Consider the following 288,358-nt stretch of genomic DNA (forward strand, 5'->3'; position numbering starts at 1 on the left):
TTTTTTCAGAGCCATGGAACCATGAGCAAGGGAGAATGATGTGAAGCTTAAACACACCCACCCACCACCTACTACCAATTTTCTGTAAGCCCAAGTCAGACTTGTTTCTGTACAATTCTATATAATTGCATTGTTAAAGATCTATATGCAACTTTCAGTATAAGGTTATATAATAAATACTATACTATACTATACTATACTATACTATACTATACTATACTATACTATACTCAGGGCTTTTATCCCCTCAGTCTGAGCTCACCAGAACTCAGTTCCAGCACCTCTCAGGTGGGCGCTATTGCCATTATAAGATAACAAGGGAGCCGTTTACGGTGAGTTCTGCCAACTCTTTTTCTAGAAAAATAGCACTGACCGGACTATATATTATATATGTAACATAAGGAGAGCCAGAGTGGTGTAGTAGTTAGAGCACTGGACTAGGACCTGGGAGACCAGGGTTCAATTCCCCGCTCAGCCTGGAAGCTCACTGAGTGACCTTGGGCCAGTCACTGCCTCTCAGCCTAACCTACCTCATAGGGTTGTTGTGAGGATAAAATGGGGAGGAGGAAAACCATGAATGCCATCTTGAGCTTGGGGTAGAAAGGTGACAAATAAATAAATATAATTAATATGGGAAGCATGTCAGTATGCTACTGTATTATTTAGACGAGAACATTATCACACACACACATCATACTGTATATAAAACAGGTAGAGATATAATACAAGATAGATACACGCACCATAGTAGGATTAAATATTTAATGAGGACTGGAGTATTGCTTTATTTTAGATACATGCTTGGCAAACCTAATCCTTTATAGTGAACAGTGCAGGTTTATGAACAGGGACCAGGCAAAACCCTCCCTGTTCCTGTTAGAAATTTAATACATTAGTTAGTGACCCAGATTTCAAGACGAGAAGGAGCTTTTAATACCTGGCAGGAGCTCACATCTGTGTGGAAAAAATGGTAAGAACATTTGATCTATCATGCTGAGGGTGTGACATACAGCTTTGTGTTCTCTCTCTCTCTCTCTCTCTCTCTCTCTCTCTCTCTCTCTCTCTCTGTGTGTGTGTGTGTGTGTGTGTCCTTGTATTGCAAGGGAGCCAAGTAGAGAACTAATTTGAAAATGTGTAGGATTTTTGGATCCCTGCATTCCAAGCGCTAGCCACATTTTTGTCCCTGTGCCCTAATAGTGCGGGTCCTTGTCGTGGATGCTGTGGGAAAGCCATGCCTTTCACAGTTAATCCCAGCCAAGAGATAGAGGATGCTCAGCGGATAAAAGGCTTGCAGTCCCAGCTGGGGAAAGAGTTCCATTATTTCCCAGCTGCATAGGACATTCTGCACGGCTCGGTTTTGCCTGGATGAACAGTGTGGCTTTCCGAGAGCTTGTAGCAGTTTGGCAGAAAACTGCAAAAGATCCTGAGACGTTTGGCTGCTAAGATCTGTAAGTACAAAATTGGGCTGTCTGTTGCAATGTGAATAATGCTGGAAGGGAAGCTTCATTTTCTTTTGTCTCTCCAACACTCCCCCCCCCCCGCCGCCTTGTAGTGATTTGCATTAGCATAAGAGAGATAGAGAATAAAGGAGACTGACTGATTGCCCTTCTCTTTATCTTTAACCATTGCATTTTATAGAGAAAGAGAAGGGTCTGCTGCGTTTCTCTTAAATCTGTGTTCATGCGAGGGGGAAAACATTTATAAAAGAGGGTGCTGATACCCAGACACCAGAATAGGCATATTTCTGAGTATCTTCCGACAGCTCTTGTCTGCGTATATATATGTGTGTGTGTGTGTTGGTGTGCCCGCGTGCAGCATTTAATGGGTAGCACACAGGATGACAGTGCTGATTTTAGCACTTGCACATGGCTTTAGACCCTCGCGTTTAAAAGGTAAGGAAGATCACAGTAGCTTGTTTCATTTTCCAACTGTTCCAACATATGCAAAGCACTAAATGTCTCTTTTCAGCTCATTTCACTGAGTTTCAAGGAGGAAGTCTCCTCACTAGGAGAGTGCTCAGTGGATCTTTTCTTTTCTTTTTTTGTTGAAAGATTCGGACCAGAAAACAAAATGTCAAATTAAAATGAACTGAAGTTCATAAGGCGGGGGATTGGTGTGGTTGTTTTTTCCCCACTTAGAGATCAATAAGTTGTGTTTCTGTTGCTTCATTTGTATGCTAGATGAGCTGTTGTATGTTATGAAAAGTTTGGAATGCTTACAGTACCAGAAACTAGAAGATGTGTGTGCATTTTATGCCCAAAGTGCATGCAGTGCTTGATGGAGCAGTTTGTGGTTTCTGCAAGTGGGTGTGATTAAGGCTTCTGTGTGGATTCAGACATTTGTTACTTCTTTAAATAGTCTCGCCTTTCAAACACATCATTTAGTGCACGGTGAACAGTATAAGGCAGGGATAAGCCAATGTAGTGCCCTCCCAAATGTTGTTGGAGCCCCTGCTATCAACCCCAGCCATTCTGGCCAGGGGTGGTCTGAGTTCTAATCCAGAAACCTCTAAGGGGCACCATGTTGGCTGCCCCTGATATAAGGGCCTTAAGACACGTGAGCTATCGAAGGCCAGGTCAGTGGTCCTGTTCATTGGCATAACCTCACTGAGTTCAGAATTGCTGAAAAGGTGTGGTCATTTATATGCTGATTAAGAAGCTCCCTTCATTTAGTGCTGAACTGCATCGAACTTGCAGACGAGGCAAATACAAAGGTGTGTCCTGTGAGTTGGGAAGAGCGGGAAGCAGCAGGGAGCTTCAGACAGAGCCCTGGAATATTGGTTTTTAATGCATCCATCATTTATTTATTAACTAAAGAGAACGACATTTTTACATGCATTTCAAAAAGGGTTTCCATTGTAAAAAATAAATAAATAAAAATTATTTATTTTTGTTGGTTACCAGGAGATAGAGTAATTTGTCCGTTCTCAAAGTCCCTTTAGTTTTAGCCATTTGTATCATGTGGGAAGAGGAAAGGGGGGAGAAATTAAAGTAACCCGTGTGTGTGTGTGTGTGAGAGAGAGAGAGAGGGAGAGAGAGACTCTACCACTGAAATGTCCACTTGGAATGCTGAGCATGAAGGCAACACAGCCACAATATATCTTCATCAGTGAGAAGCAGCTGCCTCTGCTTTGGTTATCAGTGGGTTCATGTCAATGATTCAAGGCTCTCATTCTACACAGAATCTAGGTGTGTGTTTTTTAAATACACACTGAGCCACATTTCATGATGATGATGATGCTTTTGGTGTGTGCAGAAACTATAGGTTGCATCAATATTTGGTGTGTGAATTAGAATTTGAGCTGGGGCGGTGTGAGTGTACCCATTGGCTGGTGGAGGAAGAGGAGTGCGGAGGGAGTGCACCCCCCCCCCGGTGGAGTGCCATTGTGGCTGCCCCCCGGCTGCGCTGGGCGGCACGCCACCAGGACACGTGCCATGCCCCCAGGACATGCACCAGCCCCGCCCCCACCTGCTCTCCCCCCTCCATCACTGGGTATACCTAAGAATGTGAGGTAACTATAGTTCCTCTGCTTTCCCTCCCCAAACCAACAAGAACCGCAAAAGCCTTGCTGCTATGTCAAACTATGTCACGGGGTAGGATAATTCCCAGAGGTATTCTGGGTTGTGGCAGCGGGCAGATGACTGCCCTCATTTGGCTTCTATGAAAGGGAGGTTTAAAGAATATATAGCCCATCATTATTGCCCTAGAAATTAGCAAAAGAGAAGCCCAATATGAGTGTTGCCGCCAGCAGTTTATATAGAAACTCACCACAAGCTGAATTAATGGTTAAAAAACAACTTTCTGAGGAGGCCCGGGAGCCTGCGTGGAGTAGTAACCAACTTCTCCATCCAGTACACACCTCTGAATCAGAACTTCAGAAGCTGGCTTAGTGAATTACAACTGCTTGTCTTAAATGGGCTGCCTGCCATATATTTAGTTGACAATATATGATTATTTTTTTAATGAACTGCTCTGAGGTTGGTTGGTTTTTACAAATTACAAACGGAGCTAATAATTGCTTCTGTTGTGTGACATACTCTTTCCGCTGCTTAGGTAGAATTTTCTTTCCTACCTTGAATGAGTGTTGGTTATATTTTCTGCTGTGTCTGGAGAGTCATGTGATGACAGTTATTCTCCCTATGGTTCTTGTGCCATTACCTCTTGGACAGTCTTGCTGGGGTACCCAAACTAGTTATGGTTTCATCCCTCTCAGCTTCTCCCTATGGCTCATCTGCTCTTACAGCTGCAAAAGTGACTCTGGGAGTAAATCTTCGGTGTCTGCAATTTCATCTTAGTGACTGTTCGCTTTCTACTTGTACTCTGTATGACCTGAGATATCCTGAAGTCTCTGAGACTGTTCCAGGGTGTCATTGGCTGCCTTGGCTTTGAATCATTACATTTGAATTTCTGAGGAGTGGTCTCAGTATTTTGGCTTTTTATCATAGAATTTCTGTTTTTCTTTTTTGACAATCCAGCTTTGTTTCATCCTGTGATGATCTGCCGCTCTAAGCTTCAGAAATGAGTCTTTGGCAGGTATCCTGGATTTGAGCCTTCTTCTCCTTAGCATTTGAGCGGGCAAGTATCCCAATTCCATGGGTAGTTTAGTCACCCATAGTATGGATCTTGTCAATGTTGCTTGACATTGGTCAGTATCTACTTTGCAGTTTAAACACATTTCTCTGCCAGAGCATTGGATTGTGGGTAATATGGACTGCTGGTAGTGTGCATCAAACCCCACTCTTTTGCAAATCCATGGGATTCTTCAAATTGGGATCCATTGTCAGGAAATAATTCATCACAAATGTCATGCCTTGAGGGTCCTGCCTTTGTCTGGTTTGTTATAGCACTGGATGAGGTGTTTTTCAATTACTTCAATGTAACAGCTACAGTATAATAATCAACCACTAGCAAGTAATGCTTTCCTTCCAGTTCAAATAGTTCTGTAGCGAGTTGCTGTCAGATTCTGCGGGACATCTCCTTAATTATCATGGTTTCTTTGTTCTGTTTTTGTTGTTTTGAACAAGTACTACTGTCTCCAACCATCTTCTGTTCATGCCAGGCCAGTAGAGCATATCCCTTGCTCTTCTCTTGCACAATACCATCCCAAGGTGTCCTTTGTGGACTCTTTCCAGCTTCTCTGGAATTGCTTTTGGCATCATTTTCTATTGTTCGTTCTGTCTTATCATTCCAGAATTTTCTTATAACCAAAGGAACTTGATGCCTCTTGCTAAACCATCCTCTACTTATCTCCACTAGCTTTCAAGATATTCATTACATTCTCTCTCTCTCTTCTTTCTGCATTATTTCTTCTAGTTTTTTTGTGGATGCAGGCAGGTGTCGTGATGTCATGCGCACATGCTCTTCTAAGTATTTCTTTTCTTCTCATCGACATTTTCCACACAGTTGTGTGAGAGCAGATCAGCTATGGGGAATGTCTTTCCCATGCTTATATGTTACTTTTATGTTGCACTGTTGCAGTTTTAAGATCATGTGCTGAAGACTTGGTGGAGCAGAAGTTAGAGGTCTCTTTAGCACGCTTTCGAGGGATTTGTGATTGGCTCCTGCAGTTTCAAATTACCCATAAATGGTGCTGATGAAATTTCTGACACCCAGCAAGGGTAGCAAATAGTTCTTTTTCGATTTGGGCATAATTCTAATGAATAGGTATTCATGCACTTGAAGGATGCACCACAGGAAGCCTTTCCTGCAGTGTTGGCATCAGTCTGTCTCGAGAGACTATGGAGCAGTGTGCCACTGAACGGTGCCTAGTGCAGTAGTTTGGTCTGCTTATTGAGTAATACTCTGAGCTCCAAGCACCCGCTGAAGCAGGCAGATAGTGGAAGGTTGACTGGGGGCTGCCTGCATAAAGTGGGCAGCACCTGACCAGTGAGACATGATTACCTCTCCCACCAATAAAGGCAGCCTGTGGTGCTCCTACCTTATGTCAATCAGGTTGAGCTTATAACCGCTGCCTCCCGTATTATTTTTGCTGCATTAGCAGCGCCGAAGTGACCTTTCTGGGGCACAAGCCTGGGCAGTATATACTCAGGTCTTGGGCTGCCCGGATGGCAAGACCCTCTTCTCAGTCTCACTGATGTGGTCCAAAGGAAAGCAGAACAATACATTTGGCACCAGTTTGACTGCAAGAGTTTCCGGAAGGAGGCATCTTCCATTCCTGTATGTAGTGGAGAGTTTCCTGCTAACTGCCCCCTCTATATGTAGTGCCATGCATCATATCCCATCCCAATCCTAAAGGTATCCCAGTGCCCCAAAGCATTTGGAGGGCTGTAGGGTGCTGCAGATGGAAATGGGGGCAGCAGAAACCTCATTCTGTGAACAATCACTCTGTTCTGTTCATGGAAGGAAAGTTGAGATCCAAGGCATAATAAGGAGGTGGGAGTAGTTTCCAACATAACTTGCATACATTCAAATGTCTATGTCTGTGCCTTCAAAGGTACATGTGCAGGTATTGTGACTTAAGCCTCTGCTTGCACCATTGCAGCACCTAATGTGGATAAGAGGGAGCTGTAAGTTTCAAAGCAGAATAAGAGGTTCTTAAACATGACACTAGAAAGATCAGTCTTGGAGAAGCAAGGCCACATAAAGGCTTGGCCAAGAAGAATGCAGTCCACTATTTCATATTGTCCAATATTTGGCTCCAGCAAATGTTGGATCCCAAGCGTCTCTAAAGCAGGTTTCTAATAGCTGCATGCAATGAAGATGTTTACATATGCTGTACTTGATTTACCCCCTCCCATAATCTATGTTACTTTCCTTTGAATTCATTAAAGAGACTGCTTTGCATAGCTTTAACAGATCTCATAAAGTTTCTTGTATCATCCTGAACTGGCTGCTTGAATTGGACTAATTATAGATGAATTGGAGTTTTCAGCATAAGCTCAGCTTCTCAGGATTATACATTGTAGCTCTTTCCAATCACATTTGGATAAACTAAATGGGTATTAGCACTGTTAATAAAAGACCTGTTCCTTCTCCCTGGCCCATGGCTTCTAATCCCCTGACTAATAAAACAGTCAAATCCCATTCTCTCATGCTCTCTGTTAAATTATCTCTTCTTTACCCATATGCTACTGTTTCCAGAGAATTCTCCCACCACAAATAATTTTAGCCTGTTTAATAGCTTGCCCCATGAGTATCACCATCTTCACAGACACTTATTCTTTCAGCATGGTGTTGTTTTAGCGAGGGTGATTTATTGTGTGTGATTTTTACTTCCTAAAAACAACAAAGCAACAAAGGGATAAAGAATAAAAGGAAACCACAGTCATCTAATATCTGTAGTTGTCAGAAAGGGGAGTCATCCCCCCCAAGATATCTTTGTAGCATAGATTTGTCTCCTTGTTTAATTAGGGGAGATCTGTCACAAAATTGGACTGTGTATCTGTTCTGCTTCCTTTACATCTAATAATTTGAATTTTGTTTTCATTTCCATCACAACTATTTGTGTATAGCTTCCTACAACATGCAGACTCTGTGCCTGTGAGTTTAAATGTGTCCTTATTTTCATGTTAATACGGAACTAAGCTCTACATTTGCATATGTACACATAGGATAGACCAGTGCTATTTTTCTAGAAAAAGTGGTGCCAGAACCCATCACAAACATTTCCCTTGTTCTCTTATAATGGCAATGACCTTAGAGGTGCTAGAACTTAGTTCTGGTGAGTTCCCACTGGAAAAAAAAAGCCCTGGGATAGACCCACATGACCATTTCCCCCAATATGGTGCCATCCCCTCTTAAAGTGATACCTTTCTGCATCCCAAGCTTATAAATAGTTCCACACCAGTTTGAATCATTGTCCCAACCCATGTTTGAACATCTGTAGACATCAATATCCTGAACAAGAGTTGACCTAGTTCATATTCCATCTGCCATATGGTTGCCTCAAGAGCTTGGGGCAAGTGCAGGTAATATCACAGATATCTGTCCTGCTGCACCTTACTATGTAATGGTAGACTGAACAGCTTCCTTAATTGAGAAGACTCACTTTGGGTCTAAATAATGTGCTATTCTGTGTGTGTTTTTTATGGTTTTATTTTATGTGAAGTAGCATTCAGGAATGAGATTCTGTCCCCCCACCCCCACCCCAGAAAGTCTGATCTGGTATAGTCCGTTAAAAAATCTTAATAGAATCTTCACAAGACATTGCAGAACAGGAAGGTTTGCTCCAAAATGAAATGTAATATGGATCTGATCAGGTCACCTGTAGGCAGTTAGGCCAGCGTTTCTCAGTATTGCGGGCACCTTGTGCAATGATAGCTTTTTAGCACTTCTTGTGCTGAAATCCAAATCAGTTCAATCTCGGCTGTGCTTGCTCTACTTGCGTGTCTCTCTGTGAGAGAGAGTATGTGTGTGTAAAGCAAGATATCATTAATATCCCTTAGCTTTTTTTCTAGGAGAAGATTCTGGGGTTATCAGATTCGCACTGCGGGATCTGTATGGATTTCTTATAAGTGGAAGGAAATCGGGTTACCACAGCGTTCTGGAAGATGGGAGTACGTTCTTTACTTTTCATACCAGATAATGTGCCTACAGCCTGTTTCTTTTATAAAAAAAGATCAAATTGAGAAAGATAGTCAGAAACACTGCCAGATTTATTCATTCTTCTTGGCAGCATTCTTATTAAGAAAGATGGAAAACAGCAGAGTTAAGAGAAACAAAAACTCATTCTGTCAACCAAGAGAAGTTGCCACTATTCACAGAGGGAGCAGCAAAACCCCAAAGTTTAATAAAGGCAGCCAAGTTATTTTTGGTGGAATGCCAGTCTGCTCGTTTATTGAGTTTCATCCACATTGTTCTATGTTCAAATATAGATGAATGACAAACTAGTTATTTCGGTTATTAGTGTGTGCTTGCTTCACAGATTGCTTATCTCTTTTCTATTCCATACATCTACCGTGAAAAACGCTTACAGCTTTTATTTCAAAAGATTTGAACACAGGTCTCACTGGTTCAATATTCTAGCTGCTAAGCACTATACCCAACTAAGTTCTTCTCAGAGTAGAATTAATTAGTCATGCTTATTAATTCCAGTGGGTCTACTCTGAGCAGGACTAGCACTGGCTACAATATTTTATGTTCAGGTGCAAATTTCAGGAAACAACAACAACAACAACAAAAATTATCTGAACAGCGTGTCATTTCTGAGCTCTTAAAACACTAAATATTCCCAGGAAGTACACACGGACGTATCTGTTTGACCAGCATGGAATCAGGATTACTGAGTTTATTTATTGCAGCTGTATCCTATCTTTCCTCCAAGGAGCTCAAGGTGGCATACATGTTTCTCCTCCTCCCCCCTTTATCATTGCAGCAAGGATGCAGGTGGCGCTGTGATCTAAACACTGAGCCTCTTGGGCTTGCCTATCGAAAGGTTGGTGGTTCAAATCTGCGTGACGGGGTGAGCTCCCATTGCTCTGCTCCAGCTTGTGCCAACCTAGCAGTTCGAAAGCATGCCAGTGCAAGTAGATTAATAGGTACCGTTGTTGCAGGGAGGTAAACGGTGTTTCTGTGCCCTCTGGCTTCCATCACGGTATCCCTTTGCTCCAGAAGCAGTTTAGTCATGCTGGTCACATGACCCAGAAAGCTATCTGTGGACATACACTGGCTCCCTCATCCTAAAGTGAGATGAGCGCTGCACCCCATAGTTGCCTTTGACTGGACTTAACCATCCAGGAGTCATTTACCTTTACCTTTATCATTGCAACAGCCCTGTGAAGTAGGTTAGGCTGAGAGGCTGTGACTCGCCTAATGTCATCCAATGAGTTTCACGGTTGGGCGGGGATTTGAACCCTAGTCTCCAAGATCCTAAACCAACACTTTTACCACTATACCATACTGGTAAAGTTGGAGTACTTGGACTAGTTCAAGAGTGGATAAACTTTTTTTTCTGTTGAGGGGCAATCATCTTGGGGTTGCATGCCAGTGGTGGGTGGTGCTAGAGCAGATGATTGACACAACCAGAAAAATAAATATTGTGAATTAGATTTCAGAATGAAGATCTGCTCCAGTTTTCATCCTGGCTACTTCAGCTTAGAACTCTGAATCCTAAGCAGGTCTAATCAGAAGGAAGTCCCTCTTGATTTTGTGAGGTTACTCTCATATATATATATGAATATGATTGCTGATTGGATATTTTTTTTTAAAAAAAATAAAACTGATCACTATAGACGTGGGGCATCATACAGGTAGGTTAGGACTGTTGTGCACACTGGCCAGATTGCGGGATGCCTGTCTTTAGACAATATCAACTTTGGTGTGAACCAGCACAACTCTTCTTATATTCTTATGTTCAGTTGTGTGGTCACATTCACAGCTATGGAACCTACTGCATATATTACATCTTTTTTGTTATTCACTTTTAAAAGAATGTAATTCTTGCTTCAGGATCAAATTCAGATCAATATGTATCCGATCTCCAGTTTTAATAATAGGCTATGGATTGTTGTCCACTATATAATTTGTCCTGAAATTTCTCTGTGGTTTTTGTTACCGAAACACTAAAGGTCCCTGTGTTCTAAAGTTGGAGTTTATGTGACTAGGGCATAACAAGGAATAATCTTTTGTACATACTATGTTAGAAATTAAATTACCCTTTAAGCAAGCCATTAATCATGTTGAAGCAGTCTAATGAGACTGAAATAAAGAGAAAGAAATAGCTGGGCCAACTTGATGCCACAATGAATCAATATCATTTTATCAAGATTATTTTTGCCTATTCCCCCTCCCCTTTACCTCTCAAGTAACATATTGCCAAAGAGGGAGTAAGTTTCAGGTCTACTGTATATCCCTGTCACCACATCTCTCCAGCCGCCATGCAGGCAAGCAGGAGGGATTATCACAGTTCAAAGGTGCATCCAAGGCAGGCAAAAGCACTCAAGAAGGGTGCAGGTCAGGGGTGGTGAGGGCAGTAGCTTGGGAGAATTGGGCATGGCCTGCGTCAGGTGCCATGGACTGGATAGAGAAGCCCAGAGGACTTTTTTCAGACCCTGAGCTAGACGTATCCCATGTCCTATAGATGCTACTTCAGTGGTACTTTTAAGGATGTATAAAACTGCAATGTAAGATGCTACTTCAGTATTACTTTTAAGGATATGTAAAACTGCAGTGTGTAGTTACAGTTAAGGTTACCAGATTTTTTTTCAATAAATCCGGGGACACTTTTCAACTTCCTACTAAATAGATGGATTTTGTCAGGGGACTGATTTGTAAATCCAGGGACTGTCGCCAGGAAACGGGGACGTCTGGTAATGTGCCATCCTAATATCCAAGTATTGAGAGACTCCAGGGAGCTCTGTGCTTACCCAGGGCTCAGTTTCCTTCAAATGAAGGTCCATGGACAAGGTGGTGTCTTTAGGATATATGATTTTATTTACACATATATACAAGCTGAGCATAGGATGGAGGGGCTCACACTCATAGATCATGATTCACCTTTAGGTTTCCAGGGGACCCCCAAAGTCCAGCACAGAGCAAGACATGCCTCTCTCCCAAGCTTCCAGCTCTCACACACAACAGCTCTGGCTATTGTGCTCCTATATACCAGCCAGGTGTTTAGGGGTGGGGGGAAAGCAATTTGTTCTCTGGCACAGAGCAACTTCTTTGGAGATGCTCTGGAGGAGGTTGGTACAGCCAACCAAAACCATTACATTGACAAAGGAGTATATATATGGGCCAGTAATTTGGCTTACTTCTATTCAATATGATGTTTTGAACAGTGCACGAGTACCTATTATATCACACTCTTTGAGGTTCATATCCTTCCTTTTTGTTTCCTGCTGTCACTCCAGCATGAAGGATGATCATTTGGACATTCTTAAGAGGATCAGATATGTCAAAATTATTTCTGTACAATACCAGGCCATTTGCTATGCTAATGGTGCTTATAATGCATTACAGAACAATATATAATGTGCATTGTCTCCATAAGGACATATATTTCAAAAGAAGGAAGTGCTTGTTTTATTTAGGCTAGAGGAACAGTCTTGGTAAATTTTCTATCTGCAGTACATCACTCTTTAGTAAACTATTGGATGGAAACATACTGCATTTTAAGCAAGGGAAACGGCAAGAATTTCTAGGGGATATGTCCCATTAAAGTCTGCTTGGTGTCACTAGAACATTACAAACAAGCTGTGATGAACAAAAAAAATCTAGTTCTATGCTTCTTCTCAGCTGATCACAGACTGCATATCTTCATTATTAAAGCTGGCTGAATCAATAAAACAGATTTTGTGTTCATTCTCATAACATTATTTTTGTTCCTTTCTCGTGTGTTTTCATAAAGATTTATTTCTTGTACATATGGTTCACATCCTCCAATGGTCTCAATCTATTCTTAAGTTTGAGAAGATCCTCAACTGTTCTTTTTTATGGTCAAATTGATCATGCACTGACTAGAAGAGTTATGTACTATAAAATCAGGATTTCTGTACAAGCTGCTGAAAGGAAATTTGGGCAGCTTTTGATTATTAAATCTATCCCCTCCCCTCAACACACTCACATACACACAAATATATGGTGGATCATTAATTCTGTAATGGAGTGGGGTGGAACACTGATCTCTCTCTCTCTCTCTCTCTCTCTCTCTCTCTCTCTCTCTGGACAATACCTGGAGCTTAAAGTGAGAACTTCTCTTCCTCTCTGTGGTTTCTCATCTGGTATGCTCCCTGTGTCCTTGGGTAGGCATTGTGGAGCAGGAGGTGTTTGGTTTTTCAGGTGAATCTGGCTCAGTGAAAAATGTCTGTGAAGTCCCTGGCAAGGGTTCACAGCCATCAGCCATCAGCAGAAACCTGGTTCTGCTCTTCACTTGGTAGGAAAAACCTTTCTGGAAACCAGATCACACTCTTCCTTCCATGAGCCTTAAGGATGGGGCCATGGCAACTACACTGTCTAATAAATCTCCACAGGGAACTGACTATATATACTAGAGCTGTTGCGTTCAGCTCTGACAACTGGTTGAGTACTGTATAATTTTGACAGGGCCTGGGTCTCTTATCAAATACATTGTGGGGTCTCAGAAAATCACATTACAAGAAATGAAGGGAGCAAATGCTTCAGACCTCACTCCCCTTAAACCTTTTTTGGGTTATTTAAGTCTACCATCTTAAACTAAATTTGGTGGCTATTCCCTGCAATGAAGATGTTTTAGTGTTCAAAGTTAAAAAACACACAAAACACCTCACACACTGGCTCATTGCTCTTCTTGGTCATCCACAGCTGCTGCTGCAGCCATAGATATATTTGCTTATCTCTTGAAATTACCATGGCATGCAAATTGTAACACTACCAACTTGAAATAAATTGGTGACGAAATAGGAATGAACATGAACTTGGAAACTTTCAAGAGAGATTATCAGGGCTAAAGCTTTCATCCGAGAAGAGCTTTATTGATTCAGAAATAAACAGAATATCTAATCAAACCATTTAGCAATGGTTTATGTTTGACAGAATAATTCTGATGCCCTTTTGGTGATCAGATTGTTAGTTTCTATGTTTGCATCTTATGTTTTTTTCTAAATGTGTAGTCCAATCCTGTGCAAATTTACATGGAAGTAAGCCCACTGTATGCAATGGGGCTTACTCCAGGTTCTAGTGAGCATGTGATTTTAACCCATAATAATTATAATAGCCTGTCTTTTATATAGCAGAATTTAAGTATTTAAAGCACCTTAGCCATATGATCATAGTAGTGTAAAGTAAGCCAGTATTATGGACCCCAACTGCAGAATAAAGAATAAAGTAGAGCAACTATTGCCTTGCCTAAAGCCACCCTACTGAGCCTGTGGCCTGGGTGAAATGTGAACTAGGGCCTTTCTGACAACAATGTACTCCCTTAGCTGCTTAAACACACATATAAAAAGGCACAAACACACATCGGAGAAGTGGAAGATAGCTGCACCTGTAGTGCCTAAACAAACCATTTTCAGGATATATGGAGAAACATTTCAACAGTAATGCTGAAAGACAAAGATTGCATTTGATTTAGGATACATAAATCTTTCATGTCTTGTTAAAAGATTAGCTATAACCACATCAAACTCTTCAAACAAAGCTCGGACTATTTTAGATTGAGCAAACAGTTTAGAGCAGGAAAGTGATCAGGTGGGGAACAGGTACTTTTCAGCATTGTTGTTGTCAAAAGCTGAAAATTGCTTCTTGATTTAGGGTCCCTATAAAATTGTGCAGAATTGTTTGTAGAGTGAATGAATCCATAAAACCATTGTTCTGTGCATGGTGGATAATTTTACATTTTGAAACATATCCCTATTGTTGATTGTGGTGGTGATGGCGCCACTTTATGAACAGTGTAGCCATTTGGAAAGACTAGTGTTATAGAAAAAGTACTGAAGAAACCCATATAATATCAAGCAGTCATTATTCAGAACATAGTTACATGCCTATACTTGCTGGAATGCATCTTGCACTTAGCATGTAATGTAACCTTGCCCAGTGAGTACCAAAGTACCCACAAATCTCTGATGTATTGAAGCATTCAGATATTCATCATGGAACGACAGCCTTGGAAGAGCTTTGTGAAAACACAATGGCATTTGAAATGCCTTTGATGCCAATAACAAAACAACAGAATGTGGGCATTTTTTAGATGTTAACAAAGTAATATGTGGACATTCCAGTCTTTCACATGATGTGAGGAGTGCCATTATTTTCAAAGAACTTACTTCCAAATATTCAGCCGTAGATTGCATGCAGCCTAAATTAACCAAACATGCCAGATGGAAAAACACCCAAAAGATTCCAGTAAATTAATTGTTTTGCTTTCAATATATTAACTTAAACCAACCAGGCAGACAGAAAATAAAAGAAAGAAAAGAAAGAAACTTTTTGGATCCAACTGAATTACATTTAAGTGGTAGACCTTTGTGTTTTAATATCTATATCTCCATAGAAACAAAGAACGTAGCTCAAAATATAAACAAAATTCTGAATATAAATGTAAGTCGGTTCCAGAGACTAATAGGCCCAAGACTTACTCTCCACAAATACACCAAGAACAGAGGTTCCCAAACCTCATGCTGGTGGTCTTCCATGTGTGACTTGGAAGAAGAGCTGTGGCTGCTCAGTCGTAATTGAAGCCTTCCTTTGCACTCTGTGTTGTCTTCCCAGCAACTAGCAAAGCAATGCACAAAGCACTCCCTAGTTGCAGTAGCTGCTGAAGGCTAATAGAATTGACATCAGTTCTGGTGGCCCTTCCTGTCCTTTTTCTCTCTTGCTGTTTGTGCATGTCCAGAGTCAGTTCAGGCACAGAGTAAGTCTTTTAAAGCCATGTTTATTTCTTCTTCTTCTTCTTCTTCTTCTTCTTCTTCTTCTTCTTCTTCTTCTTCTTCTTCTTCTTCTTCATTTACCTTCCTTTTACTCTAACGTCCCAATGGCAGGCAACAATATCACAACACAATATGAAAAACAATTTAAAACAACTTCCAATCACAAAAATAAGATGGGTCCTAAAAATACATGCAGCACTTCATTTATTTGTTGTTGTTGTTGTTTAGTCGTTTAGTCATGTCCGACTCTTTGTGACCCCATGGACCAGAGCACGCCAGGCACTCTTGTCTTCCACTGCCTCCCGCAGTTTGGTCAGACCCATGCTGGTAGCTTCGAGAACACTGTCCAACCATCTCGTCCTCTGTCGTCCCCTTCTCCTTGTGCCCTCCACCTTTCCCAACATCAGGGTCTTTTCCAGGGAGTCTTCTCTTCTCATGAGGTGGCCACAGCATTGGAGCCTCAGCTTCAGGATCTGTCCTTCCAGTGGGCACTCCGGGCTGATTTCCTTAAGAATGGATAGGTTCATTTCTTACCCTGTCACAACTCTTGTTCCTCTCTTCCACCCTCCATGGAATCTTAGAGTAGAAAGGGTCACAAGGATCATCTAGTCCAGCCTTCTTCAAAGTAGGAATCTTTTGCCCAACATGGAGCTCAAGCCCACAACACTAAGATCTTATAAGAGTCTCACACTTTACTGACTCAGAGATGTTCTTAATGTTACTACAGCCTACAGCAAAAACAAACAGCTATGAATTCCACAAATGGCATACTGAGATGGCAGCATTACATTATTCAATTTCTTATTCAAAGCACTCCAACGTGGCCCCAAACTATTCCTTTGTCTCCCTAGCCCATTTTCTTTTATTTGATAACTTTTCAAACAAAGCTATAACCCAAACCATTTTATAACAATACTATTTCATAGCTCCATCCAAATCCAATAACTGGTAGACTTGGTGTGTGTGTGTGTGTGGTTTTTTTGGGGGGACGGGGAAATGTAGATGCTGTCAACAAAGAAATTTGATGCCTGAGGCAAAGGGTGAGACAGCTTCTTCCCCTCCGTGCCTCCCAGCTGTATGTACAGAAGCCATCAAGCCTGTAGATTAATGTTATTTCTACAGAGGTGATGGGGGAGAATCCTCACAATAACGGCATACACTAGGCTAGCTCTGGGGTGCAGGGCAGACTGTGGAAAACACACAGAGAACTCTGTCTGCTTCAATCCATCAGCATTTGCAGTTGCATCTCAACTTCGAAAACAGCATGTAGAGCTCTCCCTTCTTATCTCCCAAACACCTAGTAGAATATATTTCAAGTCTTTGCATAAACAGGGATCCAGATTAACCACAGTGATGGGAATCTTTTAAAAACTTACCTGTTGGTCACGTATGAGCAACACAGCTAGGGCATGCTTCTCCAGCATTAGCACACCAAGTGTTTGGCTTATAGACTCCTAAACAGGTAGCTTTTTTTTAGCACACCTGGAACCGCAATTGCACCAAATCCAAGTGTGTTCCTCTTCCAGTCCTTTAGCACAGGAGCATGGGACTTTCAGGATCTTGACATGGACAGAGAGGCAGTGGTAAGCACTACACACAGCTGGTTCTGTTTGGGGACAGCATATTTTTTAAACATGTTTTTCTGCTCGCCTCTGAAACAACAGAATCTGCTGCAACTTTAACAATATCACTTTGAACTGGGGGGGGAAATGCTTCACAACATGTCTCCAAAAATATTCAGTAAGACACAAGAGTGTTATCTGTAAGTTTTTCCATATGTTTGGTGACACTTGCTTTAAAATTAGCTACAAAGAACTGCCTTTTTGACAAGACAGTCTGTGACAAGTTGTTAAAGAAAGTTATTTATTCTAATATTAATTAGGGGGCCCTTAGCCATCCTGCAGCAAGAATGTGAAAGTGAACCGTAAAGTGAACTGTGAAAGAGGCAATTCATCTGGTGGCAATATAATATCGTATTGTATTATAAACATTTATGTAAGACTTTTATATACAATATAATTATTATATGGTATGGTATGGTATTATACACTTATGTAAGACTTTTGAATATCTGCATAGAGTGTTATAGCCCTTACAAAAACCCTTTAAAGGAGATTTTCTTTTTCTCATTTTGCAGATTGAGAAGGGGAATGAGTTGAAAAATGAGTTCATGGCAGAGATTAACCTCAACACTGGGACTCTCTAATTTACAGGCTTCTGATTCAGAGGGCTCCCAAATTATTCTAAACATACTCATTTTAACGTTGGAACATATGAAGATGCCTTTATATCAAAATAAAAAAAATCCTTCCAGTAGCACCTTAGAGACCAGCTAAGTTTGTGATTGGTATGAGCTTTCGTGTGCATGCACACTTCTTCAGATACACTGAAACAGAAGTCACCAGACCCTTATATATAGTGAGAGGGTGGGGAGGGGTATTACTCAGAAAGGTGGTGGGAATGGGTGATTGGCTGATAGGTGCGGTAAGCCTGTTGACGACTGTTAACAACTGCAATTGGTCTTACAGGAAAAAGCAAGGGGTGAGATAGCTAAAATAGCTTTATCATGTATAATGAGATAAGAATCCAATGTCTCTATTCAGACCAGGTCTCTCCATGGTTTTAAGTTTGGTAATAAGTTGCAATTCAACAACTTCTCTTTCCAGTCTATTTCTGAAATTATTTTGTAATAAGCTACTTTGAGATCTTGTATTGAATGTCCTGGGTGATTGAAGTGTTCTCTGTCTTGTGATTCCTGATGTCAGATTTATGTCTATTTATCCTTTGGCGTAGGGTTTGGCCTGTTTGTCCAATATAGAGAGCTGAAGGGCACTGTTGTGTGGGGTCTGAGTCCAATTTTAAGTAAAGGCGGTATTGGAAAGTTGTCTGTGAGCCTCCTGGATGTAATCAGTTTTGTTCATGATGACGGGGTCTCTTCTCTAAAGGAATTAAATGAATTCTTTAGTTTTGGGCATTAAGGGCAGGATTTTTTCCTTTTGCTTAAAGGAGGATACTTCCAGGACAGGGAAGAAAACAGTTTCCCCCCAGGTTTTTTTAATATAACAAAGGTAAAATCACTTAGCATGATAGCAGAACCTTTCCATCTAACTTACTGATATAGACCCGGCTTCATCCCCTTAAAAGAGATTTTAAAAGCCTACAATTTGCATCCAACTCTAGCAGAAACTTTAAAAGCTAGAGACGTTTCATCTTCTTTTCTTTTCTTTTTATTAAAAAGTTTGCTGCATGAAAACCCTCAAATAGCTCTGCTTAAAACTTGGCAGGCTGAATTCACTCTGGAAAGGCTCGCTTGCCTGCACATTTCATCCACTTCTGTAAACAGGGTAGGGAAGTTATGGCTATAGTAGTCAATGGGATGAAACAGTGTTGGATTTAACCAATCAAGTTTGTACCCAGATAATGAATGACGACAAAGTGTAATTCAGTGAATCAGTTTGGCTGCTCCCAAAGGTTACAGATACAAGGCAAATCTTATGCTTGTCGCGTACCTCTAGAGAGAATTTTGCTTTAGTCCTTCTTACTCATCACAGGAAGGTCTGAAGTGCAGGCAACCCATGAATGGACGTGGGGAAAGTGATGCTTGCATACACACCTTATCCCACCTTTAAACCCCTACACATTCACTCAAATGCATGAATAGGGCTTAGATACTCTACTAGATCATTTCCACACAAGGTTTGCCCTATAGGAGTTAACCTTCCAGGTGACACAGGCAAGCTTCCTGGGTAACTCATTTCTGCCCACTCTCCATTACTCAGCACTAAATATTTGGGATATTATGTGGTAATTAAAGCTGAAATCAATAGGTCAGACGATAGGCGGCGGGGGGGACACAAACTATTAATGCAGAATGTAAATCTTCCAATAAAATAAAAGCAATTTGTCACCGGATGCAGCCATCTCACTGGACCTGATGTCAGGATCAACCCTGTATAGTCTAAAATGCTCAGGCTGAAAGCAAGCAATATTTTAAAGGCCATTTCCTCTGAAGTTCTGGAGATTAATGTTTTTCTGGTTGGATCCACTGGCTGAGTTTGTCTGAAAGTGTCTACAGTGTAATAGAGTCTACCATCACCATGCTTTCAGCAAGCTGGATTTTTCAAACTTGATTAACATGTGGGACTTATTTAGAAGCTGGCACATGCTTTTTTCTTTCTTTTTGATCTTATCTTGCACCAACTTCAGATGTAATTAAAAAAAAAAGGTAACCCCCCGCCACACTTTATCTTCTTTGTATAACTATTAACAAAGACTTCTTTAGAAATTCTATATTATTATTATTATTATTATTATTATTATTATTATTATTTACATAGCTCTTTTCATTGCACATAATGCTGACTGACTATAGTCTAACCCTGCAGTGAAAGCATCCTAGCTAGCCAGAAAATATGTACAGCTACCTAATATTTGGTTTACAATTCTGCACATCCCAGCTGACAGGTGATTAAAGCTCTAGGAGAGTCATCCTCTCCAATGCATAAATGGACTCATTTTTTTAAGCTCTATTTTTGCTCAGAGTATTTCCTGGTAATTCTCTGGGGAAATCTGAGACTTAGAATTTGTATTCATGTTGGAATTAAGGCTGCCAGGCTGAAGTTCTGGTGGTTAATAAGCTGGCAGGTTTCCAATTTCTTGTCTGAGAAGCAAAAATTGACCTGCCCACCCCTTCATTTCATTGTTAAAAAAATGATTTGCAAATAAAGACTACGAGCCATGACTGCAGGTGTTAGAAGTAACACGTGGCCTTTCTGATCCCACTTCTAAGGGAAGGACTCCGTTTACAGAAGACAACTCATTGAAGAAATAACAAAAAAGTAGAAAAAAATAACTAAGCCCTTGATAATTTGTTATAACACATTTAAATGTTTTATTGGCAGAAAGGAAGTCCCCAGGGCATTGCTAGCTACTGAAAAGATATGGGGCATAACCCCATAGACTAAAATTTGCAAATGATTATTTATCTGCTAGATGCAAATTTTGGCTTTGAAAGTCAACAATTTTACATCTGAGTAATGCCAGCTAAGTTCTTCAGTTAATATACAATCAGTTCCTTTGTACAGTGGTACCTCGGGTTACAGATGCTTCAGGTTACAGATGCTTCAGGTTACAGACTCCGCTAACCCAGAAATAGTACCTCGGGTTAAGAACTTTGCTTCAGGATGAGAACAGAAATCGTGCAGTGGTGGTGCGGCAGCCCCGTTAGCTAAAGTGGTACCTCAGTCTAAGAACAGTTTCAGGTTAAGAACGGACCTCCAAAATGAATTAAGCTCTTAACCCGAGGTACCACTGTACTTCAATTACTCCCAGTTCCCAACTGATCCTGGTACAGTACAATTCCTAATCATCAACATTATCATCACTGATAATGATTAACTTTCTATGCCACCCTTCATCCAATGATCAAAGGGTGGCTTACAGCAAGCAAGCATGCAAACACACACACACACACACACCACCATCCATTCATTACCTCCCCAAATCATCTCTGGATAAAATCATCTGAAATTAATTTATTTCCCCAAATTAATGTCTTAGCCATAGCCAGTGCTTTTTTTTTCCTAAAAAAAATGTTTAGGGGTACTCTCATTTTGACTCAAGAAAATCACCATTTTATAGTTCAAATCGGGGAAAATAAATACAGTAAATGGACAAAAGTACAAAGATTCACAAAATGTTTAGGGGAACCCCTGCTTCCCCCACCCCCCAGAAAAAAGCACTGCCAATAGCCAAGATCATTCCCAGATCCATTTTTCCTCATTTAATTTCCCACTCAGGAACACTTGGGGAAGCCCTAGCAATGCCCCTTAGAATCTCAGAGGCCATTTGCTAAAATGAACATCATGTTTGCGCATACACACACACACACACAGAGAGAGAGAGAGAGAGAGAGAGAGGTGACTGATGCAGCAACACAGGTGAGGCACCGCTGCTCTCCCAGTTTCCAAACACAGCGTGTTGCTGGTGCTTACTGGAGAGGGAGCAAGAGGTGGGAGGTGGGGGAAGCTCAGTGTTGTTATTTGTCCCATAGCCCATATAATACAGATGACTGGGAGTGGCTGCCGGGATCACATAACACCGGTTCTGAGAGATCTGCATTGGCTCCCAGTACGTTTCCGAGCACAATTCAAAGTGTTGGTGCTGACCTTCAAATCACTAAACGGCCTCCGTCCTGTATACCTGAAGGAGCATCTCCACCCCCATCGTTCAGCCCGGACACTGAGATCCAGCGCCGAGGGCCTTCTGGCAGTTCCCTCATTGTGAGAAGTGAGGTTACAGGGAAGCAGACAGAGGGCCTTCTCGGTAGTGGCACCCGCCCTGTGGAACGCCCTCCCTTCAGATGTGAAGGAAATAAGCAGCTATCCTATCTTTAAAAGACATCTGAAGGCAGCCCTGTTCAGGGAAGTTTTTTATATTTAACGCTGTACTGTTTTTAACACTTGATTGAGAGCCGCCCAGAGTGGCTGGGGAAACTCAGCCAGATGGGCGGGGTATAAATAATAAATTATTATTATTATTATTATTATTATTATTATTATTATTATTATGTAAAGTGGAGTATCTAAGTTACATTTGTATTTTGAAGGAACCATAATTAATAGTTTTTTAAAAAAAAAAACTGCAAAAGCCAGAAAGAACATTTCAGAAGTAAGAATAATAAACAGCACGAGGTCCTGCAAAAGAAACATCCCGTCACCCGTGCCCAGAATAAAAATGAAGAGCCACAATAATCGAGAGATGTCTTCTGCACATTGTTCAGAACTGGAGATTTGTGACTTATTGCAAGCTAATCCCCTTCAGCCATTAGCTCAGTGCATGGCTGGAGGGTGGCAGGCGAATGCTGGTGTGGTTTGCTGAATAAATTGCAAATCAAAGGGAGTGGGATCACTGGCATGTAAAACACAATCTGCTTAGTCCTGTTTAGTCTACCTAAAGGACTGCATCTAAAAATAGCCACAAAAGACTTACAGCTCTTTACCTCTTTGCCGAGCTACACTTCCTTGCTCCTAAACGCAGCAAAAATAGAAATAAAGATGGGATAATTACTTATCTCGGTAAAATGATCACCATTTTTCAATTGCAACCCTGAGAAGTTAATGTCATACATAAATAGCTGCTTCTTGTGTATTGAAGTAGCAGATAATCATCATCTGAAGAAGAAGGATCTGGGACCACAAAACTGATGAATGCAGTTATTATTCACAAGCAAAATGTGCATTATTGGTGTGTGTGTTGTTGAAAACTCAGGGTTATTCTGAGTCACTCCTCCCCTCCACATGAGTAGTGTGACTTTGGTTACATGCACATAAACATGACTTGACTTGAATCAGCATTAGTATGACGATAATGCATTGCTTTATGGATTTAAAATTGTAGCTGTTAAATGGAAATCCCAAAGTCTAATATTTCATTTCTCAAGAATGTAATTCTCTTTCATTCTCTGGCCCTCACTCTCATTCACACATATCCATGTTTGTAGCCAGTCTCTGTAATACAAGACTTGCCAACAGGGTGCCCTCTAGATGCTGCCAGCTACCACTTCCATCCCAGGCCTCACCCAGAGGAAAGTTCGATTTGCCATTAACCGAGCTTGCAGCGAGTTCCTGCACAAACAGCAGAATAGATGCACCCTGACTGCTGAGGCTGACGGAAGTTGTAGCCCCAAACACCTGGAGTGTATCACATTGGTTGCCCCTGCTCTAATATCATCCTGTAAAGTGGGAGAAAACATAGTTTAAGGAAAAACATGTGAGTGAGAGAAAACCTTGACCTAGGATAAGCAAAAACTTGGCCTCTTCACTTTCTGAACTTTGCCTCTGGATAGTAAGATATTCTCCACATTTCTTTTTATAGAACTATGTTTTTAGATAACTTCTCAAGGTGTTGGCCACGCTGGTGGCTTAAGATTTACATCAGTCTCAGAGTGCCTGAAGCTAACAAGAATTCACAGAGTGACTTAAACCACCGTAATGCTGCCATCATGGGCCTGAATTTGTTTTGTCTTCCTTCAGTTGCGAAAAGTGCAGCCGACACGGCTAAACACCTGCAATCGCCACTGTGAAATGGTCATTAAGGTTATTCACATTACCCCCGGGAAGCTTTTGTGTGACACTGCGTGCCTATTCTTTTTCTTCGTAACAAGCAAACTCAGGTATATAATTACTGTGTTTTGCCTCACTTCAGTTCCATCTGACTTCACTGAGAGAGCTGCAACCCATAAACCCACCGCCTAGGCCAATGACACTTTAATCCTGCTTTGTATTTAACTGATCCAAAGACAAAGAAGGGGTAGGGAGCCACTGATGGTGTCACTTAAGCAACACTTAAGGCTTGTTTAAGGAGCTGGCATGCGTATGTGGGCTCAAGTATAATTGCTGCTCAGGCAAGGAAGAGAGTCCAAGCTGCAATGCAGTGGATGGGACTGTGTTCTATTGGTTCTCTGCCTCTTATAACCAGCCAGAGGGCCTTCTCGGCAGTGGCACCCCTCCCTGTGGAACGCCCTCCCGTCAGATATCAAGGAGGTAAAGAACTACACAAATAATTTTTGCTGCTGGTATAGAAGTATAGAAAATTGGAACAGTGGTGCAAGTGCATATTTATTTATTTTTATGAAATTGTCACCCGCCCTTCACTGTGAAGCGATATAAGAGTAGGATACATTACTGTTGCTACTACCAATAATAATCTCTTTCTGAGTAGGTGGTGGTGGAGCAACTGCATTGGAATCAGAAGGCCCTGGGTTCAAACCAAAGGCATATTGTGGGGGAGCCTGGGGGGCCATGGGACCACCGGGTGCAAACTTCTGAGGACCCACATAACAGGTTCCTCAGAAGCAGGAGCCATGGGGAGGCAAGCCATGTCCGACTGGGCCTTTGTTGCTGAGGCAGCGGCAGTGCCTCCTTCTCCTCATGGCTGGCAAAGGGACACTTGCACGTCAAGAAGGGGGGGTGAGGCTGCTGCCACTGCCCACCGAGGATGAACAGGGAGGAAGAGGAAGGTGAGAAAGCACTGCCTGAGCCATGTGTGTTGCCCAGAGTTCCTCACTGTAAGGACAGGAGGGCAAGGCAACACAGAGGTGCTCCTGGCTTCATGTTTCTCTGCCTTATCTCTGCTCCCAGTTTGGGCCTAGTTTGCAAGGAAAGATTCCCTTGATTAGACGCTGGCCAGGGACCCACGTTATGCTGCTGTTTCAAACCCTGGCATCTCCGGGTAGGTTTGGGACAACCTATCTGAAACTCTGGCAAGCCATTGCCAGTATAGATGGTCCAATGGGATGACTTAGATGGACCAAGGGTCTGATTCAGTATAAAGCAGCTTTCTGTGTTCCTATACACAGGGAGAGTAAAATGCATAGATTCAACCTGTGAAAAAGTAGAGTGTGTTAAGTTGTGTGTGGTTTCTTGGATTGAAGAATGTGTGTGTGTGAACTTCCAACAAATGTATGTATCCGCTTCGTTCCCTCTAAGGTCTAGATTCCCCAGAAGTTACAAATATTGTTCTCCATGTGCAATTTGCATTATTTGTAGATTATTCCAATCCATGTTCAAATGCTCTGCTTTGAAGGCTGAATTAAAATTAGGCGTGTACCCATGACTAATTAGCTGGCCTGTTCTGCTCTAGACACCTCAGAAATTGTTTAGCCTTTAAAAAAAAAATCACAGTCAGACGTCAATGCTGATACATCTTCAAGTTCTCCTGATTACACCTGAAGAAAGAAGGCACTGTGAAAAGCTACGTGCTGGCACGTTGATCATGCCCGTTGCCTAAAATGCAGGTGGGAGGGGCAATCTAACGCTGGTTGTATTAATGAATTCCAAGTACATGAAGCAAATTGTTATTGTGCCCAAGAGACGTCATGTTCAGAATGATTACGATCATGCATATTGTATATAAACTGCAAGGGAGAGAGAGAGAGAGAGAGAGAGAGAGAGAGAGAGAGAGAGAGATGGCAACGCCAACCATAAATCAGCTCCAGAGAACTTGTACTTTAGGAGATAACTCTGTATTTTTATAGTGCCTTTTCTAGGAATTACTTATGCCCAGAGGATATGGGTTTTTCTGTGCTTATGACAACTATATTCATTATGACTTATTACTAAAACAGGTTTTATGGTTTGTCTGTAAATGATTTCCCAGCAGAGAAATTGCCTCTTTATATATTATTCTGAATAAAACAACTTACTTCATATTAACAATTTAGCATGTATTTTATACCAACCGTACTAGGTGCTTAACAGGAAACACCCCTGAGACAACAGCAGGGGGGAAATGCAAGGCCTCCCTCCCAAGACATCCAGTTGCTTGTTTCGGAAAGGATCCAATTTCCTGAACTGTTTGGGGATTGGTGTTCCTTGTCTTTCACTGTGGCTCCTCACTATAAGGTTGGAGGTTAAAAAAATATAACATCCAGTTAGCATGGAACATTTCACTGCTTAAATTAGATCACAGCAGGCAAGTCAGAGAGCAGGGTGAGGACAGAGTATGCTGGTGAGCTCTCAAGGCGTTATATGGTGAAAAGAGTCTTTTGCAGATCAACTTCTCACTGCTTACTGGCTTGGATGCCCTGGGACCTGGTTCAGGTTTGGACCCTGATGACCTCTCTAAGGCATACTGCCTTGGTACTGAAAATGCAGTCGTGACCTATTTGACATGATGTTGAGGTACAGTGGTACCTCGAGTTACAAACGCCTCAGGTTACAAACGCTTCAGGTTACAAACTCTGCTAACCTGGAAGAGTTACCTTGAGTTGAGAACTTTGCCCCAGGATGAGAGCGGAAATTGTGTGCTGGTGCCACAGCGGCGGCAAGAGGCCCCATTAGCCAAAGCACGCCTCTAGTTAAGAACAGTTTCAGGTTAAGAACGGACCTCCGGAACGAATTAAGTTTGTAACCCGAGGCACCACTGTATATGTACAGTAAACAGCAGTGTTTTTTTCTGGGGGGATGCAGGGGTACACATACCCCTAAACATTTTGTAAATCTAAGTTTGGCCTCATTGAGGGGCAGTATTTCAATATGAGTAGGAAAATGACAGTACCCCTAAACATTTTTTAAGAAGAAGAAAAAAGCACGGGTAAACAGTGCAAATAATTTTAACTACTGATCAAATAAGACAGGCAGAAGAGGCATTGTTGGTAACCAGTCATCTACACTTTAAACAAATCACCAACTAGTTATGTCACAGTTGAGCTTAATTAACTGAAGGAAGTTGAAGACTTTCTGAGATTTGTGTCTTTATATCAGAGTGTTTGCATGGTTGTGAGAATGCCCTTGCATGTTTCTAGCCTTGGAAGACCTTGATTAAACTGACTGTAGATGTGCAAAATACCTCGATGAAGTAACTAACAAAATAGTGTTAACATATCCTAATTTTTTTGGTTTAGCATGTATTGCAAGACCACAGTTGCCACAAGCATGGGACTCCTTGACTGGCTTCCATAAATACCATAGACATTCCTCAAATAAAAACAGACAAATCTAAGAAATATATAAGGTGGTAATAGAGGGTTTCATTGTCTTCTGAATGTGGAAGGCTCATTTGACACAAAAGCGCAAAGCTTTGGTGCTGAACTATTTTCATAGGGTTGGTCCAAACTTAGTCATGCTTAGAGTAGATCATTAAAATCAATGGAACTTAATGACTAAACTAAATTTCTATAGATCTCAACGTGTCTGTTTTAAGCATGACTAACAGGATTCAGTTCAGTGTTGAGGGTATTACATAAAAAACCACATGAGAAGTGAAGCAATACTATTTACAACAAGGAGAAAGAAGAAATTATCTGCATCAAGAAAGCTGAGATAAATAGCAAGTGTGTTTTCTCCCAAGACTGCCTAGGAAATAATTTGAAAAGCAGCAAAAATGCTAGTAAATCTCAGAGACAGTCAAGCTGCCCTCTGCCTTACTCTACACCACTAAAAGCATTTGCAATTCACCCTGTTATGGGCATACAGAAAGTTCAAGTAGTCAAACTGCACAGAGACTGCCTGGGGATAAAAAAAAAAAGTTTGAAAAGAAAAATACTCGCTGAATACAATTGGCATTCATGAGGAAGCTCACATTAGCTGCCTGCAAATCAGGTGTTCAGGAGAGAATAGAGAGATCATATATAGAGGTTTGCTGTATCCCTGGCTGGGACTTTGCTAGATACTGTAGTGTCAGACAGCAAAGAATGAGCATGAGAGAAGGAGAGAAAGGCAGGGATCAGAGGCTAAACGCGGTTTTTGGTGACAATGGGTGTGGGGGGAAACAGGTTTGTAATATCTGCCAGGCTTTAAGAAGGACAAAATAAACCCTGAACCAACTGCATCCCCCATTGACCCCTTCCTTAAATCATTTATTTTTCCCATATTCATGCACTGAAGCAGTGCTTTTCCTTCCCTCCAGTATCACATCATTTACTTTGTAGATTATTGAAGTTTGGAACCAACCTATGCATTAGCCAGGGGGTGCCCTGTCCTGTTTTGCCACCTGAGGCAAAACAGGAAGATGCCCCCCCTGCTCTGCCCCCCTGCTTACCAGGGTCGTGTGGCTTGATCAGCTTCTAACAAGATCTTGCAGAGCTCTCATGAAGCTGTCGCGAGGTGGTGGCAGGGGCAGGTGAAACTCATATGGGGGCATCACCCTGTGGGAATCTGCTACCCAAGGCAGCTGCTTGCCTCATGAGTGGGCCGGTCCTGGCATTAACCCCATGCACAAGTTGGGTCAATGGTATGGTGAGTTGGGAATGGGTCCCTGTTGCCAATGTTACTAGATTTGCTTCTTTCAGTCACCACGCCTACAGCTGTGTGTAAGAAGAGCCTAAGGTGCGGGCTAAGGGGCGCCGTGTAATTGGGACAACCGGTTCCGCCAGTGCCCCACTGATGTGAAGCCCATACATGTGCGCAAGAGGTCTGCACTGGGGCCTACACAACATGGTTGTTGAAAGAAGCAGGTGCAGGGGGTGGGGCTAAAAGGACAGCCCCACTCGCAACTCAACACACTGGAAAAATGCCCCGGGGGTGCCTGCAAGCCCCCAAAACTCTGAGCATCCTCCGGTATGTGCAGCTCTGGAAAAGGCATCTCCCTTCTCTTCCAGTGCGCTTCCTAGCGACATATACCAGCTGGTACATGCACACTAATCATCTGGCATAACACAGCAAGAAGAATGAGACATTGTAGACCTAATCTACTACAGTCATACCTCGGGTTACAGACGCTTCAGGTTGCATTTTTCCGGGTTACGGACCGCCAAAACCTGGAAGTACTGAAACAGGTTACTTCCGGGTTTCGGCAGTCGCGCATGCGCAGAAGCGCTAAATCGCACTTTGTGCATGCACAGAAGTGCCGAATCACAACCTGCACATGCGCAGACGTGCCACTGCGGGTTGCGAATGTGCATCCCGCACGGATCACGTTTGCAACCCAAACGTCCACTGTATTTATTTACACACTATGTACAGACAAAAGCATAATGTTGTCCGTTCTCCCCAGCTCTGAGAGAACAAACAGAAAGAAAGAAAAGCGAAAGTACAGTGTAATAATACCCGCCGCTGAAGAGATAAGACTGTCTTCTTTTCCCAGACTCGTCCAAGACGGGCTCCCAGACAGGCATGCGATTTACAACAATCTCATCTGCAGCATCAGAGGAGTGAAATTGTTAACACTGTTGCACTATGCATGCAACTTCAGCCTGACAATAGTCCTTCCGCACCCCCCCCCCCAAGAAGAATGGCTCTTTAATTTCTCTCTCTCTCTCTCTCTCTCTCTCTCTCTCTCTCTCTCACACACACACACACACACACACACACAAAATGGGGGAAATACATGCAGACTTTTTAAAGCTGGGGATTTACTGAATGCTCAAAGTAGAGGCGGTATCTGCCCATCCATCCAAACCATAGCATATCTGCTACACCAAATTTCCCTTGGATGAATGCCAGTTTCGGAAAATGTTTCACCCCAGCAATATTAGGCGGATTGTCCCCTCTCATGGGAGTGCCATCCAATCAGAGGAAGAAAAGGAAATTTCACAACGGGAATGCCACATTAACAGGAAAATTTGATATGGGAATGAGTTTAATTTGAAAAGATCATGGGGGGAGCATCTATAACAGCAAAAAAACAACACCTTTAATAGCTGCTTTTAAAGAGATATGTTTGTATACATTTTATTCCATTAAGAAGTAAATATCTAAACTGTTCTACACAAGATAGGCACTTCTACTCCCATTAACTCATTTTGTTGTCTCCCTGTCCATTTGCTTAAGATGGCTATAGAATAATAATTAATTTAAGCAATAGTTATATCCAGAAAACAAAGGATCTGACAGCACCATTTATCTTTATACTTCACCAGAATTAAAAAACAGGCAAGACACTCTAGTTTAAACCAGGCATTCTCATACAATAAATATTACCAGTCTTTTGTTAAAAAAAAAAATCTTGGTGTAGTTTGACAGTAAATTATCATATGAAAGACAGTATTAGCAGCTGTAATACTAACAAGTATTTATGTTTGTCAGAAAGGTTTCTGGGTCTGCTGGCATTTAATAAATAAAGTTACAATAATACCTAAGAAAACATCTATCTTTATTCTTTCTTGTCACAAGCTGCAATTTTATACCTGGGCATAAGCTCCACTAGACTCAACATCTGAGCAAGGATAGACAATTGTGGTTCCTCTTTGTTCCTCTTTCTTCACTCCCCATATTTCAGCATCTGCCTCACAAATTCACCAACATTTTGGTACACATTTCTCATAATATGTACATTTTTGTCTGGAATTTTTTCTAAAGTATTTTTTACAAGCAAGGCATTGCAGCATAATTCATCTGGGATGTTATTTTCCCTGGCACTAGTCCTTTATGCAAACTTTCCTTGAGTATATACAATACTGTACTTTTGTTTTTGTTTTTGTTGGAGAACTGCTTTGCAAAATTCAGACATGTTTGAATGGCAGAGGATAAGCTGCTTTTCAGCTCACACATTGTTTTGGGAAGTGCAGATTACATAGGTTTGCATAAAAAATGTGAACTGAGCCACATTTCTCTCCCATCTCTATTTCCGTGTAGACATAAAATAGGACTGTGATGCCCTTTTCTTTGTCAGAATGGATGAATTAAAAGCAACACCAAGTACACTAAAAACATGTGGCTTAAACATTCAGCTGTACAGTGGCAGAACCATGCATTGTCTTTATCACAAAAGGTGCATGCTTAGTTGTAATTTAAATAGACAGTTCGATAGTATCAGCACATTTTTGCATTATGGATTTTGATGTTCCCAGCACAATGGCTTAGTTTTACATACACGGAGTATTAGATCAATGATACAGAATGAAAGATAAAAGCCTCCCAAGTCAATGCGTTCACCTTAAAAACTGATTGCGCTGGTACAAACTACAGGGGGGAATTTTAAAAATTCCAAAAAAATAAAAAAAAATAAAAAAATCTGCTGAAAACCACCCTCTGTCTTTGGGCTAGCAGTATCCTAGCTGTTGTTGTTGCATACATAAAATGTTTTTTCTTCTCTTTTCGCAACTCTTGACCTGAAATGCATAGTAAAAAAGCTGCTAGCCCAAAGATGGAAAAGCAAAGAAATACCAACAAAAGAAGAAAGGCAAGAAAAAATGATGAAATACGCTGAAATGGCAAAACTAGCTGGAAGACTACGAGATAATGACAACAGAGACTTTAAGAAAGATCAGGAATCCTTTATGTTATACCTGCAGAAACAATGTAGTGAAATGGACTCTTTAGCTGGTTTTGATGAAACACTTACAACTATCAAAATAAATATAGAAAATATAACAATGATCTCAAAACAAAAAGAAAACAATAATCATTATAACTAGACTCCAAATTAAGAATAACAAAACAAGCAGAAGAAATTTTTCCGTAAAAAAAAAAACCAGAAGAGGAAGTCATGTGGGGGGGGGTATTATGAGGATAGCATTATTTTTGTTTTGTTTTGTTTTGTTTTTTGTTATGTGAACAATGTAAAGATGACAAAGATATGTAAAATCAAATAAAAAATGGGGTGGCCACCAGGGGGCGCGTTGGAAGATGGCCGACAATAACATCTCTCTGACCCACACGAGGTAATTTAGGGGCTGCTATGGGAAGTATGCAGCCTTCCCTCCCCACCAGGGTGTGGTGGGGTGCTGCCTGGCCAGCGGTGTTCACAAGGCACCCCCTGATCCGAGAGATGGGGGTGCTGAACACTTGGCACGAGCCCTCGGTGAAGTCAGCTCTTCCTGACGCCGATTCCGATTAGCGCGTGCTGGTTGCTTCAGCCCGGAATTATAATTGGAAACAGATGAATTGGAATTGAGGCTGAAGCACATATATCAAGTAAAGCTCGACGATAAGGCTGCTGAATAATGGATCTCTGCGACCGAGAGCGACGGACGGATAAGTAAATCTTTTGATGTGTCGTCACCAAGAGACTGTACGTTTGGAACAAAGGGGGGGTGGAGGAAAAACTTTTTCTTTTCCGTATATGATGTGACAAAAATAACCCTCCACTCCAGAAAGAAAGAAATAAGATCGTTGCGTCTTTTAAGATTCATAAGCAGAAGTTTAAGAACTGTGTGGGAGGTGGAAAATAATCGGTGAACGCTGAGGAATTTTTATGATGCAGTTAAAAAATGGCGTCTCACCAAGACAGGCTGCTGGAGAAAAAAAGGAGATGGGGGAGGAGATTCAGGAATGTTGGAGAAGCGAAGGAGTATGGAACTGAAAGTTTGATCTGACAGAGCCCCCTGATCTATTTGATTTATTTGGCTAGCCTGGAAAATAAAAGGACAATGAAGAACCCACACAGAGAAGCCAGCTTTTAGTCTGCTTGTGAGAATCATCAGAGATCGCAAAGAAAGGAACGTATGACAACAAACAAGACCAAGAAAATATAAAGGACTATCTGGATTGAACTGGATAGAACTGATTAATTAATGCAGCAAAATAAGGGATGTCTGGATTTATCCGGAACTTTGGACTCGTGCGGAGCTTGATATATGGGTACACCCAAAAAAATTAAAATTTGGCTGTATAATTTGGAACCAATGTGATTTGAATAATGTGATGTGATTGGCCTGTTAATAAAAATTATTCTTAAAAATAAAAAAATAAAAAAATAATTTAAAAAACAACCACCACCCCCTGTGAATATGTGGTGGATGCTCACTGGATATTGGTTGAATATAAGGATGTAGAATGGATACTTGGTGGTTGTTCAGTTTTAGTTCCTGATTGGTGTCATATGCCCAATGTGAGAACATTTCTGGAACCCTATTTCTCTGTGAACCATGACCCATGACTGGGGTGAAGGTGCTATGAGGAATATGGGATGGGTGAGAATGATGCTGGAGACCCCCAAGACACTATGTTTTTTTATCTCCTACCTAGGTGATACAGTGGTACCTCAGGTTAAGTACTTAATTCGTTCTGGAGGTCCGTACTTAACTTGAAACTGTTCTTAACCTGAAGCACCACTTTAGCTAATGGGGCCTCCTGCTGCTGCCGCGCCGCCGGAGCACGATTTCTGTTCTCATCCTGAAGCAAAGTTCTTAACCTGAGGTATGTAACCTGAAGCGTATGTAACCTGAGGTACCACTGTACAGCACTTCAGCATGAGGTATACACTCATATTTTGACGGAGGCCCAGCATTAAAAGGTACTCCTATGAAACTGATATAGCAAGGAACAAATTGGGACAGACATTTTTCCGTTATGCTAGCTTTTATTAACAGGGATCTTTATTTTTGTGTGCAAGAATATTAACCATGGCATTGCTCACCTGCAGGCCAAAGTGATTAGTACTCACTTTAATACCTCAGGATTCTACCACCTTCTTCTTCTGCACGTGCTGTGCATGTTTCAGTCATTCTTTCTCTTCACCCAGTCATCCAACTCCCTGCAGTAACTTTGAATGACCTCAGTAAGATACAATCAGGTCATTTCCTTAAATGCTCACTATGGGTTGTATCCAATGCAGCGCTATATGAACATTCCATCAGTGCAAGCATTTCCTTTCCTTTCCTTTATTATTATTTTTTATTCAGTTTTACACTACACATTTGAATTCAAACATTAGTCATAATCATCAACATTTAGTATTCCCTAAATCCTTAGACTTCTCTCCACCCTTCCATGGTTTCCATTTTCAAACTTTTTCAACTTCATCATATAATTTCTCCATTTTTCTTAAAATAATCCATTTTTACCTTAGTTTTTAGTACATTACAAGTGTTACTCAAATCCTGCCCAGGTTTTTAGTTGTTTACAGTGTTCCCTTAAGTAAATTGTAAATTTACAAGCATTTCTGTTTATGTGATGGAACAATCTTCCCTTCTCCTCCCCTGCAAGCTCCCTAAATCTCTTCCAGGGGATTCCCCAACAGTTTTGGGGGTGGCACAGGACATGCATGGGGGCAGGAGAGCGGCAAGTCCTGCTGTGCAAGCAGAAATCCTTGCACTTATGGAATGCATTCAACTGAATACTGCTTTACACTTACTTTCTTGCACAGTTCTGCATTTATTTTCTTCTTGTATTGCATTGAACTAAACAATCACTTTTGGTTTTGGGTTCTTCATCATAGCCATTCCCCAAAATCTGACCACCCAATAGCTCTTTTGCCAGTCTTAGAACACAATCATATGTAAAGTTGCACAGAAGTAATCCCATTGTCTTCAATGGGATCTGCTTCCAGGTATGATATAGAATTGCAGCCTTTATCTTGCTTTGTGGCCAAATGAATTTGAATCAAGAGAAGATTAATGGATCCATCCTCCTTAATGAGGATTTTCCATGTGCACCAAGAGTCAATCCAAAATAGTTTTATCGTTTGATAGGTCTGTGTGATCGAAGCTTCCTCGTTGCAGCCTTGTACAAATTTACTCCCAACAGTAAATTATTAGTTTGCCCTTTGGGAGTAAAGGCCAAGTTGACACCTTTCTTGATTTACTTAATCATACAGTGGCTGAAATGTCAAAGGAAATTAGAGCAACTTGTTATATAAACCCTTGGGAAACATGTTGCTTACTTAAGGATAGCACTTTTATCTGATAGGGGCATTCAACCATCGCTTTGCAATGATGAAAAGTACTTCAACACACACAAGACAGGGACATTTGATTCTGCCAGTTCCTCTGCCCCCATCTAGTTCAGCAGCTCACTCCTTATTCCATATTGTCCCAACCCTCAGACAAAGCTTTCAGAAGAAATAGCAAGCTGTAGTAGGTGGGGTTCAGAAAAACTGGGCTCCCTGAATGTGAGTGGAAGTGTTTTCCGCTACCACAAAACCTCCATTGCCTACACATCTTAATAGTTAAAGATGTCCACATAGTCTGCAATCCTAAACTTGATTACCTCTTGAAATGAAATGGGAATTACTTCAGAGTAAAGATGCATATAAAATTTTGTTGTTCATCATTGCGCTGTCAAAAGTCAATTTATTGCAATATACCGTATTTTTCGCTCTATAAGACACACTTTTTCCCTCCTAAAAAGTAAGGGGAAATGTGTGTGCGTCTTATGGAGCGAATGCAGGCTGCGCAGCTATCCCAGAAGCCAGAACAGCAAGAGGGATTGCTGCTTTCACTGCACAGCGATCCCTCTTGCTGTTCTGGCTTCTGGGATTCATAATATTTTTTTTTCTTGTTTTCCTCCACCAAAAACTAGGTGAGTCTTATGGTCTGGTACGTCTTATAGAGCGAAAAATACAGTACCTGGACCACGTGGAAATTAATTATTAGAAGAGTTTGAAACTTACAAATTTTTGCAGCTTTTAAAACTTGGACATATATAATAGAGGCCAGCATTTCCACACAAGGCAAGCCAAGGTGTCCATGATGGAGAAAGTTGGGCTGTGGAAGTTCCATGGCTTTTTCAGGCTTTCGGGGAGAGGAGTCACCTCTAGTTATGACATTTAATATTTGGGCAAAGCCCCTGACATGGGACCTCCTAGATGGAACACCTAAATGGTCCCCTTTTCAAATAGACTATATCAACTTTGATTTCATAAAGCAAGCTCACTCTAACATTCCTTCATCTGTAAATATTCGAAACATATTGGATTTAAATTGGATTTTGACACATTGCATTGAAACCATTTCCCCCATCCACATGAGGATTGTGCCGAGTAAGTACCATAGTTCAGTTTCAGCATTTCCCCAATTTTTGTAGCTCTGAAGAACTGCATTGTTGGCATTGGTGGGAAGTTTCTTTTTTTTTTAAGAAATATTTATTAAGATTTCACAAAAACAAACATACAAAAACACATAATAACAAAAGAGAAAAAATAAAAATAAAAAGATAAATAAAACATACAAAAACAACAAGAAAAATTAAAAACAATTGTTTTTCATAACAACAAACTCGTTTGCTTGTTTCTTTGACTTCCTCACACCTCCCCTTCTTGTATTCCCATTTAATTAATCAAATCAGCAAATCCTTACCCTCTTTCATTTATCTTATCTCTATAACTTAACATTTTATAACTCAGTATTTTCATACATTATCAATTCATTTTTGCATATTCTTATTAACTTTGTTGCCAATACCACTTATTTCCAATCCAACACCATTTTAGTTATTTTTTTAACCTGATTAACCCTTCTTCCATATTCTTAAAGCATTACAGCTGGAAACCACTCAATTTCTATCCAACATCATTCTAACATTCATTAATTTTGCAATATTTCTGTAAATAGTCTTTAAATTTCTTCCAATCTTCTTCCACCGCCTCTTCTCCCTGGTCCCGGATTCTGCCAGTCATTTCTGCCAGTCCCATATAGTCCATCATCTTCATCTGCCATTCTTCCAAAGTGGGTAAATCTTGTGTCTTCCAATACTTTGCAATAAGTATTCTTGCTGCATGGAAGTTTCTCATGGAATTGTGGCCTCCAATGATTCAGCTGATTATTATTTTTGCGTTTTCCATTTCAGAGTTCCTAACTGAAGTTAAAATACCATTTGTTCTCAGAACCTCTTTTCCCTTCTCAATTTTTTTCCTAGTTTAATAAATGATTCATTTTGATACTAGTTCTTATTTTCAGGCAATGTATTTGGTTTTTCTCCTTATATCTCCGGAGGCCTTTTTCATGCTGGTTTGTAGCATAGGAAGTTATCCTAGCTATGTTCTTGGAACTGATATTACAAATGCTGTTTGCAAAAAGCTCTGGGGTATAGATTTCTAGGGCAGGGAAGGGTGGAGCTTCACTAGTCCAGGACCAATTGGATCCAGAGCCAGCCCCACTGCCATCACATGATAGCAGCTGGACCTGATCTACCTGTTTTCCAATTTCCACCCATCCACTGTGCACAGGAAGGCTGCAGATGCAGATGTGGCCCTGCGATTCCATAAAGCCCCACTAGGCTGAGGTGCTGGTGGTGTAAGAGTGTAGCTTATGAAATTCCAATGAACTGATGGGCATTTAGCTTTTCCTCTTGAAAGCAATCAGAGGTTTTATAAGCCATGTGAAAAGCAATGTAACTATAAATGTATGTATGTTGGGACAAACAATCATGACATCTTTTCCTCCAAGGAAAGAACTCATCGTCCCACAGCACACAAAAAAAGGAGGACAAATACAATATTAGGGCCTTAAGGTGGATTTAAATAAAACAAGTCTACATATTTGTTTGGCATGTATACCACAAACTATCTTACTATTTTACAGGCTATAAAGTAGTGACAGGAAGATCTACATAGTTTCTCTGATGATTGGATGGGAAGAATTTCTGACCTTGGAACGTGGAGATGATGTTGCTATGGAAACTCGTATTTCTGCTACTACTTCTGAGCTGCTTTGCAGGTGAAGTATTCAATTATTACTCTGTAGAAGTCGATTGATAAATATATCACTGTGTTTTATTTCTTAACAGAAATGCATGCATCTTAAGAGGACTAATGTGCACAAACCACTGGTCTAAGCACCTTGTCATTAAGATGTCAGCTACAGTTACTTATTCCAAAGGCCATTTAACTCTGGCACAGCTACAGCTTTTTGTGAGCTTCTGTTGACTTTTACTGATGCTGTTGTGGGCTGAGCTGGGAATGTGAAAAGCCACCAATTGCTAAGGACTGAGTTGAGTGAGGATGATCTTTGTGTGTGCCATCAACAGCTGCAGGTGTTCTGATCTTTAAGTCTTAGAAAGGATATTTTAAAAGGAATTCAGTAGACAGTGGGAAATTGAACATTTTCAGTCCAAACTATACTGAGCAAGAGAAAACAGTGTGCATCTAATGCGTTTGGGAGGTGATGATTCCCCGTTTGAAATTAGGACAAAATTCCTCTCTGGTTTGTCTTCTTAGGAGCTCATCTTGTTCTGCAATTCTTGACATGATTAGTTTTACAGAGCCTTAATAAATACTCCCTTGGAGATCTGACAATGTGCTTTATTTGCCCCTCCCTATTACCTCTTCTTGGCATGTCATTAACATATTAGAGAACTGGTCTTAGTAGACCAAAAGCATGAGTCAACACTGTGATGCACCAGCAAAAAAGGCTATTGCTATTCTAGGCTGAATCCACATAAGTATAGTGTCCTAATCAAGGGAAAGCATAGTGCCACTCTATTCTGCCTTGGTCAGACGTCACCTGGTGTACTGTGTCCAAGTGGAACAAGCTCTGTTTTTTCCTACCCCAGAGGGTAGGAGCTGAACCAGTATCTTCAAGTTTCGTGATAGGAGAGTCTGACTAAACATCAGCAATAACTTTCTGATGGTAAGAGCTGTTCAAAAGTGGAATGGACTCCTTTGGAAGTTTCCTTCCTTGGAGATTTTGAAGCAGAAGTTGAATGGCCATTTGTCACGGCTGCTTTAGCTGAGATTTCTGCATTGCGGGGGGGCTGGACTAGATGGCCCTCAGGGTCCCTTTGAACTCTACAATTCAATGAAAGAATTATGAAAGCAAATTCAGAAAAGCATGAAATACTCTTTAAAATAACAGAGTACACTGTGCAGTAAAATTACAAGTAGTATTTTTGCCTGGCATCTAAAAGATGACATAACAGGCGTCAAGGGTGTTCCTTTCAGAAAATTTAAACAAGCACCTTTGAAAGAGTTCAGTAACTGGCACTCCAGCACTGAAAAACCACCTGCCAATTTCATCTTCCCTCTAATGGAAGGTTTATCTAAGGAGAAAAGCCCTAAATGGAAGATCTTAACATCTTAAGGGTGGTGCAGAGAATGAACTTATTTCCGAAGTTGGATATGTTCAACAAACAGTTCCACTTGTCAGTTTTGTGGGAAACACTGTTTTGTGGCTTGTATGCAAAGTACTGGTAATGAGATCATTCCATCATCACAAGCATTTCTCCTTCCTGGCGGAACTATTATCACTTGCCCTCTCCATGGAATATTCTCCTGAGCCCCTGGAGCAGATTTGAGGAGGATGCAGGGTTGCCTGGGGAAACGAGAGAAGGCAAATCATGTTGTACTACCAGGATTCATTGCACTTGCTTCTGCCAGGACTAGGATTTAGTTGTATGCAGCTCATTCATCCAAAAGTCAAAGTTAATAGATCTAGAAAAGTTATCACCCCAGGTAGATAAAGTTCAAAGTTTAGGGCACTGTATGTCAAAGTGCAAGTAGATAAATAGGTACCGCTCCGGCGGGAAGGTAAACGGCGTTTCCGTGTGCTGCTCTGGTTCGCCAGAAGCGGCTTAGTCATGCTGGCCACATGACCCGGAAGCTGTACGCCGGCTCCCTCGGCCAATAAAGTGAGATGAGCGCCGCAACCCCAGAGTCAGCCATGACTGCACCTAATGGTCAGGGGTACCTTTAACTTTTAACTATGAATGCAGATGCTGGGACACATTGCCTTTGTCATAGAATCATCAAATTTTAGAGTTAGGAGTTGATGGGCATCCCCTAATTTTCCCCATGCAAGTCTTTTACAAAAACCTTGAACAACAATGGGCCCAGGACATAACTCTGGGGCTCCCCACATGTCCCTTTTCCCCAGGATGATGAAGAACCATTAGTGAGTTGCTCTTTGGGTTCGGTCAGTCAACCGGCTACAAACCCACCTAGCAGTAACCTTGTCCAGCCCGCATTTTACCAGCTTCTCCACAAGAATATCATGGGGGACTTTCTCAAAAGCATAACTGGCTAGTAAACTTCCCATATGCACATGGCAGGTCCCTGTTAAGAAAGAAAGAATGAGAGCAAATCAGAAGTCTTCTTGTGCCAAGGATTACTGGCATCCTTCAAGCAACACAATATTTGAGCTTGAGTGACCATTAGTCTGACTTGGTACAGCAATTTTTATATTATTTGATCCTGTCTTGGTATAAGGAAATTGATCAGATAACCGTCTGGTTCCTGGGCTTTAGCTCTTTAATCCTGTGATGTTTCTTAGCTAGTAATGAAGGATAGTGTCTATGTTCCATGGAAAGTATCAGTGAGAAATGTATAACTGGAAGTTAAGTTCATTGGTAATGCTGCTGTTTTATTTATGTTTTGCCGTTATGGTTCTGGAAATGGTTTTTACACGGATTTAATTGTGATGAGGTAGTAGCCTTAACCCTGCCCAAGAACAGTAGGCTAACTTAAGGGTGTGTAAGGCAGGGCATGAGAATCACACAGCTCTATCATCCAGCATCTTCAAATATCTTAAGGGCTGCCACACGGAGGAGGGAGCATGCTTGTTTTCGCCTGCTCTGGAGGGTAGGACTCAGACCAATGGCTTCAAGTTGCAAGAAGGTAGATTCCAACTGAACATTCAGAAAACTTTCTGACAGCTGTTCAGCAGTGGAACAGACTCCCACGAGAGGTGGTGGTCTCTCTTTCCTTGGAGGTTTCTAAGCAGAGGTTGGATGGTCATCTGTCATGGATGCTTTAGCTGAGATTCCTGCTGTCAGGTGTGCATGCAGGAGCCAGGCCCTGTGACCAATAGGACTTTGCAGGACTGGGGCCTTCCTAAGTTTGTTCTGAAGAGGCAAGGCGTGGCCTCACAGGTGAGGCCGATTGGTAACTCACGGCACCTGGTGGCAAGAGCTGGGAAAGGATATAAGGTCAGCATTTCCCTTTGGCTCTTTGCCACAGCAATACGCTTCCTGCCTTGCTGTGTTTGGCTTCTTGCTTCCTGATCCTTGAACCTCGGCTTCTTGACTCCCTGCTTCTTGATCCTTGGACCCTTGACTTCTTGACTCCTTGCTTCTTGATCCTCGGACCCCTGACTTCGTGACTCCTTGCTTCCTGACCCTCAGACCCTTGGCTTCTTGACTCCCGGCTCTCTGACCCTCGGGCTCTTGACTTCCTGGCTTCTGGACCTCCGTTCCTGCTCCCACCTCACCATCTTGCCCCCGGTCCTGACGTCCCCTGCCGGGACTTTGATCGCCCATGAACCAGACCGTGACACCTGCTTTGCAGGTCTCTTCCATCTCTAAGATTCTACTATTCTATATCACTGCTCCCCACAAACATTGCCCTGTGAGGCAGCTGACTGAATCTGCTTCACAGCAGGGCTCACCCTGTCTATAATTTCAGGTTCCTTTGTGACAAGGAAAAGGCATTAAATATCTGTGCTGTACATTTTCAAATCCTCTTCCAAGAATATAATATGAGTCTGGTGTATCAGGCCAATGGCCCATCTATCCTAGCATCCTGTTCTCACAATGGCCAATCAGATGACTTTAGGGAGCCTGCACGCTGCACAATAGCACCTTCCTCACCTGTGATTCTCAGAGACTGCTGTTAACAAGATGTCAGATATTGCTGGATCATAACTCCTGCCATCCCTGATAATTGGCCATGTTGAGTGGGGCTGCTGGATTTGAGAAACATGAGTTCCTGACACCACAGGGGGGAGTGGGGCAGATTAATACAGAAAAATTCAATCTCGTATTTTATGTAACAAAAATGAGTCAAATAATAAAATGTTTGGCTTGAAGTATGGCATAACTAATCAATATTATAATAGCAATCAAAAGAACCATTAAAGCTAGAAGATAATGAGAATATAATGACTTCAGTAAAAAAAATAGGTTTTGTATCATTCTACCCCACCTACGGGGCAGTTTGATACATTGGACGGGGCACTTTGATACAAAGCGTAAATTGTATGAGAATGGTAATTATTTACAAAAAAAATAATGAAAAAACATTTTTTATTGTGAGAGATCATAACCAGCCTTACAATTTGTTACTTAAAAACTAAATTACATATCAAAACTAACAGCGTTTCACACATATCATAGACCTTATGGCAGGTTTTCTTAACAAAACATCAAAACTTGTATTAATCTTTCCTCAAACATTTAAAAAAAAACTTTGGAAGAACTTAAAAAATATAAGAACTCACATTAGGTAGTCAAAAAATAGTAATTTAAACAAAATGCTTATAAAAAAAATAAGACAAATACTTAACGGTTTGCTTCTTTTGCACAATATATCCACTTAAGTCAATAGAAAAAGTATAAAGAGATGATGGTCGAGATGTGCCCTTTTGGAAATTTGGTTTTGGCAACAGCAAAATAACATCCTTGAAATCAACGCTTGCCTTATCTTCTACAATGGGGAAGACAAGATCCTGTTTTTTTCCTGAGATATGACACTTGATAATCGGTCATATTATATTTAGAAATGACTTTGGCCATGTAGTAAACAACAGGTTTTTTTTCTTTTCAAATTTAATGAGTTTAATGAGATTTCATGCAAACTTGTATATTGGGGCACTATTGTACACTAGCGGGGCACTTTTATATGTATCAATGTGCCCCATGTCTTAGTGTATCAAAGTTCCCCAACGGACGTTTTCAAAAAAACTAACAATTATTAATAAAACCACTGAACTTATTTAAAAATAATGTGTAATCCTGATTACTGAGTGGAATAACTTACCTTTGGTATTTTTAAATCTTAACTAAACGACGTAAAACAGTGTTGGAACACTTTTACATTTCACATAATTTTTTAGTTGGCCATGCTAAAAACACACCTACTCTCGTCAAACGCCAACGGCTAACTGGCGGGTGGCAAGGTCACAACTATTGTACTCACACATGTATAGACACGTTTTAGTGATGTTGCGACACGAATAACATTTCTCGATATTGAAATATTGCTGGTGTATCAAGGTGCCCTGTGCATCAGTGTGCCCCGCTTCCCCTTACATGATGGTAAGGACATGATCCCAAAAGGAGGCTTATAAATATTCAAATATAAATAGAATATGTACTGCTTTCTGTGTGGACAGTTCAGAAGAAATGGTCTTTTCTCCAATTAATGCTGCTTTGACTTTTATAGGGTCATTATCCAGTTCCCAAGTGTAGACATTTGCCTGACATCGGCCTCTAACTAATGTACTGAACTTGTTATACTTCAAAAACAAAAAAACCCTGGTCTCATCTTAGTCATATTCTCATGATGTGGTTATGCTAATTATAGCAACTACAAGTGAGCCTTAAATTAATCATATGATTCATGACTCAGCAGCTGTCTTTTCTTTGAATAATGAATCAGAAAATAATGCAAAATACAGGGTGGACAAAACTTAAAACAAAGCTAAGCTATATTGTTCATAGCAGAGTTTACGCAAAACTGAAAATCTCTTCTAACTAAGCACCAACAAATCAAGTAACTAACCTAAGTAAGCAAACAATATAATTCTAATTACAGCATCAATTTGGTTTAAATTTGGCAGTGAGAGATTTTACTTTCTTGGGCTCCATGATCACTGCAGATGGTGACAACAGTCACGAAATAAAAAGACGCCTGCTTCTTGGGAGAAAAGCAATGACAAACCTAGACAGCATCTTAAAAAGCAGAGACATCACCTTGCCAACAAAGGTCCATATAGTTAAAGCTATGGTTTTCTCAGTAGTGATGTATAGAAGTGAGAGCTGGGCCATAAAGAAGGCTAATCGCTGAAGAATTGATGCTTTTGAATTATGGTGCTGGAGGAGACTCTTGAGAGTCCCACAGACTGCAAGAAGATAAAACCTATCCATTCTTAAGGAAATCAGCCCTGGAAGGACAGATCGTGAAGCTGAGGCTCCAATACTTTGGCCACCTCATGAGAAGACCCCTGGAAAAGACCCTGATGTTGGGAAAGATTGGGGGTACAAGGAGAAGGGGATGACAGAGGACAAGATGGTTGGACAATGTTCTCGAAGCTATGAACATGAGTTTGACCAAACTGCGGGAGGCAGTGGAAGACAGGAGTGCCTGGCATACTCTGGTCCATGGGGTCACAAAGAGTCGGACATGACTAAACGACTAATCAACATCCTAAAACACCCATTCCACTGGATCCCTCAGAGGAGACACGGCGACTGTCCTTGCTTGGCCTCCTCCATCAGCAACCATTCTACATGGCAGTGGCGGACCTTGGCACCTTAAATTTCAGCAGCCCCTTGTCCGACACCAGAATCTGCCATCCCCCACCTCTCATCTTGCATTGAACATCATAGTTGCATTGCCTGCTGTGGTGTCCCTGAGGCTTGGCAGGCTTTGTTGTGCTCCCCTAGGAACCGCCTTTATATATGGCTACCTCAGTGGGAGAGATGCTCTTGCAAAAGTACCTTCTTCAGCCTGACTAGGACCAACTGCCCTTTAGATTTCTTAGGACTAGTCCAACTATTAGGCAGAATGAGCAGCAGAGTCCGGCACCCAAATGTCTTGCCCACACTTTCTTCCCCAGAATTGCCATAATCAACAGCCATTCTACCCTGCTGCAACAAAGGGGTAGCTGCAGTTATTTTTTTGTGAAAGAGGAATCATTTAATCTCCTTTAGAATGTTGTGGACAATTGGACTCACAGTTGTGGGTTCCTTCCTGGAAATGAAAGTTGCCAAACTGCAGACAAATGGGACCATAGCAGTGCTGGATTTACATATAAGCTAAACAAGTTATACCTTAGGGCCTCACTCTCTTGGGGGCCCCAAAAACATTAAAGGAAAAAACTGGATGTACATTTCCAAAATATAAGATAAAAAACAAATAAAATAAAATCTACACACAGCAGCAACAGTGTTTTGTGTTGTGTATTAGGTCCCTAAATTACCATGTAGCATATATTCAACACACACAAAAAAGTGACAATTTGTTGTTGTCAAAGAACAGCTGGACATATAAAGGGCCCCATTACCTTCAGTAGCTTAGGGCCTCATCAAACCTAAATCCAGCCCTGGACCATAGGCTTTTGTTCTAGGCACCTGTACAGTTGATTTTGGAATAGGAATAGCCAAAGGGCACACTAATTCCCTCTTACTGGAAGCTTGACTGGTCTATCACAAAGAAGCTTTCCCTCTCCGTCCTGGTGTCCTCCTTAAGTTTTGATTTTGCAAAGTTACTCCTTCCTGCAAAGCACTGTGATTGAAAAACACTGATAAAACCATTGCCTCACTGCAAAGCCCCACCACCCCACATTTGTGATAGTCATTATTGCAATCTTATTTTTTATTTCAGCCAGATCCTTTTTCACAGCATTTTAAAAAAAATGTCTGGGTTGCTAATGTACCATGAAGCAGCTTAGGGATATCTACTTCAACTTGTTCCATCACATAAGAACCCTGGAAGCCCCAAATAAATTTGATGCAACTTACTCTCATGTAAGTATTATAGGGTTGAACCATTAAGGATATTAGATGCTGAGATTGCTGTCATAATACAGAAGTTCGCCACTCCAGTCTGATCTAAAATCTGTATTGTGTGGCCATAAAATATGCCATTAGAAAAGAAAAAGAAAAGGCTTTTGATTCCTTGAAAAGAACTGCATTACCACAGAACTGGCACAATGAAGCAAAAATAAGGTGAAATAAATCTTTCAAGGATATTTTAATTCAATTAATATGACTAGATCTCCCCCACCCCCGAGAAATGTACATCTCATACCATTAAAACTGATGTTCTCTATTCTTCTCATTTTCTCAAAGAGCACTTATTTTTTATGTCTCAACAAGTCTTTTTTGCTTATGCCAAAAGGAATAAATAATGCATCCATGGATAATGACATTGTAAGGAAACAGAATGGACCCCATTTTTCTTCTGCCTTCCCCCTCTAATAACCTAGTGCTACTTAAATGAGATAATCTGATGTAAACATATAACCAGAGGCAAGGCGTATGATGAAGATAAACTCTGAGATCATTATTTGAAAATCTGAATATTTGTTATTTGGATTCATCCTTCCCATTTGCACTATTGGTAAAATGGAAGTGTTATATATTAATACTGCATAAGAAAGAAAGAAACGTTTCGAAAATAAGGAGAGGACAACAGAATCATATGGTGCCAATTGTAACAGGAAGACAGGCACTGAATGTGAGAAGCACATCCCTTTTCCCTTTTCATCTTCCTGAACAGCTCCAGAAATTGAACGAAACAAGCTCTGCATGGCAGGTTTGGCTAAACCTTGTTTTGGCCTGAGGACTAAATTCACAGTGGTAGGTGTGGCTAACTACATAAACTTGCATTCTCTGTCTCACACACAGGACACCCAAAGCCACCCCTCCTTAGCTTATCCATGTAGATGAGCTGAGGGGAAGGGAGTATTGCCAGTGCTTGGAAAGTTCATTCTAAAAAATTAGTTCCAATTCCAGTTCACCCACTCCAAAAAGGAATTAATTGCAGTTCCAACACAACCCTTTCCTCATAGTTCATTTAAAAGAAAACTATCTCATTTCAACATGAAATCCCTTTTATTCACAGAGTTTACAGGTAGGTCATAGAACAGCTGTTTTGTTGAGGCTCATTTCTCTCATATTTTGGGGTTGAATTGAGTCACCTGTCAGAACAATTGTATGTATATTTTTAAAAGTTAAGTGAGCCATCCCTGAAATGTCTTGACCCCGTCCTTGAACTCTATTCTAACATCTTCTGTGTACGCAAAGATTTCCTCCATTGGTGCCTGGTGTATTTCCATTTATCCGATTTTGAGATCCTTTCAAAACCTATACACCATTATTATTTCATGACCTCTCCAATGAATTTCTTTATGTAAGAGGAAGTACATTTTTGTCTTCCAACTACTGGGTTTTTATAGGTTTCTCCTATTTTTAAATATCAAATAATTTCACCTCTGCTTATGAAAGGCTTATTAACTTGAGGAGATACTCTTCTGGCAGTTCAGAAATAATTTAATGTTTTCATTTAGGTACATAACAGATTCAAAGAAAAAAATCTATTTTGCTTTTATTATCTCTTTTTATGAAGCTGAGACGCACAGGTGATCAAGTATTTGAAATACCTGGTGCAACTTTTATTGCTTTTAAGAGGAAAAAAATAAATTTAAATAATTAAATCTGTAATAATCTTAACATCTTTAGGTAATGTGCAGTTAACTGAGGAAAAACTAGCACCAGCCAAAGTGCTCATAGGGAACTCTAAGGTGCCTGAAATAGTGGCCATGAATGTAGCTCACCACCCAATGACTGAAGTTTTCCCATATCTTGATGTCATGACATGAAGCAGTTCCTTCGCTCCCTTTCCCCATCATTGGCTGTCATCACTGGTTGAGAGGATACTATGATACAAGTATATCATACCAGATAGTACAAGTTGGACTGGGCAGTTCAGCTGCTTTCCTGTTTTAAAACTGGGTAAGCTCCAGAGATTCCCACCAATGGTCCTACCAAGTATAGCTTCTATAGAGAAGGGAAAGATTTGGCAAAAAAGATTCTATCCTGTTTCAATCTCACTGGTATTCAATCACAGATCCTTCCTGTTCTATTTTGTGCAGAATTTTCTGAAAGATCTCACGAAAGCTCCATATTTAAATTGTATACATTTTGTACTCACTTTTTAAGTAGAATAATGTAAAACACACACTTTTCAATGCTTTTGATGCATTTATCTGTGAAATGTGCATTTTGTATCTGTCCTTGTGTCTATGCACTTCCCACTTGCCACACCAAACCTTGATGGCAAAAACTGGAGGGGCTTGTCACCTGACTGGGAGTTGTCTTCTGCTGTGGAAGCAAGTTCAGAAGTATCAACTCAGGTGGGTCTACTGTGAAACGTAGGCCAAACAAATCCCTTCCCCATCCCTACTGTAGAGAGGAATTTCCTCACGGTGCCCAATATTGTGATCACATTTGCTTAATGATGCCCCCAGAACTCAATGCCATACCTAATGCAATTAAAGCCTCTAATTTGGGTGCTGTTGATTATCCCTTGTGGGCAATGGAGCCATTCAGAAGCATATCCTGCCTTAACTAAAGCAAACTGCTTTCCATTTCCTGGGAAAACCAAGCTACTCACTTTCATCCAAGTGCTAAACTCACTTATTAAACATAATCTGATTGGCTAAGATGCCCATGTGTCTATTCCAGAACCCTGTGGTGGGAAATACAATGGCTGTGACCAAAGAAGTGACCTCTGAAGAGGATCTTATGGTTCAGGCATTTATCTATTTGAGAATACCACCACCACCCCTCCCTACATGCAACCAGCTAAAATCTCTTCCTTTTCCTAATTAGAAGAATATTGCTACTATTTAGCTTGTAACCTTTTGAATATCCTCTTCATTCACTGCCATCACCATATGGGCTATTCACTGTGCTTTATCAACTTCATTTGATTTCACCTGAACAAGGCTATTGTGAGTGTTGCTATGGCGTGCACTGCCTAATCCTTGAAAAGTTGAAAGATAATTCATCAACAAACTCACCCTCTAGTCAGGTCAAAGAGCTCCCTCTGTGTTGTACCTTTTAGTGAAGACAGCATGCTTGTTGTGATGGGAGAGGTGATGAAACGTCCTTTTGTTTGTGGGGGGAAAGAGACGCAGTCAGTTTGAATAAAGGCCCTGTAGATACTGACAGCTGTTTGCAGCAGGAATTCTCAGCTTCTGCCAGACTGAGCTGCTTCAGTTCAAGGGAGAGAATACATTCTTTGAGAATCCATGAATATAACGCCAACAAAGAAACCCAGTCTATTAGCAATTCCCACTTACAAGTGCTTAGGGCCTCATCTATGTATGGAAAAGAAAACACAGGAAAGGGGTTTAGAAACAAACAAACCCAGAATTTTTTTTAAAAAAAATCCTAAACCACCGAAGGAACCCCATATACCGAGAAAGCAAAAGCCCCTAAAATATAGGGATTGATCTTCCTGAGGTACAAACACGGCAATGATAAGAAGCACCCTTCAGATTTCAAACTGCAGTTAAGGGGGAAGAATTGCTTTTGAATTCTCTTCCCCTCTAAATGTTACACATTTGTGAAAGGAAATAGTGAGAAGACTGGTGTTGTGTAGTACCTCAGAAATGTGAGTCATGAGCTGGGAAATCCTCAATCCAGATGTCACCTCAGATTTGCAAGGGTAAGTGGCAAATCTCACTAGATGGCTTTGAGTCACAAGGTGGGGCCTTGAGCAACCTCTTCATTCTTTCTTTCTTCTACCTTGAAAGAAAACATATAATGGAAGGATAAAGAAAGTATTCCTTCATGCAGAATTAGCTTGTGGAGTTTGCAGTGATCGCCACTAGCCTAAAGGGATGAGACAAATCCAGAAGAACATGCCTATCCATGGCTGTTGGCCACAATAGCGATATAGGACTGCCAAGTTTAGAGGCAGTATGCCGCTGAATGCCAGCAGTTGGAGAACAGTAGCAGGCAAAGGCCTGCTACCTTCAAGCTTTACTTGTGTGATTCCCAGAGGCATCTGGTGGGCATTGAAGAGAACAAGACTAGTTGGCAAGACCTTTTGGTCTGATGTACTAGGGCTCTTCTTCTACTCTTAATAATGCTGTTCTGCCTTACATGGTACTTGTGTTAGGATTATGCAGATAATGTTTGGGAAGGATGCTCAGCTGTTTATAAATGCTAATTGCTTACCTCATTTATTTTGCTCTAGTAAGGCATCACAGTCATAGTACACACTTTGCCTTCATAATGGAGGTTAGTTATACCCTCAGGCTTCAGCTAGTACTGGGATTGTTCTTTGGAAGTTCCGGGATAAATATGTGTTTGAAAATTCATCTACAGACACTTATACATTGTGACACCAACATGGTTCAAAGAACTGCTGGACAACTAAACCACAAAAAAAGAACAGCTTTTTATTTATTTTTTGAAAACTCTCAAATGACACCATGTGGGATGCTGATGTGGATCTGACATTTGGAATTCTGTATGACCTATTCATGGTTCTGAAATGGTGCATTAGGAATATTTGGTTTGTTCTATTCCCTGTGTGTGCTTATCCATATTTTGTACAGAGTTACATAGATAAAGATAAACCAAGGGGATTTTTTTGTTTAGTATGCCACGTATTTATTTCACAAACAAATCAGAAAGAAAGGCATTATCTCCCGTCTTCGGCAGCCTTGCAAAAGTGGAAAGCATAAGAAAAAGAAAAACAATAATAACAAAATAAGGTTCTTAAAATAGGAGCTTTCTCTAAGCTGTTCCTATACCTTAATTGTTGATATTTGTTGTGAGCATGGCCTCCTAACCCCTTGTAAAAGATGACGAAGAAGAGGGAGAAGTAACAAGAGGAGAGGTATGGTTTAGGTGCAAACTTTGTAAATAAGATTATTCAGTTTTTGTACAGAGTTACATGGTCTAAACCACAGGGCCTAGGGCTTGCCGATCGGAAGGTCAGCAGTTTAAATCCCCGCAACGGGGTGAGCTCCTGTTGATCGGTCCCAGCTCTTGCCCACCTAACAGTTCGAAAGCACGTCAAGTGCAAGTAGATCAATAGGTACCGCTCTGGTGGGAAGGTAAACGGCATTTCCGTGCCCTGCTCTGGTTCACCAGAAGCGGCTTAGTCATGCTGGCCACATGACCCAGAAGCTGTATGCCGGCTCCCTTGGCCAATAGAGCGAGATGAGCGCCACAACCCCAGAGTCGTCCTCAACTGAACCTAATGGTCAGGGGTACCTTTACCTTTACATGTGTCCCCCTTATGCTGCAGGTTTCCATTTCCTTTCTTCCTCCTCCAACACTGATATGCATGTCTTATGGCTGAGCCATTTGCAGGTGGAGAATCTGGGGGCCTATGTCTATGTGTATCTGGGACAGGACTCAAAATGGCTCAAATGGATTTGAGCAAAGAGGGGAAATTTACTGCGGTAGCTTAAAAAACCCACAGGGGTGGACAAACAGAGACCCGCCGAATGTTGTTGGACTACAACTCCCATCAGTCCCACTCAGCAATGCCAACAAGTGGGTATGATGGGACTTGTAGTCCTGCAACATCCAAAGGTCCATAGGCTCTCTACCCCTGCTTTCCAAAACAATGCATCTCATAGTTGTGGTACCTTTCTTTTTTTCACTCCTGTGTCAGCTGGAACAGAGCTTCAGCAACCATTTTTCTTTACAGAATGTCACTACAATGACACAGCTGTCATGATTCTGGCAGCAGCTTTTCTTTCTTTCAATTTTGACCAAGATTATGTGGGTTGAGCTCCTTTACAGCCAAAGAGAAGCCAGTAAATTTGACCCACGTGATCTCTGCTGCTTCTCTGGCAGAGCCAATCCAGAAAACAGAGGTCTTTCCTGTTTTCAAGGAAACCCTCCACTTCCTGCTACATTGGTGAGTTCTTCCTTTATGTGGGTAGAAGGGGTTGAAGTTTCAGATACCCGAGGTAAGTGGGTTGGAAATTTGTTTAAGGATTTGTAGTCCATATAGTGTTTTAATGATTGCTCCAAGGATGCTGCTCTTGGCCCTCTTGAACTTCAAAAGCAGTTTATAGTGATACATTAAAAAAAAAAGGATTACAGGATTTACAGTTAAAGTACATAGGAACCACAGGCAGTCTAGAGCTAATTCAAAATACCCAGTTGATAAGATGTAGTGTTCCTTATGAATAATTCCTGTAGGGTGGCTAAAATCCCCAACAGACTCAATCATTTCCCACAAAAATGGGCAACACATACTTCCACAGCTAACAGATACTTCATCTTCACACCCTCTGGTAATTCCATATACTAATTTGTATCACAGATTTGATGAAATTCTTGGAAATTCTGTCATAATTTTGTATTTCACCACAGAACCTTACAGATCCTACCATTTTGTCAGAGATTTATTCCTAATGTTTCCAGCATGATCATTCACCCCAACAGAATTCTGTTGCTGTTTGAAGCGGATTGCCCACAGAGAGCCTTTCTTTTTCACTGTCTTGGAAAATGTTTCTTTGTTTTTCTTTACACTAATGGCACTGACTAATAAAAAAAGGGGGGGTTGGATTTCTGAGCATATCTCAGCCTCAACATTTCTAAAACTCTAAATGATCAGTGTAACCTTGCCTTGCTGCATTATTAGCACCTTTCCCTTTCATTAGCATCATGCTGCAGACACACAGACCCCACCGGGAATGCCATGAGATATTGTGCCGCTTATAAAGGCAAGCAGCCCTGCCCAGTTTCTATGAGCACAACTGGGACAAAAATCATAGACTACCTTGAGCAAGCTGCTACACTATTCCAGCAATGATAGAGGCAGGGACGTAGCTAGCTGCTGTGGCACCCGGAGCAGCGGAGGCAGGGCGAACCGCCCTTGAGGGCACCACGGTGATCAGCGCACGGGGCAACACGGCGATCCACCCAGGGAGGCGGTGTGGCAAGCTGCCCATGGAGTCCACCTGGCGGACGCAAACCCCACACTGCTGTTTCAGCACGGGGCCCTGAGCCACTGCTTCACTCCCAGGAGAGACACGTGGCTCAGGCACACTGCAGGCCAGGCCCGTGGTAAGTGCCGCCCCCTGCAGTCAGTGGCAGAGCTTCATGCTCCGGCACTGGGGGGCAGAGAGCAGGAGGGGACGGGGCTGGTGTGCATTCTGGGGGTGGGACGCACCACCCGCAGGGGTGTGGCACGCGTCCTGGGTGTGGGGCATGCTGCCTGCAGGGGTGAGGCACCCAGCATGGGCGGGGGGCAGCCGCAATGGCACCCTACCGGGATTGCGCTGCTGGGGGCGGTGCGCTGCCCCCACACTCCTCTTCCTCCGCCAGTGCCCGCAGTGTGCCATTTTGTCACCCGCTCAGGGATGACACCCAGGGCGGACCACACACCCCTTCCTACGCCTCTGGATAGAGGAGATGTTGCCACTTGGGTGCCATTTCAGAGATCATGATTTCACCACTGAAAGAGTTTGAGGGGTTAGAAAAGGAGTTTCTTACCATCTTAACTTTCATTGTTTTGGAGTGGTTTTGGCAACATGACAGTAGAACTGGAGTTCTAATGTCCAGGTTTAACTGTTTGCTGTAATCAAACAGAGTTTGCCAAATCCTCCCCCAAAACTCATGCATCATGAAGTGAAAATGGTGTGGGGGAAACCTCCCTAAAATCCTACTCAGCCTTGTCAGGTAACCAGATAATCCCATTCTCCAGGTAAAAAGGGGGGGGTGAGTGGTGAATGGGTGGGGCTGCTGCTCCAAAACAGACTGGGGGGGGGGGTAAGGCAGCCTGAATATTCGCCTCACTCCTTCTGGATCATCCTTCCTGCTGCATGCAAGGGGACCAGAATGCCCTTCTCTCTTCCTCTATAGATTGAGAGTCAAAACGCGAAATAGACAATGAGGGAACACCATTTAATTTGAGAGAATTTGTGCAGTAGCATGGAATTAATTACACTTAACAAATGCAAAGCCTACCCAGATCGTACTTTGACACACTTCAGAAAATGAAGATTTAGAGAAAGCCCCTAACTCCTATATCAGTTTCTTTTAACTGCTGAGCAATTTCTTTTTTTAAAAAAAAAAAAAGTTACTTCAGAGGAATTGGATCACATTCAATCACATTAATTAACCCATTTTGCTAAAGGCATTTTTAAAATCATCTAAAGCAGAAAATGAAGTTGCCTAAGATCTTTCTTGTGCATCTAACACAGCTTTGGTAATCTATTACTTAAGAAGGTTTAGTCAGTAATTTATTGCCCTTATTTGTAATAAAACTTAGATACTAGAATCATTACTGACCTAACTTGAAGCCATTTAATGATATGCATAGCATCAAATGTACACTCTTCAAAATGCTCCCATGCTTTCCTTAAAATGGACATTTGAAATGCATAGAGCTTCTCCTTCATATGCAGATAATCAGCATTGTCAACTGGGATAAACTTACCATCATAGGTCCTGCCAATGGCTATCACTTTGCTTGCTATGGTTAATGAAAGTGCCTTGCCCAACCAAGTTACTTCCTGAACTTATCAGACCAACTGGGGGCTGTTCCTTTAGTTTTATCCTGTGGTTGAGGAAAGCCTAATCCTTCCCATATGCTGAAGAAGGCAGTTTCTCACTCACTTACCGGTCCTAGTACTGGTACAAGTACACAAGGACAAGAAAGAGGTAGAAGAAGAATCCTACACCTTATTTTTCCATCTGTGAAATTTATCCTGGATCAACTCTGAAGCTTTAGCACATTTTTCTGTCTCCCCAGCCACCTTGCAGCATGCATACCTTGCTTGGTAATCCATGGGTTTTAGCGAACAAAGACGTCCTGTTAACACTAAAATTTCTGCATCTGCAATGAGACTCATTCTCCCTTTCCTCATTCTGGATGCCACAATCTGTTATTTGGGATCCTACAAGCTTCCAGAGCTGATTGGAGGTGGAGAAGATAGTGAAAAGGAATCGCCTTGTGCAGGCAGAAGTCATTGCCCTAATGGGGAGACATCATTGGATGTGTTGCTCAGACCTCTGATGCGAAGGACTCTGATGTGAAGGACTTATGTAGCAACCCTATACACACCTGAGAGGCTTACTTTTGACAAAGGGTTGAGCAGGCATGTATTGCCAGGTGTCCATGTCTGTCTGTCTGTCTATCTGACTGTGTGTGTCCATGTGTATATGCTTGTGTTCCCTGTCACACAGAGGATTACCTTTTCCAGTGTGTGTACAGAAAACAGAAGCACCATGTGAACCACAGGTTGTTGGAATGAGGCAGGGAAAAGGTTGTGGTTTTTCCCCTTGCAGCATCCTGAGGACAATACACAAAGGGAAGCCTGTTTTTTGCTGGATTACAGTGCATATTTCTCCCTTCCCACTTTTTGTTTTTTGCTAATTGCCACACACACACACACACACACACACACACACACACACCATAGACTTTGTTGAAGGAATTCAGCTCTATAAACCAGTCAAAATTTTTAAAGAGTCCAGCCTACATACTTACTGGAGGAAATGCAATATACCTAGCTGAATAAAAGCTTCAGTTGAAATTTAAGGTTTTAATACAGTGCCTGATAAAAGGATATTCATCCTGTTTCACTCAGACTAAAATGAAATACCATACAAATCTATGGTTTTCTCAAGTTGCTTTTTATCTGCTAGTAGTTTGTGAGAAACAATTATATTTCTGATCATTAATATTATATTTTTTAATTATCTTAGAAATAAAGCTTTGTTGTCTATGGTGAAACATATAAAAGCAAATTAATATGTTAAGCAAAGTAGTGTTTTAGATTTTTAATTTTTCTTTGTGTAATGATTTATCAACTTTGTGTTTTGGCCTTTGCTGTATAATTAGCAGTAATGCAGTAATGCATATATATATATATATATATATATATATATATATACACAATATTCAGTTGCCAAATGTAGTAGATTTCTTATTGTCTAATAAGCTCTATTATTAGCTCTATTATTTATGAAGTATTGGTCTGCATTTTAAGGTGCTTCTAAACCCAGGGCCAGATAGATATAGAGATATATGAACACACACACATTCTAGTTTTTAGGATGGCCATTGTTCAAGTCATCATGTCATGTAACAAGTCAAATGAAATGAACCAAAATGCTGTTTCAACACAACCATCTTAATAAGGAGCATCAGAGCGACACATGGGTAGTTGACTTTTGAAAGCAGTTTGAATACAACATTTGAATTTTTCTCTACACAATTTTACAGCTCATTGATGGACTCCAGCTATGATGATGTGCCATGTAGCTCTCAGAAAATAAATGGGAATTGTGCCACTCACTGCAGATGAAACTAGTGCTCCTTGAGCTTAGAGGATGTCTTCTATGAGAGCTGTCCTAGAGGGTATATTTTCTAAATGCAAGTCATTATCTCCCTGACTAACAATGGTCCTTCTAATCCAAACATCCCGTTTTCACAGTGGCCAACCAGATGCCTGTGGGAAACCTGTGAGCAGGACATGAGCACTAGAGCAGTTTCCCTTCCTGCAGTTTCCAGTATCTAATGCTCAGGAGCATTCCTGCCTTCAAGCATAGAGGCAGAACATAGCTATTATGGCTCACAGCTGTTGATGGCCTTCTCCTCCACAAATTTGTCTAACCCTCTTTTAAAAGCTATTCAAGTTGGTGGCCATCACTGTCTCCTGTAGGAGCAAGTTCCATAGTTTAACTATGTGCTGGGAACACTAGAGTCAGGAACATCTTGATGTCACCTTCCCTGAAGAGAAGAACTGGGACCACAGGAAGTTAATTCTTCTTGAACTAGGTTTTCTGCTGTCTTTATGGTGCCGATCGTGTGTATCTTGGTCTTGTGACTCATTCCCCCTTATCTGTCCCTAGAATTTGATACTCAGAAAAAGATTGCCTTTGAACATGAATAGATGATAAATGGAGACTTTGCTTCGCCTTATCCCACTGTGGGAGTGGCAGATTTGCCTTGGGGAGGTCACAGGTCTTCTCATATGTGAGGGTGGTGGGTAAGCTCAGTTGGTAGAGCATGAGACTCTTAATCTCAGGTTCATAGGTTCAAGTCCCATGTTGGGCAAAAGATTCCTGAACTGCAGGGGGTTGGACTGGATGACCCTTGTCGTCCCTTGCAACTCTACAGTTCTATGATTCTATTAACAGCCAGCAAAAGACTCAGCTTATTGCTTCAGATCTATGACCCATAGATAAGCCTTAGACCTTTCTCCAAAGTAAACTAATGGCTATTAGTATACTGTGTGGCAATAAATCCCATATATTAATTATTATATGAAAAAGTACACAATTATGCTTTGGCATATTTGGCAAAGCATTCAAATTACTAAAGTAGTTTGCAATGTGGGCGCCTTTCTGCTCTGTTCCTTTCCTCCTTTTGACACATAAGATTTGAATTGCTTTGGTTCAATTATTTTTCAATGAGTAATCAATCTTTATCTTGTATCAATGGGATCATATGAAGCATCCCATTGCTCAAATAAATATTCATAGAACACTCTAACTATTAATCTTAAGGGTCTTGTACTATTTCTAAAATTAATATCACTTGCATTCCCCCCCCCCAATTATAGATGTAAAAAAATGCAGCCTTGCCTTTAATATTGCTTGGTTTTACATTGCTCTAATTGCTTGAAATGATTTACTTTTCAAGTTTTCCACATCCAGTTGTCAATTATCTACAAGCAATCAACGACTTACTGTCTGAAAAATCTTTAATGTATCTTTGTGCATTCTGATGATTTCTTTCTTGAACAGTACTCTGGGCTGCAAAATTAATTGCCTCCAAATGGAGGGCTTATTCAAGATTTCAAAAGCTGGTTGTTATATTGAACTCATACAAACACTAGAATCACTGAAAACTTCATGCCAGTGCTGACTTTGGTTAATGAACTGGCCCAGTGACAAGCCTTATGTCATCACTATTCTACTGATGGGACCATTTTAGAAACACTGGCAATTATCAAAACAAAAAACAATTCCATATTTCATTTGAAATCATTCCCTTAGCACAAGGATTTCCAATAGGACTTCCTGTTTGCTCTTCACACTCTCAAAATCTGGTCTGGGGATTTCCCCAACTCTCCAGAACAGGGGCATGAAGGGCAAGGAGAAGTCTCACTGTGCAGGTAAAAGTCATTGCACCAACAAGATGACTTTGTTGGATAAATACTCTGAATGTGCAGGTGGATCCTGCTCCACCCTCTTTGTGTGAGAAGAAGCAAAACACCATGATCCCTGAACCAGGGACTGTGGTTTGTGCCACTCCAAACAACAATAATGTAAAGCTGTTCTTGGTTTAGTAGCTTTGTTTGGAATGACACAATCCTCAATCCCTGTTTTGGATTAGCACTAAACCAGGGATTGGGGTTTGCTTTCCCCATGGGCTGGAGAGAAGAGGGTGCTGTCTGAGCATTCGAGGTAAACGACTAACTGTGGTTTACCATGGTGTGCAAACTGGGCCTGTAATTGGGAATGCTGCCATATTTATGAACAAGGCCAGAATATTGTTTACTACTTGTTATGGATGGGAAGGAGACAATATGACAGAAGCATCCAATTGTTGGCATAAGCCCAATGTTTCTTCTTGCATGTAGCTCTAATTCTTCACATTTCCAGTTCCCTCAATGAGCTTTGCTTTCACTTCTCACCTGCCAGCCAAGTAGTCATTGATGGCAAATACATCTGTGATCATAGGCTACACACAAGGTTTTTCAAGATGGACAACATCCCATGTTTTTGCTTTCCATTGTTGTGGCTTCTTTCTTATTCATTGACTGGAAGAAGTTGACATAATGGGTTACATTCCAGGACCATGGAGGGGTTTTTTGTTTTTTGTTTAGCCTTAGCTAGAGGATATTCTGACAACCTTAATCAAAAATAGATGCACTATTTTTGATTAAGGTTGTCAAATGTGGGGAGGGGATGCTAAATTATCCTCCCTCTCATATTACTAAACCCAATTGTCTTTTACTCTGTAAAAGTAACTGAAGTATAAAGTGTGGGATTTATTTAACTGACAGGGTATTAAATGTTATAGCTATTATCTCCTTCTGCAGTGTAAATTATTGAATTAAACCTTCAGTTAGTTTGGCAATAGTGGCAGATGAATATTACGACAGTACAATGCAGCACACAGTATCTGCCACAAAATCTAGGTCTCCCTTATAAGTCGGATTGCAGGGAACAAAATGCTTGTGCAGTAGATTGGAAAAAGGGTTCATTATTATTTATTTGTCTTGACTGGGAACACAAAACTAATGACATTCCATTGAGAAGAATTCATGTCAGGATTACTATACATCATAAAGACACATCCCCCTAACTTGCTGGTGAAGATTTGTCTCTGTAATTAGATGTCTGCTTCAGCAATACTTTGGTGTCTGAAGGACATGGCCAAGTTCATGACATAAAACAAATCACCTGCACAAAAGAAAAGACTTTATCTTTCATGCATCTTGCACAATAGTAGTAAAGGACGGTGCAGTCAATGTAGTGATATCATGGAATTTCATTGTAGCTAGAAATATCATTTTGGGCTTTCTTATATGTGGTCTTACAAGATTTTTTAAAAAATAATAATAACAAATCCTATATTATTTCATCTTGCCTTTGCTCCATATGTACAGTTTGCATGCATGCTTGTCTGCTGAACAGATAGTCAAAACTTACTTGCAGCCACATATTAAATAATTTCCAGAGTAGTACTAGTGTTAGGGCAGATCCATACCATACATTTAAAACACATCCAAGGCACACTGAAACCACAACCCGGCCCCTGCAAAGAATCCTGGGAACTGTACTTTGTTAAGAGTGTTGAGGATTGCAACTCTGTGAAATGGAAACTGCAGTTGCCAGGATTCTTGGGGGGATGTTATATGCTTTAAATGTGCACTGGATGTGTTTTAACTATGTGGTGTGAATCTGCACTTAGCTGCAGCAGAAAGCACAAAGACCCTTGTGACTCCTTAAAGGCTAACACATTTATTATGGCATGAGCTTTCATGAACTCCACTCCACTTCATCAGATGCATGAAGTGTCCTCCTGAGTTATGTATACACAGGTCCAGAGGTAACAAAGCTTTCAGGCGCGAGGGACACATTAGCCATTTAAGAGCTTGACTTCTCCTTCCTCAGCCTACTCAGGAGAACGAGGAGGCAAACACTAGTAAGTGAGGTTCCCCTAGCAGTATAACAGACCCAGGAGATCACCACACCGCTCTTCTGGTTTGGGATTCTTTTCTTTCTAGAAGATCACGCCCTCCTGACTGAAATGAGACCCAAGTAGGCTGCATCTTCACAGACTCCTGGCTCAAACCCAGCCCTCCAGTTAACTCTTGTTTTCAAGGCACTCTCACAAGGCACTGCATACTGTCTGTCTAAGTTCAGAGACTCCTTTCTCTAGCTGTAGATATTCTCCTCAGAGTGGACAACTGAGAACTAACTCTTTCTCTTCTCTCAAAACCATCTATCTGAACCCTCTCTCAGAAACTGCTCCTTTTATTCTCCCTCCCAAAGTGCCGTCTCTAACTGGGTAGCCAATCAGAGAGAGGCTCCAGCCCTCTGGTGGAATTCTGCAGCACTGCACCACCAGATTCTGATCTATGACACCTTTTCCTTGAGGATGTGAAAAATTGATATCTTCCTGGACATGAATATCAAACACTTTTGTGAAATTCAAATGTAAGTTTTAGGCTGCAGTCCTGTGCATTTTTATCCAAGAGTTAGTCTTAGTGCACATTTCTGGCTCAACAGGCACAGGATGCACTTAGATGGGTTATATCAGAGATAGAATTCATAGACATTAAGCAATATACTTTCATAAATGTACCATATCAATGCAAGGTGGCCAAGAATGGGGGGTGTGTGCATTTCCTGATCTGGAAAAAAAAACCCCACAGGCTTCCCAGGGGCTTTAATTGAAGGGCAAGCACCTAGGAAAGCAACCAAGTACAGACTGCTGGTGAGATGATTTGTAGAATGAAAGACTTGACACAAACACTTCTTAGGCAACTCAAAGGTAAGGTAAGGTCAGCAAATACTCTGCCGATGAGAATTTCACCAACATTTTCTCTTCTCCTTTATCATTCTTAATGCTATTTCTTTTCCCATTAATCGGTGGAGGGGTGACTGGCTGGGGCAGGGGGTGGGATAGTGTGAGAATTTTTCCGCACAGCACCTAGTTTGTTCGGTAATCTTCCAGGAGATGGAGGAGAATGAGCTCTTGAAATTTCACTGCAAAGCTATATTGTCATCTTTACACTCACTTAATAAAAAAAAAATGTTCAAGCAGCATTTTCTCCCTTTATTAGATTTTATTAGTAAATGTTTACTATAGAGCAACTATTAAAAAATACAACACAATCAATTGAACAGATCATTTTCTATTTTTATTCATAATATGGGCAAAAGTTCAAAAGATAACATTGTTGGGGGGGGACAGAAACAATTATTGAGAGTGTATCAGGTATTTATTTACGTAACCTGTAGGTCATTGTGGGCAGCTGTAAAAGCTTCCGTTTCTGTTATGTTTTTACAAAGTGTATCATTATGGAACATGTTAGAAAGCTATTACTGGTGTTCTGTATCTTTCCTCAATCAGCAAACCACATTATAGGGACTAGCTTGCCTGAACTGCAAAGATGCCATTCATTAAGGCTATGTTTTGAAAAATTGTATTGTTTCCTGATATTCCCCATATAATTATGATTACACTTTGCACCTCTGCAATAGCTCCTGTTTGTACCAGGGAGCTATCAGATGATAAAAGGATTATTCTAAGTTATATTTAAACTATTTTCAAAATGTATGTTTTATTTTGATTTTTACACCACTTTTCCTCCAAGGAGCTCACGGTGACATGCGTACCAAGCTTGTAATGTTTTCTCTATTAATTCATTGTATTGTATACCACTTTGGTAACTTTTGACTGCAAAAATGGTTTATAAATGTGCAGTTAATAAACACTCCCATCATTCTTGATCATTGACCACATTACCTTGGGACTAATTGGAGTCCCACAACATCTGGCCTGCCGGAAATTTCACAGCCCTGCTGTTTACCCTAAATTTGGCTAATCCAGGGGCCACCCGCTCCACCTCAGATCCAGTTCCAGTTAGTTCAGGAAGTGGGAGCAATGTTTAATTAGGGTAAAGCCTATTTAAACATGCACCCCAGATGATCAAACCCTCTGCTCCACAGGATCAGTGCAGGGTAGGGCATCAGGCAGGCAGGAAAGTTACACAGTGATGGTTGCCAACCTTCTCCTGGGAAGATGCAGCCATCAGTGAGGGGAGTCTCAGGCTTTTGTGGGTTTTCCTCCTAATGCCTGCCTGATTCCCCATCCAACCTGACCTATAGGGATCCATTGTTGTCTGAGCCCAGCTTGACCATTGCCGAATGAGTGTACAACATACATATTCATACCAGTTAGTCATGTTTATATGAATGCCTGAATATGAGTATATTTAGCACTGCATACGTTTGCTTTTGCTGTATCGTTGGCGCCAATAATAGCAACGGAGCAGAAAACCAAAATGAACTGGAACTGATTCCCACAACTGCATACAAAAGAAAAATTTGCAGCCTATGCAAAAACAAAACAAAAAAAGGAATATAAACATAATTAAATCCTCTGACAATTTATGATTATGAAACAAAATGTGATTTTCCATATGCTAGCCTCACTCTGTTAATCTTTATATTGGTTTAAGACGGTTTCATATAACAAACAAATTCTCTACCCTATCTGTGGGCAGATTTCTCTTCATGCAGGAAAGGGGGAGAAGCTCTTTCAGTTTCTCAGGGGTGAGACCTACCCTTAGCGGTGGCAATTGCACAGCTTCTTTCTTTTTTCCTGAGGTTTCTCCCCACTGCCACTCTAACCAGCAGTAGCACCGACAGTGTTGGCAGCCTGGTAACTGTTTCGCATCCTCCACAATGTCCCAGACCTGGCATCACTCCAGGGCACTGTGTAGGGAAAATGACAGCTGCTTCTTAAAAAAACAACAGTGAGAATGCTCAGAGAAAGTTCTTTTTCTGGCTTGTCAAAGAGAGAGGTGGGACTCGGCGGGAGGGAGTCTTTCAGCTTAGCTCTAGTTTCCACGCAGGTGTTTTGTTTTGCTTTGCTTTCTTCTAAAAAAACCCCCCAACGTGTTCTTTAAAATAAATGTTTCATTTGCACAACCCATTCTATATTATACCCTAAGGAAGCTGAGAAGAAACTCTTCTTTGATGGCAAGGAAACATGGTTTGTCTGAAGTGCAATTACGATAGTTTAAGCTACTGCTAATTTGGAGTCTACCACTGTTGAAGAATGGGCAGATGTCCTCTTTTGTCCATATGCTCCTATATTTTATACACTGTTTGACGTCCATCAGGTTTCCAAATCTGTCCATTAAAAGTCCAGGAACATTATGGAGGCTGTGCTGGCAGCTGGTGTGTGTGTGTGTGTGAGAGAGAGAGAGAGAGAGAGAGAGTACTATACAGGCTGTTGCTGTATTTCCAGGACCACTTAAGTAATTATTGGGTGATTGTAATAATGAAAAATCATCAGGGAAAGTCTTGAGTGAGCAGACTCTTGAAGGCTTTTCCAAATGGTGAGGCTTTTGTTGGGTACTTGCTCTGCCTTATTCACCGAACTTTTAAGAGGAACCTGTACTTAAGCTGTGCCTGTTCTTAAAGCAAGTTCCCATTTTTTAAATGGAGGTTGTCATTGTCTCTCATTTCACAAATTAAAAGGGCAATTTTCCAAAAGGAAAAGGGGGGAGGGGTGAATCCACAGCTTAGGGACCAGGCCGTGCACCCCTTTGTCCCATCCTGCCCCCACAATATTGTTGTTGTTGGCATCCGTCTGTCTCGAGAGACAATGGAGTTCACCTCTGGGCGTGAAGTCAAACTTCTGGAGAATCACAGCGCCTGCTGTGGCTGTGACCTCTTCAGGGTACAAGCCTGGCCAGTGTGTATGGGAGGTCTTGGGTTGCCCAGATGACAATACCCCCATCTTAGCCACGCTGATGTAGTCCAAAGGAAAGCAGAGCAATACATTTGGCACCAGCTTGGCTGCACAATTTGCCAGAAGGAGGCAATATAGTCCACTGTATTGTTACAGACAGGAGGTGTGGTTGAGTGTTCCATTCTATAGTGTTTTCTATTAACTATAGTATTAAATTATAGCAATTATTTCTAAATATGCACCTATACATATAAATTAGTATATGCATTTTTATTTTTGGTGATGCATGTGGCCTGTCTACTTTGCTGAAACACACACACATACACACACACACACACACACACACAAATTAGGGTGTGTGTGTGTGTGTGTACTGCTACTTTAAAAGAAGGCAGGGAGCAGACTGGGGCTGTTTTGTTACAGGATTGAATTATTGTAGTAGTCTGTGTTTAGACCTCTGGTGAGCTGATATGAATGTTAAGTGTGATTTTCTGCATCTCCCTGGATTGGAGTACAGCAGATGAAGACCCGAAGGGAAAACCAGGCAGGTTCAAACTAGGGCTTATCCTGCTCTTGGGCGACAGAGGGAGGGAAGAAAAGTATTTCAGGTGGTTACGCATTTGTTTAAGGCCTACAAATCAATTTCCAGAATCAAGGTGGCAACCTAACTTGATTCAGTGTAGACCTAATTCATGCCCATTAGTTAAAGATAAATCAGAAAATGCTTGGGGGTTCTCATCCCAGTCAACGATAGCTTTCTGAGTCTGGTGGGCTGAAAGAGACTTTATGGAAATAGACAGCATTTTAAAAATATATATGATTTACTACATTTTATGGCCTGTTATGTCACTTACAACATGCCATCCTGTTCAGACAAGTTTAATGCTTTATCTTTACAGCCACTAGTTCATCTCAGCCTGTTACTGATCTGACACACTACATGTTGGCAGCTCTCTGTTTTTTCCTTAGATAGGTTTTTTTTATTTTATGAGTATAACAAACGTATATATGTTTTGATATTCTCTTCATAATCTCCCCACCCTTGGCCTGCAACAATTATTGCCCTTCTGGATGTAGACCTTCCTCTCATGTGCCTAGTCAGAATCCTTCCAATATCCTCTGAGATTATGAGGGAAAATACGATTGTCAGGCATCATCCCACCTTCTAGTTTCCAATATTAGTGTAAGCCCCAGGTCAAACTAAGATGATTCTAGCCAAACAGCTAATGCATGTTATCGTTCACAATGATATTCCTTAAGGCTACTCAGCCAAGTGCCACTCAGACATTTTATGAGTCTCCCGCTGCGTTTTGTTAAATGCTTCTCTTCTCAGAAACAAAGCTAGTTAGAATATCTAGATTTTGTTCATGGGCAGATTGCTACATTTAAAAGAAGATGTTAGCAAAGGAAATGAGTTCTCCGGCATTATCTATTAGAAATCTGCCATCGAGAATCTGAATATAATTTAATGCTGTCATTAGAACATGTCTAATGCCCTGTTTGGAACATGTCTTGTACCAAATCAGATCATTAGTCCATCCAGACTAGGGGAGCATGGCAGGTGAGGTGGCTGGATCAGGTGTGGCCACTAATGGAAGGGGAGGGACGCCAGATTATGATGTCACACAGGGCCCCACTGAAATTTGAGACACTAAAGTCCACCACTGTTCCATCTAGCTTAGTATTGTCTACACTGACTGACAGGGTCTTTCTATGGTTTCAGGCAGATGATGTTCTCAGCCCTACCTAAAGATGCTCAGGGTTAAACCTGGGACTTTTTGCCGGCAGAGCAGATATTCTACTATTGAGCTACACCCCACACATGATGTGAATTTTAATCTGCTTTAACATTAAACTTCTTGTATGTTTTAATGAATTGTAATTTCCCCTGGTTTTATAGTGTTATCTTTTTATAAACCGCCTTGCTGTTTCATACCATGAAGTGAGGCATAAATTATATGAAGTAAATAAAAAATAAATCCACCAAATGCATGGAAGGGGGAGCATTGCCAGGCTTAAGAGCCTGGCCCAACAATGCCATGCCCAATTAACCCACAGACCCCTGTGCATTGGAAGGAAGCTCTAAAACAGGCATAGGCAAACTCGGCCCTCCAGATGTTTTGGGACTACAACTCCCATCATCCCTGACCACTGGTCCTGTTAGCTAGGGATGGTGGGAGCTGTAGTCCCAAAACAGCAGCCTATGCCTGCTCTGAAAGAGGCACTTCTGAGTTTGCTCCTGCCAACCCTTCCAGTTACTTGGTGGGGCCAGTGAGACACATCAATCTCAGCTGGTTAAGTTGCTCCTGACTGTCATGTTTACTGCATACAAGAAGACAACTAAACAGGGCCATAGGCAACATTGCTTCCATCATATCATCCATAAAGGATATTAATCATATCTCACAATCCCAGAACGCTAGCAGTGTACACCCACTAGTGCATTAGCATTAGGCTTCTTAAATGTTAGTTTCTTATACTACACGACAAACCACTTTTAAAACTATGGGGCAGAGAATCCAAAGTAGTTTGTCACAGGGCATTATGTCTCTTGTCCAGTTTGGGAAAGGCAATCCTGTTGAAGACACCTAAGAAAACTTCTGTTGCCCTTGGATACATTTGAAGTAATTGCTGGACCATCGAGCTAGTCTCACCCAAAGTGACAGAGTCACCCACTTCCTGCTTGAAGAGGCACATACCTGTAGTTGAGGTAGCTCACAGCAAGGCAGATCCAGGTCTAAGATAGTAAGTTATTGTGGTCCCCGCTCCCTCTCCCCAGTTCAATACTTCAATAGTTAATGAAGTATTTGTTCTTAACTGGCTTCTTCTTTAAGAAGATAATACAGTAGCTCTATGGATTGTGGACATTGTTAAATAATCAGTTGCTACAGAGGGCCACTAGATAAATGAGTTTCAGAAGTATTCTGTTCTGTAGTAGCAAGATTTATACACATGGGCTTAGGTACATCAAATGATTGCTAAATTTAACAAGGATAAGAAATGTAGTATAAAAAAGACAACATTGGCAACTTTATGGCATGTAGGGCCCTTGAGGAGGGGCATAATCATTCACCTACATAAATGTGACTTTCTGAAAATATGACCAAACTAAATGCATAAGAATGAGTTCGCTATTAACATGGGTTATATTTTTTAACTATTGTATTATTAAAATGTACTTTTTCATTTCTAATTAATGATTTATGTGTACATAGAAGTAAAAATGAAAACACCTCCAATTGAAAGTAAACTCTCTTTGAAGGAACAAAAGGAATGAAAATTCAAAGATTTTCATAAAACATTCATAAAATTCACACATATTTTCTTTGACACTTCTGTTGCAAAAATAAAAATTAAATTAACTTTTCATAATCTACATCCTCCAATGCGGAACTTTTAGTCACTAAAATTTCTGAACTCATTAAATGCTCTAGAGATATAGTAGAACATAAGTAATTTTTAGCTTTTTTAAGTGTGTTGAACAATCTTTCACTGATATAAGTCTTCATTTGATATAAGTAATGTTAAAAAAAGAAAAGAATTGCCACCGTATTTGGAAATGGAGCACTCAGGCCTCCAATAATGAACTTGTTAAGTACAGTGGGGTACTAAGGCACAATGCCATTAGGATGGAGCAGATCTGTGGGCTCAACCAGCATTTAAGCCCTCTGCCATACTTTGGACCCAGCCCAAAGTAGACTTAGACTCAGACTTAGACTCAGCCCAAGTCTAAGACTCAGACTTAGACTCAGCCCAAAGTAGCCCTGCTCCTCCATGGAGTTTGGATCTGGTGTCCTTTACATTGGCATAACTTAAGCCCTCCTCCCATACTTAGGATTACTCCTTTGGTCATACCCATTAATTTCCTCAACCCTTAACTGTTTCACAATTATGAACCACAGGTGTTTCAACATCTGCTTTCTGTAATGTGGTAGTGAAAGCAGAGGACTCTCTCTCTCTCTTCCTTCCCCATTTTTGCAGAGCAATAACAGTTCACATATCAAGGTGAATTTACCTAATTTACAATTTCCAAAATAATATGTGAACTGAAACACGGGCATCTTTTGAAATTCACACTCCTCCAGATTTTGCAGTGCTGTTCTCTAGCCAAGTAATATGTGCAAAAATGCAAATACTGGGCCAAGGTGTGTGTAAAATGAATATATTGGTGGGAAATGTCGTATATTAGAGAAAATATAAATATTAGGCGAAATGTGCTTTGCAAAAATCTGTATTTTAGGCAAACTTGCATACAAAAAGTGTATAAGGAGAAATTGACACAAAAAGGCTGATTCATTTTCATGCACGCTTCTCTTTTAAAAAAAAAAACTTTGCAAAGTGATACAGAAATGTGGAGAACTGAACTTAAGAAAGGAAAAAAATGAGAAACTGGGAGAAGCCAAAGGTGGACAAGATTAAGTGGCAAGTCCTAGTTACTGCTGCAAGTCTTCCCATGGGGCAAACTGGGGATGCAGAATGTGGTTCTTAGTAGGGTAGAAAAAAAATCTTTGAGAGATGAGGAACTCTGGGTCTTTAGAATTTGTAAATAGGTGAGCACAATTGAATTCATTCCTGAATAAGCATACAATAAACACAATTGCAAGGAATTAGATTTTGACTAAGCTTTAGGAGAAGTATTTCAGCAGTGGAACTGACTGCCTCAGTATGTGGTAGGCTTTCCTTCGCTAGTGGTATTTAAGGAGAGGCTGGATTGGTATATCTCAGGGATGCTGCAACCTGCTCTGTGGATTATTCATTGAGCTTCCAAAGTCCCTTTCAGATCTACAGCTATGTGCCTATGGTCAGACTGTAGTCTTGGGCATACATTCTTAGGAGTAAGTCCTATGTAATTAGTAAGTTCTACTTTAAAGTAAACATAGAGAGAGTTAAGTTGCAAATTCCATGAAATTTGACACAGGATTTGTGAAAAACCCAGGGGAAAAACAACAACAGGTTGCTTGGTTTTTGAACATTTTAAATTATAGTGTGGATTACAGAATTCAAAATATGCATGCAGGAAACAAAATTGGATGCTTGCTAACATGGGATTTTAAGGTCATGACAATCTACGCTGGCATAATTGCCTGATTGGCTGGTTCTATCAATCTCATTTTGACAGAGCAAGCCCCTTGCCTTGCTTTCCAGGACTTGCTCAAGGATCTTTCTGCTCGAGCAAGATACGGGCAAGGTGGAGGTAAGAGCCATCTGTATGAAGCAGGGATACAAACAAGGGCCTTTCCTCGCCTTCATTATGTAAATAAGCCCCACAAATCTTCAAGAAATGAGGTGTTATTATCAATCAGACATGAAATGTTTGCTGCTGTGTGGGAAGAGGAAATTGCCGGCAGACTATCTAGGATAGGCTGGAGGCAATTTCCCCATGTAAGATTTTGAAATAAAGGGCATTGAGTGCCATATATTTATAAAACCTTGGTTATGAAAGCAGGGAGGTGATGTGGTATTAAGGGCACATGAATGTTGGATATTTGAATCGTGTTCAGACTGCTTGCTTGCTTGCTTGCTTGCTTGCTTGCCTGCCTGCCTGGACTTCTGCTCAGCTGTAAAGAGAACCTTTCCATACAGCAGGGATTGGGCACACTGGCTCTCCAGATTATGTTGGACCATCTTGCCAACCATTGACCATGCTGGGGCTGAAGGCAGCTGGGGGCAGGGGGCACAGATTTCTCATACTATCCATATAGGAGATGTAAATGTATTCCCATTCTGCCCCAAGCATACCGGCTTAAGCTTTCCTACCCCTGGTCTAGGGAACAGAGTGTGGGAAAATTCAAATGCTTTCTCAGCTGTGCACCTCACCAAATCCATGGTTTTGAAGCTAGTCTTTCAACCAGAAAAGTGCAGTCATTGAATTTAGAAGCTTGGGGGGGTATTGGTCATTGACTGTCATAAAACAACTTGTACTTAATCTTTCAACCTAACATCTCACAGGGCTGTGGTGATAATAAAATGAGGCAATTGCTTGTATGCTGTTGAAGAGTCATTTCTTTTTGTCCCAACCCAATGTGTGCATCAAAAGCAATGAGGGGAGACTTTCTGCAGAAAATATTTCCTTGGTAAAAAGTGGCCAATGGAACTCAAGGGTGTAACACAGAATCCACATTTAATTAGGCTTTAACTGGTAAAAGAATATTAATTTCCAATTGTTGTTTCATCTCACAGATGAAGAAACTTCGCATGGACCTATTTTTATTCAAGAGCCATTTGATGTCATTTACTCAGTGAGTTCTGAAGATCCAGAAGTAATTTTGAACTGTACAGCTAAAGGACATCCTTTGCCAATCTACAGGTAAGGTTTTTGTTTTTCAACTGTTACCATTTTGAATGGCTTTGAGAAGAGGTTAATGGAATATCACTCAGCTCTACAATTTTTCAAATGAAGACTCAGCAGCAAAAATGTAAGAAATGAACATTGATGTGGTGACAGACAAAAAGAAAGAAGGCTGAACCGCTTAGTTTTAATCACAATAGGCGTTTGTGATGGGAACAAGGAATTCCTGTCATAAATTCTGCATGCAAAAACTCTCTATGCATCATCCCCATTCCTTCTCTCTCATCTCTTACTCTTTAGCTTCGTTTCTCTCTCTGTAGAAAAGCATTATTTGATATGTTCATTTAACAGTAGTGAAGTGATAATGACAAGGCCCATTTACAACATCAAGCTAAATTTTCATAAGTTATTTTAAATTCCATTTTGGTGTTCCACAAAATAACAAAAACTTACTTTAAAACTTAAGTACAGGTATAATTGGCTATGAGTCAAATAAGCCAAGATGTGAAATACAGGGTTTATGGGATGTGGCTTCAGGGTTTTCCCCCCAGCAATGCAGGGTGGGGCGGAGGGAACACCTTCATGAAAAAATGAAGGGAAAGGTTTGGACTATCTTTTTAAAATCAAGTGCCAAGTCCCCGGCCCAAACCCACAACCTAGTTAGAAAGCAATTCCAAAAAGAAATGTAGGAGGTCTCAGGGACCAGGAGTCTGAAGCGGAAGAGAACGCAGACCCAGGTCCAGATGAACTGCCACAAGATGAACCTGCAGAGCCACTGGCCCACCTGCTGGGCTCAAGGATGTGGCACTGCTTTTTATGACTCCCAACACTCCACTGCAGAAGACCCAGGTAGATCTGAGCCTGCCCCACTGTTGTCACAGTAGGAGATTACCAGAAAAGGCTGGGCTTTGCTGCTGACAACAAGGCTGTACCACCTCCTGTTCCTTTCAACTTCAGAACACTGTGTTCCTAGAGCACTGCCTGAATCCTGCCTGGCACTTAGTTTGGGCTGGGCATTGATTGAGGGAGCAGGGCAGCAGTGACACCAGCCCTACAGGGTTCCTTCAGAGTCCCAAATCTGCTGTCTTTACTCCAGGGGAAAGCTGGTGAATGCCTTATTCCCTTAGCAAGGAAGCCTGGAACTTTTCTAACTATTAGGACCCCTGCCAAAAGCCAGGGAATATTAACTAAGTTAAGTTGCCCTACCACCTCAAAGCACTTTATCAAAGCTATGTGGTTTCCTCACTCCAAGCTTTGCCCAACTATTCAATCCCTCCCTACTGCCTCACACACTGCCATTATTTTATATTTTATATTATTTTATATTATTATTTTATATTATTTTATATTTTATATTCCTGCCTATCTGAATTGGTTCCCCCAGTCGATAATTCCAACCAATTAAACCATCAAACATTAAAAAACTTCCTATACAGGGCTGCCATGAGATGTCTTCTAAAGATCAGCTGGTTGTTTATTTCCTTGACTTCTGATGGGAGGGAGTTCCACAGGGCAGGCATGACTACTGAAAAGGCCCTCTGCCGTTGCTGGTGACACGGAGCTGGTGATGAAGCTTCCCTCTGGAACAATCACTGCTGCTGCTGCTGACTTTTTCTCTCAGCCTGTCTGCCTCACTATATGCTGAAGAAGTTTAGGTATCCATCAGCTTCACTCATCAGTACCTGATTCCACCTCCAACTCAGCTGTGCTCATTTCAAACTGGTACAGGAGTTGAGCAGTGCAGCCATTGGGTCTGACCATCACCAACCCCTGACACCGTAATTTTAAACTTTGGATGGGAAAGCCAAAACCTCCTAGGATTACTACTAGGTTTACATGCATGCAGTAGAATCCCTCAGAATACGCAGAAAGTGTTACCGGTATATTGGGAAGTTCCATCCCACTATGTTTTTGCAGAGTGAGGATGAAAGTTTGTTTTCTGTGGTGACACTATACATTTAAGGAAAGCCTATTGACTGCAGTAATAATTTTTTTGCAACTTCATTTCAAAAACCCATAATGCTTAACGACCTTACTACAAAAAAATATGGCACTGAAGTGAGCACAGAGAGAATGAGTAAAAATGAATCATTAAATCCTGCATTGTACAACAAACTACAGAATAAAAGGGCTGACTAGAATGAAAACAAAACAGAAGACAAACTATAAGCATAAAGTACTGTATATATTATTACATATGAGAACTCTGCAAAAAAAAATGTTCTCAGTCAAACTTGGCCTTTATGGGTGCAATCCACATCCTGTTAAGTTAATAGATTGCTATTTCACCACATACCAAAGACAGTTACAGGTCAACTTAGCTGGCTGAAGTCTTTTTTTCTATTGTACAAATGGGATTTGGGTGCAGAGAGCATTTTGAAGGGAAGAAAATTTTCCTGCCCCGGCCACAAATTATGCTGCATGAAAAAACAACAAATTTCCTTCCAATTTGGGTGTATGAATCCACATGCCCACACCACCCATGAATTGGAGAAACTATTATTGTGGTGAATTTCTTCTGTGCCACAAAACAAAAGGGCAAAAAGCAGGGATCACATAGTTGAGGTACTCAACCTGAAGTGCAACTGGCATGCTTACTCAAACAGACTTTTCAGGGATATTGACTTAATGTATGACTCCTATTCTGGCAGTACTCTCCTGCTGTATTGGGGTTTATTTTGGCACATTTTTAAATTGTTTTAATGATTTGGGTTTAATTGTATTTTACTGACCCTTGCAACCTACACATAAATAAAGTTCCCCTTCTTCTCAGTCTGGACCCGTTTCATATTGGGATTCAAAATGGCTGTTTATACGCCATACATATAAATCACACAACTCCCTCCCCCAACCAAGAATCCTGGGAACTGTTAAGCATGCTGGGAGCTTGGCATTGTGCAGGGTGAAGTATCATTCCCAGGTATCTTTGGGGAATTCATGTACTTTAAACGTATAGTGTGTGCTTAGCTTAAGTCTCCTCAACCACCTCAAGCTAGCCAGCCTTCCCTCCTTGTCCTGCCACCCCATTCCCTCAGCCCCCAACTCATCTGATGGTGGAGTGGGGCAGTAGTCATGATGGCAAGGTTGCATGGTGCAGATCCAGGCACCCTGTAAAATTATTTTGTAACCATTATTATTATCTAGTAGTGCCATGGGCACACTCCTGTTTGCAGCTTTCTAGGTGTAAATGAATTAAAGAAGCCTTGCATGAAGGCATCCAGAGATACTTTTTTTACTGCCCTTGGCCACTGTTGATCTACCACCCTCAGGTAACTGTATAAGGAAAAGGTATTAGGAAAGGGTTTGGGCAGGGAAGGAGGACCTATGGCCCTCCAGAATTTGCTGGACTATATCTCTCATCATCCCTGTCCAGTGCCCAAGTTGGCTAAGGGTTGATATGAGTGGGAATCCAGCAACAATCTGGAGGCTCACAGGTCCCCCAATTCTGATTTAAGGGTTCACTGGGAATTGGGGAAACATATAGGAGGCAATAGATGGGTGTTTTGATTCCTTCATGCACCTGGTAACATTATCAGAAAAGGGGAAGGGTTTCAAAATTTGATATTTGGCTAAAGAGAATCTGTCTATTTCCAGTTTTTTGAGATAACACCCTGCCCCCAAGTCCAATTCTGAATCTAGCAGAAGGCAATTCATCTCATCCATCACTAAAAATAATATTTTTTTGTGAGCAAACTGCATAAACTACATTTTATTCTTCAATACCAACCATCCATTCAGTTTAACAAGCTGAGCATCTCTCATCAGAGTGATTCTAAAGCTATTTCAATTTTGTGCTATGAAATGCAGCACTGAGGCCTGCACTGAGGCTTGGAAAGATTGTAGGATCTTGTTATTGGTATGCATCCTCTGCTATGTTTTCACCTGTTTTAAATTTTAGATTGCAAGCTTCTCTGGGCAAGGATGTGTCTTCTTGTACTATGTAGAGCACCATGCAGAGTATTGGTGGTATATACATTTTATATTCCATATTTAAACTTCAGGGGAAAGTCTGCCATTTTGTAGCTAAACTGGCGATAGCCATGCACAAGGGAGAGAAACTGGCATCCTCAAAAAGAAAACCCTAATGCAAGGAATTTCCTCCTTTACTGCAACCTCACCAGTCCCAATATAAGATGTTGGGGACTGAACTTTGCACCTTCAGCATGCAATGCAGATATGAGACATAGGGAGATAAAAAGGGTACAGAAATAGCCATCTCATTGTCTCAATAGGTCGTTTCCAGGTTTGCACTGAGAAGTTATTTTAAATTTCTCCTGGAATAGAAACGTGAAGACTTGTATAGATATAGAAATCAATAGAAAAATCCAAGACTTTAATGTAGCTGAGTACTCTGCACCTACCCACAATAAACAAACAAACCAAGAGGTAACAACAGTGCTTTTTTTCTTTTCTAAAAAATGTTTAGGGGTACTCTCATTTTCCTACTCATATTGAAATACTACCCCTCAATGAGGCCAAACTTAGATTCATAAAATGTTTAGGGGTATGTGTCCCCCCAGAAAAAAAGCACTGAGTAACAGCAAATTAATGAATTCTTCTTCTTTCATAGTCAGTTCTTGTTTAGTGTGAAACATTTTAGAACATATATACACACACAAAACCCACCACCAAACATATTGGCACAAATTTCACAACAATGAAGTTCATTCTTCACATTATGCATTGGAATTGCCTGTGGTCCTGAGTGAGAGCCCTGCTTTGTGGTTCACACTGAATGCTGTAGGTCAGGCTCTGAGTGGTTTATGACAAGCCTGCAGTGTTGTCAAGCAGCACTGGAATTTCAACAGAAGCTGAAAAACTACAATAGTGCAATTGTATGTTTTGATTTTACCCCACATCCCAATTGCCGCTTGGGCTGAGAGAGCAATATACAACAACCCGGCAGTGGAGTTCACTCTTACATACCTATTGCAGTTTGAATAACTGTGCTGAGAGCCAGCAGCTTACAGCTGCCCTGCAATATCAGGCAGTCGGCTGCATGCATTTCGTGCTTTCTGGTTCCAGTTACAGATAGGTAGCCGTGTTGGTCTGCCATAGTCAAAACAAAAACAAAAATTCCTTCCAGTAGCACCTTAAAGACCAACTAAGTTAGTTCTTGGTATGAGCTTTCGTGTGCATGCACACTTCTTCAGATACACTGAAACAGTGTATTTGACATGCTTTCTGGTGACACCTTTAAAAGTTCAAAAAGTAAAAAATAAAATTGGCTCATGAAGTAAGACCCAAGTTAGAGGAGGAACTTCTATCTTTGCTATTAATTTGTGTTCTATCAACCCCAATAGTCAGAAGCTCAGGTAGGAAAAAAACAACACCTATCACACCAGGGGTTCATCGTTCCATGTTGTTGTTGGGGCCCACTTGTGATAAATAATAATTTCTGGGGAAAGTAAACACTCCTCCTGGCATATCTTTTAAACATAGCCTAAACCAACCATGTATATGGATTTGAAACTGAAATTTGTGGGACTTTAGGATTCTATGACAGAAATGAGGAACACCAATAGATTCAAGATGAGTCAGAACAGTTTATTAAAAGAGAATGTAGCCATGATAATAATAGCTTTTAAAAAGGTTTAATTATAAACATAAGGTAAAGGGGCCCCTGACCATTAGGTCCAGTCGTGGCCAACTCTGGGGTTGCGGCACTCATCTCGCTTTTTGGCCGAGGGAGCCGGCGTACAGCTTCCGGGTCATGTGGCCAGCATGACTAAGCCGCTTCTGGCGAACCAGAGCAGCGCACGGAAACGTCGTTTACCTTCCCACCGGAGCAGTACCTATTTATCTACTTGCACTTTGACATGCTTTCGAACTGCTAGGTTGGCAGGAGCAGGGACCGAGCAACGGGAGCTCACCCCGTTGCGGGGATTCGAACTGCCAACCTTCTGATTGGCAAGTCCTAGGCTCTGTGGTTTAACCCACAGCGCCATCCGCGTCCCTTCAAATTATAAACATACAAAGACCAAAAATGACATATTCCATATTCCACTCTAATATTCATCAAATGTATAATTTATTTCTAAATCATCAAGCCTTAAATGCGTAACTTTAATGCAATGTATTAAAATATAAATATATCCTCTAATATATATATATTTAATATTGTTTGTATACCATAAATTATTCATCATAATAGTAATGAAAAGGTTTTTAATTATACTAGTTGATGTTCTTGTTTCATATATTTAATAATGGGAGATGATAAGGTTCTCAAATTGTTCTTTGTTTACCTTTCCTTAAGTGTACCATTTCTGTTAATTTGCTCATCGTGGCAAGATATCAAACTGCATTCTTGTTGTATTGGGACTATTGGAACACTCCATTTAGATGCTCTGAAATCGTTTTCAATTTTTTTGCTTTGCTTTTGGTAGCAGTTAATAGAACCCCAAAATAAATTTCATTGCTCTGATGTTACATTTTTTAAAGTTATCCTAGAAGAATATCATATGTATGTAGTATTCAACCATTTCTCAATGATCGGTTCTGAAAAATTCTATAACTTCTCACGTGTCCATCAAATGTCAGTTTTAAACATTTCTTTCCAATAAAACTGAACATTGTTCATTGTCTAATTTTAAATTGTATTATAAACTTGAGCAAACTGGACTTTCTACTAGATTTAGGCCAATGTCCCTCTAATTGTTCAAAGTATCCAGTTGCCTCATGTCTGGTTTATGTTCTTTCTAAAGCACAGTTTGCACAAATAAAAGTAAGAAAGCTATACATTAGCATTTAAAAATCATGTCTAAAATAATTAAACTATACTGAATTACTCTTGAGCTAAGAATTAACTGAAATCGTTTCCATTTCTTGTTTTGTTTTTAATCTTAAGTAATTCACCGGAGTATGCATGATATGATTAAACCTCACCTGGCAATCATAGGCATCCATTAATAGCTTTCCTTCATTGATTGAAACATATTAATTAAGAAAAGGCCCTAACCAGGAGCTCCTTCCCTGATCTATATGCACAGTTTAATAATAATCATACTGTGTGATTAGAATGATTATGGGGGACACTGTGAAAAATTCATTTGCCGCGAATAAGCCAACAACTTTGCATCTGTGTTGAGAAACAATTATAGACCTTAATTGGGAGCCCATGTAATGATGACAGCAGTTATTTCAGTGATTGATTCTGAAATTAAAGTGAGCTGGCAAATTAAACACCAGTACATCCAGAGCTAGAAAACTGAGAACAAGTTTTGGGTCCAGGGCATGTTAATTGCACATATATTGAAATAAATGGGGAGAGGAGTCAAAATGATCAGCAACTGCAGCCAACTATTACAATACAGTGGTACCTCTGGTTACGAACTTAATTCATTCTGGAGGTCCGTTCTTAACCTGAAACCATTCTTAACCTGAGGTACCACTTTAGCTAAAGGGGGCCTCCCACTGCCGCTGCTGCGCAATTTCTGTTCTCATCTTGAGGTAAATTTCTTAACCCCGAGGTACTACTTTCGGGTTAGCGGCGTCTGTAACCCAAAGTGTTTGTAACCTGAAGTGTTTGTAACCCAAGGTACCACTGTACTGATGTGCTGTAGATACCTTATGACTGCTTGATGCTCCAACATTCGTAAATCAGTAGGGGTTTCCAGTTTCACAGTAGATTAGAGAGTGGTGGTTTTTATGAGGTCATATATCCCAGCAATTTTGTACTCGCTGTTGACCAGCTCAGACCATTTCCTTCATGAGTGATGTTTACGGACAACAATGCATTCTAAGCTACAAAAATGGTGAGGAGCGAACATTTAATTCAGGTTTGTTTCTAGTGGAATAAATCCAGGTAAAACAGAAGTGATGGCGGAACTAATACAACCAGGCTACAGACATTCATTGACATTCCAAGGTTTCAGGAGGGGAATTCGGAAAGACTTATTTAGTGTACCTCTCCTCGTCTCTTTTTTTTGCCACTGTCAGAAAAGGAGAAACACCAGTGAGCTTCCTGCTGTAGTGGGGGCCTCTCAGTAGGTGGCCAACCATGCCCAATCCTAATACTGCTCCAACCTGCAATAGAGCAGGGCTCCAATTACATGGAAGAGCTGGAGGAGGGATCTGATCTCCCTTACATTTTGTGACAGGTCATTTAGCTACCAATACTAGAAGGCTACAGTTCTGTGTGCCTGTGAGAGTTGGTTGAGATGGGGAAGAATTTGTGTGGTTATCATTAATGGTCTATGGAAGCTAGGGATGCACCTATTCCTGGACCCTTTTTAATTATGTGTGGCCCTAATCTCTGTCTTGTATAGTGTGACAGTGGATGATGATACTAGCAGGGAGGACAGGTAGCAAGGAGTTGTGAAGATGATGCCTCAGTTTCAGAGGTGATAGACAGAGGAAATTATACTTGGAGTGGAGTGGCTGACCTCCATCTGGGGCAGAGACCTAGATATTTGATCCATATCCCCATTTCAGCCCTCCTACTCTCCCAGAAGTTTCTGGTATCTTACCTGTTGATCCCTTTGGTTTGGTGTTATTGAATGTCAGGTCAGTCCGTAATGAGATCATTCTCATCCATGACTTGGTTGTGGATGAAGGGGCTGACGTGATGTGTATTACCAAGACTTAGGTGGGTAAACTGGGTGTCCATCAGCCTGTGCCCAACTGGGTACTCTGTGCAGCACCAGACTAGAACGGGGAGTCAAGTGTGGTGGGGTGTTGCTATTGTCCATAGAAGCACTATTTCTGCTACCAGAAAAGCTTTTGATATTGGACTGGGTTTAGCAGGTCTGCACTTGATGTTGGACCAGATTAAGGAAACAGTTGTTCTATCAACCACTCTGTGGCTCAGCAGAGCACTCTCTTTCTGATGGAGCTAGCTGAAGTGGTCTCTGGTATAGTGTTGGAAGACAACAGGATGATCAGAAATAATAATACCCAGGTCAGAAGCTACACTGGCCATGCATAGTTGTTTGGAGCATTGTGTCTGTGAATGTCAGCGGTGCTAGGAATGTGGTTTTACATAAGTGATGAGAATTCTGTTTTGCTACAACAAATGGTTAATCCACAGGACATTTTTGTTCTTGTGGAAAATATGATTATCTATGAAACACAATTTATTTTGGCATTTGTAAATAGCTGTGATATGTTGCAGACACGATTCATTTTCTCTCTAACGGGCTAACAGAGACAAATCATGTTTTAAAATAACAGTGTTATCATTATTACATTATCAATCTCAAACTAGTGGTATAAAAACATTCCTTTTCTGCTTTCTTCTTGCCCTTTGAAGTATAATTTGTTCTGATTTATATCTCTGAAATCATTGCTATAAGCAAATTTATTACATCACTGGCAAAGACTGTAAAATATTTCTAGGTACCTTTTATAGTAAGAAAAGGATGTAGTTGTGCCATCCTCCTATTGCATTTGAATGTATAACTTCGTATGTATGAATAAGTTATAATTATTTTTTGTAGACATTTGGATGCTTGCCTAGGATACACCATTAAAGAGAGAGGATTTTTCAAACAGTAAAATTTACAGGGGAATTTACAAGATGGATATAAAAACCAGTCTGCTGTGAAATATGGTATGATATTCTAATATTTTAACCATGGTTTTATTGTTGCAGGTAAGCTACAGCACACTATTTAAAAAAGAAACCTGAATAGCCTCCGTAAATTATAAGTATAATTTGATTTTTTTCCCTCAAAGGTGGAAGCAAAATGGCACAGATATTGATCTCACCATGAGTTATCACTACAGGCTGCTTGGAGGCAGCTTGGCAATCAATAACCCACATAAAAAACAGGATATTGGAACATACCAGTGTTTGGTCACAAATTCGTTTGGAACAATTCTGAGCAGGAAAGCAAAACTCCAGTTTGCATGTAAGTTGCATGGATATTTTATTTCCTCATCAATTTTATTTTTGCAAACAATGTATTAGGCAATTAAAACATCAATGAAATTTGCTATGAAATGATTGAACTTGCTCATCTTTCCCTTTTCATGCTGAATTCCAATATCTTTCCCCAGTAAACAGCAATAATGAGACAGATATACTGGTCCTTGCAACACACAACAATTATCTACAATCGAGGGAAAGGTCAAGAAAGATGAACACAATTAGGTTTTGCTTAATAGAGCTGTTGCTATTCCCTCACCCCACCCCCACCCCCTGGGATGCCTTTTTTCATGGTCCAATTGCTATTTGTAAGATACCTGCTCCTCACCCCTCTCTAGGTTGGAAAATGAAGTAATCACAAAAGTATAATGATGTCCAGCAGAGTCACAGAAATGTCACACATGGTAATTACCTTACTGACATTTAGTTGCATTAACAGGAATACACACCTCCGCACATTTGCTTTGTAATTGGCGTGCCATTGTTGCCTGCACCTAAAATATGTAGCTGTCCTTTAAGCACAGGTGTATGTGTGCCCACGCATAGTGAAAGCAATAATAAAATCCAGTAGACCACACTCACGCACGCACGCAAACACAGAGAGAGATGGAAAAGATAGAAGAAATTTATGCAGCCACATTCTTCCCTACACCAGAGAAGTATAAGCATATCTAGGTATAAGTATAAGCCAGGGAAGTCAAATAGTGCTCCTGAGTTTCTGTTTCATGAACAGAACAAGGCACTGTTCACGAAAGGAGAGCTTTGCTCATGGACGAACCTGTTCTACTTAGAGGACACGTTAGTGTATGGAGCTCTTCCCTGAATAGAAGGCTATTGTGTTCATGGGGGGGGCAAACGTCTGATCCAAGCCATCAGCAGCAATCCAGCCAGAGAGCCTCATCTATCAAATTGGGCACTCCCCCCACTGTAGAAGCTTGAGACTGCAATTCTAAACACATTCAGAAGGGTGAAAGCCCCACTGAACTCAGTCGCTTATGAGAAAACAACACATTGGACCGATCTGTTAGGGTTCTCCGCCGCGTACAGCTCTAGATCACAGCCCTTGCCTTTTTATTCTTGCATCTCTTGTGAGAGCAGCTCTTCTTCAAAAAGCAGCTTGGAGAAAGTTGCACGTCCCCCACCCCCACCCCGCCGCCACCTCCCTGCCATCCTCCTTTCGTCGTCCTCCATCTGGGCTGGCTGCCGCACTAAGAGAGCAATTGTTTTTAATGCTCATTAATAAAATATACTTGGAAAGGCAGCCTCGTGGAGCTGTTTCAGACATCGGTGCTGGTATTAATTATTAATCCTTTTCTGTTCCTATTACAAATTGCCTGTCACAGAGGTCATAGAAAGGAGGCTGTAGAAACGGTGATGGTTCACAGACTTGTGCGTGTGTGCAAAGGTGGTCATTCCTGTCTCTTTTTGCCATGGTCTTAAGCCATTTTTCTTCTGACTGTTCAAAGGTAAAAGCAAACTGACTGATGGAAATGGCTATCAAAGTAGGACTGGAACCATCAGGACATGAAGTGCTCGGCAAACAGTCTGCTTTAATGCTCTCTGTGGAACCAGCACAGAATGAACTTCTCTACCCCCGACTCTGTGTTATCCCTTGTAGGGAAACGTACTGTCATAATTCACACTATGACTCGTGTTGTTCAGCATTATGGCTCGTTTGTGGAAAGCTGGTCAGGGGGACGTCAATTCCTGTGGAGACTATAATGTGTAGCCCACTTCAAAGTATTCAAGTGGTGATAAATTTGTATTCAGCCACTTACTCGAGAGTGAGTGTATTTATATGTGGTTGTTGGTGGTGGTGGTTTCAGTCATCCTGGGTTAGGAAGCAGGCTTCTTTTTAAACATGTGCCATGAGAAAAAGGAAAAACCTCAAGCTGGCAAGAAGCTGAAAGGTTTCTTATTATGAAAGAGATTTATATGCATTTTATCAATGCATTTTGAGAAATCCTTGGGTTTGTTTTGACATATGCAATATGAGACTGAATGACTTAGTCCAAATGGGAGTCCACAATGCATTGTATAAGGGGAAACTCTTGCAGCAGCATGTACATGAGTCAAAACTGCATATAAAAATGTGTTTATTAGGAGAAATTTGCATGCTGATGATTTTTTTTGTTAATTTTTTTTAAAAAAAACACACACTAGACAAACACGATTTTCTTCAAAATGTGAAGAACTGAATTTAAGATTGGAAAAATGAGAAACCTAGAGATCAAAATTGTCAGATCTTCCCATCCCTTCTCCTAGACAGAGGGTCTTTTCTGTAGCAGTACCCCAGTTGTAGATCTGTGATCTTGGAGACATTTAGCTGGCATATTTATTACTTTTAAAAATTATTATTATTATTGTTATTGTTATTATTAAACTTATACCCTGCCCATATTACTGGATTGCCCCAGCCACTTTTTGCGGCTTTCTAAAATCTTTTAAAAGTAATCAATATTGCCCCATCATAAAACTTAAACCCAAACCAAAACCTGGTACTTCTATTGCTTACCTGCACTGATTTGCTTTCAGTTCATTTATTTGTAATTATTTATTTTACTTATTTAATATATTTATATCCTGCCTTATATCCTGAGAGCCAGTGTGGTGTAGTGGTTAAGAGCAGTAGTCTCGTAATCTGGGGAACCGGGTTCGTGTCTCCGCTCCTCCACATGCAGCTGCTGGGTGACCTTGGGCTAGTCACACTTCTCTGAAGTCTCTCAGCCCCACTCACCTCACAGAGTGTTTGTTGTGGGGGAGGAAGGGAAAGGAGAATGTTAGCCGCTTTGAGACTCCTTAAAGGGAGTGAAAGGCGGGATATCAAATCCAAACTCTTCTTCTTTCTCCCAAGTCAGAATTCAAGGCAACTTCCAACATTTAAAAGCACCAATTATAGAATACAGAAGAATAAAAATAAACTCGTTATAAGCAATAATTAAAACAACAACATCACAACATAGTTGAAACCAGCAATTAAAATACAATTTGTCTTGACAGCATCATCTGTGCCTATGTTTCCAAAGCCTCTCTGAACAGGAAGTTCTTAGCCTGCTGTCAGAAAGAAAACAAAGAGGGAACCATTTTAACCACTCTGCTCATTCATTCTTGGTACTGCCATGTTGCTTTAAGGGCTCTTACAGAGCCATGGTTATAGGGATAATTATATATACTCTGAATATGGCTTACTTGGTTATAACCCATACATTCCGTGAGCAAAAAGCTTATTCACTTTTGTGGATCCAGGTTCCATCTTGAGCTAGTATGGGGAGGAGAGAAGTGACACATAAATAGAGAGGATCAATTATAAGCAAAGGAAAAACAAAATTTTATGCAGCTCTTTGTCTGTTTATCTGTCTGTCTGTCTCTGATAAGGAAAGAAGCCTTGGACTCATTGTGAAAATTTGCTGTTCATACCAGACAACATTCAATTATCTGCAGTTTGGTCCCCTCGGTTAAGGAAATCCAAGGCGATGATCCATGAAACTCTCATGTACTGTAGGCTTTAAGCCAATGGACTAGAAAGAACTGATATTAGTTTAGATAAAAGGCACAGAAGGAAGGACTTACTAATGTTTTTTGAATCATAAGAAGCCTGGTAAAAGTATAGCTTGGAGCTAATTTCAAGTACTAGTTCCTAAACTGTTGGTTAGCAAAAGCCAGGATCACAGTAACTGTCCCCTGCAGTGCAATAATGTTCAAATGCCATATAAATATATGGGCACATTGATCCCTTGCGCTGGATTAAATGATATCATCTGTGGCAGAGTCTAAGCTTTCTTAATAATCTTTATGGTCACAAGATCAAGAGAATTTATAGATGACAACTGTAGACGTTCTGCAACTAGATGTAAACTGCACCATTCAGAGCAAAATCTTCGGGTCTGCATATCTAAGAAGCTTGTGTTTTTGAAGACAGAACAACATTTCTGATGTCACATTTCCCAATTGTGTCTTTTAGTAGTGTAATTAAAAATTGTTATGTCTGCCTGAACTTCAACTTGTACATTCATTATCATGTTTGTGGGATTTGTTATTTAATATTAATTTTTATTTTTTCTGTATTGTGGTCATAAAATAGAACCACCAGAGAGCTATTTTTAAATGATATTTTAAAACAGTTAAATAATTATAATGACAGTAGTGATAATAATATTAGCATATAAGGTAAAGGTAAAGAATCCCTGGATGGTTAAGTCCAGTCAAAGGCAACTATGGGGTGCAATGCTCATCTTGCTTTTCAGGCCAAGGGAGCTGGCATTTGTCCACAGCTCCCTTGGCCTGACAGTTTTCTGGCTCATGTGGCCAGCATGACTAAACCACCTCTGGCACAATGGAACACCGTGACAGAAACCAGAGCACACGGAAATGCCATTTACCATATACCTTGGTACTCAGACAGCTTGGCTCCCGAACAAATTGGCCTCTGAACACCGCAAACCCAGAAGTGAGTGTTCCTGTTTGTGAACATTTTTTGGAAGCCGAACGTCTGATGCGGCTTCTGATTGAGTGCAGGAAGCTCCTGCAGCCAGTCGGAAGCCGCGTCTTGGTTTTCGAATGGTTTCAGGAGTCAAACGGACTCCCGGAACGGATTAAGTTTGACAGCCAAGGTACCACTGTACTATATTATATTTAGCATATACTATATTAATGGTTGAAGGGACTCGGGTGGTGCTGTGGGTTAAACCAAAGAGCCTAGGACTTGCCGATCAGAAGGTCGGTGGTTCAAATCCCCGCGATAGGGTGAGCTCCCGTTGCTCGGTCCCTGCTCCTGCCAACCTAGCAGTTCGAAAGCATGTCAAAAGTGCAAGTAGATAAATAGGTACCACTCCGGTGTGAAGGTAAATGGCATTTCTGTGCACTGCTCTGGTTCACCAGAAGCGGCTTAGTCATGCTGGCCCATGACCCGGAAGCTGTACGCCGGCTCCCTCGGCCAATAAAGCGAGATGAGCGCTGCAACCCCAGAGTCGGTCACAACTGGACCTAATGGTCAGGGGTCCTTTTACCTTTATATTAATGGTTACCATCAGCCTGACAATGACCAACATTTTGGGTCAGAACATCACCTGCATTCCACACATTAGCAATGCTCACCGCATGCTTGAGGTGGTAGACGATTTTGTTAGCCTGAGTTCCACCATAACCAGCAATCTTTCCATCCCTGCTGAATTTGACAAGCATATTGGCAAGGCAGCTAAGGCAATGGCTCGTCTCTCCAAAAGGGTATGGGAGAATGTGATGCTAACATTCAATACCAAGATGAAGGTGTACCAGGATTGTGTGTTGAGTACGTTGCTTTATGGAAGTGAGTTGTGGGCAACTTACAAACTGCAGGAATGATGCCTCAACACCTTCCACATGTGCTGCATCAGGAAGATTTCAGGTATCGCATGGCAGGACAGAATCTCAAACAAAGATGTGTTCTCCCAAGCCCACATTCCCAGCATGTTTGCACTTCTGTCTTAGGATTCCCAAGGATGTGCTTTATGGGGAACTGACTTCAGGCACCAGGCCCATTGGCAGACCAGCTTCAGATCCTTTCACAGTCCTTTAGAAGTGGTGTTATGTGGGAAGCTGCCTTCTGCTGAATCAGACAACTCATCCATGTATCTCAGTATTGATTACAGTGACTTGCAGTGCTTAGCATCTTTCAGTCAGGGGACATTTTCAACCCTACCTGGAGATGCCAGGAACTGAGCCTCAGACCTTCTGCATTCAATGCAGATGCCCTACCACTAAAGCAGATGCCATGCCACTATGTGGTATTGGCAGTATGCCTCCTCCAGTGAAAGCTGCTGTGTTCTAATATCACTTCAAGCTTCTGAACAGTCTTCAAGAATAGCTCTGTGTAAAGCTTACTTGTTACACAGTAAGCAAGTTTGAGATTGCAGAAATAAAGGTGCAATATGATGACAGCGCAGCGGAGCATATGGCAAGCTTTTCTAAACTTCGCAGAGGGAAGATTTTTTCAGTGTTATCCCAGTAGTGCATAAGACCTCCATTTCTGGTTTCAGCTAAATTCAGTCACAAGCAATGCTATTCTTCTAGAAAAAGAGATGCTGAAACTCACCATGAATGGTGAGTTCTTGTTCTTTTGTTCTTTTATAATGGCAGTGGAGAGGTGCTGGAACTGAGTTCCGGCAAGTTCCGGCTGAAGAAAAACAAACCTGGGTAATAAGCCTTTTAATTGAGTTTGTTTTCAAGTGCTGTACAGTGGTACCTCGGGTTAAGAACTTAATTCATTCTGGAGGTCCGTTCTTAACCTGAAACTGTTCTTAACCTGAATCGGCACTGCTGCCACTACACAATTTCTGTTCTCATCCTGAAGCAAAGTTCTTAACCCAAGATACTATTTCTGGGTTAGCGGAGTCTGTAACCTGAAGCGTCTGTAACCTGAAGCATCTGTAACCCAAGGCACCACTGTATTTTAGAAATGCTATGACACATACACACACACTAAAATGGATGAAATAGATAAGGGAATGTAGACTGCATAGTAAGAGCTTGAAAATACTGTTGCATGCCACCCAAATCCTTACCCAGGATCTGTGTTTTCTTTGGGAATGAGGCACAGCTGAAACTGTGGTGTCTTCATGATATTTGGTTTGTTTTCACATATATACAACCTGAGCCTGCAATGGAGGGGTTAACAGCATTAACATCCCAAAAGAGTGTTGTTTCTCCCATAGCTGCAGCCTTGGTTTCAAACAGAAATCAACCACTGCTATTTCTCTCTGGCTTTCCAGCTTGCTGCTTTGCTTCTCAGTCACACCATGGCAAAACTCAACTCTAAACTCATGCTTTGTCCTTCTAACCATCTCTGAGTTGTGGGAGAGGCCTCACCCATTTGCTGTCTTGTACAGAGCCCACTTTCCTTGCTGTCTTAATGGCCCATCACCCAGGTGATCACCTCAACACAAGGACCTAGCCTGGCTTAACACATTCTGGATCCAGGGGTTAGCGAGTGAGCAGAAGTATACAGCCTACCCCACCAAACTCATAACAACACAATTAGAATACATAAGATATGCAAGAAGAAAATTGTCCACATATAATAGCAGGGTGTCTTACTGTCAGCTGGCTACCAGAGTTATATTGTCATCAAGAACTCTTCACACAAGATGGTTTCCCACATGGACATCACTTTGATACAGCAAAACTGTGTGAAATGGCCTTTATTGCTGAAACATCTAGAAACCAAGCTTCAGGTCAGCAGCAATCTGGATTGAAATAAACTAGGATTCCTGCACAGAAAACAGACAACCTGAAGAATGAGCACCAAAACAAAGAGGCCTCCAGTGACCTTTTTGGAAACAAGAGCATAGGAAGCTGCCTTACACTTTGAGCACTGATATCTCAAGCAGTATTGTCTACTGGGATGGCTCAGTTGGTAGAACCTGAGACTCTTAATCTCAGGGTCATGGGTTTGAACCCTACCTTGGGCAAAAGATTCCTGCGGTGAAAGGGAGTCAGACTAGATGACTCTCGTGGTTCCTTCCAACTCTACAATTCTATGATTGGCAGCAGCTCTCCTAAATGGCTCAGCATTAGATATGTTGGCATTGACACTGACCAAGGCAGAACTTATCAAGACTTGCATTATGCAATCTGAAGGAGAAGGAGTAAAAGGGGGTTCTAAGGAAGACAGAGGCACTAATTTGGTACAGTTGCAGATTAAAGTATATGGATACATAGGTACATAGTTGTGTGAGTAATCCAAAACTCATATTAATGTGTAGAGTACTGAATTGCTATGCACACCTAAAGCACAATAACTATTTTTTATAGCAAAGGTGTTAGATAAAGCAATGTTGCAGGTTTTACTCGCAGGCGTTTTTTGTTTCTTGTTAGCTTCTCTCCCTGACTACGACAGTGGCATTGTCCACAGGCATCTGGTATCTAGGGGCCTGCTGTTTTCAGTATTACCTCCTTGGTAATATAGGATAATCATATTAAATATAAATGTCATAGAGGAAACAAAAAGGCACCATTTAGATTCTGTATTTAAACTGTCAGAAATAGTAGCCATGCATTCTTGACGTCAACAATGCCAAGAAAATAGAAAGGGTCTGGGAATATTTGAACTCTAAAGTAGATCCCCCCCCCTTAGTCTGAAATGCAGTTGAGAGGCACAATCTTCATGAATATTAATTTGTTGTGCGTAATGTAGGCCTATTATTATGAATGAAGCTTACATAACTCAAATTTAAATGGTGTTTTTAAACGCACAAAAATTCATTAGAATGCTAGGGAATGTTTTCATTATTGCACCACTTTTATGTAAAAGTAAGTCAATGTAAATAAATAGGTGTAAGGGAAATATCCTCATCGAGCTGAATTTTAACAGGGGCATCACAACTTCTTTTTCCACTAAATAGCCAGGCTATATGTAATTACACTGTTGTGGTTGTTGCCAATTAAAGTTAACTCAAGATTACAAAGGTTGCAAGCCTTCAAGCTAAATACAGGCCACCAGCCATTTATAGTTGCCCACAGCAGCCTGGGGTGATAAAACCAGGAAGATTGCTAAGTACTGGCAGACCAGAATGGTGGGTCACAAGTTGTGTTCATTTTTGGCACCTTTCATAAGCTTGCCTCCTGGGATGAGCAATGCATCCCATGATCACTTGCTTGTGGTAATGGTCTTTCACAACCGTGCGGTGACTTGATAGCTGAAGTTAATGTACAGTAAACATGCTTCTCCATACAGAGCCAAATCTGCACTCTGATGGGTACATAATGTTCATAAATGGGTCAGTTGTGCATTTATTTTAATGTCAAGAGTATATTGTACTTTCAAATTTCCTCCTTCATGGAAATCAAAGAACAGAAGGGCATCAGAGGCTCTGTAGTCACAAGACATTTGTATACTAGGTTGGTGGTGGAACACCCTCCCCAGTTAAGTTTTTTCCCTCCTTCCACTTATATTTTCTGCTGGCTCTGTTGTTCAGCTCTCTGTTTTTATATTGGGATATTTCTTTGGGGGTTGTGACCAATACTAGCCCTACTCAGAGCAGACCCATTGAAATGAATGATTCAAAGCCAATCATGTTCATCAGTTTTAATGGATGTATTTCTGTTCGTGTTTTACTGTTTAAATGACTGCAAGACTCCATATAGGCTGATCTGGATGAAAGGCAGGGTAAAAGTTTGTGGGCTCGAATTCTGTACTAACTTACTCTAGAGTAAGTTCAATTGAAATCAGTTGGACTTACTTTTAAGCAGACATGTGTTTTGTCTGTTTTATAGATAGCTTAAAAAACAACAACCTAGCCTTCAGTCCTCAATTTAGACATATTTTTTCATATGATAAGAAACAGAAGGGAAATGATGTTGAGGAATGGATGGAAGTGGAGAAGAGCGCAGGCATGAAACAAAAATACCACTCATAACTATTCATGGAGGGTAAGAACAGCAGACCAAATATTATTTAAAATAACCAATTTGTCTGGGATGTGAAATGAGGTTCCTTCTAATACATGCAAATCATTCTGTCTCAGGCTCCGTCACTAATCAGAGGAAGGGATGATGGTTCCTATTTAACTCAGTTCACTTCCATTGCCACGTGAAAGTCACTTGTCTGTCACCAACTGTGATTTTAGCTTGTTAATTTCAAGAGATATTGACAAGCGCTTTAATTCACATACAAGATTAATGGGCTGCATAGGGAAGCAATACCCCAGAGTCAGACAGCCCTTTCACACTTGTAAATTGTCCACATTGTAAAAAGCTTTCCCTCCTGTTGTAAACAGGGCTGGAGCTGTTAATAAAGGAGCTTTTGTTTGGCATCTCAGGGTGAGATTTCAATGGGCTAGCTTGCAGAGTAAGCAAAAACATTCCTCGCTGAGGGAGCTGCATTGAAGCCTGTTGCTAATTGCTCCTCAGGAAAGCCGATGAAGTTCCACAATAATTTCCCATCCTTTTGTCCAGGAATAAAGTGCAGTGCTGGCAAGCATGCTTGAGGAAGCTTGGATCCATACCAAGGATCAGAAGCGCTGCAAGGAACCTGGGATGCCTGAGTGCCCTGACATATTCTTTGCGGTTTAGCCACGGCAGGTGTCTCTCAGAAACCCTGTTGATAATGGTGGCTTACAGGGAAATGAGGCGCTTTCTTCTGGACTTGACTTTCCATTCTGCAAATGGGGAAATGAACTGATTGTTAATGTTGAGCGATGAAGCACTGAGAATATTTTATTTCTTTATTTGCTGCCCTTTACCCAAATGTTCCAGGGCATTAAAATAGCATAGAAAACAGTTTAAAACAAGTTACAGTCATAAAAATAAGATGGGTCCTAAAATATATACAGTTGTACCTTGGATCTCAAATGCCTTGGCTCCTGAACAAATCGGCTCCTGAACGGTCGAAACCCAGAAGTGAGTATTCTGGTTTTTGAATGATTTTTGGAAGCCGAAAGTCTGCCACGGCTTCCTGCAGCCAAACGGAAGCCACGCCTTGGTTTTGAATGGTTCTGGGAGTCGAACTCCCAGAATGCATTCAGTTCAAGAACCAAGGTACAACTGCACACCTCAAGTGTCTTCAACATACTCAGGAAGCTGTACAATGAGGTCACCAGATGCACCTCTGTGGGGAAGGAGTTCCAAAGCTTTGGGGCCACCACAGAGAATGCTCTGTTCTGGGCCACCCACCCCTTGAGTCTCTGAGGGTGGAGGGACTGCCAAAAGGGTCCTACCTTTCCTCTGAAGAGGTCAAGGTGGCATACAAGCTTCCTGCTTCCCCATTCCACCCTCACAACATCCAGAAGCCATGGACATGGAGAATGGCCCAAGTAAACTTTATGGCTGAGTGCTGATTTTAAACTTTGTCTCCCAGGTCCTAGTTCAACACTCTAACGACTCCATTGGCTTTCATTGTGGGTGCCAGTGGGCCCAGATCCTGAGTGATATTTTAATTGTTATATTTAGCCATAACCTTTGCAATTTTCTAGGCAACCAAAACTCCTATCCTTGAGTCCAGCGCACCTCCAAGTATCAGGCCTGGTTTTGTAGCAGAACAACATGCAGCCTTCAAGAGTGTAGGAGTCCCAGGTGTCTCCCGGAGTGTAGAAATAAATCACAGGAAACTGAGCAGCATAATTCTATTCCATTTCAGCTTCACTTTCCAGTCCTTGGTCTGTCCTGTCCCATTTTTCATGGATTTTTAAAAAAAGAATACACAAAAAGTACACTTAAATCATAGTTATTTTTTACACATGTTTTACTGAAATATTGACGTAAAATACACATTTTTACCATTGCTTTTTAGTGGGAGTTGCATTCCAACAGCCAAGTGAATTTGAGAGTGTAAGATCTGGTCAATCCACAGTTGGACAAGTCACTTGATAAGCTGTTGCAGTTGATGCTGAATCATAGGCCTGGCAATGTAGAAGTGCTGAATAAATGTGTATGTGCAGAGATGGAGCTTTTGAATTGTTCAGCAAACATAAAAGCTCACTTTCCCCCTGATTATTTCATCATGTTGTTTACCTTTGAGTGCACACAAATTGCATGAGCACCAGAAAGCAATACAGCATAGCTCAGAATGTCACAACCCTGGGTTTTTTTGGTGTGTTTTTTTTTAAACTTGTAGCATATGTTTGGAAGCAGAAAATGGGAAAATCAATGCAGCTAAATCAGATCAGATATTCTGAAATGTACAAAAGCTGAGGATGCATGAATTTCTTTCCTCTTGGCTTCTCTGTCTCTGGTCCAGATGGTATCCTGCTGCGTTACACACCAGTTCTGGTCTGGAATTACTGTTAGTGCTGTTATTTCATCGCAATTTAAAGATCCCATGTATGTAGGGAAGTTGTGCTATCACAGTCATGGTAAGCTAATCCTCTACAAGAGTTTGTATAGTGATCTTTACTGGTAAAGTCCCATCAGGACAATTGGATGTGGTTGGGGAATTTGGAAAGGGAAATGAAGAAGCATCCATCCATCCATTTGTTTTAATTTGCTATGTATATATCCTGATTCCAGTCCTCCTATGAAAATGTCAAGGTGTTGGATGTTGAGTAGTCAGGTTCAAATCCTTACTCTGAAACTTAATGACTGGCCAAACACTAGTCACTTTATTTCAGGGGTACTGTTCACTTTAACATCATTCTGTCTCAGGTGGCAAAATGACTTGGACCACTCCTGCTTGTTTATTTACAACCAGTCATTTGCAGAGCAGAATCAATAATTTGGGGTGTCTTTAACTCCTGTTCCTGGGTTTTCCAACAATCACATCCACTATCCAAGTGAGCCACAGTCAAGTCAGCTCACAATCTTTGAGCTACAGCGCTTCCTGGTCCGATAAATCAGATTCAGATATATATATGCCTCCTTCCATAATATCTCTCTTTAACAAACATGAATAATTTGACAACATTTTAAATTTTCATATGAAATTTTACCTCAGATTTGGAAGTGGTGCATGCAGAACATTACAACATGCAGGGGGAAACACTGAATGTAAACATGATAAATCAAAAAGAATAAAGTCTTCACCATGGACAAACTTCATCCCAATGTAATTTGGGGTGCCCTACTTAAGTTTCAGTTTTCGTTGCTGGCCCTCCCATCAAGCAGAGTGTGGGAGCCAACGCTGTGGTGCAGAAGCAGCAGTGAGGACAATGTTGGACAACAAAGCTGTTTATACCATACAGCGTGCCTTGCACCCCTTAAGTTAGCTTACTTTCCCTAGGTGCACTGGAAGTAGCTCTCCCATCTCTAGTGTTGAAATAAGATTAACCTGCCAGTCCAATTGGCTGTGATGAGGGACACCGTCTTCTCCATCACCTCAGACAGCAAGATGGCACGGGCTAGGGTTGCCATATTTCAAAAAGTCAAAAACCAGGACACCCCAAAAGTTGTTGAGCTTTCCTTAGGAATACCTCAACCTTGTTGAGCTTTTTAAAGACAATCCCTGACATTGTTGAGCATTTTTCTTTACAAAAACACTGAGAAAAATGCAATTTTTTGATTGACTTGCCTAAAATCCAGGACAAAGCACTGCCTTTTGGAAATTCCCCCAGATGTCAATTCTGCCTTTGAAATCCCAGTAATGTCTGGGAAAATCCGGACGTAAGGCAGCCCTAGCATGGACCGGCCTTGAGGCCTTTTTTGTGAGTGATATAACATGTATTCTACATGTAACATTCAAATATAATACAGTCATATACAGCCTCCAGAAAGTGCTCTTAGAAAAGCAATACGTGTTAGCTAGATATTGTTAGGAAGAAAACAGATAAAGGTCTCAAAGCAGTTAGATTTTTATTGATAAAATTTAATATTTTTGAAGGTTAAAGCCAGTCTCTTTATTTGCAGTGTTGGTAAAGTTCCCTTTACTGTCCAAGGTTCCAATAAATTATTGAATGTAATTTCCACCATATCCACCAGAGCTTTTCATTTTATTTTTGGTACAATTCAGACAAAAGATTGGAAAGGTTTGTTTAAAAAAGGAAAAATCAATAGATAGCAATAGATTTAAATATATATATATATATTTGAAAGTTAGATGTGTCTACTACTCTACAATCATATATAAATATATTTAACAGAAGGTTTCCTGTAATAACATATTTAACAGCAAGGTTTCATCAGGAACACTCCTCTTGCAAAAGTAAGCAGGAACAGCACATTTTTGTGCAGGCCATGATCCAGTGAAAGAGCCTCACACATTATTGCAGGTATTTCTTGTTGCTGCTGAGGAAGATGAAAGAGGTCATTGCATTCCCAGATCTCAATCTTCCAAAACAGCAACAGAAATCAGTGTCCAAATGCTTCTGGGGTGCAACCAGGGATGTCACAGTAATCTGCCAAGCCTGATCACCTGTGGATATGTTGCCATACAGCTGGTCTTGAGGTATCCTGCATTTTGCTCATGTCTGCCACTTTCTCATTTAGTTTCCATCAAGAGGTAGAGGAACAACTGTGTGCTGCTCTTTGTGATGACTCTAATAGGCAGGCAAGATGTACCATGTTGGTAGTCAGCTCTATGAAGGATGCAAGTTTAGCATGTCCTAGACTGAGCCTCAGATAAGGCTGCATCTTAATCTGGGTAGTTAGTTTCACTCCCAGCAGCAGAATTTCCTATAGTTAAAGGGGACTTGCCTATTTCAGTGGCTCTCAACTCTTAAAGTGTTGAGGAGGCAGTGGTTTCATTGGAGCTTCAGTGGCAATGCAATCGCCTTCTGCCAGACTGCTGCTAAAAGACTGACCTCCTGTGCTGGAGCTCTTGGTGCAGTAGGGACCATGTGGTTGAATGTGTGGACAATTCCTCCTCACTCTCTGATTCTTCCTCCAAGTTCCCCACTTTGTCCCCTCAAGAGGGGAAGTTGGACTCCAAGAACATGACAGACTATCATCAGCTGCTGGATGTGCAGGCTCTTGGCCTGTTGATTTGGATAGTGTGTGGAGAAACTCAAAGAACACAAAACCAGCAAAGAGCAGTTGTGAAACTGGCGAGCTCCTTCCTCTGCTCCCAATTTCTGCAGCACGTCTGTCTGCTATGCAACTGAAACAGGCTTGAAACCCATTTTCAGTTTTACTTCTACTATTATGGATCATTGCATAGGTGGGTGGAAAGGAACGCTAAAACATACTTTATGGTTTCTACCAAGTCCATCTAGCCCAGTGTGTACATAATCTGCCAATGAAGAGGGAAATGTGCACATTTCCCAGTTAATAGAATCCTAATAGCTCAGCTGCATGCTTGTACATTCTCAAGGCAATAGGCATGCTTTCCAATAAGCATACCCTTTGTTCCTGTCAGAGATGAGCAACCTGTTACCTACAAGCCACATGCATCCCATTGTCTAATTTCATGTGATTTATGGTGTCCCTTCCTGCTAGTCTACTGAGAAACACAGGGAGGGAGGACTGTAGGATGGGGGAAGCTTAACAAAACCTATCATGATATGCACATTTTCCAGGGCCTAGAGAATATACAAAAATGTGAGGCATGCACATTCCAAATGGCCTGCTGGACAGTATGCATAGTGACCAAAGAATATAGAAATTATTATTGAGTTATGTTGGAATGAAGGTAAATTGACCAGGAAATTTGTATTGCAGTGTTTCTTCATGGTTCCAGACATGGATATTTCTTAGGACATTCTAGGCATGTCTGATCTTGCCGATCAGAAGGTCGGTGGTTCGAATCCCCATGACGGGGTGAGCTCCCGTTGCTCAGTCCCAGCTCCTGCCTTGACCTTGACAGTGGTGTAACATGAGTTGCATGGGGGGCGGGGAGGAAGGAAAACTGGAGGAAAGAAAACAGATGGAGTATGCATGCATATTCAACTACCTAAGGTGTTCATGTTACCCAGGAGAGCATAGCCGCATAGATAAGAAAAGAAGAGTTGTTCTGTTGTCTGGAAAGGTCACTTCCTGGTTCTCATGGAAAAGCCATTTTCAACAGAGCACAGCAATGGAAGTGTGTAGCTGTATTGAGGCAGCACAGGTGTTAAAATTTTGCGCTCCTAACAAAACGTGGGACGCGGGTGGCGCTGTGGGTTAAACCACAGAGCCTAGGACTTGCCGATTAGAAGGTCGGCGGTTTGAATCCCCATGACGGGGTGAGCTCCCGTTGCTCAGCCCCAGCTCCTGCAAACCTAGCAGTTTGAAAGCACATCAAAAGTGCAAGTAGATAAATAGGTACCGCTCCAGCGGGAAGGTAAACAGCGTTTCCATGCGCTGCTCTGGTTCACCAGAAGTGGCTTAGTCATGCTGGCCACATGACCTGGAAGCTGTACGCTGGCTCCCTTGGCCAATAAAGTGAGATGAGCACCGCAACCCCAAAGTAGGTCACGACTGGACCTAATGGTCAGGGGTCCCTTTACCTTTACCTAAAATTTTTTAAAATAATAATAATAATTATTAAAATTTTCCAATCAAACAAAATTATATATTCCAAATTATACAAATTATCCAATAATCAAACAAATCCCAATGTTATGCCTAATTATAAATTATTATTACTTTTTAGCTGATTTCCCATGCTTCGAGATCCCTCCTCCTTCCCTCCGAACAATTTTTTTGTGCCCGGGACAACGGCCCCTGTGGGCCCCCACATGCTACGCCACTGCTTCTGAATGCAAAGTGTGTGCTCTTAACACTGAGCTAGTCATCCTTCAGCGTTTCTCCACTGCTCACTGCAGCCCTCGGACACAGTGAGCAAACTTGTAACATTTAGTTTCACACCAAGTGGAGCAATTTACACATGTTCCTGTAAGTAGCATTATTGTCTTGCTTGATAAGATCTCCTACCCATTACCCTATTTCCAACGCTCCACAGCTGAGGCTCCCTCAGGATTTTTTGAGACATGTCAATTGGCGAAAGCATTGAGCAACAACGGAGATTCCAGTTGATCATTCTTTGAATTTTCGTGATGATGCGTTAATTGTTGGTCTTTGAATATAACTTTCCTATCACGTGTGTATCAGTGCCATAGAAAGCATCTTATTATAGACATTGCTCAATCATTTGCGGGAGCTTGTCATTTAGGAGTAGTTTAAAGCCTCACAGAAGGAAGTTTCATAAAAGAATAAAACTATTTTGGTTTGCCCTGATTGTTCCTAACAAATCCATGTTGATTACTACTCATCACCCAGATTTTCTTTTAGTGGTTAAAAACCAAATAGTGTGTATGATTTGGTCTAATTTTGTCTCTGGTATTGAAGAACAGCTAATCAGTCTGTAATTCCTTGAGTCTTCTCCCTTTCATTTTTAAAGCCTAGATAATATATTCACTCTTCCCTAGGCTTTTCAGCTTTCACCAGCTAACACCTTCAGAATCCTTGAGTAGTTACCATTAGGCCTCACTGACTACACGGATTTTCTACATACACTGTGATATTCTTTGTTATCCTGTCATCGTAAAAAAACATGGTGCAAGGCTGGCTTTATCAGTGCAAAGCTTGACACTGAAATCCCTTGGATTTCATGGATACTGATGAAATAAGGGGCAGAGGGGGATACAGCAATTTGTTAGACTTGGACCTAAATCAATGTATTGAAGCTATGCTAATAAATCAAAGGACCTATATGGCCTACAGCTTATTAAATATTAAAGCAGGATTCAGTGGAAATACAGTGGAAATGCTCCTTGGTATGTGTCATTAATGTACATGCCAGGAATCTGCATTTAAAATAGGAGAAATTATTCCATAGCCCATTGCTTTCAACTCCAGAGGCTTAGAGTAGAGCTGAGCTAAAATTGCTCAGAATACATTTTTTTGCAAAATAAAATAAAAATGTGTTGTGCTGTTTTTGTTTCTCCTCTAGAACAAAAAGATCACTTTGTGGAATTTCCTTTCAATATTCACCACCATTTTGTATGTGGAGCCCCTTCAACATGACCTGGAACCATGGTAGTGCTGGGGCAGTGTGGAGGCAGAAAAATTGTAGTCAGGCTACTAGTATCATTTTCCAGGGACAGTTCCAGATTTATAGAAGCCGTCCCACTTTCTGATTTGATCCCGGAATGTCCTGCTTTTCCTTAGGATGTCCCTATTTTCATCAGAGAAATGTTGGAGTGTATGGAGTTGTGTGACCCTTGAGCCAAGGAGATAAGTAACTGTACAACCTTTAGCAAACATTTGAAGGCAGCTCTGTATAGCAAAGGTTGTTTTTTTAATGTTTAATGTTTTATTTTGTTTTACATAAGCTGAAAGCCACCCAGAGTGGTAGGTTGTTGTTGTTGTTGTTGTTGTTGTTGTTGTTGTTGTTGTTGTTGTTGTTGTTATGATATAACACGGTCCTTAAAGGCCTACATTGGCTCCCAGTACATTTCCAAGCACAATTCAAAGTGTTGGTGCTGACCTTTAAAACCCAAAACAGCCTCAGCCCAGCATACCTGAAGGAGTGTCTCCAACCCCATCGTCCAACCCGGACACTGAGGTCCAGCTCCAAGGGCCTTCTGGCGGTTCCCTCACTGTGAGAAGTGAAGCTACAGGGAACCAGACAGAGGGCCTTCTCGGTAGTGGCACCCGCCCTGTGGAACACCCTCCCATAAGATGTCAAGGAAATAAACAACTATCTGACTTTTAGAAGACATCTGAAGGCAGCCCTGTTTAGGGAAGTTTTTAAGGTTTTATGTTTTATCGCTTTATTATTATTAATATTCTGTTGGGAGCCACCCAGAGTGGATGGGGAAACCCAGCCAGATGGGCGGGGTATAATATATTATTATTATTATTATTATTATTATTATTATTATTCCATATTTTCATCAGAAAAATGTTGAGGGTATGCACACGCACACGCACTGCTTCAAGAAACCAAGCAAAGTCCATTACCCTGAAGCAGCAATATTGTCATTTTGCATGCTATACAACTGACAAGAAAACAAAAAAATCTCTCTTCCAGGCTTCCACAGTGGCTTATACAGATCAGTAATAAGGAAAATAATAAGCAGTGATAAAACAATGAACCTTTAAAATTAGCTGTCTTTTTTCCCTACGTACCTCTGTGGGAAATTGTCACTTTCCACAAAAATCAAACCTGAACCTGAACATCTAAAGTCTAACCCTATTCAGATCATACTTAGACAAACTATTTTATTCATTCACACAGATCACTATAAATCACTTCCTATTTCCAAAACTTCAAACTTTCATTCCATTTATTCAATTACTTTGGGTGGAGGGCAGGGAAAGAGTTTTCCAAAGCAATTAGGAAAAGTAAGTCTGCACTATATTACAAATGTACTCATTTTCCTCCTAACCAGCTGCCCCCTCCTGCTAGCTCTGGAAAAACAACAAAGATTCCCCAGACTAGAAAATGTGCTAGAAAGATCACGGAAAGAAAATAGAAAATAGCAGCTTTTTAGGACCCAGAAATTCCCAAATCCTGTTGGGTAAAATAACTCACTCATCAATCACAACTTAGGACTTCACTCATTGGCTTAAAACAGTGAAAGGCAGGAAAAGTCAGGCTGGGCCATTTCTCTGCACATTTCTCTTTCTAACTTTCTTTGTAAAAAATAAAATAAAAATAGAAATTTCAGAATCTCGGCCCCTTGCAATTGCTTCAATTGCCCACCTGTAAATCCAGGCATATTAGTAAACATAAGACAGGGAAGTAGCCTTAAGAAACAAGTCAGGAAACAAAAGAAGCATGACAGAAAAGAAGTTCTCCCTTGACTGGAAGGCATTTGTGTGTAATTAGCATCACAGGGTAATATAGGTAACAAATTGTTAATCTCCTGAACACAGACGGTGCAGTTACTTATGCAAATCTTAACAATGGGTGCACTTTGAAAACTGCTAAGTTCATAATTTCCTGTTCTATTTGCTTGGGTGAAGAACTGCATTGTGATCCATCATAACCAGTTGCATTAGTCATTGTGCTGTAATAAATCACATTGTATAAAGCAGAGCTTCTTCAAAGGAATTGATCTCCCCCATCCCAACCCCCATTCCCTTTAGGAGATGTCTCTAGCTTGAAAAGTGTCTCTGCTCCTAATGCTTCCCCCTCATTATTCAATAATGGACTATAATTACAACAGTAATATTTAAGATTATATAATGACAAAACATTTGTGGGATGGAATCAAAAGTTCAAGAAAGCATGAAATTGCATTAATTCCAAAGAACTGTTAGTAATTATGCAAGGTGATGAATTTTGCCTTCCCTTAATTATCCATAACATGTATTAAGATGTTGTTATATCTTTGTTTGGTATTTACGAAGACATGGCTATCTAATAGTCCTTCCTAAAATAAGTTAACATATTTATTTCATTAATTTTAAAACGTCAAAATGGGACGTGCATATAGCTTGGTTCTGTTGATTCTGTCATCATTTATTTGAATCAACCATTGCTATCTTTAAATGCCCCTACACCCAAGGAGCTCAGGGCAGCATAAAAAGTGGTGCCAAGGGTGGGGCGGTGGCACTGGGGTTTTTGCCTGAAGTGGAAAAGTGTCCTGAGTCAGCCCTGACCATGTATTCCCACAAATACATTTCTGTCCCACACAATATCTCCTAACCAAGTTTTCAACCAGTGAAACAATTGTTAGTCACTGATCTTAGAGAGGTGGCTCTGTTGAGGGCACCACTGAAGGTGGTGATCATCTCAAGCTCCTTTTGCATTTCTGCTGGGTTGGCACCAAGTTTGAGGAGGTCCTGGGTAAGGTACCTTATGCCAGAGACCATCTTGGCTGTGAATCCCAGAAGACCTCCTCCCTGCCTTGCAGGCCTTTTCCCACCTCACATGAAAGGCTAGGGCCCTGACTGACTCCAGCTACAAAAGTTGAGGCTGCTGAACCGTCTCTTGGGCTGGGGTATTTTTTAGCATGGTTTGTTGCCAGGAGGGAGAAGAGCTGTTCTTGCTGTTATTGAGATTAATTTTTGCACCTATATTTTAGATCTTTCTATGATTTATGTGGAAATTGTTCAATTTGTGTACTTTTACAGTTTTGTTTATGGTTTATGACTACTTTTGTTACAGCACAGTCAATGGTCATAGGTCGTGGGAATTCCAGGCCAGCAATATCTGGAGAGCCAGAGATTCCCCACCCATGTCTTAGTAGAAGAAAGTTGGTGCTAATAGGCAGTATGAAAAAATTACTCTTCCAAATTAAAAGCAAACAAACTTTGTTTTATCGTTTTAATGTCTTGTCATCCAATTAAGACTGAATGATAAACTCCTAGTGCTGAGGATGGGGAGGTAGAAAAGATATATTCTCTAGTCTGTGGCAGATTGTTATTCCCATTAACACTAATGGAACCAACACAGAGAAAAGGGAAATGTCTGTTTACGTTACATTAGAGCATTTCTTGGGATACAGTTGTTTATCACCTTAACCAAACACCTCAGCAATCACTGAGGATTTGCCCATCTTTTGATAATTGCAGTTCAAGGCAATTAGAGTGCTTCAAATTGTTGATTATTTTCTCACTTTACTACTGTTGCCATTTCTTTTATTAAAGTGTTGCTGTTTTGAATATTTAAGTTTAGCACAAGAAACGCTTTTAATGGGAGGGTTCCACTGCCAGTTTTAAACTGGCCAATGCATGTCCAACAACATGCAAAGCTCATGTGTGCTTCATTTCTCGCATATACATATGTATACAAATATTCACAAGAGTCTATATTCTCATTCTTCCTTTCAGATGCCAAATTGTAAGTGTGGCATTCGGTTTTCCACAAGGTTGTGCTGCACCTTCAAATGGTCCTTATTGCAATCACTTGAAGGGCAGTGGGGCTGAAGCAAAAATGCTTCAAAAAGGGCAAGCAGAACTTTGGGTAACCTTTTGAGGGGTCAGGATCTGTGTCGCTGCTCATCCTACTCAACAGTCCTCTGCCACTCCCCCCCCCCACTTTAATCGCAGAAAGTTTCCCCTTCCCACCCCATGCAACTACTAAGCTCATTTTTCACCTTTACAACCCCATTTCTGAAGCCACATCTCTCGTCTATTCTGCAGCAAATTGTGCCTTTCAAGAATGGCTAAAGTTTGAGTAAAGCAGAGATAGGGTAACACTGAAGTTTTTTTAAAAACAAACAAACCAATTAATAATAATAATAATAATAATAATAATAATAATAATAATATCTTTATTGTCATTGCCCCCTCTCAGGGACAACAAAATTACTTGACTGCTCCATAAAAACACTAATTAAAACAATACAGTATAGTACAGCAAGGAAGATTAGATGACTTTCAAAGTCCAGGCTTCCCATTCAGGGCCGAGATCGCTCTGGAGAAGAAGCTGTTCTTAAGACGGCTCGTTCTTGTCTTCATCGTCCTGTATCTCCGTCCCGACGGCAGGAGCTCGAAGAGACAGTGACCAGGATGCGATGGATCTTTTACTATGTCCAGTGCCTTCCTATGGCACCTTGTGGCATAAATCTGCTCTAAGGTGGAGAGTGGGCAGCCAACAATGCTCTCTGCTGCCTTAACAACTCTGCACAACCCCATCCTGTCCTGGGTAGTACAGCTTCCGTACCACACACATAAGCCATAAGTGAGCACGCTCTCAATGGCACAGTGATAGAAGGCAAGCAGCAGTTTCTGCGGAAGATGGTTTTTCCTTAACAATGGTTTTTCCTTAACAAATTTTAACAATGAAAAACAACACAACATTATTTCTCCAACTTCCTAACTCCCATTTCAGTTTAAACTCTATTCAAACCTCTGCCATTTTTTAAAAATATCACCACTTTTCCCATTTCAGTTTCCTTCCATTCCTGCTTTCTTCAAACCTGCTGTTGTTTAAAACCATAACTTCCCTCTCCGTTGGTCTCCACCACTGCTTGACTCAAAGTTCTCCCTCTTCAATTCCTCAGCTGCCTCATGTGAGAGTGATAAAGGATGTGAAGCCCTCAAATATTTCATTGTATGAAGGTACTTTACTCAAACCTCTGCTGTTGTGCAGAATCACTGTTTCCTCCCCTCAGTTTCCCCCCATCCCTGCTTTACTCAAACTTCTGCTGTTGTTTTAATCTCCCCCCCGCCCTTTCCCACTGCCAGTGTCCTTTCTTTCTCATTCTCATGCCTTGGCTGCTGTTGTTGCACAATCTTCCTCCTCTTTTGCTCCCCTCTCCTCCACCCAACTTCATGCAAATCCAGGATTGTGATGCAACACTACAGGTCCTCTAATGGGGACTTCACAATGACAGCTTGACATTTTTATGTAGATAGGGAGAAAATTGAAGGTTAAAAAAACCACACACATAATGACAAACTGTGTTCAGGTTATTGTAAATGTTATATTGGGTGATATCCAACTAAGTCATATTCAGAGTAGCCCACTGAAATGAATGCATATGACTAACATTAGGCATTTTTCAATTTTTAAGCAGCATATCCAGATATGCGCTTATCAAAAGTAATTTCTCTCCGAAGATCCCATTCTATAGAGAGACTAGATAAGGATGTCAGTCTCAATGGCAGCATTGTTCGCCATGATTTATTTTAATAAAGGGTAATTTGGAGAATGTTCTTTCTCCTTCGCACTTTGGAGTGAGAAGTGTTAGATTAAGCAAGAAGCTATAGTAACATTTCTGAAAGCTTCAACAAGTACCTTATTATAAACTGATCTTCAAAATTTTATTTGTAGTAGTCTTAGATCCATCACATCCCTCTGTAGTATCTAAGAAGTGACTCCTCAAAGCAAAGACAGAAAGGCACTCCTTGGTAACAAAAAGAAAAGGGGGGGACATAAATGGCAAGGTTTGAGAGTTACTGATTCCACTTCTAAAACATTAAATCTGGTTTGTGATTCTGTGCTTCTAAGGTATGTTTATTTGTGAGAAAAGGATGCTAGTGTTGCAGAGTTTGTTTTGAAATCCCCCCATGAGATTTATGGAGTGGGATCTGAGTGGGGGTGACGAAGCAGGCAGCAATGCAGCAATGTTAACCGATCAATATTGATGATCAATGATAATGCACCCCACCTCTCTGTGTAGAAGGCCCAGGACAATCCCCGCCCTATAAAACGGGTATGGGTCTAAAGTCCATAACTTTGCGCCAGTGGCAAATCTGACGTCTTTGTGGCAATTTTCAGGTGCCAGGAAAGAGGTTACAACCCCATCTCTAAAGCCCTGTTCAGATAAAAGTGTATGGTGCGTGGAAAGGCCAGGAGCACACATTCAAACCCCATGCCTAACTCATTGCACACTTGCCAGCTCTACTTCGGATCTTCTTGCATTGAGATGCAAGGAGTGAAGGGGTGGTGGTTCTAAAGCTGTGTAAACACTGCTGTTGGTTCTGAATCCAGTGTGCTCCCAGCTCTGGTTCAAGAAGCAGTGTGCGCACAATGTGAGACTCAATCCACACCTATCCTGCCATTTATTACAAAATACCGTATCTTTTGCTCTATAAGACTCACTTTTTCCCTCCTAAAAAGTAAGGGAAATGTGTGTGCATCTTATGGAGTGAATGCAGGCTGCGCAGCTATCCCAGAAGCCAGAACAGCAAGAGGGATTGCTGCTTTCGCTGCACAGCGATCCCTCTTGTTTTTCTGGTTTCTGAGATTCAGAATATTTTTTTTCTTGTTTTCCTCCTCCAAAAACTAGGTGCGTCTTATGGTCTGGTGCGTCTTATGGAGTGAAAAATATAGTACTTCGTTTCAGTGCATTTCCCCCCAACCCAGCTTTGATACACATTGTGTAAAACAATGAGCAGGCTACATTTTAAACTAGTAATGCATTTGCAGCCTAACTGCACTCTGTCACCACCTGTGTCTCTTCTCCTTGCTTTCTGAGGGAGGTCTGAATTGGGCTCAACTGTTGTTAGCATCCAGAACGCTGGCTTATGTTCTTTGTCAACTCTGGCTGCGCCTGTCTCTGATTGGAAACCCGTCGTATTGTTTTAAGAAAAGCAATGTTCATCATGAAAGCCCTGAGTGAAATTTCCAGAGTTGGCAAGATTCAATTACACCAGCTGAACAACTTGCCTGTTCTGTCAACTTGCTTCCCAGCCTTCTCTAGCATTGTCCCCATATGGTTCAGTGTATATCAGTAATGTTCTTGCGGTAATCTAATTTGGTTAACACAAGGAAACATATGTTTTCCCTGCCATAAGCATATCTTGTTCTTGCTGTGGTCTGCGAATGCTTTCCTCAGATGGTGATGACTTGCCGCCCTGTGCAGCTGAGCCCTGGCATCACCATGCCACACGTGGAAGGATCACATTCGCACCTGAGCATTCTGCTCAGTCTACATGATACCGTTACAGATTTGACTGATTAGCCAGCGCCCTGCCAATAGCCACATGCCAGAATGCAATGATCAAAGAGGATTGCCAGGGAAAGAGAGGAAGGGGCAATTGGAACAGAATTGCAGCCGACAGCAAAATGCAATGTGAGCAAAGTCGATGCTCACAACGTAAGACAAATGCAGGCAGAGGAAAAGGAGAATTATGGAGAGTCAGGTGATAACTTATTCATAGATTTCTGTGGAAAGCACAGTTAGCAAATATACCATCTGTGAAATAGAGCTGGCGTTCCTTAAATGTCTATTAGCAATTGCAATCCACTCCGAACACCTGATCTCTGCTCCACACTCCTTGATAACAACAACAAAATAAACCATTATGCTTTAATAGCTTATGTAATGTTATATAATAGTATCGTTTTAGGTAATGCAATAACAATATGAGATTGTAAACGATCATGTAGTTTTTTTCTTTTTTGCTTTTTCCAGAGCCCATTACATCATTAACACTTTGGCCATTAAAAAGCTGATTAATGATTTTCAATATGCTACAAATCTGGCTTTCAACTTTGTTTCCAACAAATATGTCAAAGTAAACATTTTTAGTGGGGGGGGGGAGGTAATAGGAATGCACATCTTTCAGTGTGGCTGTATTTTTGTAAAAGTCAATACTACTTAATTATTTGCTTTCTTCTGATACTCTTAACCTACAGTGGTTTTTCTATTTTAAAATATCAAGCTGCATGGAATATTTTTTCTTTTTTTGCAGGAAAATAAAAATAAAAGATCAGTCTCTGGGTGTATTTCCTGTATTAGTAAACTGAAGCCCAATTGTCCCAGCATGAGGAATACCAATGCCTGTTTCATGATGTGTGCATCCAAAGCAATCCAATAAATTAGACCCATGTTCAGCCAATGGGCATGTGATTCTGGGACTTGTGAAATTACTGTCAGTATGTAGCCTCATTAGACTTCACACATATCCATCCCCCTAAAGTTGTTTTTGAGCAACCGTACCAGTTTGCAGTCCAGAACAAAACAATGTAAGCATGTATTGTTCTACCTGTTTTGTAGAAAGTTGTTTTATATGAACACTGTTCAATTTATTCCCTTAATGGAAATTTCCTTTTAATCTTTAGACACATCCAAACATTTTGCTTTACCAGAAGAACAAGGGCATTTGAGTTCACCAGCTCAGTTGAATCATTATCTTGGTCTGACTTGAGTTTATACATTAATCCATTTTTCCTTCACTTAGTTTTCGCTTTTATTTTATTGTGGATGCAGATTGTTGATACTTATATGGAGTATGACTAAGTACTGTTGATATTAGTAGAACTAAAGTCTGGGTCCAACTCCATATACGAGTAATGTATCTTGATTTTCTTCAAGATTAAAATGGGCCATATAGTCCATTAGATCTGCTTATTTGAAATTTAGATTTATACTTACCAGTATGGCGCTGGCATACTTCAAATAAAACTTACCAAAACAGCAGGCACTTTCCAAGAGCCAAAAAGGTCTTGGGCAAATCATTTTCATACTTATTCCTCAAAAGTCCTCCCAGTATGAACAGCAAAATGGTCTCCATGGTTTGGAAATAGAAATACTGGTACCTGACAGATTTTTAATTATTTCTCTCTCCTTAAGATCTTGAAAACTTTGAAACCAAAGCAAGAAGCACCGTATCAGTCAGAGAAGGACAAGGAGTCGTTCTGCTCTGTGGACCTCCACCACACTATGGAGGTAGTATACGACATTCTTATTGCTCCCCCCCCCCCAGTATTTTTATACTGTAATTTGATGAATGTGCAACACATTATGGGGGCATGATTTATCCTCATGCAGATTCAGTATGCATAGGGTTTATGATCAGACCTAGGGAACCAGCCCATTACCATGCTGCAGAATATAAGGCTTCAGTAGTACAGTTCTGAAAGTTGAAATATACATATAGCTTGTAGGCTTTGCAGATACAGATACAGATACAGATACAGATACAGATACAGAGACAAGTATAAAGTATTTCTGTTGTTCCAGCAGTTCAAGACATAACACAGACTCTGGCTCACTTCTCAAGACAGACAGCACAAGTCCCCGGATTGATAAACTGACACGCCTTAATCACTTCTATAGTCATCACAGGGCTGTTGCAACTGGCTTTGCTGACCATCCACCTGTTGGCTTATCTCAACCTTAGAGTGATTTGTGCTCATGAAGGAAATTAACCCCTTCCTCCACGTCCAGTTCCTCCAACAACAGCTACCCCCTCACTATTTTTTTCTAAACTACAAAGCCCAACTGTTGTAATGGGGTGTGGCTCCAGCCCCTTGATCATTTTGCTTGTCCTTTTCTTCTGACCAGGGGTGGGGTAAGGGAGAAAGTGACTTACCCCAAATACCCTCTTATCACTTTTTAATCCCCCCCACCAGCCATTTTGGAGCATTCAATGGGTTTTAATGTGTCAGTTTAAATTGACAGAATGCAGAGGTCTCCATAAATTGTAATAGGCAGATTTAAAATTGCTGCAGACTCCCAGACAGGAGGAATGGGTGGAAGAACAGGCCAGAGTTGATGTGCATGCAGAACTGAGGCGTGTGTGTGTTGAGAAGGGGGGATGCAAGTTGGCTTTCCTCTGGGTTTTTATTTTCAGCTGGAACTTACCGGAACTAAGTTCCGGCACCTCTCAGGGTGGGTACCATTGCTGTTACAAGAGAACAAACAAGGCATTCATTGTGAGTTCCGACACGTCGTTTTCTAGGAAAATAGCACTGCCTTTCCTCATCTTGTTTCGGTTCTCAGACATAATGCCTCTTTGAGGACACCAGCTTCCTGTGCTAGCCCCATCCCTACTGTAACACACCTTTTCAATATTTCACATACTCCATTTACCTCTCTAGATTTTATTAACTTCCTAACTACCTTATAGGGGGAGGGATACTTTCAGAAGGGAAGCATCTTTGATAGATCCCAAGTGACATGCTGTTTCTAATTATAGTCACATAATATTATAGGAAGTCAGCATAAAGTTCCAGAGAAACCACTAGTGTTTACAGACTCATTATCATACTACGCTGATGTTGCAACTGGAACATAAATAATGTTTGTAAAATGGCATTGATGATGGCAAGGAGCTGGAATGGGGAAAGAGTCGACGTTTTGAAATGAATCAGTTGGCAGAGAGTTTCACTCGGCTCATGAATTATACATTTAATTAAGGGATGCTAAACTGCTAGATTTCAAAACTTCTGATTTACTATGTTTTATTAAAAATACAATTTCCATGCCGCTCCTGCCACTGCTGGAGCCCGATAGAAAGAGCACAGCAGTCAGCTGTCAAACTGCAGACAGCAGGAAGGAACAATTGCGACAGAAGGTGAACAGAAGCCACTGGACAGAAGAGCAGTGAGTCAGACAGATCAGAGCTGCTGGGGGATCAGAAAGGAGGTGAGCTACCAGCGCCCACTAGGAAGCAGCTACTGGGGAAAGAGGAAAAGGAAAAGTTAGCATATGAATCGTCGGTCCTCAAAGCACAGTAGTGCAAAAGAAATAAAAAGTGTAACTCCCAAAGTGGGAAGTATTTGAAGTGCAGAGGGTGTCTGTGAATGTCTACCATCACCTGTGTGGTTGTGCAGACTCTAAATGCCTATGATAGCCTTTTTTAAAAGTACTGTATAAACCCACTTAAAATGCCCATGCAGACTATCGTCTGTCAGGTCAAAGTTTTAAAAACCAATCCATAGCTCATTGGATGGAACTGGAGAAGATGGGGTTAATTTAGGCAGAGAGCCCTCTTTGGTTTTGGACTCTGAAGGGCTCTTTCTTCCTACTGGTCTGGTCAAGTGTTTTCATAACTTAATGGGGGAACGACTTGTGGTTTGCACAATGACAGCGAGAACCCTTCACGCGGAACATAATACTTGGGATTTGTTTTGCTTTTTTGAGTGTTAAGTATGTTCACTGTTTCCTGAGTCCGCACAAGTGCAATGGCTTTTATCGGCTAATTGAGGCAGCATACTGAGCTTAAACCATCCACTTTTGTTTGCCTTTGTTTTCACTTGCAAATTGGCATTGCTATTTGCATATGATGATCTAAGGCAACTGTGCTGTACAGACAAAGGTCTATCAAAAGTGGGCCCCTTTCTAAATCGAGTGCATTGGGCCTGAATTTTAAGTACTGCTATCCCTATACTTCCTGTCCCACACATATGAGCCAAGATAGGGAGTGAAAAAGTTTGCCTCCTCTAGACACACCCTTTAGTCTTGAGTTGCTTAGATGAAGTCCTTCCAAAGGAAGTAGTGAAAGAAAGGGAAGGGTGAGTTTTGCCAGACTTTATAAAGTCATTCCAAAGAAAGCAGTCGGAAGACAGAAGACTTAGAATTGGAAAACAATGTTTGGAGCTTTCTCAAGGGTAATGTAATCCACCCACTCACTGTATTTGTCTTCCTTAGAACTAATTCAAAATCAGTTGTTACATATAATTATCAGCTGTACTTGCAGATGTACGTGTGTCCAAGGACTGACAGTATTATATTAACCCGTTGAGGATACAGTTCCTCCTATCTGATAAAAATGTGTTCCCCTGCAACGTACCCAGCAACTTAGAACGAGAAAGGGAAGCTGTTAAAGTAGCCCAACACATAGGCTCCTTGCCTCCATACTGCTATCCACATTATCCCCAGGGCTGCTTCTCTCGAACCTGCTATACTTGATGACAATTCATTCTAGTGTGTGACTCATCTCCATTAAAAACTGTTCCGTTGGAGATGAAAATGGGTGATTTGTGGTGGCTCAAATCATTACTGATTTTGCATTCAACAGGTGTAGAATATGTATCTGTCAACTGGTGTTCTTCCTGCCACCTAGATCCCTGGCTGGATTTTAAAATGTTCTGCTATCCATGATTTGCTGTTGACATCACTGCATCTACATGTTTCCCTAACCCTAAGGTGCTCTCATTGCAAATGGCAAATGGCAAAGAGAGTGGTGTTATTTCAGCATTTCATTTTCATTTAAAGAGTGGGGAGAAAACCACTTGAAGAGGAAGAGGACAATGAATGAATCAGGATGAATGAAACACTGCTTTGCAGATTTACCGTTAGAGCCTTGCTTTTCTACGTTAGTTAACTTTATCAAAAACCGAAATCACAGTTTGCCTCCAATAGTGCTATCTCTCAGAGTTTTGCTAGGAAAATATGTGTAATAAGTGTTTGATGTTTTCCAGATTTATCCTATGCTTGGATTTTCAATGATAATCCCTTATATGTTCAGGAGGACAGTCGTCGATTTGTATCTCAAGAGACAGGAAATCTATACATCGCCAAAGTGGAACCTTCTGATGTGGGCAACTACACATGTGTTGTAACCAACACAGAAGCCAAACAAAGTGTGCAGGGCCCACCCACACCCCTTGTACTCCGTAGTGATGGTAAGGCTTGTTTTGCGTACAATCTCAATTAAACCCCCTTAAAAATGCAGCCTGCCGACTTGTTAAGGTCTACAGAGGACTCTCTCTTGGTGATCCCACACAGAGTGAGGTTTGCAGTTGCGGGGTCCAGAAGAGCGCTTTCTCCGTGGTAGCCAAGCAGGTTTAGAATGGCCTCCTTTCATGGGTTAATCATGACTGTATATTATTTTCATTCAGAAGACAGGTTTAGATGCACTTATTTGCTTCTCCCACTTGCGTAATTTGTGATTGTTATTAATGTTATGGTGCTTGCTTGCTTGCTTGCTTGCTTATTTATTTATTATTGTTAACTGTGATTTTAATGTTACCCTTTGCTACACTGGGACTCTTGAATGAAGAGTGACCTATAAATACTTGCATAAGATATCACCTTAATATTTTTGAAGTGCAATAGATTATCGCAACATTTGTGTTATCCATTTACATTAATCAAAGAGCTCCTTTTGAGTCTGAGTCTGCTCACCATTGCTAAAATGAAATAATTGAGCAAATAAGCAAAGGACGACAGAGTGGCTTAAATACACTGCAAAAGTTTTTTTCAAACGCCATTGATTTTTTTTAAATGAATTTTATTTTGGTGACATGCTAGGAATCCTCTGTTAGAGATTGCTAGTCCCTGGGATTTCTGGGAAGAGCAAATGACTGTTAGGCCAGTCAGTTGTAAGGAAGATATGTCAACAGGAAACCAAGCACATTGCAGGGGAAAAATAAATCCTAATCCACATGCTAATGTTATTATTCCAAGAATGCTCAGATTCAGATGTGACAGGCTTTCATTGTTTAGAGCTACAAAGCAGAACACTGGATTTAATCCAGTTTAGTCACTGAAGTGAAAGGCACTCTTTTTTTAAAAAAAAAAAGCTTTTAATTAAATGTTTGCAGTTGAAAATACATAGCTGAGAAATCTTTTGGTGAAGTGTTTTTGAAATGGGTTGACTCCTTCAAGCCATGGCCCCTCTTAAGTGTAGCTAAAAGGGCTCTCATAAAATAGCAACAACTATTGCAAGGCGTTATGTTCCATACTGTAAAGCTGTGGGACATTTTCAGCCCAAGGGCACATTCCTCTGTGGGGAAGAACAATTGGCATAACTGGGAAAAGCAATGTATGTGACTTTGTACAACTGCCTACATTTCAGGACAAATCATTTCTGTTCCTGTAGCAGGGGCATATTTGGCCCCTCGCCTTTTCCTCAAAGATGACTCAGGAGAATTGAAACCCAAAGGTAGGGGGTGGAGGAGAGAGCCATTTGAGGCAGAGTGTGCAAGATCTCACACAATTTGGGGAAAGATATCATGCAAAATCTTGACAAACTTGTCCAAAATCGGTGCCGATGCTGGTGCCACTTCTCCACCAGCAGAGGACGTGGCAGGGCATGCAGTGGTGGCAGAATAGGTGGCGGCAGGAGCAGGTATGTGGTGTAGCGAGCAGCAAAACTTGTATAAACTACCTACGTGAGTCAGAACCCCGAAATCAGACAGGAAGTCTACATGTGTAGCATTGGCTCCCTGCTGCAGAACACCAGGCCTACACATTTGGAGATCTGTCAGGCCCACTGATGTGCTCCCCCTTCAGATATATACCAGATGCTTGAGATGCCAGAGATTTTTCTTACCAGCAGTTTAAGTAATCTCCTCATTTTTAACCTGCATAAAGTATAAAAAGGTAAAGGGACCCCTGACAGTTAAGTCCAGTAGCAGAAGACTCTGGAGTTGTGGCGCTCATCTCGCTTTACTGGCCGAGGGAGCCGATGTTTGTCCGCGGACAGTTTTTCCGGGTCATGTGGCCAGCATGACTAAGCAGCTTCTGGTGAAACCAGAGTGCGCATAGAAACGCTGTTTACCTTCCTGCCGGAGCAGTATCTATTTATCTACTTGCACTATGACGTGCTTTCGAACTGCTAGGTTGGCAGCAGCAGGGACCGAGCATAGGGAGCTCCCCCCGTCGTGGGGATTCAAATCACCGACCTTCTGATTGGCAAGCCCAAGAGGCTCAGTAGTTTAGACCACAGCGCCACCCGCATCCCTTGCATAAAGTATAGGTGTTTGCTCAGCACATCTATATTACATGGTTAATGTGGTTGGTGAGTAATAAGTTGTGCAGCCTGGTGGCATACTGTTACATCTATATGAAAAAAATATTTTTAAAGCATTTGAATATGTATTTAAAAAGAGAATAAAGCAGAAAAAAATACTTTAAATTCAGTGGAAATGGGATCTATTCAGCTAGTTTTGTTGAAGAAAGGCTTAAAATGATACGTGGTGGAAGGTATGAACAAAAATGTTTTGCAATTTCATCTAATGAGGGGTTTGCCCAGTTTCTCAGATGGAAACCCATTTCTCACGAGGGTTGGAGTGTGAAAGACATCCGACTTTAGGGCTGCATTTGTACAGAAATCAAGGCGTCTTAGGAATTTGAAAAAGAATGTAATGTGCTGCATGACAACTGCCGAATGCTAGCTTCTTTTTCACAATATGGTTCAGGAGGTCAAGGGGAAGTCCCTTGTATGATTTGATTTGTAGACTTCATATTAAGCACTTGCATGGTGATGAAGTTTTCCACAGTAGCCTGCTCATGTTCTCGCTGGAAGACATTTACTAGCTTCCAAAAGAAGAAGTGAGGCCACAATTTTTAATGTCACACTGATAATCTGTTGTAGTAAGACAGGTCTGAGGCACAACTGTAGCGCTCCCTGTTTTGATGTTCAACAGGTGTGATGGGGGAGTACGAACCAAAGATTGAAGTGCGTTTTCCAGAAACAACACTGGCAGCAAAAGGCTCATCCGTTAAACTGGAATGCTTTGCCCTTGGAAAGTAAGGTTCTTCATTTTTTTTTTCTAAAATAAAAATAAAAAATCGCAATGCTTGTTTGCTGTAATAAAATAAGGACATTTCTCAAATAGTCTACCAAATGGGTATTGATTTGGATTTGAGTGATATCCCATGGTCATAGAAAGGTTTTTTAAATTACCTTACCTAGAAATCCTACAGGTCTGCCTTATAGAGGACAAATATACCATCTCACCAGAGCAGGAAGCTGCCCAAACAACCCTCCTGCTGTATCCCTGCTGTTAGGCTGTGGGAATGGGTGAATTTTCCACCAAGTCATTGGTTTTTCATTTCAACTTTTAATAGGTTGTTAGCAGTTTCCTGATAACCAAGCTCCTCCAGCTAAGCATTCATTTTCACAAAACTATAATATATCTTTCTGAAAGAATGCTGATTTTTAAGAATGTGTGTGTGTGTGTGTGTGTGTGTGTACACATTTTACCAATGGTATTAAATCCTTCAGTATGAAAAACTTATGCAAACTACTGCAAATGCTTCTGCTGTCCCAGTTTATGCTCCATTTATGCAAAACTGGTGGCTTTTAAACTTCAGAGTACACCTATGCTTCAACATATAAGGCTTAATTTCTGATAATTTGATCCAAATAACTACAATATGGACACTAGTTCTTCAGATCAAGGTAACTAAGCATGCATTTCATTCCCCCCTTAAACAGGGATACCTTAGAATCATAGAATCATAGAGTTGGAAGGGACCCAAGGATCATCTAGTCCAACCTCCTGCAATGCAGGAAACCCAGCTAAAGCATCCATGAAAAAACATCCGAGGAATGAGAGTCCACAACTTCCCAAGGGAAACTGCTCCATCTTGAATTACAGTTTTGGAGTGAAAGTCAATACCATTAAAATCACAGTCAGCTCTGTCATGAGACAAGAGGAGACAATTGCCTCGGGCAGTGGGTGAGGGGATGACAAATTTCCACTCCTTCTCTTCATCCTTGCCATGGCTCCTACATCTAATTTCCCTCACCTTCCCAGCGCTTTACTTGCTAACTGATATGCAGCAGAAGTGCCTGTGCCTTGACTTTACCTCTTTTCCTCTTCCTCACTCTGAGGAACAGCTCAGAGTTCTGGACGCTTGTGTATTTCCAAGTGGAAAGTACAATGATGTGTGTTGTCTCTGCATCACCTGCAAATATACGCTTACAAAACAAGCTGGGGAAGAGCTGTTAGCGTTGTCCAAGCACTAAGAAAGCTCCTGAGTGCCATTCTGAATTGTGCTGAATAGAGTCTGCCCACCTCTTGTGCTTTGAGCCCCAAAACCCATCCCGAATGGCAATAAAGACACAGTGGAGACAGAATTCAGCTTAAATGTTAATGGGCAAATTTTGGCCACAACTTTATTAAAATACACAAATGTGACTGGTATTGGCTTAGGCAATGGTATCAAACTACCGTAATTTTTGCTCTATAAGACTCACTTTTTCCCTCCTAAAAAGTAAGGGGAAATGTGTGTGCGTCTTATGGAGCGAATGCAGGCTGCGCAGCTATCCCAGAAGCCAGAACAGCAAGAGGGATTGCTGCTTTCACTGTGCAGCGATCCCTCTTGCTGTTCTGGCTTCTGAGATTCAGAATATTTTTTTTTCTTGTTTTCCTCCTCCAAAAACTAGGTGCGTCTTGTGGTCTGGTGCGTCTTATAGAGCGAAAAATACGGTATATCTGGCTCCTGCCCCACCCTGAAGGAAGCCTGGAAGGGTAAACAACCAGCAGGGGGATCTCTGTCAGTGTATATTGAATGGTGCTCACCCCTGGGGTTCCCGGGGGTCCTGGCACGGCCCTAGCCCCTCTCTGGGCTTCAGATGAGATCCAGACCCCCAGATTCCTTTAACGGAATACCCTATTCATTGGAGGGGCAGGTGATGGCCGCACCTCCCCTCCCCACATTCCCCTAAACCAATGCCTAACCGCCAAACCTTACAAAGTTGTGACAGTTGCTAAGAGGTAGGCAAAAAACAAGTGGCCACAGCCAATGTGCCACATTGGAAAAAATTCCTACCTGGCCCCCATTCCAAAAACAGGCGACCAACCGAAGTCCAAAGCAAGGCCAAACACAACCTAATTAACGGGTGGGTGGGTGTGGTCCACCACTGCAGTGCAGGGAGGAATGCCCGACCCAACCATCATGGCTGCCTGGTGCAAGGGAACTGGGACAGACATGTCCCTAGGCATAGGTAGCATTGTTAGCCGCAAAGGGTTGGCAGTGTGTGGTTAATGCTGTTACTTGTAGCACCCTCAGCTCATTGAAAAAGAGGAGCAGAGGACTGTGAGGAGGAGGGATCATACAGCGACTTCTCTCAGGCCAGGAACCATCAATGGGTACCCAACAAGGATGATGAGACCCATCCTTGTCATCACCATTAACAGCAGTGAAGAGGCCTTACTTATTTTACAAATGTGCTGTATTAATAAAGTTGTAGCCGTATTCACCCCTATATTGTCTCACATCTTCATTTGGGTTTAGGGGAAATGTGCCCATCTCTTATTCATTTTTAAAATTAGAAATAATTAGGGCAACCAGAAAATCAATTTGCTTTGTTTTTTTTAACACCATTGCAAATGTAGTGTCAGCTCTTCAAGTTGACCCACATTAAAGAAGAGCTTAAACTGGGGTGAGGAAACAAATTAAACTGCACATCTTTAAAATGTGAAATGCTTAGAAAATAAATAAGGAAGCATTTTCTCACCAGCTAGCTTGCTTCTTTCCAATCCTCTTGGCAAGACACCACATCTGAAATGTCAGGTTCCTGTTCCGATTCCTAGATATATTTAGGTTTACTGTGACTTCTCTAGAGTATTATGACTAAATATTTTGGTCTGATTTAAAAAAACAAAACCCCCACAATGAGCATTTTCTAGAGAGTAAAATTTCCTCATAAAAGTTTCTTCATAAGTGTTAGATGGAATATTTGGAAAGAGAGTCCAGCAGATAAATGCTATTTCAGCCCTGCCTTCTTATTCCTTGTTGAGGGAAAACACAAATTGTGTGCATTATCTCTTAGTGGAATTAGTTTCAAAAGCTGAAGGTCAAAGGATTAATTTAGCTTTTGCTGTCTTTTATATTATTTGACAGCAGAAGACACAATTATAGTGAAATACCTGACAGAACAAAGACCAATTAGGGAGCCGGTGGGGGGGGAGAGGGAGACTTACCCAAATTACAACCACAGCAGAGTTTAGGTTTTTAAAAAGAAAGCAACGATTTGTCATAATAGACCACAGAAATCACAGCTGGAGCTGAATTTGCCAAGAAAATAATGTAGCAACAGAGAATAAACTTGAAATTAACCCAATCCTAGGGTTTTGGTTCAGTCGAAAAAAGGGACAGAACAATCCTTTGGAGGTTGTGTGGAGAGTCCAGGCTGGGTAGAATGTCCTAAGTCCTGCTGGGCGCATTGGCCAGGGTGGGAGGTCAGTGACAGCTCCCTCCCCCCTTTTCTTTTACTTGGTCATTGTAGTAATTGGTAACTGTAGAGTTAAATATTGTATCCAGTTATTATGGGTTGGAGCGAAGACTCTACCTTCTAGCTTGTTTTGGTTACTTTCATTTTCCTGTGTTGTTGTGTGTTGGCCTTGCTTCTTGGGCTGGTATAAATAAAAATTATTATTATTATTATTATTATTATTATTATTATTATTATTATTCTGCATGCGGCCTTCCTGTGTCCTAGCATAGGAGCCCAGTTGCCAGGCAGGAGTATGCAGTGTGAGGAAGTCCCTTAAGTACCCTTATTCCGTTAGAGCTCTTTGCAAACATGCAATTTTGCTCAGGGCCGAGACCTAAATAATCAAGCAGGAAAACTGGAAGGCTGAACCACTTAATTATTATGCCCTTTTGGAACTTATTTTCCCCACCCCATGTCAGTGTTTGGTGCCAAAAGCCACCGGCACAGCTTTTCTCATCTCTGCTTTGTCTCATTTGTTTAACCAGGCATGGTCGTAATTATCTGAGCTGCAAATTTAATTTTATTGTGAAGTATCCTGAGAGGAGTGACATGAATGATGCAGCACAGATACTGTATGATTGACCGAGGGTTATTCTGCATGCGCCTTCATTTGAAGGGAGAGACAAGGTTTGCTTATTGGCTATTCCTGCGTTGTTCCAGTCAAACTGAAATTGATGCCCAGTGTGACTAGACTTGTCACTTCGAAGAAAATATTTTTCTTCTTCTCTGTTTTAATTTGGTAACTTATGGATTCCTGGGCCTGCTGCCTGTTCTGTAGGATATAAATAAAATAGTGACTGCAGCCAGTGTTCTTTCAATGCTTTGGAGCGTTCAGGCAAACAAATTATAGATTTATCTTCACTGCCATAGATGCACATTTCTGCACTGTGTCCACTTATTCATGCTGAAGTGTGTCGGGGGGGTGTCTTAATTATTTGTGAAGCATAACACATTTGAGATCTTGTAATTCCTTTTACACAAAGCTATGTTTGCATCAGTGACTCTCATGCCAAAAAACACCCCTTTATCTGCATCTTTTAAACGAGGAAACATGGCCTCATTAATACTATTATTAGCATAATGCAAACATCAGTACCACAGTGACATCTGCAATTATATCCAACTTGCAACCAAACCACAGATCACACTAATGCAAATGCAAAAACCAGGTCAGACTGAGGACAGAAGGCATCATGTGCTGCGTTGTCACAGGGAATAATAAAAAAGTACAATACACTAATGAAGCAAGTTATGGTAGTACAACTGCGCCACTACAAAGGAGTTGCAAAATGCCCCATATTATTCAAAAATTACCATAGAGAAAGTATGCTACCTCCAGGAAAGTAGTGAAACATGATTCTACCCATATTGACAATTTACGGACTGGACATGGCAGGACAATATTACAATTATTTTTTTTAAAAGTCTTAAGCTAATGCTTTAAGGCAAGAAGTAGGAAATAAAAATATACAGCTGTGCCACTCTTGCAGCTTGGTGTGGTTGGGAAAGATTTGACCAAACTGTTTAAGTGATAAAGTGGAATATTTCGGTGGGTAAAATGGCTGCCAAAATTGGGAAAAGGTTTTCGAGGGGTGTGTTGAATCCTTTCTGGAGCAGGAGTATGCCATTTACCATTTTAAGATTTTAGAAGTACTTGCACCAGGACTTTTGGCTATGCAACAGAATTTCCCTTCCCACTTCTCATGTGCGTCCCCTCGCTCCCAATCCCTCTCCAAATATACTACATAGGGTTCAGGGAACCCCCCCTAATGTGCTTAGGGTGGCCAAACAAGACTTCACCAGCATTGGGTACATTGCAATAAAAATTTAGTGTTTGAAAGTTGACAGCTTGTAGGAAATTCAAGTTGAAGCTGGCCTAAATCAAAGCAGTCAAGCTTCTGGCAAGAATTCCAGTTCTGAATGTCTTCAGGGTTTCTTCTTCAAAATGGGAATTGAAATTTTGCTTTGAAATTTCTCATAAAAGAAATGGCCTGGCATAATTGAAAGATCCTGTAAAGTTTGAATATTGCAAATATTAACTTCATGTCGAAAAGTATCCCATAAGTATTTCAAGCATATTTTGCCCAGTTATATGCTTTCCTTCCGAATCACTATCGCATCCAGTATCTGGGGGGAAACACACAATATACTGTTGTTAGCAAAGGTTATTTTTTCTGATTATATTATTAGACACAACGTATAAACACTAGAGTATGGAATTACTTACTAGTGGTTATTTGTAGAACTGAAGTATTAAAGTGAAATCTGCCCTTAATTCAAACACTGTATTTTTCCAGTGTCTTTAAATTATCTCATAAAACATGGACTCTTATTAAAATGAACAGTAGCAAAACCTCTCTCTTTGGATATGAAATTTTAATGTGGTCTTTTTGCAAGAGTTCTTTTTTCCCCCCTTGTTAAAATATTTCCACTTCTTAGTTGCAATGGATCACTGCTAAGCAGGCCTTTCATAATGAATTGAGAGTCATGTGTCGCCACAGCTTCAGAACCAAAATCTCATTCCAAGATGTTTACTCAGGAGTCCAATTGATTCATATAAGACATTTCCATGTAAGGGTATAAATGACTGTAACCTCTTCACATGAACCTGAGGCCAGGTGAATGCCATTATTTTCGTAGTTGTTCTTATATTGTTCTAGGAATGTGTGAACAACTCTAAGAGTAGCCTTAACAAACAATCGTTCCCAGGATTCTTTGGGGGAAGCCATGACTGTTGAAAGTAGTATGATACTGCTTTAAATGTATAGTGCAGATATGACCTGTGTGCATAATTTGGCTCCATCCCATTTTTGCATTGACCTGGGGTTTGTTTATTTTTTATTTTTTTGCAAAAATGTGTGTTTAAATAACTTTTAAATAAGTATTTTTTAATTTCAAAATAAGCATCTTTAACTGTATTTTTCTCACAAAATACATATTATGAAGTGTATTTTGATTATATATAACACTGGTCAACAACAAATTTGTTGTCTGCATTTTTTCAGTTGATTTAGGACGAATCTGGTGTGCTGAATCTAAAAATCGCATTGGTTTTGCTCAATCAGGTCAAGTTTTTGAGCTATAGCCACATGCTTTTTTTTAACGTTTTTGTTCACATGTACACTTGTGTGGAGCATTTTAGAAGAAGTTGGTGGGGGTAAAATGCCATGTCGAATAATTGTTTTGATTGGAAATGATTATTTTAATGACAAGAAGATTCAGGTCCAATAGTTCTGGGTGATTATGTCGAAAAGGGATCAGTTTGAAGTCATAAAACCTCGAAATCTTCCATAAATTGGTGCAGCTGGGATCAACAGAAAGAACCGGAGCAGCCTCAAGAATCCTGATCTTCAATCAGCACATCGTCCTGTAGCTCATTGTGATGAAATTCCAGTGCCAATCTTCGGAGAACTTCCTGACATTAGTGACGAAGATGCCTCTAGTGTTGAAGGACATGAAGAAGAAGAAGTGGTTCTTGAAGATGATGCTCCACATCCATTTTCCCAAAAGGAGTTGAATGATCTAGTTTGCGACCTCAGCTTGTCAAAGGACTCTGCCGAACTGTTGGCATCCAGATTGAAGGAAAAAAACCTCCTCTCTGACAGTGCTCGCATCAGCTTCTTCCGCAACAGGCATCAAGAATACCTCCGTTTTTTCTCGGAAGAGAAGGACTTGGTGTACTGTGCAGATATTGCGCAGCTTCTGCTCAAGCTTGGAGTGCCACAGTACGAACCGAAAGATTGGAGACTGTTCATTGACAGCAGCAAGCGATCACTGAAATGTGTTGTGCTACACAACGGCAACCAGTTTGCCTCTATACCCCTGGCTCACTCGACTACACTGAAGGAGAACTATGAAGCGGTGAAGTATGTGCTGGAGAAAATTGGTTATGATCAGCATAAGTGGTTTATTTGTGTTGACCTGAAGATGGTGAACTTTTTGTTGGGACAACAGTCTGGCTTCACCAAGTACCCATGTTTTCTGTGCATGTGGGATAGTAGGGACCGTGCTCAGCATTACACGAAGAAGGACTGGCCTGTGCGGGAGGAATTGGTGCCTTGCAAAGAAAGGAACGTCATCAACGACCCTCTGGTGGACAGAGACAGAATACTCTTCCCACCGCTGCACATCAAGCTCGGCTTAATCAAGCAGTTCACCAAGGCTCTGGACAAGGATGGTGACTGCTTCACTTACTTGTGCCAGCCTTTTCCAGGATTGACCATGGAGAAGTTGAAAGCTGGCATCTTTGACGGTCCTCAGATCCGCCAGCTCATCAGAGATCCAGAGTTCGGAAACTCAATGAACGAAGTGGAACTGGAAGTGTGGAAGGCATTTGTTCTGGTAGTGAAGAACTTTCTTGGCAACAATAAGGCCAGAAACTACGCAGAACTTGTCAGCAACATGCTGACTGCTTTCAGAAACCTGGGCTGCAACATGAGCGTTGCACTACCTATTTTCACATATGGACCGGTTTCCTGAGAACCTGGGTTCAATGAGTGATGAGCAGGGGGAGAGATTCCATCAGGACATGAAAGAGATGGAGACCAGGTATCAGTCATGATGGCTGACTACTGTTGGACTCTGAAGAGAGACCTCCCTGCCGCTGAGCATTCCAGGAGTTCCAAGAAACGGAAGTTCAAGCCCTGAAGTTTGAAAAATGGTGAAGCAACATGCAATTTACGTGTACTTACCATTATCAATGCCCACCATTCAGTTTACAGTAAACCTGACCTGATGGAGAGAAACGGATGCCATTTCCTGATTCAGCAGTGCAAAAATACCCTAAATCAGTTGTAGAAATTTAGACAACATTCAAAAAGTAAAAAATTGTTGCCCAGTGTAATCAGTCAAGAACGTCATAGAAACATCTTAGAAGTGCAGATTCAGTTCTGATCTGTACATTAGTCCAGGAAGATCAGTTCATAGATTCTGACCAGATGTCAGGAACCAGACTAAAGTGTATTGCTCTGAGGAAGAATGGTGGGAACCCCCCCTCTCCCTCTGTGCAAGGGCCTGATCCTGAAGCTCCTCTGGAGCAGGAGGATAGTATCGACCTAGAGCAACGGTTTGCGGAAGAACAGTTTAGAAACTGACAGTTGGGCTAGGCTGAGAGAAGAACAACCAAGGGGAGAGGAAGGGGAAGAGAGAGAGCTGGTTGAATCTCCCTCACTAGAAAGTGTGCAGGCCATGAGCCCCTAGAGCCCGGCATCTGGATGGGGTAGCTTCTCAGAAGGCTCAGTGGTGGAGGGATCACGTGGTGAGGAGACGGGAAGACGGAAGTAACTAGAGGGAAGTGGGAGGAACTCAATTGGGAGTACCTGCACGGTGAGAATGGACGCTGAATGTTTGTGCTGTGTTCAAGAAACCTCTCTCTTGCTGCAAAAGACTGCTTTTGCTTTGTGCTTTTATCTACAGAGAGGGGGAAGGTAAGCCTTGCCTGGCTACCTGACACCAGATCAGGTCAATTCATATCAAAATTCATAAAGATCAACTTCCTAAAGCATCCTTATTGATCCCACACAGCACTCTGTGGTAATAGTCTCTACCCAGAATTGCTGAGGATTGGCTAAGTGATGTAGTGTTGGCTTTGGGCTTTTCTTTGAACAGCACGAACAAATTCATTGCACTTTCTTTTCTTCCCCAGCTGTTTGGAACTAAAACACAGCCTTCATGTTGTCCAGGAGACACACAAGCTTTCTCAGTGTCAGCATCTTGTACATTTCCTCCACACACGAAAACATGTAAACGCTGCATTTTGGGTGTGATGTGGGGCAACAGGAAGTTTGTGGAACCTGTGGATTTGGTTTCTTTTCAGCAAGATAATATTGAAAGCTGTTCAGCAATATCCTAATATTGAAAACTGTTCAGCAATATCCTAATACTCATCAGGTAAAAGGCCCCTGAATCCATCTGTTGACCCATATATAAAGGCTTCCTGTATTTGCAGCATGCACCACAAGTTCTCATTTGCTAGCCTTTACCTGCCAAATGGGCATATCCATACACATTCAGAGAGAATCCTCTTTGTTCCTGTCTACTACAGCCTGACCTAAATATTTCTGCAGTACAAAAGATATTCTCCTCTTCATGATAAGCAGTCTACCATTTCTCTATACATTGTCATACTGGGATTATGGCTTCTGCTTGCCTCCTATTAACACAAAGGGAACACATGGAGAGTTGCAGCAAAGATGCATGAAACCGAATGCAGGCAGCAATGGGAGTTCCAGATATTATACCACAGCAAAGTGTCCTGGTTTAGTTGGGGCCGCCCTACTCTGTAGCACAATTGATAATCCACCCCTGCCTAGAATTCCTTATCACTCTCTTGATTCTTGTATCATTTCTTGCAGCTCAGCACAAAGCCATTATCCTTGGGAGAGAATAAAGCACAGCTAAGTGTTTAATGCAACAACTCATCTAAGTAAAGCAATGGTAATGCACACACTGCCTTTATGTGTCAGACAGCTTTAGTCTCATGGAAAAGAATAAAAATACACAGGCACACACAAAAGAAGGAAAGGGAGAAGGGAGAGGAGGAGGAGGAAAGGACTTGTTGGGAAAGATCCCTGAGGAAGTAATTATGAGTATTTGATATGGAAAAGGAAAACAAGAGGACAGCCTCATCGCAGGACACAGTAAACCTGAGCTGACAGCCTGACAGAAGAGGCTTCTCCTCATGGAGTGCCGCCTCTAGCTTTGGTGGTTCATTGCCAACTTTGTCTTATTCCAGAAGTTACATAAAAAAAAGACTGTGCAGTTTACAGAGCTTAGAAAAGTATGTAAATGGTTCATTTCTGGGTAAGATAAGTGTAGGTGGTGAGTTCTTAATTTCCCCCATCCTCTACTAAAATGAGTGTTTTTTAATTTAATTGTTGAAAGTTCCTGCTGTTTTTAAACAAACAAAACAAAACACCATCAAAATCGACGATGGGTTTGGAATCAAATTCTGTAACCAGCTTTAATGAAAAGAAATCATTTGCCTATGGCTAAAATATGTGACATTGGTTTAAAAGCCTGTAATACCCTCAAGAATGCCACCCATGATCTATATCAATCTACTACAAGTCTACTCCAATTACATCTCTTCTTTGACCTGATCAAAAAACGTTTCACAGTCATACAAGAGACGATAGAGGTTTGAAAAATGAGTTCCAATTAGAGCAGCGCTTCTTGGTATGGATGCCCAAGTCTACATTAAAAATGAAAAATAACAACTGACAGTGAAGGGCTGGATGGAACACAAACTTTGCATGGATCAGGTTTCAAGCCAAGTCCCCAGGATTTCTAGTTAAAGCGTTAGCTGGGGACAGATCAAACACACCCAATAGGTAGTACCAACAACGGCATGAAATGCTAGAATTCAAGAGGCACCATTTTATTCTTGAAAACTCTCACAGAGGGAAGAGTTTCCCTGGTCACAGAACCCGAGAACAGTTCCCCTGCCATTTTTTCACATACTGCAGTCTTTCCCCCCTCATTCCATTCACTTATGGATTAAGGAAGAGCCCAGTGGAGGTTCCTTGCTCCTGAAATAGACTAGTTGTCTAGCACAGTATAAAGCAGCTTTGTAGGATCACAATACTGTAGAGTTGTGGGTTTTTCAATTCTGCAGACATTGATTAGGTCTGGGCCAAGTCTACAAAGGTAGAATGAGCCCCAAGTTCTCCGGTGGAAAGGTGTTTTGGATTTCCACAAGCAAAAAGCCAGAAGGTTAAGCAATTGTATTTCTTTTATTTAGTAAAACAAGTTATACCCCATCATTCCACTATAAAATAGCATTCAGAGCAACCAGTAACACCCCCCCTAAAATATAACACAAACATAAACAATTCAAATGTTATACAGTCATACCTCGGGTTATAGCCGCTTCAGGTTGGGTTTTTTCGTGTTGCGGACCGCCAAAACCCAGAAGTACCGAAACGGGTTACTTCCGGGTTTTGGCAGTCGTGCATGCACAGAAGCGCTAAATCGCGCTTTGCGCATGTGCAGAAGAGCCGAATCACAACCCGCGCATGCGCAGACGCGGGTTGCGAACGTGCATCTCGCATGGATCACATTCGCAGTCCGAGCATCCACGGTACAAAACTGATAGGAAGATAGTGCTGCCAATAGTTTAAATATCAGAGTGCTTCAAAAGTGCAGAGTCTCAGGGAAAGATGTTGTACTTACAATGGATCACACCTGCCAAGAAGACTCATGAGACGAAACATTAGGATAATGGCCATATTTCTTAATATAACAGCTTGGAAGAACTGCAGACAGTTTAACCAATCAACCAAATTCAGAAAGTACAGACAAGTGAGAATTTTAGTTAATTCTAGTAGACCAGCACTCCTTCAGATCCTTTAGCGTGTCATACAGTTGCAGACGGTGACTCGCCAGCAAACTGGGCAGCAGCGGGGGGCTTGATTACTAGGTGAGCCTTGAATGTGAATTCCAATCTGGGTGCTATTGTCCAGCATTAACACAAAATGTGCATGTAGGGCCTTAAAGGACATCCCCATAAGTCCCACCAGTCCTACTGCCTGGCAGATCACTAAAGGGTATCCTTAACCCAATAATGCCGCGGTGAACCTGCTGTTTCTCTCCCCAACCACCTCACCTGCCCACACTCCTTATACAAAGGTTGAAGAGCTTGGGATGAAGATCCATCGGGGCCCTCACATGGTTCTCCCTTCAACCTGCTCCCTTTGGGAGTCAGACTTCCTTGAGGAAGGAGAAAAACAAATGCACACCTGCTACAAGAATAACATTACTTCTGCTTATTGGTTTCTTCTCCATATAGCAGTGGTTCCCAATTAGCTAAGTGTTAGAAGTCCTGCTCCATGATTTCAGTCATGGGATTGTTGTCTTTCACATGACGGTATATGTTTTGACTCCACAGAGTGGGAAGTGACTAAGACAGGATGTTTGTGTTATTGTGTTCCATGAAGTGGGACTATTGTCCTTTGTTCTTTTTCTCTTTGCTGTCTGATGCTAGAGAGAGGGAGCCATGTTGCAGTGCTCCGTTTGTGTTTATATGTAAATAAAGTAGATTAGCCAAAATGCTGAGTTGCTGAGGTCTGTCACGCAAGATGCGCAAACTCTGTGGATTCCTAAGTGTGCTGGTGTCTGTTGGCATCGGTCGCTGTGATGTTCGGGCTGAAGAAAGTTTTTGAAGCTCCCGAATGATCGACCAGGAGGGAGAGAACATGCCTACTTGAGTGTAGGCTGACCCCCCCCCCCCCCGTTTTTCAAAAGCAAAGCCATGGACCTTCTGCTTTTGAAAATTTTGTTATCTCTATGGTGGTTTTTGTTATGTGAATGGTGCCACAGACCCCCTTGGGTGGGTTACAAGGCCCTCCTGTGGTCCATGAATCACCAGTTGGGAACCACTTCTTCTATACAATATTATTCAGGATTCAAACACTGGTAAAACCTGCAGCTGATTCCATGCAGTGGGACACAGGCCGATGTGCCTACTTCCTACTGCACATTGGAAGTGGATTGTGCAAACTCAAAGCCCCAAGTTGCTCAATAAAAGATGGAGAGCCAGACAATGGCCACCATCTACCCAACCAACACTTTGTATTGCTATTATTTACATGAATCAGAACAGTTTGTGTCGGATAGATTTGCATCGCATCAGAAACTTTGCATATCTCTTTCTGTGGCAGCGGCGGTGGCAACAGCGTTATTGCCAACACTGCCTCAAAGTCTCTGTTAAAAGCTGTTCTGAAGGCATTTTTCAGTCTTTCTGCTGCAGCAAAGCAGCTTATTTTCCTTTGCAGGAGCATGAAAGGCTGCCGTGAAATGCAAGACTATTAATATTTCAAAGTGTTCTGGTGACATAATAAATCAAGAAAGTGAGCCTTGTGTGTTTTCTGATGTTGCCAGAAACTCTAGAAGTATTTATAGCCATGTTCACACTTGAGTGTTTTATCATATAAAGAACATTGATCTAAATATAAATTAAAATGATAAAAAGCTATAAAAATGCAAAACAAAGCATTGCTCTCCCTAGTCGATAAAAGTTCTCCTTATTCCAGTCTCTCTAGTCCCCTCCTTCTGCTCATCACTCCTTTGCCTTTTGCTTGTAATTTATAATTCTCAGCTTCCTCTTTTAGTGCCATGTCTAATGTTCCATAGGTTTGATTTGTAGTTTGATCCACTCAAACAGAGTAAAGCTTTTGTTTGTTGTAAAATGCAACCAGTTTGAGGCGAGTTTGCGTGTGGCTTCCTTCTCTGCGCTATTCTCTCTGCAGATTCACATTTCTTGTTCCTGCCTGAGGGGATGGATTTGAGTTAGATTATCTTTAAGGCACCTTCAACGCTGTGCTTTGCTTCCTCTTAGACATTTCAAGTGCATCTCAGCAACAGTAGCAAGGCTTCTAGGATCTCTACTCCTAGATCTTGTCGTTAAGCAGGCTTATTGTGAAAATAAAACATCATGCTTCATGTGATGTTTGCAAGCATGTGTGTGTGTGTGTGTATATTTGTGGAAATCCATGTATTGCAGTTTACACCTGACAAAGTAAGCTGTATCCTATCAAATCTCATGCCTGGATAACGTCAGCAGTCTTTACAGTTTACAGTCTTTACAATGTTAGAACCTTTTGGCAATTTACAATTGCAACGTTAGAGCTTTTTGGAAATTCTACCATACGGGTAAAAGTATATTTCTGGATTCCTTCTCAAGTCTGTTTTGTGCAATGACTGCAAACAGCTGCTCTCCCTTTTCAATTTCCCTACAAATTATTTACTTATTGCATTCACATCCCACCTTTTTCTCTGAGGAGCTCAAGATGAGGCACATGGTTCTCCCCATCGTCATGTAATCTCCACAACAAACACTGTGAGGTCGGTTAAGCTGAGAAGCAGTGATTGGCCCAAGGTCACACAGTGAGCTTCATGGCCAAGGGGGAGATTTGAAACCTGTATCTCCCAGATCTTAGGCCAAGACTTTAACCACTGCACCTCACAGGCTCTCAGTAGCACCAAACATTTGGAAAATGGAGCCTTGACAGATTCGAAGACTAGTTGTGTATTTCAGTTTGAAATGGAACCTCCCCCCCCACCTTATACTGTATATAACATCAAAGTCTCACATCAAATATGACTGATCTGTAGAAAGGACTTTATGATCTTTAAAAATCATATATATAGAGAGAGAGAGAGAGAGTGTGTTAATCCCACAATTATCTAAAAGGCTAAAACTCACAGAAAAGTTTGGGATCATTTCAGAACAATAACTTCTTAAGTTTTTTGGTGGTTGCTGATAATTTCAAAAGTTCAAAGATTTACTTTCTCCCTTCATATAAAAAGGATTATGTAGGCTCTTACATTGTCTAATGACTTATATTCATTTAGTCCAGTTCCCAGTATCATCTGGAGGAAACCTGATGGTAGCCCATTGGCTAGAAAAATCCACACATCCAAAGGAATCCTTGAAATCCCAGACTTTCAGCAAGAAGATGAAGGCTCCTACGAATGCATCGCAGGAAACATTCGGGGAAGGAATGCTGCAAAAGGCCAGCTGCTTATATATGGTGAGAAAATTGAATTATTTCCAGATAGAATACCAGCACTATTGAGAAATACTACTTACACCCTTTGTTTAGTCCTCACAGGAAGAAATCAAGGACAAAAATAATAAAATGACTGGTGAGCTGAAATGTAGTTCAGAATTCAGTGAATATGAAATATTATGCATCAGTGGTAGACTAAAAATGTAGCTCATAGCATCCTAGGGCTACAAAGGTAAATACAAAGAAAAATGGAGGGGAAAAGTGGTTTCATACATACAAAATATTAAGTGCCAGAGAGAAATTTGGTCAGCCCCTCTTCTCCCTGTTTATCCGTGGCAGAGCTCCCTAAATTTGTTTCCAGCAGATTTTCAGACTATAATTCCCATGACTCCTGATCATGGGCCATGCCGTTTGGGGGTTATGGAAGTTGAGTTCCCAGACAGATAGAGGGCAACAGGTTGGGAAAGACAGGACTAAACAAGAAAGAAGATCCCAGTGGTTTGTGGTGATGGTGGTGGGCTTTTTGGAAAAGGCACTGCCAACACGTCCTTCTAGAAGCGGGGAAGGTAAGCAAAGAATTAGGCAAAAAGCTGAAATATTTAGGGATATGGCTGACTGCAAGGAATCTTAATCTATTTCAAGATACAGGTAGGTTGCCGTGTTGGTCTTACACAGTCAATATGTATATATATATATTTATATATTAAAGTTTGTCCAGTAGCAGCTTAGAGACCAACTAAGTTTGTTCTTGGTATAAGCTTTCGTGTATCTGAAGAAGTGTGCATGCAAATGGAAGCTTATACCAAGAACAAACTTAGTTGATCTCTAAGGTGCTACTGGACAATTTTTTAATTTCTTTATGTATTTTATTTCAAGATCATTATATAAAGATTTGAAAAGGTCAAGCGAAACTGGTACAAAATGGAAATAGAAACCTTGTGGCAGTGGACCTTTTATTGGTACCTGAGAAAATACCCACATTTGCCACCATTCAGAGCCACCCATGCTTAAAACAGTTCAGTGTTCAAAGCAAGGGAAAGAAGTGGATGGATTGATGATCGGGCTGGGAGAAGAAGCTGGGAAATTATTGCAGGGGGCAGGGGATTCAGAAGAGCATTCATTTTTGTGTTTTCTGATTTTCTATTTCCACCCCACCCACCCCCAGCTTTATCTCAAGCCCCATGCCAAAGTTTTTGTCTACAGTCTATGGGTCCGGCTTATATTTCCATAAAGCTCCATTACTGAACATAATAGCTCAGTTCATAGAGCACGAGACTCTTATTCTCAGAGTCATGTGTTCGGGCCCCAAGTTGGGCAAAAGATTCCTGCATTACAATTCTATGATTCTATGTAACCAATAAAAGTCAATTGATGTACAGGAAATCACTTTGTATTCAAACCTTTAAAATTATGCTCTTTCCTTATACTCCAAAATTATGTTGCATATGCCAGAAAGCAAAGCTAAGGTCAAATGCTTACAAAGAAGATACTCTCCAACTGTGTTTTTCCACGGAAAGGAGGATCTTTCAGTAGAGGGGCAATGAGACAAAAAAATGTAGGCGTAGGATGTAATTTTCATGAATCTCCCCTTTCCTTCTCAGTTATTAGACTATTCCTACCTATCATGCTGTTTAAAAGATTCCCCCAGCCTTATGGAGCAGATTTTGGAGGGCAGGGGGACTGCAGAGTGAAGGGAGATGAGCAAAAATCATACCCCTGCCTCATTCTGCTAACAGAAACCTCTGCTTGATCAAGGAACACATTATATCACAGGTGTCATAATGGGATACAACCCAGGGTAGCACACATTACAGCCTTAAAATACATTGAGATTGGTTTTTGTTTTTTTTACCTTGCCGCATTTCATTTTGATTTTACAAATCCTACTACACACGTCACATATGATGTGTTTCCACTCCATCTGGTGTTGGCTCTTTCAATAATCAAAATGAGTGAGTGAGACAGATTCCCCCTATTCTTGTTTGCGGAGATTAGCCTGCATCTCTTGCCCACCCCCTTCACTGCCTCCTCTTGTTTTAAAATGAATGAGATCCTAACCCACTTACAAGGGGCTGAATTTGAATTTAATGGGGCTGAATTCTAAGAAAACATGAAGGGGATTGTAGTGGGCAGGCTGCAAGTGGTAGCTGGGTGGGAAGTGGGATGCTCCTCCATGATACATCCCAGAGGACTGTGGGTAATTGTGGGTGACATTGTGTACATGGATTCAAAGACCAGGGTGAAAATGCACTGAAGTCAGAGTGAAGGGTAATGTGTGCATATGTCTTAGCATAGATTTCCTGGTTGCTGCCATTCCGAATGGGGTTTTAGGTTTTATTATGCTGTATAAGGTAAAGGTCCATTAGGTCCAGTCGTGACCGACTCTGGGGTTGCGGCGCTCATCTCACTTTATTGGCCAAGGGAGCTGGCGTACAACTTCCGGGTCATGTGACTAAGCCACTTCTGGCAAACCAGAGCAGCGCACGGAAACGCCGTTTACCTTCCCGCTGGAGCGGTACCTATTTATCTATTTGCACTTTGACGTGCTTTCGAACTGCTAAGTTGGCAGGAGCAGGGACCGAGCAATGGGAGCTCACCCCATCACGGGGATTTGAACCGCCGACCTTCTGATCGGCAAGTCCTAGGCTCTGTGGTTTAACCCACAGTGCCACCCGTGTCTTTATTATACATTTAACAGTGGATTATGCTGTATATCCACTGTTAAATGTATATTTCTGTACTAATTCCTCATATAATACATAAATGTCACAGACAAAGAAAGTCAACAACAGAGAAATAACACACAACATTTCTCCTGAAGAAGTAAACAGTAGGCTGTTCTAATAAGCTTATTTATTTGAATTTATGTTTTTAATTTGTCTCTTGTTCCAAGGCTTTAGGGTAAAGACACCTACAATAAAGTTACAATAATTTCGTGGTTTTTTCCCATTGATAACAGCACCCCCTGAATGGAATAAAAGCATTGAGAATGCCTCTCTCTCTCTTTATGACACATTGGTTTGGGAATGTGAAGCAACTGGGAAGCCAAGCCCCTCATATAGCTGGTTTAAAAATGGCCAGCCCCTTGCATCAGAGGTAAGATCTGGGGTTCATTTTGGCTTCAGCTCAAAATTTGTAACCAATTCTGCTTTTTGTGAAGCTTTCCTGCTTTTCTTTTGTCGCTTTGAAAATCTAACTCTCTTTTGAATCAATCAGCAACTGGTTTCATTGAGTGATTCCAAATTTTAGCATGACATAAAAAGGTGAACAATATCTCACCATCCACCATTTCCACTCCATGGTTTGAAGGAGAATGCCTAGTAGCACTGCAACAAAATATATTTATCAAGCCAGACTGCAACGTCCATTCATTTGTCCATTGCTTTTTTTACTTGTGGGTGATTATTTATCAGATTGGTTATATGACTCAAAAGAAAAGCAGCTGAAAAGGATTGGGAATTAGAGCTTCCATTTGAAATAAAATGCCTATGTTGATGTGTTTCACATTCATATGATTTTGTGGGTCGGTGGGTGGAAAATGGAGAGAGAGAGAGTAAGATTCACTCTGAGGACAGCAACAGCCTGCAGGTTGAACTAAGTATGCAGAAGATATTTGCAGCAAGCTTTGTGGAAGTAAAAAGTGGAGAAGTAATGGAATGTTGTTAATTAGATTGCTGTGTACCATCCATACAACCTGAGGCTGTGTCCTCATCAAATTTTTAAGCTAAGCAAGGTTGGGATGGGTCAATACTTGAGGGAGAATCCTCTAAGGGAAAACCAGAGTGCTGAAGAATCAGTTTAAAAAAGATCAGTAGGAGTCACCCTTTCTTCAGCTACCCTACTTACACTCTCTCTCTCTCTCTCTCTCTCTCTCTCTCTCTCTCTCTCTCTTATGATTGGCATCATCTTAAACTATCAAAAAACCCTGCAGTTATGCGCATTTGATTCTTAACACATATGCCCAGAACCAGAGCTACACACATCATGATGATCACACAGACATCTTGTGCATTCAGTCCTTTCTATTCATTTCAACAGAAGGGCATGTTAGAAGTCTTTACTCAAACCCCTCCACAAATCTGACACATGGAAGAGACAGTGGGACTGACCCAGCCAACGTTATTATCATATTTCTTTATATCCCACCTTTTTCCCTGAAAGGGACTCAAGTTGGCTTCCAGATAAAATAAAAACAGCTTGAAAACATGGGGGGGGGGGCAGGACCAATAGTTAGAAAACAAATGTGTGTGAGAGAGAGAAAAGAGGAGAGAGAGAGAGAGAGAGAGAGAGAGAGAGAGAGAGACGCTGGCCTTGACCCCAATGCCTGCATATTTGGTGAATACAATCTCCACAAGTAAAGAGACAGGACTGTAACTCAGCGATAGAGCATCTGCTTTGCATGCAGAAGGTCCCAGGATCAATCCCTACCATCTCTAGGTAGTGTTGTGTGGGACTCCTGCCTGGAATCCTGCAGAACCACTGCCTATCAGTGTAGTCCACTGCTTCCCAAACTTGGATCTCCAGCTGTTTTTGGACTACAGTTCCCATCATCCCTGACCACTGGTCTTGCTAGCTAGGGGTGATGGGAGTTGTAGTCCAAAAACAACTGGAGACCCAAGTTTGGGAAACCCTGGTATAGACAGTAATGAGCTAGATGGGCCCAATGATCTGACTCAATATAAGACAATTCCCTACATTCCTATATTTGGAGCCTGTATACACAGGCATATGCTCTTTCTTCACTCTAGCAGAGGCAACTTCTCTTTCTCCTTAAACTAAATAAAATAAAACATTTTAAACATGGTTTTCATGGTATTAATATTGGCTTCCTTTCTTCCTTCTTTTTTTAGGAAAGATTTCAAATCGAAAATGGAACTCTTACTATAACTATGCTGAACATTTCAGATTCTGGCTTCTATCAGTGCGTTGCAGAAAACCAATACGATTCCATCTATTCCAATGCCGAGTTAAGAGTATTAGGTAAGTTAACCATTCCTTCAAATGGGAAGACTGGAATGATGTAAACAACTAAGTTCTGAGAATGAAAGTCATATCAGTCATGGAGAAGACAAGTCAAGAGGAAAGGCCCATGCATTTCAAAGCTAAAGAATGAAAACTCATTAGTTCATTTTCTTTGAACTGCTTTGCCACATATTTCTACACCCACTTTTCAATTTAACTTATTTCTAGTTTCAGCCCCTGACTTTTCCAAACATCCTGTGAAAAAAACGTCAGTTGTCCAAGTGGGAGGCCAAGTTGCGATTGGATGCAAGCCAGAGGCCTCTCCCAAGGCCGTCATTAGCTGGAAGAAAGGCACTGAAACGCTACGGCAAAGCAAAAGGTAACCCCTTTTTTGTTTATTTCTAAGTGATTAATGCTGGAACACTGTCTATCAAATCTCGGCAGGATCCAAGAAGCTACTGGGGCACCTGGAAGGAGCTTTCACTATTTCATTGATTTTTTTTTACTCTTTTTAAAAAAACAAACGGCTGAAATCCATGTCATGTCACAAACCCCTCAAGTATCAAGAGCAGTGCCATGTGCAATAGTGGGCTGCTTTTAATTAATAGAAAAAAAAGTCTAAAGATCATTGGGTGTATCCGATGGTTGTTATTTTCTCATGCAGGAGAAGCCTGGGAAGTAGAAGCAAAATCATTTCAAAAATGGTGAGATGATTGAAGAAACATACCAAAATAAAGTAGAGCTGCTGGATTACAAAGGGGGGGGGGGGAGGTTGAGTCAGTTTTTAAACTTACTACACAGAAACCCATTCCTTCAGGATCAGATAAATTAAATGATACAAAATGATAATCTGATGGAAGTTGACTCTAGGTAATCTGGCTGTTGCATGTACAAGAGCATTCTAACTTTTATGTTTTTATTTATTAATCTATACACCGCTTTTATGCCAAAATGGCACAAATATTTTCTAAGTTGTACGTTTGTCAGTCTTACAGGGAAACTTAAGCCTATTATTTTCACCTTTTAATATATTAGGTTAAATAAATCAGGTCATTGTTTCTTCAACCTGAATCCCACTCTTTAACTGGACAATGATAATTTTACCTAATGGTCCATCTTTTGGTATCTGAGGAGAAATATATCCCCTTTACCTACAGGGGCCAGATATGTGTTGGAAATACAGATTTGGAAAACTTCTGAATTCAGAGTTTGATGGCTACTAAACACAAATAGGAGCTCCAGTATCATCAGCAGAAAAGTACATCTCCCATGAGGATGTGGAGGAGAAAATTGCATGTGTCACCTCTTTTATTTCTCTTCCATGGTACATTGTCAAACAAGACAAACAGTAGAAGCTCTTTACCTAAACCTAAGTGACTGAACTGGTATTGTAACTGCTGCATTACACAACACTAACAAATAAAGACTATACACTGATTGCTAACAGATGACCTATATGGGATGTTAAAAGTGGTGCATAATGTTAAGCCAAAATATTTATTATCCAAAAAGTTTCACGTGCATTTGAAATGTTCTACCAGTGTATTCAGCAGATAATTCTTCTGTTGTTTGGTTCATTTAGTTTGATGATATGCATTGTTTGCAGCAAAAAATATTGAATCCTAATTTTGAACCACAGGGGACTTTCATTCATAACTTCTGTATCACCAAATGACCCCATGTTTTAAATAGTTCAGAAAGCTGGTGGTAGTCTCCTAACCATACCTCAACCCAGGGCTTTTTTCCAGCCATTGCTCATAGGAGCTCAGGTGGGTGCCATTGCCATTCTAACAGAACAAGGGAGAAGTTCATGGCACCTTTTTTGCTGGAAAAACAGCAGTGTTTAAAGCCTATTTTATAGGGGGATTAGTTTTGATGCCTCTCAAGCCTTTCCTTCCCTCTCTTTGAAAACTTCTTGAAGAAGTTCCACATTTGATATTAATGATATTAATGAGGCGTAACTAGGGGCTGGATGCTCTAATTTTGAAGGGAGGTTTTGGTTCTGGTTCTGTAATTAATTTTAATCTGGTGAGAATGTGCTTGATTGACAGACTTCTCAGAGGTGAGTTTTTCTATCTCAAAATAGGCAAGAGAGTTTGCAGCAATCCAAGCTGGTGTTGTGCATACTAAGAAATGAGTGTGACCTTAGGGAGAAACTCTAATCATACAGTTGTGGTAAAACTCATGTGGGAAGGTTCTCATGGCAGTACAGTGTCATGCGCAACTGTTTCCCTCTGTCGTTGCCTTTCAGTGGTGCTAGGTGGAACCTCAGGTAGAAAATTAAATACTCCTACGCAGTAAAGTCATGCTCTCTATTATAGAATTGAATATAATAAAGACAAAGGCCATATATGTCTTGGGGAGATGTACAAAAGTCCACAGAGCAGGCTTTAAACAAGAAGTGTTTTCTCATTCCCAGTTCATTAGCCTATTCCAGTGCTTCAGTTTGTCTTATGCTTTCTGTTTAGACAGATAAGAATGGTGTAGAATTGGAGGCGGAATGTAAATTTGGCAATACTTTGAAATATTTTAAATCATTTTGCAATAATAATTTTTAAACTGGCGCTTTAGCAATCTAGGTGAATAATAGTTTTGTTGTTGTAGTTCTGCATTTTGAAGCACCAGATTTCAACAGTGAAGTGGTTCGTACCACGGAGTATACCAAACTATGACTTATCAAGACAGCATTAATGTGCAGACTCCTGGACAGTTGCTTGCTGCTGCTTCCCAGCCTTTTTTACTCTTGCACAATGCTGAGCTAAGCCAACATTTGGCTTAGCATGTCATCTGAATCTGGGCTGCTGGTTAAGCTCTTCCCTCGCTAACTACAAATTCTATCGTATCCAAGAACACACCTTAAGATTGTTCTTCAGCTTACAGTGTCATGCAAACCAGACCATAGTTATTACAACCTTCTTTAAATAGTATCTGATACTGGTCATTCAGATCCTAGTTTTCTCTTATGTGAAACATTAAACTGCCTTCTGTTCTGAATCTCAGTTGGAATCTTCACCCCCTTTTTTTCCTCCTCACCCCCAGCACCCAAGTCATCCTCCTACCTAAACATTGTATTACGTCCTCATCAACCAGAAAGTTCATGTTCATTTTCATTTTATTAAATAGACCTCTGTGGGCTTTGGCTTTTAGAGCCGAGACAATGCAAGACAATCAGGACAGCACAAGCTTTCGAAGACAGTTTCACCATAAAAGCAAAATAAATAAAAATTGATCTCTTCTCTTGATGACGTACTTGTATTACTTAGTGGACCAATGAGATTGATTCCTTAGCTGCTAACTTTAATTAATCACTTCAGCTCTATTTCTGGCTAATGGGTGAAGTGACAGAAATCAAAGGCATAGATTTCCCTTCATGCTTCCAGTCATCACATTTTGCAGTATCTATTGAGATATGAAAATGCATGCAAAATTTCAGACCACTCAGCAGAATTGCTTGGATATCTTTTTCTTGTTGCTTCTCACTTCAGCTGAAACCACATTAACACTATGTAGAACTAACAGGCAGCATCACTTTTGCTCTATCAGTTCCTTCTCCACTTCTCAAGATTGTGAGTTTAAAAATTTCAAGGCTGTGAAAAATTTATTTGAGTAATTCCAATGTTTCTATTGACTTCTTTTGCTTCTGTTAAATTCCAGTTTTGCCCATATTATTCTACTTGAAGTGAAATGCAGTAGCATTTTTTTAATATGATCTATATTAAAATAGCAGACCTGTGTACAAATACTTGTATTAATGTATAGTGCCATGTGAGGTACCCTATCATTACACACATAGTTATTTACAGCTGTAGCTATTAGCCTGGTCACATAGTGATTATTCTTGATTAAATCCAGATCATTTATAGACAAGTTAAAAAGCACAAGTCCTAATACTGTTCCTTAGGGAACTTCACTTCTTACATCCTGTCATTGTAAGAACTGTTAATGTATTGCTACTTACTCACTGTTTCCCAGTCTTTAACAAGTTACTGCTCCCATGAGTGCTAAGATTACTCTTGAGTCTTTGGTGACACAGATTATTGAAAGTATTTGAAAGTCAAAATGCACAGTGTCTACTAGATCCTCCCTATCCATATGCTTAGTAAGACCCTCAAAGATCTCCAAAGGTTTAGCTAGACTAGCCATTGCAGCAACCATGCTGGTTCTTCTTCAGCAAGACTTGTTCTTCTACATGCTTGATAATTCTGTCTTTAACAATGGCTTCTACAAATTTCCCCAAAACAGATATTAAGCTAAGTGACCTGTAATTTCTAATATCCCCCCTTTTTATATAAAAATTGTGTTATTTGGATCACTTTCGAGTCCACTGGTATGGAGGCCAATCTTAAGGGAAAGTTCCATATTTTTTGTCTGAATATCAAAATGTGAGAAGGTGGAGAAGAACATTAACAGAGAAATTCTGATAGGAGAGGAACAAAACATTTCTTTCTTCAAGGTAACAATAAGAAAGGTGAAGGTCTGCACTTCTCCCTTTCCTATCATTCTTAGTTCTCATTTCTTCCTTTGTTGTAACTTTTCAGCTGAAAGTGACAATTTGCTGGCCTCAATTTATCAAAACTTTCATAGTTTTCCTTTGTTGGATGTGAAAGTGTACGAAACTTTTTTAATGAGTGCCCTTGCACCTTCTCGGAGCTGTGACTTCTGCGTGGTCCATTGGCACCTCTGGAAAGTTCAGCACAGATTTTGCTCAAACATTAGGCTCCATCAGCCAGCAAGTAACAGTAGCAAGCTAAATTATTAAAGAAAATGTTAAATTTCCCCATACATAACTTCTATATATTGTTTAAAAAAAACCACTTTTTTGATAACCACTACAACAAAACTAACCTGAATTCTTTCCCTTGTTCTTTACCCACTAAAGGTTTTTGCTGAGTCCACACAGCACAGAATTCTTTTAAATGTAATTATGTGTTCATAAGTTCATGTTCATAGATATGCAGAGATAGTCTTTATGGAACTTAGATTACAGCAACAGTGATTGGGTTGCAATCATAGAGAAAGTAGGCAGTGTGGCTGACCAGGAAGGAAAAGCAATCAGAAGACACAGACAAATTATTCAAGGGAGTTAAAGATGTTGCCAGAAAAAGGATGTTGGAGGACAGAAATCAGATAGACCAAGATGCAAAAAAGAAGATGTAAATATATACATATAAACGTACATTAACTGTGATATAATAATAATAATAATAATAATAATAATAATAATTTTATTTATATCCCACCCTCCCCAGCCGAAGCTGGGCTCAGGGCGGCTAACAACAATCAAAATAATCCAACATTCTAAAAACATTCATTATAAAATTAATTAAAATCAAATTGATGGCAACCATTAAGCAAAATTCTGTGCAGATTGCCAGAGGAGGGAGTCAGGCTGCGCCCTGACCAAAGGCCTGGTGGAACAGCTCTGTCTTGCAGGCCCTGCGGAAAGATGTCAGGTCCCGCAGGGCCCTAGTCTCTTGTGACAGAGCGTTCCACCAGATTGGAGCCACGGCCGAGAGAGCCCTGCCTCTAGTTGAGGCCAGCCTAACCTCTCTGTGGCCTGGGATCTTCAGGATGTTTTTATTTGCAGACCGTAAATTTCTCTGTGGGACATACCAGGAGAGGCGGTCCCGTAGGTACGAGGGTCCTAGGCCGTATAGGGCTTTAAAGGTTAAAACCAGCACCTTAAACCTGATCCTGTACTCCACCGGGAGCCAGTGCAGCTGGTATAGTACCGGATGAATATGATCTCGCAGCGAAGACCCCATAAGGAGTCTCACCGCGGCATTCTGCACCCGCTGGAGTTTCTGGGTCAGTCTCAAGGGCAGCCCCACGTAGAGCGAGTTACAATAATCCAGTCTGGAGGTGACCGTCGCGTGGATCACAGTGGCTAGGTCAGGGCGAGAGAGATAAGGAGTCAACTGCTTAGCTTGGCGGAGATGAAAAAATGCCGCCTTTGTTATAGCTGTAATCTGCGCCTCCATAGAGAGGGAGGTATCGAAGATTACACCCAAACTCTTAACGGACGGTGCTGGCACTAATTGCACCCCCGCAAGAGATGGGAGTTGCCCCCTCAATCCCATATCGCTCCGTCCTAGCCAGAGGACCTCTGTCTTCGAAGGATTTAACTTCAACCGGCTCCCACGTAACCATCCAGCCACAGCTTCCAGACATCTGGTCAGTGTGTCTGGGGCCGAGTCAGGATGGCCATCCATCAACAGATAGAGTTGGGTGTCATTGGCATACTGATGGCAACCCAGCCCAAAACTCCAGACAAGCTGGGCGAGGGGGCGCATAAAGATGTTAAAAAGCATCGGGGAGAGAATCGCACCCTGAGGCACTCCACACACCAAGGAGTGGCGCGATGACAATTCCCCCCCAAGCGCCACCCTCTGTCCCCGATCAGAGAGAAACGAGCGCAGCCATTGGAGGACTGTGCCCTGGATCCCCACGTCGGCAAGGCGGTGGTCTAGGAGTTCGTGATCGACCATGTCGAAGGCTGCTGACAGGTCTAGAAGAATCAGCAGCCCCGACCCGCCTCGATCCAGCTGCCTGCGGAGATCATCTGTTAGGGCGACCAGAGCCGTCTCGGTCCCATGACCAGCGCGGAAGCCGGATTGGAATGGATCGAGAGCATCATATAATCCTGTTATTGAAATAATTTAACTGCCCAATACATGGAGAATGTGGAATGAGATTTAACTTGACAACTGTGAAACACTTATCAAACAGGAAAAATGGGTGTGTCCATGTCTAGTACCTACACACAGAGAAAGCAGCTCATAGGACTTAAGAGAGCCATATACAATATCACGTATCCCCAGCGGGCCAATGTGCAAGGTGAACAAGACTGCCCACCTCTCAGTCACTTGACATCATCATGAAGTCAGATGAAACATTTCCCTTTACAGACTGGATTGAATTCAAACTGACCTGCAAAGGAAAAATGTGGGGAGTGGAGCCATGTTCCTGGGGCCCTGGCCCAACTGTTGGGCATGTTGCTACATGTCCATGCATTAGAATGACTGGCTGATTTGAAGATGCCTGCACTGCTTGCACATGGGCTTCTTCAACTGCAGATGACCACACAAACTTGTGGCTTCTGAGGTGGGGCCAGGACCATGGATGGGGCCAAGAGTGCAGCCCCACACCCCAGTAATTGCTTGATGCCTCTTTCACATGAAGTCATGGTGCTTAAGTAACATGGCTCTGAGGTGGGAATGGATTGAACTATAGGACGTGAGTGTACAATATGGGCACAGTTCTTTATGTTTCCGTGATGTGCTCATGGCAGTAACTTCTTACATACAAGGTTTCTTCACAAAAAAAATATGAAATTTATGAGCCAGAAAGGTGGGTTGTTTGTTGTTGTTTTTTACCCCACCGCCTTGTTGAGGATACTGTTATAGAAGAGTTAAAGCTCAGTACTGAAGCACATGCTATTTATGCTGGATGTGAAAGGTTCCCTTCTCAGCATCTTCAGGGAGGCTGGGAAATACCTCTGTCTGGATCCCATGGCTCATAGGCGTAGACAATATGGAGCTAAATATATCAATGTTCTGACTTGGTGTGCATCTGCTTCCTATATTCCTAAATATAGATTGGGAGTGATTCACTCTAGGCAGAAGGGTCATCAAAATCCCTTTGAATTCTCTTTAAACCTCTTAATTGTTTCATTGAAGACTTGAGTCTTTTACCATGGCTCACAATTAATGGTATTTCAGTTCACCAGCACCAATATTAGACTTGGAAACTAATGATGTTGTGACTGAGATTAGTGGATTTTTTTTATTTTGTACAATAAAATATACAGGTAAACTTAGATTTAAAACCTAAAAGAAATGTACCTGAGCTCCAGACTCCTAATATTTCACTGCACATTACTAAGTGGGTGGTTTTATTCATATCTTGAAGCTGGGCATCATGATTGGGATTCAAAGAGATTAATTTAGGAGTGCCTAAGAATTTGAGTACAGCCAGTGACATTCCTGCCCCCCTTGAACAGTAGTCTCCCATAATAAACCCCTTTTAAAAGGCTTCCTGGGTTCAATTCTGAGTTGTTATGTGGCATGAGGTTGCTGCTGTTTGAACACAAACCCAAAGCTTCCCTAGTTGTGTGGTTCTTTGAATGCTGCTCCGTGAATCTAAATCAGGGTCTTAATAGCTGGATATAGGAAGTCATTGCCTTCAACTTTTAAACTTCAGGATTTATGTTTTGTTGTGTGCTTTTATTTTTTATTTTTAAGACAACACCATCTGCATGGTGTGCTTTCCGTTTCTGTCTTCCTCCCTCTTTCCACGCTTCCCCTCCTCTCTCTCACACACACAGTTTGATCTTCTCAATGAATTGCAAAGGAGATAATCACAAAGGACGACACATTTCATATCTACACAGTGTTTCCCAATGACAAATATTTGTATTTTTAGTTTATACACCCCAAGGTGTGCTTAGAAAAAAAACACACAAATGGAATATAATTGCCTCTTTAATTAGTAGGAATATTTTTTCTCTCACTTATTGTTGCTAATAATTTTATTTACTCAAACGTCTTTAATAAGCCTGTTCAACTGGAATTTGGAATCCTGTTTTGATCCAAATTAACCTCAGGTTTAATAGTATACATTTTATTTGCAGTGAAATTGTGGCAACTGATTTCAAAGCTCATTAAAATCTGCTCTGAGATAGGGAGAAGACTCTTTCACACATAGTTAAATGGAGTTTTATTAAACTGTGGTATTATTGCCATACAAATTACACACAGATAAGTAGAAAGATCATTAACATATTGTTACAGGCCACACCAATATCTGCTGTGTGATGCAAGATTCCAGGGGTCTTGGCATTAACCAGGGTTTCTGTTTCCTTTGGGGGAAACGAGGGGAGATGAGATGGAGAGAGTTTATAGCATTTACATCAAGGGGGGCTTGTCCTTCATCAGCATCCTAGCACCATCCCCATGTTTCTCTTTAACAGCCTGCTGCAGCCGGCAAGCATGGCTATTGCCCGTCAGTCCCCACATGGAGTCCTCCCCGCTTCTTCCTTCTCCTTCCCAGCAGCACTTGCCAAAAACAGCTCCGCCCTTTACACTTCCAGCATCCCCCTGCCACCTCTGGTCGCTGTAGCAACCTCTGTAACTCAAGCACATTGCAAAAGACTGTGTCCCCTGTTGCTTGCATCAGGCATCCTACCACAAAAGCTACTGGGCAGAGGGTCTTGTGTTTTTCTGATGGCTTACTATTATCAAACAAACCAGGCCGTTATCAGCCTTTTGTTTCTTGAACCACACAGCCGCCAGAGAGCCATTGTCCGGCTGGCCTCATGAGGAAGCTTGCCAGGATTATTCCCAGCCCCTGCTAAACAATTTAGGATGAATTTAGGAGTTTGCTCAAATTTCAACGCTTCGCTGAATGTAGATACTACAGGGGGGTCTTTCCCCTCCCCCAACTCAACAATATAATGAAAATCATAAGAGTCTAAGATGTATTCTAGTGGCACTATTGACAAATACGTCATTAGGCAGACCTAATTCACTTGACCTAATTATGCTGTCAGTTCAGAAGCACACAAATAAATTAATTTAATGGTTTTAATATTCCTCTAAAGAAAACTGGAGGGACTGAGTACAATGAAATCTGGCCTTGTATTTGCTTTCTTCTCTTTATTTTTTTCCCCATAGTTGGCCTATAGGCTGAAGCTATAATTCGGTTAAACTCTCCTTTTCACTTTTTTCTGTAAGAGTAGATGCTTTTGTGTGAATTGTTTGTAGACTTTTCTTTTATGAGATGTACTGAATGGGGTATGAGCAGAAGAATGACCGAGATAAGAGAGGTGAATGAAAGCTGTGTATAGTCTTTGGCCTCTGTTCAGAGAAGTATACACTGCAGTTTGATTCAGGGAAAAAAGCATACTATTGTATCTAAAGACCAGTTTTTCCATCTAAGGGCAGCTCCACATACTACAAATGGCTTCGGAAAATACCAGTGTATGTTGCAGCAGACAAATTACTTGTTTGTTTATTTATTTATTTAACTTATTTGTAACCTACCTGCTTAATAAATGTTTATCTTCTCAGAACAGCTAACATGGGTATCAATGTGGATATCACAGATGAGCATACATATATGTACCGGTATTTGACACCAGAATCTACTAGTCTGAAAAACCAGGTCCCAGAATGTGATGTCTAATCATTGACATGGTTTCTGTAGGAAACACTGGAGCAGCATTGGGGTTTCCTATTGTACTCATGTCTGGATGAGCTCTGAGCTGCCCCTGAGCCAAGACTAGGTTGCCTAACGGCAGGGGACTTTTATTCACTGGAGTATTTTTCTATATAGCAGGGATCTTTTGAATATTGTTGAACTACAAATCCTATCATCCCTGACCATGTTGGCTGGGCCTGTGGAGAGCTGCACGTGTTCTTCATTCTTGCTATTAAAGAATTAATTTTGTACCAGGAGTTCTATAGGTTTTAAAAAAAAATAAATACAGACTACATTAAACTTGTATCACTGCTTAGAACAGAGTAGAAGAAGCATAACACCAGCTAACTTCTTTGTTTAAAATCTATTAGCACATGCTGATTAGTTTCTATTTTTTGAATTTCCCATTAGCCTTACTAAACAGATCTAATGCTTTCATTTTCTGCAGATCAAGGGAATCGGTCATTAACAATATTTTGTTCAGATGAGATGCTTGGCCCATTTTTAATTAAAATGTGAACATATGATCACAGCTTGATTTCCTTCACACTTCCATTTAAATGTGTGTGTGACTCTTCCAAATGAACACAGTTGTTCTTTTTCAGAGGTGTGTTTCTGCATAGTACGAGCAAAGGTATCTTATGTCAAAGACAGCAAAAGAGTGTGTCTCTTGAAACACAAACACATATACAGGTGACTATAGGAAAGGGAAGTGGGAAATGTCATGCTACATTTCTTCCTTGTGGTAATGCAATGTCTAAAGAGAAATGTTTCTAAAATAAATACATTTATGCACAGTACTGTCAATGATAGTATATTTTTATTTTCAAAATATTAAATAGGTTTTTTTGTTTTATAAAAACCTGTTTAAACATGCATTATCGTACTAAGCTCATGTGGTAAATTCATAATGGAAGTAGGCCCTGAACCCAGTTGTCCAAAGTACAGTGGTACCTCGGTTTTCGAACGTAATCCGTTCCAGAAGACCCTTCAAGTTCTGAAACATTCGAAAACCGAAAACTTAATAGCCGACAGCTAGGCCTCAGGTTCTTGCACTCAGCGGACACTGCGCGGCATGTTTGACTTCCAAGTCGTGTTTGAAAACCAAAGCATTTACGGTACTTCCGGGTTTACAGCATTCGAAAACCAAAATGTTGGTCAACCTAGCATGATATAGTATTGCATAGTCCATATTGCATTACTAAACTAGCAGCAATGTCTGAAAGAGTAAAGGTTATTTAATTCAATGGCTCCAATGGCTCCAGTGGAAGAAAGTGCATCCATATAACATAAACAAGAACACAGATTCAAAATTAATATTTGCCCCTAAATGAATTAAACCTCAAATGCAAAAGCCTAAGCCTGTTTCTTTTTAGGTGTTTCATTTTTTTTGGGGGGGGGGGTGTAATGTCCAGTTATAAGGATAGTCATGAAAATATTCTTCTCTACCACATTCTTGCCTTCCAAACATGGATTGCATATAAACTGTTTGTGACATTTATATTTTTACCTTCCCCTCAGGGAATTCAGAATTGCATACAGCGTTCTTCCCCCTGTTCTTTTTATCTTCACAACGACAGTATGAGATAGGCTTGGTCAAGCGATTGTTACAGATCCAAGCTTTAAAAATAAGGTCTATTTGCACAGTTCCCCTATTTGAGTAAGGTTCCCCCCCCCCCCGCCCCTGCATTTGGACTGTAGCATGGAGGGAGATTTAACCTCATGGACCAAAAACCTCAACCTTTCTCAGCAGCCCCATTGGAGCTGCTATTAAAATAGCATACTGTCTGGGTCTAGTTTGGAATTAAGCAAATATCTGCATGAATATAAATGGCAGAAGCAGACAGAACAATAGTGTACAGTGGTACCTCAGGTTACCGACGCTTCAGGTTACAGACACTTCAGGTTACAGACTCCGCTAACCCAGAAATAGTACCTCGGGTTAAGAACGTTGCTTCAGGATGAGAACAGAAATCGCGTGGTGGCGGCGGGGCGGCAGCAGGAGGCCCCATTAGCTAAAGTGGTACCTCAGGTTAAGAACAGTTTCAGGTTAAGAACGGACCTCCGGAACGAATTAAGTTCTTAACCTGGGGTACCACTGTATCAGTATGCAGGGCTCACCAAAAACTCAGTAGGTCTACAAGAACACATTTGGTCAAATACAAAATCGATAGAAAGCCTTTTCCATGCAAGAGCCTGAGTGTTCAATAGTGCTGTATTTTGCATCCACAGAAGAATGTGAATCATCAGCAAGTGTAGCCTACTGCAGAGTTCATGGTGGTTAATTATGGCAGCATGCAACACAGGATTTCCATTCTCGGGTTTACTGTCAATGTTTACATTTTAAAAAGAGAAAGCTCCTTATTCAGGAGTAATTTTAGAACTCCTTCTGACTGCTTCCACGGTGTTTTTTTTATTTATTAAACATTTATTTCAGGAGCAAAGATAATAGATCTACCTCTAATTGGACCAGTTGATTTTAAACATAGCAAGACACTTATCTTCTCAACCTCTCAAAGGGTGCAGGGTAACCTAAAACATGAGTGCCCACTGTATGCCTGAATGCACGAGTCATTATAATCCACTGAGCCATGGCTTTGTAGAAGTGAGCATAGTTAAAAACAAAATCTAAGCTAAAGTTCAGGGAATAAATCAGCATCAGTAATCCATCTCTAAGTGGGACTGACTTCCTAAATTAAGAAAAATTTTCATTAGGGTGACTTTTCAACTCTATTAAATTTGTCAGAATGGAGTGGAATGTCTTGATAATGAAATCTTGCACCTTTGACTTTAACATAGAACTTCCCATGTAGTGTTCCAAAATGAATTTATGTTAGAAAAGCTGTGGTGAAAATGCCGTTCTGACATCCTTTTCGTGAGCAACATGTTTGTCTTGTATGGATATATATTTTGCAAAATAAGAACTATTGATATTTTAATTTTTTGTCAAATACTTGTCCCCAGCTAGAGTTGACTGACACCTGATCAAAGTGACAGTGGAATACACCTGGCTATAACCAACCCACCAAGGCTTTCCTTGAAAATGCTCCCCTCCATCCCAGAAAAACATTGGCAGGTCAGATGTGGCCCATACACCTAAATAATGCAACCATAAGGAAAGTTCATGACAACAATACCTAAAGGACTGCCTCTGTCCCATATGAACCAACCTGGACCCTGTGATCATCATCTGAGGCCCTTCTTCTTGTGCCCCCTCCAAAAGAGGTCCGAAGGGTGGCAACACGAAATGACCCTTTTCTGTAGTGGCTCCCCATTTGTGGATGCTCTCCCCACGGAGGCTCGCCTGGTGCCATCATTATGTATCTGTGGGTGCCAAGCAAAAAGTTTCCTCTATAACCAGGCTGTTGGCCTTTAACTATCTGTGGCCTTTTAGAAGTGGGTAGGATATGTATTACTTTTTCCTCTTTGTTTTAATGTATCTATGTGTGATTGTTTGCTTTGGGTTGTCTAGGGCAAGATAAAGTGGCTGACAAAACAAACAAGCAAACAAACAAACAAACAAACAAACAAATACACACGCTCTACTGAGCTTAGTGGGCCTCATTCCCATTTTACTGTATGTAGGATTGTGGCTTATCCCTAGTATAAATAAATTTGTGAGAAAAGTAATCTAAGAAACAGGTCAGAAGATCAGGATCATTATTATTATTTCATAGAAATTGAACACAATGTGCAATAATAAACATTAAGAAGAAGTATAGAAACAAAAATCACTTTTGTTGGTGCAATTACTTAAGATATCTATGCATGCTGGAGCATTCATAAGGTTGCTTCACCTTGAAAATATTCAGTCAGACTTGACCTACAAAGTTGACCCAGGCTGAATATGAGCCCCAAGTTCTGCATTGATTTGCAAACAAGAACTGCTCTTCTAACTTACTTATTTGCTCTTTTATCCTCTCACATACCATTATCCTTCCCAGGATCAGGGCCCACCCCAATTTCCTGCTCAGCAGGCTCTTCACATCGGCCACTTTTTGTTCTTCTATCAAGCAGTCTATTCTGTGACTTTTGGCCTTTCTATAAACTCCATAGTATGAACTCGTCACATACTCTGCTGATGGAGATAGAAGATGGACAGAATGGCTGATTGTCCTTACTTTTATCTCTCGTACACTTTTTCAGCACTGGCAGTTTTGTCAGGCAGCTCACACTGTTGGTTTTAAGTGTCTTAGTGCTTCTCTGTCTTTGTATTTATAGGAAAAGTTCCCCCAGGAAGGGACTTCTTCTTCCTCTCCTCCCCCCACCCCGCATCCCCCTGTGCTCCCCCTACTCTGCTCCAGAGGGTCCCCCATCCCTCCTGAGCAATTCTGGGGACACACACAGGGGGCTTGGGGGATGGAGGAGAAAAAAGGGAAGCCCCACTTGTTAGAAAAGATGTCTGTTGCACAAACAGGATGTCATCACTGGGTACCACGCCCTCTCTTTAAAACTGATATAGCAAATGCCATGCAGTATGCATTAGAAAAGGCAGTATATAAATGTTGTAACTAAAAAAAAAGATGGGAAACAAGCTGATTATTTTGTATTCTAACAACAATTCAAATGTTTTAATGTTTCATGCATATCCGCACGAATATTTGTATGTTGCTTTCTTGATCTGTTTCACTTCTTTGGCATATTTCATCCACTTCTATACAGCACTGAAGTGGACTAAACTTCCTTATTTTCTAAACACCAGGTGTCATTTCTAAGTTGAGGGACATTTGTTGTTTCCACCTCACAAATGGACCTTATTTATTTATTTACACCCCACCTTTTCCCAGGGTGGTGTCCATGGTTCTCTCACTCCCCACTTTAGCCTCACAACTGTGTGTGTTAGGTTAGGCTGACAGTGGATGACTGGCCCAGGGCTTCATAGCTGAGTGAGGATTTGAACTCTGGACTCCTGAACCCTTCCACAAAACTCTTAACTACTACACAATATTTCAATCTTTTTTCATTCTTGGGACCCCAAGGCTCATCTATTTCAAACCTCTGCAATTCAAGAATATTAACTAAAGCATCCATGACAGATGGCTATCCAACCTCTTCTTAAAAACCTCCAAGGAAGGAGAGTCCACCACCTTCTGAGGGAGTCCATTCTACTGCTGAACAGCTCTTTCTGTCAGAAAGTTCTTCCTGATGTTTAGTCTGAATCTCCTTTCTCATAACTTAAAGCCATTGGTTCAGGCCCTACCCTCTGGAGCAGGAGAAAACAAGCTTGCTCCATCCTCCATGTGACAGCCTTTTGAAGATGGCTATTGTATCTCCTCTCAGTCCCCTCTTTTCCAGGTGACACATACCCAACTCCCTCCACCATTCCTCGTAAGGCTTGGTCTTCCATCTTGGTAGCCCTCCTCTACACACATTCCCCCTTGTCAACATCCTTCTTAAATTGTTGTACCCCATATTATATCAGTGCAGCTGATTCTTCATGTCTAAGTATTGAATCTTACATTTGTCCCTATTGAAATTCATTTTGTTAGATTTGGCCCAGTTTTAGTTACTTGTACTCAGTTTAGTTCCTCCTTTTATCTATGTCATCTTGCCACTCACACATTACCTATCATTGTTATTAAAATGCCTTTTCTCTACTGTTTTCTCTAAGGGCCGCAGAGTCTAAACTCTATCCATAACAGATTCACTCAATATGCACATTCACTGAGCTTTTAGTTTGCTCTCAGTGTGTAGCAGTTTGTAGAATATTAATAATTCTGTCCCTCCCCCTTGTTCAACCCTTATATATTATGGCATCCCAAACAGGGCATCTTCAGAGGGGAAAAGAGAAAGAATCTGTGATTCTTTCCAACGATAATGTATCATTTATCTTCTTTTAATTCAAGCATTTAAGCACTAGACAACTCCACAAGGGTAACCATACAAGATTTTCAGACAATGTGAAGTGTTTGAAAAGCTCCTTTCTTTATCTATTTTAGTCACTGGATGTCACCAAAAAAAAAAAAACTTGGGGGAAAAGAAACCTTTATCTTGGTGGCTTGATGCAGAGCTCAGTGATGCCAATTAAAAAGTATTACTTTACTTTGAAGAGCATAGACATTCTTATCTAGAAATGCCAGCATGCTGATAGCATTGTGAAGTCTACCTTTCCAGCTTCTCATACAATTTGTCACTAATCTCCCATCTGATATGCTGATACTTGGTCCTGCTTCATGGAAGACATTCCTCTATCCAAAGGCATCCTCTTTTTCAAGTGTTGTCCGGTCCAAACCTTGTTTAATGACTAAGAATTCTAAGGAGGGAGAGCAGCAGCCTCCTCAAAGTTGCCCCATCAATAGCTAGCACATGGAAAGCAAACTGAGCAGGCACAGAGTCTTCTCCACAATGCATTTCTGTGTATTGGATTTATACCTAACTCACAGTAATTCTTTCTAAATCTGCACCTGCATATATAAAGCGCTTTCAGGGTTGGTTGTTGTTGCGTCTCGAGGCCCCAAGACCCACCCCCAAAATAAATACACACGGACACTTATATTAGTTTAAGTTTTGTGGCAATTTTTTTGGCCACAACTTTATTGAAATACAGTCACATGAGCGGTATTGGCTTAGGCATTGACTCCCCATTATAACTGATTCCACCTCTCAGGGTGATCATCAAATGGGGTAAATCTGGAGGGGCAGGTGATGGCCGCACCTCCCCTCCCCACAATCCAACTGAGCCAATGCCTAACCGCTACCTTACAAGTTGTGACAATTTGCTAAGAGGTAGGCGAAAACCAAATGGCTAAAGCCAATCTGCCAAATGGAAAAAATTCCTACCCAGCTCCTGTTCCAAAACAGGCGACCAAAACCAAAGAAAGGCCAAGCGACTTTACCTAAACTAGGGAGGGTGGACAGGTATTCAACAGTGCGAAGCAAGTGCCCCCCCTTGTGTCACACTGCCGTTTGTAAAGCCCCTGGGATCACGCCACCCACTGGCTATTGGCTAAAATCGCCTGGTGTGATCCCAGGGGAATGGCCAGGACTTCTTGCTCCCCCCCCATTTTAACCCTATCAGGTGAGCTTTTGGGTCCCGCGTGCAACCAGGACCCTCTGTTATGAGGATCCCATTTGTTGTTTTCCAATCAAATGTCATAAAAATTCTATGATTTTTTTTTAAAATCCCATAGTTATAGAATTGGAAGGAACCGTGAGAGTCATCTAGTCCAAGTCCCTTTCAATGAAGGAATCTCAACTAAAGTAGCCCTGTGGCCTGTTCTGCCCTCTGGCTTAGGGATGTATTCTCTGTTCTGGTGTGGTGTGTTTGTGTCCACCCTAATCAAAACAAAAAAAAATTTTCCTTCCAGTAGCACCTTAAAGACCAACTAAGTTAGTTCTTGGTATGAGCTTTCGTGTGCATGCACACTTCTTCAGATACACTGAAACAGAAGTTGCCAGATCCTTCTATATAGTGAGAAGGTGGGGAGGGGTATTACTCAGAAGGGTGGTGGGAATGGGTGATTGGCAGATAGCTGTGATGAGCCTGTTGACGACTCTTAACGACTGCAATAGGTCTTACAGGAAAAAGCAAGGGGTGAGAAGGTGAAAAATGGCTTTGTCATGTATAATGAGATAAGAATCCAATGTCTTTGTTCAGACCAGGTCTCTCCATGGTTTTAAGTTTGGTAATAAGTGCATGCACACGAAAGCTCATACCAAGAACTAACTTAGTTGGTCTTTAAGGTGCTACTGGAAGGAAAAAAAAATTTTGTTTTGACTATGGCAGACCAACACGGCTACCTATCTGTAACTGTCCACCCTAAGTAATGGTTCTGAGGGTCCCATTTATTTATTTATGAAATATAACCATATGGTAATACAGATCTTTACCACTTGTGATTCCACTAGGCCAAAAGCAGCCCATCAGCCATACACAGTGCTCCACCAGGGCCTTAGTAAACCTGTTTGCTGCCTGCCGGGAACTACACCTAGAAGACCACTGTACAAGGCTTAGTGGGTTTTGCTCACTATGGTAGGCCACAAACTGAAGTGAGTTGGGCCTGCGTGAGTAGGTGACTGCTGTGAACAGCCAGGGCTGCTTCTTCACCCAGCAGAGAAATACACATTCCTGAAAGAGGGTTCCCCTATTATCCAGAGATCTTTGATCTTTAACCAACTTTCATTACAGTACCCAAGTAACACATACATGCAGGCTAGAACCACTGGTGGAGGAAGAGGAGTGCGGGGGAGCGCACCGCCCCCGGCAATGCGATCCTGCTGGGGTGCCATCGTGGCTCTCCCACCCCGCCCACGCTGGGTGCCATGCCCCCAGGATGCACGCCAGCCCCACCCCTGCCTGCACTCCACCCCCCGGTGCCGGAGCATGAAGCTCCACCGCTGGCTGGAACTAGACTTCCATCCTTTGGAAAGAGATAAAATGGTATTCTTCTTAGAGAGCTCTGCACAACTGATCACATGCCAAGTCAAATGATAGGTTGGGCACTGGCACCTAGTCTACCATGGTTGGAGTTCTTGGAAGGTATTACAGCCATAGCTGACATTGGGTCTCTAGCACCCACTTTAAAAAAGCAAACATACAAACAAACTTCCCCAGCACTGATGCAAGAACTGGGTCTGCGTGGCTGGACTCACCAGCGCAGTCACGACTTTTAATTTCCCTGCAATACACTTCCCCATTGAACAGACTGGAAGCAAAGCACATTTAGTGTTTAGTGCTGCACATTAGTTATAGGGCTTGGAATATCTTTCCTGCATTCATTGAAGCACAGACATTATTGTTATTATTTATTAATTTTATATCCCACTCTTCACCCAAAGTTCACAGGTTGCTTTACAACATAAAAATACATGCTGGAAAATAAAACTCCTAGGTGGTTATCGCCTATGGAGGCAAAGGCTGTGAAAAAACTTAATATGGGGCCGAAATGGCCGAAATATTCGGAAATTGTGGAACAGGAGGGGGACAAATGGAAATTGCAGAGTTTTGAGAAACTAAAAGATAAAGTGCGGGACTGGCTTCATTATTACCAAATAATGGAGGTCTTTAAGACAGACAGGAAAATTGGCTTCCAGGTGGAAAAATCAAAACTTGAGACAGAATTGCTAGAGCCCAAAACTAAAAACTTGTCAAGAATGTATAACTTGCTGCTGAAATGGAATACACAGGATGAAACAGTTAAATCAGCTATGATTAAGTGGGCACAAGACATTGGTCATAACATTATGTTTGAAGACTGGGAATGGTTGTGGACCACCGGCATAAAGTTCACGGCGTGTAACGCCTTAAAAGAAAATATTATGAAAATGATTTACAGGTGGTACATGACCCCAGTCAAACTTGCTAAGATTTACCACTTGTCTGATAATAAGTGCTGGAAATGTAAAGAGAATGAAGGTACATTCTTTCACCTCTGGTGGACGTGCCCAAGGATAAAGGCTTTCTGGGAGAAGATCTATAATGAATTAAAAAAAGTATTTAAATATACATTCCTGAAGAAACCAGAGGCCTTTCTCCTGGGGATGGTCGGCCAGTGGGTGCCAAAGAAGGACAGGACATTCTTTATGTACGCCACAACAGCAGCAAGAATACTTATTGCAAAGTATTGGAAGACAGAAGAACTACCCACCGTGGAAGAATGGCAGATGAAAGTTATAGACTACATGAGACTGGCAGAGATGACCGGCAGAATCCGGGACCAGGGAAAAGAGACATCGGAAGAAGAATCGAAGAAATTTAAAGACTATCTTAAGAAGCATTGTAAAATTATGGAATGTTGAGACGTTTGTGGATTTGAAAATATAAGGTTGAACGCTGTAACTATTATGTTATATGAAAAGAAAGGTTAAAATTTACTTATCAGAAAATAGGGAAGGATTTGTTGAGCATAACTAATTAAGGATTGGAATGCAGTAAGGGGAGGTATGAGGAGGTCGGGAAAATCTTGTATGAAAAAGGGGTTTGAAATTATACATGTGGTGTCTTTTATGTTTTGTGTGTGTCTATGTTCTTGTTTTGTTGTGATTTGTGTTTTTAAAATTTGTGAAAAATTAATAAATATTTACAACATAAAAATACAAAATACATAGCATCATAGCAGAAGACATGTGCCAAACCAGTTCTTTTTACCATTTTGATCAATTCTCTACCTATATAAATGTATTAAAACTTAACTGAGGACCGTATAGATTTTTAAGTTGAATCTAGGCAGAGAAACAAAGCGGAGGTACTAAAGCAACTTACTGATTCAGCAATGGGACCAAATAGAGGAGGGGATGCCATCATGAAAAGCAAATCCCAGGGAGTTAGCTTTTTAAAATAAAAATTAAAAAAATCTGACACCTGATCACTTCAAACACTAAGCACAGGTGTGAGAATTCTCTTGTGTTTGACAGTTGGTTGAACACAGCCTGTGATAATTAACTCCAAATTAGTTTCTCTGGCTCTGCTCACGTTATAGTTTGCTCTTGCATTTTGCAGCTGGCACAACAATGTTATACAATGGATAGTAGTAATAATTTTCTCTCTCTCTCTTCAGAAAAATGTGGCTTGGATTATTTTCTTTGGGTCACTTGACTCTGCCCTCTCCCACTTTAGGGTTGCAGTCAAATAAGGGGAAGGGATGGCGATTGGGTCCTCTGTGGATGAATACAAAAAAACAACAACAACCCACAAGTATTTGGGTTTGAGTTAGAATGAGATAGCACTGTGATGGGGTGTTTTCCATTATAATGCACTCTGATGTGGTACAATAATAAGTGGGGACTGTAGTGCATGAGCACTCTTACAAATTTACACCAAACCTAACAACTCCCAGTGTGGTTTTTGATTATGGCTATGATGATTAGGGTGGAAAATTAATTTGGTTCTCATTTAAAAATGAACTTACAGTGGTACCTCGGGTTACAAACACCTTGGGTTACAAACACTTCGGTTTACAGACTCCGCTAACCCAGAAGTAGTACCTCAGGCAAAGAATTTTACCCCAGGATGAGAACAGAAATTGTGTGGCGGCGGCACAGCAGCAGCGGGAGGCCCCACTAGCTAAAGTGGTGCTTCAGGTTAAGAACAGTTTCAGGTTAAGAACAGACCTCTGGAATGAATTCAGTTTGTAACCAGAGGTACCACTGTAGTTAATTTACACTTCCTGAAACAATACAGGAACTGAAAAGCAGCCATCTTTCAAAATCCACACTTCTCTGAATTTTGCAGTGCAGTTCTCCAACCCTGGAATGTATAACTGCACACACTAGGGCAAAGGTTAGACAAATGGATAGAGGAGAGCCTACTAGCCATGATGGCTATGTTCTGCCTCCACAGTTGGAAGCAGTAATGCTTCTGAATACCAGTTGCAGGAAACTGCAGGAGGGGAGAGTGCTCTTGTGTTCAAATTCTACTTGCAGGTTGGCCACTTGGAGAAGTGGATGCTGGACTAAATGGACCACTGGCCTGATCCAGTGGGCTCTTCTTATATTCTTAAGTAATATGTGCTTAAAAATGCACATATTAGTGAAAATAACATACAAAAATAAATTAGGAGATATTGCTTGCAAAATGTGTATATTAGGCACAACTGGACTCAATAATGTACTTGTTAGGAGAATGTCACAGTAAAAGGCTATTGAATTTGCACGAGGATTTACAAAGCAATAGTTCACAAACTGATGTGGGACCGTGAAGAACTGAACTAGGGTAGGAAAAACGTGAAGCTGAAATTCACAAATTGGCTCATAGTGATGTACCAAAGTTATGGCAATCTTTTTGTGCTGTTTTCGTTATTTAACTGGTCAGAATATAAGCAATGCCAGATGACTAATAACTTTCTCTAATATTGTGAAAATTACATAGGTCACATACTTCATATTGTAAATAGTTCATTATCTGAGATCAGGAGTATTCTTCACCTGAGGAAACGCAACATAATTAGACTTCTTGTTGTGGATTTATTCCTTCCTCAGAAGAATCTGATGCTGAGCAGAGAAGAATTCAGGCTACTGGTGTTGATAGATTATTAGTCAATTTTGGTATGCCTAATCTGTTGTGTCTAGTAGAGTGATGAATGATACACTGAGATGAAAATCTATCTGGATTGTGCTCAGTTTGCTGTAGACAACATCAACTATGATTAATGTCCAAATATTAAAAGTAACGTTACATCATTGTTACGGCTTTAATGCTCAGAACAATATCCTGTTAATAACTGGTTTGTGTGGTTCTTTTCTTTCCCCCTTCTCTTCAGAATCTTTATCCTAGAGGATGGCAGCCTGAAGATATATAATGTTACCAAATCAGATGCAGGTGTATACACGTGCATAGCAATGAATCAATTTGGAGTTGCTAGGAACTCAGGGAACCTGATTGTGAAAGGTACTTTATTGTCTTCATCTGCGCTTTATGCATATTGAAAATGCACATGCATATTTGATTAACCATGCTGAGATGTCAGAGAATATAATAGTACTGTCAGAGGCACGGTTTGAACCAAATCTCCTGTCTGGAACAGGGCTGCTGAGATGCCTTTGGCAAACCGGAGGGTGCCTGGCCAAGCTGCAGGTGGTGCCAATGCTTTGATATCATTCTTAGATGGTGATACTGACAACAAATACACAATCAGTTCTCAGGCTCCAGTCTGGATATTGGTGCATTTCAAATAGGTTGCTTCTCTTCCAAACATGCGATAAAGTATAAAGAGATAGTACAGTGAAATACAACTCAGATTCAGATTCAGAATTTTAACACCCAGCCCTACGTAGGTATTTGTAATGGGGTTTAAATAAAGACACAAGGAGGAAAGGGTGTGCATGAGTGCATTATCTCTGTCCTCATCCCAGTTCCCAGTGTCCCTCCATACTCCCAAGAGATAGTCCTGCAGTGGAGAAGCCTCTTGAACTCACTGAGGCTTTTGTGCAGTGCAAAACCCTGGGGGGAAAATATTTGAGTTCTATAATATGTGGGATCCTCCATGGTGAGTTTAGGAAGGTTCCCTGATCCATACGGTCACACTTGGACATGCAGAGGGCATGAAGGAACTGGTATGAGGAGCACACACAGCCCACCCTCACATATTGAAAGTTGGTGCCTGAATAAAGCATATGTCTCTCATGTAACTGCATACAATCATACCTTGGAAGTCAAATGGAATCCGTTCCGGAAGTCCATTCAACTTCCAAAACATTTGAAAACCAAAACACGGCTTCCAATTGGCTGCAGGAAGCTCCAATCGGAAGCCACGGAAGCCCCGTCAAATGTTCAGCTTCCAAAAATAATTCTCAAACTGGAGCACTCACTTCCGGGTTTGCGATGTTCAGGAGCCAAAACTATCGGGAATTAAGCTGTTCGACTTCCAAGGTACGACTGTATTTCTGAATTGTCTGGTAAGGGATTTGTTCTACTCAATAACATATCAGGGAGATACAATGAGCATCTGGCATCAAGAGCAGAGACCCTATGAGGACAACATAATGAGAAGTTACATTGTGATTCCTGAGCCTACCTTGTACCAGATCAGGCATCTTCTCCATGTGACCAATATATCCCGTTCTGAGTGGCTGCAGCTCTCTAGGTTCTCAGATGGAGGTCTTTCATGTTTTGATGAGAGATGTCTGGTACTGAACCTGGTCCATTTTGTCTGCAGCGCATGTACACCACTGAGCTATGCCGCTTCCTGAACAAATCACGCTGCCGGGGGGCGGGGGGAATAAGCCAGGGATGCCTATTTTCTGATGAATAGCTCCTAAACATGAGGGGTGAATCCCAGAATATACAACCACCACAAATCTGCCTGCCATGGCTTTCCCGTTCATTTCAATGAAGGGAACGTTTCTGCTAGAGGTGCATTCCCATGCACGGTCGGAGGCTTTTTTCACTAATTCTCCATTCAGCCTGTTCCCCACTCTCACACTATTCTCAAGGATGTCCCAGCCATTTGGAGCAGCTCTTTAATGGGCACAGGGACTGCAAGGAGAAGGGTAAACAGGAGCCCCACCCCCAGGGCAGAGTTCTGCACACAGGTAGTCAATATCCAACCCATACCAATGAAGGTTTGGGCCAACATGAGCTTTTCATCAGCTGATGTGACAAGTATCCGTGTAGCAAAATATGGAGTGCCTGTGGACAGCCTTCTGTACAATAGCTTGTACTGTGCAGATAGGAAGCGTAGCCATACAAGAACTCTGCAGCTCTTTAGCTATGGGTGAACTCTGGCTGCAGACGGGCTTAAAATACATCCTGTCATCTTTGTAATGGCTGCTGTGCCTGAAGATAGGAGAGTGGGGGCAGTTCATGGCTGCCAGCTAATAGAGATTTTCCTACAGCTCAAAAGATACAGAAGCATTCTTAAGGGCTTGGGTTAAGCCCCCAGTGATAAACCCATGAAGAGGTTGTTTAAGTGCCAAGAAACAGCAGCTGTAGAGGGGCAACTTAAGTATTTGTGTGTGGTTTTTCCTCAATCTGATCTTGTTTGGCATTTTAAAATAATTGGTTTTCTCTACAGAAAGCTCTGCATTCTGACATTAAATTGTGACTATAACTGATGAGGAATGGGTTTTAGGGGCAAATTGCTTTAAATGTAATTATCAGCCCTCTGCAAAAAAAGGGTGACACTAGATAACATTAACAATGATGGTATTTTGAAGAAAAATGGAGTGGCCATTATAGCTTGTGATAACATAGTTGCGTGTCTCTCCCCGCCCACCCGCCAATATACACACTGATTAGTTTTATTTTTATAACGTCAAAATACTTTTACCTTGCCAGCAGCCATGTTACTGTAACACCAGTAGTCAAGTGAATTACATTTCACTTGGTTGTTATGAAAGTGGTAACAGTTCAGGTTGGATATCTTTTATAGCCTGGCTAGCATAGAGCAAAACTGCCCGCATTTAAGCTGTAGCTGTGATACAGGGAATGCTGCAGCTAAGTCCATTGACCAAGTAATTTTGTTGTTTCTTCTTATCAAAAAAAACCCAGCCTCATTTTACTACTCTTCTACCCTGCATGTGTCCCAGTGCTGGATTGCAGGCTCATACACAATGCATAAAAAGATAACACACAAAATGACACTAATGAGGGGAATTCCCACTCCCCATACAGCTCAAACTAGAGTCAGGGCCAAAGGCCACATTCACATGGCAGTTTATTTTGCTTTCATGACTTTCCCTTGATAGGTTCTACATTATATTTGAGCTTTCACACAACATAAAAACCACTTCTGGAATGATAGTGGAATATAGTGCAGTTCTAGTGCTCATTTCCATGTTATTTGCTTCCGGGGGGAGGGGGGAATCTATTCGCAAATAATATGAAAATGAGTACCAAACTTATACTGGAAACAGTATTCTTCAGCCACTAAATGCCTGGGGAAACAGGAATCCTGAAAGTTAATAATGATGGAGACAGGAGCACCTCTCTAGGTATTCCACAACTACTTGGCTTTGGCCCTTGTTTCATACAATATGTGGTACTCATTGCTTAACATTTTCAAAAGAGTTGTCTCCCCTTCGTCCAGCAAACATAAGCAGTCTTTGTTGTTCCAAAAGTCAGAATATTTATTGGCATTATTTGACATGCCCTTCTTTGGCTACAAACCCAAGTCCCACCCAGCAGGAGGCCATCACCTCATTCACAGCCATGCTATGCATGGTGGTTGGGGCAGAGAGTAGGTGCCACCTCCAATGTGGGGCTTTCTGTGGGCTGCTGCTAGCAGGAAGCTCACCAGCAGCAATCTCACCCACCTACCCATTCAGCAGCAGATGGAAGAGTGATCTGCCTGGCCTCATTGCCAATAGTTGGCAAGACTGGCAGAGGGAAACATCTCAGTCCAATCCAAACCCCTCCCAGTTCCTCTCACATGCAAGGAGGAGGAGGGAGGGAGGGAGGGACAGTGGGATTGCTCTGTTACTCATTCCTTTTGAGATGGCTATGCCTGTTTCTTCAAGCACCGTAAATATGTTCAGCAATATACTGTATATATTTGCTGAAGTTGGAAAACTATCATCCAAACTTTAGTTTCCCTTTTTTCCCCCATCCAAACTTTAGTTTCCCTTTTTTGTTAAATGTCTGTTATTCCCTAAGAAAACTGTTTGGGGCTTATAAAATCAGCTAAGGAACAGATAATGTCTTGGATTGTGTATATAACATCTTACCAGGAATTGTTTAAATATATGTATGCATTTATGCTTAGAATCTTTGTCTTATCCATTGGTGGCTCTAGCAACTTAATGTAGCAAACACTTTAATTTTAAATAGCACATAAAAACCAGTGAGAGATTTGCCATTGCAACAGTGTGCACACATGTATATTTTTGTTCAATAAAAAAAATCCAGCCCCAGGTTATATGTGCAAGCAATTCTCTGCGCCCAAAGTTACTTAGATGCCTCCCAGCATTTAAAGATTCTGAAGTGTTTTTTCATATAGCGGACATGTATCCTAATTGTGAATGATGTGACAATTAAATTTTTCAAACGTAAAGAAAAGCCTTAATTTGACAATTGCAACATTTATTAAAAATCAAAATAACAACATGCTATCATAATGGTAGTGTTTGCAGGGAACATTTGTTTTGGTTCCCCTCTGGATAAGTTTTGGCTGTTCAATTATAGGCCTCATTGCTTCAGCATTATATTCAACTGAAATGTCAGAATTCCGAAAAGCATATCTAATGGGCAAATTAAGTTTATTGCTGCTTATTGAGTTGTTTATTCCTTATGATAAGAAGTCTTTATTATACCTCAAGTGCGCTGAGTGCATTGTCTATTTTTCTCTTTGGAAACGGGGCATGCTCCATAATGCATGTCTGCAGTTAGTAAGCAAGACAGATAGATAATGGGAACGTGGGAGCTTTTAAGAGGCATTTAGAAAAATTTGAGATGGAAATCTTAAGGAAAACCTCATAAAGACAACAGCTTGCATCAAGAGAAACAAACATCTTAGCATCACTCATAGCACTTGATGTGATCTGGCTAGACTGATAGACCCAGAGAGACCGAGCATCAGTCTTCTATAAAATATGCTTTTTTGTTTTGCTAAGACTGCAAGAATGCACACGTAGACTCTGGATAATGCATGGCTGAACTGCTTAACAAAGCAGAACAATAGAACAAAATGGAACGATGGAGCTCAATGCACACATTGCAAGGCAGCGAGGAGTAAATGTGAGAGGCTCAGTAGGGATGAGCATGATAGCTGTGCTACCTCTGTTGTTGCTTCTGTTGCCCACAACTCATGGAGGGCATCTATGTAAAGTGGGGAGTTCTCCTGTACCCATGGACCCATCATTTTCCAATTCCAGAGGGCTATGGGAACGATGATGGGGGGTGAGCTACTGAACACACACCCCCACACATATTTACTCTTTTCTGAATTCCAACACCTGCATGGGGCTTAGGCTTCAGCATTTTGTGGGTCCTCTTATTTCCTTTTTTAAAAATTGTTTTTATTAGCAATTTCAACGTAACAAAATATCAAAACATATCATATTCATTTTTTCCCCTTTCCCCACCCCCCATCAAACCCTCCCTCCCCCCCGAGACTCCCCCTCAGCTCCCCTCTCTGATTTCTCAGCACATGTTACTCTCTGCATGTTCTAAAATTATACATATCCTTACATTATCTATCTACCATGTTATCAACCAATAAATTTGTGTATGTTTATTCAAAACCTGCCAAGGAGTCTAGTTCATTTTGTTGTCTTTTTAGATAATTTGTAAAAAGGTCCCATTCTTCCTTAAAGTCACAGTTGTCCTTGTACCGCAGTTTGTATGTCAGTTTAGCCAGTGGGTCCTCATATTTCCATGTTGAGGTGTACTCAGGGTGTTGGAGCCAGGTATTAAGTGGGTACGTTGTGGCAAATGATATGTTGTGTTTCCGAATATGCTTAGATGCTTAAGAAGCTCTGCACCAAAAGTACAGTTACATAAAGGAAGGAAGGAAAGGCCAAGTCCACGAGTACTGTGTTTGGAATCAGGGTTGACAGAAGGGTACAATTCATGTTCATGCATTTACATGGAGCTTTCGTTGCAGTTTTTAGGTTCAGGCTGTCTTGACCAGTTCATTCAAGATCCATCCTGATTTCTTTGCGCAAAGCTTATATGTGGTGATAAAGAACCCCTGACCATTAGGTCCAGTCGTGGCCGACTCTGAGGTTGCGGCGCTCATCTCGCTTTACTGGCCGAGGGAGCCGGCGTACAGCTTCCGGGTCATGTGGCCAGCATGACTAAGATGCTTCTGGTGAACCAGAGCAGCGCACGGAAATGCCGTTTACCTTCCCGCCAGAGTGGTACCTATTTATCTACTTGCACTTTGATGTGCTTTCGAACTGCTAGGTTGGCAGGAGCAGGGACCGAGCAACGGGAGCTCACCCCATCGCGGGGATTCGAACCGCCAACCTTCTGATTGGCAAGTCCTAGGCTCTGTGGTTTAACCCACAGCACCACCCGCGTCCCATTATATGGTGATAGGGATGGGCTAATTTGTCAATATTGGTTCCTTCTGTCATATAACAACAAGCACTCATTCATTTGCTTGTGGAGTGTTAATCATTCATCCCTCCTATACTTTTCTATATGTTGCCCCACCCCTTTCCTACCCTGTGTGTGTGTGTGGATGTGGATGTTTTGCACTAAGGTATCAGAGCCCTTTCATCCATTTGAAAGGCACTAACCTAAAATTTCACTAGGTGCTTCAGTCCTTCCTACAAAATACCAATGCAGGTACCCAGAATGACAGATTTGGAGAGAAAAGCATTGCACTTTCTAGCCTGTCCCCCAAAACATGCAGGATATATTATATCTCGATATTTTCTGACAAATCATTTCATACTTTCTACAAGTTAGGAACAGTGGAGTCTGCTGTTTACTTTTTCCATTTTTCTAAAGACCTTAACGTTATTTTTAATCATAAAAAATACATCCCTTATATCTTCATTTCACACCTCTTTCTCCCTCCTAGCTACCCATACTTAATTCATACAGTATTTATCATCTTGACTAAGCTTGATGTTGCTGCTTTTTTTTTTTGTATGCATATGATCCTCATGATTGTATAATGCTTTCATCAACAAAAGCTGTTTTTGCCTAAACTGCTTATAACAGGGAAGTTGTTATCTCTAATTTATCTGACAATCATGCCAATGAGAATGGAGGGGTTCGGGAATCAAAGCTCTAGCTCATTCCCTTGTCCCTTAAGCAAACTATAATTTTCGTTAATTAAGTGGCTGGGAGTGTAATCTAAATTACTTGAAAGGGTTTTTTTTTCTTCTTTCAACCGATGCTTTTGGGGGTAAACACAAGTCCTTTGGGATCCTGGTAGTTCTTTCTAAAGTAACTGATTTTTTGTAAACTACTGATGCAACCAAGAATGACTTGTTCTGCCTTCAACAGAGAGGACTATCATTACTACTCCACCTTCCAATATGGATGTTACAGTTGGAGAAAGTGTAGTCCTGCCTTGTCAGGTATCCAAAGATCCATCTATCAAGGTTGCGTTTTCATGGTCATTCAATGGAGATGTTATAGATTTTAAAAGAAGAATGAGTCATTTTGAAAGAGCCGGAGGAGTAAGTTTTACAGACACTTCTTCATATAATCAGTGTGTGTGTGTGTGTGTGTGTGTGTGTGTGTGTGTAACCATTCATAAATCACATGGGTCCCCTTGCCCTAAATGACCTATTTTTGTAATATGCATTGGGAAATCATAAAGCTATGTTTGTTTAATTTGTGGTTAGTGCTGTCGTTTTGTTTTTGTCTCTGTGTTTAAAAAGATGATAATTCTAAATCTGCATTACCATTTATGTCCATTGCTGAATAGTTGGTGATAAATGTGCAGTGTGTCAGCACCAACTTGTGCTGTGCTGTTCCTGCAATGGCTATGGATGCTTGTCCCTCAGTCCCTTGGTCCCTATTGGGCATGATTTGTCAGGGTAAAGCTCCTCAAAGTCTACAGTTAAGGCCAAATATTAAAACAGTAAGAAATAGCCACTAGGATGTACATCAAAATCAGAAGGCTCCCAGCATGGTAGCTCTAACTAACAACAATCCCTAAAAGGGTTAGCAACCTGGGTATCTGGAAATGCCTTTCCTACAACTGAGGATGAGTCCAAACTATATTTCTCAACCCACCAGAAGAAATGGAACATGTTCTTTCAAGTACGAGTGATAAAGACTTGTTCTACTGGAAAGCTTCATAAAAAAGCACCTTACATATTTCTATGGGCATGCAGCTTCCTATGGCCTTTTTTTCTGATGGTTAAAAGACTTGAGTTTAAGTCTTAGGTGACCAAAAAGAAGCTGCTGTCTGGGGCAAAAGACAAGGATACACACACACACACACACACTCTCCAGCAATTTCATGTGCAGATGGCAATTGAACATGGAGTTGAATATTCAACACTAGTGATCTGACAACTGTCCACACCACACCTGAGAAAAGCAGGGTAGTTAATAGGGCATAGGGCAGGCTTGGTGGCACACAAATTTTATATTCCAGTGCCTCATTGTCACTCACTACCACAGCATCAACTGCCCGGGGTGGCTGCCTCACTCTGAATAATAATAATAATAATAATAATAATAATAATAATAATAATAATAATAATTTGTTTCTACCCTGCCCATCTGGACGGGTTTCCCAAGCCACTCTGGGCGGCTTCCAACAGAAGGTTAAAAATACATTAAAATATCAGTCATTAAAAACTTCCCTAAACAGGGCTGCCTTCAGATGTCTTCTAAATGTCATATAGTTGTTTATTTCTTTGACATCTGATAGTAGCGCTCATGAAGTCTCCCAGTTCTGGTATCCTCCCACCAGAAGTGTTATTGCTTTATATTTTTGCTTTCAATGCTTGCTTTATTTGTGGAGGTGCATTAAAGGCATGTAAATGAAATAAACAGATGATAGCAGTATATGCTCGGACTTTAAAACGACGTATTTTATTAATGCTTCGCAAATTACAGAAATATCCACTATAGAAAATGCATTAGGTGTCTATTTCTCCTCTTCTTATCTCAAGGAATCAGTAGGGGACCTTATGATAAGAAACATTCAGTTAAATCATTCTGGGAAATACAGATGCACAGTACAAACAGCTATGGACAACCTATCTGAAACAGCAGAAATTATTGTAAGGGGTAAGTCTATTATCTATAAAACGCCAGCTAACTGTAACACAGGGAATGATATTATATGCATCAGCATCAGAGAAGAGGTTGAATGAAATGTAAATAACTCATGATCTACAGCTCAGATATGTTTCTTACCACCATATATTCCCATCAGAGTAAAATTTGCCCAGTGGGCATCTAAGCAACTCAAATCCAAACGCCGGCAGACATTATTTCTTCCTCACACTTTTTTCACACTCTAAAAATCTAGGATATATATGTCTATAGCATATCATAGCTGTTAAACCGAATCCATTATTTGCTCAATAATCTTGTTAGAGGAGAATGCTTAGTTTGTGCATCCTATATCATAAACAAATATATACCTCTAAGGTATGTTTGGATCTCAAACTTTCTTCATTTCAGTGCCCGCTTAAAAAATGTATTAGTTTTTCCAGGCATCTGTAGAATACTCAATTTTAGTTAATCTTATTATTATTAGGAGTGTGAAAACCACACTGTGTTTTTAAAGCTTGGTGGTTGTGATTCGAATATTTTCCTGCTCTTTTCATTTCTTATAATTGGATTCAGGTGTGTTTTTTTTAATTTTGCAGGAACTGGCACATAGTCTTGTGTGCATCCTGAGATCGGGTGATGAAGGGCAGGTTAGAAATACAGGGTGGTATTCGACAAAGTTTTACTCAGAGTAGACCCATTCATATTAATGGATATGATGAACTTAGGCCCATTAATTCCAGTAGATCTGCTCTGAGAATAACATTGTAAGGGGTGGTGCTTGCACAGTATATGTGCTTTATAGGTTGACGTCAGACTTCTCAAGAGTTCCTCTCACAGGACACTCCTACTAGAGGGAGGAGCTAAGTAAAATAGGAAAATAAGTTTGGTGGCCTTTGGGGCCAGAGATGGCAGAGAACTATTCTGGATTATTAAGAAAGTGAAGAGAGAAGTATTTTGTATAGTTTAGGTTGTAATCTAGGAGGAATGGCTAAACAGACATCTGTGTTATGCTTTAAGCCATATGGCCTTACAGCAGGGGGTTAAACCAGCGGGTTACTTCACTTCTGATTTCTAAAAATATCTCTAATCAATCTAGTTACAGATAGGTAGCCGTGTTGGTCTGCCATAGTCAAAACAAAAAAATTTTTTTTCTTTCCAGTAGCACCTTAAAGACCAACTAAGTTAGTTCTTGGTATGAGCTTTCGTGTGCATGCACACTTCGTCAGATACACTGAAACAGAAGTTGCCAGATCCTTCTATATAGTGAGAAGGTGGGGAGGGGTATTACTCAGAAGGGTGGTGGGAATGGGTGGTTGGCAGATAGCTGTGATGAGCCTGTTGACGGCTCTTAACGACTGCAATAGGTCTTACAGGAAAAGATCTCAAAGTAGCTGTATTACTACAAAGGAATTTCAGAAATAGACTGGAAAGAGAAGCTGCTGAATTGCAACTCATTACCAAACTTAAAACCATGGAGAGACCTGGTCTGAACAAAGACATTGGATTCTTATCTCATTATACATGACAAAGCCATTTTTCACCTTCTCACCCCTTGCTTTTTCCTGTAAGACCTATTGCAGTTGTTAAGAGTTGTCAACAGGCTCATCACAGCTATCTGCCAACCACCCATTCCCACCACCCTTCTGAGTAATACCCCTCCCCACCTTCTCACTATATAGAAGGATCTGGCAACTTCTGTTTCAGTGTATCTGACGAAGTGTGCATGCACACGAAAGCTCATACCAAGAACTAACTTAGTTGGTCTTTAAGGTGCTACTGGAAAGAAAAAATTTTTTTTTGTTTTGTCTAATCAATCTAGTAGTAGATATCAAATGCACAACAGAGCCCTAAAGAGCCGCACCATTTCAAAGTATTCTGCTAAAGTAAATGTGCATTTTCTTCCTTTTTAAATAAGGCACTCCAGGTCCTCCCAAAGATGTTAACATTGAACATGTTTCCAGTACAACGGCAGTGCTAAACTGGAGACAAGGAACAGATAATAATAGTCCAATCCAAATATACACTATTCAGATAAGGACCCCTTTTTCAGTTGGGTGGCAAGCAGCTTCAACAGGTATGCAGCCACATTTCTGACTTACATTCTATGCTATAGTTTCACATTCTTCCATCGCTAATCATTTTTTGCTTTCATGTTTTAGTTCCTGAAGTTATTAATGGAAGGACCCACACGGCAACAGTGGTTGATCTGAACCCTTGGGTTGAATATGAATTTCGTGTTGTGGCTGGCAATAGTATTGGGATTGGAGAGCCAAGCACACCATCTGAGCTACTAAGAACTAAAGCATCCAGTAGGTTTCCTGAAATTGTCTTGATGGGTTGAGAAACTCCTTAAAAAATGTAACACTGTTCATTTCAAAAGTACAGTGGTACCTCGTGTTACATACGCCTCAGGTTACATACGCTTCAGGTTACAGACTCCGCTAACCCAGAAATAGTGCTTCAGGTTAAGAACTTTGCTTCAGGATGAGAGCAGAAATCGTGCTCCGGTGGCGCGGCAGCAGCAGGAGGCCCCATTAGCTAAAGTGGTGCTTCAGGTTAAGAACAGTTTCAGGTTAAGAACGGACCTCCGGAACGAATTAAGTACTTAACCTGAGGTACCACTGTAAGCCATAATGGCTCACCTCTACTGCTCAGTGATGTTGGCTTTGGAGATCGTTATTCAAATGTTACGTTCTTCTGTATTTTTGTATCCCTGTTATAAGCTAAAAATTGGCTTGCAATTCAAAATATTGTGAGTGGGGGTTTTTTGTTTGTTTGTTTCTTTTTGCGGGAGGGTGGTGTCCAGGAACAATGGAAGGGTGTTTGACAGTAGCCTCTCCTCCCCCTGATCTCTTATTCTGAAGGGGTTCCCAATTGATTCCCAAGAGTCCAAGTGTGAAGGAAGAATGGCTGGATGCATCACCCCCTTCCGGCCGATTAGCTTTTACTTCCTTAGGCATCAGTCCTGGGAGTAAGCCCAATTAAATGCAGAAGTCAGAAGGCAGTTCATCCCTGTTTTAATGATGCACAGAGCTTTTTATTGCTAAGTACTGGGAAAGCATAATTCTATCACTGTACGATGAATGGATAAGGAAAGTATGTTTCTTATTATGCTGCACAGACTATTTTATACACTGTAGAATTCAAAACGATAGGGTTTACAAAGTTCCTTTAAACTCTGACCTTTCGTAGACAGCTTCATGTGGCTTCGATATCCCCTCATTAGGACTGCCAAAATCTGTAGAGTAGACGATACAGAAATAGAACAGAGGCACTGGTGTTGTGTACAGGTTAAAGTATTGAACCAAAGAGTCCTGCAGATTTGGATAAACTCTACTCACTTCACTACTCAGATGCCCCATAGGCAAAAGGGAAACATTTCTGTTGTGCAGCTGGCTGCTAAGATTCTAGATTACTAATTAAAATCATCCTCAGAGTAACAGGTGTGGCAAATAAAGAGCAATGAAAGGGTGAATGAGAAAGTCTGTCTTATAAGGTCTACATTGCCAGCTAAAACTCGATCGAGCATTTGTAGATTCCTGGAGGCAAATGAGCCACTGCTCATTTCATTAAAATGGAGCTGAGAATTAATTGCGCTTCTGCCGATGCAGTTAACCGTAAATTTTCATCTGCTTCTCAACTATGACCCAGTTGAGGCTTTGTTGAGCAGTAGTATAAATTTCTTTCCCATGCAAATACAGTAAATACTGAACTCATTTAACACAAGCACTAATTGAGCATTAACTGGTTCATGGAACAGTGGAATGTTAGTTGAGCTTGGCTTGAAAGTCTCCTTTTAATTCTTCATTTAGTTAACCACCCCATTTCCCTTTCCTTCTTAAACTTTTGCAGATCTAACACAAATCAATTGAAGTGAACGGCAGCAATGAAAAAGGATAATGGCTGCCCCCGCATTCCCAAAATAATGTGTTATTTTCATGAATATGGCATATCTGAAAATAAAATAACTCAACAAAACAAGAAGTCAACGACCCTGTGTAGATTTCTAGTTGAGTCTATTATGATCAGCCTACTACTAATTTAAAGTACTTAGTGGCTTACCACATAGATTGTTCCTGTGGCATTGCACATATCTAAGCCACTGCCAGCTTATCTCAAGATCCACTATAATGAGATGATCTATACAGGCACATTAGTTTTATCCCTATAGAATCCACTCCCCAAGTGTTGAGGGAACCCATAGCCCAGTTGAGAACTTATCTGTAGTTCAGCCATGGTCAGTTTTGGAACTTATCTGCATTGGTCCAGAGAGCAATGGAACCATTGCCAACCAGGATGCTAAACCTCGCTATTGACTTTGGATCTCATGTATTGATTTCTCTTTTCATATGGTCATTCAAAGAAGGATTTACAAAATTACGAATGCCTTTTTAATTTTGCAAATTTGTGATGTTTTGGTTTTTGCTTTACCCTCCTAGTTCCTACAGCGGCACCAGCAAATGTGAGTGGAGGTGGAGGAAGCCGGTCTGAGCTCGTCATAACATGGGAGGTAATTTGTAAATCAGCTTCAGCTCTTCAATATAATGAAGGGAGATTACAATACAGGTGTAGCAAAAGCAGGTTTGTTGCACCACTGGTAGCAATTTAGAGAAGTAAACTGTGAGCAGCATGTTATAAAGATGTTTAGAAGTCATCTGTAGTCCTCTTATCATCATTATGCAGAAGGCAGCTTAACACTCTAATCTGTTTGGGTATTTTGCACATTAAACATTCCACACAGTTTTGTTTGCATGTCTCTTGCTGTTGTTTTCTCCCATTTGGAATATTATGCTGCCAAGGCATACCCTGTCATGCATAAAAGGAGACATGGCCTTTCAGTATCAAATACCACTCAGTGTATGTTTAGAAGGCAAAATCAAATACCCAAAGGATAATTCATGCTGAAGGAAATAAGTTCAGTTGAAATCACTGAGACGTAGTTCCAACTAAGAGTGGCTTTGGAGGTAACTGGAGAAGTTCCCAAACCAAATGCACAATCACTTTTGCAGTCCAGAGGTGGATCTCCTTTTAATGTTCAAATGGGAATTGTCACAGACTATACCTAGGATGTGAGTACGTCCCTTGAGCAAGTTTCACTTAAAACATTACAAGGTACATGAATTACTGTTCACTTGGCCCAAAGCTGGTCTGACTATATGCATGCATGTCTTTTATTTATTTATTTATAGGATTTCTCACCTGCCCTTTCTTACCCAGGGTGGGTTACGACAACGTAATACACAATTATACAAAATAAGATAAAGTGGTTGCCATTATACAGTGAGTAACGCCATTCCATATTGAGCAGAATAGTGTTCCTTGAACAAAACAGGTTTATAAAATTATGTGTGGCGTAGGGAAATGGATAAGGTTAAGTTTTTACCGAGAACCCAGGGTTGTGTGTGAAGACCCCCAAGACCTCCCAAAGAAAGACACAGTTGACACCAATATTAGTTTAAGGTTATTGGCATAGTTTTGTCCACAACTTTATGGATTACAGAATGTGAGTGGTTTGCTTAGGCCTTGGTTTAACTAGCTGCACCTGCACCTTCACCTCCAGCAGGGCATCACTGACAACTGGACACTGGCAGAATTCAGTAAGGGTAAACAGACTGGGGGAGCATTGGTCTTACCACAGAGGCAACCTCACCCCAAAAGCTCCCTGGTGCTCCGGCGTGGCCCTAACCCCTGCAAGGGGATCAGACAAAAGCATGGTGAGCACCTGGATTCCTTTAACGGAATACGCTATCACACAACAACCTCCCCTCAACTCCACATTGAACCACATTGACAATCTCCCCTCAACTCCACATTGAACCAATGCCTAACCGCCAAACCTTACAAAGTTGTGATGATTTGTTACGTGGCAGGCGAAACCCAAGTGGCACCAGCCAATCAGCCAAATGGAAAAATTCCTACCGGGCCCCTGTCCCAAAAACAGATGACCCACGACAGCATAGCAAGGTCATAATGAACCCTAAATATAGGGTGGGAGGGCGGGTGATCCGATGCATGAGGAGAAAAGAAGAAGCTCAACGCAACATGCAGCGGTACATATAGGTCCCTCGGTTGATGCATGAAACGATCCCATTGGCCAGAATTACCCCAGCAACCGAGGGACCACCAATCGGGTTGTTGTGGCTATCCAATCACTCCCACCCACAACAGCAGTGAGGTCAGTCTGATGATCTCACCACAACGCGTGCTGTCTGAGAGGAGGACACGATTTATCACGTAAGTTTGAATGGTGGGAGATTTTCCATATAGACAAATGAAAGTACTTCTTCAAACGGCACATAACTAAACTATAGATTTAAAAACGGCAAGATGATCAACATGGATGGCTTTAAAAGGGGATTTAACCAAATTAACTGAGGCGAGGATCACCAGTGGCTACTAGTCATGTTCATGGTTTGTGTGTGAATACCAGTTGCTGGGGAACACAAGACAGGAGAGTCCTGTAGCCATCATGTTCTGGCTATGGGAACATCATAAGCCTCTGGTTGCTTCTGAAATAGGATGGTGGCCTAGGCATACCTCTGGGGTGATTCAGTAGGGCTCTCCTTATGTCAAGTTTTTTAAGCCAGAAAATTGACTACACTAAATATAGTAAAAGGAGATGATAAATATTTGAGTTTCCAACCTAAGAGGTTCTTTCTGCAAGTATTTTCCCCCAAAGTTAAAGAAAAAGAACACTCTTCATTGCAAAATGTGTAAGTTGGCACAAATAAAGTGACAAACTTTTTCTGTTCGTAGTTCACTTATGCTGCCCTCACTCTCGGAATTTACTTTACAAAGATGGGTATGGCAAGAGTCCAGTGCATCATTTAAGCTATGTTCTTTTAACAAACAGCTGCATTACACCCCACTTTCTGAGAGAAAATGTTTCTCTGTCAGCATGTGACAGGGAACATGTAAAATGTGCTAGTCCTTTATTCCCATTGACTTGACAACTGACAGTTGCTTTCTGTGCATCACTCCAGAAAAAGAGACCAGGAACAAAGAGAGTATTTTGACTTATTAGGGAGAGAAAGGAAAAGAGCTTAGGCAGGAAGATGGACTTTTGGGGTTTCAGAAAGATTTCCAGAAATGACAAAAAAGACCTCTCTCTTTAGCATTCAATAACTTTGTACCTTTCGGTTTAAAGGAATATGAATACCGAAAAATTGTGCCACATTATAAATTATGGGTTTTTTAAAAAATATATTTCCCAGAGTACATTGCAGCATTTCTTTTATCATATTTCTCTAACTGCTTTATGCTAGAAAAGTGACTCAGATGCAAGTTTCAAAAATGCTGCACATTGGATTTTAACACTTGAGTTTTTATTTTGCAAAACAGAACACCATAATTCTGCTTTACTGAGATTAATTGATCAACCAGCCAGGATAAATTCAGTATTACAGGAGCATCTCCCCAAAATTAAATAATCCAGCAAGTAGTATGAGACATTAGGTAGATGGACAGATGATAGATATGCAGATTTCCTGTCTCTCTAATATCAATCACAGCTATATATTGCAAGTCTGAACAAAGAACAGCAGCAAAAAACCAGAAAGGCGTGATTACTTTTCTGGTATGTCCAGTAAATAAATCAGTATTACTGCTGTATACCCACTTCTTGTCACAAGGGTAAGCAGTGAATGCTAAAAGCAATTAAAAACAAAACAAAACATTCTATCTATGCATTTAGGTACTTCCATCCATATCCAATTCTCAATGGCATAGTACTGTATTGGTACTTTTTTACTGTGATAATCCAATCTCAGTGCTTTATTGTATCATTGTATATTGATCCCCATGAACATACCTTCGTATTCCGCAGTGTCTATATGAACCCTAAAGATGATTAGTTCCTCTAATTTATTTCAGGATTCACCAACTTAGTTGGCTTTTAATGTTCTTCCTCTACCTTTGAAGCAGTGGTTCCTTTGACGTGATTATGGGTATGATAGAATCATAGAATCATAGAGTTGGAAGAGACCACAAGGGCCATCGAGTCCAACCCCCTGCCAAGCAGGAAACACCATCAGAGCACTCCTGACATATGGTTGTCAAGCCTCTGCTTAAAGACCTCCAAAGAAGGAGACTCCACCACACTCCTTGACAGCAAATTCCACTGTCGAACAGCTCTTACTGTCAGGAAGTTCTTCTGATGTTTTACTAAAGAGCACAGATGAAGCCTTAATGGCTCCAATATTCCACCACTATTTCTTTTTCCATAAAGTATGTATAAGGAAAAGGACGCCCTCATGAAAATAATATCAACATAGTCACCAGTGCATATTTTGTCCATTTGGTTTATTAAGAGAAATGTTGCTTTGGCCATACTTACAGATGAAAACATGGCAATGTTGAAATTATAGAATGTTGAAACTACAAAAAAAAAAATACTGGTTATATTCTTATGACACACACTAAACTTACATGTACATCTTGGGGCACTATGATCTGGGAAATGGCAATGGGAAAATGATTAACCCTTTTCCCAGATCTGCCAATTTGGACCGCATTCCCATGTGAGCTTTTAGTAAAATAGAAATACTAGGAGGTCCATTCATGAATCTAGTGTGCCTCATGTAGCATGGCCCAAAGTTGCATTCACCAAGTTGGTATACACTTATATAGCAATAGTCACTTCCATTCTGCTGTAATTCTTTAAAAATTAGCAATTCAGCACTCCAAAGTGTGTGTAGGATGGTGGAAAATCAAAAGCAAACTAAGATGATAATGAAATGAGTCTAATTTTTAAAATGTAGTGCATGCTTTTAATGCTGCTGATTAGGTCTTTTGTTTCTAAATTGATTGCCTCAATTGATTTATTTTTATTGTTATTTTCAATATTACGTTGACTGATGGAGCAAACATTATTATCTTCTTGGAAGCACAGTCAACCAAATCAATACAACTAAAATATACTGATAGAGAGAAGATTCAATTAAAACAGCATATACAGTGCTTGCAAGTGGTTATTGATTGATTTTTATGCCTCTTGCAGTCAGTTCCTGAGGAACTACAATACGGGGAAGGTTTTGGCTACATTATTATGTTCCGGCCTCTGGGCTCTGCAAGCTGGACAAAGGCAGTGGTTGCCTCAGTGGAGGCATCCAAATACATCTATAGAAATGAAAGCATCACACCCTTATTCCCTTTTGAAGTGAAAGTGGGAGTCTTCAATCATGAAGGAGTAGGCACAATGAGCCCAATATATATTGTGTACTCTGGAGAAGACGGTAAGCAAAATCATCCATGTCTTACCATTTATGACATTGTTGGGTCTTCTTACTTTGGTGTAACTGATCTCTGAACCAAATTGTGAAGCGTTTGACATCACACCCTAGACCATGGCATGGATGCATTGCTGTGCAATAATGTCATGGTGGTTCAACAGCTAAATTCACTACATCATAAGAAGTTGGTTGCCACAGGAAGTCTTTAGTTGTGAGAGATCAGTCTTTTCATGATTTCTGCAGATTTATAACCCCTTCTGTTTATTTTTCATTATAACAACTTGGTATTACATTGTGGTCTCTAAAATGTGTGTTTTCTGTGCCACTATTGCTCTCCCAGAGCCACAGATAGCACCAACTGGAACCATTGTACAAAGTTTCTCAGCCTCAGAAATAGAAGTCTCTTGGAATCCTGTTGTGTGGAACAGACATACTGGAAGGGTTCTTGGCTATGAGGTGGGACACTTCATATTAGATTTTTGTAGTCAAATATAGCTGGTTCATTCATCTATAGATATATACTACCTTACCCTTCTGTTCCTTTTTATTTTTGCCCCACAGTTCCCTAGGTTCTACTGAAACCTTTTCTGTTCACTTGCTGTATGCCAACATTTCACGTCCATTCTTTCTTGTCCCTCTCTGATCAAGCTCCACTTTTAACTGTCATTTTCCAGATTTTCAAGATTGTTTCATCCCATTATTTGACTCCTCCTTTCCAACACACCATCTTCTCTGCTATTTCATTAATAGCCTTTCTGGTTTCCTGCCTCCTGAGCATCAGCATTCTTGCAACACAACTTTTCAACCTCAACCTCTCCTGCTTTTGTGTACATATCCTCTAGTCCAATGCCTTGCATGTGGTTATTTGCAGACAGACTGATCTCCTTTCAGCTTTGAATAAGATTCTGGGGTTGTTGTTTTTTAGACAAACTCACCCTGTGCAATTAGAATCTCTGTAAATATTCCATGGGGACGCGGGTGGTGCAGTGGGTTAAACTACAGAGCCTAGGACTTGCCAATCAGAAGGTCGGTGGTTCGAATCCCCGCGACAGGGTGAGCCCCTGTTGCTTGGTCCCTGCCCCTGCCAACCTAGCAGTTCAAAAGCATGTCAAAGTGCAAGTAGATAAATAGGTACCACTCCAGCGGGAAGGTAAACGGCGTTTCCGTGTGCTGCTCTGGTTTTGCCAGACCAGAAGCAGCTTAGTCATGCTGGCCACATGACCCGGAAGATGTACGCCAGCTCCCTCGGCCAATAAAGCGAGATGAGCACCGCAACCCCAGAGTCAGCCATGACTGGACCAAATGGTCAGGGGTCCCTTTACCTTTACCTTTAAATATTCCATGATTCACTGGAGGGCAGCTTACAGATTGGCAATGGGAGGTAGCAAATTGCACTGTCTGTGCATTCTATTATCTCAAACCAGATAAACAATTTTCTTTCTTAGATTCCTTCCTTTAATAGCTTTTAATAGCTATGGGTTGCACCCAATGTTGTCATAGCACTCATGGAATTATTACCCTCTCTCTTGTATCCCCATTTCCCCCATCCCAAGGCGGGGGGAGCTGTTCTGCAGGGTTTGTGGAAAGATAGTTTGCAGTTTTGCAAACCTTGACTTCGCACACAAAAAGGGCCCAAAAGGTCCAATTTCTGTTCTTATCCTGAAGCAAAGTTCTTAACCTGAGGCACTATTTCTGGGTTTGCAGAGTCTGTAACTGGAAGCATATGTAACCCGAGGTACCACTGTAATAGTGAATGGGCTCTCCATGCAGGAGGTCCCAAGTTCAATCCCTGGCATCTCCAGGTAGGATTGGGAGGTATTCTTGTCTAAAGTCCTAGAGAGGTGCTGTCAGGGTCTCCCTCAGTATAAGGCAGCTTCATATGTTCCCAAGCCTGCTGAAACCTCCTCTTGTATGAGGATGGTGCCACTGTAACTACATTTGCTGCTGAACCTCAGAGTGGATGGTCTAGTTCAGAAAGCACATGCTCTTCCACATCAAACAACTGTTAGAGCTCAAAGGGAGGCCTAAGTCAATAGTTATTGAATTGTAACTACATGGGCAAGAAACATAATAATTAAGATCTCTCTAGGAATCCTCTTTCATTTCATTTCTTTTTTCTTTTTTCTTCATGGTTTAATTATAGATCGACAAGCTCTTAAGCATTACTCACCTTATCAAAGTTTCCCCTTTGGATAGCTATAAAAGCAAAGGAGTCCTAATTTGTTTATGTGTAGGTTTTTTTCCCCCTGGTTTGTATTCAGGATGCAAGAAATGCTATAAATATTCATGCCTGCTTTTATATCCTGACAGCTTCAATTACAAAATCAGCTGTCCCTCTTGAAGCATTACTTGTCTACTTGTCTTCTTTCCAATCAAGGTTGTAATTGGAGAAAAAGCAATGAACCCTTGCTCTTAAACTTTAGGTCTTGTACTGGACGGACGACTCAAAGGATTCTGCAACTGGCAAAGTCAGAGTCAACGGCAACATCACAGCCAAAAATATCACCAGCCTCAGGGCCAATACGATGTATTTTGCCACAGTGAGGGCTTTCAACACAGCTGGGACTGGACCATCCAGTGTCCCAGTTAACGTCACTACAAAAAAAGCACGTGAGTATCTTAAACAGCCAATGACTTTTTTAAAAAAGCACAAGTGCACTTGACTCACAGTAACCTGCTGCAGCACAACTTTGCCTAGTAGAAAAGCATCATAAAGTTCCACAACTAGTATGTCTGTCCTATATTTCAAAAGGAAGTGATGACATTGGATGCTGAACTACAATAACTGATAAAGTTGCCACCTTTTTTTAAAAAAATGCAGTGCTTAAGTACTGCATGGGTATTGGAAATATGTCTGTGTGTTACTAAATGAAAAGTCCTCCCCTTCATTCAGAGACTGATTGGGCACCCAGCTTTCCCAACACGATTAAAGCAATAATTGCAAGCAGTACACAAGTCAGTTCACTTCACCACATGAAGTAAACCATGCAATTCACAAAATTTCAAAGGTATTAATGTGGGTCACCATGAAGTGCCCAGCCCACCATATTTCTTTGCTGTCCAAGTGCTACCCTTCCTTCCTGGTAGTACAGGCAGCTGTGCAAGGCAGACCCCTAAGAAAGCAACATCTTGGATTAGGAGACAACCAACTCAGATGGAAATGGCAGGCACCTCTGTCTGTTTCGAATCTTGGACTAATTTTCAACAGCTCCTGTCTAGGAAATGAGTTGCCACAGGTCTGCAGTTTCTCTACAGGAATTATTGCAAAAGCTCTCTACAGATGCACCTCTGGGTAGGTGGGGGACTGATTGTATCATGAGCTGTACTTTTCGAAAGCATGGGCCAGAATACTCTTCCATTCTTCTCTTGCAGAACTCTCATTGAGGGCTACCTCATGTTACAAAATTCCTGCATGGAAGATATGTGCACTTAATAGCAGCAGCAGACTAGGAGGTCTCATAATACAACACCAACATTTGGCACACACACCCTGCTTCTCATGCTCCATTCTCAATAATAATTGCAGCATCCTCTGTGGTGCCCCCCAATGCTCAGCACCCAGTGTGACCAAACTGGTCGTGCTCCTCTAAATCCACCTCTGCTAACAGTAAGCAGTTCTAAATCAATGAATTAAGTCCAATCCTTTTAATAGAATCTAGTATAGGGGTCAGCAACCTTTTTCAGCCATGGGCCTGTCCAACGTCCCTCAGACCATGTGGTGGGCTGGACTATATTTTGAAAAAAAAATATGAACGAATTCCTATGCCCCACAAATAACCCAGAGATGCATTTTAAATAAAAGCACACATTCTGCTCATGTAAAAACACCAGGCAGGCCCCACAAATAACCTAGAGATGCATTTTAAATAAAAGGACACATTCTACTCCTGTAAAAACACGCTGATTCCCGGGCCGTCCATGGGCCGGATTGAGAAGGTGATTGGGCCCACAGGTGGCCAGCCCACAGGCCTTAAGTTGCCTACCCATGATCTAGTATGTGTATCATTTGATGGATTTTGTTACTTGTTTGGGAAATACTCCTTTTGTCATTTTGAAGGCTTGATCACATTTACAGCTGGAATTTCTACTAACCTTCAGTTGAACAAGGTGCATGTAACATTAGAAATTTCAGCACCTTAAGAATAGCAGGAAAAAGAAAAGGGTAAAGATATGAGATGGTCCTTTTGTTTGTTCTTCCTTTCCATTGTTAAAAATGGAGGAAAATAACATTTTGGCTCAACAAGCGTGGCTGCTTCATTATAGCACTACTGCAGAAATTCTACAGTTCATCAAAGGGTTAGAAGTGTTCCACACTCATTCATTTCAATAGGCCTTTGTGCACCTGAATGCTGGATTGTTTTTATGGGGTTTAATGAGTATATATCTGTTTTCAGTTTCTCCCAGTAGTGCCAGACAAAAGCCTGGTACAACCTGTAACTTCAAAATAGTGTGGAAAGAGAATATCCTAGCAGCCAAGAAGAATCACATCACATTTGAACTGTGATGTATTGTGAGGAGTCTAAACTGACATACCTTAAAATTCCAGAGGAAATTAGAATATGGTGTAAATATTCCCTCAGTTTCCCTCTTTGATTAAGCATCATTGGAAATGCATGAGAGCTGGAATGGTGTTCATAGTCCTCTGTGAAAATATCTCAATGTTCTCCACCTATCTTCCATTGATTTGATGAGCCTACTATTCATCCTTCTCATTCAAAATCACCTTGGGCTTACGAGAAATAGTGAGTCCCCAGTAATACCTTTTAATTAACTGGAACATCACCTTGCCCTTTTTCGTTTAACTCTTTCTCCTTTTTAGGTTACGTATGGAGAGGTGGCCACTAATGCACAGGTAAAGGGTGTTTTGTGGTTATTCATTTTTAATGCATGCAGAATCCTTATAAACACTCTTCTGCATAGTGCACATCAAAGAGGGAGTGGACGGGATGAGGACTTCAAACACTTTCCATATCTTACACTCAGTGATAGAAGAGAATATAGAATTTGGGTGGAGGAAGTATCATTAAAATGGGGGGAAACAACAAATCCATAAAATGGGTGGGATTCAGAGTCCCCATGAGCAAATGCTGCTTCTGGGGTGCTTCAACAGAGGAAAGTAGGGGGTATAAGTGATTTTTCATTGATTCTTTCTTCCCCCTGCAGCCCCCTGTATGTCCAGAAAAACTGTTCTGTGGGGTTGGAGGATACTCTGGAACAGTGTGGGAGGTGATACCCTCCTCCCTGGCCCAGCCCTATCATTGGGCAGAATGAGATGGCCACCTCAGGAAACTGAATTTGACATCAGGAAAGGGCAAGAAATTGTGATTTTTACATTTATTATTATTATATTCTCACTCCCAGATGCAACCCATTGCATTTTAGTAAGGCCATGGAAGTGAGAATCAGACCAAAAAACATCAAACTATTAACAACAACTATTAACAACAACCAACACAACTAATGGATTTTACTTGTGGACTAACTTGCATAGTAAAGTGAACTATGGATTGTTTCAATTTCACCTTTTCTAGCTTTATATTTTTAAACTGCATCCTAAACACACTTGCTAGTAAATCAGCCTACTGAACACAGCAGGACTTGCTTTTTAGGAAGCATGCATAGGATTGTGCTGTTAGTCTTTCACAGGTATATGAAGTGTACCTCTTATACAAGATGGTACCTGAAATTGCAGAAGACTCATTAACAAGGTCATCTGTTGCATCACAATCCTTCTATTGGATAGTTAAGTTCAGTATAACATAGTAGAATGTAATATAGTCCTCTCCAGAAAGAACTATATCCTCACATGTTCATGGATGCATTGATGGGAGAGTTGTGTGGGAATGGGACAATGTGGACCATCTGCTAATCTCCATGCAGTCTGATCTTCTTCCTGTTTTTTGAATTGCATATTCAGCAGGGAGAACCTACACACCTCTAGCTGAATACACAATTAAGGTTCATCTGCACAATTTGGATTCCAAATTACATGGAGAACACCTGAATGCATATAGGTGGACAGGCCCTCCACCAAATGCAAGGAAGTTGGGAGGGTGGAGCTGGAATGGATGGAGGGAAATTTCTGAAGAGGACTTAATGAAATAAAATCAGGCATCTTGAGGGAAGCTTGTCATTGGCTTAAATGCCAGCTATAGAAGGCTCAAATAAGTATCCTTCCACACAGTTCTATCTTCCTACTTCACAGAACTATGATGTGTGGGAATGTGCACCATATAACTTTGGAGATAGTAAGAAATCTGGTTATACTTTGTATATTTTTTTCCAGCTGTGAACTTGTGGTCAGTCTTTATATGAACAAAAAGAAACTGTTTCAATTACCTTTAATCATTTGCTTAGTTGTTTCTCATCAAAACTCTTCTGTGTCTTTTTAAATAAAATCAGATCAGAGCTAAGAAATATGTCTAGAATTTTCCAACTATCTTTGTGAAATAAATATTTATGGAGTAAGATATATTTATGCCTTTCCACTTACGCAGGCATGTACTGTAGATAATATAATTCACTAGTTGGCAGTGGCTACCCAGTAAGAATCTAGTCTCGGTACCTCTTGAACCAAGACCCCAAGAAATGGCACACACAGGGCATTCAAAGCTTGAGGGATTTTTTTTTTTTACCAGAATCAGGCCTGGAAATGAGCAACGGGTGCTCAAAGGACTAAACAAGCCCCTCTCCATCTCTGTTGAAGTCTGACCTGAAGAAGAGTTCCTGGCTTCAAATCATCTGTTCCAGATGCCTCCACTGTCCATACCACCCTACTAGTTTTCCCTGAAAACCAACAACCCTGCCCTGCACCCACCCACAACAGCCACTTCTGTTCACTAGAGATGGGAGAAGATTTTGGTTTCCTCCACAATTTGTAGCAAGCCTGCATGGTTTATAGCCCACCAATCATGCTCAGATTGAAACATGGACACACAGTTTAGATCACATGTGTACAACCTTTCCAGGCATGATTTGTTCCAGCTTGCTTTCTCTCCCCCCCCTTTTTATTTTTTAAGTGAGGTGGTTTACTTGACTCCTCTTATCTGTTCTTTCTAAAAGACATTCCTTGAGAAAAAGATGACAACCTCCATATACCTATGGGGGTGGCCACCTTCCCTCCCTCCACATACGGCACCCCTGAAAATCAACCAGGGACACTGTACAGAAAAAGAAAGGGTACCCATATAGCATAGCTGTCAACTTTTCCCTTTTCTTGCGAGGAATCCTATTTGGAATAAGGGAAGAGAGCCAGTGTGGTGTAGTGGTTAAGAGCGGTAGACTCGTAATCTGGGGAACCGGGTTCGCGTCTCCGCTCCTCCACATGCAGCTGCTGGGTGACCTTGGGTTAGTCACACTTCTCTGAAGTCTCTCAGCCCGACTCACCTCACAGAGTGTTTGTTGTGGGGGAGGAAGGGAAAGGAGAATGTTAGCCGCTTTGAGACTCCTTCAGGTAGTGATAAAGCGGGATATCAAATCCAGACTCCTCCTCCTTAAAAAAAAGGGAAACGTTGACAGCTATGCTACATAGGTATATGAGGGTTGGCATTTATTTCACTATACAATTCCCAGGACGGGGAAGCACATCATAACATATTGCCACTTGCGGGGTTTTATGAGTCAAATGTTTTTGGTGAGTGTGGCAAGCATCACATTCCCTAGCTGGTTTGAGCTACATGGTACGTTCCAGGCCAATGATTGTGGAATAACTGTGGCACTTTTAATGAAATATCTTCCCAGCATCTGGGTGCAAAAGCATACAGCTAACCAGATTGTGGGCTCTATTAATAATGTAATTTGTTAATACAGTTTTTTGCTCAGTTGGTTCTGTTCTTCCCCGCCTGTTATGAATAGAATTTGCTTCACATAGGAAAGGCGATTGCAATAAGAGTCTTTAAATAGTTACTTTGAGTTTGAATCAGTCATATCTGAGTACTTTTCATGTTAACAGTTTGTGCAGCTTCTGTCTGGAAATGATGCATATTGTCCTTATCTTTTATTAAAGCCCCAAGTCAACGCCCAGCCAACATTGCCTGGAAACTGACAAATTCGAAGATATGCTTGAACTGGGAGCATGTGAAAACTATGGAAAATGAGTCTGAAGTACTAGGCTACAAAGTAAGTATGTTAAACATAGGAACTCCTGTGAGTGGCTGTATTTTAAGTAAAATATTGCTATTTTTTATTTGGATCTAAAAAGCAATTATATTCCTTCATCAGCTTATTAAGTGAAATGTATTCAAGTACAGAGCATGTGCCATGTTTGATGGGCACTCAGATAATAAAAGTGGACTATCCTGAGATCCCAGAGAATCTAGATAAGTGACTCTGTAGTCAGTGCAGAAAACTGTTTTCACATGAGACATAAGTGGTGAACGCAAATACAAAATGTCAGTGAGTCTTACGCAAACCATGCTGCCACAAATGTTGTTATTTTTGAAATGCAAAATATCATTCCAAAGACTATGGTATATGCAGAGGCTTTCACCACAAAGGAGATCACAATTTAAATTAAGAACCAAAAGGCTGTTCTTCATCATCACATCTATACATCGAAGATCAGATAGATATCCTATGTCATCAGTCACATCAGTCGAAGACATAGGTTTCATTGCGGTGAATCTATGAGGCTGTACCAGTTCTCCAGATTGCGGGTTTAATCCACCACTGCTCCATGTAGAAAACTAGAATAGTAAAGGTAAGCTAGAACCCTTTCCCCTGAGAATCTAGTTCTCTACATATATACCGGTAGGTTTTTTGGGGTTTTGGTTTTTGTTTGTTTGTTTGTATGAAGAAAATACATATGCACCCCACTCTGCCATCTAAGGTTGCAATGAGAACTTGGCAACATCATCATCATCATCATTATTTATACCCCACCCATCTGGATGGGTTTCCCAAGGAAACACAAGAGGAGTTGTAAATTCCTGATTTTAACTAAAGTTTGGTAGTCCGTGGTTTTATGGATGGTATTTTATATTATTGCATTATTGCATTATGTATTGTATTATGAACCTACATTATGCTATGATTATGCTATGATCCTAAATGGATTAAGGGCAGTCTATAAGAGAATCAGATAAGAAAATCAGTTCAAAATAACAGGATCTTTATCACGTGACTCTTTATCTTGTTAGTCATGTTAGTCAAACTGGGTTGAGAGCCATCAAATATAAGAAGGGAAGAGATCCCTTTATTCTTGTTATCCCTATGCATGATCTGAGCAGAGTGTGCTGAGGAAACATCTGACCAATTTCTCTGTCTCTGATACATGACTATCACCTGCAGTTGCCATGTGGAGATGTACTATGGAAAGGGAGGGAATAAGGAAGGGTATAGTTTCTATCTCTGCCTCCTCTCTTGAACTAGATGGACTGGTTATAGGCTCGCTTTGCACATCAGGTTCAACCATGCCTAAGACATGGTCTAATGATCACCTGCAGATTATCAAAGTAACTCCCTCCATGCCACCTACTTCATACCTCCAGCTGTTTCTCCATCCAACATGGCTTAAGCCTTTGTGGTAGCATCTGCTAGCATTGCCTAACCCAATAGAATCATAGAATTGTAGAGTTCGAAGGGACCCTGAGAGTCATGTAATCAAAGCCCTACAATGCAAGAATCTCAACTAAAGCATCCATGGCACATGACCATCCAACCTCTACTTAAAAACCTCTAAGGAAAGAGAGTCCACAGCCTCACAAAAGAGTCTATTCCACTGTTATTACTGTCAGAAAGTTCATCCTGATGTCTAGTCTTCTTTCTTGTAACTTGAAACCATTGGTTCAGGTCCTACCCTCTGGAGCAGAAGAAACAAGCTTGCTCCATCTTCCATGTGACAGCCCTTTAGGTTTTTGAAGATGGCTATCATATCTCCTCTTTCCCAGACAAAAGATACCCAACTTCCTTAACAATTTCTCCTAAGTTTGGTTTTCAGATGCTTGATCATCTTGATTGCCCTCCTCTACACATGTTCCAGCTTGTCCATATTCTTAAATTGTAGCACCCCAAATTGGACACACTACTCCATATGTGCTTTGACCATGGCAGAATAGAGTGGTATTATTACTTCCCTTGATACAAAAACTATACTTCTGTTGATGCAACCTATAATAGCATTAGCTTTTTTTGCTGCATCACACTGTCTACTCTTTTAAGTTAATTGTCTACTAAGACCCCTAGATCCTTTTCAGTAAGTCAGGTGTCTCTCATCTTGTATTTGTGCAGCTGGTTCTTCCTGCCTAAGTTTAGAATCTTGCATTTTTCCCTACTGAAATTAATTTTGTTAGCTTGAGCCCAGTTCTCCCATATGTTAAGTTCATATTGAATTCCAATTCTGTATTCTGTGGCATTAACTACCCTGCCCCCTCTGGTTTGGTGTCATCTGGAAATTCATTTAAAGTAGCTACGTGTTCCCTTACTACCTCTTTTCAAATCTTGGGCTGCAGCTTCCTCCTTGCACCGTATATTCTGTTATCACCAGGTTGGGCATTGCTTTCCTTTTGGAAGAAGAGGCAAAGTAGGTGTTGAGCAGTTCCACCTTCTCTCTGTCACCCATTAACATTTCTCCATCTTCTCCATGCAGGGGACCTACTACTTGCTTGTTGTTCCGTCTTGTTTCAAACATAGCTGGATAACCTTTTAATATTATTTTTAACCTCTCTTGCAACACTGAGCACATTCTGAGTTTTGGCCCACCTGACCTTCTCCCTGCAACTGTTGGCTACTCGTGTATACTATTCCTTCATGATTCCCCTTTCTTCCATCTCTTATACATGTCCTTCTTAAATCTCAGTTTATCTGTAAACTCCTTATGCAGACACAGATGCCTCCCGTTTTTCTTGTTGGAATTGCCTGCATTCTGCTCTCAATAGTTCAGCTTTAAGAAACACTCATCATTTTGGACTTTCTTCTCTTTCAGTATTTCTGACCAAGAAATCTCACCCAGTAGTTCCATTAAGATTTTTGAAATCAGCCTTCTTAAAGTCCAGAATGCATGTCCGACTTCACTCAGCTTTCCCTTGCCTCTGTATAATGCAGTGGTTTTCAAAGGGTGTAGTGTGTCAGGAGAGAATGGCAAGTGCGGTTGGAAGATTCAAGATAATCAAAGAAACATTTAAACATTTCAGTCTAGTATAGTATAAATTTGTTTTTATTTGTAGAATATGGATAGAAACCTTTTCAAAATGAGAGCAAGAGCATCAAGTGATACTACAAGCTCACATCTCTCATTGAGTTTGTATACATACTTAAGGTACATATGTAAGAGATTTGGTTATAATTCTATTTTGGGAATGATTCATGTTTTATACTTTCTGGATGTCCAATTATATTACAAAGTAGTGATGTTCTGTGTTATAAATCAAGCACTGTTGGAGTTGTTTCTTTTGGTTTTCCAATATATTTCTTATCCATAAAAAAAATGGTGTGTCCCAAACAAATTTTTATTCTGAAAGTGTGGCCCACAGGAAAGAAGTTTGAGAACCACAGGTATAATGAAACCCAAGAAGACATGATCACTTCCTCCAAAAGTTTCAAAGTAGTTCCACTTTGTCGATCAGTTTCTCCCTGTTGGTGAGGACCAGGTCCAAGAGAGATCACCCCCTTGTTGTTTATTCCACCTTCCATAAAATGGAATTGTCAGCTAGGCAACTGAGAAATGGTCTGTCACCACATCCCTCTCTACAGGTCAGCTGTGAGATCGTGAGATCAATAGATAGGTTGACTTTGTGCCTGCCTTCTTTAATTCTTAATCACAACATAAAAATGGTGCCATTATCAAAGAACTGGTTCCCCCATTCTTTCTGACATGGGGCAATAACAAATCTCTACTACTTTGCAAATAGTATTCATGTATCTGGCCCCTTGAAATATATGTATTTAGCTGAGCTGGTGCCAGCTTGAATGAAATATTATTTGGGGGGAAGGTAAACCCTACCCCACATAATTGATCACAAGATGATCACACACACCATTGATCACACACACCATTTGAATGACAATGGCCATTAACTTTGGGGGAGGGGTGCCCCCTGAAACATTTTATGGGTGGGTTCAAAGGGACCTTGGCCCCTAGGAGTTGGCTCCAATGGAAGGCACTTACAAGGAGGCAAGGAATTCCTGTGACAAGGGCTTGAGCAGCGCACTTAACCCAGTAGCAAATGGTGCAGGCAAAGCTGCATTGCTTACCTGACTTCTCAACACTGCAGTCCACTGCCAGTTACTAAGAGGGATGAAGTGGCGGAGAGCATCAGATTGGTGTAGCACTGGCAAACCAGGTAAGCAGATTTGCTCTGCCCGCACAGCCCATCTGGCTGCTACTGATTTAGCCATTGGAAAGCTCTGAGCAGGAAGGAAATAAGTGCATTTAACTCTCATGGCTACAGCTCAATGGAAATCACACATTATGCAAATGTGTCCACAACGGCAACTTTTTACACTGTTGAACCCCTTGGGCTGCTTTAAGGAACCCCAGAAGCTCCAAGGAACACAGCGAGAAGTGCTGGATTATAAGGTTGAAGATGTGCCGCTGCATGAAAGACAGGGAGGCATTGTGAACATATCCGTGCACCTCTTCAGATTCCACATGGGGAATCTCCATAGGGATTTCTTGTAAGCAACTGGAGCGGTCTGTGTTTTTGCTGAATGTGCCCACAGGGTGCTTGAAAATACGCTGCAGAAATGTTTGAGAACACAACCCACCATGCGGAGAAGCCTTAACAAAAGCAAGCGGCAATAATATGACAGGTCCTGCCCTTCTCTTGTTTTATATTTAGATTCTGTATAGGCAAAACCGACAAAGCACCACTCATATATTGGAGACAAACAGTACATCCGCTGAGCTGCTGGTACCTTTCGAAGAAGATTACCTCGTAGAAATAAGAACTGTGAGCGATGGAGGGGAAGGGAGCAGCAGTGAGGAAATTAGGATTCCAACCATGTCCAGTGAGTTACCTCACCCCCCCTTCCCCAACACTGTTGCTGTGGTCCCTTGACTGCTGGGAAGAACTAAAGCTGGATAGACCTTTGACACTAACTTGATATTATGGTACCAGGTAAACCTGGGAACAGTCTCTTACGTGCCTGGTTGGGAAAAAGGAAAACCAATTAACATGAGGGGGGAAATGCAGCAGAATTTTCAGGGGGCTGCGGATCTGCGGCTTGCTGATTTAAGTGGAGGCTGCAGCTGTGTGGAAATCAGTTACTGGGTCGGGTTGAAATTAAACTCTTCAGCATAATAATCCTCGTTATTTACTATTTTAAAGGTTCCTAAAATATACTGAGGACTGTGTATAGGTTTAAACAGCCAGTGTCTCTGCCCACAGGCTCCCAGCTATTTATTTTAACTGAAGGGGAGGGGAGATGGAAGGACGAAGAAATAGTTTGCCTGTTCCTATGCAAAACAAGGGGTTGGTTTCCTCACACACAATTATAGGCACCTGCACCTGTGAACTAACTGTACTGAAAAAATCTCATGACCTATTCATACCTGCGGCCAGTGCTTTTTTTCTTTAAAAAATGTTTAGGGGGTACTCTCATTTTTCTACTCATATCGAGGCCAAACTTAGATTCACAAAATGTTTAGGGGTATGTGTCCCGTTCCCCCCCCCCCCAAAAAAAGCACTGCTTGCGGCCATCAATTTATCAACAGGCATGGGTGAACTGTGGGAACAGGGAGTCGTTCAACTGGAAACGAAACAAAAGGGAGGTGAAAGGAGAAACAATGAGAGGGTATTGCAAAAGATCAAGATGAAATAACATGAACATGGAGACTAGGGGGCAATTCTGTGCAAAAGGGGCAAGAGACAAGAGATAGCAAATGGATGACTTCAAGATTGATAATAGAAAGATAAAAAGCAGAAGAAATGGAAAGAGTGTACAGAAGTGAGATGAGAGCTTAGTTCGTTGAGGAAGGAACACCCTTACACAGAGCTTTAGGTAGGGTACATTGCTGTACTAATCAGTACATGTTTCAACCAAAAGCTACTGAAGAGGGCCTTAAGGGGATCTGGGGCAGGGGCAGGATATGGTGCAAAGCATGGGGGCAAATCCAGATGTCCTCTCCACGTCCTCCCTGCCCTCCAATGATTCTTATATAGTTGTTATTTTAAACCAGCTCTAGTATTCTGGTACTGATGGCTGGTTCTGCCTCCGCATAGGGAATCAGAATGCACAGAGTGCTGGAATAAGGAGATAATACGTTACCAGGGCTGGGAGCTTAGCCGTCATTCTCCACTGCACATCAATGTCATGTCATGCCAAAGTTTATTTCTAGGTGGCATTTCAGCCAAAGAACCACCAAAGTGGCTCACTAAAGTTAAAATGCAGGTATAAAATGTAAGTAAAGGAACGAGAGGCACATTACAAAATGCAAATTCAAAGCAGCGATCTCACTTTGTATGGATTTCTGCTACTTGCCGCATTAAAATATTTGGATGAAGGGCAGATGCAAATGGTCTAATTAAATAAATAATAGAGCATTAAAAGGTTTTTTTTAAAAAAATACACAGCATCAGGGGCTCTGAAAACCAACTCCACTATCATAGAAGGCCTAGGGGGGGGGGGGAATGGCCATCCACTAGGAAGAGTAAATAGAAGTTATGAAATGTGCATCTTGAGAAAGTCAGTTGCAAGGGCTAGTTCCCCCCAGGCAGGAGGGATGATGACACATTTCAAGTAACCTGACCACAGACCCTCCAAAGACTTTGGTGGGTGAGCAGTTTCATATGGATAGAGTAAGGTTGCAAAGCTGGTGTTGTTCCATCAGGACAAGACTTTGGGGCAGAAATCCAGGTACCTACACAGCTGAATAAACATGAGGGCCCCAAATACTTCAACACCTGGCAAGCATGCTGTAAGCAAAGTGATATACATTTCCAGCTTAAGGGGGGGGCTTCCCTTGTAATATAATTAAGTCAAGAATTCAGAATAATCGAATTGCCCCACTGCTTTCCTTGACTGAAATCCAAACACAAAATATTAACTGGTTTGTGGGTTGAATGTCCTAGGTCAGGCACAGGCAAACTCAGCCCTCCAGATGTTTTGGGACTACAACTCCCATGATCCCTAGCTAACAGGACCGTGGTCAGGGATGATGGGAACTGTAGTCCCAAAACAGCTGGAGGGCCGAGTTTGCCGATGCCTGTCCTAGGTACTTTATACTTTATGCATTGTACTGTACAGTTGCAAGTCTTTCACCAATGGTGGAATGAAACAGAGCAACGAAACAGTGCTTCTCAAAGTGCCGTCATAGTCAACTAATAGTATTAGGCCTCATCCTCCTGAAGAAAAAAAATAATCAAAATGATGGGTGGAGGGAAACATGCAAAGTAAAGCATGGTGATTATTAAGCACATTAAAACCAGCTCTTATCAATAATGCCTCGAGCATGTGAATTTGAGTGTACTTTTCTATCTCTGTTTCTTTTTGCAGGTTTAAGCTCCAGAGGGATGTATACCTGCGGCTCTGAAGATTACATAATGACAACTAAGATTATGATTCTGGTTTATATACTCAGCTCGTGAGTATTTTGTTGAACAGAGCCAACAAGCAGCCATTGGACTTTTGAAAACAAAGCAGCCATTGATGGTCAGAGACTTTCCTCCCTTTCACATATTGGCACCTGTCATATCTGAAAATGGATTCTATTGAGAAAGATAATGAATTGCCCTTTAAAATGTAAATATAATTGATTTCTTTCTCTTTTTTTAAAGCATATTTGCGTTTAAGATGTCCCCAAAATGAACAGAAGAGAGCCAAAATTGTAAAAAAGAAAGAAAGAAAAAGAAAGGTAGTTTGTATTGCAGGGATCTGTTGTGGAAATCCAGTATATCTGTATGAGTTGCAAACGTACAAGATATCTACAACAACAAAACCCAGTGATCAATATGAAAAAGGCTTGCAGTTGTTTGTGATGTATAACATTACCTGATCTGTATTTCTCACTTTGGTCTGTAATGAAACACTGTTTACTGCGTTTTCAGATTTAATAAAAAATATTTCTTTACAATTTTCCCTGTTTTTATCAGTATCTTGGACTAACTGAAGACTTCATTCGTAGCACGTGTATATTCTGATTTAAAATTTAAAATGAAGAAGCCATGCCAAATGAATTAACAAGGATGTTGTTTTCAATGAAATCAGAATATTAAGGATACTGAAGTCCCATAGACATATTCACATAAGGATGGGCTTGTTTTGTTTCTCTAGATTCTACCCGTAGCCTACATTTTGAAAATACAGTTTGAAAACTAGTCATAGTATAGTTGTGAAAGGTGGTCATACAAGATTTTCATCAGATATTTCCATGGATGAGAGGCTAACTGTACTATGTTTGAAGAAGTCCTTCCTTTTGTCTGTGCTGACTCTTCCAATGTTCACTTTCATTGGATGACCTCAAGTTCCAGTATTATGCAAAAGGGATCAATTTTATTTCCAAAATCCCAAACATGAGATTCTCCTTTATCACAGCTAGGTCAATATTTTCATTAAGCCCAAGATCTCTTTCCTGGTCTGTCCGTGCCTGTTCAAACCCATTAACATAGAAGTGACAGTAGGATTTTTTGCTCCAAAGTGCATCATTTCATAATCACTTGCAGTGAACTGCATCTGCCATTTTGCTGCCTTTTCACTCAGTTTGGAAATATCTTTTGGGGGTTCTTTGAAATCACTTTTTGTTTTTTACTAGCCTGAATAATTGTGTGTCACCAACCAACATGGCCATGTCACTGATTATCCCTGACTCCAAATCATTTATGAACATATTAAAAAGCACTGGTCCCGAAGCAGATCATTGGGAGATCCCATTTGTTACATCCATCTATTGTGCAAAGTCTCCAGTTATTCCTACTCTCTGCTACTTCTTGTTCTGTGAGTTACTTATCCATAAGGGTCTCTTTCCTCTTACCCAGTCCTTTGGTGAGAGACTTTATCAGAAGCTTTTTAAAAATCCAAGAATGCAATATCTAGTGGACCGTCCACTCATGCTAGAAATTAAACCTTGTACTTCCTGCATGCCAAACATGTGCTCTACAATTGAGCTACATCGTTTCCCCTAATACTTCCCATTAGTATATCAGGAAGCCAAAAACAACAGATCTGTTCATCTTCTCAAGAGCAAATGTGGTAAGTGAGGCAGTAATATACAGAGTCCAGCTGACTGTTCTAAGCTGCAGCCTCCATGGAATAACCTTTTCTTTCTTTCTTTTTCTGGTAGGAAAGAAAAATGAGCTTTTCATTTCCATCTTCATCTTGGCATGTGCAAATCTGATTAAACCTCTTGACCTACTGAGTTTGTAATTCAGACCTTGAATAAGTGGATATATAAAATTCCTCAGAAATAAGTCTAGATTGACAAACGGCTCATTTTTCTGTCATTCACTGGAATATATCATCTCAAGCACATCACCTCAAGCATTGACTATAAGCTGTCAAATGAATTAGCAGAAATGTGCAAATAGTAAAGGACATGATTAAAAGCAATCCCAGGTGAACTCAAGGCAGGGTGGAAGCGCTCTTTCTGACCACTGCCTCACAGCTCACATGTTAGCCTGGGGCTTGTCGATGGTGAGCCATTTGCTGAAAATTAAGAGCTAGCAAACTTCTCATAATACAATGAGGAAAGCCTGGAATAAATTGAAACTGGCATTCAAGTGAAATAAATATAATAGCAACACTACCATCACAGTCTGATACAAAATGAGATATTTTCTTCAGGAAATTTCTAATAGGCGCTGTGCAAACTTGACATTCCAATTCAAATAACAGATCACAAAATTTGTATTTCACGTTTCTGAAAATCAGAGGGAACATGAATGCACACAAGTGTCCACTGATACCCCATCACTGACTTTGTCAAACCCTTTGTCATACTAGAGCACTGTCTAAGAACCCCAGATTTGGATCTAGGCTCTAGGTTACACAAAGAACAATCCCAAACTTGGGGGGGGGCAGGTGTTAAGTGGAACAACCTAGAATCCTGTCTGTTTGCATTTTCCCTTAATGCACCCTTCCTTCAGTTTCAGAGCTGCCTACAGCTAGGACATGTATGTTAACTAATACTTTAGCAATCAAGGCTATCATGTGCTACAAAAGTGCATTCATTATGTTATGTTATTTTATTTATTTAAACAATTTAAGTTTTGTAAAGTTGTTTACAAAAACGCAGTACCAAAAATAGAGCTATAAAATCAAGCTTCAATTAAAAATCTATTGGAATAATAAAAAAGTATTCAGTAGGCATTGGAAGTTTATAGGGAGGGGCTTGTCTGACCGCAATGGAAGGGTGTTCCATAAAATTGACCACATAATACTAAACATGCTGCTCAAGGTGTATAGGAGCTGTGCATCCCATTCATGGGGGATCACTAACAGTGACTCCTCCAAAGACTTCAGTGATCAGGCAGGGATATAAGGGCAAGGAGATAATCAGGTAGGTTAAACAACGTTCTGCATGCTTCCCCCTTCATTTCTATGCTCCATGCAGTAGCTGCTAGTTCTCCCCACTCCCTCAAATAGTGCCCCAGAGTGGCAGAATCAAAAGAAAGTGGTGAGAAGGCTTGTTAGCAAGAATTGTCATTTGAAGAAGTTGTTTTTCTGCAGGAAGTGACTGAAGTCAGATTTACAATTAAATTCAAGCCAAACATATGAGCATTAAGCATAGAAATGTCTAATGACATGTTCTAGGAAGTGAGTTGTAGAGCAGGTGTGCACTGCTTGGCCAAAATGGGCTGGGGGGAGGGGCCAAATGAAGAGCCCAAATCAGGCCCATGGGCCAGAGGTTCCCCATCCCTTTATTGGTATAATAAAAGCAATTCCGTGCATCTGAATCTGATGCAATGAAATGACTGCATCTGAATGCAGACACTAAGCTCGAAGAGCCTTGAGAACGCTGTTTAGCATTGGTTAATATTTCATGATAGTTGACATTTGAAAAATGAAGATATGCGAAATTAGTTTCATCAAATTTGAATAGTCAGTGTTGGTGCTATGCCTGGCAATTTATCGACACAGCAGGCAGGTTACAATTCACACCATAGCTTCCCATGCTAATAACAATTTCAGGTTTTTCTAATCTCAATGTGTCACAAACTTTTAGAAAAACATATATGGGGGGGGTGTTAAGTTGAAAATCTGTACACCCAGTTGTTAGATTTTCTTTTAAGATAGCATTCTCAAGTCATCTAAACCTAGAATCAGAAATATTGTTCTCTAGTGCAACATTATTGACTTTATTTTATTTTATTTTACATTTTTCCATTTGAAGAGGTTTTTGGTCTTTCTATAATTGCAGCAAAATAAGGAAAGATCATGAGGCAAAGGGGCTATTTATAATAAAAACTGGACTATACAAACAGGAGGCTGCATGATTACATTGTTCATAGACTATACCACTTGAACAACAAGTTTGGGGGACTGAACTTTGAATTGCTTGCCTGTGGAAGGCAGGGGGAAATCCTTCGCTGCGCAAAGAATTCAAAATTCAAAATTCAAAAGAGTTAACTGTAAAGTCCAGCATTCAGGGACCAAGAATGAAAAGCAGCAAGCATAGGATGGGGGCGACCTGGCTTGGTTGCAGCAGGTATGAAAAGGATCTAGATCGCAAGATGAACCTGAGTCAACAGTCGTGGTGCTAAAAAAAATAGCAAATGGTGGTGACATGGTGTCATTTTTACTGCCCTGGTGGGGAAAACTGTTGGGATACTGCCAGGGAGACAAAGGCATCAGGCAGCCTACATGTCATCTCCAGACGATCTCTCGGTCTCCCGTAGAACAGCATCAGTCAATTAGCGACACGAGCCTCAGACACATTCCGAGACTCATGCACGCCCTTTCTGCAGAGTTTCCACAATGGAAGATTCACCCAGAAGAGCATTTTTAAAGCTTTATTCAACGTTGGTCAGAACAAAGGAAAAACATGACTGCTTGCATCCATGTCAAGGAAACAGCCAGGAAAAAAAGCTATATACAAAACGGAAACTCCCTGTGAGCAGGAAGTACGCAGGCTTGTGACACACAACAGCCTGTTCCCTTTTTAAGGAGGAACGGAAATAGCCTAACAAAAACAAGCCCAATAATAAAAAGGAACAGTTTAACTGCTAAAGAAATACAATAATGAGCATTTCCTACAAGCACTGCCCTGCCATGAGTCCCTTAACTCTGCATTAGCACATAAGTAAGTAGCAGGGACTGACACCTTTAGAAAATTTGAATCACACCAGCGGCGTGTCATGGCCAAAGTCTGCAGAGCTGTGAACCAAGGCAGCCTGGAGACAACGACTTGACCCAGCAGCACACCAGGAGTATCTGGAGGCTGGCAGGTCTGTGCATCCTTCCTACATTCCCATCCAGCCATTAAACATAGCTCTAGCAAGATTGACAGTGGCATATTTCCATCAACCACTTGAATGCCTTTATTTAGCCACTTTTTGATACTGTGTACTTGTTATTAAATGGATGTATCTCTGTGTTTGTGTCTGTGTCTACACACAACTTACTCTTAATTTTCTCAATTTAGAAGTGTATTTTGATTAATTGTCAACGCTAGGGTGGGTACCTCTTAAAACAGTTCTTGAAAATTGACTCCCTCCTACTCAAAATAATGCGCATCCATCTATCCATCCATTCATAAATAAGCTATAATGAGTATGTCATAGATACCTTTGTTATTTTGCCCTGAGGTGTCCCAGGCACAGTAAAAATAAGACTGGGCTGAGAAGGGAGAAAGGGGTAAATAAACAGAATGTAATCCAAAGTGTCCCACTGATTTCACCTGTTGCCAAGAAAGCAATGGTGGGAGGAGGAGGGAACCCCACTGAACAAGTGGAAGCCCCTGGGAAGGGCTTCTGATGATGGGGTTCATTAGGTGAATCCTACCTTGGGTGTTGTTGTCTTGGGTGTTGCCTGTTGTCTTGAGGATGCTTTAAATTGTTCTCTATACATTTACCGGTACTTTTATTGCACTATGGTGTGGTTCAATTCATCTGGAAACCACCTGGAACCAATGATGTGGGAAGGCGGAAGAGGAGGAGCAGCATATAAATATTGCAACTAAATAAGCATGCAAATCCTGAAGGTTTGTTTCCTAAAGTGGCTGAGAAAAAACTTAAGTATGGAAGGAACTTTATCCACTCTTCAGGCTCCATCTGCACTGCATGTTCTCTGCTGTCAACGGTATGTATGAGATGCATCTCCAGAAATAAAGCTGAAGGAATCTTACCACACAACTTGGCTGCCCTCCCCAACATATGTCCCTTTCCTCAGTGCCTATCTGCCACAGGCTTTCTCCTGGCACATTTTGACATTTATAACTAAGCATGTGCTGCACACTCAGCTTTCCTAAGGGTCTGGGTTGCTCAAGGCTGTCTTACCAAGCTGCCAGGCCTCCAGCTATCACCTCTCATTGCCGTTTCAGGCATAATATGCTGCCAGAATCAGCTTTCCATACCAACAAAAGGCTTGTTGATGATTCTGTCGCATACCTGGTGCCCTGTGGTTTAAATATGAAATATGAAAGCTGGATAGATCTGATTCCCACTGCCTGCCTCCACAATACCATTGAGTATTTAGAGAGTGTAACTTTTTTAAAAACAACTATTTAGTTGGGTTTTATAAACAGTGATCATTAGAATAATAAATGATACAAATAAATAGACCAAGTCTTCTATGTCAACTGTACATCACAAAAATAACATAACAGAATTGCAGTAATATCTCAACATATGGCTCATTATTAGTGGACAATGTACAAGTTATTCACTCATGGAGCAGTTGTCGATTTTTTTTTTGTTCTTGTTTTTATCATGGATTTGGTGTTTTTAGATTGTATTTTTATGTTGTGAACTGCCCTAAGATCTTCAGATAAAATAAGGTATATAAATTTAATAAATAATAAGGAGGATGAGGAGGAGGAACCATTGGTGAGTGAGATCAGTCAACCAGCTACAAATCCACCTAACAGTAACCTCACCCAGCCCATATTTTAACAGCTTCTCCACAAGAATATCATGGGGGACTTTGTCAAAAGCCTTGCTGAAATCAAGATACACAACATCCACAGCATTCTCCTGATCCACCAAGCTTGTAACTTTATCAAAGAAAAAGAAATGAAATGAGATTTGTCTGGCATGACTTGCTTTTGATAAACCCATGATGAGTTGCATTGTTACTGTGTCAAGAACATGTTGCTGAATACACCTACAATAAAATTCCAGTCTGGAGGGGATGCGCGCACACACACACACACACACACACACACACACACACACTACTGAAATATGAAATTAAGTATTGTTGCATGCCACCTCATTCTCCAAGCAATGCAGGTTTCTAGGAGCACTTCCCCTACCAGGACCTGTGATTGACAAGGGCTCTACCCACTTACTCTCTGGCACAGAGTCCCCTTTCCTCTGTTCTCCTAGTAGCCTATTACCCAGCCTGGCCTGGCTATTCCAGGAATTGAATCTGTGCTGGATCCAGGAATTAGAAGGGTTTTGCATACAACCTACTTCCTCCACCCCAAACTGGTACCCACAAACTCATAACATTAGAAACGATTAATTTTTTACTTCCAGACTTTGAAGTGACAGTCTGTCCTTTTTCTTTCCAAGTAGACCCTTTTTGGTTACATTACTCTCTATTAGAATATGAGGATGATGCTGTCTGGGTCTGATCGGAGTTGCAGTCCAAAGCTTTTGGAGGGCAGTAGGTTAGCAAAAGCTTAGTACCTGTGTATGAGCTTTATAGTCCTTAATTTCCATCCCTCTTTGAAATGCCTCATGTGGCTTCCAGATTATGCTCATTTCTGATGCAACTTTTTACCATATCTTAAAATTCATGTCAATGTCACATCAGAATGGTTTGGTGCCAGTTAATTGCATGTCACGTTCCCCCTGGACATTAGCGTTTGGCAGACTGGCTTCCAATTGCTTCTCTGCACACTCGTCTATGGAATTAAAATGACATGCATCTAATCAGTCCAGAATGACCTTGCCACAGATCTCCAGACATGTTCAGGGCAATGAACTTATACAAGAGTTAGTGAGACAGAGGATGCAACCGAGATATCCGTAGAGTAGGGATGAAGTTTTCAAAGGTAAAGAGACTGTGGACAGCAGACACAAAGAATGAAAATAGATTTTCATTCTGCTGGGTGGTGACATTTTAGTAGGAATAATAAGAAGTATTATGGTTGTGGAATGACACCAGTCTGACATATATGGTATATACATACTCATGTCTATGAACACACTGATTCTTTCAGAGAAATAATGTAAGCCTAGACTTCTGCAGTGTGTGACAGGTAAGAGAAGGCTTAGGAAGTTGGAACAGGAAGGGACTGGTCCTGACTGGATAACAACAACAACAACAACAACAACAATTTATTATTTATACCCCGCCCATCTGGCTGGGTTTCCCCAGCCACTCTGGGCAGCTTCCAACCGAATATTAAAAACACAATTTAAAGATAATCTAAAGAAGGTTTGCATCCATGTGACAGCAGGTGGAATTGTTGCCCAAAGCATGATGGATTTTCCTGCTGAGATTTTACATATCACAGCATTCCCATGTCACCCACATTACCTTTAATGTGAGATCAGACAAGTGTTTAAGGACTCATTTGTGCTAAGCCTTCAACATTAGGTTCAGATATCAGGGTCAGATCTTGTAAGCTGTATTTTGGATGGGTGGCCAGGGGACTGCCTTTGGACCAGCAAGACTTCTAAGCCACCAGAGTGCTTTCTTGCCTTTATCCGGGATAGCAGGATCCCATTCAGGAGCCTGCTCTTTAACAAAAGTTAAAGATGCACTGGCAATGCTCATTTTTGAAGGATTTGCTCTGCCATGGTAAAGGCAATATCCAAGTCACCCCTACCTGAGTCAACCACCTGAGTTAACTACTACTACTACTACTAATCCAATGAATACTAGGATTTACCACTCTTCAAGGTGCCTGCCAGGGTGCATCAATTGCATCTCCTGGCATTTCATGTAGGCAAGGACTTCATCGTCAGTGCTCTGCCCTAAGTAAATAGGACACCAATGATCAGTGAATTATTTGAAGACATGTTTTAATCCTTCACAATTTATCCACCGAAATCAGCATTTTACAACCTATTGATTAGTGAGGATATTGAGCCACACTCTGAGTGTGCTGGCCAGCTGCGTACAGCTATGCCGGAAGAGGCTTCGTTCCAATAGTGATTGACTTCTTTTTTTATTGACAAAAATGAGCTGATACAGATTGGCTTTCTGAGTGAGCAAGTGCCACCGTTTCGTATTCCAAGTTTTTACCGCAAAGATTGCAAGAGGAAAACAGACTCAGAAGGAAACAGAAAACGAGATCCAAAATACTGTATAATGTAGCAGCCTTTCTTTCACCATTTTTGCAGCCAAACTGTTTATACATACATACATATATATATATATATATATATATATATATATATATATAGTCGCCAGTAGCAACTGAATGTCCAGTCTGCATATATTATTCTGGAAAAGATGGAATATAATTTGAATGGTCTCCCACTTCCCAGTTTCTAGCCCCTTATGTTTCACATAAATGTATTAAACCTATGAAGAACTGTGTGAACTTAATGAGTTTAGACTAATAATGATGATGATGATTTATTCTTATATTATTGACATTTTAATTCCACTCATTGTCACAACAACCCCTTGGGATAGGTTGGCAATATTTCCATATCAGACCTGGGGAACTGAAACAGAGAGTGCAGCTTTTCTGAATCTGATGCTTTCTGTACGATTTGGACTACAACTCCCATGAATCACACAACACACACATAATCTTGGATAATATTATCAGTGTAGTGATGCATATCAGTAGAATAATCATGAATTTTCAGCTCAGATTTCGAGACAAAATTTAATCAGGCAATTTTTTTTTCTTTTTTGTCAAAATGATGTGATTTCTAAAATGTTTCTGGCATTGTGCAGGCCCGTGCAAAGGGAGGAGGGCAGCTGGTTACACTTGCCACAGGCCTCAGAGGGCTAAGTTGGATAAGGGACCCCACCAGGGACTGGCTACTTTTTTGTTTGAGTTTATAAATATATTCTCTGCATGGGCATGCTCACCAGTACTGTGCATCATATCTCCACCAAAATAGAAAAATGTGGATAAGACTTGAAAATCATCTGAATTTCACTGAAAGTAAAATGTTAAGGGAAATCCACACTGGTTCCTGCTTAGATGAGAGTTATAATGAATTTTGCAGACACACACAAAATCAACGAATTTTGCAACGTAGAATTTGGTAAAGAATAGAAAAACAGGGTGATAGTAATATTTTGGGATGTGTGAAATCACACTGCTTTTTCCCTGGTTGGATGAAAACCTCTTTTCCTCCACCCCTTCTTTCTTAATACCACTTTGGCTATTGCGTGTGAAGACTTCTAAAATCACCCCCAAATGAAGACAATAACACAGATTTGAGTTTAAGGTTTTTTGGCATTAAATTTTGGGCACAACTTTATTGATTACAGCATGTGAGTTGTTGCCTAGGTATTGGTTCCAGACTACCTGAACCTGCACAATGGCAGGAACAGGACTGACACTGGGCACCACCATGTCGGTAAGGGAAAGCATCCTGGGGGAGCGAGAACTCCTTCGATCTCACAGCTCACCCCAAATGCTCCTAGGGGCTCTGGCATGGCCCTAGCCCCTTGACAGGGTTTGGACAAAAGCAAGATGAGCCCCTGGATTCCTTTAACGGAATTCCCTAGCAGCAGCAATGGAGGGGCAGGCACAGCCAACCACGTCTCCTCCCCAAAACATTGAACCAAATGCTTAACTGCCAACCTTACAAAGTTGTGACGATTTGCTACATGGTAGGCAAAAACTGTTACGAAAAAGGAGCAATGCTGCTGAGTGCTCCAGATGGCTGGAAAGCCAAACAGGATGTTGATGTTTTGGGACTGTACCGTGGGAAGCAGGGACAGTCTATTATGTGCTCTGAGCACCGGATGTTAGCTCAGAGTGGCACATGACCCTGTACTGGAAGTACATGGGTGGAGTTATTCCCTCTCTGCTGTGGCTGTAAAGAGGGTGCAGACATGTTGTTCTCTGCACTGAGGAAAGACAGAAATAAAGGCATGTAAATACATTTCTGTCTGTCTCTTTCCCCTCCCTGGGGATGGCAGGGAGTGAGGAAGGAGGAGTGGCTGTGTTCTTCTCACGTTTGAAGAAGGATCGGCCGATAAAGACCTCGCCTTGTCTTGCCGGGAGTCGCTGACGGGGGAGGCCAACAAGGAATCAAGCCGGGCACCTGGAAAGTGCCAAATTCCTCTGACTGACAAGGCTTGAATCAACACCAGCCAATCAGCCAAATGGCAAAATTCCTACCGGGCCCCTGCTCCAAAACAGATGACCCCTAGACAGGCATAGCAAGGTCAAAAGAATAACCCTAAATATAGGGAGAGGAGGGCGGGTGATCTGGTGCACATCACAAGAAAGTGAAACTCTCCAGCGACGTGCAGCAGCTTAAGTAGCCCCTCAGCAGCCAATAGCCAACCCAACTGACCGAATTTCTGCCCCAGCAACAGAGGGGCAACCAATGGGGTATTGTGGCCATCCAAACGGTCCCGCTCCACAACAGGCAGGCAGTTTTTGGTGATCTCACCACAACACGTGCCCTCCATGATGGAGGACCCGACTTCTCAGAAAAATTTTACAAGAACAAACCTTCAAATTCCCTCTAGAAATAAAATTTAGTGCCAATTTAAATGACATACCTTGACAGACACAGTGCAGCTAAGGTAGTAAACAGCAAATCTTATTTGTTTTATTTCGCATATTTTCTTCCTCACCTTTTCTCATAGGGCCTCAGGGTTGTTTTGACTGCCCTACAACAATCCTGTGATGTGGGTTGCACTGAGAGATACTGAATGGCACACAGTCACTCAATACATTCCATAACTGAGTGGGGATTTGAACCCAGGTTTCCCTATCCCTGTTGACTCCGACAGTCTTTGCCATCAGTGGCCTGGCCCTCAATCAGCACAGATCAAGTCCTTGACAGCATTTAGAAATTAGCTGCTCAGGTTTGGGGGGGGACATATGAAAGTTGTCCCTACAGTTCATTTTGAGAAGTGAAAAGCGGTTACCATGAAAGCCAAATATGCTGCAGATATCCATGAAATATTAGACCAGCCATCGCAAGTGTTGTGTGGATTGCTGAAGTCTTTGGACAAGGAAAACATTGCAACTTAGGGTAAATGTGTTTCAGTAAAAAAATGTAACTTCAAAAATTTGCCCATTTTATGGCATGGGGAGGGTGGAATAAGAAAAAAAGAACATTGCTAAGCCTCGGGATCTATAGATGTGTCAATTTTAACTGTCTTAAAACTGCCAAAAGAAACATATTGGGACTTCATAAAAATAGCTCAAGGTCAAGAGGGGTGCAAGGGAACAACAGGTGCTAGTCTATGGTTAACAAGAAGATCCCTTCCAGCCAAATGTCTGTCTTAATGAGTGCTATTTCCATATACAGTAGCAGAATCAGCAACGAGAGAGAGAACTATTTGACACTAAAGAATAAAAAGTGCACTTCATATTTGGGATCTGGATGTGAGTTTAAGATAGCCTGGGCCAGCATAATTATGAAGTTACAATGCTGGAAGGAATTTGAGGGTCATCTGGTCATAGTCCTCTGTGCCGCCCAACCGCCCACTGCAAGCATCTTCATTCATTACTACAAGCTCATATCTTACATACCCTTATTTCAAACAGTTCGTGGAGCTTCTAGACTACAGCCTTGCTTTGGCAGGGATAAATATTAATTTCGGTTTACCCTGAAGGTCCTACTCACACCGAAGAAGAACCTCTGCAAAATGTACTCTTACTGGGATACTTGTGTATGCGCAGCAGCCAGACCGAAGCGAGGATGCACATAGATTTTGTCGTGGTTTGATTGTTTGGCTTCTTCTTGCCTTGCTTTGCAGTATGCAACTTGCTTTACTTGTTTAGGTCATCTTGGGGGCATTTGCTCTGCAAATGCCATTCTGGGGTTCATCCACCCTCTGTGCACAGCACTCTGGGAAGGGGGTCCTTCCTTATAGCAAGGGAATGAAGAAGGTTGCATTTTTGACCCTTTCAAATGCAGCAGTTGTCTATATTAGGATCTGATCAATAGTCCATTTAGTCCTGCACGCTTTCTCCAGCAGAAACTGTTGGAAAACTCACTGGCAGAGCAAGAGGGAAATAAGCATCCCTCATTTGTTTCCCAGCCCTGTTATTCTGCAAAATTATCCAAATGTATAATGGAATATGGGAAACAAACCCTATACTTGGCCATCTAGTGCAGTGCTGTGAACTCTGACTGCTCTTGAGGGTCTCTTACAGATTGTTTTTCTGAGACTTCCCTGGACATGCCAGGGATCAGCAAAGATCCAGAGATGCCAAGGATTGATCCTTTGACTTCATGCATGCACACTGTGTATTCTGCCATGAAACAAATATCCTCGCCATGTCTCAGTGAGCTCTGGCACCTCCTATGATCAACTTTAGGAAGGTGATTATTTTGTATGCAATGCAATTAGAAAGAGAACCAGATACATCTACGTCTGCATCTAAATCTACACAATGCATCTATACAATGGTTTATAGCATAAATATGCAACAATTTCCTTTCCAGTCTAGAAAAGAATAACAGCAGAGTAAAGAATAACAGCAAATAAACAGTGGTTCAAAGTACAGCTGTGCAGCAGGAATTGCTGGAACGAGGCATAGATGGTGTCATCCAACGTCTTTGGGACTCCACTCTCAATTTCTGCAGGGTTTACTCCTTAGCTTTTTTTCTCCCAAACATATTCCACAAGGCAGCGGAGGTTTAGGATCAATGTTTTCCTTCTCCTGGGTAGGCTACCTTCCCAGGTTGACGAGCCCCTTCTGCCCCTCACTTCCCTCTACAGCACTTGCAGAAACTGCCTTCTTGGCCATTGGGCCTACTATTCGTCTTGTCTGCTCAATCCGCCAGAATTTGTCTTTCCATGCAGAGGCAGTCCCTTAGTCATCGAAGGTTTGAAACCCATCAACTACCATCACCTGGTTTAGCTGGCCGGTCAAAGCCGTGTGGCTGCTGTCTCATGCTGACAGCTTCTAGAAGTTACAGGTGACAGCTGAGTGCAGGGTGGGCACCAAAGGTGAACAAACTACCCAGAAGGAGCATGACTGGTGTCCTCCACCAGAGGGGCTACAACCTCCCTGAACACCCCTCCCTGGGGGTGGGGAAAGCCAGTAAGTAAAAAAGAAAAGAAAAGCATATTTTGGAAGCTGAGTATACAGATGCACAGAGTCAAGAGATGAATAAATTATTCATTATTCCTCTCTCCCTGTGAAGGAAAATCAAAGAAACTGAGTTGAATTATTAGACAGTGCATAGCAGCAGACATTTGTATCTAATACCCAGCGTAATAATTTATCTAATTTATCTCTGGCATGACACTCATGAGTATGGACTCCCAATCATTTCCAAGCATTATTCTCTCTCTCCTTCTCTGTCTCTCTCTGTGTGTCTTTCCACACCCCTAGCGCTTAGAAAATCTCTTCTATAAATACAGCAGTGACTTTTCGAGTCACTGGAAGGAAACATTTTAAAAATGACAATGTGTCCTGCACTTTAATAACTGTTTGGAAAACATTTTAATAAAACTTCTAAGAGATAATATGATATTAAATCAGGGGCTATTGCTTACTATTATGCCAGCCAAATATTTTTTGGGTTAGTTTTGTTTTACTCTAAATTAAAGACATTAACCATGATTTGGTCACTTTGAGGCAGTTCGTTCCTTTAAACCAAATAAAGCTGCCAAGACTTATTGATTCATAGGCTCTACAAACTGTGCTGGTACATAGCCTGGCATTTAATAACATTAAGTATCCCAGACCAAATTTGTGCTGTCTGTTTTAAATCAAATCTCGAACATGGTGCATAATGTTTAAAAAGGTTTCCTTTATTATTCACAGTGAACAAGATGCTCCTTTCAGCATCTCACCCTGAGAAGGATCTTGATGCTGACATCTGAACGGTATGTGTTCCTTTTATAAATTAAAGCCATATGACACATCTATTCCAATATACAAAGGTCTTCAGATAGTTGCTGTAACAAAACGTGCTCTTTACTACTAACTAGTGAAACCTCATTATCCTATCAGTACTTTTACATAAGAAAACAAGGAGAGCTTTGCTGGATCAGGCCGGTGGCCAATCTAGTGCAGCAATCTCAAAGTGGCCAACCAGATGCCTGTGTGAAACCGCAAGCAGGATTTGAGTAGAAGGGCTGTCTCCCCTCATGCGGGTGTTCCAGCAACTAATGTTGCTGAACTGCATTCTGCTAACAGTCCCCAGGGATCGTTCTGTTTATTTACTAGATGTTTTATATGCCACCCTTCACAGTACAGTGGTACCTCGGTTCTTGAAGGCCTTTGAAGTCGAAAGTTTCAGAACTTGAACGCCAAAAACCTGGAAGTATATGCCTTGATTTTCGAAAGCGCCTCAGAACTCGAACAGGAAACACGGCTTCTGTTTTGAGTTTTCCATATTGAGGCTTGCATTTTGAGGCTTCCGCTTTCGGCTTTCAAAAGTTTCAGAACTCGAACAGACTTCTGGAATGGATTATGTTCAAAAACCGAGGCACCACTATACTTAGTTCCAAGGCAGCTTGCACAATTAAACTTTGATATCACCATTATCATCATTATCATCATTACCCCACCCATCTGACTGGGTTGTCCCAGCCACTCTGGGCCACTCTATCATCTATCTATCTATCTATCTATCTATCATCCATCTATCTATCATCTATCTATCACTAATTTCAGAGAGAGGGAGTAATAATAGACTTGACCACAGACTGGGATTGGTACTCAATTTTAGTCACAGTAGATTCACTGATATTAAGAAACCTACCCCTGTCATACTTATTAAAGTCAATGGGTCTACTCTGAGTAAAAAATAGTTTTATTAGTTCTTATATTTGTTGGAAGCTGTCCAGAGTGGCTGGGGCAGCCCAATCAGATGGGCAGGATACAAATAGTAAAATTATTGTGATGATTATAAGTTGCCTAGCACTCTTAATTTATGATGCGCTATTAAGGCTACCCCAATTGTAAAATATGGACAAAGTCATGTAGAAATGGAAAACAATGTTTGGAGCCGATGTAATCTTATAAGGACTATGTCACGACTGAGCCAGCCCAGCCAGCTTTCAGTGGAGGAAGTAGGCAGGAAGAGATAGAGTCAACTACCAGAAGAGAGGAGCCTAGCGGAGGCCAACTTCCCCGCCCTTAGGAATGCAGGTTGCCAAGGGAACTATCTTGAAGGAGCAGGATCTCCGCCAGGTCTCTCAGGAGGAGAGAAAAGGTGAGGAAGAGAAGATTGACTGTCTTCTCAGGAAGAAGTTGGAGGGGATCCAATGGGCCCACGGAGTCGCCGCTGGGGGAGGGTGTGTGATAGGAAGCGGAAGCAGAAACATAAGGGGCAGAAATCCCATTTAAGTTGGAGGAAGGGGAGGGACTCGGCAGAAGAGCCATCGTAATTCATGAGGGCTGCAGCTGGGTTAATGCCGTCCGGTGTTATCTGTGTACTTGGTCAATAAATCATTCTGTCTACTTAACTACACTCCCTGTGTTGTCGAGCTGGAGGAGGGATTCCTGACAGACTATTTCAGAATCCAGGTCAGGCTGCCACCATCATCTACGAACAGGTGTTTAGAGTCATTTCAGACCCAATCATTTCCAATTTCCATTTCCTGAATTCAGATCCTTGGTTTCCTTTGAAGGTAAGTAACTCCAGCTATGAGTCCAGAAGCATGACATTTCTGGATATGAGATGCTGGAGACAAACAGCAGGAGGGTGTTCTTGCCTTCCCATCAAGCTTGCCAAGAAGCATTAAGCTGCTCACAGCAGAAAACAGAAAGATGGACTGAATGACCCTTTGGTCTGATCCAGTAGGGCTCTTCTTTAGGCTCTTGTGACATATTCCCATCCCCACTCAATCACTAAGAGCCATGTGGTGACCACTTCAAACGGCCTCTTCATAATGGACGCACCACATGGCAGCACTAATGCAGAGGGAAGCTTGCCATGTGGATCACTACATCATATAAAGATCTACCATTTCACTGTCAGATATTTCTGAAATTAGCAGAAATTGCAGTGTGTGTGAAGTACAGAAGACAACTATTACACACTGCGAAGAAATTGGGCTTTCACCTATTTTGTGTAGATTTGCCACAAGTTAAAATGCTTTCGCCACCCATCATTTTGTTTCTCAGAGAGTTTGAAATATATATAAATATATATTGGGGGGTTGGGGACACCTCTGTTTTGCACCTCGTGTCAAGTTCCTCTCTCTCTCTCTCTCTCTCTCTCTCTCTCTCACACACACACACACACACACACACCACCTAAAATCAGATTATAGATTAATGTTATCATTTAAGAACTGGAACTTGGGCTAAACTCCAAATATCAATGTTATTAAAAATTGACAGGTATTATTCTCACATCAAAGGTATGGGGGGAAATGGTTCAATCAGTCTTCATTGTATTCTTGAGTTTTTAAAACTGAGTAACACCAGGGATTATGCTGAAATGAGTTTAATTTTGCAAAGCAGTTTTGTAGCTTTTTCACTGCTTGGCCATATCAAAGTTTACATATTTTCAGTTCATTCATGAAAAATGACATTGAACATAGCTTTCCTTCAGTAGGAAATAGTTGAGCCTTAGTTAATCTTATGAATAAAAGCACAATCAATAAAAAGATTAACTATTCTGAGGAGCCAAATCCAGTTATTTATTTGACAAGTTTTATATACTGCTTAATCAACACCAACACCAACAAAAACCTCTAGGCAGCGTCTGTAAAACAACGCAAATATTTATTTTAAACATCAATAAAATCAAACATTTGATTTAACTGCTCCTATATAGTTTCTAAACCCCTTACTCTCCTCTTTGCCTCTCCTTCTGAACCCATCTTTTTCTGTTTGTTTCAGCCCACTATGCATTACTTAATTATTCAGGAATATAGGGTTGCCATATTTCAAACAGTGAAAATCTGGACAGGAAAGTTGTTGACCGTTTTTGACCTATTTTTTATCGAAAATCAGCAAAAATGGCAGTGCTGGCATGGGATGCCATAGGTCTGGAATTTCCTACACATTTGACCGAATTCTGCCCGGACGCTACTGCCAACCATGGTATGTGTCTGGGAAATTCCTTATGTGTCCGGGAAATTTCGTACGTATGGCAACCCTATGAATAGCTTTCATATTGTCTCTCTAACAACATACAGCCTGCTCCAGTGTAAGAATTTCCTGCAGCACCTCTCACATAACATTTGCTTAGAATGGGATAAATGATATCTGTGTTTGCATCTGTATAAATGTAACTCCTTTGTCATATGGACCTATTATCTGTACTCCTAGTTGTCAGTTTCTCCCACTAGAATTGCAAAATGAAATGTGCACTTAATTTTCTGATAGCTCTGATATCCTGCCAGATAGCCTTAAACATGTCTTTCTCTCTCTGGAAGAATCGTGATCAATCCTTCCTTACATCCCATATAGGATTGGGGGTGCATTAATGCTTTTGAATTATGGTGCTGGAGGAGACTCTTGAGAGTCCCATGGACTGCAAGAAGATCAAACCTATCCATTCTTAAGGAAATCAGCCCTGAGTGCTCACTGGAAGGACAGATCCTGAAGCTGAGGCTCCAATACTTTGGCCACCTCATAAGAAGACTCCCTGGAAAAGACCCTGATGTTGGGAAAGATGGAGGGCACAAGGAGAAGGGGACGACAGAGGACGAGATGGTTGGACAGTGTTCTCAAAGCTACCAGCATGAGTTTGACCAAACTGCGGGAGGCAGTGGAAGACAGAAGTGCCTGGCGTGCTCTGGTCCATGGGGTCACGAAGAGTCGGACACGACTAAATGACTAAACAACAACAACCCCTCAGGAGTTTGCTCACAAATAGGAATCTGAAAGTCTGATCGGGATAGGCTACAACATCTTATCTTTGGATAGGATTTGTAAATCACTTTTTTTGCAACCAAGTGATATAGACATTTTGTAAAATAAAAATAATAATAATGTGATAAACACTTGGGACAGACTTCTACATATTTTTCTTTTTAAAAAGAAATCTAGGTTCCATCATTCCACCTGTGCACATCCCTTCATTTACCTGGGCTTTCTTCCAGATAATCTGTTTCTACAAAATAGAGCCTGCCCTCAGGTTGCCTTCAGTTTGTCACACTCCTGCCATGAGCTGAACCTCTGTTAGAGAGGGGGAAAGGGGAATTCATTTCTTACATCAGGAACAAACTACCATATGTCTGTATATGAGGTCATGGGTCCTTTGTAACAGACATAAGATTCTCAATTGTTTAAATGCCATTTTAATAACAACAACAACAACAACAACAACAACAACAACAACAACAACAACAACAAAACAACAACAACAACAACAACAACAATAATAATAATAATAATAATAATTTATTTATACCCCAACCATCTGGCTGAGTTTCCCCAGCCAACCTGGGCAGCTTCCAATCGAATGTTTAAAAGCAATACAGCATTAAATATTAAAAACTTCCCTAAACATTTTAGGCAAGTAACTCGCTTAAAGTTGATGTTTTATTTTTAGTTTCTTAGCTAATCGATGTATTTTTTACTGTATTTTTAATGAAGTTTATTAAATTGTTGTAAGCTACCCCGAGAGCTCTGTGTTTAAAATAAATTGATATTACACCAAGTATGACAAATAGGATTGCACCTCAAAGACAAACAGAAGGGTACCCCATCATGATATTTATTAGAAAGAAATAAGAAGCAAAAGCTAGAGTTCAAATTATCCAGCTGGGAGTTTTCCTCAGTTAGAACACACAGAGACACACAAACACAGAGGCATCTGATCAAGTGTGCTATAGGCCATGAAAGTTTATTCCACTATAAATGTGTCTTTAAGGTGCCACAAAGCACTTTGGTTATTGTTATAAAAAGAGAGAGAGAATTATTAGAAAGCTAATGAGAAGATAAGGCTAAAACATTAAGTCCTGGCCAATTACTTAAAATCACGCAAGGAGATGCAGCAAAAAGACAACATTAAGGAGCTGCTAAACTGGGGGAAAGGGGTGGTGCTGTGGTCTAAACCACTAAGCCTCCTGGGCTTGCTGATCAGAAGATCGGCGGCTCAAATCCCCGCGGTGGGGTGAGCTCCCGTTGCTCAGTCCCAGCTCCTGCCAACCTAGCAGTTTGAAAGCACACTAAAATGCAAGTAGGTACCGCTCCAGTGGGAAAGTAAATGGCGTCTCCATGCACTGGTCTGGTGTCAGTGTTCTGCTGCGCCAGAAGCGGCTTAGTCATGCTGGCCACATGACCCGGAAAAACTGTCTGCAGACAAACGCCGGCTCCCTTGGCCTCTAAAGCGAAATGAGCGCCACAACCCCAGATTCGTCTGTGACTGGACTTAACTGTCAGGGGTCCTTTACCTTTTTAAAATGGGGAAAATGTGGGGTGGGGTTAATTTTAAAAGTTTAGGGACTTACGTTTGTGACACTAAATTTCATTTATAGCATTGGGTGTGGTGGGATACAGTGGATGTAACTGAACAGATCACTGCCCCTTTATTCAAGCCATGAAAATGGCTGAAAAGAACTGTATGCCAAAAAACTGCCCAACGTTTCACCACATGGTGTGATCCATGAAAACAGTTGAAAAATTACAGCCTAAAACCCCCACGATTTTCCACTGGGTTGCAAATGATTGCCATGGGATGTACTGGCTGAGCTACCAGTAGATGAATAATCAGTGGTTGCCAGTAGTTAAAGAAAATGTTTTAACCATGGGTTATTTTTCCACTGAATATTCCTGATGCAGTAAGTCCTGCCCATCCAATCCTGGTGTCTTCAGTCATCAAAGGAATTGTATTGCAAATGAATCAAAGTTGTCCAAAGGAATGCTGGAACATTGTTCTACAAAGATGGACTCCTGTGAAGATGGGCAGGGAAGAACATGCATTCCTTTACTACAGTATTTCTTTCATATGGTGAATAACATATGATGGTTATTAATGTTATGAGCATGTTCTATTATAACCAATTTTTAATGTGCTATAATAGCACTGTTAATTCACATTTTCATCTAAAGCAGAAAGGAACAGATTGCGTTAGAAAATAAATGTCTCTATTACATTCCAAAATCACCTTACTGGGAGAACCAGACAAGAGAGGTAAAAATGTGTTTGCTGCGTGCATATTGTGAAAATATCAAAGACTCTTAAGTAATGTTTTCAATTTTTCATTGGCTAAAAGGCATTTTCTCTTAACTCACTTTTATCTGTTTAGCAGCTATGTCTTTAAAGTTTCCCTCGTAGCACAAGTACATAACTGAGAAATTAGATAAGAAAGCCGCCACAGCAGAAGAGGAAAGTTGTTTACAGCGGTAATTTGTAAAATACATTGTCCTCAGAACGGCATACAAATGAGAGCTGCAGTAATGCACACTATGCGGTGGCAAGATTAAGAAAGCACACTCCCATTGCACCTTCCCAGACTAATCAAAACACACCAAATGAAACTTCCAAGTCTGGCATCTTACATAGTTGTAAGCAAAAGAGCTGGGTGAATCTGAGAATTTCTCATCTGTGTCACTAGCTCAGGTGTTTGCTCATTCCATCCCAGCACTGGATCTGTTCCTTTTTAAAAAATCAGTACCAAAGAAGTTAATTAAAAAACATATTTAGCTACTTATTCCCATTGGAGCCTGGTCCATTAAGGCAAATGAGCCAATGCCTGCCTTCCTACTTGCATCTAGCGCAGGGGGTGGCCGTGGTTCTCAGCTTCCTCTCCTTGTAGTACTGTACTTGGGAAGATGAGGGCAACACTAGAATAGGGCAAGACTGTCATTGGCTCTAGCGCCACCTACTGTTGAACTCCCTGTCTTCCGCCCAATCAGTCTCAAAGGCCATCCCTGAATTTCTGTATGTATTTTCACACACAGTATATTTATTATTTACTTATTTTATTTAACAAGATCTCTATACCACTTAATTTAAAAAAAAATCTAAACAGTTTATGTAACATACTATAAAATATTAATTTACAGGAATTGGGCCTTGTTGCTTTGTTAAAACATACTTTATAAATATATTTCGATTGTTTCATGAGGCAGCACATGCTGAAAATGTGAGGGCCCGTGGACAAATGGAGTTATAATCTTCACATTAGTCTCGGGCTTGTAAATCAGGTCAGGTCAGTCCATATTGGCATTCCCCAAAATCTAATTTGTTAAGCGTCTGTAGTAACAAATCATTTCATTATTAGTATTTTTTGGAAATCTGAAGGGAGTTTGGGTATATTGTTAAGCACTTTGCCAATTATCGCCTCCTTGAAGGCTGAATAGTAAGCAGTTACCCAGATTGTGAACTCAGATAATTTAAACTTGGACATCAGTCCAGTGCAGTCTCTGCTGCTTCAAACAGATTTGTGAGGCTATTCAACTAAAAGAACTTTCAGACACACCAGCCATGACTATCTATTTATAAAATCATTTGTGCACCACCTTTCTGGGCATAGCTCACTTGCAGAGTCATAAAACAGCACAAATTTCAAAAACAACATAGAAGTGCAGATACGGTGTTAAAAATATTCCAAAAACCCTAGGACACTAAAAATAATTTTCAAACATCCATCTAACTCAATGAAATCTGTCACCCAAGCAACAACAACATTTGTAGTAAAATAATAAGTTAAGAGAGAACCATCCGAAATTGGTCCCAATGCATTGATGGCTGCATTAATGTGGCAAGGAAGCTCCACAGTCTTTGGGCCACCACTGAAAAAACCTGAATTGACTTGGCAGGCAGGATATAAGCAGAATCTCCAAAGTAGATCAAATGCTTCCATGTCAGTTCTTCAGGTATCATGGTCCCTGTTGAAAATATCTGCTGTTCCAGAACCAGGGCGGAAGTACATCTACTTATCAGTAATAGTATTAATAAAAATAGTTATTATTCTTATTTAGATAGTTTAGCCTCAGGAAGGACACCCTAGAGAAGTTAGACTAGCTCCCTCCTTTCTGTTCTTCTGCCAGCCAGTGAAGACTTTCTTATTCCAACTGGCTTTTGGGAAATGACTGTTTTTAAGGAAAGGGCTGCTCCTGTGGTGTTTTAATTGTAATTACCTATATGTTTTAATACAATTTTCTAAGAATTCAACATGTAAAACTCTCTCTCTGTATATATATATATATATATATATATATATATATATATATATTAGTATTTAATTGCTTTTTAATGATGTTTCCCTGTTTTTTTATCTGTTTCTATTTTATCTATAAGCCTCCTTGAATCCCTGTTTGAGGGGAAAAGATGGAATATAAATAAATATAATAATAGTAAGGATGTTTTAGAATTCCACCTCAACATTAATAACGACTTAAAATGACTTCAGATGAGCACCTTCCTTCCCCTTCCAGTTTTCAGGAGTGCTACAAGAAACAGAGGTTTAATTTTCCACAGTATGTTGTTAAGTTCAGATCAAGAGGGGGGAAATTAAACTAAGTGTTTCAGAAAATAGGTGACATACCCTGCTGTGGCAGATATGTATGATTTCATGCAGGAAAGAATTTCAGTTTCCCACCTACAGTTTAGTCCCTGCTGTAGGAGCACTCCATATAATTGTCCTAAAGACTTTCCTTTTCAATTCACAGCCATGAGGTACTTGCCATATATTACTCAGGAAAGGACACTAAATCACTTCTATTGTTTCTTCAGAGTATAAATCAGTCCTATTGTTTCTTTAAAGTATTAAATGTGTTTCTGTACTGTATATTAAAAGGCATCTCAGCAATTGTAATTCTGTTACTGTTGATGCGCAATGGGAGCAAGCAATGAGGAAAAGCAAGGCAGAGGTAAGCAAAGAATGAAAAGTTCCTCTTACTATGGATCAGGTAGGCACTTACTACCTGTTATATTTAAAGGGTTACCTGTGATTTAAAAACAACAACAACCCGGAAAAGAAGTTCCCATTACAAAATCTACAGCCTGCTTCTGAAGTTACACTAGTAACAAGGAAACTGCTGCTCTTGCACTCCTTTCTTCATTGCTGGAGAAAAACCTTAGTCATATTGGGGGTGGGAGTTACACTCTTGGCATGGGGATTTCTTTCAGTTTCTTATTTTGATTTCTTTCAATTGTTTTTTTCCCTGCTCTTCAGTTCAATTCTCCACATTTTCACAACACTTCGTGATTATTATTATTATTGTAAAAGTCCTCGTTGACATTTTAGTGTGGATTTCTCACAATAGACACATTTTTGTATGCCATTTTGCCTAATGGACACATTTTGCCGAGCCGTTTTCCCATATATAATGCATTTACACATGTTATTTACAGTAATCTATCTGTTTTATGCACCCTTCACCCTAGTATACTCTTAAAAATGTTTACTTGACTGGAGACTTCCACTGTAAAATTCAGAGAATTCAGTGAATTCTGGAGGAAAGCTGTGAGAGCAATGTTATGGAAAGTACAATTAGGAAAGTTCATTTGTAAATGCAAAGTGAATCTAATTTACAGTATGTGCTGTTCCTAGTGGTTGAGCTACAGTGTGTCCTCATCTGAAGTTTCCTGGAGCTTCTCATATTACCTATTGGTGTGGAAAGGAACAGAACTATAGCAGTCACCACAGCTCCAGCAAAATTTGGAAAGGTGTCCTTAGACAGCCATAAGCCCCTCTTTTGTACTTCCTCTCTGTGCCTTTCCCCCCTTTTGTATTCAGTATGACAGGTTCTTATTTAGCGGGTGCCCCAAGTGTCAGCATTCCTAAATTATAGTTTTTTCTAACTGACATATGCTTTTTAAGGATTAATTCATCTCCCCAATACACCTTTTGGGTGATAGCACACCCAATTATCTCCAGATACCTTGTCGTTTGGGAATACCTATTAATTCATTAGCTTTCTGAATACTTTCCCTTTCTTTCTTTCTTTCTTTCTTTCTTTCTTTCTGTCTGTCTGTCTTTCTTTCTTTCTTTGATTGAATGCAGTTGCATTTGTGTGTGTGTTCGTGTCTTGAACTTACAATTTGTAATACGTAAAAGAAGATGTGAGATACCTGTTTATTTTGCTCTATAGAAAGGTTTTGATCTAAAATCTATACTTCAGCAGCAGTGTTCAACATTAATAAGAGTGGGTGTTTTTAGCAGTACTAGGTTTATTCATTTGGTATTGAATCAAATATCCTTTTCAGCCACGCTTTCCTTCCAAATATTCAAAACAAAAAAATTTTTTTTTCTTTCCAGTAGCACCTTAAAGACCAACTAAGTTAGTTCTTGGTATGAGCTTTCGTGTGCATGCACACTTCGTCAGATACACTGAAACAGAAGTTGCCAGATCCTTCTATATAGTGAGAAGGTGGGGAGGGGTATTACTCAGAAGGGTGGTGGGAATGGGTGGTTGGCAGATAGCTGAGATGAGCCTGTTGACGGCTCTTAACGACTGCAATAGGTCTTACAGGAAAAAGCAAGGGGTGAGAAGGTGAAAAATGGCTTTGTCATGTATAATGAGATAAGAATCCAATGTCTTTGTTCAGACCAGGTCTCTCCATGGTTTTAAGTTTGGTAATGAGTTGCAATTCAGCAGCTTCTCTTTCCAGTCTATTTCTGAAATTCCTTTGTAGTAATACAGCTACTTTGAGATCTTGTATAGAATGTCCTGGGAGATTGAAGTGTTCTCCTACTGGTTTCTCTGTCTTGTGATTCTTGATGTCCGATTTATGTCCGTTTATTCTTTGGCGTAAGGTTTGGCCTGTTTGTCCAATATAGAGAGCTGAGGGACACTGTTGGCATTTGATGGCATATACAATGTTAGACGATGAGCAATTAAATAGTCCCGAGATGGTATGTGTGATGTTGTTGGGGCCAGTAATGGTGTTGTCCGGGTGTATGTGGCAGCAAAGTTGGCATCTGGGTTTATTGCAGGCTCTGGTGCCAGTGTCCGTGTTACGTCTGGTTGTTCTCATTGTTCTCTTTCTCAAGCTCTGGGAGGAAGACCTTTCATTGCCTACAGACAGCCACCCAATCTTAAACAACTCCTAACCCACAATAATACTACAACCAGACGTAACACGGACACTGGCACCAGAGCCTGCAATAAACCCAGATGCCAACTTTGCTGCCACATACACCCGGACAACACCATTACTGGCCCCAACAACATCACACATACCATCTCGGGACTATTTAATTGCTCATCGTCTAACATTGTATATGCCATCAAATGCCAACAGTGTCCCTCAGCTCTCTATATTGGACAAACAGGCCAAACCTTACGCCAAAGAATAAACGGACATAAATCGGACATCAAGAATCACAAGACAGAGAAACCAGTAGGAGAACACTTCAATCTCCCAGGACATTCTATACAAGATCTCAAAGTAGCTGTATTACTACAAAGGAATTTCAGAAATAGACTGGAAAGAGAAGCTGCTGAATTGCAACTCATTACCAAACTTAAAACCATGGAGAGACCTGGTCTGAACAAAGACATTGGATTCTTATCTCATTATACATGACAAAGCCATTTTTCACCTTCTCACCCCTTGCTTTTTCCTGTAAGACCTATTGCAGTCGTTAAGAGCCGTCAACAGGCTCATCTCAGCTATCTGCCAACCACCCATTCCCACCACCCTTCTGAGTAATACCCCTCCCCACCTTCTCACTATATAGAAGGATCTGGCAACTTCTGTTTCAGTGTATCTGACGAAGTGTGCATGCACACGAAAGCTCATACCAAGAACTAACTTAGTTGGTCTTTAAGGTGCTACTGGAAAGAAAAAATTTTTTTTTTTGTTTTGACTATGGCAGACCAACACGGCTACCTATCTGTAACTTCCAAATATTGAGAGTCTATCAGCCAATGCTAAAGCACAGCCTAGTTCTCGATTCATGAATCATACTCTGTATGAAGAGAGTAACAATAAGAGAGCATCAAATACTAAAAATGGCAGGGGTAGAGATGCATTTCCTTCCAATTTGGAAAATATCGTGAATTACACCTAAATAATTTTTCAGGCATCTGTTTATGTTGTTAAGCGATATTGTGTGAATCCTGGAGGCTTCACAGAGCCAGCATGTAGAGGGGACAGTGCTGAATTTGATGGAGAACTGGGTTCAAAGGACCAAATAGAAAGACCATATTTGAGCCTCCTGGCCTGACATTTTCCACCCCTGAGCTATACTGGCTCAAAATGTCTCCGCAGGGTTATCCTTCGTCCTTCCTGGAGATACTGGGGATTGAACCTGCGACCTTCTGCATAAGCATGTGTTGTGTCAGTGAGCTACACCCCTCCCCCATTGGGGGAACCATTTTCCTGGCAAGCTGGTAAAAAGGAATAAGCCATTGACTTCAGTCTCAGCTACAGTGGTACCTCGGGTTACATACGCTTCAGGTTACAGACTCCGCTAACCCAGAAATAGTGCTTCAGGTTAAGAACTCTGCTTCAGGATGAGAACAGAAATCGTGCTCCGGCGGCGCGGCGGCAGCAGGAGGCCCCATTAGCTAAAGTGGTGCTTCAGGTTAAAAACAGTTTCAGGTTAAGTACAGACCTCTGGAACGAATTAAGTACTTAACCCGAGGTACCACCGTACTGTTAAAACCTTTCTTTCTCCCCACCCCCATTCACAACTTGTTTTGTGAAAGCGTGGGAAATGATAGGGGGACTACAGAAAACTGCTGTTGTGCCAAACATTACAACCAAGGAAAATTGGAGGGGGGGGCACTGGACTTGGACCATAGTGCCTGGGGATTGTAGAACTGGAGGAATTTGTTTCAACCCCTTATTCCCTTTTTGAAAATGATTCTTCAAATTTAATATGAGTCTCTACCTTACAGAGATCGTGTTAGACTGTCTTATTTGGGGGTCCTCCTATCTCTCTCCAGTTTAAAGAAACACAAGAAAAAGATAAATCCTCTTTAAAAAGTTTCCAGAGTAAGTTCTTTTCCCGTGCCTAGCAGGCAGAGAAGGCTAATGTCTCCCTGCTGAAAGCATTAACTGATTGCATTGTCGCCAGAGCACAGCAGCTGTCCTTACACATTTAGACTCCCAGTGACAACAAAATTAAGGCAGCCTTCCCTCCTGTTAGGCAATAAAATTATTTTCTTAACTTCTCAGAGAACTAAGGACTCTTTAGAGTTTCGGGGAAGCACAGGTGTAGAAGAGGACAGTCTCTCAGTGAGCACATCTTTGCCACCGCAAGGAATTAGCTGCCTGGAAGGCAGGAAGGAACAGAAGAAAAGAAAGTCACTCAACTTTCCTATGGACAGAAGGCCACAGGATTTGTCCCTGTAGTTTTGTTTTGTTTTTTTAGCTTTTTTATCAATTTGTTTGTTTTATGATTTTCTCTCTTGCACTCCCACCCACCCACCCAAAGGAACTCAGGGTGGGAAACAACAAGGTAGTAAAATAGTACAATTAAAATAAAATATAAATGTATTTTAAAAATTATAAAATTAAAAACATCCACACTTTAAAATAAAAATTTAAAAACCAGTCATGTGCCCTCACAGTTTACAGTTTATGCTAGGGTTGCTATACGTCCGGAATTTCCTCCACATAGCTGGAATATGACAGGCAGGTCCTGGAAAATCCGGACTTAGGGCGACCCATGTCGGAAGTCTAGTTTTTGGTGAATTTCCATAGAAATAGCTGAAATATTGGGAGGTTTTCAATGCTTGATGTTTTTGTTTTGGTTTTAGATATACTGTAAGCAACCCAGAGTGGCTGGGGAATAAATATAATAATAATAATAAAATTTATTATTATTATTATTATTATTATTATTATTATTATTATTATTGACAACCCTAGCTTATGGGGAAAAAGACATTAAGACACTAAATCAGGCATAGGCAAACTCGGCTCTCCAGATGTTTTGGGACTACAACTCCCATCATCCCTAGCTAACAGGACCAGTGGTTAGGGATGATGGGAGTTGTAGTCCCAAAACATTTGGAGTGCAGAGTTTGCCTATGCCTGCACTAAATCTATTATAAAGGCTTGTTTTCTCTCTGCTGGGCTTTGGCCTGTCGGGCCAGCAGTAGCCCCACTCCTGAATGGATTTTGGAACCAGCATGATTTACATCTACATTCTATAGGATCACTATACAGACAATGGACAATTTATGCTCATCCAACTGATGCACAACCATGCTTGTATGCATTGTGGCAACTCAGAAGTGGCTGGCAAAGGGGGCATAACCAGGTGGAGCGGGCATTGACAGGCATTGACAGAGGCGCCTTCAGTAACATGGAACATCCTTTCCTGATAAGAAGTGCACTAGGACTGTAATTGTTTTAACTTATTTTAATATTGTATTTTTACATTTTGCATTGCTGTAACCCACTGTAATAATGATAACAATGGCAATAATATATAATGATTTCTGCAAGTCCACAATCTCCCTCTAGGTCTGTGTTCAGTACACGGCAAATGATCTACAGAAAATTGTGTCAAATCTGGTTTGGGGGTGAGAAACTAGCCCTATCAGCACTCCCTTTGATATGCAGGTCAAGAAAAGCACACAGGAGATGGTTTAATTTAACATCGGGGGTTGTGATAAATGTTTAATTAGCTGGAATTTACTACCTCCAGAGTATAATAGGCATGCATAGTCATCCGTGATAGAACAGAGAAGTGGGCCAGAACAGAAGCAGCACCCTTTCAACATTTATTTGAGAAACAGAAAGTTAGGACACAAACCCTATACTTTCCATTACACATAGAGCACAACCTTGCAGATTGCAACAGAGAGCAGGGAATATAATGGTAAATACAGATATTACACAGAAGACACACAAGGAGTCTAATATTTTGACTTTTTGAAAAAAGAAACCTGAAAAACAGCCTTGGGCTGTGATTCATAATAAAGAGTAATGATGGGAGAGACTGCTTGATTCTTTCCATTTTTGCTGCTTAACCCTTGCCTTCCCCTACTGCTTTATTACTTACCATGTAAAACGTAGGGTGATCTCATAACTTCTAGCTTCTGGGGATTGGGGGGGAATAGGTTGGCGAAGACAACTTGAGCTAAACAACTTTAACAGGAAATGAAGGGTTAAGAAGTCCCACTAACTTGCATCATTTCTCTGCTCGTGGCAGCAGCTTCATGCAATTGCTTTTCAGATTTTAAAAAAAGTTGGCAGATTGTCAGGTGTCTTCTTTGTAACATGTATTTTGTCCCCAAAGTGTTTATACAATGTATAAGCTACAGTCCTAAGCACAACCGTTTAAAAGAAAACTCCATTGAAAAATAATGCTACCTACTCAATAGAACGAAGGTGGCATTCAACCAAGTTTTTCTCAGTAGACCTGTTGAAATTAATGTCATGTTCATTAATTTCAATTTATGAATAAACATAGCTGAATGCTGCCCAGAGTACTTGGGATCGTGACATTTAATAGCATAAAATATTGTCATCAACATGTACTTTCCTGAATAACTGGTCTGATATTCCTCTGAAATGGAGGCATAAAGTAATAATGGCACTGTGAGGAAAATTATGAAGTGTCACTATATTAAAAATGCATGTAAAAGATATGAGGTTCTGCAAGAATGTATGAAATGTTGCATTGTATAATTCAGCTCCAAATCTGAAAAAGCTAAATCACATTTTGGGATATATAATAACACTTTTACCCATCCCTTTTCTTGGAAGGTTAACATTCATTTTTGGATATTTCCATGGAAGGCAGTAGTCCTCAGGAAAACTTGTATTGGTTTTAGTTTGGCTACTCAAGAGTATATATATTTTGGACCATGATCATTTTCCTGTAAATGTAGTCCTTCCTGAGCACCTGGGGGCTAAATTTAATATCGAATGCGCCATAAATTATGAAATACAAGTACCAGCTAGGAAACAGAACCCAAGTGAGATTCAAAATTTCATAAAAGTTCAAATTAAACAATCCCCCTAAAATTAAACTGAGGCAGTTTGTGGTCAGAGTCTGGTGTTCAAACTTAAATCTACACCAGGAATAAAAATACTAAGCTCTTCTTAGTCACTAGGGCATTTCTGTCCTCCTTCTCTCTCTTTCTAAGACAACTCTAACTGGCCCTCAGGTCTCTTCCCAGGCCCTGCTCTGGATCCTCTAAGAGTGCTCTTGCTTGGCTGAAATCTTTCCTTGAACTGCAATAATGCTTGCCTAGATGTGACAACTGGAGAGATAGGCATGTGGAGTGTGTTTGCAGAAACACCATAACTTTTGCATGGTGGAAATATAGCCACTGTCCAAAGGCATCAATTAACAGATGTTCTGCCCAGTTTTGCCTCTTGCCACCGCTTGCATGTACCCCATGGAAGGTTACCAATAAGGGAATACATCCCAACTCTTGTCTTATATGCCTAGCTTGAACATTGCAATCACATTTGAATGGGAAGGCTTATAGTTCTAAATCACATGGTTTCCATACTACTACTACTAACAAACAAACAAATAAATAAACCACCCTTCATCTGAAGATCTCAGGGCAGTTCACAAGATAAAATACAGGATAAAAGCACAAAATAGATATTTAAAACAAAAACAAAATAATATCCCCCTCTCGCACAGAAAGACTTAAGGCTCAGTCCCTAGAATTTCTGGTTTAAAACAGAATTTGAGGTAGCAAGGATGGCCAAGAGGTGTTCTTGAGGTTTTGGAGAACTTCCACCAGCCAGAATAGACAATAGTTGGTTAGATTGACCTATACTAAGGGCTGGTCCTGCCATGCAGCACCATGAAGTGATGTGTGTCAAGTGGCCCCATGAGAGGAAGATAAAGGTAGGTGTGATGTCCGAACAGTACAAGACGCCTTCTGAAAGTGCTGGCGCTAGTGGAAGACTGAAGCAGAAAGGCTTTGGCTAGCACAAAGGCTGGTGCCAAGGATTTGTATCCTTGGGCACCTGCTGATGTGTGGCACATCTCAGTGCAGTGCCCATTGCCAAGTCCAAGTTCCTGCTGCCCCAACCCCTTGTTTCTGTTTTCCTTTGTATTATGTTATAAGCTAACAACAATTGTTTTATTGAGCTTTAAAGCAAGAGACCTTCATTGTGATTTAACCTTCCAGCCTGTACTATTCCATTGCCTCTCTGAAGCTAGTCGTACCTCTTCATTTCTTGTTTCTTCTAGTCCAACTCTAAAAGGTGCCTCACTCTCATAGCTTTCACTGTTCATTTGCCCCAAAGGAGGAAGCCTCAACAGGAGCAAAGAGGAGCAGCAGTGTGACCACTGTCATATAGTTATAGCATTATATATTGTTCAGTCACTAGGTAGCCCAGGACTTGATAGCTTCTTTTCTAGCTTACTGGCTACTGTATCCTCTAAGCCTTCATCTGTTCATAGGCTCAGTTCCTCTTTCACAGCAGCAGCACATTGCCCAATGTTTAGGTTATTATTTCTCCAAGCTCTTGTTTATTTTGGTTCTTATCCCTCTTTGTAGTTCTTCAGTGCTAGTCTAGGGAACATTTTAATTTTGTGTATTCGCCTGTTCTTCTGCCAACAGAATATTTTTGGAGGGACAAAGATACCTGCCTTACTTATCAAAATAATCGGATCATCCCCACAGATCCATGGCTTCACCACTCAGAACAAAAGTGGGTTTAAGCAGGGACAAAAGCAGTCCCTAAGCAATTGACAAATTTCAAGTATTTTCTCTTACGAAATTATAAACCTTGACGTTCATACTGTATGCTTTGGCAGTGGAAAAACTCAGCCTTCTTTCTCCAACAACCATTAGCGGGTGGTGGGTGGGGGTTAGCAGTTGCTTGTCCATTGTCCCTTCCTGCTCAGGACTCCAGTATTTAGAATTTCACAACAGGATAGTTTACCACAGACTTACCAGCATTTCAATACCAGGCTATGCGTATATATAGGAAAGTAGAAGATCAAAGGATTAAAAATTCTGGCGCCCTCTCTCCCACACCACAGGCCAACAACTTTTGGGCAAGTTTTTGGACTGGTCCATTTTTAAATGTCAGTTCACACATGGGACTCACTGCAGGTGGGAGGCCTTGGCTCAAAGCTGTCAGCGTTGGCTTAATCACAAATAGCATTGAAAACAAATTGTCTGGTAGATTTGTTATGAGGATGAATGAGATGACAGGAAAGTCTCTTTTCATCAAAAGTATGATATAAGTGACAAATAGGAGGAACATATTCTAAAAACCCAGTGATTAAAAATGATGGCTTAAATATCCTTTAGAACTATTAGCCCATCAGTGGCTACAATGGAAACACATTTCCTTGCACACTTTATGCTCCAGTATTAATCTTCTTCATCATTATTAAATGTTGGAAGTTTAAATTTTTAATGCAGATGAGATGAGATGAAAAGATTTAAAAGACAACGGAAGCCTTTGCAAGTGCAGCTCGGTAATCTTCAAACGCTGAGGGAATCAGCAAAAAAGACCAAACCAACAAGGAGGAGGGAGGAGGAAAACCCTGAAGACTAAAATAAATTGTTAGTTTAATCCCTTATTTGTAACATTTGTCTTAATTCCAAAGATCTGTTGAAAAGAAGATTTAAAGAAGATGAATCAGCACTAGAACTTCTTAGGAAATGACAAAATAAGACTTTATATGAGCCCTCTGTGGAAAGACAGGTTATATGAAAGTACCTGGAAAATAACAATCAAAAAGCATTAATATTGATATATAGTCATTTTGGACAGATTCAATAGTGTAAGTTATATGCACATTAATTTTTTTAGAGGGGAAAAATATTTCCAAATAAGATTTGCTTGGCCTTGGAAAGTGATAGAGCAGTCAAAGCCTCAGTGGATTGCTCTATCTTCATCTTCTCTAACTTGTTTCCTTCCACATCATTTGGACCACAGCTCCCATCAGTCTGAGCTAGTATGACCAACAGTTAGGGATGATGGGACTTGTAGTCCAAAGCATCTGAAGGGGACCAGGTTGGTGAAAGCTGCATGTCAGCAGAGCATGTTGAAATCCTGTGTTACTAAAGCTTTGATGCCCTCTCCTTTCCTGTCTCAGGTGTGTTGACAAGGAGATGCAAAGGAGGAAGAAAGAGAAAGGAGAAGGAATTAGGTGCTCCAAGTGAACAGCAGGTTGTGAGAAACCCCAGTTTCCACAATATTCACTTCTTTTCTGGGATGGGGAGAAAGTGGTCCCACACCCTCTTGGAGAGTAAGTTTCAAAGGATGGTCCAGGCATCAATGGGCTTTGCTTAAGCCATGCTCATTGGTTTGCAATATCTGGCAGGTTTCAGTCTTGCCCCCTTTAATACATGAAAAACGTATCATTCAGAAATGTGGCATTCAGTAACAGCAGCATGTGGTCTCTTCCTTCAGCAATAGTTCTGTTCCGCCTTCCCATCCGATGACAGGGTGGTTATGCAATTTCTAAAGCAGTGCCTGAAAACAGTGAAGGACTGGATATGGGCTATTAATAGTAATAATAATAATAATAATAATAATAATAATAATAATAATAATAAAAAAGTTGAATCCACATGAGGCAAGCGTGGCCCTGGTAGACATGTGGGAAACTAGATGACAGCCTGTTTAGAATGGGGTGCACTGTCCCTGAAGAATCAGGCATGCTGTATGGGCATGCTCCTTGGCCCAGCTTTGGTGCAGGAGGCATACAGATGGCGAGAGTGTCCAGGAGAGCTTTTGTCCAACTGCATCTGTTCCTTGAGAAGCTCATACTTTAGTTACCTCAAAAGTGGATACTGCAGCACAATTTACATGGGGTTTGAAAGCACGTCAAAGTGCAAGTAAATAAATAAATAGGTACCACTCCGGTGGGAAGGTAAATGGCATTTCCGTGCGCTGCTCTGGTTTCGCCAGAAGCAGCTTAGTCATGCTGGCCACATGACCCAGAAAAACTGTCTGCGGAGCGGACAAATGCCAGCTCCCTCAGCCAGTAAAGTGAGATGAGCACCACAACCCCAGAGTCGTCCGCAACTGTACTTAACGGTCAGGGGTCCTTTACTTTTACCTTTTTTATGTTTTAGAAGCAAACGGAAAGTTGAATTAGTGCATATTGCTGCAGTAAAGAATTCTGAGCAGACCAGTCACTTGGAACATATTTCCTTTGCAGCTTTAATTTCACTTCTCAGAAGTGGCTTGCTGAACAAGTCAAAGCTGCTATGCCAGCTTTCCAGGACTGGAGGCTGGGGCGGGGGCAGGGATTGCTATTGCTTACTGAGAGGAGTGAGAAGGCAAGGAGGCCAGTGTGGTGCAGACACAGCAGCAGGAACACTGGATTGGCTTCACTGGTGTATTTGCTGAGCTACTTACCTCCCACTAAGCAACAGCAACCTTGACAGAAAGTAGGACCACCTGACCTGGAAAGCTCTTTCTGCTCGCTCCTGATTAACTTCTGTGGTAAATTCCAAGTGCTCATTGTCACCTTTAGCACACTAATAGTCTGTTTTCTGAGGTAAGCGGGAGAGACTCACCTGCATTCCCCATTCCTTTATCTAAAGTATGTCTGGTGGGAATATGTGAAGGGACCTTCTTTGTGGTGGACTCGTAATCTGGTGAACCGGGTTCGCCTCTCCTCTCCTCCACATGCAGCTGCTGGGTGATCTTGAGCTAGTCACACTTCTTTGAAGTCTCTCAACCTCACTCACCTCACAGAGTGTGGTGGCACCTAAGTGGTAGAATTCCTCTCCCAGGAAATCCATCTTCCTCAGCAACCATCTTAAAATGCTAGCTGATTCTTCTTTTTAAAACCTTAATTTTAGCTCTGTCTGTTTTCTTAGGCAACATAATATTATGTAAATTAATGACTGATGTCAGTTGTTTTAATATGTACTGAACCATTTAGGGCACAGTATGAGAGAAAGGTAGGATACATCAGAACCTAAGAGGTGCTCTGGTGGATCAGACCAAAGGCCTGTCTAAGGGCTGAATAACCATTAAGCAAAATAAGAACATCCTAAGGGCATCAAGGGAAGGGGAGCTACAGAAATGTTCCATTACCAGAATGTTAACATTAATGGTAAATTGCTCAGCTGAACATTCCTTTTCTCAGTTGACGTATACTAAAACAAAAATATCCCAACAAAACAACTGTGCAACAAGACAGGCCAGGTGCCTTATCTCTACTAAGTATAGAAGTAGCTGTGTTATGTAAGATTAATTTTGAGGATCTGATCAAAGACTTGCAATTAGAAAAAATAGGAGATTTGTTTTTTCAAATATAAAGTGAAAGTATACAAAAATATACATTACAGTGGTACCTCGGGTTACATACGCTTCAGGTTACAGACTCCGTTAACCCAGAAATAGTACCTCGGGTTAAGAACTTTGCTTCATGATGAGAACAGAAATCGTGCTCTGGCAGCGCGGCAGCAGCGGGAGGCCCCATTAGCTATTACTATAAATGGTGTGTCTGGCAAGAGGAGTGAGACTGTCCCTTAGAATCATATTACAGTGGTACCTCGGGTTACAGACGCTTCAGGTTACAAACGCTTCAGGTTGCAGACTCCGCTAACCAGAAATAGTACCTCGGGTTAAGAACTTTGCTTCAGGATAAGAACAGAAATCGTGTGGCTGCAGCAGGAGGCCCCATTAGCTAAAGTGGTGCTTCAGGTTAAGAACAGTTTCAGGTTAAGAATGGACCTCCGGAACGAATTAAGTACTGTCAGGGAATCAGGAGCAGGAGCACTGGGGAGAGAGGAATTGGAGAGCGAAGGGGAAGAATCCGAGGGAAGCGTAGGGGAGTATGACAGTGGCCCGAGAGATTCCATGAGCTTCTCCAGCGAATCAGAAGATTCCCAGAAGGGGGCGCCGATGGTCAGAGCAAGGGGGGTCCCAGGGGGGACGCACCAGAAACAAGGAGCCAGAGGGGAACCCCAAAGCAGCAGTGGGGGATCGGGACCAGTTTCCCCACCAGAGCGTAGTGGGGGGGAAGAGTCACATGTGTCAGGGCCAGCGTCCCCTCCAGCGGGAAGAGGAGGTGAGTCAGGGCTGACCACGCCTCCATCGGAGAGTGGGGGAATGGAGGGGAGGTCAGTTGCAGCTAGCCCCCCCGAAGGGGGAAGCAGTGACAGCAGCAGTGAAACGGTCAGGAGGAAAGCTGCTGGCTGGGCGCGCGCGCCAAGTTCAAATGTGCAGGCGCGGGGGACAGCAGGAGACCCGGATGGGGAACCAGCTCCTAAAGCCCGCCGGAGGGAGGGAGAAGGCTCAGGGGAATCAGCGTCAGAAGAGGCTAGAAAGGGAGAGACCCCGGCGGGCAGGCGGACCCAGAGGAGGAAAGAGCAGCGGAAAAGGTGGAGCAAGGCGAGGGTCTTAAACTGGTGTACGGGGGGAGGAGATTCAGAGGGATCATCAGCGGTCTGAGAGTTGAGACGTAGAGCTGCGCGCTGCGGCTCTGGAAGTGAAACTGAACTTCAATAAAGACTTTTGTACTTAACAACGAAGCAGCGTTGGTCCTTTGTGAGCTGGGACCTTGGGCAGCTCTGACAAGTACGTAACCAGAGGTACCACTGTATTTTCCATCTTGCTGCAGGTTTTGTTTCATTTTGAAAAATAGAATTTTATTTTATGGTTTATTATTGTTTATATTTTGAATTTGATATATACAGGACACCCAAATCTTTTAAGTGCTTAGGGCCTCTAAGGGTCTTAATCTGGCCCTGGTCTACCTTGTCTCGCATTCTGTTCCCACAGCATCCAGCCAGGTGTCATTTGGAAGCCCACAAGCAGAAGACAAATACAAGAAAGGAGATTCCAACTAAACATTAAGAAATACTTTCTGACTGTAAGAGCTGATCAACACTGGAACAGGCTTCCTTCGAAGGTGATGGACTCGCCTTCATTGGAGGTTTTTAAACAGGTTGGATGGCCATCTGTCAGGGATTCATTTGCTGTGATTACTGCATTGCAGGGGGTTGGACTACACTACATGACCCTCTGGGTTTCTTCCAAATCTACATTTCTATGATTCTTTGATAAGTCAAATACCCAGCAAGTGGCAGAGGCATATGGCTTCATTTCCTAAAGATAGCATGCAGCCATCACGACTAGTAGCCATTCTCAGCCTTATCCTCCATGAATTGTTCTACTTCCCTTTTAAATCTGTCCAGGTTGGTTCTAAAACGCTTCAGTAAGGAAATAAATCAGTAAGTAAACAAATAAGGAGCTGATTGAAGGGGGATCATAAGCACCATTCAATGACATAAATCATTGTATAAATGCACTCTAAGGCCAGATTTGTTGGGAGACAAACAACACTTGCAATAACCTGAACTGATGGGGAGGGGAGCAATAGACAAAAGGGAAAACTATTCTTCCTTCTTGAGTAAATTACTTGTAGATCATTTGTTTCTCGGGCTTTTTCTCCCTTCTTCTCCAAGTAAGTTAGGGTTAGACCTTGCTTGCATTAAACTCATGACTCCATGTCGGCTGCATGGAAGGTTGTACTAAAATAGCTCTGTTTTCCAGGAATGATAAATCTTAAGTTTCTTTTCTTTTCTTTTTTGCAACCAGCCGTCTTACCAGGTATTTATGTCCGCAGCCTGCTGCAATATATATATACCAAACTCCAACAAGATTTCTACATGTGCTGTGGTGTGGTTGCTTCTTTGTAGTATGGTTTCCATTTTGCAGTTTTAATGTCTGCAGCTGGGAGTATCAGAAGAAATGAGCTGGTCATGTGGCAATTTTAGCATACTGAGACAGCTACAGCCGGAATAGGGGATTCCAGTGTGGGTCACCTATCCCAAAGTATTGCAGATGATATCTCTATAGTGTGGGGAACAAATTGCCCCAAAGTGAATAAAAAGCCACATGTTGGAGGTAATTCATTACTATTAAATAACTATAAAACAGGTTCACTGTTGATTCTAAGCAATACTGAAAACAACTATTGAAGAGTTTGATCTAGTGCCCCTCAAAAAAATTTAACGCCTGCATGTATATCAAAGCTACTTTGATGAGGACTTAACATCACTATGCTGGAAAATGGAAGCAAATTCTTTCAGATACTCTTCTTGGACCAAATCATGGTTGTTGTTTATTTGCTTGTGGGTTTTGCCATCTTTGCAACGACATATTCAAATGTAAATTTTTGTAGACATTGGAAGTTGTCGTTAGCAGTAGTCCTTTGAAATACGATGCTTTGAAATAGTTCCTCATTTAATTTTTCTCTTGGAAAAAAAAGGTGACTTTAAACAGCTCTTAGAACTTTAGCGGAGGCTGTGAAAAGTTTCTTTTCAAGGCAATCAAAGGCAAGAATAATGGGTGTGGGAGAAATAATATATGTATGATATACTCTTTCTATAATTCGTATATATGCTACTTCACCAATCTATGGATATACAGGTGCAGAAGCAACTATCAATAGAATGAATCATATGTTTGAAAGAAGGGAAGAGAGGACTGAATTCAGTTCCTCTTACTTTCCACTTGTCATACACACAGATGGCTGACCTGACCCTGATACAGTGGTACCTTGGGTTAAGAACTTAATTCATTCCAGAGATCCATTCTTAACCTGAAACTGTTCTTAACCTGAGGTACCACTTTAGCTAATGGGGCCTCCTGCTGCAGCCACGTGATTTCTGTTCTCATCCTGAAGCAAAGTTCTTAACCCGAGGTACTATTTCTGGGTTAGCGGAGTCTGTAACCTGAAGCGTTTGTAACCTGAAGCGTCTGTAACCCGAGGTACCACAGTAATATGATTCTAGGGGACAGTCTCACTCCTCTTGCCAGACACACCATTTATAGTAATAGCCAGCACAGAGAAAACCGGGTCACACAGGTACAAAATGCAGGGATGTAAAAGTTCCTCCCTCGCTCTGACCCATAGTCCCCTTCATTCTTCCCAATGCTCTGTCTTGCTCCTTGGCAGCACTGCAGACACCCTATTCCATCCCACCCACTGCCAGCTTTCTTCTCCTTAGTTCCTCATCCTTTCCAGCTGTCACACCCAACCACCTCTCCCTCCTTCCCACATTCCCTCTTAGTCCTTCAGATGTCCTCTTTACTCCCAATCCATTCCATGTGCCCCTATTTCTCCTGTGAGTCACCACTTGATTTAACTCGTCATATTAACTTGCCCTTGCTCGCTTTCCTCCCTGCTCCCCTAACATTGTTCTCAGAGAAACCTTGCCCCACCCCTGCCCTTATACACTTGGGAAACAGTCAATGAGAACAGTGGTGATAGTCTTACATTCTTATTATATGTAAGAAAATATCTACATTGACACAGTTAACATTCAAAAATGACTCGCATCCCAAGAAGCAGCAACTAGGATCAGGTTGTGAGCCAAGTTTGGGAAGGTGGGGAGCAGTGAAGAGGATTCACATTTGGATCCAAAAACATCTCATTTGGAGGTGTCCCATATGGGACAGAATGGATGGATGTAGGATTGCTCCTTTGGTGTTCTTGAATACCAGCCTAGGACTATTCTTCCTTTAGTTGCTCACTCTCTCACTCACTCACTCACTCAAGGAGTACCAAAATGGTTTAGGTACTTGATAGCTCTAATTTTATACACATTATCCGAAGCATTCTAATTTCTAGAAAAGTATGGAACACTTTTATACTGGCACATACAAATCCCTCCTGAGATTCTGTACATTATGGAGCTAATACATTCGGGAAATTGATGAAGTGTCTTTTTATCAAAACACCATGTGAAACCTCCTTAGTTTCCCAATCTTGAAAAAAGATATGCTCCTTCAACTTGAATAGATATTTTATTTTTAAAGAGAGGGGGGTGTTGGGGCTCCAGAGACAACTTTGGGTAACCTGTAACTTGCAGCCCCTTATTCTTATATAGGTTGACAAGGAATTTCTCTCATGGAAGAAGGAGTCCCAAATAGATCATCTAACAGGGACTGGCTCAGGGATGATGTTAAGATCTTAAAGTGAAAGTTACTGAGACCATATTTTATATGCCACCTCTGAGAATGCAGCTAAGGATAAAACATGGATTTAAAACAAACAAATCAAACTGTATCTGTGTCTGCAGGACCATATGTAGGAAAAGCTTCAGTGAAGTTTCCCCGTGCAGGCAAATTTCAAATGGGTGCCTAAATAGTTTCATTTAATAACACTCATGATTTTTAATAGATTTTTAAATTGCTTAGTGTCTCCACCAATCTGGATCTTTTGAATACTTGCCCCCTTTAGCAGAAGAGCTGCCAAAATTATTTAAAAGTTTGAATGTGCATTTTCAAATCCCAATCCCTTTACAGTTATGCTATAAAAAAAATCCATGTGCAAAAGTACAGCCTCCTTAGAATGGGCAGAATGAAAAACAATGCTATCAAACTATGCTTTCTGAGTCTAGCACAGAATGTGTATCTGAATTTGTTTACTCCTGCATCTATTACCATATTAAGTCGGTTAACTCTCAGCTGTAGTAACACAACACAGTCAAGTATAAAGTTCCTACAGTTTAGTTACATTGATTTGCATTTTGTTTCGCAAAGTAAATTAAATTTATGGTAATACATTGCACATATTCTTCCTTAAAATATACCACTTAAAAATGTGAGTACACAGCACAATATCTTGCATAATTACAGTTGTCTCTTCAAATTAGCTAAACTTTTCCAGAATTCTGAAAACTAGCTTTGAAATATCTGCATTCAAATGGTATTGCATAATTCACATTTACATTGGTCTATCTAACAGATAGCAGTTTAAGAATCAACAGGTGTGTTGTGTGGCATAAAGCTCATAGACTAGAGACCTTAAGGTTACTAGATTTTTTCAATGAATCCGGGGACACTTTTCAACTTCCTACTAAATAGATGGATTTTGTCAGGGGACTGATTTATAAATCTGGGGACTGTTCCAGGGAAACGGGGACGTCTTGTAACCTTTCCTCAAGTCTTTAAGGTGACACAGGACTCCTTTATGTGTTGGCTGTAACAGTCTATTATGGTTAGATTTAAGGGTATGGTCAGAGAGCACCTGATTTGGAAACTTTGCTAAAACTAAGCAGGTCTGGTGAGGTTAGTGCCTAGATGGGAGACCAACAAGGAGGACAGCACCATATACCTGGCCTCCTGACAGCAGCATCCCTGGGGTGACAAGGGGTCTGTAGGGGCAGGGCATGTCAGCAGTTCAGGCTCATGATTCATTGGCATAGAGTTGGAAATTTAGGCATGCAATAGCCAAACCCTAAGACTATGTTTGCTCTGTTTAGCACTTGCACACAAACAAATTATCCACCATGGCTAAGAGAAACCCATAGAACCATAGAGTTATAGCATTGGAAGGTACAGCGAGGGTCATCTAGTCCTATCCCCTGCGATGCAGGAATCTCAACTAGATCATGCATGACAAACAGCAGTCTAACCTCTGCTTGAAAACCTCCACTGAAGGAGTGTCCACCCTCAGCCATGCATCCTAAGGCTTTGTTTCCAGAGCCTTGATCATCTTGGTTGCCCTCCTCCATTTTGTCAATATCCTTCTTAAATTGTGGTGCCCAGAACTGGACACAGTGCTCCAAGTATATCCCAACACTTTATCTTCTCTTATTATTACACGGGTGGCACTGTGGTGTAAACCACTGAGCCTTGGGCTTGCTGATTGGAAGGTCAGAGGTTCGAATCCCTGCGACAGGGTGAGCTCCCATTGTTCAGTCCCAGCTCCTGCCAACCTAGCAGTTCAAAAGCACGTCAAAGGGCAAGTAGATAAATGGGTATTGCTCTGGCGGAAAGGTAAACGGCGTTTCTGTGCGCTGCTCTTGTTTCGCCAGAAGCAGCTTAGTCATGCTGGCTACATGACCCGGAAAAACTGTCTGCGGACAAACGTCAGCTCCCTCGGCCAATAAAGCGAGATGAGTGCCGCAACCCCAGAGTCGTTTGCAACTGGACTTAACTGTCAGGGGTCCTTTACCTTTATCTTTATTATTATGTATATTTGTAGCTTCAAATATGCAGATACAATTATCATGTTATGAATAGGCTTATAATAAAAGTAAACAGCTGTCTTCTCTATTTTCTAAACACAATGTAATATATTTTCAACATATTTGTATCAGTGGACCAAAAAAACAAAAAAATCTAAATAATGGCATGAAGGTGTTGATCAAACCACAACGGGGGGGGGGGGGGGGATTCTCAATTTGCAGGTCAAGGATTTGCATTGGTTTTAAAATACTATATGTCAGGATTCCACCCAGTGAACCAAACAGATCAAGGATCAGTGTTCTAATTATGGCTTGTATCTGTATTGGCCATCTGTCAGGTGGCAGTTCAGGTGTTGCTGAAAAGGGCTAAGTCAACTTCAAGGACAAAAAAGAGGTGTAGTGAAAGATAATAGTTGAATTTGCTATTGGGTCACAGCCAAGATGTGAATGGTTTGAACAGAGGATTAAGCAAATTGAAAGGTCTGGTTTGCTTGGACCAGGCACTCTTTGGAAGCATAATACCATTGACTCTGTGCTGCCAATCTTTTCTTCAGTCTTCCTAAATAGACGGAATGCTGATTTTTTTAAAGTCTTCAATTAACAAGACTATATATTAGTGCATGACCTAGTTGTGCATTCAGTGTTGGGTGTGATTTTTGCAGGGTAGCAATGTTAGCCTCAAGTCTGACATGATTTAAAGCATGTCCTGTAAGCATTGCCATCTAAACATTTTTGCATGTCACTTCACCAAATTGCATCTAAATCTTTTGTTCTGTGACATTTAGCATCATTCCATTCTAGTAAAGGTTGTTGCTTTTCTTCTCTATGACTTTTTGACCTGTCTTTAAAGTCAACACTCCAATCAGCCTTCATACTGACATACAGAAAATAGTGACATATTGACTTTTACAAGAAGACACACAACATGAATAGATGAAAACCCAGTGCTGGAGTTTCCATATGAGTGGAGCTTTTGGCAAAATAAAGTAAAGGTTGCTCCTTATAAGCAATGTTTATCTTTGTTTCTAAATATATATGATTCCTGTGTATTACTATCTTCTAAGTCCAGGTTAAGGATCTTTAGTCTGTAAATACAAATAGATTTGATGAACAAAACATAACAGTGCATTTATTTTTCCACTGATACATTTTTCCTCCTTAAAAAAAATCAGGTATTTGCTTCCACGGAAGGGTGAAGTGGTTTCTACTCCATTTTCTACACACGTTTTTTTGAGAATTCAGAAAGTTGGTTTAACAAATGAATACTAAAATTATGTTTGCTAAAATGGAGCTGCATTTCAATCACAGCACTCAGAACAAGCCCATTCATATTTATAAATGAATATTTTGACAGCTGAAGAAATATACGAGTGCAATCTGGATTCTTCAGGTACTTTTATAAGTTGAGGTGGCAAACGGTTGTTAGCAGAAATGCCAGCAGAAGTATTTTTTCTCCCCATGCATTTTCAGCAATTTAATCAATGAAGCATTTAAGAGGCATAATTTTAAATCATTTAATAAATGTAAATCAAAGCATATACATTTTAAAAATATTTTTAAAGTCTAAATGAAAATGACACATTTTCCTCCCTTATGAAAATAAAATTACTCTTGTACTCACACAGTGCATACGGAATGAACGAGGCATGAACATACTGCACAAATTGCACAGATACCACAACAAACAAATGTCTGTCAATAAGTAGCCTTGAGTCCTGCCATGCTCATGTCTGGGCAATCCCTGTTCCCCCATGCCACGATTGTCAGCATGACCTTGCACTGCACCTCACACTAATAATCTCTCTGTGCCTTACTTCTTTTAGGAAAGAAGTACATTATTTTTCAATTTCTGCTTCTTATGTAGACACTGCACATAGCATATTAAGTACGGCACTGAGATAATGTAAATAGAGATACGAATTTTCTTTGGGCTAGGATTCTATAGAGGTGGCCCTTTTTCGTGAAAAGGTTATAACTGCATAGACATTGGGAAATAGATGGTATCTCGCAGAACTAAGGGTTAGGACTGAGCCTTGCATTCTAATTTACCAAGCTAATAGCCTAGGAATGAAGCCTTTCCAAATAGTACTCTTTTTTTGTTAACCTTGTTGCTGACTTCTTGTGTGTCACTGTCAGAGAACAAGGCGATGGTTCTAACACTCCCCAGCTTTTGCCCAATTAAAAGATCAAACTGGTTGTTTTTCTTCTAACTGGGTCATGGCAACAGATCAACAGACCAAACTATTGTAGGGGAGCAAAATTAGTCTCCTTAGTCTTGTCTTGGACAATAAACTGAGCTCACCTTGGAGAATACCCTCTCAGTCACTTCTATGCAAATCTTAGGACCTAACTACCCATAACATTAAATGTGTAGCATTCAATGACATCAATAGTTCATTTTATTTACTTGCAAGCATGGAAGGCATTTGGGATTGGGACCCCAATGTATGGGCAGAGGAAGTGTAATGCTCCTTTCCCAGCTGTGATCCCAATGAAAATCCCCCCCAGCAAGGATTGCCATATTTCAAGAAGTTGTTGAGCCACTGCCTTCTCTAGTGCTCCCAGCCCTGCTGCTACTCACAGACTTCGGACTCTGGGCGGCCAGAATGATGCAGGAAGGGGAAGCAGCGATGGCGGCTTCCTTAGTGGCTGCTGCCAACCTGAGCCAGGAAAGAGGCGCACGGGCCTGGTGGCAAACTGGTAGCGTGAGGGCCTTGTGAACTCTCACCTCCGGCAGGGTATCCCTATTTTCATTAGAGAAATGTTGGAGGGTATGATATGGTTTGCAAATAAAGACTTTAGGTTGAAGGGAGGAGAGTCTATTTATTTTCGGGAAATTCCCTGCACCGCCTCTAATAGTTACCCAAAGGTAATGCTGAAATTATGAAGGGTATTTAATGAAACTCAAAAGCTCTATCCCACACATCTTTCAATTGCAGCATCTTATGCCCCTCTCAGCCATAATATAATATAATTATAATATAATATAATATAATATAATATAATATAATATAATATAATATAATATAATATAATATATAGGATTGTCTTGCTTTCTCTTGCTTTTGACTCCTGTTTTCCCTTTCCAATACATTTTTCTCTTGCTTTTGACTCCCACTGTCTGCAGCTTGCCATTTCCTATAGACTTATTTCCTAATTACTAAATCTAGTCTACACCTAGATTTACACCTGGCCATAAAATCACTTCACATCAGAAATGAGCCTAGTCAAGGTGTCAACAACACCCTGAGAGGTTACTGACTTCTTGACATGAAGTGGGGCATGAAGAATAGTCCTCTCTGTCTGCCCCACATTCTACTGCTTCAAAATGCTTTTTGCAAAGCTGATCTGATTAGCTTATAGCTCTGACTGGGGTGGTGGTGGTCAGAATTGCATTTAGCCTCAAGAAAGCATCATTAAAAACATATTTTGTCATTTATCTACTTTTCAGTTTTCTAATGAATCACATTTGTTAAAAGTGGGAGGGAATAATAATAAAAACAACTATCTGTCCATTTTTCTTTTGATCAATCTGCCCCGTTAGGCTCATTGGCATAGATTTCCCCCTCCTAACAGATCAATATGAAAGTCGCAGAGTCTGAAAGTGAGCTCGGTTTGCTAGTCCCAACACTCATTTTCAGCAAATCTTTCTGATGAGAATTGCTTTCTGCTCATATATATCAGTGTAAGCCTATGCAGGTCCACTCAAAAGTAAGTCCCTTTACCACCGAGGAGGAACCATTGTTTTGAAAAGGGAGCAAGGTGAGAGGAATATTACCATCACTTGCACTCCTGCCCCAGCTCCCAATAGTCCTCATCTATCTGTGAAGCTCTTCATCTGTAGCAAATCCACCTAGAGGCATTACTGCAGTTGAGCCCTACCTGGAGAGGCCAGGGATTGAACTTGGGACCCTCTGCAAGCAAAGCAGATGCTCTAGCACTGAGCTATGGCCTTTCCCCTAATACTGAATAACAAATTGAATCACAATGACACAGGGCAGACAAAGAAAGAGATCGGGCTACTGCCAAATGCTGCAGATGCAGAATGCCAGAACGCATAAAACAGAACAAGCACGAATGCTTGGAAATTGTTGCCTATTTTTGTTTGTTGTGCTTATGAGCACATGATTTTTTTCCTTACGATACTTAAAAAAGTCAATAAAAAGGATTTTTTTTAAAAAAAGTAGTAATTAAAGTAGCATCATTCCCTGTGTTTTAGAAAACAGAATCCATCTTAAATATATTAAATCCATATCCTTATTAAACAGAATCCTTCTAGATTTAGGGTGAGTGCATATATATTAACATATTTAAGTTTGCAATGTGGAGGATTTTATCTAGATTAACTGAAAACTTTTACAACTTTTTAGAAATCTCTCTTTCCCTGGCAGGGTGATCAGGTGGCCACAAACCAACTGCAGACTCTCTTGGACAAGTTTGATTTTCTAGATTGAGTTCCAGACTCTACAGCGCGTTCATCAAAGGACCTTCTCTAAGTACTTCATCCAAGATCCAGTGTTGGATCCCCCTCTGTGGAAAGCTCTCCCTGGGAAAATACGCTTGGCACTATTGTTGTGAAAGCTAGCAGGGCTTCATAAAAAAACTGGTCAGAAACTTTTTTAATGAAATTTTTGAGGGTTGGTTTTTTTTTGGCATGGTTTTCAGATACCTACAAAAATGTAGTTAAGGTGTGAAGAGCAGTTAACACATTTTCACTTGAGAAGAAAATGTGCTGTCAACTGAATTATGGAGACTTTCCTTTCCCCCTTTTTTCTGGATGAGGCTTCCTGCTGTGAAACGTGGAGCACTAATTGGTTTACGGGTGGCAGATTGGGTGGATTAATCACCATTTGTGGGGTTTCGGTTACCTTTTGTTGCCTCCATATGGTTCCGATTAGTTATTATATCAGCAGCCGAGCAAGGTACTCAAACAATTTGATTAAACCTTATGATCACTCATTGGAAAAGGATGTCGGCATGCATCACTTCAGAATTTCAGTGCATAAGAAAACAAGGACCAATGCATTGGCGAAAGGTATGTCACCCCCTGGCTTCCCTCTCAACCCAAAGTGCATGCACAAGATCAGGCTTCCTCAACCTCAGCCCTACAGATGTTTTGAGACTACAGTTCCCAACATCCCTGACCACTGGTCCTGCTAGCTAGGGATCATGGGAGCTGTAGACCAAAAACATCTGGAGATCTGGAGGGCCGAGGTTGAGGAAGCCTGCACAAGATCAACCATTTTTTTGTCACTGTGGAAGTTGGGTTTCAGAGGCTGTCTAGAGAAATTATTTTGGATTAGCCTGTTTCCAAGAAACACAAGACAACAGAAGACACAAGTATAGCATTCTCTTTCAACTAGACTTGTTGGCTTTGGAATCATTCCTTCTACTGCTGAAGTTTCAGCTGTGATTGCCATCGCAGTGGCACTACCAATTAGAGATGCAGGGAAAATAGGATTGTTTGCATTGAAAGGCAAACTTCCATAATTTGCACTTAATTTGCAAAATAATATCTGGAACAAAGAAAATCAAAAGGACAAAAAGGTAAGGTAAGAAAAAAGAACAAGAAAATTTGCACTTTCTGAAACAATGTGCAACTTGAAACTGAGTAATCCTATGAAATGCACACCTCTTCAAATTTTGCAATGCAGTTATCCAACCAATATGTACAAAAATGCATAGATACTCACACATGCACAGATGCACAGGCACATACACACACCTACATATATTGGTGGAGATTCACTCCTAGTAAGTCTGGATACAACCAAGCATTATATAATGAGTGGAAATTTGCTAACTGGATGCTTTCACTGGACAAAGTCAGGGAGCAATTTTCACCATTTTCTCCTACAGACATTTATACTACTGAAATATACACTTGAGGTTTAGGAGACCATGCAGAACAGTGCAGTAATTTGTGTGGGAGGCTGCAGGAGGAAAGGGACTTGTTAAATTCCCCCCTCCCTTCCCTATTGAAAGCCTCAACTGGCTTAAAGTCCATTCTGTGAGTGGAATGAACTCTTCCATTTGCAGAAGGGGATGTCTTGATCCAACCCAAAATCTTCTCTATTCTTAGTATACTGTTACTGTTCTTATTTGGATTTTTTTTCCTAATAGGAAAAGACAGCTTATTATAAGTACAGTTTTGTGGGGTGAAGGGTTGTTGGTTTGCATTAGCAATTCCACCTTGAGGATATCCATCGGCAGCCTTGGGGGCTTCGTTGAATTCTACATCCCACCAGCTCTCTTTGGCCTTCTTTACTAAAATCTGAAATGTTGCCTCTGGCAAAAATTTACACCTCATTAAAGAGGAGTAATTCCTCCTATTGTTAATCTGGGCAGAGGTCTTGCACATGTTCGCTTTACAAACAAGCCCACCTTTATTTTATTTTTGACTGCAACATTTGGAAAATCTTAACTAGGCTTCAGGCAACGGATTATGCTTCAAAATATATTGTTATGAGTTGTGGGTGCCAAGGTTTGTGGGTGGATTCCCCTAAATTTCTGGGTCTGATTTGTGATAGAATGTAATGGATGCTTGTAGTTTTAAAATTGGCTGCCAGGCACTGGATTTAGTAACATGTTAAAATACAAGCCCACCAAGCTTCCCGTGTTCAGGAAATTGCCCAGAAGCTCAGCCATGAACCAAAGACAAAGGGGAGGTAACAGGCCATTAGAAAAGCCAAAGAGAGGGGACTCTGTGCCAGATGGAAAATGGGAGGGGTATCTCCCTGAGCTTTGAGATAGTTAGCAGAGATGAAGCACAGTAGAGTTTAGGATTGCAATTGGCTGTGATGTGAGCTGAAGGAAAAAGTTGCAGTTTGTAAAAGTCAGCCAGATGCAGAGAGAGAGCCATGGCCAATTTCTGTTTGAATCCAGAACTATGCCTATGGAGAATGCAAGACTCTCTTGGAGTGTAATGCTGGAAACCACTCCATCATAGGCTCAGGTTGTACGTATGTGTAAATAAACCATATATCATAAAGACACAACAGCCTCCACTGTGCCTCATTTCCCAAAGGAAACCCTGGGTAAGCGCCTGGAATCCCTGGAATCTCAGACCACTCAGAAAACGGAATGGGATGCAGCAACATGTACAAAGAACAAGAAATAAAAAACAGAATGCACATGCTTCTGAGATAGATTAAGAGAAACGAAACACAGAAAAGATTCATTTCATTTCTGGCTTTGTCTCAACATTTTTGCCATTTCTCTCTACAGGTATTTCATATTGCTGCCACAGGAAGCTACACAATTGGGAAGAATTCACTTGGGATATGTACAGGGGAGAGATTCAGCTTGGTTCACAATTTAACGAGAAGCTCCCTAATTCCTATTTCCCAAAGCAATACATGACCTGAACTGTTGTGGTCTTTCTTTGAATTTTGTGCTGTCATCCTCCAACCAAAAGTTGTGGACAAAAATAGATATATTAGGGCAGGGGTTTTCAACCAGTGTGCTATGGCACCCTGGTGTGCCTTGAATGATGGTCAGGGGTGCCTTTCCTCCGTCATTGGATGCTCTCTGCATCTCTGCCTCCCCAAAGGTTGTGTGGCTGTTCGTTGCAGCAGCCCTGACTACAAGATCCCCAGGCGAATGCTGCCTCTGGGGCTAGCCAGAGGTTGCTGGTTGCCAGGAGCTGAGTTGGCCTCAGGGTGGGCAAGCAAATGGGTAAGGGAGCCGAGCCAGTCCACCAGCTCTTGCTGTTGGGAAATAACCAACAAGTGGGAGGCCAGGCAGGCGGGTAGGCACTGGGCTGGGCTTTCTTGTGCTTGCTGTGTGTAATGCCTGCTTGGGAGCTGAGTGCCTGGCTCCAAAGGGGAATCTTTCCACCATGGAGGCCCAGTGGCAATTGCTGCTTGCCACTGCTGCCTCCTAAGGTGAGGTGATGGTCTCACATTCACCTTTGGCCAGTCTCGTTGGGCCGCTAAGACTGGGGGCTTCTTCTTCCCAGGCCCCTGGGGGGCGGTGTGAGGAGGCACCTCTCTTTGGGGAGGGGTGTGTGGCTCAGAGACTGGGGCAGTGGTGGCTGCTGCCCAGAGGACTGCCATGGAGAGGGGAGAGGAGTCTGAGAGAACACTCCACAAGAGAAGGTATTCAAAAAGAGCTGGGGGCCTGCCGGCTCTGCAGGCAAGGGGTAACATGACTGGGCTTTCGAGGCTCGGAACGCATTTCTCCACAGGGGAGACGCAGAAAGAATGTAGCTAGCCAAGGGAGCCGTAGACTCAAAAAGGTTGAAAACCTCTGTATTAGGGGCATAGATGTTTATAAATGAAAATATGCATTGTCTTAGGGGAAAACAGCATAAAACTATGTATATTAGGCCTATATAGTTTTGGTAGACATGCTGGTGAATGCATTGTGCTGTATTTAAAGAATTTAAATTCATTTAGATTCATATTGATCCAAGAATGCAGTGGATTGAAATTAAGATTGTGCAAGTGAGTAACAGAGAAAGATTGAAATGGACAGGTGCATCTATCCCTTGCTGTGCTAAGCATTCCTGTCAGGGAACTGCCATCGGTTCAGGAGCGAGAGGGGAAAAGCCGGATGGATTACAGAGAGCCCCCAAAGAAGCAGCACTTCCTCAGTGGAGGAAGGTAGCCACGCCTCTAGTGGAGAGGAGATGCAGGGAGCGGAGGAGGCAAGTCGGTGCCAGGACACCTTGCCGGAGCAAAGCGGGGAGGAGGGAGGTCCCCCATTACCAAAGCCTTCCTTGCGCAGAAAGCTTGGGGCATCAAGAAACTACTCTGCTGGGGAAGGTTTAAGGACCGCCCACTCTCAGATTCTGCCAGTGAATGAGCAAGACACGGAATACAGGCGCTCTGCATTCTAAAGGTTTTTATCACTAATAAGAAAGCTTTAGAACACACTTCTGAGGCATATTGACTGATTGCTCTCGAGCAACCAACCGATACCTCTAACAATTCCCCAACACCAAAGGGAACTTGAGAAACCTGTCCTCACCAAAGTTGATGGAATGGTGCTGCACTCCTACTGCTGATTTGATGGCGTGGAGAGAAAGAAAGAAAATAAAAATCAAAGCAAGAAAAGGTGTTTTGGCAGATGGGAACCATAGGTAAAAAATATCAACACATTGAAATGCTCTGGTTCAGCTGCCTCTGCTCTTGACATCTAGAGCACAGATGAAGCAAACAAGGCAGAAACTACAATACACCTTGGGACCAACCTTCAATTACGCTTCATAGCAAAACAAAAAACAAAACAAAATCATTTGCCCATCTCCCTAGCAGCACAATTGCTAATCGCATCAAGCAATTAATTGTGTAATTGTTCAACAATCATAAAATGTTCTGCTCGGGTTGGGACCACCAAGGCAAGAAAATAATTCCTCCTAAAAGCTGCTTACAATGCTAAATATAATTAAAGAGAGATATTAAAAAGCACAACATGACCTAAATGGTACATGGAGTAAACTGTTGGGATATGACATTTACTTCACTCTGGAGTGCCAAGATCTTTCCCATTAGCCTTTCAGTCAGATATACAACTGTATTGTTATTCCACTTACGCTCTCTTGTCAAAGAAATTCCTGACCTTATCTAATAAAGTTTTAACCTGAGCAATGGCAGCAAAATTGTATCTCTTGTGTCAAAATATTTGTTCAGTGTGGGAGGGGGAAGTGAGCTTCTATGGAAGCTAAAATTAAGCAGTCATACAATTGCCATGCTATCATGCACCCCATGAGGAAAAATATCCCTGTGCCCTCTGCTCCATTTGCTCCCCTTGACAAGCCAGCATCAAGCACATTCCTATTTTTCTCATGTTATTGGAGCAAGCACTTTCAAAAGAGAGAGTTAGATGACAATTTTAGCATGCACACACCCCAGAACAAACAGGATCGCCACCTCATTTGCAGGACTGATTCCTGCACCAGCCTAAGGCTGATGCAGCAATCCAGCCTGGTATTGGGCCAAATGCTGTTACAACAACAGGCCTGGCTCAGGATCCAAAGAGACTCCACACTGGCTTATTCCCCACCACTAGAAAAGCTAGCTGGTGTGGTATTTCTACCTTCCCACATATTTCTGGGCACAGGGAGGCCAAAGGAGGTTGGCAGGGCTGGGTGGACCCAATCCACCACCACTTCCAGCCCAACACAATAGGAGTTTGGATTGCTCTGCCCCTTCTTAGAAGAAATGCAGTTCAGCAATTGCCGTCAAAAGGGCTGCACAGTGATCTGTGCAATTTCCATAGAGAACACTTTCTGTGTGGAAACTCTACACAGCCAGGGACGAACAACAAAATGGCAGCTCCCATCCCCGCTAGAGAAGAAGGGGTGCGTAAAGAGCTACATAGCAACAAGGATGGGTTTAAGATCTTTGACTGATTAATATTCTACAGCCTTTTAGATGTATTGGGGGGTATTGTTTTGTTGTTTCCGCTTTAACTACTTATTTGTGCTTTTCTCTTGTGTGCTTATCTTGTGAACCGCCATGAGATCTTTTGACGAAGGGCAGTATAGAAATCAAATCAAATAAATAAATAGTCTACATCAGGATATGCTGCACCTGTGGATCCTGCTGCCTGAGGCAGCCGCCTCACCTTGCCTCACGGGTGAGTTGGCCATGCACAAAGCTGACAAAGATATTTTGGGCTTTCTACATCCCGCAAAACGCAGATATCTGTGCAAGACTTGAACAGGCTCTAGGCTTTGTTCCAATAATTATCATGGTTTATCGCTACATACAAAAACAGTCAATCTATGCTTGCACCCTTGTAGTACACATGAAACGAGCAAAGGATTACAAGGGCTGCCTGATTCTGAAAATATGGAAAAGCCAAGTAACCTGGCAGTACCAATTATCAGTTGAAAGATGAAAAACCATATGTGTTGAAACATTAATCCACATGGTTCATGTGTGTTGAAACATTAATCTACCTTGCCAAAAGTGCTCTAGTTTTGTCTGACATATACAACTGATATGAACACATTGTGACAAAATCATCTCTGGTCCAAATTGTTTCTTCTATAATGAAACATACCCCATTCTGTGCAGCATTCATTCCAGACTTGAATTATTGATCTTATAACAATAACAATGAACATCTTTAGCAGTATTATGTCACTGTGGACAAAAATCAGTTCAAAAGCTTTAATTAAACTGTAGTCCCCCCCCCAAAAAAAATGTTTAATTTGACTTTTTTTTTCAGACACGAAGTCAGAAATATAGCCTAAAGTCCCTTGAAAGGGTTGAATTCTATTCCTGGTGTTCCTAGATCCTAGACGTAATTGCTCAACTATTCACAGCAGTTATCACCCATTGAAGATCTGTTTTCAGCATGCAGAAAATGGCAAAGGACCCCTGACAGTTAAGTCCAGTCACGAACGACTCTGGGATTGCGGCGCTCATCTTGCTTTACTGGCCGAAGGAGCCGACGTTTGTCCACAGGCAGTTTTTGGCGGGTCATGTGACCAGCATGACTAAGCCGCTTCTGGCAAAACCAGAGCAGTGCACGGAAACGCTGTTTACTTTCCCACCAGAGCAGTGCCTATTTATTTACTTGCACTTTGACGTGCTTTCAAACTGCTAGGTTGGCAGGAGCAGGGACTGAGCAATGGGAGCTCACCCCGTCGTGGGGATTCGAACCTCCGACCTTCCGATCGACAAGCCCTAGGCTCAGTGGTTTAGACTACAGCGCCGCCCGCGTCCCTAAAAGTTAGTTGAGGGGGCACATAGATGACAGGGGAAAATGCACTAATGAAGCACTTTGCATGTATGTGCACAGCAAGAATCCACACTAAGAAATAAATATTGGGGGGGGGGGCTGTTTAAGAAAAGGAGAGCCATTATGGACTAAACTTCATTTCAGTTCCTATTGGGAAGGCTTGAGCGCTTTTCATCTTATGGAAGCTCACCATGACACAGCTTGGGGAACTCTGCTTTAAATTAATACCTCTCCGTGATGAAGCTAAACCCCTGGGAAAGCCACAGTGCTGTTTATACAATAAATGGGATTCTCAGTTTGGATGCTGTTGAAGACCAGTCATTAAATTTAATTTTCTTCATCCCTCCCCCCGTCCAAAGTATTATTCCCAGCACACTCTGTTTGAAAGCATATTAACATTATGAGAAAGAATGAAAGCCAGGAAATGCATAGTGAGTCTCAACAGGGTATCGCCTTAACTAGGTCTTGAAGAAATCACATTCTGTCATCATGTGCTTGGAAGCATACATTCTTTGTTTTCATTACTTTCTATCACAATGGTAGTTCTTTTTTATTGTTTGACTCCTACCTTCCCTTATGTGGGAATTCTCCTTTTGGAGTTGTTTTTGTTTCCCTGCTTAGCAACTCCACCTCAAGTTTGATTAAAACTGTGAAGTTATTTTCATATTTTATTTTAATGCTGAAATAGAAAATATACAAAGTGAGGAGGGGGGATGTAAACTGCCTCAAAGGTGGGTAAGCACCAGTTTAGACGCTAGCTGTTCTGTGATCTATCAAATAAACTGAGGCCTGCATGTGCCTGTAGACATGACCAGCCAAGACACAGATTCATCGGCTATAACAGTCAAGACCCCAGTGGATGAAAGCGGTTTTGTCCTCAAAAAGCTTTCCAAACAAGTCACAGCAAGCTCCTGTCAGTTCTTTGCGTTTGCTTCTGAGGAAAGAATTCTTGTTCAGATCTGCTACTGTCCACTCATTATCACGGTGCTACACTTGCTTTCACCCGCATTTAGATGGTTCATCTTTTGTTTGTTGAAACTACTGAGAAATGGTAAGCCTGCTAAGAGAACACATTTATTTATTTCACATATTTATGTATTTCTTAATACCATAGAAGCCAACTCCCAGGGGCTGAGGTCCCCTTGCTCCCCCCCCATGAAATATTTTAGACCCCCAAGTTGAGAGGTGTGTGCGTGTGCCAGGTCTTGTGATGGATTATGTGGGGTCAAACTTACCGGTGTCCCCCCCCCCATGTTTTATTCAAGATGGCTTAATATTAAGACAGTCCGTAAGTGGTTTTCAAAAGAGCAATGTGCATGTATGTGTTGTGTAAAACAGAGAATGAAACTGAAAAAGCGAACCATACAATACAATGCAGTACACTACCCTCCACCCAAAAAAGCAATAAACTTCCCTCTACAGCCTTCCTCTTGCAAAAATACATCCTGACACCAAGGTAGGGGAGAGCAATAGCCTTTTTTTGGCTCTCCAGTCCAAATTTGAAAGGTGGGCAGGGCGGCCCAGGTGTCCTGACATGACAATGATGTCAGGTGACTGGGCACACCCAATCAGCTGGTGAGCGGTAGAGTCAAAGACTGCACCCCCTAGCCAAGGTGTAATCAGGAGTTTTTAATCACAGTTACTTATTTTCTGAGGGCCCTTCAATCATAGGAATTGGAGGGAGGGATGGTGAAGGAAACCTGTGGATCATTCTCAGTGTTTTGACAATAAGAGCACTGCACCAAGCGGTGGAGTCAGACTGTTGGAGTGGCTTTCTTCTTTCCCAAACATTCCTTCCCTTAATTAAACAATTCAAAAATAATAGTTCTCTCTCTCTCTTCTTAATGGAGGGTGATTCCAGAAAGTAGTGGCAATGGTAGTGAGAAAAAGTAACGTGTGTGGTTTTTTTTAAAAAAAGACAAAATTACATAGCACAATAGCCTCTGGATCCATTTATCCAGGTACAGGCAAACTCGGCCCTCCAGATGTTTTGGGACTACAACTCCCATCATCCCTGACCACTGGTCCTGTTAGCTAGGGATCATGGGAGTCATAGTCCCAAAACATCTGGAGGGCTGAGTTCGCCTGTGCCTGCATTTATCTAACATTTGTCAGGTTTTTGACCCGGGGAACCTCTGCCATAACCCAATTTTCAACCTGATCACCCCAAAAAAATAAACCAGGGGAGGGAACATGTTTTCTGCTCTCTCATCCTCAAACAGCAAGGCCTTCCTTGTGGAAGAACTGCTGCACCCATCTTTCTGAAATGTGCCCACTGGAAGGGGCACCCATGCCTGGATTTGCAATTGATTCTGGTAAAAAATAAAAATTGCTAGAGACTTTCCTTAGAAAAAAACAAAAATACTTTTCAACATTCTCTGCTTGGATACTCCTGAATGGATCAGATTTTGACAGGCTTAATCCCTTCTGGAGAGGTATATATTGAAACAATTGCATGTTGCAGTTGTTAAAATCAGGGACGTTGATTTTCTGCATGCAACTAGATCCTCAATACGGCTGGCAAGCCCTCTGAGAAGCACCAGGTTGTGATACGCCTAATTTATGCATTTGGCATTGCCTTTGTATTCTGTACAGCATCTAGCACACCATTGTGCTATATAAATATTAAATGTGCTATATAAATATTAAATCAGATGTCGTGGCACAAACAGCAGCAGTATCTCCCACTGAATTTCAACAGCTGGGTGGGCAATGGAAATTTCATGGGTTGCTGCTGCTTCTGTTAATGCAATTCATGCGTACTCTAGAGAGATCTATGTCTGAAGCTTTTAGATTGCACCACTATTACTTCCAGGATGATACAATTAATATACTAACCTTCTAAAAAGATGTGATCACCACAATGTCCAATAGATGTCCAATGTCAATTTTAACTGCACTTTAAATAAATTTAATGAAATTACTCCACCCAAACCTTTCCAGGACCCAGTTTTAACACAAACATGCATTTGATGACCCATTTCTTTTTCCCCCTTTCTTTTTTACCACATATTTGCATGGTGGTGGTGCTCCAGTTGCATCTTGCTTTGGATCAGGCCCCCAACTCACCAATTGAAGACAGTTGGCTTAAAGTGACTCACCATTAAGAATTATTTTAATTTGCATCTATGGCATTTTATGTTTTACTGTTGTTGTTTTGTTGTTGTTGTTTAGTCGTTTAGTCGTGTACGACTCTTCGTGACCCCATGGACCAGAGCACACCAGGCACTCCTGTCTTCTACTGCCTCCCGCAGTACTCATGTTTGTAGCTTCGAGAACACTGTCCAGCCATCTCGTCCTCTGTCGTCCCCTTCTCCTTGTGCCCTCCATCTTTCCCAGCATCAGGGTCTTTTCCAGGGAGTCTTCTCTTCTCATGAGGTGGCCAAAGTATTGGAGCCTCAGCTTCATGATCTGTCCTTCCAGTGAGCACTCAGGGCTGATTTCCTTCAGAATGGATGCGTTTGATCTTCTTGCAGTCCATGGGACTCTCAAGAGTCTCCTCCAGCACCATTTTGAATTTGAATTATGTTTTACTGTACTTTTCATATTTATTGTATTCCACCTTGATATTTTATATGATGGGATATAGCCCATAATATTCTGTGACTGCATTCCCATTCCGATTGATTGGCACAAGCGCCCTCTTGCAGCACATCTGTGAGTTACAAGAATGTGGGTCAAAAGTCCAGCACAACACCATAAAAGGCAGATACATGTTTCCTAGCACCCAAAGAAAGAGATAAGTTGTTCCCCTACACTAACTCTGTGCCAGATCATGTGCCCTCCAAAAATGGGACACCACAGCGTAGGGCTTGACATGGCAGGGCATCCTTTTGCTTTAGGACCTATAACAGAAAGACAGCCGTTCCATAAAATGAAATCTAAACTAATGCTTATCGGTAGTATTGATGTGTTGCATGACTTTTAAAATGGGCTTGTTTCATACAAGGACAACCCATTTGAAATTACCAAAAAGATCGAGAAACGTGCTATAGCATACTTTGCTGCTCCCATTGAACGTGTAATTGCTTTTATTGATGACCTCTCCTCCAACTTCCCCAGAGCTGTGATGTTATTAAGGAAATCTGTCTTTTTGTGTGTGCAAAGTGATAATTTACCTGATTAGAACAGTTTCACTGTCAATATGCTTTTCTATAAGGCTCTCAAGCGCCGTGCCAATTTGGGATGGCATTTCTTTATGTACGGTGACCTTAGATTGTACAGCAACATACTGTGGGGTTTCTTTGAGCTCGCAGTGTTTCTAATGATAGCGAAGTTGCCTTGACTAATGAGCAGTATCTATGCTTGTCCTTTGGGAAGCACTGGTGCCCTCTCAGTTGTTCTTCTTGCATCGCAGTAGCTTGTGAAGATTTCAGTGCACCGAATTGGGGGAAATTTTCATCAGTGGCAAAGAGCTCCCAAATGTATTTCAGTCCTGCTGAAAGGTTCACCCCCCCCCCACACACACATCCCTTGCTTTTATGATTTTGTGGCTCTCTAGAAATAATTAATTAATTTTGTATTTACATTTAAATTGTTTTACTCCATTTGTATACAGGCCTGGGAATATATCGAAGGGCCGTATATAAAAGTAAAAATAATGTAACTATATGGAATAAACACACTGTAAAGCCATCTGTGGCGTTATTGGAGAAATTATGAACATTATAGCTTGAAAACTGAAATGTGTGAGAGAAGGGCTGCGCAATGGAAGGGTGGATGCTATTGATTATTATTATTATTATTATTATTATTATTATTATTATTATTGTTATTATTATTAAGTTTTAGAGTATCAGATTTTGTGGGTGCTTGGATTTAGTCAGTGCTAGAATTTAATCAATGCTTGGCTGAATTTAGCAGTGTCAAAATAGCAAGGCCAGCCTGAGAATGGTCGAGTTGTTAAGCAAACAAAGACAGGGTGAAGACCCATCAATAAAACCATCAACAAGGCAAAGAGTTGGGAGGGGGGAGTTCCAGAAGTGCAGTTGCCCAAGAGGTAAGATGAAGGGACGATAGGTGCAGTTTGCAAGCCGTTTGCAAGCTGGGGAAAGTGGCGCAGAGCAGAATAGGGACTGGAAGTTTGGATCCAAGGAGCCAGTCGTGGGAGAAACCGGACCCGCTTGGAGTGCAATGCTAGAACACGCCCCCATCATAGTATACATGTGTAAATAAACCATATAAAGACACCACACTTTCCACTGCACCTCATTCCCAAAGGAAACATGAAGCCTGGGTAGGTGCTTGGAACCCCTGGAATTTTGAACTGTTTTAGAGATAGGGGTGGCATGTAACATTATCATTATTTATTAAATTTCTATACTGCTCTTCATCAGATGATCACAGTGCAGTTTACTCTCTCTCTCTCTCTACACATATATATATACACACACACACATATATACACAGTATATAAAACAAAAATACGTAACACAGTAACAAACAAAACAAGGGAGTAGATTGTTTAATTAGCCAAGGGGCTAGGAGAAGAGGAAAGTTTTTGCCTAGCGCCTAAAGATATGTAATGAAGGCACCCATTGAGCCTCCCTGGGGACAGCATTCCACAAGCGGGGAGCCACCCTGGAAAAGGCCCGTTCTCCCATTGTGTTTGCAAGAGAACAACGAGAGAAGGACAGAAGGACACATGCTCATGAGCTATAACCATTGAGAACAAAGGAGGGAGGGAAAGCTAAGAAGTTGTTGTGCCTTGTGATCAAGCTAGTACAAGGACTGCCATATATGGACATAACTGCCCCTTTGCTCCCATTTGCTTGTAAGTCTATAAATCAGGCATAGGCAAACTCGTCCCTCCAGATGTTTTGGGACTACAACTCCCATCACCCCTAGCTAACAGAACCAGTGGTCAGGGATGATGGGTGTTGTCGTCCCAAAACATCTGGAGGGACGAGTTTGCCTATGACTGGTATAAATGCTTGTGCTGCTTTCATATTCGGTGTGCCAGCCCTCGACTACTTGCTGGCTGAGGTTGTGTCACAATGGCCTAAATGAAAGTCCTGTTTGACTGACAATTGGTGTGTGGATCCCTACCGTCTGTTCCAGGCAGCCCAGACTTGAACCCCAATATTTTCCCCACAGTGTTTTAAAGGCAAACCAGACCAAAAGACGGATAAATGCATGTTCAGATGAGCAATCCATCTACAGGGGGTCCCCAGATAATGTGGTGATTAGGTTAGGAACAGGGGTCCCTCTACCCATCTTCTCCAGGTGAGCTGGCTTTCTGCTGCCACCAGATGTCTAGGTCATGGGAGAGCTGTCTGCTAGCCCAGATTGATTGAATCCCTATCCAGTCTCAGCACTGGGCTTAATCTTCCCCTGGTTTCGGTGCCTCTAACTAGTGCAGCAATCAGGTTTAAAATAAAACCAGATTGTTCCTACTTTCCACCATGGCCAATGTAAGTGGACTGCAGTACTTTTTGTTTTTGTTTTTTAGCCTAAAATCCTATGCATGCTTATCTTTACTGTTTAATGCTTTCAACAGAGAGGCATTTACTTCTGAGTAAACATTCACAAAATTGCAAGGCAGGGCACTGGGAGATCCATGACTGGATCTTGCTACTATTTTGTTTTATTTTTTAAGTTTAATAGGAGTTGCAGAGAGCCCCAAAGGAAATGAACTCTTCCCATGCTCAACTGAATCTTCCCCCTTAGGAAGCTACAGTTTGTCCCACAGGAACAGACATACTGGTTCCATATGGGTACTCGTCTGTTTTACCATTTAGTGAAAATAGCAGCTTTGGCAGGCTCTGTGTACAATTTTAATCAAAAAAACAGCACAGTGGAAAAGCGTGAACTTGTTCCCCTTTCAAATGTTCTGGTGCTAATTAGATCCATCCCAACACCTGCAGTTCCTATGAGACTTTTAGTGTGGCTCTTAAGGAATATGATCTCTTTCCCCCACTCTTCATACCTAGCTCAATAGACAGTTTTTCAAGATTGGGGCAATGGAAACCTTCCTCCATTGGTTACCTACTGCCAGGCCTCAAGAAGATCTACAGGGCTGAAGATGATATTTTGTATTTTGCAGGCACATTTTGAACACCTCTATCTAGAAAAAAGACAAATAAAATCTAGAAGGGCAGGGATGTGACACACTCTAGTAACAATGTCTCAACTTTTAAAAGTTACTTAGGAAACAGATGTGTGTGGGGAAATCGATGAGAATGTTTGTCAAACTTCTGTACCACCTTGGGCTATTGCAAGCTATAAAAAGTGGGTAATGTAATTGGCCTGAGACTTCTCCCCACCCCCACCTGACATGTTTTAGCTATCTCCCAGATACCAGAAGCAACAATAATGTATTAGGAAAGTAATTGGATCTTTATATACAGTAATTTCAAATCTTGTTAAATAAAATTTTGAAAATAATTATGTAGACTTTGTCATACAATAATTAAAATGGAGAATAGGATGGGTCTGGTGTTCATTGAATATGGAGATGGTATGAGGAACTAATAATTGGTTTCCATGGTGATTCACAGCTTTTTACACAGAACAGCAGGGCAATTTGACAAAAAACCCTCCAGACAAATTTAAATATGTATGTTCAGCGTTGGACGTTTTTCCCCCTCATGCTTTTGTGTTCTTCAAATCAGAAACACTAACCTTCCTACATTTTTAGTCATATTTTATTAATATTATAAAATTAGGATAGTCAACAGTTCATCATATTCAATCTCATTGGGGTTCTTTTAGTTCAGAACAAACTATCAAATTGAGCATTCATCAGTCGATTTAAATTATACAAAGACAATTAGAAAATATTTACATTTGTTTGCATGGATTTATAGAATGTGTTACTCATTGTATTAAGGTATTTTGGAGCAAGCAAGTAACATTGATTGGTGGAATTAATACAGTGGACTCTCTTTCAGGGGTCAGTGTGCCATATATCTCTAAGCCCAAATACTCAGGCGACTCAATAAGGAGGTAAATAACTGGGCACAGAGGAGAACTGAACTGTACCCCAACAACCCGCCCCCACTGTCTACTATACCCACAAAGTAAGACAAGAGGAACATAATCAGTGCTGCAAATCCTATCCACCCACCGGCTAGTTGCCAAAGTAACAAAAGGAATGTACAAGCCTACCCCCTATATATCTCTCAGCAACAGATGTACTGTATGAAGAAGAAGTATGGGAGGCAGATGTACAAACAAAGCTGCTAGCTTCACCCATTCACCCATCCTTTCTCTCATCCAGGATCTTTTCCCCACAGTTATCCATGGCACAAGCAGCAAACCTCAACAACACTGGGGTAGACGGATAACAGATTAGACAGCATTTCGAATAGCATGACAGGAGATGGTGGCCAAATCATCCATGCCTCAAGCCAGAGGTTACTTCTATGGCCTTTCTATCCAGACTGTGTTTCCATGGAAATGAATGGCTCAGCATAGAGAAGGCCAGTGGCAGATACTGTTGCCAGGCAGATTTAGATATAGGAAATGTGAGGAATTAAATGGGCCTAAATAACAATAATTTAAAAATCAACCCAAATTTGGTGGTTCTATTCAGAAAAAGAATACCTGAGGTTTTTGCTTGGTTGGTTGGTTTTAGTTTGGGAGTGGGGAGTTTCATACAAAATTGGATTTCATCTGAAGCAAAACTGAAGGCAGGTATGAAGTTCATTTTCTGGTTAAAAAAAAATGTTTAGTGAGTTTCTGCACAACCCTAACGGTGGGTTCAAAAGTATGTTAAATGGCTGCTCTGTTTAATTTCCACAAAAATGGACCCCTTTAGCTTAATCATACTCTTACGTCCTGTTTTTAAAAGCATTTTTTTCTTTTTTGTCAGTTCCCCTTTTGCACTTGTGTTCCACTTGTAATAGTCTATCATATTCATTAAATAGTGGATGCCATCTGTCAAGGCTGTGTCTGAGCTTGGGAAAAAAATTATGTGTATATGAAATTTATAAAAGGTAGAACAGACACTCTCCCCTCAAACTAATAGCTGTGATTTTTGAGGAAGAATAAAGTTAATCATACAGTTTGTAGATACAGTCTTTTGATGCTGCACCTTGTTTCAAGAAAGAAGAAATGTAGATTAATTAAAAGAAAGCATTTCCTCTGTCTCTAAAGAATATTTATGAATCTCATCTCAAATCAGGATTAATTTCCATCTGAATGTTATGTGAAAGTCAACTCTATCACCATCTGGCCATGATACTTTAGTAAGTAATATCCTATGTAGGGCACTTTTACTTTCTTATCTCTACTAAACATTATCTCACTCTTGTCTGGATAATGCTGATAGTCCTGATTCATCATATCTCTTTCTGAACTCTGATACTCAGGGCTAAGTTACAGATTACTTTTTCCAGGTTTTGCAGATGCAGGAATGAATATGAAAAAGCAGGAGGTGCAAAAAATGTATTTCTATATCTCTACCGTATTTTTGTAAGAAAAAAACAAATGTTATCATGCTGCAGTTTGTGTGGCTGCCAGTAGGCGGCCATGGGAACTGCAGAATGACAGAAGAACAGGCAGGTGAATGAGCAAGCAGAACTGGGGGCAGGTACTAAGTAGTGGGTGGCAGGCCCAGACGAGCTGCAGGTGAACATCTAGGATGGGCCAGGGCAGCTCCCCAGCAACTACTCTGCATCTGCCCACCTTTTGGACCTCAGCAACACCAGAGGCCAAGGAGAAAGTAAATGGCAACAAAGCAGGACCATTGCTGGAGAACTGCCCTGGCAAGTAAGCATCCTCAGGGATAAGGAGGAGGTAACTGAAGGCAGAGAGGCAGGTGGATCAGTGCAGGGTAGGATTTGCAAGTTGCTCCACTGTCTGCCAGTGGCTGGTGGTTTTTCGGGGGGGGGGGGGGTAAGAGACTAGGCCACTGGATACACACACTCCATCTCTACCATGTTCCTAACTTCCATTGCCTTTCATGTGTGGGAAAGGAAGCAACTACAGCAAGATGCCTGCTATACTTGTGGCTTTTAGTAGTGTATTGAAACATGATCTTCCAGGGACCTGAACTGCATGAGGAGTCTGCATCAGCTGAGAAGGTTCCTCGCTATAGAAGTTCCCTTCCCAACACACAGAAGGTGATGGCACTGGTAACCTAGGAGCAGAGGAAGCTGCCTTATACTGAGACCATTCATCTGCCTAGCTTAGTATTGTCAACACTGACTGGCCGGGGCTCTCTGGGGTTTCAGACTGGGGTTTTTGCTGGGCCTACCTGGAGATGCTTGGGATTGAACCTGAGTTTTCACCCAAAGCAGATGCTCTGTCTCAGAGCTGTGGCTCTTCCTCAAATTGGAAAGGGAATATTAAGTATCTGTTCAGGAATGTGATGGAGGGAGGCAGGCCCATCCTCACATTCATTTCATGAGCTCAGAAAGTATAATATCCTCCAGATGTTGCTGAATGACCATTGGCCTTGAAGGCTGAAGCTGATGGAACTGGAGCTTTAAAACATCTGGAGAGCCACAGGTTCTCTGTTCCTGAGTTAAGCATTTTACCTGTTTCTCATGTCCGTAGTCCCCACCTGTGAGGAGGAGATGCAGAGGGATTGTTTTGGTGATACAGAAAAAGATGACGATGGCTGCTGTTCCGCTATCTCCCTCACCAACATCTCTGCATCCCGTCACTTTCAAAACTAGTCTCTTATCAGTCTAGTACAGTCTAGGTAGCTGATGTCACAGCACTGGATTCAAGACGCAGAGAACTGAAAACAGATTTCAGTGTAACAGGGTGAAAAGCCTACGGTTAGTGGGTGTTGTTCCCACAGAGAGGGACGATAGGCAACAATTATGATTCCAGGGAACACATTTATGCCATTATAATGGCAGGCATCTACTTTAAAGGTTACTTTTCTGCAAAGACAGAAAGACAGCTAAACTCAAGTCTGAACAGTTGTGTTTATTCGCACAAACCATTAATTATGCACAAAGTCGAAGGAGCATCTTTCATAAACATCTTTGAATAGTAACCTTTTATTTTATCTTTTAAAAAGAAGTTTCATTAACACATTAGTCCTAGGAGAAATAGCTCAGAGCGATGATCGGATCTGCAGTTTTACAACATCCCACATAGCATGTTATGCACAACTGTCCTGATCTACTAGGGCCAGCCATGGTTTTCGGAGCCCTGTCCCTGGAAAACCACCCCCTTCATTCTTCCTTTTAAAGAAACAGCCACATCTTTCCCCCTGTCTATCACTATCCATGCATTCAAAATAATGTGTGAGGGCTTAAAAGTAGGGTGAAGAAGCAAGCTTGCTTCACCCCCTGACCTCCCTACACTGAGTGGGAAAGCCTGAAGGGGTCTTGTAAATGTGTTTGATAAACACACTTTTAAACTGTCCTGCTGTTGAGAATCCTGCATTACTGGGGTTGCTGACTGCAAGCAGTCAAATGTGCTTAAAAGCCCTCTTCTGACCTTTCCACTCAATGCAAGAAGGCTGGGGGAAAGCAGGCACCCAGTTTAGAGGAGGGCATTGCCTCTTCCCAGGCATGGCCACTGCCTATACCTCAGGGCTCTGGAACCTCATACCACTGGAACTCTCTGCACACCACATCCCCTTCCAAATCATGCATCCTTTCCCCCCAAGCCATTCTCCTCTGTTGCTCTTCTTGGTACTTTCCTTGAGTGAAATGGGCCCTTGAATTCTGATAATGTATTTTGTTCCCAGGATAAGAATAGAGAGGAGTGTACAAGTGTCTGTAGAAAGAGCCCTAACATACAAGGGCCATTTTTACATTCATTGCTCTGTCCGCTTTTGCCTCTGGTCACTGGCCTCAGGCTGAAAAAGGTTTCCCACCCCAGGTTTAAGCCTTCACACATTATTTTGAATTCATTATTAGGACTCAAGCTGCCTAATGACTCCTTTTGTGTCAGTACTTTGACATATAACTATGGAAAAAGAGGGCTGTGTATTCCCCACCAGATCCTCTGACATACAAACAGCTTTCGTGGACAAACCACCTTCACCCCAAGCACTATCCCATGTGAACTTAATATAAATATTACACTTAACACGTGGGTAGGCCAGCCTGCCAAATTATGACAGAATTTCTGAGGAGACTTCTAGTGTTGGGGAGTAAGAGACTCAGTATGCCAACTGCATATTATACACATCACAAATGACCAAAGACATTGTTTGACAACTTCAAGCACCACCAGATGAGCATGTCTAGACCTGGCCTACACCCCACTGATTTCAACATTTCTTGTGTCCTAGTAATTATTATGCACAAGACATTATCTAGCCTCACAGCTTAATCCCCTGCTCATTGAAAGAGACTAAAAAGAAAACAGGCAAACAAAAAGATGAGGTCCATTTCCCCAGTGCCCAGCTCCAGAAAGGGCTTCTCAAATCACTCTCCATTTACTGGCTGTGATAACCAAGAGACTTTTACTGGTTTTCCCCATATCCTCAAATTTCTGTTGTTTTAACCACTGTCATAAATTGAAACATTTGCATTACAGTGCTTAATTTCTGTTTTTCCACTGATACACACATTTTGCACTGTATTGTTCAGCCTTTTTCAAGCTTACTGGTTGGTGGAGAAGGTATCATTCTGCTTAATAATATACTACAGGTTTTCATCACTTGTCCATATACAATCTTCTTTTTTTGCCAGCACTTTATTGTCCAATTTGAACACTGAATGTGGAGGACTCGAGTTATACCCAAGTAGAAGTTTGAGACAGACATTTAAGTTAGATAGCACGTATCTGAGATTTCGCCTGGAGCCTTCTGTACTTTTTTTTTTTTTTTTTTTTTTTGGTAAGCAAATAAATTGTTCCTTGCTAACCACAGGAGCCTTGGTTTGCTGCTAACAGAAAACCTACAATCACACACAGTGCTTTATTCCGAAAAGTTAGGGGACACAGCCTCATGGGCCGAATTAAGAGTCCATTGTAGAACATACACAGCTGCCTTATGTCACAGTAAGCTATTTGTGCATCTAGTTCAGGACTGTCTACTCAGACTGTCTCCAGAGTCTAAGGCAGAGATCTTTTTCATCACTTACTACCTTATGCTTTTTAAAATGGTTGCAGTAGGGATTGAACCGAAGACCCTCTGCAAGAAAGACTTGGGTTCTCCTACTCATAGGAATGTAGGAAACTGCTTTATACTAAGACAGAGCATTTGTACTTCTAGCTCAGTATTACCTACACCAGGGGTTGTCAACCTGGTCCCTACCGCCCACTAGTGGGTGTTTCAGGATTCTAGGTGGGCGGTAGGGGGTTCTGCAGTACAAGCTGAATCCTCCTTCCATTGAGCGCTGGTGGGCAGTAAGGGAATTTTACCATCCAGAAAGATGCATTAGTGGGAGATAGGTATAAAAGGGTTGACTACCCCTGACCTACACACTCCAGGGTCTCTGACATTTCAGTATGCCCCAACATGTCCTAATGGGTAATATTAGGGGTTGATCTTGGAACCTTCCGCATTCAAAGCCCAATATATGCCTCCCTCATAGTTCCTTAGCTGAGATTCCTGTATTGCAGGGGGTTGGACTTGAGGACCCGTGGGAGACCCTTCCAACTCTACAATTCTATGATTCAATGATTCCTTCCCAACCACAGAAGTTGCTTCTCCCATCACTTCCTGCCATGGAAGAAGATCAGCCAGACACTCATCTGATCACAAATAGCTAGCCTCAGTATAGGGTCCTCTTCTCACCACCAACCAAAGGACCACACCTATACAGAGCCCTTTAATTTCACTTTTCAGTCAATGCCATTAATTCCTTGCCATAGCTTATACAATGAATCACTGCAAATAAACTATCCAGCTCACTGAACCCTTTCCACTCTGCATCAGTTATTGTGACCTGATCCTCATTCTTGCAAATATATCCATTATTCATAACTATTCAATGAATAATTTTGATAAAGATTCTTTTGGTGATTTGCTTTGCAACCCCTTCAGTTGATCATAAACTCACTGAAGTCAAAGGTTATATTCTCTTATTGGCGGCAATCTAACTTTTTGTTTTTTATTTTGTTTGTTCTTTCAAAAAGACCGAGTTCATACGAGTTCACATTTTCTTTTCTGTGAGTGGTTGTTTGTTTGCATTTCATATACAGAAATGACAATTAAAAATATAATTTTCATGTTAGAAAATTTGAACTCTCTCTCTCATTTGAACCCTGAGAGAGAGGATTCTAAACCGGAGGATTCTAAGATGGCGACGAAGGTAGTAGCTTAGTTAACTTCGTCCGCTTTTAGATTAAGTTTTAAGTAGTTTTAAGTAGTTTTTTCTTTAACCCCCTCTGGTTTTTATTGTTTTATTGTTTTAGAATAGGTTTCAAGCAGTTTTAAGTAGTTTTTTAAGTAGTTTTTTTAAACCCCTCTGGGCTTTTATTGTTTTATTGTTTTACCTCCTGACTCGAGCTTTAGCCTTGCTGCCTTGCCGCACCCCCCGCTGTGCATCTGGTGCTGTGGAGCTGAGTAATCTCCTGAAACGAATGAGTGGGGAAGGGAAGAGGTCTGGCCTGACTCCCCTGCCGTGAAGGGATCCCCCGTCACTGGAAAGGAAAACTCAAGGTGGGTGATCTGAAACACCGAAAAAGGGTTGAAGCAAGTCCCCTTCGAGTCCCGCCTGTGCGAGTAAGACCGTCTTCAGCAAAGCAGGCTGATAAAGAGGCTCGGCTTGGAAAATAATTACCATCCTTCACCTTATATCAATTAACCCCCAGCTTCTATCAGCTTCTATCAGCAAAAGGACACTGGAAGCTGACGGAAGACCTCTCAAACCTTCCTCCCTTCCTCCCTTTTCCTGCTCCACCAAAGAAACATATTGAGAATCAGTGCTTGCTGACGAACTAAGCAGGAGAAAGCTGCAGATACTCCCACATTCATCCATCGGTCCTACAAATTAGGTAGAAACACTTGGGGACAACTGGCTTTCTAATTGGAAGACAACTACCCAACATGGTCCTCACCAGAAAGATATGTAAGGAGTTGGGTATCTTGCCAGATATGCCACTTAGCCCCCCGGGACCCGGAAAGAGACAAAGTAAAATTATAAACTATTTCCCTAAGAGAGAGGAATGCTTGAGCGAACAAATTGAACTAATTATTGACGAAGTCACTCCTCCCCCCCTTACTTATCTCGAACGGTCGCATTACCTCAAAGAGCTCCAACAAAACTCTGGAAATACAAATTCCCCAAGAAGCTTGGCGCAAGAGCTAGCTCTAGCGGAGAAACTTGAGGAAAATATTTCTGTCACCTGTAATCAGCGCCCCCTGGCAGAATTAACAACATGCCACCAAGACCAGGCGCCCACTTCTAAATATACTCAAACTGAACCGAGTGATGGCCATTTTCAGGCCCACCTCCAAGATATAAATATAGACCTTTTCAACATAAAAAATTACTTGTCAATAACAAATGGGTTATTGCTGACCCTTGTGGAAAATTTTATTCCCCAACCAAAAGAGACAACAGCAACTGATGCACCCCAAGTGCATAAACCAGATGAGCTTGTGCACAACCCAGATGAACCTGTGAAGATGAGACAAGCAGTAACAACCAAGAAATTGCAAAAAAAAATAGACCAAAAGCCAGGGAAAAGAAAACTAAGAATATTAAAGCAACAAGGAAAGTAAAGATAAGCCGACATAAACAATGGCAGAAATTATTTAATCTACTCCCATCGGACTCAAACAAATCTGCTGCACGAGATAAAAAAGAGAAAGGCAGGAAGGGGAAAAAGAAGCCATCGCCACAGCTAATGGCCAAGATGGCATCTCCGAGCCATAGTTCAGAACTAAATGGGAGGATGGAAGCAACGTCCCAGAGCTCTGGTAACAGTTCACTTAGTGAGCTAGAATCTGGGAGAGAAGTGGTCCCTAACAATGAAGGCAGCAAACCGCTTAGCAAACAGAGAAATGGGGACGATGCAATGCCCAATCGCAATGACAACATTATACAAGATGGGCAAGCCTTTACTCAGGCAAGATGTTGAAACTTGATTTTAAATCCCCAAAAAATGGTATTTACAAACTTCCCAAAATCAAAGGGCTTCCTTTCAGGGAAAGATCGAAGAATGAGCTCCTTGAACATTCTGAATGATATATTGCCAGGAGCAGTAAAGCCTTATGACATTACTTCTGTAGATTATTTGCATCATGATGGTTGCTCAATGAGAGCAATGATTACATTTAGAGATCAGAACCTGGCCAAGTTTATCTACAGATCAAGATATATATTCTTAAAGGCCCAGATAAAAATTCTCAGATTTTTTGAAAACAAGGCTCCACCGAATCCCCTTCTGGAAACTAAACATGCAAACCATAGTAAGGAGAAACAACCTCCCAGAACCTGGCCTGGTCTCCAGAAACAAGAGCCTCAAAAACTAAAAAGGAAAGATGCTCACCTGCAAGACCTGCGATTTCAAGAGAATGAAGATGAGGACCTTTTCTCCGTGGAAGAAAATACCTTAATTAGGCAATTTTGCCATTTTCCATCTCCAATACAAACTGAAATATTAGAAAGACTAGATTTGCTAAGAGTTAAGCTGGCTGGGAGAGATATAAATAAGGAAATTAATGTGGACGCCCACAATAAGGACCAGACTTCCTATAATTTGAACCCTATACAAGAACAAAACCCAGCGGCCTGTCGGCCACGTTACCTTCAGACAATGGCTGAGATTAACCTACCTCCAATCAAGGAAGCCCAGCACACTGAAGAGAACACTACACCACCTCCAACAAGGAGAACCATCCCCAAGGTGAACTCGCCAGGCTCTTGGGACAAGCTGAGGTACCTAGACGAGGCAGAATTAGGCCATAATCAGGTACCGGAAGAATACTTACGGAAAGAGATAACACACTTCAAAGGCCCGGTGACCTCTAATGTCAGTATTCAACACTTAACAGCCGAAACTATAGAACACTTGGCTAGTTTGCCATGTATGGAGAGTAATGGGCCGGCTCATAAAAGAGTAATCCCTAAAAGCACCTTGGGAAATAATTGACAAAGATCAGACCAGAGGCAAACACCAGCCGGCTCTCTATCTCCGCGGAAATTCGACATCATTAGGTATAAACAGACTCAATCCTCACTCACAAATCAAGAAAAAGCAGTTCCTTCCTTTAAAGACGCATCCAATCCTTCCCAGAGCCTCAAAATTGTCTCCTGGAATGTTAACGGCTGGGCGACAAAGCGAATGGATCCTGAGGCAATAAACTTCATCTCTTCTTTTGATATTGTGTGCCTTCAAGAGACCTGGTCCCAACAAAGTATCGCTCTCCCTAATTATTGCTCCTTTAGCTCCTGTGCTCGTAAACTAACCAACAGGGGTCGCCCCCAAGTTGGCCTCGCCTGTCTTATTTCAACCAACTTATCCCTCACTATTTGCGAAGAAATTAAATCTTCCCCTTACTTTCTCACTATAAAGATCCATCTTCCAAAGACCAAAAGCCCATGGTTGATAACTACAGTATATCTGCCCCCAGTAATCAATGATTTCGACCGCAATGAAAGATGGTCTGAACTTTCGTCTTGGCTCCATGACCTCCAAATAACTAACCCAGGACTTCCCCAAATCCTCTTAGGTGACTTTAATGCAAGAATAGGTCCTAACGACGATGATATATTATCTCCCGCAGCACTCTTGGACAATCCCCTGCAGCCCCCCTGGGGAAACAGATGCTCTCTTGATCCTGTAACAAATGCGTCGGGGAGGCTGATGGCCCAATTGGCCATGGAAAATGATCTTTGCATTGCGAATGGTAACATCACTCCCTTGTCCTCGCAGCAGTTAACGTGCATCACTTCCCGGGGAACCAGTGTGGTCGACTATATTTTATTGACGCCGGAGCTATTCTCAATTTCTACAAAAATGGAAGTGGCTGAATATTTTGGTGGTGACCACCTCCCATTGACTCTATTCTTAAACCTAATAGAGCCATTTTCAGCCCCCTCAAACTATAGTTCCACGGCACAAAGTCACCCAGTATACAAAACAAAGAAATGGACAAGCCTCAGTTCCTCTCTTGCCCTGGACATACAAAAATCATTTGATATGTCTGCTGTTCTTTCTGACCCAATTCTGCCCGCTGACCAATATCGGAAATTAATTGATGCTTTCTCAACAACTTTCACAACCACCACCTCGCCTATCCACCAACGCCTCTTCTCTGAATCACCTTGGTTTGACAAGGAATGTAAAGCCCTCAGAAGGCGAATTAGGAAAATGGTCAGAATCATCAAATTTTCCAACGACCCCCAAACCCGTGTAAAGCTCATAGATATTAAAAGGACATACAGAAACATGATCCATTGCAAGAAACAGCAGCACATCCTAGAGGCTTGGTCCACTCTTCGTTCGGATGTAGAGAGGCATGACTCCCGCTCCTTCTGGCGCTTAGTTAGACCTTCGGCACCACTCAATTCAGCTACCCAGATTTCCGCTGACGAATGGATTGCCTATTATTCAACCAGTTTTGCCTCTCCAAATCATCTCGTAGATCTCCTTCACCCCCCGTCGGACTTCTGTTCCAGTTCTCTTAGTCCCACTTCTTCAATAAACTTTACCTCAACTCGCATCTTCAACATCATAATGTCCATGCGAAGGAATAAGGCCCCCGGCCCAGACATGGTCCCGTTGGACCTTTTCCTGACTGATCCTATTTGGTGGAGCGAACAGCTGACTCCTGTATTCACCGCTATTTCCTCCGCCCTAGACATCCCCGACTCCTGGAGAGAAGCTATAATAGTTCCGATCTTTAAAGGCGGCCAGCCAAACATCCCTAGGAACTATCGCCCCATTAGTTTATTATCTATTCCGGGAAAAATATTTGCCGCTGTTTTACTGGAAGAACTTCTTTCATGGGTCCAGGAGAGGAACATTCTACCGCTAGAACAGATTGGCTTCCGAAAGTCAGCATCAACCATGGACCACTGTCTAACTCTTTATCACCTTGCCAGTAAATACACTGCACCAAGGCAAGGCCACTTATTTGCCGCTTTCATGGACCTGGAGGCCGCCTTTGATTCCATTCCTAGGCAGAGATTATGGTCCAAACTTGCCCATCTGGGAATTGATCCACACCTCCTCTCCCTAATTATTTCCCTTTATTCAAACACCACAGCTTGCGTCCGAAGTGGTCCCAACGGCTCCCTTACCACTCCATTCCCAACGGCCAAGGGCGTCCGACAAGGTTGTCTCTTGGCCCCTTTACTGTTTAATCTCTATCTTCATGATGCAATTTCCCCTTTGAAGCTAGCAACTAAGTATCCACCTCACTTAGCAGGTCACCCTGTTGCTTCCCTTTTCTATGCAGATGATGCTGTCATCTTATCCAGAACAGCTGCGGACCTAGCAAATGCAGTTAATGCATTTATCGCCTATTGTAAGGCGGAAGCTCTTAATATTAATTATAAAAAATCGAAAGTCCTTCACTTCACTCGTTCTCGCAAACTCAAGCTGGAGCCGCTTAAGATCACAGGTGGCTACTTAGAAAAGGTAAAAGCCTTTAAATATCTAGGCTTAATATTCACTTATAATCTCTCCTGGACTACCCATCTACAATCTGCCTTTTTCGCCGCAACCACGACCTCCAATGCCATTGTCCGATTTTACCACCAGAAGGGCGGCAAACACCTTCCAGCAGCAATTCAAATATTTAATGCCAAAGTTGTTCCTAAACTATTATATGGCTGTGAAGTATGGACTACAGCAATATCAGGTAACTTGGATCGCCCACTTCATATGTTTCTGAGATCTCTTTCCGGTGTCCCGAGATGCGTCTCAGGTGCAGCCCTACGACTTGAGTTCGCCCAGCCCTCAATTGTAAAATGAGCATGGTGTCGAGCCATTTCCTATAGCTCCCACCTACTAGCATCGGATGCTCGAATTAGAGGTGGTTTTTCCAATCTGATCCTAAGAGATATTCATAATTCCCCTTGGAAAACCACAATCAACCTCAAACTCCGCTCTCTTTTTAATCTGAATTGCAAAACTGTTCTTAAATTAGAGTGTATCAGTCCGGCGGCCCTACCTTCAATTAAAAAGAAGCTACAGCTACTTGACTTCTCTAACACAGCTGCCGATGCAAGAGGGCCGTGTTCAGGCCTAGCCCTAGCTATTCCTCCCCCTGAAGGAATCCCTCTATACTGCTTCACAATTTCTTCGGAGGCTAAGCGAAGGGCCTTTACCTGTGCCCGTCTCAACTGTTTTCCTACAGCAGTTCTGTCGGGTCGTTATTCCAGAGTCCCCATCGCAAACAGAACATGCAACTGTAATGACTCGGCCCTGGAGACTATGGAACATGTAATGCTCTTCTGTCCCAACTGGACAGATGAAAGATCTCGGTTTTTAACTCCTCTTATGAACAAGCTTCATCTCCCAATCCAGCCCTGGATAGTGTCCCTCTTTTTGCAAGATTCTGATTGTTGGATCACCGAGATGACAGCTAACTTCCTGCTCAGTGTGATGAAGAGGAAAGCTGCACTAACTTCTTTTTCAACACCACAGCTGTAGTCGATACTCTGCACAATCGAACGAAGTTCCAAGTAGCTTTATAGTACAAGGACAATGGAGCTAGGACAAATCTGAGGAGCTGAAGGACCCCTTTAATGATCCTCCTCCAGCCTCAGCAGTTTTTTGTCTTTTTATTCTTGAACTATCGGTCATTCGATGTTTTAAATCCCCTGTTGTTTCTGTTATCTCCTTTCCCCCCCCCCCTTTAAGTATTTGCCCAGGACGATATCTACCTTTACCTCCCCACCCCCATTTTATGTTATGCTGTTATTTTTATGTATATCATGCTATGGCCACATGGCTAATGCAATAAAATCTGAGAACCCTGATATTCATGCAAATACACGGCCATTTGGAAAAAGCAAACAAAACTGAACAGGCATATGGCATTCAAATAGATGTACTCAAATTCTGTTTACATCACTCAAGGCAATCCACTTAGACACTATTTAAATACGTTCAAGGCCCATATCTGGATGGGTTATTCCTTAGTAAAATTAGTGATTGCATTTGGGTACTGATGCACATCTAAGGAAAATACAGAGCTGTAGGTATACAGCTTTCACCCTCTCTGTTTTATCACATTCAGATTTTTATGAAAGAGTGCTGTGAAAACTGTCATATTGAAATGAAATTTCTCTGAGGACAGCAGCTCCCACCAGAAATCCAATTGACTATGAAATTGTTTAAGATTTCTTTGAATGCTCATAGGTAGCTAGTGTAGATCAATACAGCCCATGGAAAATTTGGCAAAAAGAGGCTTATGACTGAACTTGTATCTGCTTCCCAAGTTAAGAAGATCATTTTTCAAGAATACTTAATATGAATTAGTTATTCCTAAACACAAAACAACCACATTGGGTGCTTATGTGCAATATTTCCCATGATTTTCTCCCTATAAATGGTGGGGGAGCATGATTGCACCTTACCTACAATGGGACTTTTCTCCTGTTTTTTCTTCTTTCCATCTTTAAAAAGGCTGTGGCAATCATAAGCTTTTCAAGGTGGGTCTTTTGCTCCCTTTTGCTTGGCAAGCTAAAACAGTGGGACTAAAGCTTTAGAAGGAAAAGAAAGGCGAGCAAATAAACAGTGACAGTGGGCGTGAGGAGCAGCAGCAGCAGCAAGATCAGAAAACCCTCTGCTAGGCCATGAGCCTCACCAGTTGCCCACCCAGTCCAGCCTTTGCTGCATGTCCTAACTGAAGCCCCATCTCCCTACACTGAGACTGTTTACTCGTGGTTAATTTCAACACTGGGAGCCCTAGAAACCAGGTTGGCACAGATGGAGGCATCACTGACCTAGAAACCCCATGGCATGACAAGTATCAAGGGGGAGGAGAGAGAGGTGGGAAAATATTGTTTAAAAAGGTGCAGTCGTAGGTATATCAGTGTATTCAAATCTGAATTGTCAAATTGTGTTATTATTGTTATTATGGTTTTTTGTTGTATGTGTCTTTTGCGGTTGATGTTTGTATCGAAAAAATGATTAAACAATTGTTTTAAAAAAAATATCAAGACTCGAAAGTAGTGCCATCCCAAATATATTTCACCCTTGCTCCTATACCCAAGACTGCGCAAAGTTAGTTCTTCGAAGGTTTGAAAGGCAGAGTTTTTATTACAACAATGCTAATGTTTCGTGTCAATATGGGCAGGCTATTTTTTTAAAAAAAAATGGCATGTTTTCCATCAAGGCACAACTGATATAACTAATATTAGGGAAGTATTTCTGTAGTACATTCACATTACTTTCTCATCCAATTTACAGAACCTCACTCAGCCTCCCAGGATGTTTTGCCAACTATTGAACCAGGGTCAGAGAGCACAGCAAATGGTACCTTGGAGTACACCAGGTTTTAAAAGCATGAACTAAAGCTCTTATTGATTGGTTGGGTCAAAATACAAACCGAGCTGACTTCTGTTCTTCCAGAGACACATGACAATTGTGCGGATGCATCTACTGCAATTTGATAAGTGTCATGGAGAGACCTGCAGCGGTGTCTTTCTGCTGCCTTTTGCAACAACCAAATAAGGAAATGTGATTACCAGTCAGAAGAGGAAAGGGCGTAACCTGAGCTTAGCTTTCCAAAACACTTATCCAGGCTAGAAAGGATACTGCCAGTCAGCATCCAGCTCTCCCAAGAGGACATATCAAAAAGGGTACAGCAAACTGACCCTAGAGCGTCAAGCCTCCAAGAACAGTTCGTAGTGTTCGTCTTTTCCATCGACTTTGCTCATTAACAATGGGACAGGAAGAGAAGGAGTCTGCATCAAAAGCATACTAACGTCTTAGAAATCCACAGATAGATGGCAAAGCCAGAAAAAGTGAAGCTGAGCTTCATGAATACACTTCTTTTGTATAATGCCTGGGGTCAGAAGTTCTCTAAATCCATACTTAAGAACTCTATTCAGGAGTTTATTTCAAGAATGTGTGAAGAAAGGAATGTGGTTATCTGCTCTAGAGTCATATTGTCACTGACACACCTGCCCTCCATCCAAAACTAGGAACATAGGAAGCTATGAGGATATGAAGCAGGACTGGTAAGGGGTATCCCCCCCCAAGAGAGTTTCTTTCTTTCTTTTTGTTTTGTTGTACACAAAGATTTTTTTTTTTAAAAAAATGCAGTATTTCATAAGTTTCAAGAGACATTTATAGAGGTCTGGAGGGCTGTTGTCAGTCTCCAAGTCTGAGATTCCCCACCCATGCCTTAACTCTCACCTTTGACTCCTAGAAGCTGTCGGCATGCAACAGCAGCCACATCCCGGGAAACGGGTTTGACTGGGCAGTTCAGTGAGTTAAGGACTTCCTCTACATGCAAAGACAGACTTTGGCAGATTGAGTGGACTAGACCAATAGTGGATCCAATGGTCAGGCAAGTGGTTTCTGCATGTGCTGTAGAGGGAAGTGAGGGGCAGATGGGGCTCATCCACCTAGGAAGGTAGCCTACATAGAAGAAGGAAAACTCTGATCCTAAACTTCCAGTTACAGGAAATATTTGGGAGAAGAAAAAACTAAGGAGTAAAACCGTACACAAATCCAGAGTGGAATCCTTAAGATGGTTGGGTGCTGACGTATACTCCTCTTTCCAGCAACTCCTGCAGCCAAGCTGGTGCCCAACGTATTGCTCTGCTTTCCTTTGGACCACATCAGTGAGGCCGAGAGAGGGGTCTTGTCATCTGGGCAGCACAGAACTCCCATACACATTGCCCAGGGCTTGCACCCCAGGAACGTCACTTCGGTGCTCCTAATACAGCAGATTGATTTCACCACAGGAGGCTCACTTCATGGTTTCTTGAGACAGGAGGATGCCAACAACACATATGCTGCTCATTTAATTCGTTTTCTGCTAATTGAATGTTGCATTCTCTATTCTCTATTTCATTTTTCTTTACAATGATTTCAATCTTCCCCTAGATAATACTTTCAGAAAGTCAGGTCCAGCTGACTTTCATTGCCATGCCCAACATGCAGTGGGGTGAAACATGATGGAGTAATATTATCAGCATAATATCCTTTTACATGTTGTTCTTTAATTGCTCCAAAAATAAATAAAAGCAATAGTCTAGCATATTAATAGATACAATGGTTCCCCAAAATAAATTAGTGACCACTAATTATGCATCGTTGAAAATAAGAGGTGACGACATTTGTTTTAATTGTTTATTTTATTCCACCTATATTGTATTTTTCTTAGGAAACAGATTGCTTTTCATATGCAAATGTATTTGCCAGTGCTGCATTCTCTAGGAGACTGATCATATGAATACCACATGAAATGTGATTTATTTAGTGCAAAGCCTGGATATTTAGAAAGATACTCATATCACACAGAAAAAAACAAGCTGTATGGTTTCAAGGCCAGCTGCCAACCAAAGGGTTGGAGGACCCATTTAAAAGGGAATCCATGCAACATTGATTCAAAAAAAAATTAGAACAGATTTCCCACTGTCTATACATGTATATGTGGGATTATGATGACAAAAGTTCCTGCAAGATCAACACTATCACCAAGGATAGATACCCATACAGAGTTACCTACAGATAGTGAATGTTGTTTTCGTTTGAAAGCGTATAGGAGAGCAATGCTTGCCCAGTCACAAAACCCATCAGGCAAGCCTGGAGGCAATTCGAAAGCTGCCAATGCACTTGTCAGAAATGTCTGCCAGGGAATCAGATGCTGCTGTTGCAGAAATATTTTCTGAAGCTTGGCATCTGGGTCTAGCAATCTCGATCCAAAGAAGAGCACATAGTTCAGTGAACAAAATCATGTCATAGCAAGAGAATGTTCAGAGTCCTTTTGCATTTCCCATCATTGCTGTTATTGTTGAGCTGGGGAAGTGAGGGAGACATGTTTTGAAATTAACATTGGAGCTTAGAAAGGAGGCACTCTGGTGAAGATAAAATTTATGATAGAAAATGTGCTGCTGCTTCCTTTCAATGAGCACACTTGTATAGTCTCCTAAACAATAACACAGTCCATTTTACCTGTCAGTCAATGCTAAAAAGATAAGAAAAAACAAAAAACAAAAAAGAGAGAAAAAAATAAGTATTTTGGCAAGTATTTACTAATGCAACCTTGCAAATAGATCTCAGAAATTACTTTTTAAAAAGTTAAATTAAACATGTTTGTCTCTTTGCTTTTGACCCCTTGGTGTTTATATTTATGGTTTTATGGTTCTGAGTGGAAAAAAAGGATAGGATATTAAATACCAGTCCAGCACATACCTGCTATAGTCAATTTAGTGGTGGGTGGAATGTCAACAGCAACAAAGAAGATAACCACCATTTCCAGTTTTCAGGCATTTTCCTGACTTGTTTGGGGTAAGTTCCTACTCACTGTATATCACAAGGCTAATTTTCAAGTCTTTGCTAAGGGTGCATTGAAAAATAATTTATAAACTCTTCATTGTTACAGCTTTCCAACAGAGACTGCAAAAACCAACAGAAATGGAAGAAGTCTCACCTCAATAGGAAGGACGCGTGGATCCAGAATTGGCCTCAACGGTCACCTACAGACTCACTTTTAAAACCGTGTTTATGAAAGACAATCTTACACGGCTACGAATGATCGCCAGAGGAGAAGAAGGCAAAAACCAACAGAAATGAAAGAAGTCTCACCTCAATTGGAGTTTAAACAAATTAGTCACTGGGTATGGGTGTGGGTGTGTTGCCTAGTAAGAAATTATTGTTTGAACAGCATTCCTCAATAAAGCATAAACACTCATGTGAATGGGATGTATGGCATAATACTTGTCTCCAGATTCATTATCCGGGGTATTGACCCCCACCACGGATGCCCCACACATCCATGCAGATAGGAATGTTCATGTGTATTAACTCCATTGCACATAGACCAACATCCTGCAGATAATTCCAGGGGGGTGGGGTATGGAGATCTCTAAATTGCTGGCTCATACTGATTGGATTTTACATACATGGGCAATAAAGGTAAAGGGTCCAGTCGTGGCCAACTCTGGGGTTGCGGCGCTCATCTCGCTTTATTGGCCGAGGGAGCCAGCGTACAGTCATGTGGCCAGCATGACTAAGCCGCTTCTGGCGAACCAGAGCAGTGCACGGAAATGCCGTTTACCTTCCCGCCAGAGCGGTACCTATTTATCTACTTGCACCTTGTGCTTTCGAACTGCTAGGTTGGCAGGAACAGGGACCGAGCAACGGGAGCTCACCCCATCGCAGGGATTCGAACCGCTAACCTTCTGATCGGCAAGTCCTAGGCTCTGTGGTTTAACCCACAGCACCACCCGTGTCCCTCCCCCCTTATGTGGGCGTACATAGATGTCAGGGTTGTTGAGGAGGGCAATTGTGCAGTCATTCCCTGCTGTGCATTGGACAGGATGGAGGAAGCAGTTTCTTCTGATCCAGACCAATATTTAGTCCATTTCCAGCATTCCCCACCCCCAATACAAATCTTAATGTCATCATTATTGCATCTGCTCATTCAATTCAGCTCAGGGCACTTTGTATCTAATGAAAGGTTTTCACTCAGGGCCAACCTACATCATTACGTATGCAGACAAGACCATTGAGCTTTTGATGTCGATCACTGCCCTCCAACAATTCATTATTATCAGCACAGAGGAGCTCTTGAGTAAAAAAAAAAAATATGGAGTGATGGGAGAGAGGCTATAAAAAATACAAAGGCAAAATATTATTGCTGAAAAGCAAAATGAACCTATTTCCCTTTTATCTTGTTCTGTAAATAATATCTTGGCAAGTTAAAAATAAGCAGGTAAAGGTGAGAAAAATGTCATCACCTTCTATCCTCTTGCATTGCTACTTTTATGATGCATACTATGTTAGTGGTGCGAAATCTCTTATGCTCCAGGAATGATAGGATGAATCACACTTTTCAGAGGCAGCGAAGAGAAAATGACGAAACTCCAGAAGAGCTGCAAAGTAGTGACTAAGGGAACATCATCAATATTTGCTTATTATGTCAGTGCAAGAAATAAATCTGTTAGCTAATTTGTATTCTCCTCACTTCATCCCACTATATCAACAGGAGTTGTTGGGTTTCACTTTTGAGTGCTATACAGATGCTTAATGGTGTTATCAAACATTTCCAAGTCATGGTCCCTTGGAGATAGTGAGACACTAGAAAGCATAATATTTTGGTTGCAGGTGATGAAATATTTGTTGAGATTTGGATGGAAGAATCTATGTTTACTATGTGACGAATCACCTGAATGAAGAATGGCAGGGGAGCAAGATCTGGAGGGAATTTCTTGACTATGTGGCAGGATTAGCTCAAGAGAAGAGGTAGGAGGTAATTGGTTGGGAAGGCATGAAGTGGGAAAAGAAAAGCAGCCAAAGTTGTTCTCAATGAGCCTCAGATGATTAATGTGATCAGTTTCTTTACAAAGAATGCCATACCAAAACAAGATTTTTCCACAGGGAAGAAGATTTGTGAATGCTCTGACCAGGGATGGGCGAGAAAATAATGTTGGGTTGCAGCTTAATTCACATTTTCTGAACCAATACATGAACTAGGGGTGGGACGGGGACAGTTAGCTTTCAAAATTTAGACTTTTCTGAATTTTGTAATGCAGTCCACCCACTGGTGTTAGCATATTATGTATTAGGAAAAATATGGATGAAAATGCTTACAAGCTTCCATACAGATTTTTTAAAATCACAAACTGCTACAGAAATGGTGCAAACTGAATTTAAGATTGGATAAATGAGAAATGTGGGAGATATTGACAGTTGTTGGGTTTTTTAAGGGAAGAGGGTAACATTTATTAACAAATGGGGGGTATTGAGGGTGTATTTCACTACAATTCTTAGAAAAGCAAAGTCTTATTCACATGGTCCCCACAGCGAAAGCTGTTGCTGAACAAGTTTTAGAAAGGCTATGATTGTATTTTTATTCTTATTATACACCCATGCTAGGACTTTTTGTGAAGGGTGAGTAAAGGGTGAAAAGAGAGAGAAAATGCTGAACAGCTGAAAGTGGTGCTGTCTCTCAAAATCCATCCTCCAGCTTCTCCAAGTTGTTTTCTTTTTCATTCTGCCTCATTCTCAAGGCACTTGACAAATATATATATATCTGCCAGGTGGTTGCAAACTAGTGTTCGTTGTATATTGTTGCTTAAAAAAACCACCATGTTTCTCCCGGTACGTATATTGAACTGAAACTTATTCCAGTAGCCAAGTATAATGTATGTGCTTTTTCATACCCTGTGAACATTTCTCTAGCACTCTCCACCCTCCCCATCTGCATGGACTTTCTGATCAGAAAAAGTCCCATGGACGGAGTTATCTCAATGTTATCATCCTCAGGCTTTGGTTGAAGTGTGGGCACCAAGGAAGACTGCAGAGTGCAGGACACTGCTGAGATAATTGTAGAATGACGGTAAGGACACTCGTGACTCCATAGCCAATTATAAATTATAAAGTAAGCACATTAAAAAAGAAGAAAAAAACCCATACGGCACTCATGAGAACATCAGCAAAGTGTTCTCTCCCCCTCTGATAATTTTCAAATGCAATTTCTTTTCCCATTGATTGAGGGAGAATGGTTGGGGGGAAGAAATTTTCAGCACAGTGCTAGTTGAAAGCATGCTATTGGGATGGGGAAATGTGGCATGATTCATACACAGCATGAGATACTTAAGCTTTAATCCAGCATTTACTAGGCTTGAGAGTGGACATCACTTAAACAGCTTTTATCCCTAGTCAAAGAGCTATAAAACTCAGTCCTTGCCAAAAAGGGACAAATAAGCAATTAGTACGAGTTTTAGTGACAACAATAATAATTTTTTTGGTATTAGTCTCTGAGAAGAAAGATAATTGTGCTGTGAGCATTTTAAAGCCAGCATAGATCTGTAAGTACAGCTGGATGTAGGGTAAAAACAGCTCGTGTAGTTTCTAGGCTTTCTATTTTTTAAAAAAATGCTGCCCACAGATACCTTCAGAAATGCTTGTTCACTAAAGATTTGCACACAGCTTTTTCTTTCTTAAAAAAAAAAACACATTTCAAAACTCTGCAGTAAAGAACCGCAAAGGTCATGGAGGTTTTTTTGCTTTGACACATGCTGCCCTTCTTTCATTGATCCACTAATACTTTTTTCCATTTAATAAATGTCTATATCATTGCAAGACTAAAAGTTTGGCAAACTCACAGAGGTCAGTTTGTACTTACAAGTGGCACAACATCTGACTTCTTCAGCATATGTCTTGGTGCTACTGAGCATTGACCTGATAATAATAATCTGTGGGTTTTCCCCTCCACTGTTCCCAAGAGAGCTTCACAAAACATGCTAATTGCTATTTAACAAGCAGCAGGGATTTTGCGTTAACCGAAGAGCTTTCTAATTTTCTTTTTTCTTACAGACCTTAACGGTAAGCATCCGGGTGAACATTTTGTTGTGATGAAAATTTGCAGTGGAGCAGGGGGAGGGGAATTACTAAGGGTGCACTCCTAGCCCTGATATCTGCTGGCCGAGTGGAACTTGGAAATGGCAGAACAAGATGTCTGCTACTAGGATACACAAGCCGCAATGCTATCATAAGTTTATTCTGCCTAGAAGGCTCCACCATGTCCCAGTGGTGAAGTATATGAAATTGGGGAATGGATGGAATGGGGGGTTGATTTCTGCACCAATACAGCTATAGAAATTCTTAACTCCCCTCATTGCAGGGACACACCCATATATAGAGCAGGAATCGACATCAGGGCAGAATTTGGCAGAAGTTATTCTCCTGTCATTGACTCCAGTGGTGGGGAACAAGGTAAAAGTAAGTTTGCTTTCCCCACCTCATGGCACACACGCCCCCTTATATTTGCGCCACCATCCAAAGGTGGAGATGGTTTAGATGCAGCACGCCTGTTGTCAGCGGGCTGGGGATACAGATCTTGAACGCAGAGAATTCCTAGCCAGAGGTAGAAATAGCCTGTGCTGGGCCCAGGGGTAACCTATGAAACGTGGTCCAGGACTGGTCCAGAATCCGAAGGTTCTGTTAGGAGTCAGTCCGACAGGACCAAGGCAAGACACGAGGCAGAAAACCAGGCAAAGACAGGTGCAGGACCTAGTATACAACAATGTTGCTCCCACAACCTGGGGTGGGGTCCGATAGCCTTTTATCTTTGTCGGGGTAGCGGCCGGTCCTGATCCCCCGGCGACTCACCTCCCTGTTTTGCCCAAAGGCGAGCACTCCTCCTGTGAGTACTCAGGTCCCTCCTTCTCTCCGACCTTAGTCTCTGCAGCTCAGGAGACGTCGGTGGGTTACTAGACCCAGGGGCCGCCTCAGCCTCCCCTCACCCAACCGGTAGTGGAGCAGCTGTAAGTGATGGTCCAGCTGAAGGCAACGAGGTAATCCCTGCATCTGGAGCCAGGGCAGGCTCAGGCCCCTGACTCGGCCCAGCTGGTGTTTGTTGCAGGGGAACCTGTGCAGACAGGGACTCTTCAGGATCCGGCCCCAGACTTGGTTCAGGTGATGCCTGAGGCAAAGGATCTGGTGCAGACTGAGTCTCCTCTGGTTCCAAGTCTTGAGTCCGAGTCCCAGGCAATCACATAGCCATAGCCTATCCATGGTATTACCTTGGCTATAAATTCCAACTCATAGTCTGAGATTGGACTATTGCTCTTGGGGGCTGTGAAAATTCCCTCACACACCTTAGAAAAAAATATTTTGAGGACAGTCCATCTGAAGCAAGGGTAGAGAGCGTCTTTTCAGCCTGATGGTCATGTTTCCTGGTGAATATACGTCTGGTGGCTGTGTGCCAATAGTAGGTGGGGCCAGGAGCAAAAAAAGGGGGGCAATGGGTGCAACATCAAATTATGAGCTACATTCCAGTCAGAAAACTCCAGAGCTCCAGGCAGGCATGCAGGTGTATTACCACAGTTCAGCATACTTGAGGACATGGAGAAGGGGGAGGAAGGGAGGTGGCTAAAAAGAGGGCCTGGGGAGGAAGTGTAGCCTGGGTGAGAATTTAGCTAGTGAGGCCTATAGGGCCAAATTTAATGCCTGAAACTGAGGTTTCCCCACCTCTGATTTGAAGTCATGAGACAAGAAAAGATCCTGCACAACATTGCCCTTCCCTGCAAACACCTTAGAGGATTTATTTACATTTAAGTGGCATATAAGTTTTGTTTAGTTGATTGATTAAATAAATAAAGATTATCCTGCCAATATTCTTTCCACTGAAATCTTGATTGCACAAGGTTTTCTGTTGCATCATTTTAACCCAGTTTGAGGTTTCATTTCTGCAATACCCTCTCTATGGGCTTCTTTCTCACTTACGGATAGTTCCATAAAGAAACCGTAGGCAATAAGACCTAATCAGTTTGTGAGTAGGCTCACATGGAGAGAGACAGTCTTTAAGGCGGCAGCAGCAGCCAACAAGATGTTTCAAAAGCATTGCCAATGGTGGATAATGTTGGGAGTTGCAGGTATGAGGGTCTCAGGTTGTGCAAGGACCCAGACTATTGAATTGGAGCCAGAAACAGATTACAGCCAGTTCATCTAGTGCAGAACTGAATACACCATGTGCTCACATTGTATTACAACATTCCCATGCTTACACATTTATTCTCTTTCCTTAAAAACAACAACCTGAAAATGGTTTATCACACATATTAAGAATACCCTGATGTTTCACTCTTTGCAAGAATGTGGGTTTTCACTTGTCAAATTCTGCAGTGTTACCCTATCAGTTTGCTTTACTCTTGAGAGCCAGCCATATTATGTATCTTTTTATGAACGTTGTTAGCTAGCACAACTGGGATGTAATCCCCGTTTGTCACCCAAAAACTGTGGCAGCAGTAGCAGCAATTGTTGTAATACCTTTCTCATAAAGCACCTTTTTCAACGCTCCCCTTCAGTCACCAGTTCTGACCTTTACTTGGGTGTTTTCCATTTCTGCTCAGCACCTTGGCTCCTATGGAACTGTTTTAATAATGTTTGCTGAAGTGTTCAGTCTTTATTTAGACTCCAGTCAGCACTGCTGCATTGCAGTCTGATGGACAGCAGGGGAATCTTGTGTCTGATGTAGATATTTTTAATAAAAAGTGAAAGTTAAAAGCATTGTAGCCACTAGGGAAATACTATCAAAGCCTAGTTTTGATTCCGCCAGCCAAGGAAAGGAGTAATAGAATGTTGTTGGGAATATCTGTGTTAGAAGAAAAAATACGAGCACCTTTCAAGTTATGAGTTGGCATCTTGGCTTTAGGATTGCTTGGCTTTGATAGAAAGGGCTATTAGAGCATGAGGCTGAAGAATTGTAATTTTATTAGCTAATCTAATCGAGATGCCTAGACTACAATATCTTCTTGCTCATGGAACTAAGTAGGCTGCTTGCCTACAGAAAATTCATTCTGGGGTGGGGTGAAGGGCTGAAATAACCTCCAACGTTTCATTCTACACTTTATCTTTATGGATTGGATGTTGTCTGCTCTTGATGGAGTTACACTCCCTCTGAAGGAGTTGCTACGTAGCTTAGGGATACCTCTGGATCCATTGCTGTCACTCGAGATTCAGGTGGCCTCAGTGGCGTGGAATGCCTTCTACCGGCTTCAGCTGGTGACCCAGCTGTGCCCCTATCTGGACAGGGATAGCCTATATTCTGTTGTGTATGCTCTGGTAGCCTCTAGGTTAGATTTCTGCAACAGATGTAGGGCTGCCTCTGAAGAAAGTTCAGAAATTTCAGCTGGCGCAGAATTGATTGGCCAAGTTGCTCACCAGGGAAGGCGGTTTGAGCATATTACACCAATCTTGGCCCATCTGCCAAATAGTTTCCAGGCCTAATTCAAAGTGCTGGTTTTGACCTATAAAGCCTTAAATGGCTCGGGGTCACAATACCTCAAGGACTGCCTTTCCTCATAAGAGTTGATCTGGACACTGCAATCATCATCTGATGCCCTTCGTTTGTCCCCTCTATGAGAGGTCCTGATGGTGGCAACACAAGAACAAGTCTTCTCTGTGGTGGCTCCCTGTTTGGGGAATGTTCTCTCAGGTAGGTTTCCCTGGCTCCATCATTATATATCTTTAGGTGCCGGGCAAAAACTTTCCTCTATAAACAGTCATTTAGCCTTTAAGCATCTGTGGTCTTTTATAAGTTGCTGAGATGTTTTTAATGTATTTCTATTTCCTACTGGTGTTAATGTATCTACAGTGGTACCTCGGGTTACATACGCTACAGGATACATACACTTCAGGTTACAGACGCCACTAACCCAGAAATAGTACCTCGGGTTAAGAACTTTGCTTCAGGATGAGAACAGAAATCGTGCTCCGGCAGCGCAGCAGCAGCGGGAGGCTCCATTAGCTAAAGTGGTGCTTCAGATTAAGAACAGTTTCAGGTTAAGAACGGACCTCTGAACGAATGAAGTACTTAACCCGAGGTACCACTGTATGTGGGGTTTATTGTTTGTTTGTTTTTTGGTTGTAAGTCACTTTGGGTATCCCTGGGAAAGATAAAATGACTGAGAAATTTAAGAAACAAACAAACAAACAAACAAAATATTTCGGCTGCCACAGACTCATAGACTACAGTGGTGCATCGGGTTACAGACGCTTCAGATTACAGACTCCACTAACCCAGAAATAGTACCTCGGGTTAAGAACTTTGCTTCAGGATGAGAACAGAAATTGTGCTCTGGGAGCACGGTGGCAGCGGGAGGCCCCATTAGCTAAAGTGGTGCCTCAGGTTAAGAACAGTTTCAGGTTAAGAACGGACCTCCAGAATGAATTAAGTTATTAACCAGAGGTACCACTGTACTCTTCTGTTATCAGGTAACTATGGATCCATGGAACTGTCATCCCTCAGAACGGAGTAAGTTTGGCTGAATGCTTATTCAAACTACTCAAGGTTTGACACTTTATACTTAAACACGTACTTAAACTTAATCATAGGTTATGATCATGTTAAGCATAATAATCATGTAGTTTATGAACTAATGCATATGCAAAACATTTGCTTAACTGCTACTCTACATGTTAGATTGAAGGTCAGGACTTATTATTTATTAATTTCTTAAAATATTTTACCCTGCCTTTCTGAAAGCAACAATTCGGATCAGTTTGCAGTACATCTAACATATTTCTCACATCAGTGTGTACACATAGCAGATGAAAAGCAAGCAATATATTATTTTATTTGGCTTAGTCTCTACTTTCATGTACATATAACAAATCAAAAACTTTCACACTGAGTTGAAGGGTAAAACTGAATAAGCAATGCTAACCTTACATTTCAAATGAGAAGGTCCATTCACAGGAACTAAAACATTAGTCACATTCTAATTGCCTAGCTTTGTAGTTAAAGGGAAACTCCAGATGAAAGCCTACCCATTTTTGTGAGCCCATTAATGACTGCAGATACATTTATAAGGGGTGTGCAGCAACTATAAGCATCAGCTTGTATCTGTAGCGTTTGGAATCAGTTCAATATCTTTTGGATCTGATCTGTGTTTTCCTGGTTTGATTCATTATTCAGATCCAAGTTTCAATGGTTAAGTCTAAACCAGGCTTCCACAACCTCGGCCCTCCAGATGTTTTGAGACTATAATTCCCAGCATCCCTGACCACTGGTCCTGCTAGCTAGGGATCATAGGAGTTCTAGGCCAAAAACATCTGGAGGGCCGAGGTTGAGGAAACCTGGTCTAAACCTCTGTTTTCCCCACTGATTATAAGAAGAGATTTATAGCTCCCCCCCCTTTCACATAAATACATTAAATTTGCAGGCAAGGGAGTCTCCCCCCCCCCCGAGTGGATTAAACCTACCAGATTTGAGACAGGCCCATCTTGTATTATTTTAAGGGGGGCAGACACCTGGGCTGTCTGAGGGCAGACTGCAGTTGGTGGGGCAGGGCCTCATTTGCCATCATGTACAAGTCTCCACTGCTGCTAAGCAAAGAAAAAGATTTTATGTTTGCATATACTTGTATGCAAGGGAACTTTTGGGTCTTCAGATACTGCTGAACTACAACTCTCATTATCACTGGCCATTTACCATGCTTGCTGATGGGAGCTGTAGTTGAAAAACATCTGCATACTCTCCAACATTTCTCCGATGAAAATAGGGACACCAAATTCAATAATAACAATAATAATTTTATTATTTATACCCCGCTCAACTGACTGGGTTACCCCAGTCACTCTGGGTGGCTTCCAACATACAGTGGTACCTCGGGTTACATACGCTTCAGGTTACATATGCTTCAGGTTACAGACTCCACTAACCCAGAAATAGTACCTCGGGTTAAGAACTTTGCTTCAGGATGAGAACAGAAATTGTGCTCCGGCAGCACAGCAGCAGCAGGAGGCTCCATTAGCTAAAGTGGTGCTTCAGGTTAAGAACAGTTTCAGGTTAAGAACGGACCTCTGGAACAAATTAAGTACTTAACCCGAGGTACCACTGTATATAAAAACATAATAAAACATTAAACATTTTTTAAAAACTTTGCTATGCAGGGCTGCTTTCAGATTTCTTCTAAAGGTTGTATAGTTACCTATCTCCTTGGTTTAGGGGGTCACATAACTCCATACCCTCCAACATTTCCTCATTGAATATAGGGACATCCTAATGAAAAGCGGGACATTCCAGGATCAAATAAAAAACCGGGATGGCTTCTGTAAATCCATGACTGCCCTTGGAAAATAGGAACACTTGGAGGGTCTATCTGTTGTGCTAATGGTTCCCTACTTCTGCCATCCACGTAGATAAATATACTGATGGAGTTTCATCATAACAAGCAGGAGGTGGAGGACAGAAAACCAAAAGACTGCACACTAAGAAAGAAAGAGACCCAAGTCTAAAATAAAGGCCAGTGCTACTTGCTCTTCAGACACCAAGCACAGCCAATGTCATTTTTGCTTAAGTCATGTTACAAAACAAAAATCTTCCCTTCCCATCATGGAGTTGAGAGTGGCTTCGGCTCTTTTATATTTTATGAAACTAAAGTTCAAAAGTTCATTTTTATTTTATTTTAAGATTTCAGTCATGGTGATGTGGAGAGGAAGGTCTTCAGGAGATAAATTGCAGAGCACTGGGAATCCAAAAGCAAACCTTGACTGGGTTGCTACCTTTCAGTTATGGTATACTGAAATCTTTGCTTCCGACTCCCTGTGGTGCGGACATGAAAATGCATCCTTTTCATGATTCATTTTAAGAATCAAGACACAGGGGACTAAATATACTCTCTGCTTAAAGCACCAGTTAGCTAGTTTGTGCATTGTAATGTAGAGAAATACAGGCTAGCAGAGACACTGAAAGGGCAGTGGTGTATTTCTGAGGCCAGACATTCAGTTATGATCCCAGTTACTTCTCTTGCTCTCTCATCAGAGCTGTTCAGACACTGGAGAAATACCAGGTAAAGGGAGAAAGAGGATTGATTGATTCCTGCCTACCAGATTCTGCCAGCCGAGGTTCAGACTACACAACACACTATTCGTGCACTTAGCAATTGTGTTGATGTTTTTCTAAAGTAAAGTGCAGCTGGGCATCCACAATCCATATCAGGTCCCTGGCATTGATTTAAGGAACATTAATTCTTTGTTCTGCTGCAATCCTAATCTGAATCACGCCCCACCCCTGCTATTGGTATCAGAACAAAAGCTCCCACTGAACAAATGGGAACTTCCACTCCAACCCCAAATGCAAACCAAGGTGCATAGTGTCTGACGCAGATCAAGATTGCAGCCTGAGACAAAGAGTCCTATGTCCTGATCTATCACAGATACAGTGGTACCTCGGGTTACATACGCTTCAGGTTACATACACTTCAGGTTACAGACTCTGCTAACCCAGAAATAGTGCTTCAGGTTAAGAACTTTGCTTCAGGGTGAGAACAGAAATCGTGCTCCAGCGGTGCGGCAGCAGCTGGAGGCCCCATTAGCTAAAGTGGTCTTCAGGTTAAGAACAGTTTCAGGTTAAGTACGGACCTCCGGAACAAATTAAGTACTTAACCCAAGGTACCACTGTATTAATGTTGTGCAACCTGATGCAACTGGGTGCATAAAAACCAACTCCTTTTGGAATAAAATATTGTCCAGATCCATAAGTTTGATTCAAAACTTCACGTTCAGAACTTTCTTCAGAACAGAACAGAAACCATATTAGTACATCCAAAATAGTTTCACACAATACCTTCTGCATGTCCAGCACAGGCACAGCATATTCTAAGAAATAACTTTACTTCTTCCAGAAATCAAAACTGTGTCTCTCTCCCATTCCAGCCTGCATTAGCTTGCACCTGCCTAAGGCTATGCAGCTCCTGGAGAGCCATTATCACACCCCTTGCTGTCTCTGTGGTGCCCAGAGAAAGACTAATAGGCAACTCCCTTCAAAATGGCAATTTGCAGTCAAATACTTTAATCATGTGGTCTAAGGTTAAACACTCGGTGTAAGAGCAGAGAACATTCTCAGTTAATCAATAACTCAGTTAGAGTTCAGAAAGCTCTTTGTATGCTGCCATGCCCCAAAATTAGCAATACACACCCAGGCATTCTCCAATCCAGTGTCAATTAAACAATTATACTTAACGTGATCCTCCATTCCAGGGCCCCAGTATGGGTTGGAAGTCTGCACCTACAATTTCCTTTAGAAATTAGCAGTTGCTAATTACAACCGTTTTGACTACAGTGTTCTAGAGCTGAATGCCACGACCAGAAAGTCTGAGTCTTGAGTCTTGAGCTCACCTCAAGCAGTAGGTGAAACGCAGAACAGGATCTTGAGCTAAACACCCAGGCAGTGCTTAGTCATTCTAATTATTCAAATCAGTGCACTGTGATTCTGGTATGTCCCGTTTTCTTAAATTATCACAAAAGCACTTATGCAGTTTAGTGACAACAGAAGCAGTAAATAAGTGTAAAAAAAATGATACACCTTGACAGGTGACTGGGAGGTTCATCTTTATTTACATCTGTATATGGTGTTCTGCAAAATAAATCTATTGCATTTGTATCAGGTTAATTCCCCCCATATCTCTCCATATTCAGACATATGTATATATGTTTCTGATTTATTGTTTGATCTTCTTCAGCTTCACTCACCTAGGTAGTCTCACTGATATTCCAGTGAATATGATTTATTTTATTTGGACTCTTATTTCCCCAGCAATTTTCTTCCGACACTCTTCATCTTATTTTAGCTGGTATTCACTGAATAGCAGTTGCCTGACATAGTTTTGTTCTCTCCATTTCTGCTTGGCAATTGCTGCCTGAAATCATTCTTCTTCATTTATTTATCATCTAGCCAGATGTCTCTTAGCATCACTTGTGTACATTAGAAATGATAATCTGAGTTCAAGTTCCTTCTTTTCAAAGCTATCAGTGTATCTAGCAATCATCATCTGACATCATGTTCTTTAAACCTCTTCATATGTATTTCTTTCAGGATTATTAATCTTCACTATCATCCAGTCAGCACTTACATAAAGTCAACTACGAGATGCTTTGCTGTGGTATGGTGTGCCACTCGTGTTCCAAGAACATGACATTTATCACTGGAAGTTCTTCCTGTTTCACTACTCTACTTTAATTCACCTGGGGGCCCTTGAAAATGATCCAGTAGCAAGCGAGACAGGGTCTACCAATCCTTAATCATCCTTTATCATCAAATGATTTGTCTGGGGAAAACTGTTGACATTCCTACAAAAGAGTGCTATGTTCTAGAACAGCTGGTGATAAAGTATAATTCCAAAACTAGCTATAGAATTTGGTCTGATCACAACCTTGGTGTTAAACTGGTTCCCTACCACCCTCCAATGGGCAAAAAGGAATGCTATAAAAGGCGTCATAACTGAAGCAAATTAAATAGTTTATTGTGGTAGGAGACTTGACATACTGTACAATGATGGGAATGAATGCAAAAATCAAGAGGATAAGTGGTCACGAGACCAGTGTTACAGCAAATGGAGAAAGAGTACATATACACACAAACACAACCCTGGTGTTATGAAGATTTGTCAACTCTTGTTGCAAAAAGCAGCTTATAGTACACTGGTACCTTGGTTCTCACTAAGATCATGGCCACTGGTCCCATCACCTCCTGGCAAATAGAAGGGGAAGAAATGGAGGCAGTGAGAGATTTTACTTTCTTGGGCTCCATGATCACTGCAGATGGTGACAGCAGTCATGAAATTAAACGACGCCTGCTCCTTGGGAGAAAGGCGATGGCAAACCTAGACAGCATTTTAAAAAGCAGACATCACCTTACCAACAAAGGTCCGTATAGTTAAAGCCATGGTTTTCCCAGTAGTGATGTATGGAAGTGAGAGCTGGACCATAAAGATGGCTGATCGCCGAAGATTTGATGCTTTTGAATTATGGTGCTGGAGGAGACTCTTGAGAGTCCCATGGACTGCAAGAAGATCAAACGTATCCATTCTTAAGGAAATCAGCCCTGAGCGCTCACTGGAAGGACAGGTCGTGAAGCTGAGGCTCCAATACTTTGGTCACCTCATGAGAAGAGAAGACTCCCTGGAAGAGACCCTGATGTTGGGAAAGATGGAGGGCACAAGGAGAAGGGGACGACAGAGGACGAGATGGTTGGATAGTGTTCTTGAAGCTACCAGCATGAGTTTGACCAAACTGCAGGAGGCAGTGGAAGACAGGAGTGCCTAGAGTGCTCTGGTCCATGGGGTCACGAAGAGTCGGACACGACTAAACGACTAAACAACAACACCTTGGTTCTCAAACGCTGAAAACCCGGAAGTAAGTGTTCCAATTTTTGAACGTTTTTCAGAAGCTGAACGTCCGATGCAGCTGTCAGCTGTTGTTTCTGGGGCACCTGCATCAATCAGAAGCTGCACCTTGGTTTTCGAACATTTCGGAAGTAAAATGGACTTCCAGAACAGATTAAGTTTGGCACTTTTGTTTTTGCTATTTGTTTTGCGTTTTTGTTTTTGAGACTTTTTCAGTTAATTTGTTTTTGTGACTGTGTGGACCCAGTTCAGCTACTGATTGATTGATCGATTGAGTAACTGTGAAAATGGATAAAAGCCCCCCATCCAAACAATGACTATCATCAGTACAGGTAAATAAAAAATCATTTTTAAATTTTATCATCTACAATACTGTCATATTTATTTTATAGTACAGTACATTGATTATTGATTTCATTAGATAGTAAAATTCATGATGTTTTTAAAAGTCTGGAACGGATTAATCCATTTTGCATTACTTTCTGTGGGAAAGCACGCCTTGGTTTTGGAACGGTTTGGTTTTGGAATGGATTTCCGGAACAGATTACGTTTGAGAACCAAGGTACCACTGTAGATGGCATCAAATGGGTATGCATGCAAGCCTTTGGGATTCATTTATGTTCTGATCAATAGCCTGGCTGCTGCAGGGTGCACTACTTGTAGATTCAAAATCTGGAGGTTACCAAAGCATGGATCACTATTACCATCTCATTTAATTGGAGAAAGAGTCATATCTGGCACACCAGCTGAAACTGGGTGTAGGTGCTCCTAGTTACCATATCCATATGTGCCTCACAAAATTAGATCCAGGAGCTTTCTCAGGCTATGAACCTGCTCTTTCCAGGGGAGTACAACCCCATCCAGAACAGGCTGTCTCACCATGTCCCAGATCTGTACACCCAGCCTGCATACATACCTCCATCTTGCCTTGATTTAATTTCAGCTTCGGGGCCCTCATCTCCTCCATTGCTGCTTCCAGGCACCTGTTCAGAACTTCAATGGTGTCTCCTGATTTAGATGGGATGGAGAGAGACAGCAGTGTTTCATCAGCACCCTGGGCACCTCAGCTGATTGAAGCAGGAGGCATATTGTCCCACTTAGTCTTTGTTTCTTGTTTTGTGAGGCCAAAGGCTTCTAAGAATTTGATTTGCTCTGTGTAGTTTGCAAACTGAAACTGTGAAATTGATACTCCAATACCCTTAGATGCATAGTTCGCAATAAGAGCAATATTTTGCCTTAATTCTTCAAAGCGTATTTTTCTGCATTTCTAACAACCCCTTAGAGGCTTTAGATTGAAATCTATTTTTTACAGCAATTCTCCCTCCTCCATCATATGAGCGGACAGGTTTGTTATTGCATGGTTGCTCATGAATTCTGGACTGCTGGCATTGATTTTTTTTTTTTCTGGCAGCACTGAGAATTTGTTTTGAAAAATAACCCTGGTGACCACTAAATGGACTTCACAAAGAGAACTGAATAAAAAAAATTAAAAAGAAAGGCAGGTCATGTTTGTGTTCTAGGAACTTTGGCAGTGTTTTCATTTTATTTTTATTTAAAGGGTACAGGAAAAAAGGCTTATAATTATTTGATATTTTTAGGGGAAAACAAAATTGACTTGGAGCAACACGCATCATTTTTCAAAAGCTGGAAGTAGGATTTTAGGCATGCATCTCTAATGAGTTTATTTAGAGTAGCTTGGCTCAAGTACCAGGCATATCTTGGAAAATATAAAAGTTTCTGTCATGTCTTTGCTCAGAGCACAATTTCACACCTTCGCATGTTGAAGCCTGTAAGTCACAAATTGTTAATGTGATATATTCTTTCAAAGAAACAGAACACAATTTGTTTCAGAATAATACAAAGGTGCAGAAAAAGTGTGTTTATCAATGTGAACAAAAGGCTATTGTCAGCAACAGAATGCTAATAAATATTTCAACCGTTTGTCACAACATTCTGTCTTTCTTTCTATCGTCTTTTTGGCTCCAACTAGATGCACGTTCTGAGGCACCGTGCACATCAGTAAAATCACATATAATTAGAACCCATTGAATAAGCCTGCATACACCCTGTTCCGCCCTTTTAGTGATGTTTAAGTGATGTCTTTATGACGTTTCAAGGTCACTTCCAGGTTTGGCGCAATGTGCGTATACACAGACGCACACATACTGAACATGTGTGAACTACAACTGCCTGTACTACAAACATTTCTTATCACAACCCTGACAAAATAACTTTCTACCCACAAAGAGAAAATAAAATAAAAGAAGGCAGAAAGAGGCCCGCTTAAGAAATAATGCTAAATCAAAATTAGTGTTGCCAACATAATTTTCTGGGCATAATACTGTACACAATGTGTGGCTCGGGCCTGCTCTGCCTCAGTCTGTACCTGTATGGGACGTACTTTTATGATGTCACTTTTAAGGCCTCTAGTTTTGGGATAATTAGAAACATAATAAATAAATAAATAGCTACGAGTGCTTTCTAATGTGATGCCACTGTTGTATGGCTCTCATTATGCGGATGTGTTCTGTGGTGATACTAAGCATGAGGAAAATGAATACTCTTGAGTTGAGGTGGCAGAAAGATATTTCTCTTTCTCAGTTTTTTAGGAACAATTTATTTCAGATCAGAAGACAGAGCAAGCATAATCCATACATCTATGCTGCCTGCCTTGTCTTCTCACGGGATAGAGACACTTGCTTATTTTAAGTATATTAAAAATGAAACTAAGGCGGCAGTGCTAACCTCACTTATCTGTCAGTAAGCCACACTTAACCTAACAGGACTTGCTTCTGAGTAGATGTGATTAGGATTACAGCCTAAGAACGCATTCCTTTACATGTGTACTCATGAGTAAGCCCTATTGAGTTCACCAGGTAAGTATGTATAGACTTTCAGCCTAATTAAACCAATGTTATTTGTCTAATTTTTGTCTCAGAGAGCTGACCCCCATGTAATCCTACATTTCCCCCCTCCTTCCATTAGTCCAACAACACATTCCACTCCTCTCTTCCATCCTCATTCTCTCTCTCCACATCCATTGCCATTCATCTATCCCGCTGAATTAGCACCAGGACAGGCAAATGGTGCACGCTGCTGCTGCAGCACCGTGAGTGTGGGGGAAGGCTACTCCCTCCTCAGGCTAATTCCACCAGGCCTAGGAGGCGGGGCCCAGACTCACCTCCGCTACAGTTTTAAGGACACTGGTGCTGCTGCAGCAAATGTTAAAAATGTTTTTATATATTTTAAAGTGTTTTAAAGCTGTTTTTACTTTTTACTTTGTTGTACCACCGTGAACAGTGGTTTTTATCTATGTATTTTTATTTTGTTCCGTTTTATTGTGGTTTGGGGTGGGGATTGGTTTTGTTTAGGTATAATTGTTTTTGGTTTGTTTTGTTTTTCTATTTTGTAAATGGAGGCTAGTATGAAGCTTGGGATTGCTACCGTGGAGGGGCGAGGGAGGTATGGCGGTGGGGGCAGATGTTATAGGCGAAGGGGATCGAGATACGGATATGCTCGTACCCCTTCCAATCTGCGCCCCATCCCGAGGGACGAGGGTAGGGTGAGCAAGGATTACTCACCTCCGTCACTGGTGTTGTGCAATGCCAGGTCTATAGGCAACAAAACCGCCACTCTGCGAGATTTCTTTACCTCGCAGGGGGTCGACCTGGCTTGTGTGATGGAGACCTGGGTGCACGAAGGGGAAACTGTTACCTTACGAGAGATGGCGCCCCCGGGTTTCTCCGTCCTCCACCAGTCACGGACTGTGGGCCGGGGGGGAGGGGTGACATTATTAATCCGGGAAGATTGTTCTTTCAGGGCTCTACCATCGCCATTGATCCCCGGCATTGAATGTGTTGGCCTAGTGTGGGGCTCTGAGGTGAGCTTGGCTGTCTGGCTGGTGTACCGGCCACCTAGCGCACCAGCAGCCACCCTGTCAGGCCTGCGGGAGGCAGTGGCCGGCTGGGCCTTGGAGTTCCCTAACCTATTGGTATTGGGGGACTTCAACATCCATGCTGATGCCACTCCCTCCTCACAGGCTCTGGACCTGGTGTCTTCCATGGCGACACTAGGGCTCTCCCAGTTTGTTTCGGGCCCCAGACATCAAGCAGGCCACACGCTGGATTTGATCTTTGGCGCCGGTATAGATGTGATCATGTCTCCTTCAATGAAGGTGCCATGGTCTGATCACTACGCTCTGAAAGCCAGGATTGACTTTCCACCCCCACCCTGCTTAGGTGGCGAGCCGATTTGGGCTCGCCCGCAGAGGCTGATGGACCCTGATAGATTCCGTCAAGCCTTGCGGGACCTTGCTCCCCCTGGCGACTCATTGACTGAGCTTGTTGAGGGCTTGAATATCCAGCTCCTGGCAGCCATCGATGAGATCGCACCTAAGCGCCCTCTGCGACCCCGCAGAAACCGGGCTCCCTGGTTTACCGAGGAGCTTCGGAAAATGAAGTGGGACCTCAGACGGCTAGAGCGAGTATGGCGGGGTGCCCGTGACGGAGCCTCAAGAACATCTTATAGGGTTTTTATGAAAACCTATGAGATGGCAGTGAAGGCCGCTAAGAAGTCTTACTTCTCGCCCAATGCAATTATTTAGTATAATTAGGTCTTTAACGTCCCTTGAAGGACAGCCAAATTTAAATAACAATCTGACACACAGCTGTGAGGCATTTGCGAGCTTTTTTGCGGAGAAGGTCCTGTTGCTCTGCCATGACCTCCATGCCAATTTGGATACAATAATTTGGATACAATTTGGATACAGTAAAGGAACTGGAGGCCCCTTGACTGTCCTCGGGTCCAGTATTGGACCACTTTGACCGGATATCCCCAGCCGATGTGGACAGACTCCTCCGAGCTGGAAAGCCCACCACCACCTCTTGACCCGTGCCCGTCTTGGCTGATTAGAGCGTGTCCAGACGAGGTGCGGACCCCCCTGGGGGATATCATCAATTTGTCCCTTGGCACCGGGATATTCCCAGGGGAATTGAAGGAAGCAGTGGTGCACCCGCTCTTAAAGAAAACATCATTAGATACCTTAGATCTATCCAATTACCGCCCGGTTTTGAATCTTCCATTCCTGAGTAAGGTGATTGAGAGAGCGGTTGCTGAATAGCTTGATAGGTTTCTGGATGAAACATCGGCTCTGGATCCATTCCATTCCGGCTTCCGCGCTGGCCATGGGACCGAAACGGCTCTGGTCGCCTTAACAGATGATCTCTGCAGGCAGCTGGATCGAGGCGGGTCGGGGCTGCTGATTCTTCTAGACCTGTCAGCAGCCTTCGACATGGTCGATCACGAACTCCTGGACCACTGCCTTGCCGACGTGGGGATCCAGGGCACAGTCCTTCAATGGCTGCACTCATTTCTCTCTGGTCGGGGACAGAGGGTGGCACTTGGGGGGGAATTGTCATCGCGTCACTCCTTGGTGTGCGGAGTGCCTCAGGGTGCGATACTCTCCCCAATGCTTTTTAACATCTTTATGTGCCCCCTCTCCCAGCTTGTCCGGAGTTTTGGGCTGGGTTGCCATCAGTTTGCCGATGACACCCAACTCTATCTGTTGATGGATGGCCATCCTGACTCGGCCCCAGACACACTGACCAGATGTTTGGAAGCTGTGGCTGGATGGTTACGTGGGAGCCAGTTGAAGTTAAATCCTTCGAAGACAGAGGTCCTCTGGCTGGGACGGGACGATATGGGATTGAGGGGGCAACTCCCATCTCTTGCAGGGGTGCAATTAGTGCGAGCACCGTCCGTTAAGAGTTTGGGTGTAATCTTCAATACCTCCCTCTCTATGGAGGCACAGATTACAGCTATAACAAAGGCGGAATTTTTTCATCTCCGCCAAGCTAAGCAGTTGGCCCCTTATCTCTCTCGCCCTGACCTAGCCACTGTGATCCACACGACGGTCACCTCCAGACTGGATTATTGTAACTCGCTCTACGTGGGGCTGCCCTTGAGACTGACCCAGAAACTCCAGCGGGTGCAGAATGCCGCGGCAAGACTCCTTATGGGGTCTTCGATGCAAGATGACATTCATCCAGTACTATACCAGCTGCACTGGCTCCTGGTGGAGTACAGGATCAGGTTTAAGGTGCTGGTTTTAACCTTTAAAGCCCTATACGGCCTAGGACCCTCGTACCTACGGGACCACCTCTCCTGGTATGCCCCACAGAGGAACCTACGGTCTGCAAATAAAAACATCCTGAAGGTCCCAGGCCTCAGAGAGGTTAGGCTGGCCTCAACTAGAGCCAGGGCTTTCTCGGCCGCGGCTCCAATCTGGTGGAACGCTCTGTCACAAGAGACTAGGGCCCTGCGGGACCTGACATCTTTCCGCAGGGCCTGCAAGACAGAGTTGTTCCACCAGGCCTTTGGTCAGGGCGCAGCCTGACTCCCTCCTCTGGCAACCTGCACAGAATTTTTAACGGTTGCCATTAATTTGATTTTAATTAATTTTTATAATGAAATGTTTTTAGAATGTTGGATTATTTGATTGTTTGATTATTTGATTGTTGTTAGCCGCCCTGAGCCCGGCTTCGGCTGGGGAGGGCAGGATATAAATAAAATTTATTTTTTATTATTATTATTATTAGTGTTTTACTTGGTGAGTGTGTATTTTCCACTTCCCATGGGCATCTGCTGCACTGTGTTGTTGTTGTTTAGTCGTTTAGTCGTGTCCGACTCTTTGTGACCCCATGGACTAGATGGACCTATAGTCTGATCT

General features: G+C 41.4%; 1 protein-coding gene across 8 annotated transcripts; it reads left to right on the top strand.

The window, feature by feature from the left end:
• Positions 1-875: 875 nt before the first annotated feature.
• Positions 876-188,393, top strand: LOC310756457 (contactin-6-like). 8 transcript variants are annotated; one of them, XM_083600580.1, is made up of 23 exons: positions 876-970; positions 36,988-37,122; positions 69,018-69,144; positions 78,805-78,980; positions 105,298-105,393; positions 108,873-109,076; positions 111,825-111,927; positions 126,758-126,936; positions 129,875-130,011; positions 131,766-131,895; positions 132,106-132,256; positions 154,275-154,402; positions 161,414-161,589; positions 163,042-163,159; positions 165,066-165,224; positions 165,310-165,459; positions 167,590-167,660; positions 172,149-172,383; positions 172,721-172,836; positions 174,804-174,990; positions 180,386-180,498; positions 185,157-185,325; positions 187,813-188,393. In XM_083600580.1, the coding sequence occupies exons 2-23, from the start codon at positions 37,068-37,070 to the stop codon at positions 187,902-187,904; spliced, it is 3,072 nt and encodes a 1,023-aa protein (XP_083456706.1). In that variant the 5' UTR covers positions 876-970; positions 36,988-37,067; the 3' UTR covers positions 187,905-188,393. The 8 variants fall into 8 exon arrangements, 7 of the variants coding, with proteins under 7 accessions (XP_083456706.1, XP_083456705.1, XP_083456709.1 ...); XM_083600579.1 differs by lacking the exon at positions 876-970 and adding an exon at positions 1,026-1,448; XM_083600581.1 differs by lacking the exon at positions 876-970 and adding an exon at positions 1,790-1,892.
• Positions 188,394-288,358: the final 99,965 nt, after the last annotated feature.

Source organism: Podarcis filfolensis, assembly GCF_964270895.1.
Source record: "Podarcis filfolensis genome assembly, chromosome: 2".
In the NCBI taxonomy this organism is placed as follows: domain Eukaryota; kingdom Metazoa; phylum Chordata; class Lepidosauria; order Squamata; family Lacertidae; genus Podarcis; species Podarcis filfolensis.

What these genes read in the sequence shown, in the direction of transcription:
- LOC310756457 (XM_083600580.1), top strand. Translation starts at nt 37,068, where the DNA reads ATGATGTTGCTATGGAAACTCGTATTTCTGCTACTACTTCTGAGCTGC. An exon ending in AGGCCAGCTGCTTATATATG is followed by an intron (nt 126,937 to 129,874) that starts GTGAGAAAATTG and finishes CATTGATAACAG; the next exon opens with CACCCCCTGAATGGAATAAA. An exon ending in ATTTTGAAAGAGCCGGAGGA is followed by an intron (nt 161,590 to 163,041) that starts GTAAGTTTTACA and finishes TCTTATCTCAAG; the next exon opens with GAATCAGTAGGGGACCTTAT.